This window comes from Paramormyrops kingsleyae, chromosome 10 (genome assembly GCF_048594095.1).
Source record: "Paramormyrops kingsleyae isolate MSU_618 chromosome 10, PKINGS_0.4, whole genome shotgun sequence".
In the NCBI taxonomy this organism is placed as follows: domain Eukaryota; kingdom Metazoa; phylum Chordata; class Actinopteri; order Osteoglossiformes; family Mormyridae; genus Paramormyrops; species Paramormyrops kingsleyae.
In genome coordinates, this window is record NC_132806.1 from 29,383,297 (window position 1) to 29,669,869 (window position 286,573).

At 44.6% G+C, this 286,573-nt stretch overlaps 14 protein-coding genes and 5 long non-coding RNA genes across 26 annotated transcripts; 8 read left to right on the forward strand and 11 right to left on the reverse strand.

Moving 5' to 3' along the window:
• The first annotated feature begins 1,083 nt into the window (after positions 1-1,083).
• Positions 1,084-9,808, forward strand: LOC111852981 (arylsulfatase I). Its single transcript, XM_023829375.2, has 2 exons — positions 1,084-1,696; positions 6,871-9,808. The coding sequence occupies exons 1-2, from the start codon at positions 1,374-1,376 to the stop codon at positions 8,261-8,263; spliced, it is 1,716 nt and encodes a 571-aa protein (XP_023685143.2). The 5' UTR covers positions 1,084-1,373; the 3' UTR covers positions 8,264-9,808.
• A 7,063-nt stretch (positions 9,809-16,871) lies between these two features.
• Positions 16,872-74,911, forward strand: LOC111853011 (calcium/calmodulin-dependent protein kinase type II subunit alpha-like). The gene is made up of 18 exons (XM_023829436.2): positions 16,872-17,073; positions 21,826-21,920; positions 39,161-39,220; positions 46,569-46,623; positions 51,398-51,463; positions 52,016-52,088; positions 55,287-55,389; positions 58,738-58,821; positions 63,584-63,678; positions 63,768-63,890; positions 64,984-65,067; positions 65,534-65,576; positions 67,889-67,929; positions 69,458-69,506; positions 71,407-71,482; positions 72,200-72,294; positions 73,621-73,862; positions 74,831-74,911. Exons 1-17 carry the CDS (start codon positions 17,012-17,014, stop codon positions 73,851-73,853), a joined length of 1,437 nt encoding a protein of 478 aa, XP_023685204.1. The 5' UTR covers positions 16,872-17,011; the 3' UTR covers positions 73,854-73,862; positions 74,831-74,911.
• A 7,350-nt stretch (positions 74,912-82,261) lies between these two features.
• LOC111853006 (heterogeneous nuclear ribonucleoprotein U-like protein 2) lies at positions 82,262-95,005 on the reverse strand. The gene is made up of 14 exons (XM_072717661.1): positions 93,905-95,005; positions 90,613-90,727; positions 90,013-90,083; positions 89,716-89,855; positions 88,669-88,768; positions 88,293-88,405; positions 87,749-88,012; positions 87,502-87,624; positions 87,237-87,347; positions 86,988-87,156; positions 86,636-86,848; positions 86,232-86,302; positions 85,492-85,599; positions 82,262-85,052 (listed from the first exon to the last, which is right to left on the reverse strand). The coding sequence occupies exons 1-14, from the start codon at positions 94,842-94,844 to the stop codon at positions 84,972-84,974; spliced, it is 2,619 nt and encodes an 872-aa protein (XP_072573762.1). The 5' UTR covers positions 94,845-95,005; the 3' UTR covers positions 82,262-84,971.
• Positions 95,006-95,313: 308 nt separating this feature from the next.
• On the reverse strand, positions 95,314-98,279 carry LOC111852994 (transmembrane protein 179). Its single transcript, XM_023829403.2, has 4 exons — positions 97,534-98,279; positions 97,324-97,461; positions 96,843-96,921; positions 95,314-96,139 (listed from the first exon to the last, which is right to left on the reverse strand). The coding sequence occupies exons 1-4, from the start codon at positions 97,854-97,856 to the stop codon at positions 95,945-95,947; spliced, it is 735 nt and encodes a 244-aa protein (XP_023685171.1). The 5' UTR covers positions 97,857-98,279; the 3' UTR covers positions 95,314-95,944.
• A 1,690-nt stretch (positions 98,280-99,969) lies between these two features.
• On the forward strand, positions 99,970-106,030 carry ttc9c (tetratricopeptide repeat domain 9C). 3 transcript variants are annotated; one of them, XM_023829447.2, is made up of 4 exons: positions 99,970-100,098; positions 104,455-104,816; positions 105,262-105,444; positions 105,524-106,030. In XM_023829447.2, exons 2-4 carry the CDS (start codon positions 104,498-104,500, stop codon positions 105,664-105,666), a joined length of 645 nt encoding a protein of 214 aa, XP_023685215.2. In that variant the 5' UTR covers positions 99,970-100,098; positions 104,455-104,497; the 3' UTR covers positions 105,667-106,030. The 3 variants fall into 3 exon arrangements, with proteins under 3 accessions (XP_023685215.2, XP_023685216.2, XP_023685217.1); XM_023829448.2 differs by lacking the exon at positions 99,970-100,098 and adding an exon at positions 100,455-100,532; XM_023829449.2 differs by lacking the exon at positions 99,970-100,098 and having other exon boundaries at positions 104,483-104,791.
• Positions 106,031-106,143: 113 nt separating this feature from the next.
• Positions 106,144-116,941, reverse strand: LOC111853016 (uncharacterized). The gene is made up of 4 exons (XM_023829446.2): positions 116,232-116,941; positions 109,728-109,890; positions 109,232-109,465; positions 106,144-109,042 (listed from the first exon to the last, which is right to left on the reverse strand). The coding sequence occupies exons 1-4, from the start codon at positions 116,472-116,474 to the stop codon at positions 106,719-106,721; spliced, it is 2,964 nt and encodes a 987-aa protein (XP_023685214.2). The 5' UTR covers positions 116,475-116,941; the 3' UTR covers positions 106,144-106,718.
• A 2,152-nt stretch (positions 116,942-119,093) lies between these two features.
• Positions 119,094-120,796, forward strand: map1lc3cl (microtubule-associated protein 1 light chain 3 gamma, like). Its single transcript, XM_023829445.2, has 4 exons — positions 119,094-119,211; positions 119,465-119,520; positions 119,731-119,837; positions 120,261-120,796. The coding sequence occupies exons 1-4, from the start codon at positions 119,154-119,156 to the stop codon at positions 120,445-120,447; spliced, it is 408 nt and encodes a 135-aa protein (XP_023685213.1). The 5' UTR covers positions 119,094-119,153; the 3' UTR covers positions 120,448-120,796.
• A 4,610-nt stretch (positions 120,797-125,406) lies between these two features.
• On the reverse strand, positions 125,407-144,376 carry ehd1a (EH-domain containing 1a). Its single transcript, XM_072717662.1, has 6 exons — positions 144,279-144,376; positions 142,735-143,152; positions 137,701-137,798; positions 128,413-128,825; positions 127,981-128,145; positions 125,407-127,604 (listed from the first exon to the last, which is right to left on the reverse strand). Exons 1-6 carry the CDS (start codon positions 144,337-144,339, stop codon positions 127,083-127,085), a joined length of 1,677 nt encoding a protein of 558 aa, XP_072573763.1. The 5' UTR covers positions 144,340-144,376; the 3' UTR covers positions 125,407-127,082.
• On the forward strand, positions 143,146-146,877 carry LOC111853004 (uncharacterized). Its single transcript, XR_002840359.2, has 3 exons — positions 143,146-143,599; positions 146,425-146,581; positions 146,674-146,877. It is a non-coding gene; the product is annotated as an uncharacterized lncRNA (long non-coding RNA).
• Positions 145,868-148,351, reverse strand: LOC140593335 (uncharacterized). The gene is made up of 3 exons (XR_011993641.1): positions 148,195-148,351; positions 146,785-146,839; positions 145,868-146,413 (listed from the first exon to the last, which is right to left on the reverse strand). It is a non-coding gene; the product is annotated as an uncharacterized lncRNA (long non-coding RNA).
• Positions 148,352-154,360: 6,009 nt separating this feature from the next.
• On the forward strand, positions 154,361-166,877 carry LOC111852980 (protein cornichon homolog 2). The gene is made up of 7 exons (XM_023829374.2): positions 154,361-155,648; positions 156,420-156,616; positions 159,445-159,513; positions 160,152-160,199; positions 161,633-161,745; positions 163,009-163,152; positions 163,869-166,877. The coding sequence occupies exons 2-7, from the start codon at positions 156,536-156,538 to the stop codon at positions 163,894-163,896; spliced, it is 483 nt and encodes a 160-aa protein (XP_023685142.1). The 5' UTR covers positions 154,361-155,648; positions 156,420-156,535; the 3' UTR covers positions 163,897-166,877.
• An 8,205-nt stretch (positions 166,878-175,082) lies between these two features.
• On the reverse strand, positions 175,083-177,326 carry LOC111853020 (uncharacterized). The gene is made up of 3 exons (XR_002840362.2): positions 177,252-177,326; positions 176,431-176,484; positions 175,083-176,050 (listed from the first exon to the last, which is right to left on the reverse strand). It is a non-coding gene; the product is annotated as an uncharacterized lncRNA (long non-coding RNA).
• Positions 177,327-178,472: 1,146 nt separating this feature from the next.
• Positions 178,473-182,964, reverse strand: ubxn1 (UBX domain protein 1). 5 transcript variants are annotated; one of them, XM_023829438.2, is made up of 10 exons: positions 182,886-182,964; positions 182,392-182,454; positions 182,242-182,295; positions 182,044-182,153; positions 181,319-181,403; positions 180,715-180,906; positions 180,286-180,337; positions 179,758-179,880; positions 179,487-179,664; positions 178,473-178,949 (listed from the first exon to the last, which is right to left on the reverse strand). In XM_023829438.2, the coding sequence occupies exons 1-10, from the start codon at positions 182,912-182,914 to the stop codon at positions 178,909-178,911; spliced, it is 927 nt and encodes a 308-aa protein (XP_023685206.1). In that variant the 5' UTR covers positions 182,915-182,964; the 3' UTR covers positions 178,473-178,908. The 5 variants fall into 5 exon arrangements, with proteins under 5 accessions (XP_023685206.1, XP_023685208.1, XP_023685207.1 ...); XM_023829440.2 differs by having other exon boundaries at positions 182,392-182,450; positions 182,754-182,938; XM_023829439.2 differs by having other exon boundaries at positions 182,754-182,937.
• Positions 182,965-185,018: 2,054 nt separating this feature from the next.
• LOC111853013 (uncharacterized) lies at positions 185,019-189,955 on the reverse strand. The gene is made up of 4 exons (XR_011993642.1): positions 189,624-189,955; positions 189,082-189,207; positions 188,800-188,851; positions 185,019-188,083 (listed from the first exon to the last, which is right to left on the reverse strand). It is a non-coding gene; the product is annotated as an uncharacterized lncRNA (long non-coding RNA).
• Positions 189,956-190,544: 589 nt separating this feature from the next.
• On the reverse strand, positions 190,545-201,784 carry LOC111852986 (pre-mRNA-processing factor 39). The gene is made up of 14 exons (XM_023829383.2): positions 201,677-201,784; positions 200,295-200,566; positions 199,479-199,604; positions 198,822-198,940; positions 198,171-198,338; positions 197,676-197,862; positions 197,488-197,592; positions 195,845-196,051; positions 194,941-195,067; positions 194,410-194,681; positions 193,581-193,765; positions 193,424-193,498; positions 192,449-192,611; positions 190,545-192,305 (listed from the first exon to the last, which is right to left on the reverse strand). The coding sequence occupies exons 1-14, from the start codon at positions 201,729-201,731 to the stop codon at positions 192,237-192,239; spliced, it is 2,130 nt and encodes a 709-aa protein (XP_023685151.1). The 5' UTR covers positions 201,732-201,784; the 3' UTR covers positions 190,545-192,236.
• Positions 201,785-202,330: 546 nt separating this feature from the next.
• ganabb (glucosidase II alpha subunit b) lies at positions 202,331-218,327 on the reverse strand. Its single transcript, XM_023829381.2, has 24 exons — positions 218,222-218,327; positions 216,786-216,887; positions 215,893-216,001; positions 215,539-215,666; positions 215,265-215,444; positions 211,533-211,602; positions 211,207-211,291; positions 210,331-210,427; positions 209,871-210,051; positions 209,184-209,337; positions 208,857-209,092; positions 208,631-208,757; positions 208,469-208,548; positions 208,135-208,278; positions 207,898-207,994; positions 207,387-207,488; positions 206,538-206,781; positions 206,395-206,459; positions 205,893-205,969; positions 205,667-205,741; positions 204,856-204,969; positions 204,367-204,476; positions 204,078-204,178; positions 202,331-203,938 (listed from the first exon to the last, which is right to left on the reverse strand). The coding sequence occupies exons 1-24, from the start codon at positions 218,239-218,241 to the stop codon at positions 203,829-203,831; spliced, it is 2,808 nt and encodes a 935-aa protein (XP_023685149.2). The 5' UTR covers positions 218,242-218,327; the 3' UTR covers positions 202,331-203,828.
• LOC140593336 (uncharacterized) lies at positions 212,958-214,998 on the forward strand. Its single transcript, XR_011993643.1, has 2 exons — positions 212,958-213,404; positions 214,739-214,998. It is a non-coding gene; the product is annotated as an uncharacterized lncRNA (long non-coding RNA).
• A 1,928-nt stretch (positions 218,328-220,255) lies between the features above and the next one.
• ints5 (integrator complex subunit 5) lies at positions 220,256-225,886 on the reverse strand. The gene is made up of 2 exons (XM_023829380.2): positions 224,023-225,886; positions 220,256-223,603 (listed from the first exon to the last, which is right to left on the reverse strand). Exons 1-2 carry the CDS (start codon positions 224,091-224,093, stop codon positions 220,612-220,614), a joined length of 3,063 nt encoding a protein of 1,020 aa, XP_023685148.2. The 5' UTR covers positions 224,094-225,886; the 3' UTR covers positions 220,256-220,611.
• Positions 225,887-227,161: 1,275 nt separating this feature from the next.
• Positions 227,162-240,190, forward strand: LOC111852983 (phospholipase A and acyltransferase 3-like). 2 transcript variants are annotated; one of them, XM_023829378.2, is made up of 5 exons: positions 227,162-227,284; positions 230,487-230,590; positions 237,829-237,937; positions 238,069-238,337; positions 239,518-240,190. In XM_023829378.2, exons 2-5 carry the CDS (start codon positions 230,576-230,578, stop codon positions 239,638-239,640), a joined length of 516 nt encoding a protein of 171 aa, XP_023685146.2. In that variant the 5' UTR covers positions 227,162-227,284; positions 230,487-230,575; the 3' UTR covers positions 239,641-240,190. The 2 variants fall into 2 exon arrangements, with proteins under 2 accessions (XP_023685146.2, XP_023685147.2); XM_023829379.2 differs by lacking the exon at positions 230,487-230,590 and having other exon boundaries at positions 227,180-227,284.
• The last annotated feature ends 46,383 nt before the right edge of the window (positions 240,191-286,573 follow it).

A 286,573-nucleotide genomic window follows, 5' to 3' on the forward strand; every position in this document is an offset into this window, starting at 1 on the left:
GTTTGTTCAGGTTTTTCAATAAAAACCACCAGCTGGATTCGAATAAAGTAGCCTACAAAAATTGTAAGTTTAGATGTTATTAGTACGAAAAATCTTTGGAAGCGAAAAAGACAAATATAAAACTCAAACAGTTTTGAAACCTAATATTAGTAAAGAGGGAAGTTTTTTGAAAAAAGCGGTTCTCGTTCCCATATCGCTCTCCAGTTAATGTCCCGGATTCCCATGCTGACTTCACCGTGCCTACCGCAACCCCCCTGGTGTCACAAACACAACTGCAAACTATATCAAATCATCATTTTCTAATTTTGTTGCATAAACATCCAAAACTATCCTGTGTTGTTTGCTTGATTCACTTTGCGGTTACTATTTTTTAATCTAATACTGCTAAATTTATGACAGGAAATATTTTGCCTTGCAAAATGCATTGTCCCCATCTATCGTTTAAATGATATTTGGCCATCAGTATATATAGGCCTATATACATTAATGATTACGGATGTATAGCACAAAATTATAATTTTTCTGTAATTTTTAAAGTTTACTGGAAGGTATAGGCCTAATCTATAATTATGTAGACCTATTAAGACAAAAATATTTACATTCAGCCACGAAAGAATACACAGTTTTAACTCTGAATATTAAATAAACAATACAAAATGTGCAAGTGTTACTTAGCAGGAAATCACTGCTGCGCATTAATGTTTTCGTAACATCTGCAAGATCTTTTTATCAGCTATTTAATACTGCCATTCAAGAATGTTTTGCGGTACACTCCGTCTTGTATACTTCAAAAGCGAGGGATAATATGATAAACGAAACCAAACGCCAAGGACATCACGCTACACTCGGCCGCGGGTGGACGGAGATCGCGTTGTGTAACGACTCGCATGTGTAACAGCTGCGGCGGGGCGAGACCCTGAGGTGCGCGGCTATCACATCATGACGGGGCGGGGGCGGGGCGATCCATAACGCTGCGTTCCTATTGGCTGACCCATATACCAGTGGGCGGAACTAAGACACCCAGTGGGTGGGGAAAAGTGGGGAAAAGTTTGAAGGGGATCTTCAAACGGGAGGGAAGCTGTGTTGGATATCTAATGAGACACGCGTTTTCCACTAGATCCATATAAGCGCCGTTATTCTTTGTCAGCATACTCTTATACTTTGTCACTCTTAGGAATGATTTTGATTAAAGACGAAACTTGCCGACAGCAACGGGTTTCTCGTTTGTTAAATAAAATAATAGAGAAAAGGCGATGTCTATTTCTGCCCAGTAATTAATTGAGAAAGGGACCTGTATTGCAGAGTTGCAACATTCTGCCTGAGTTTTCCATAGTTCATATTAGATACATCATATCTGAACTGAAACCAAACCCATGGCAGTTTATGCTCTCACTGGGTTTTCATTAGTTAGTTTACTAAGTTTTGGCTACTTCTCCTGGGACTGGATGAAGCCCAATCAGGTGGAGAATGAGCCTATTTCGGATTTCATTCACAAGGGCTCTACGTTCAAATCCAGACAGCCGCCCCACATAATCTTCATACTCACGGACGACCAGGGATTCCACGATATTGGCTACCACGACTCCGACATCCGAACGCCGACCCTGGATAAGCTGGCAGCGGAAGGAGTGAAGCTGGAGAATTACTACATCCAGCCGATATGCACGCCATCCCGCAGTCAGCTGATCACGGGAAGGTAAATCTGACGCCGTCTAAGCCCTGACCAGGTGCCCAAGTGGCTTCTGTGAAATCTGTCTAATTAAGATGAATGCTTTAGTAATTGTTTTCCTAATATGAAATGGTAAACTTTTATTATCTTTATTACAATAAGTATTTTTTGTAGCCAACTTGTATGCATGAGGCAAACTTTAACACAGTAAAATAATCTTCCCGGAGGAATTTAATAAAGCAAAATGAATGCATCCCAATGATATTCAAATAATATGCATAGGTTTTGCCTTGCGCAAGTGAAACCAATGATGTATTCTGTTAAGATATAGTGGAGGTGTTTGAACCTATTTTCTTTTTAATTTATCTAACAATATTTATTTATTTACATAATATCTTTTCCCTCTACAGTTTCTCGAAGGTTACACACTGACTGCATTTTTTTTGGTAGCAATACATAGGTGCCTGCGATAATTAACCTTATTTTAGATAGGCTTTTTCGGAATGTTGAAATTTTGACATTTAAATGAGAAATCCGTTCATCCATGCATCCATCGATCCAGGAGCTCAGGCATCTGTCATATAAGACTGTTTGTAACAGGTAATTTTCAATATATATATTTTATTATACTCGGGGATTAGTCCAAATTTCCAAACTGGCTTTTGCTTTGACTTAGAATTTCTGGGCAAACAGTAACAAAACCACCACTATGTTTATTCTTGCAATGTGTTGAATTTAAGTTGTGTGTGAAATTAAATAAAGATGTTCTTTGTATGTCTCCCATGAGCTAATGGGTTTGTACTTTAACTTCAGGACATATTTATTGCTATACATTAATCCACTATGGTATCCAACGAACATTTAAAGTTTGTAGTTTCTCTGGTAACACTCTACATGTCATCGTCACTCGTGTAATATTGTTGACCTGTGCAAATTTCTTCAACTCAACAGAACACTTTACCTTCTTAAAGTCTTCTTAAAATATCTTTTCATACTGTTCATGTAAAGCCTTCTCCTGAGTTAATTTATGAGCCGTTAGGTCAAGCAGTTCAAGACTTGTGGCAAGTGTCATGACCGACTTCTTAAATCTATCAGAATTCAGTAACTACTGTATGAATGGCAGAGAGACCGGACAAGTGGACCAACCCTAAAAAAAAATGGGTTTCATATGTTTAAAAAAAACATGCCCGTCACAACCATAGTGGCAATAATACAGATAATGAACACTTTTGGATTCTTTTTGATGACTTTACTCTAATGTCAAAGCACTGGGTTTGTGGATAGATATCTTTGGATAAACAGTTTTTGCAGTGTCAGTGCTGAACTCATAACTTCTTTCAAGAGGACAAGTAAACTATAACTTAAAAGTTAGTTTCTCACATGGTTTAGGTGCCATTCTAAATAAATCTTGAGTGCTACATTTGACAAAATGGAGCAAGAGGCTATTAGGGTCTGAATGAAGAGCCACTCTTCAGTTGTGGAGATTGAGCTTGTTTACACTCTAACCATTAACTATATTTATTTTGCAAAAAGTATTAATAAGTGGCTCACTTGCAATATTTATAACTCTGGGGTGCTGATACTGTGTTTCATGGTTATCGGAATAGCAGTTTGCGGCTATGATTTCACAAGCTCATTTAAAAAAAATTAAATTAAATTAAAATTTGTTTTCAAATATGCGTGCAGTAGAGGAACATTCTGAAACAGCTGGATGGTTTCATTCATTTTCCTTTGAAAGTGCAGTTACTGTATAGCCAAGCAACTACAAGAACTAATCTTGCTGTTGCATAATAGAACTTGGAATTCAGCCAAATTAAATATCACCTGTTAACAAAAAGTGTTGCATTGAAAGGTCTTGTTTTCAGTTTTGAAAGTGTTCAAATAGCATGTGTTTGCTGGGTTGACTGAAAGCCACCGGCCTGAACCTGCTGGTTCTCCTCAGCCGCTTGGCAGACGTCCCTGGGCTGTTTTGTCAGTAGCTGCTCCTCGCAGTCAGTGGAGCATGATGTCACCACATTACTGTAAAAGGCCATTCAGGATGACGAGCTAAGTATCATGGTGTAGCCTCTTCGGTGACTAAGAGCCAGAGCTTGTATTATGGGGTGGCGCGGTGAGTCACACCTCCACCCCATGTCCCCGCCGTGTGTGCATGTGGAGTTTACATGTCCCCCCCCCCCCATGTCCATGTCACATCCCACAGTAAGACAGACTGGATTCTGTAAATTGCCCACTGTGTGTGTGATTGCGTGCCCTGTGATGGACTGGCATGCATGGGGTGTGCCTCACGTAACCCTGTATTGAATAAGCGTTTAGGAGACGGATGACATGATGGAGGAATGTATAACGAAGCGACGGAATCCTCGGAGTGACTGACTAAAGATCATTTCCTGTTGGTGCTGTAACTTCCATAGAGAGTGAAAGATACATGTCATGGAAAATCTTATAACATTACATTTGTCGCCGAATGCTTGATGGTGGAATGAAAACTTGTTTACAATTAATAAGTTAGCATTGTTTCTTAGTTTTGGGGTTACTTGAGTAGTTTATTTACTATTTTAAATGGTTTAATGAATAGCAGGATTTATTACATCATGTGGGCATAGTAACTGCATCTGGAATTATTGTTATTGTCTTGTGTCATGTCTAATGCCCGCTGTCTGCACTTTAGATTGGTATAGTTATTGTGTGGTATAGTTATTGTGTATTGTTACTGTTATAGGAACGCTGTTTGTACTAGTACACAGTTGATGATGACAACAAAGTGAACCTTAAACCTAACCTGGGGTGGGATGGGGTAGATCCTCCTGAATGGGATGCCATTGAATCACCAGAAATTGCCTTTGAACTACAGGTCAACACAGGGGGAAAATGCAGACGGCACATATTCTGCCATGTATCCAAATTAAGCCCAGTAATCCGGCATATTGGAAGCAGTATGCCGTATAAGCCGTGCTCCGTGTCACTGCCACACTGTCATTCCTTCCTTGTTTCCCTGAGTGCCGAATATCTAGCTGAGGTAGGTCAGAAAGGGGACTTTTCAAAGCCAAAAAACTTACAAAAGTGTCTTTTTGTGTAATATGCCAGTAAGTAGCCTATCTTTCACTGGCACGCATAGAGCACACATTTATACAGTTTTCCATAAATGTGAAGCCCCCCCCTACTGTAAGTCAAGTAAAATTAGATGCACTCATTGGATACAATACCCTTCTTTTGACCAGAACAAGATTTTTTTTTCCCCCTCAGAATGTGAAATGGATACATTACATGGTACAAAATTTGAACCCTGGTTCACTGGATTTTGCTGCTGCCAGGTGAGTCCGCTGCTATGTCGGATGTTCAGGGTTTGTGCGCAGGTGTGTTACAGTGCAGTTAGCGCCTAGAGTAGCATTTGGGTGTGTTTGGCTAAGTTTGCGTGTTTGAGAAAGAGATAGAGGGCACTGCTAGTGAGATACAGGGCACTGCTAGTGAGATACAGGGCACTGCTAGTGAGATACAGGGTACTGCTTGTGAGATACAGGGCACTGCTTGTGAGATACAGGGCACTGCTTGTGAGATACAGGGCACTGCTTGTGAGATACAGGGCAGGTGTGGGCGTCCTTGGGGGTGGGGTGAGATTAGTGGGACGTGCCCCCTCGTCAGCTATAATTAGCTGGTAATTGTCTAAGTAAGTTCTATGTGAATTTATGATAGAGAGACTCTTCTTTTGCTCATTGTATGTTTCATTTAATGTTCCTTGTATCCTAAGGGGGATGATAAAATGTCTGTTTCCATTCTCCAGTTTCTGTGTCCCATGGATTTGTTAGCTACCCAGAAGATCTAGTTCACCACAGTCCCAGGGACAGCCTGTGTCTTTGCAGTGAAAAATGCCTTCATGGGACTTTAATCAGCTGTACCTATAGCTGGGGCAGGTCTTGTGGGATAACCTGACAGTTGGAGTTGAGTCTGACATCATAACCTCCTTGTGTCTGACATTATTATTCACTGGAAGGCTGTGTGTGTGGGACTGGCGTTTTTGTTACATCGAGTGAAGAGGCGGACTCCTCTGTTACGAATTGCCAAACAATTGAAAGGGAATTTCTGGACGACGGAGGACTGTGGGGACCCCGTTTGCGCCTCACATTCGTCTGTTTGAAGGCTCTAGATGAAACCATCCAGCTGAAAGTGAAATAGAGAGCCAGGAGTGAGTCACTGAAGAGGAACGCTTTAAAACAGGCTGAGTGCACAGAGACAAAGCTGTTCTGTACAAATTAATTTTGATACCAGCTGTTTCTGTCAGTGAATGAAGTAAATACTGTCTCGTTGAGAGAGAAATGTACATTTATTGGCTGGGAAGAAGTTTGGGATAATATACAGTGATGTCCTGATTTTAATCAGCATGACTTAGCATCTGTTGGGAGCTGAGGGTATGCACGGGTTTTTGGTTTAGCTCTGGTTTGCAGGTTTGGCTGTGGATTTGAGATGTGTGTCTTGTCAAACAAAACATTGAGCTGTGAGAGTCACAGCTGAAGAGAAACCAGCTGCAGGCTGTTCTGGGCAAAGGGCAATCGTTAGCAGCCTTAGTATAAAGTCATTCAAAGGAAGTTGATTTTGCACCACTGGAAATCTGAGATTCATCTCTGTTACTCTGGTAGGCTGTGAAAATCCTTTAAGCACTCTTGATATGGAGCGTATGTTTCTGGACCATTTCTGGACCGGTCTGGATTAAAAAAGATTGGGTTGTCCTGGATATACGTAGAGACATTCAAAGCATTTTTTTTTTGTGTAAGTTGCCTTTATTGATTATTGTAACTAATATCGTGTAATGTAAATATGGTTCAATGCAAGGTTCAGTTATGGTTGTTTCCGATCTACCAGTCAAAAGTTTGGACACGCCAAGCCACATACAAAGCAGAGCGATAGTGCCGCATCACATGACCTGGCCACCTAACCTAAACCCACTAGACATGGTTGGGAGGAGATTGACTAGAGAGTGGAGGAAAATCAGCCAATGAGTGCTTGGCATATATGTGGGACTTCCTTCAGGACAGCTGGAGACACATCCCTGGATGTCTCTACGATTATTCTAAAATGTAAAGAATAAACCTTCGTATGGGTCGGTGTGTCCAAACTTTTGACTGGCACTGTATTTCTGTGCTGATTGTGTGAAATTCATTTCATGGATGGATGGACTGTGGTACTGATGAGCGTGATATCTGGCCTAGGTACCAGATCCACACCGGCTTGCAGCACTCCATCATCCGCCCTCGCCAGCCCAACTGCTTGCCGCTGGACCAGGTGACCCTGCCCCAGAAGCTACAGGAGGCGGGCTATGCCACTCACATGGTGGGCAAGTGGCACCTGGGCTTCTACAAGAAGGAGTGCCTGCCGACGCGTCGAGGTTTCCACACCTACTTCGGCTCGCTGACGGGCAGCGTGGACTACTACTCGTACGAGTCCTGCGATGGGCCCGGCATGTGTGGCTTTGATTTGCATGATGGGGAGACCGTAGCCTGGGGCCAGGGGGGTAAGTACTCCACCCACCTCTACACTCAGAGGGTGCGCAAGATCCTGGCCAGCCATGACCCCCGGCAGCCCATCTTCATCTTCCTGTCCTTTCAGGCCGTGCACACACCCCTGCAGTCCCCCAAGGGATACATCTACCAGTATCGGGGAATGAGTAATGTAGCCCGCAGGAAATATGCAGCCATGGTATCTGTAGTAGATGAGGCCGTGCGAAATGTGACCTATGCCCTCCGCAAGTACGGCTACTACCAGAACAGCGTCCTCATCTTCTCCACAGACAACGGGGGACAGCCGTTCTTCGGGGGGAGTAATTGGCCGCTGCGTGGCCGCAAGGGCACCTACTGGGAGGGTGGCATTCGCGGGCTGGGGTTCGTCCACAGTCCGCTGCTGCGCCGCCGGCGTCGCGTGAGCAAGGCCTTGGTGCACATCACCGACTGGTATCCCACGTTAGTGGCTCTGGCAGGAGGCAACATCTCGGCGAGCGAGAGACTCGATGGCTACGATGTATGGCCGGCGATCAGCGAGGGGAAGCAGTCTCCTCGTCTTGAGATTCTGCATAACATCGATCCCCTCTACAATCACGCCAAGCATGGCTCTTGGCAGGAAGGGCACCGCATCTGGAACACGGCTGTGCAGGCCTCCATCCGTGTCGGGGATTGGAAGCTGCTGACCGGAGACCCTGGCTATGGCGACTGGATCCCACCACAGATGCTAGCCACCTTCCCGGGCAGCTGGTGGAACCTGGAGCGCCACACGGACATCCAGAAGTCGGTGTGGCTCTTCAACATCACCGGAGACCCTTACGAACGCTACGATCTCTCGAGTCGGCGGCCCGATGTGGTGAAGCAGCTGCTGCTTCGCCTGGCTTATTACAATCGCACCGCCATCCCGGTACGCTATCCGGCAGAGGACCCTAGGGCCAACCCCGAGCTCCACGGAGGAGCGTGGGTGCCGTGGGCGGGCGACGAGGAAGACGATATCTGGGATGAGATCTATCACAAGAGGATGAAAGCCAAGAAGTGTAAGATTTGCAAACTACGGTCATTTTTCAAGAAACTAAACACCAGGATCATATCCAACAGATTAGATTAGATGGACATTTTTGAACAAGATTCTCTCCCATTGAGTGTGTTTTAGTATCATGTCTTAGCTGCTTTAAACCAAGTTCATCCAAAGACTGATCCCGACAATTGGCATTTTCTGAGCCGGCTTTTTGATGTGTAGGACTTTGTAATAGTCTTATTTATACTAGTGTTTACACTGAAGTGATTGATTGTGTTTGTTTTCTCTATCTGTGTGCTCAATTTTAAAGTGCCATTTTGATTTATTAGATTCTGGAAAACATAGGAAATAGCATATATTTAAGTACAAAGGAAGTAGATTTAAGGGGTGCAAAAACTAAACCAAATAAAATCTGTCAGTCTAGTTGAGGTTGAAACAGCAGAAATCTTAGGGAATCTGGTCTTGGTGTCTCTGAGTTTTTACACAGATGCTCACGTTGGTTCTATGTCAGTCTCCCAGCATCACAGTCTACAGTTTGTTGGGGGCTAATCTTAATTGCCTGGAGCTGTTGAAGGATTCCAGTACTGCTGCAAATGGACTTAAATGTTAGCATAACATAATTTATCCGTTTTCGCAAAACATCCAGACGGAAGCTATCTCACAAAGCAAATCTGCAGGAAATGCAGTCATCCCAAAACGCAACAAATCAGCACAACGTCCATGATGAAATATTTTGTACGGCCAGTTGTTCAACTTGGTCTAATGCCTCATTTTGTCTTGTTTTAAAATTATCACCAATACGCTGGAGAATCATGCGATTATACGTCTTCTAAATGTAACATGAACTTGAACATATAGGTATTTCTCATATTTTAAAATATATCCTATATAAATCCTACTTATAATAAAACAGTAAAGTCAGGAAGTCGGCAAGCACAGACAAGATCAACGTAAAGCAATGATTTTCCACCAGCTAAGGGCCCCCCCCCCACACTGACTTTTCTTACCAGAACCATCTGAGTTTAGTCACTAGTTTTCTGTACAATGGATTTCAGAAAAATGACCTGAATGCGAGAACCTTCATTTTCCCAGTCCAGTCCACTCTGCATGAAGACCCCAGTTATGTGGGAGAACATCACTGGCTCTGTAGCGCACTGCATCGCTTGAAGGTTATGAAATCTGCTAGAGAGACACACTAAGCTCGTCTGATCCGCCTGCAGCTACTTTTCATATTAGAGACAAATGTGTTCAAACTGTTAATTTTTACTCAAGTACGCCATCAGAAATTCTTGCAGTTTTATATCGTAATACGAAGATGCAATAATTTACATTTTGTGAGCCTCTAAGTAAACCTTTGTTGGGCGATGCTCCCTGAGTCGTCATTTCCCATGCAAATGGTCTCATGGCGAAGGGCAATTCTCAGCGGTGGGTGTTCCGTTCGTTTCTTCCCGAAGATCAGTGAGGGGAAACGTTGTTCGTTTACTGAATTTTATCAAGCCCTGAAAGAGAAACACCTCGAGGCGGCGGCCGCTGTTGGAATGAGCTATGTTAATAATTTCGCCAGATTGCCTTAGGAACATACCCGAATTTTTTTAATATCGAAAGGAATGATGAGATATATATATATATATATATATATATATATATATATATATATGACAACGAATGGAAAGGAAAACTCATCACAGAGCCATAAATAGGGGGTGGGATGGGGGGGCGGTGAGCAGCTCCTGTAAAATCACCTGCTTTCCATCATCGAAAAAAAAAATCTGTCATCCTAAGCAAGACCGGCGTCCCGGTGCTGGACATATTAACCAAGCAGTGCTGAGGGAGGCAGTTTGCTGTGAATCCCCACAGAAATCACTGTGAGGTGGCACCAGAGGCTGGCACATTGCTGTGCAGACACCGGTACTGCAGCTGGCTTCGGTTAGGTAGCCTGCACTGCCAGTGGAAACCTGGCAGTGTGATTTTCCTAACACTTCCCTTATCCTGGGATCGAGTCACAGGCTCCAGTGAGGGAATCTCTCTCGACTCCTCCCTGGATCCTCAGTGCTTAGGTCTGTCAAGTCAAGTCTCTGAAAAGCACATGAGAATCTGCATTAAAGCATGAGCACCTCTTTGAGGGCATCTGGATGGGCTTCCTGAAAGTCTGGGAACATAGTAAGATGTTCTTTACAGACTATAGTATAGTATTGACTGCAAGTTCGGTGTTAATTGCAATCCATGCATTGAAACTCAGAGGCAAAGCACAGAACATGTTAGATCCATCCATCCATCCATCCATCCATCCACTAATCACTTTCCCAGAACCAGGGTGCAGGGCAAGGAGCACTTTGGATGAGAGGCCTGGATATCAACCAAATGATAATGAAAGAATTTATGCCATAAAGAAACCTCTAAAGGACATCAGCTTTGCATTTCTCTAGATAACTCCTTTGATGACATTTCTTATCATTCTAGAGAGGTCACAGTGATATACTTCCATGCACCGGGTGTCTGGCCATAACCTTGCAGTCCTTTTAAGACAATATGATTGTTTTCGTGACCACAAATGATCTGTGAGTGGTACAAACACATTTATCTCATCTCACACTGACTTGTCTGGTGGAATCACTAGTGTATATGCATGCTTATAATATGCTTATGGGTTTTTTGGAATAGAATACAAAAGTGTCACAGTAAACTCATGAAAAAATTAATATTTACTGACCTTTTACTAATTAAAACATACAATTTGAAAGTGATCTTTATGTAATTGGCGAAAGTATCATTTAGGGAAACCACCTCGTAAATAAAATCAGGTCGACACTTGCCAGACGAAACACGTTTATTCCATGACGTCTCTGTGAAGTCAGAATACCAATTAAGACGTATATTGCAAACAGTCATGAGTTTATGAAATATGGACTTCAGCCTTCCCTCCGTCAGATGGGCTGCGATGAACGGTTGGAGAGAACTTTGATTGGCTTTTAGAGATTTGGGAAGCTGGCCAGGCTCGTGGAGAGGTGATGAAGCTGTGCCAATACCACCATCCAAACCCTGACAACACGGCACGTTTGGGCCAAGAGAAACCTAACAGGGGTGAAAACTGGCAGAGCGGCTGGCACAGGGAGGGCAGAAATGTGCAGAGAGACAGGCGAAAATAAGCAAGCTGGAAGAAAGTAAGAAACCTTAAATATAATCGCAGCAAAGTGAATTAGGGCATCAAATCACGCTCATTGCTCCTTCCAAGCAAATTTCCATTTTCTCTCTAAGAAGATATGCTGCACCCAACACTGTAGGAACAGCGGCGGAACATTCCTGATAGCTTTAAGGTAACCCCATTCCCCCTGCATGATTCTAAATCACTTGGAGCCATAATTTCTCAGAGCACAACAACTGTGCCAAAAGTGAAAGGAAACAGATGACAAGTTGGGAAACACTTACAGTCGCTGTATCACGTGACCCATATCGAAGGCCAATTCGTTCTCTGCTCTGTTCACTATGATTTTCAGCATTTCGGATTTGATCATCATTGGGCATTTATTCCTCTTGGCCTCATTAAATTTCCATTTGTTTTTATGTATTTCAGATAAAGAAATGTTTGCTGTATTGTATTTTGAGCTTCCTGCTTTGCTTACAAGAGGAAAAAACCCTAAATTTCCTTGCCAACCTGCTCCCTCATTCATTGGTTGTTAGGCTATCAAATGGTCACCCCGCAGTACCGTGAGGCTCCTCTGGGGGACCGTAAGCAACAGGGCTGTCCATTGTTTTATGTTCTTTTTTTTTTCAAAAATTCTTTACGAGTTGGAAAGCTGGAGGTTCCCCAACACTTTCCCTTAAACCAATTCAAATGTATTTTTCATCAGTGTTGATCAATAAACTCGTGCAGATTTTGTGATTTGTAAAAATGTTATTTTAACCTAAAGCATTATAACGTGGATGTTTTATGTGAAAACGGGAAGGGGATGGTGTTTGGTTGTACACACTGAATTAGTTAGGTAGTGGAGTGTTTATTTAGGTAGTAAACTGTCACTGCTTACTTAGCTATAAAAAAAAAAAACATTTGTTTTCTTTACTTTTGGTTGAATTTGAGCTCAAATTCTGCTTACAGTATCATTTCAGTGACAACTTGGTGGATTGAAAATGCAGCTGGAGAGTATTGATCAGAGTCACAGCATTTTGTGTTTTGCAGGACATCCAAAACGATTGTGTTTTGTAAGTATTAACAGACAGATCCTTCTCCTGCAATAAAAAATCTGGAAAACCTGTGTTCCGTCTGGCTTCCCTCCTGCCCTTAAATAATGCAAGGACCACAAGCTCTCCTGCTGGCCAACACGACGGCTCTCAGACAATGGAGCTCAAAGCAAGAACTTGTGTTTACTGTGATTTGGTCAGAAATATGTTCCCTGCAGCATTTGGGCCAGAATGCAGAATGTGTTTGTTGCGAAGTACGTCTCTTTCCGGCTTAAGCGAAACACGGCTAATTTGATTCAGACCCCCCTCTCAGGTCTCTCGCCTGATTGCCTTACACGGAATTATTGGTTATGTAAGCAACAGAACTGGGGCGATTTATAAGAGCCCACTGAGGAAAAAGTAGATCTGAAAGCACATAATTTTTGCAGCAAAGACCCCATAGGGTCCAATAATGCGGATCTCCCGCCAGCCAGCTGACAGACCGTTTATTATGGCAAACTTGACCAAAGCACACATGCTCTTTGTTGACTTTTTCTTCCTCCAACTGGCAGCATGAAGAAAGCTCATACTCCCTGCCGATTGTGTGATTGTAACAGTGGGCGTTACGTGGGTGCTGGCCAAGAAGGGGCAGTGTCCTGATTCCATAAAGATAAGAACCTGAAACGGAAGTCATGTTTAGATCTGAGTGTCCCTGGAAAGATCTAAGCCGCTATGCTATCTTAATGTCCAGTAAAGGCGCTGACATGGCGACCATATTTAATATTCTTTCTAGATTTGCATCCTGCCATCTTGTTTTTCTTGTTGCTTTGAGTTTGGGTCGCAGTGTTTGGGCACCAGCAGTAGAAGTCCGCCATGTCTCTCCCCCCACCCCCGTCTATCCTGACAGCTTCTGTCGGGGACAAGCAAATGGCCGTCACTGCATCTCTGCAGCAGCCTCAGGAATCAGGCTTCAACGCCGGTGTTCATGATCAAAAGTTTATATTTGCTTGCTATTTGTTTTCTTTTAAAAACGAGCCTTGGGTATTGATGCATTTGGCCAGTGGGGTTCCTGGTAAGTGTCTTATCACTCTCCTGGTTTACATCAGGAGCTCAGTGCTGATGACATGGAGCACAGGATTGCTGGCTCTCTCTTCTGTAAACATTGGCAGGGGCAGCACCGTGTGTGTGGTGTGTGTGTGTGTGTGGGGGTGTGTGAGTGGGTATACCCATCCTTAAGGGGACACAATGTCCCCATACCGTGATAAATATCCATTTTTTTCCCTTATGGGGACCGGTTTCCTGGTCCCCATAATGATATGTTTACCCGACATACTGTATGTGCATGCGTGTGTGTGTGTGCGTGTGTGTGTGTGTGTGTGTGCGTGCTGCATTTGTTCTCGGGAACGACCAGCCTTCTAGAAACTCTAATCACTGTTGACACTGCAGTTCCAGTTCCCTGTTTGAGCTCAGGAATGGGAGAGGGAAGAGGCATTATGAGAAATAAACCAAACTAGGTTTTTTTTGTGTGTGACAATCAAACGGGGTGGAAATAGAGGGTAAACAACGATTTGCATGGAGCTCTGTAAAATCCTTTGGTATCCTATAGTGAAACTGATATTTCAGTTTTAAAATGCTTAATGTCTGATTGTCCTTATTCTTTGTCTTTACAGAAGCATTGCTGCAGAAATATATATATATAATATATATAGAGGGAGATTTTGATTAACACATTGAAATTCAGAATGAGTTTATCTCCCAGTTCACCATCTCTCTGGACCCAGGTCTAATCCACAGCTCTCACTTCTTCTCCCTCTTCTCCTCCGAGCAGTTTGTAGGGCTTGTTACAGCCTTTGCTTGATGGTTGGTCTTTCTGAACATTGCAAAGTCTTTATCTATAAAGGGAGCAGCATGATGTTTTTACAAACTTGCCCTTTCAGCCAAAAGGGTCCCACAGAGGCTGAGAGCACTTTGATGGGAAGCTTTGGGCGTTTAGCAAAAGCACCTTAGTTTTGCACATATGACTGTACAGCCGAGCAGCCCTGAATGTTCATGAATAAATCCTTTCATGTGAAGCAGAAATGGGCATGTGTGTAAGTCAACCAGTGTTCCATACTGCACACACACACAAAATACAAACACTCACCAATATGCTCTGTGCACTATGTGTGAGTCTACAAACTGTAATATATAAAACAAAGAAAATTTTAATCATACAAAAATTAAATTAGCATATGGGGAACTGAGACCCTCCTACACACCACCAAAGCATGAAAACATGGCTGTCCAACAATATATTTACAATTATTCCGATGACTTTTAAAGAAAGTTCCTAAATTTTGACAGGGATTTAACTTGGGAGTAGCTGAAAAATTGAATCGACAATGAGTCCTTGCTGAGCTGCAATTCCAACGCCTGACACCGGGCAGCAGTGATGAGCTTCCAGTTTCGTCTCCTCAAGTTCAAAATGATACATGTTCATCCATCAGTTTATATTTACTGGACAAATGCTTACTCTGCCATCTACCTCCACATGGAAGTCCTTTCGTCTTGGAGTTGCAAGCATGGCTTTGTGTGCCAATCTACCACATAGTTTGATTTGCCTCAAGAACATTTAGCTGGAGGTCATGCTGAAGTCCTAAAGAGTATCAGTTCACTGTGGTACACGGTGTATGTAGGAGAGAATGTGAAAGAGGTGGAACGTAGAGCAGGAAAATTAATGTATGCTGGTAGGTCTGTGTAATCCTGGTACCACTGATACTCTTTTAAGGCTCAGATCATTTTTCTCATGTTTCACGGAGCCTAAATGCCAGTTCAGAATGAAGCTGAACTGTTTGGAACCGTTCCTTGTAGGTTTTTGGGCCTGATCTCAGTGACATCAGCATGCAAGAATGAATCACAGCTACCTGAACGGCATGGACAGATTGAGGCGGGAAATTCAATTGAATTCCAGAGAGTATAAGTCCAGACCAAGATTCTGTTTCAACCAATCAGTTGAGTATAAAGAGTCACAGACTACTCAACCGGTTGGTTGAAACAAAATCCTGGTCTGGACCTTTACTCTCTGAACCTGAACTACCCACCTCTGGTCCCAGTTATTTAACTGTTATTTAAGCCCCCAAAACAGCTGTGGCCAAAGGGAGGGAAAACGTGTCTTTGTAACACGTGATTAGATTATCATACCAGGCGAAAAAAATAGCTGGAAAGTCAGACCTATGAAAGGGTGCAAACATAAGGGTCTGTGGATGGTTTAGCTTTCCGAAGATGCCGAGGGGGAAAGCAGCACAGCCATGTGCTCCGGGGCTCTGAATGGGGGGGCGGGGGGGGGGCCTTATGAAGTCTTAACAAGATTCCAGACTTGGCCAGTGTGTGCTACTTCCTGCGGCACTGAGCCTCGTCAGCCATCATTTGTCTGGTTGACTTTTCCCAGGTCTGATGAGAGCGCTTGGCTTATGTTCTGCTTCCCTGAGTCAGATCAGCTTACTGTGAGCGATTAGCACAAGCAAGGCGCTCGGGAGAGGATAAGGCCACGAAAATCAAGCAGTCACTGCTTAATCAGCTTCTCCGGTCAAACTGGACTCTCGTTCAGGGGTTAGAAATCAGAAGCTTCTGAATGATCACACATCCCCTCCCGGCTGGGTCATCCCTGCATAGAGGCCAACTGATTATTCGTATCTGTGATTGATTAAATCACTGCTTTTGGGGGGAGGGGGGGTGATTTATAAATATGAAATGTTAGACTGAAACCAAGACGATTAAATGCAGAAAATAGATACCTGACAGAATGATATCGAAATGGGTGAACAGGGGGGTGAGGGTACCTCAGTGGGTAGCTTTCCTGTCTTGGGATAGGAATTTGAATCCTCGGTACAGAGCTGGGTTCCCCAATTCCGGTCCTGGAAGGCGATTCCGCTCCACAGTTTGCAGATTTCCCTGCTCAGACACACCTTATTCAGCTCACCATCTGATTGCCAGGTTTAGCAGGTGTGTATTGCAGACTGACCTTCCAGGACCGGAATGAGGGAACCTTGGTGTAGAGACTGAATGTTCTCCTCATGTCATGTCTTTAAGCTGCCCAGAGTGTGTAAGTGTGTGTTCCCTCTAATGGACGGCATGTGCACCCCTGCCTTGTGCCATATGCTGCCTGGGATCAGCTCCAGGCCACCCCTGTGACCCTGTATTAGATAAGCAGTGGAAAGATGGATGGATGGATAATTGGTAATTACACCAGGGTACCTTCAATAAAAACTTAAATGTGGGCTTGTGCATAAGGGAGCAAAAAGAACAAATCAAAGAAATAATGATTACTTCAGACTGGCTGTGTGAGACTTTGTGTGTGTATATGTATGCTCCTATGTTCACTTATGGATGGGAATATGAGCCAGCGCGGCGTACTGTGTGGAACAAGTGTGTGACTGGGGATGCAGTTTCCATGACAACGGGCTGTGTATTCTGGAGAAAGGCAGCCGGGATTGGAGGACACACAGGCAGAGGGGCGGGCCCAACACCGAGCAGACTTGTCAATCACCCAGCATCCCCCCACCTCTATTTTCGCTCAGGAGATCGGAAAAGTGATTTAGAAGCTCTGCTCAGAGTGTTCTATCTGCTCAGACATATCTCCGTCTCTGGGAAAGCAGATCGAGAGCGAAAGCAAAGACCTGCAAAGCCTCTTCACCAAACCCCGGCATGGCCACCATTACCTGTACTCGCTTCACCGATGAATACCAGATGTTTGAAGAATTGGGAAAGTAAGTCTCTTTCATGCACTTGTATCGTTTTGTCATTGAATTTGAAGCAGAAGTGAGATGGTACCAGGAGTGGCGTGTCCAACCTGGATGCCACAGTGAATTGGTAGAGATGATCTCTTTATTGTCGGAGGCTGACTGACAAGCCTTGTCTAAGTGAAGTAGGAGAAGGAAGCAGGGTAGGTGAGGGTGAAGTTAGCACGGTTCTTTCTGGAAATGAAGATTCCACATTTCATGGCTAAACCCGGAATGATGCATTCATAAGGACAGGAGTTTTCGTAACTGAGAAGTTTGTGACGGAGATGATTGTAAACTGAGAGCAAGAATAGAATGAGAACAGAGACTGCTGACTGAAAACTGCCAGAAAAGACCGGCAAAATAAACAATTTTGAGACCCATTCTTATATTTGTAAGGGAGACAAGATGGGAATGTTTTAAATGCTCAGGATGTGCATCAATTAATTAAGTTATGATTTATGTAAATGAAACAGTTGTTAACTTTGCAGTCACAACATGCAAAGGAATCCTGATGATTGCCACAGTGTGATATCGGCTACGTCTGCGAGACCAGAGAGACTTTATTGGTTATTGTACGGATTGTTGCAATTCCTAATGCAGTTTGGACAAATTCCATGCCCTGTCATACAAATTGAAACTACAGAGTAAGAGCAGAGGATTTTGGATGTGATTAAGTGTGGTGTGTCTATGTGTGTATAACTGACCCCAAAGTGTGTTTGTTCTGGAGATTGTGAGAGGAGACGTGTTTGTGGGCATATAGTGTACATGTATTCTCCAGTTTGGTCAAGTAGTGTGTGCGTGTGTGTGTGTGTGTGTATGAGTGTGTGTATGACCAATTGTCCCCACAATATGATAAAGACCTGTTATTTTGACGTTGTGGGGACCATTTTTTCAGTCTCCACCAGGGGAAACTAGGTTTCATAAAAATCTGTGACTACAATCAAAAAATTTAAAATGCCAAAAGTCTCATATTTTGTTTGGCTACTTATGGCCAAGGTTATGGCTGGGTAGGGGTTAAGGTCGTCATGTTGTGATTAGGGTTTTCCCCAAAGGAATGAATGGAGAGTCCCCAAAAAGATATAATTACAAACCAGTGTGTGTGTGTGTGTCTGTCTGTCTCTGGCACGGCACACAGACTTCAGCCCTGTAATATGTGAGTAATAGGCAATAATTCCATCTAATTCCAGTCTGTTTGCCCCCCCTCCCGCTGGAATAGAGCAGAGCGCGGGGGGGACTTAAGCAGCATCAGGCCTTGGCTGGCTTCTTCTCCTCCATGCTACACCCACTCTCTCCCCTGTGGCCCACGCCAGGCACGGAAAAATGCTTATGTAATTTGATTTGGGGGTGGCAATCTAATACACTTAAACTGAAATATTTTATAACCAAACGTCCTCCAAGCTGTCACATGTCGATCTCATAGAAGCAATCGATGCCGCTGCATTCACTCCTTCTGTTCTGCTTCAGCATCCATAGTTTCTGTGAGCAGGAGTAAATGGGCACTTCTTCTCGTCATTTGGTTTTTCACAGTGCAGTGTGACATGTATTATTTGAGCGATGTGACATCTATCACTGAAAAGAATTATGCCGATGAAACTGATCTCTAAGAAAGACATCCTGTGGCCTGTGGGCCAGATCCTTGTCTTCTCTGCTTGACACTTTCGCTTTCTCATTCTATTGGTTCTTGTCCATCGTTCTATTGGTTCCTGTTCATAATTCCATTGGTTCTTGACCATCATTCTATCTTTCCTAACCATCATTCCACTGGTTCTTGTCAGTCATTCCATGGGTTTTTGTCTGTCATTCCATTGGTTCTTGTCCATAATTCTATTGGTTTCTGTTCATCATTTTATCAGTTCCTATACATCATTCAATTGTTTCTTGTCATTCCATTGGTTCTTGTCTGTGTTGAGTGACAAGGCAGCATTAGCCATAAAATCTCTTGTCCATTTGCAGATTCATTACAGTCTGTAATTTAACTGCCTACAACATTCCTTACATCAGTCAAACAGCTTTCCAGGAGAAAGGTTTACCAAGTTGATGCCCAAGCATTTATAACCAGTTTTGTTTCTTTGAATTGTGTTTTCTTTAATTAACTGGCAAGGTTATTTTCACATTGTCCAGTGAGCTTATTTAATTCTCTAAAGCCACGATTTGCTTTTGTTACTGCAGACTGAGGAAAATTCACAAAAACAGGCCAATTAGGAGGCTGAATCATTGCGATACAGACCAAGAGAGATAAGCTGGGAGACACGGCCTGCACCATCCAGGCATCATACTCTCCGGTGTGCTGAGAGACTCTAAAGGGCTTTAACGCTCAGAAGGTTACCTACCACGGTAAAAAAAAAATCCAGGAAGTATATCAGCCTTGTTTTGTATTAAGCCACTGAGGAGTGGGAGAGCGGTGTGGGCTCTCCATTTAACGTCGCTACACCCTCTGCATCGCCTGAGGCTGGGGGGGGGGGGGGGGGGGGGTTGGTTTAGGGGAATATTAAGCTAGTGCTGTCCATTCACATCAAGACCGTATCAGATCAAGTCACCCCGGGTCCCCAGTGGAAACATATGGTCAGCCGATTTCATTCTCATTAGCGAGTGGAGAGGCAAAGCCGGGGCGTATGGTGCTTACAGCCCATCCAGGTAGGTAGCAGGGCCTGCTGGAGACCTGCCAGAGGTACTGTACCCCATCAGCGGCCCCTCTGACCGCGCCCCCAGCAAATGAAATACTGTCGGCAAACTGCCTGAGTATGCCAGACGGTGAGAGTACCACGTCCTGGAACGAGGGCAGCAAATTATCTATGTTATCAGACCTTCATCCCGACATTCTGTAGATGCTCCACTGAAATTAAACTCCAGGTAACAGACTGCGATTAAATATGTAAATTAGTTTAATTTGGCAGCTGTTTTCCTCTTACTTAAAGCAAAGCTGCACTAATGATTCTGGGAATACCATGCGTCCGACAGAGAAAATAAACAAGGTCTTTTTCTTATTGTCTTACGCACTCTTGAGTTTGGCTTCCTCTCAGCTCACCTCTGATACGAAATCAGCCGTCCAGTCAGCCCTGTGGATGCATGTTCATGCACGTTCAACATACAGTGGAACACAAGGGTATAGGGGAGGGATTCTCCATTTGAGATGAAACCACCATCAAGAACCTCGGTGTGTCCAGAAACCTCAATGCTACTGTTCAAAAACACAGACATAAAAACAAAGGAATAGATCATTTCAAAGAGTTTGCCGATAATTTTAAACTCAGAATCTACAGTTGTGATATTAAACACCAACCAATGTCAGCAAGATTCAAGATACATACAAAAGATAAAAGAAGATTGCACTGATTACAGTATGTAAGGAGCATGCGCTGATTACGGTGCGTAAGGAGCATGCGCTGATTACGGTGCGTAAGGAGCAGGCGCTGATTACAGTATGTAAGGAGCATGCGCTGATTACGGTACGTAAGGAGCAGGCGCTGATTACGGTGCGTAAGGAGCAGGCGCTGATTACGGTGCGTAAGGAGCAGGCGCTGATTACGGTGCGTAAGGAGCACGCGCTGATTACGGTGCGTAAGGAGCACGCGCTGATTACGGTGCGTAAGGAGCAGGCGCTGATTACGGTGCGTAAGGAGCAGGCGCTGATTACTGTGCGTAAGGAGCACGCGCTGATTACAGTGCGTAAGGAGCATGCGCTGATTACACTCACACCCAGCCCATGACAAACCACCTCAGAGATGAGAACCTGAGGGCAGCCATGGGCCAGGTGATGCCTCAGCACCACACTATTCCAAACGAACCAGCGTGAGGTTTTTCCCGGTGGCTGGAGTGCCAATCCTGCCACCAACCCCCAAGTTAATCCCTGTGAGTCAGAGGACCTCCTTATAGGGCTGGATGTAGATCAACATCATACCCAAGATGAAGTGATTGCAGGTTAAGGGCCTCGCTCAAGGGCCCAACAGAGTAGAATCACTCTGGGCATTCATGGGATTTGAACCAGCAACCTTCCAGTTACTGGCACAGAGCCCTATCCTCAGAGCCACCACTTTATCTCATGGGAGTTGGTAGCCTGCATGTTAATTCCCTGTGATCTCTTTGTGTATAATGCATATAAATTTTATTATCCATCTTACCCAGGAACACTTTTACGTCAAAGTATCCAGTGTCACGTACTTTGTCAAAGCGGATAAAAGTATTGTCCCAGGGTCCTGAACTTGCATTTTCCTTAACAATTATCTCTCATGCAACCTCTAACAGACATGCCGTCTTGTCAAGCTTTCCTCAGACATAACTCTGCCTCACGTTCAAATTCCTCATGTCAGCAGAAACGTCGCTGTCCAAAAGGACAGAGTCAATTGTAGTGAGATCTGTTTTATAAAACTATGATTCAAGATCAAAGCAAGAGCCTCAGAAAAAAAATGATGGTTGAAAATCTCACAGAAGGGTCTACTGGACATCAAGAAGAAGTGCCTGCAGAATCTTGGAGAATCTCCCTGCTTCTTCTCTTGAACTCAAATGATCACCTGTCTTTCTCATTCTTTAAATACTCCTGAGAGTTACATCTAACTCTCAGGTATGGTGAAATGATGGTCAATATTGAAAGAAAAGCCTGATATCAACAGAGGCTCATTAGAAGTTACCCGAAGTCGTGGTATGGAGACAGCTTTGCAAAGCTCGCCTTCCTCTCTTTTCCTTTTACTGTCAGGTTCACATTCCCAATGTGCAACATGTTCCTTTGTTTTATCTTCACAGGGGAGCTTTCTCAGTCGTGCGAAGGTGTGTGAAAGTGATGTCAGGGCAGGAGTATGCGGCCAAGATCATCAACACCAAGAAGCTCTCCACCAGAGGTAAATGCTTCTTCTCAGTGAATAATCCTGCCTGGTGCAACACAGATGCTCTGTGTTCCTGATTGTCCATCATCGTTTTGCTGTGACTGAGCATTTGGGAAGCAGGCTGCAAATTAAAATCCAAAATGCCTGTTCAATCCTCAGTCATTATAATAATAACTGGATTTTATAAGTGTGGCGTCTTTGATAATAACCTGAAATAGACAAATGGGACGTTAGAAAACAAGAAAATAATCGTCTTGCCTTCACCGCCCTGCAATTGGCCATTTTGTAAATTGCATTTCTAATTACAAAGCCCCTGTCTTTGTGTATACTGCAGCCTCCCTCGGAGTCTTGTTTGCTCTCCGATTGCGATGAGCAGGAAAGCTTTCTCAGAGGTCTATCATCAAGAGCAGATGGAGGGTCTGTTCTTCTGCCCGTGCCGCCTGAGGGAATCTCCGTGGGGCAGCGGAGCAGGATGGCAAAGGACATGTCGGTGCAGATAATTACAGGGCATCCACGTGAAGCTCATTTGAGCAAGTCGCGTGTCTGGCTTGCAACGGAAAGATCTCATCTGCAGAGCAAACGGTCTGGCATGTCATGAAGATGTTTCCCCTTTGTCTCCAGACTCGGATTTCGATATGTGTAATGCGAGCTATTGGCCCTCTTTGCTGGACTCGTGCCGTCGTCCACCCAGCCACAACTCAGAGATGTGACTTGCTATGAAGTCATCACTTTAGGACAGGGGTGCCCAACTCCAGTCCTGGGGGGCCAGAGCCCTGCACATGTTTGGGTTTCCCCTCATTTATCACACCTGATTCAACTCCTTGTGCTAATTACCACACAGCTCTTGAGCTGAATCATTTTTGGTATAACAGGGAAAGAACTAACCTACACAGGGCTCCGGCCCCCCAGGACTGGAGTTGGGCACCCCTGCTTTAGAAGATAGTGGTCCTCAGGCTGAGGATGATAGGTATGTTCTCTGCGGGTAAAGTTGGTGAACAGCACTGTTAAAGCCCAAGCTCTCCTTGTATTGTCCTTGACTCTTAGTTATTTGTAACCTCTCTGTTTTCCACTCATTCTTTGTCTTAACCTGCACTGTACTGACATCAAGGCTTCAGCCAAATTCCTAACGGTTTTTGTTTGTAAACAGCCCTGAAGTCAAAACGAATATGCAGGATCAACAGCATCTCACGGTCATTTGGCTTTACAAAATTATGAAACTCTGACACTGGATACACTAACAAAATGAGCGTAATGATTTGTCAAACTGGTTAAAAGCGTAAATGCAGCTTCCGGGGGCTGACGGCTCCTCTGAATGTGTAAAAGACGCAGCCATCACACACACATCCACTCTACAGGGCTGGTTATTCCATCGCTTCTCTGGTCCGCTGAGTGCTTCTCGTGCTTGGATGGACTTTCTGACTAGTCTGTGTGCTTTCTCCAGGAAGCATTTTGAAGAAGCGACACTTGTGTTAAAGGAATAAAAGGAAGCGAAAACTTTTTACAGAATTAAGAAACACTAATAGAATTAAGATGTTTTAGCTGATTTGTAGTAAAATCCATTGGGGGGATCCTGCCACCACAAAGGACTTCAGTCTTATCAGCAGCACACGTTTGGTTGCTAGGTGCAAAGTCTGTGTAATTGTGTGTGTGTGTGTGTGTGTGTTTGTGTGTGTGTGTCTTTATAGAGAAGTATGTTTCCCAAGTGGTATTGATTTATTTGGGGAAAAGTCAGCCTGTTTCATTTATTTTCAACACAGTGCTGCACAGAGGCATCGAGAATAGACTTTTCACGCTGATTTCTTGCGCACCGAAAGTTACGACTTACAAGTAAATGTAAGAAAACAAAAAACAACTTTTATACTATATGTAATTTTTCATAGTCTTTTCTATTCCTTCCTGATATTGTTTTCATCTCTGGTTTCTTTCTTTCTTTCTTTCTTTCTTTCTTTTTTCTTTTTTTATTTCCCTTGAACACATTTCATTCCGGCACTTTCCTGGGCTCCGCGAGCTGTGAAGGATGGTGACTCACACTGGAGATAACAACCCTTATCTTGAGTGATGGGGGGACCCCTCGGGCAGGGGGGGGGGCATGCAGTCTCACAAGGGAAGGACAAAAAAAAAAGCTAAATCCTGGGGGGGGTAATGAACGTCTGGCTTACGCAGCCTTCAGATTACTGTAGGATGGACACTGGGGAGGTATGATGGGGGCCATGGAGCGGGGGGTTAATGACGGCCTGGTGTCGCTTTTGTGGTATATTATGTACTGCAGCATGGGGGGGGGGGACTGAGGGAGACCAGGAGGCACGGATGATTCAGAAATGCAAGCACAGGGACAGGAAAGAGAATGAAAAAAATGGCATTATATAATACGCAACTGCTGTTACATTTTTCAGCGAAAAGCCCAAACGGAGGCTGGCCAACTTTGGCCCAGTGGCTGGAGATAAATTGTGACCATCCAAAAAAAATAATACATTTGTTTGATGTTAGTGGAACTGATTGAGATAGAAAAATAGCCTTTGATGGAGAAATGTCAAGTCTAATTATGAGTTAGATACTCCGGGGGCAAGCCACACACAAGCAACGAGCATCTTTTGGGAAGTCTAGCGTGATACTGCGATCGCGAACGGGGCTCGGCGAGACCGCGGGACAGCTGGCGCCCTGCATCTTACGAAATCAAAGCACATCTGTAGTGCTTTATTTTAGAAGGTAAAATCTGTTTATGTTCCTTTTATAAATCTTCCAGATGATAAACACCAATGGCGTGAATGAGACGTAAGACGTCCGTTGAGTAACATCAATCTGCTTCACCCATGCGGCTGCGCCCAGGCGATTCCCGCTCTGCCGCCCCTGGGTACCTGAAGCTCATCAGCCTGGTTATCTGACAAGGATTAGAAGCAACTTGTTTTTCAATTAACTCCTTGTGAAGAATAGTGTCCTGCTGCACTGAGTGCTTGGTTCAGCGTCTGCTTTCTGTGCTGAACTTCTACTAGCTTTCTTGATTTTCTTGCTCTTTGTCTAGTGATTTGGAGTTGGTTGTTTACCCCGTACTTCCTGCATTGACTACTGGCTTTGTTTGGGCTACGGATTTGGATCTCGGTTTGGATCTTTTTGCCACTACCTGGCTATCTGACCCTTTGCCTGTTTGCTGACGATGAGTCGGGAATGGGATTTATATCTGTTGCTCCTGAACTTTGACCCCTCTGCCCATCCTGTCATTACATCGGGGACATTTGCCGTTTCGCACAGGCATCTGACACCGTGTGACGTCCCTCTGGTCGTCCACAGCCTACCTGCCTTTTTCGCCGCCCATTCCTCTTCCAAGAGATCATATCACAGAGGCCCATTAGCAGCGCAAGTGTTTTAAAAGAGACGTGATCTAATTAGCTACTATGTTGATGAATAAGCGGTGCTTATTTTGTGGCTGGAGATAAATTAATGACAATAGACGTTAACAATGGACTGCATCCCATTGAGGATATATTGCCTGTATCCTGCGCTGCCTGAGATAAACTCCAGCCCCCCTCCAAATCCAAATATAAGTGGTTGGATGAATTAGATGTTTGAAATGTTAACAGTTGTTTATAATATTCTACAGCACTTTTTTATGATTCTTAAAGTGTGTCAGCTTATCAATTTCAAAACAGGTCACCCAGTATTTGTAGTTAATAACCAATGTAACCATGTATTTGTTGAGCTTAACCCCTTAACATAACTTGCTTGGTTAATAAATATTAGCTGATTAAGTTAAATAAGTGAGCTGGTGGTAAAATTAAACAATTACAAAGAATAGCTGGGGTGCCCCAAAGGAGAGGTTTGGGAACCAAAGTTGTGTTCTAGGCAGTACTGTTTTGGAGAACCTTTGAAGATCCTTCTTACTGTTTTATTGTATTACAGTTTTTACTATATTCTAATATATTCAATAAATTGTGTTTTTTTTTGGAGCATATATACACTTAATTTCCGGATAAATAGCTTTAAAGTGGCCAGTGGCCAGCAGCGACGAATTTGCCAATGTTCTGCTCAGTCGAGTGACCTGTGGACTGAACCCTGTCTGAGAATACGTGGGAGGATGTGACCCCTCCCTTTTTGCAGTACTACATTTACATTTATTTACATTTATTTATTTAACAGATACTTTTGTCCAAAGTGACATGTAAGTGGGGCAGATAATACGTCACAAGCTGTCAAGGAGCCAACTAAGGTATAAGTGCTAAGCTGAGCTTCCAATGAGTGACTAGCAACAAGTGCTAGACAGCATGGGGACAGGAGCCATGCAAAAACATCATTACATCAGACCATCTGAAAATCAATTTGAATAAATAACACCAAGAGACTCTTGCTAATTCAAGCTAAATTTCACCATCGAGGAGCCACGCATGAAAGCAGATAGTCCTAGACTTGATTTCATGTGGTGGAGAAGCCAGCAGGTGACCACAGATGCTGAGATGGAATGTAGGTCCTGATATAATTAGGTGCTATTCCATCAAAAGCACTGAAAGTTAGCACCAAAGGCATTAACTTTGTGCGAGTAGCTAAAGGAAGCCAGAGATGGGAGACAAGAAGAGGTGCAACATTTCGGTGAATTGAATACCAGATGTGCTGCTGTATCTTGAATCATCTACAGTGGCTTCACAACTCATTCTGGCAGCTCTGTCATTACAGAGTGACATTAATTTAGTCATTAAATGACAAATGCCTAGATAAGGAATGAAACTGCTTATCCTGATAAGGAAAAGTTTATGTTATACAAAATAAATCTACAAGACTGGCAGATATATCACCATCCTTAGGTTCCCAGGAAACCTTGATGGTGGCAATGTTGGTCATCCAAGCAGGACAGTGATGTTGTATGGAAAGGTAGGGTTGGCAGAAACAAGACAAGAAGCTTAGTCCTTGAAAGATCCACTTGGAGGTGGTGATACATCATTCAAGCTGCAATTTCAGCGAAGCACTTGGAAATCTGAGCCAAGACTGTGGTGTCTTCTGGGGGGAAGGTCAGACAGAACTGGATGCGGAGTAGTAGCAAATAGGTTTACTTAGGATTGCTTAAATGTAGCGAGGAATTACCATTCTGGAGCAGTGTGTTGGTAGTGTAAATAAATACAGGGGTGAGTGTAGAAGAGGTTCAAGAAGATGAGAGGGGAGAGGATCCAAGAGAGAGGAGGCTTTGCTAGTGTGCCAGACCTTGGAGGCATCAGTGTCAGTGTGAGCATCAAATGAAGGAAGTATTGGGCCATGTTTGTGTGTGTGGGGGGGGGGGGGGTGTATGTACAGACAGAGAGGCAGGAAGGTATCAAGGATAGTGAGCTGAAATCCAGAGTAAAATTTAGAAACTTCAGATAGAAGGAAAAAGCAAGCTTTCCATGCTCTGGTGTGGGTCAGGAGTCTGGAAACTGGACTTCTGACAAGCATATGAGGAAGTCATTTTGCTCATTGATATTTCACATGTTCGAGTAAATGCAATCTTGAGAATATATATTGGCTCCTTACTAACCGAGCCATTAACCACAGAAAAAAATTACTTAGCAGATGCTTTTGTGCAAAGTAACGTACAAGCAAAGCAAGTAGCACATTGCAAACATTTATGTTGTCAAGGAGTCGACTGGGCTTAAGTGCAGCTAGGCATAAGTGCAGCTGGGCTGAGCTTCCAGTGAATGTCCGGGTAAAAGTTTAAGCAGTGCTGGAGCGAGAGCTCCACAAAAACTACACAGCAGCTACACAATAACTATTAACACTAAGACTATTCATGGACCAGACGTTCAGCATAAGAATGTTCAGGAAACGTAAAGAGGCATCAGGCTAGTAGAGGGATTTATGGAAACGACGGGTCTTGAGGTGTTTCTTGAAGGCGGAGAGGGAGTCTGATGACCCGACGTAGCTCTGGAGTTCATTGCACCCTCTTACTGTTGTCATTATCGTTATTTCTGCTGAATATCCGCCTAAATGAAGCTCTAGAGTATGAGAAGCAAGTCAGGGTACACAGGCACAGAGATACAGAGATAATGATCTGGGGAGGGGGGATTGATACGTTGTACCTCGCAGAGCACAGCACCTCCATCCCTGAACAGCGAGAAGGACCAAAGGACTGAAGCCGCAGAGTTGGCGAGGTCACCGACAAGGCACTGGAGATTTTATATCCACGCCGTTCACAGAGTATGTGTGGGCGCATGTGGCCAAAAAGCCTTCGCTCTGGGAGAGGAAGATGGAAATGACAGTGTGGTCTTTGTTAATGCTTACCTCTGGGGAGCCGGAGGTGCCGCTGTGATCCTAAAAGCCAGCGTGCTCTTTCATTTTTAACGGAATGGAGGAATTGGTCATTCTGTCATTTCTTTACTCATGATGCGTCAGGAAGATATTTGATTTTGGCACTGGTTTTTCAGTTATATCTGCCTTTTTACAATGAAGCTTGTTTTTTTTTTTTCAATTCCTGCTTGGGCAGATTGTGTCTTCCATAATACAGTGTTTCATACGACCTATAAATTAATTTCCACCGTGTGGAACAATATATGTAAAACTACATAATAGAAATGAGTATAAAGATATGCTTAATCGTCCATTTATTTCTTTTGAAAGAAATTTCAGGGAATTCAGGGAACCTGGAATTTGGTGTAAATGGGAATAAACGAAGGAAAGAACATTTGAAGTAGTGTGGAAAACAACGAGTGAGTGACAGCAAAGCAAATGGGTTTCATTTCACCAGGCACTGCATTCACTGCCTCTGAAGCATCTCCTCTGAAAACAGGATGAGGATAAAGAGATTAGAACCATTAACCAATCTGCTGATTGACTGCCCCATGCATCCTCAACTGTGCTGACCTTTCAGGAAATTTTGAGGATAATTGACAAAATGCAGACAGTAAGACTGAAGTAAATATTAAAAACCAAAGATTAATACTGTATCAGTGGAGTATAATTACTGCATAGTTCCACTTGGTAGAAAAAGACCCAGTGCAAAATTAATATTATATACTGGAACTGTCAAATTACTAACTTCTTAACTTTTAAGAGAACACTATTTACTAGTGCTGCTTCCATGAATATAAATTATAATGTTAATGATTATAATAAAAACAACTACCAAAAATACTTCAACACCTTGGTGTGAAGCTGTATCTGTATTTAATTTCAGAGTACCGGTACCGCTATACAATAAGGATCACTTTTTATAATTGCCTATTAATTTCAGTAGTGCTAGAACCTCATTAATAACCTGAAATGGTCCCAATTTTAGTAATTGCAGTTTTGAGATTAATTATGAATGGCAAGTAAATCAGTACAAAATTTCCATTAAAACCATCTAATTCCTGTAGGCATATGTGGTATCTACTATATACTGTTTTAAACACAAATTTAGGATTTTATTAAAAATTTTTAATTTTTCTTGTTTTCTTATTAGGGCTCAGGACACACACACGCACACACACACACACACACACACATTGCAACAGATTTGAAATACAGAAGTAGAAAATTCAAGTCCAGAAAGTACAAATACAGGCCAAGGTTTTGTTTCAGCCACCCAGTTGAGTATAAAGAGTCACAGTCAAGGAGTACTCAACTGCTTGGTTGGAACAAAACCTTGGTCTGGATTTGTATTTTCTGGACTTGAACTTTCTACCTCTGTCTGTAATGGATTACTTTTGCGTAACTTACCCCACACTGCATATGTATATTTTGGTTTTGGGTAACTCTAGCACCCTTGAGAATGTCACCTAGAACAGCATATGGGTACGGAGACGAGATTGAGGCCAGGGTGGCCGATATCTGGCTGACCGAGCCATTCTCTGGTGTTCAGCCATTGATAGCCAGTGTCTACCAGACCATGTTATACATCTATTCCATGTTATAGATGTATAACATGGAATAACGGAACGTTTGACCAGAGCAAACGTTTGACCAGGTGGGACCTGGAAGCAAACTGGCTGCATGCCATCTGCCCCAGGTCACTATCCACAGCCACCTGCCCCAGGTCACTATCCACAGCCTTCTGCCCCAGGTCACTATCCACAGCCATCTGCCCTAGGTCACTATCCACAGCCACCTGCCCCAGGTCACTATCCACAGCCACCTGCCCCAGGGCACTATCCACAGCCACCTGCCCCAGGTCACTATCCACAGCCACCTGCCCCAGGGCAATATCCACAGCCACCTGCCACAGGGTACTATCCACAGCCATCTGCCCCAGGTCACTATCCACAGCCACCTGCCCCAGGACACTATCCACAGCCACCTGCCCCAGGGCACTATCCACAGCCACCTGCCCCAGGGCACTATCCACAGCCACCTGCCCCAGGTCACTATCCACAGCCACCTGCCCCAGGTCACTATCCACAGCCACCTGCCCCAGGGCACTATCCACAGCCTTCTGCCCCAGGTCACTATCCACAGCCATCTGCCCCAGGTCACTATCCACAGCCACCTGCCCCAGGTCACTATCCACAGCCACTTGCCCCAGGGCACTATCCACAGCCACCTGCCCCAGGTCACTATCCACAGCCACCTGCCCCAGGGCACTATCCACAGCCACCTGCCCCAGGTCACTATCCACAGCCACCTGCCCCAGGGCAATATCCACAGCCACCTGCCACAGGGTACTATCCACAGCCATCTGCCCCAGGTCACTATCCACAGCCACCTGCCCCAGGTCACTATCCACAGCCATCTGCCCCAGGTCACTATTCACAGCCATCTGCCCCAGGTCACTATCCACAGCCACCTGCCCCAGGACACTATCCACAGCCACCTGCCCCAGGGCACTATCCACAGCCACCTGCCCCAGGGCACTATCCACAGCCACCTGCCCCAGGTCACTATCCACAGCCACTTGCCCCAGGGCACTATCCACAGCCACCTGCCCCAGGTCACTATCCACAGCCACCTGCCCCAGGGCACTATCCACAGCCACCTGCCCCAGGTCACTATCCACAGCCATTTGCCCCAAGGCACTATCCACAGCCATTTGCCCCAGGGCACTATCCACAGCCACCTGCCCCAGGGCACTATCCACAGCCATTTGCCCCAGGGCACTATCCACAGCCACCTGCCCCAGGGCACTATCCACAGCCATTTGCCCCAGGGCACTATCCACAGCCACCTGCCCCAGGGCACTATCCACAGCCACCTGCCCCAGGGCACTATCCACAGCCATTTGCCCCAGGGCACTATCCACAGCCATTTGCCCCAGGGCACTATCCACAACCATCTGCCCCAGGGCACTATCCACAGTCACCTGCCCCAGGGCACTATCCACAGCCAACAAGAGAAGAAGCAGCCTTTGTTTAATGTAGCATCTGACAGAATTTACCCTGAGACATATTAAAAAATAAACCCAGGAGAACATCCAGCATGTTTAATACTACTTTACATGTCAAAGGTTTATATGCATAACTTCTGCACCATTAATCAGGCCAATGATAAATAAATAATATTTTATAATAAAGCTCCTTCTATAAAACTAGTAAGACTAGTGACTAATGATATGAACACTTTTATTAGAAGAAAAAATATAGAGGAAATGTCTTCACATTTATTTATTTAACAGATACTTTGTCCAAAGCAAGGAAAAATTGAGCCGGAGAGAACATTACAAGCATATGGATGCCAAGGCATAAATGCAGCTAGGCTGAGCTGCTAGTGAACAGAGATAAGTAATAGCAGAGCAAGAACTAAACAATGCATTTCAAACATTGTAAGAACCTCACGGGACTATGAAGTGTGTTGAAAACAAAGTGCAGAACTAAGCGTGTTTAGGGAAGATAAGTGACCAGGAAAGGAACAGAGAGTGATGGAGTCTAGTACAGGGCTGCTGGGGCACAAGGGTCTTGAGATGCTTCATGAAAGTTGAGAAGGAATCTGGCAGCTCATTCCACTCTAGGGGAACCAGATGTGAGAAACATCTAGAGTGATGTAGGGATCACTGGGAGGTGTTGGTTTGCTGACTTGAAAAGGACAGGCTGAGCAATAGGGGGCTGAGTGGCTCAGCGGGTAAAGTCTCTGTGCCCATGATCAAAAGATCACTGGTTTGATAGTCACAGGATAGTCACATGTCTGTGGGCCCCTGAATGAGGCCCTTAACCCCCAGCTCTGGGGGGGCTGCATGTTATCTGACCCCGTGCTGTGACTCCCAAGCTATGGAGAGCAGGATGGGGTTGGCAACGAGAGACATTCCAATGTACTCGTGCAAATAGCAAATAAAGGATTTATCATTTATCCGGTCATGAGGAGCATCTTGATGGAAATGGATGTCCTTCCATTAACGGCTCTGAAAGGCAGCAATAAGCACATGAACTTGATGCAAGCACCTAGATCAGGGTTTCTCAACCCAGTCCTCGGGGACCACCAGACGGTCCACAATTGCCAGGGAATTGGGAGAGAACAAAAATGTGGACCGTCTGGTGGTCCCCAAGGACTGGGTTGAGAAACTCCCATCTAGAGGGTGCCAATGAAATGAGTCCTGGAGGAGTGTAACGTCGAGCAGTTAGGCTGACTGAATACCAGATGTGCTGCCGCATTTGGATTCACCTGCAGCAGTCTAGGGTGTACTCAAACTAGGTGATCTATACCATGCCGCAGCACTTTTGACCTCCAATGTCCAGTTCGTTTGACCAGTACGATCGGTGCCACAGGCCTGCTTGAAGAGGTGGGAATGTTCAGTTGGACTTCGGGCATGGGACGCATCTGCTGTGATCGCTAACTGAGCACAGAATTCAGGCATGACATCAGTGATGCGACTGCACACACATACACTATAAGGACCTGTAAGGGATGGATCGGGCCAGCCGTAGAGATCAGGTACCGACAAACACTTAACAAGCATGGCGGGCGAAGGGATCACTTTGGTCTACAGCAGAGGTGCAGTGTTTGCTGGTACCGATGAGAGTATTCAGCAACAACTGGATGTAACACACAAAAACTCTGAGATATCTGGTAAAATGCAGGACTTCTTAAAGCATATAGCATCAATAAATGGAAACTGCTGCTTTGCAGAGGAAATAAATCTATAAAAGGGCCATGTGTCATCGAGCCGAAAACAACTTCTTCGACACGAAAAGTCTGGTGGCCAGTATGGTGATGATGAAGCCGCGCTTGGGCCTGGAAAGTTAAGCACAATGTGAGCACAGACCAGCGGGGGAGTGGGGAGGAGGGACACTCGTGCTCGGACACGGAACAAGGCAACCGGGCCAAGTGTGAGTACAGGCCTTAGATGCTCCTGCCCAGGGACACTAAATAGTTTTAATCCAGCCTTTTGGTGGGAGACCAATGCTGTCAAAATGCTAATCTGTGCTCCTTCAGCGTGTGAGAGCTCCTTCATGGCTAATATTGCTTGTGTGCATTTTCTACTTAATAACTACTTAAAATTATATGTCATACGCCGCTTATCTTTTTGTCGGGTTTAGAGTACGACATACGATAACGAGACACAGATAGACACCATTTTTCCCCACGAGCCAAACTAGCGTGGCTCATCCTGAACGTGTGGCCACTCCGGAGAACGTCACGTGCAACTGCCTGACGACTTTCGCGTCTGTACCGCACCATCGCTTGTATAACCGTCTGAGCATTTGCTTTCTTTTGCCTTGTCAGATTTAACTGTGGAAAAACTTGAAATGAACAGTATAGGAATCCTTGGCTGTCCCCGCAGGCTATGGAGCGGCCTGTAGTGCAGCAGGGATGGAGATGGCTAGAACCTTCCACTATGCTTCCATTTAAAGCCGACATTGACAGCGTTTGTTTAGCTGCAGAGATTCTCATAAAGCCAGTGAGCTTCAGAAGCAGGTCAGAAGTACCTTTTTTTACTCACTTGTTTGTCTGTTGCTAAACCGGTAACCACTGGGCACTTGAGTGTTAGATCTGTTGTTTAGAGAATGAGGAAGGCTTGAACAATCCTTTGATTGTGACCACCTTCATGTTTTTTTGCTGGCGTTGGCTTGAAATAGTAAGCTATCTGACTTAGACATCCAACTTCATCTCACGTAGACCAACCAACAATTCACTGTTATAGGGTGAGTTTTCTCAAGGTGGGTTTGACTGCACCACTCTTCGGCAACGGGGAATCATAACTCATAACCGACAGTCTATTCCCTCAGAGTCTTCGGGGCTTTCGACTTTTTTGGATTTTCTGAAGAGTATATCTGAGTAAGGAGATGAGCACACAGATTACATTTAGCATAATAGTGAGTCAGAACAGGTGTGCAATGGTTTATACAGTATATCATGAAGTAAAAATAGGATGTAATGTGTTCTGATATTATATAATTCCCAATCCAGGCAGACTGATACATATTCTTTCCATGACTGCGATGTTCAAGGGACATATCTTAGTACATCAGTGTCAGAAAGGTGGGAGATAATGGCAAAGACGTGTCAGATGAAGTCCTAGGCATCCCTGTGAGTTGAACATGGTATCTTTATTGAGCTCCTGTAAAATATATACATAGATAAAATTCAATGAAACCTTTGTATAAGCAACAAAATCATATCATTGAGTCTGAGGGTCTGATGGAGGAAAAAATGTAGCTAAGACTCTCCAATACAGGTGGAGAACATCACCTGCTGTAGCCTTTTGGTAGGAAATGAATATGTTTGTTTGTGTTTGTGTGCGAATATGATTGGGGAGCCTGTGGGATTTAATAGACACGCAAATAGATCTCTCAGGATAAATAACAGCTTTGATGACTAGGGGAGGAAATCACAGTCTACCCCCATGCATAGTTCACCTGCTGTGCTGCAAGTCATGATGCAACCACCTAATGGTGAGAATAAGACCTCCACTGGTTTTGTACATCTTGCCAATTAAGATCATGGACAGAGGGCAAAAGAGAGATTTTATGGGGGAAAAAAAGTTGTTCCCTCCTGCTTTTACTAAGAAAAAGGGTGCATGTTCAGATGCCACTGCGGAGTAGAAGGGTCCCGCAACTATCCCCAGCCATTATTTTATACCTCGATGTTGTTTTTGATGAATATGTTAATTAGCAGAATCTATGGCTTCTTATTAGCATGATTATCTAACAGTGATGCGTGTCAAAATGTAGGCTGAAAAGAACACATCAGAATCCAAGACTGCCGACTTGCTTGTCACTTCAGAAGGCAAATGTAATTCGGAGACGTTGTCGTGTTTATGTAGCTTTTCAGAACAAGACGATCCAGCATCGCATTTTAAACAGAAATATAGTAGTAAAAATAACAACAAAACGCACCAACTGTCATTCCTTTTCTGTTCTTTGTCACATATTTTTTTTACATTTTAGACACTCAGAATTGCTTCATATTTCGCTTCCTCGTTATAAAGACGCAGCTCTAATGAGATGAAACATGAACAATGGACTGTATAGGGAGAAATGTTTAATATTCCATCCATCCATCTTCTGGGCCCACTTGTCCTATTGAGGGTCACAGGGGTCTGCACCCTATTCTGGAAGCTATGGGCGCAAGACGGGGAGTGACCCAGGACAGGGCGCATTCACACACCATTCGGGGGGGGGGGTTTAAAAAAAGTCTGCTAAATGGCTGTTTCCCATGACTTTTAAGGCCCACACCAAAACAACATGGTATGCATATCGCGACGGGGGAAAGCACTGGCTGGTCTTTATTCTTAGGGGGATTATTAACCCGCCACCCCCCCCCCCAATTGGAGCAGATTTTTTTGTAGTATAAGTACACCAAAATAATCATGAATGTAATTCAAGTAAAGGCCTTTTCTCAAACTACAAAATGCTTGACATTCTAACCACTGCGCCATCTACTGAAAGTTCCATGGTGTTTCGGCCATTCTTAGCCAATGCACTGAAAGCACTGATCACCAGGGCTTCTGGTACGGATCTGCAGGACCTTTTATATCAGAGGCTGTAATCCCGAGAGACTCGCTTTGGGGGAAAAACTCCATGAGAATCCATCCCTTCACTCCTGATGAATGTCAGAGCTCATACGGCCAGCCTCACTCTCCCTACTGCCTTGCTGAAGAAGAACGGAGTGTGAAATGTCTGTCTGGACTTCGCAGAGTGTAAGGAATAAGTGGGACCATTTTTCTTGCGAAACAAAACGAACGTGTTAAATGAGACGCATTGTCCTTGTTGTAATAACGTTAATAATCAGATGTAAATAAAAAAAAACTAATGGCAGCTGGCATGTAGAACATGAAGCATAAAAGTGAAGCATAAAACAGCCCCCCGCCCCCCCCCCCAGCTACTGCTCCGTGGAAGCATTTGGTTTCTTTCAGGGACAGAATTTTTGACCATATTGAACACAAACAAAATTCCAAACTGCAGCACTGAAACCAAACATCCTGTTGAAGGTCACATGACAGCTTGCTCAGTTCGAAGGTCAGGGATTTGTGAAGTAGCATAAAAGTACAAAAGTGCATTAATAATAGAGACCAGGGCTGTACTGGGCATTTGGCACATCATGGAATCTGCCAGTGGGTTTGTGGGCCGCAAAAATCCATCATGGGAACACCCTTTGATAGGTACATTTTGTGATAAGAATGCATGTGTGATGGAGCTGTATGGGCAAAAATCCTTACAGGACCCATTTTAATTTGAAGGGGATTTGAACCTACGAACATCCAGTCCCCAATGCTACCAATTTGTGCCTCTGTCTCCTAACATAACAAAAACCTGCACTTTGCCCAAACTGAGAAACACCCACCCAGTCTCCCACTTACTGCCTCACTCAGTTACTCATAAATGCTGCACTATGACAACACTGCTTGTGAACAATAGAGAAAGAGCGACAGAGAATTTCCAGACACCCCCCCCCCCCCCCCCAGGTGTTATTCCCTTCGCCAGCTCCTGTTTGCCCCTGAAAACTACATGTTGATGTTCCTTCGGCATTCCAGGTTCCACCTGACGTTCCTCTTCTTGGTTATTTTTCTGTATTTAAATGTGCCTCATAATTCCGATATATTGCTGGTGCATTCCACCGGGTTGCCTAGCAACGCCAGTCCAACACACAGCTTTGCTTACAGTATTATGTTACACTAACAATGCAGCAGTCAGAGTCCGAGAAAAGCCTGTTAAATATATATAATATTAATTATATGCATATCATACTTCATGTTCGCATTTGCTGTTTGCAGGCTAAATATTAGACACCTAAATTTACGAGAACGTAACTGCTGACTGCCAATCACAGTGCTGCGCTCCCACGTTACGAAGGCTTACATGTGCCCGCTCACTCCCTGCCAGTCCCCCAGGCACCTGCCTGTCTTGGCAACCTGCATGACGGAGTTAATCTGCCTCCACATGGAAACCGTAGTGAAGCAGCCTGGACCCAGCCAGCCGCCCAGAGCTGCTTGGGAAGTGGTGGAAGAGTGATGGATGTGGGCGCGGCGAGTGGGGAAACAAGAGCAGTGATGATGTCACTTCCAGAGACGGTCATATTTTGAGTAATCAGGATAACTGCGCAGAATTCTGCCAGATGTTTGGCTGCGCTAGCCTCTATCGCTAACGTACAGTTAGCCTGGGCTCGCTATCACTTTCACTTCGCTGCAGGCTCCCAAATGAAGGCAATACCTACAGAGCTGTGACCAGGCTGGGCCCATAAGTCTCTTCCTTATTACAGCATCACTTCCACCATCATTTGCCCCCCATTCTGTTGGTTTACTGATCCCCCAAGCTGCTACTAGCATTCAGTTTCACTCATCTTTCCATAATGCTACTGAAATTGTTTATTATTAGGTTTCCACGGGTCGTGTATAACGTGCAGTTTGATTTGGATTCTGATAACCTGCCTGGAGTTTGACACCAAACTAGTGACATAAAGTGAGTGAGTGTGCGCATTTGTGATTACGACTCTGACCTTCCAGTACAGGCAGTCCCTGGGTTAAGAATGTCCGAGAAACAACTCGTAATGGAGTGCCAGGTGTATATTAAAAATTCAGGTTAAATACAATGGTTTGTAATAACGAACGCACGCACCACTTTATGACGCTCATGAAAACGTTGTGCGGCTTTAGCATTTCGTCGGCTCGAGGTACAGTATGTAGCTACTCTTAGTATTGCTGTATAATTATTAGTATTATAATTTTTCTGACTTACCTACAAATTGAACTGAAAGACAGACTTAGGGAATGGATCTCATTTGTAACCCGTAGACTGCCTGTAATAAACAGTAGCTAAGAGAGAGGTATTCAGTCACATTGGTAACACAATCAGATAGACAATGCCGGAACGACAGAATGGGGAATACCTTCTATTGTAAGTTGTATTAAAATGTTGTGAACTACGTTCCCTGATTTTTAAATGTTGTTGGAAATGGCAAACATTCAGCTGCAGAATTTCCAGTCAATCAAAATGCTATTCAAGGCCTCGTGGAATGAAAAGTAATTCCCTCAGCTATGATCCCGTCAACAGGCCACAATCGATAAAAGAAACAGAGATAAACTGCAGCACATTCAAATACCATCAGAACCTTATTGTCACGTCTGTGCTTTCTTAACTCCGCCTGCCTCAGATGTTCGGTAATAGGCAGAAGGCCGTGAAGAGAAGAACATGGCTGAGAATGTGAAGCAGTTAGCAAGATGAAAATGGTGACACAGCAGCTGTGGAGCTTTATGACACTTTCCCCATTTTTCTTTTAACGAACAATTAAAACAACCATATGTCAACAACACAGAGTACCAGCGCAGAAAAGCTGTAGACCAATGTTTCCCAATCCGGGTCTTGTGGACCCACAGACAGTCCATGATGTGGAGTATCTGGGAGCAAAAACGTGGAGGGAGCAAAAACATGGAGGGAGCAAAAACGTGGAGGGAGCAAAAACATCTGTAGGTCCGCCAGAAGCGGGTTGAGAAACACTGCCATAAAATACCAAGCAGCTTCTCCAGTACGTGAGCTGCCTGCTAATGTTGACCAATGAAGGGGAAATAACTTTAATTTTTTTAGCGCTTTTCCTAAAGCAGAATGCATAAAGACAGAGTCAAACAACATTGGCACTAACTGAGATAGCACAGTTCAGGGTCACATGGGATGAGTGGAGCTGTTCTCTTACGTGAGAGAACGCAGTTTTCTGGGCCTCTGTATCACTGTAGCCTCACTCAGGCTGATTCTCCGCTGTCTCCATAATCAGGTAGTGAGGAGGCACTCATTAAAATGCTTTAAAAAAACCTGAAGCCTCTCAGCAAAGGAGTTTTCTGACTGGGCCTTGAACACAACGCTTGGTTAACTTTTAATTAGTTTGCGCCCTGAGATGAGATGTGTCGGAGTCGCTTCCTCTTGTATCCCAAAGGTCACACACCGATTTCTTTCTCTTTTCTTCAGATCACCAGAAATTGGAGAGAGAAGCTCGGATCTGCAGATTGCTAAAACACCACAATATTGGTGAGTCACCGACAGCCATCACAAGCTGATATGCATTCACACTGACAGAATAGCACTATTTCATCTGGAAGGTGAACAAAGATATTATTAATGCAAAGCATGCATATTTGTGTCATGTGGACCACATTAAGTTCAGCTGGCTTTCACTTTTCAGTGCCCCATCCTTCCTGCCTTGTTTAGTGGAGACATGGGCTGAAAACAGTCTCTGTTAGGTGGGGCTACAGGGGCCGCTTGGGGATGGAGCGCAGCATTTTGATTAAGAGGCCGTTAAAGGGCGTTTCATGGGATTTTCTGCGGTAAATCATTCAAGCTACTCTTATTCATCCACGGCCTGTTCTCATGTGGCATTGTAAGGAGATTCCCTAGTGGGCGATGGCGGTATCGCCAAGTGAGAAAGACGAGCTGAGGTGTCTTCCCTCATGGGTGGAGTTTCGGCGTGGGAGTCGACAGCTGACAGCGAGCGGGGCGCTCCGTCAGTAGTGTCACTGGGGGGTCTGTTACAGCTTTATGCTCCCCTTCGTCAGCTGAAAACAGATCTCTGTTAGAGGCCTGTAGTCTTGTATCCATCACGTATCTGCTTGTCTGTTCCTGTAGACTAGTTCCTGTAGATGAATTAGTCAGAGGATGTTGGAGACAATGAAGAGCGTCATGCAGGAATATCGGCCTGAAGTGATATTCTAGAGTTTTTATTGTTCTCACACTACGGAAGCTGTGGAATTTCTGTAGAATGCCACTTTAAGCTGTTCTAACAAATCGAAATTGCGGACATTATGAAACCTTTTTTAGTGCTTTGACACTACAGTCATTCAAGGATGCTGTTCCAATCGTAATGTGCCCCCCACACCATTTTATAGTGGGCAGCGAGGTGCAAAAATATTCAAACTTCAAAGATTATTCTATATACATTTTTGAAGCTGTACACTCCAAACATCAGTGGAAGCTCTTCTGATGTGACATTACACCGATTATGACACATCTAGGTTTTTAAAGCATCTGACTAATCTCAGCTTTTTAAACATCAGCTCCTATAGACATCGTTATGTGTGTCTTACACACAAAGTCTGATATTAGTGGTTTATGATTATCTGTGGAAGCATTGTAAGTTGTCTGGCTGGACATCCTGTTTCGTGACACTCCATCTCATAAACTTGGCTTGATGAAAAGTGCCCCCCTTCCCCTGTAATGACACACCAACCTGTGCATGCAGGTTTGCAGTACTCACACACACACACACACACAGTTTTGTAATTATATCTTTGTAGGGACTCTCCATTCATTTATATGGGGAAAACTCTAATCCCAACATGATGACCTTATAACCCCTACCCAGCCCTAACCTTAACCATAAGTAACCAAACAAAATACAAGATTTATGGCAATTTCTACGTTTTTGATTGCATTCACGGATCTTTGCGGGGACCTGAAATATGGTCCCCACAACGTTAAAAGACAGGTTTTTGTTACATTGTGGGGGACATTTGGTCCCCACAATGTAATATAAATCTAATACACACACACACACATATACAAACACTACAGCAGCAGCAGCCAGCTGAGATCCACGCTGCGCTGGAGCTGCAACAGGCAGCCGGAATGGGGACACACTTAGAGAGCAAGAATGGGGTCGGAACTGCAGCAGCGTAGGTGCGACTGAGGACATCAGCGGCACGGCGGGTCACGGGGAGCCAGCTATGGTTTCACATTAACATCTGACATCACGAATATGAAGATAATAACAGCCTAACAGGCAGTCTCTTCACTTGGGACATTCATCCTTAATTTCTTTCATATAATTACACAGTGCCTCTGTGGGAAAGACGGAGACCTTCGCATGAAACCGGAGTTTCATTTTGTATTTCCATTTTAGGTGTGAATTAGAGTAGGAAGGGAACAGGACAACAAAAGCCCTGAATAAACAGACATAAAAATGGGGAAACGCACTAAACTGTGTGCGCATGTACAGTAGCGTGCTACTCCGGTGTTTGGCAAACCAGGCAAAACACAACAATATGTAAAAGGCGATGGGAACGAGGATTTGGTACAATAAATTAATACTAATGACTGTGGTCTCTGCGTTGTAAAATGGCCACCTCCCCCACCCCACACCCCCCATTCCCGTCGGCTGTTTATGGAGAACGACTCTGTATCCGAACATTCCCAGAAGATTTCCTCTCCTGGATCTGGGAAGCATTCTGCTTATTGGATCCAGCTGAGACACTGCATAGTGAAAGCTGTGCTGGCTGTCAGCGCCACGCTGTGCTTCAGTGTTTCATGGTCTTAACTTTTCATTTTAATATGGGCCATGAGGTATGACACCGATTAGCAGCCGAAGACTGACCCACTGCCGCGATTGAAAACAGGACCCAATATTGCGCAAGCGCTTACAACTTTAACCAGACAACATACCTCTGTAACTGCTTTCTGTGCTTCATGTACCCAGGATAAACACCCAAATCAAAGGCACCAGTAAGGTAACACTTTACTTGACAGGGCACAAACACTTAGTAATAACTCAGTTTCTTCTGAATTACAAATCATGAACAAATCATGTACAAATATAGTAGGGATAAAAAACGCATCACGATTCATTAATGATGATAACTCTTTGCTTGAGTGGACATGAATAATGTAGCAGCACACGCTTACTTAATGCATTAATTAATCAGTAACTAGGTGTTTGTTATGTACTCATGATTGATGAATGATGAACAAGCATGGGATCAGTACATAACAAACACTTAGTTACTGGTTAATTAATGCATTAAGTAAGCGTGTGCTGCTACATTATTCGTGTCCCCTCAAGTAAAGCTTGACCATGATGAACAAACTTGAGATCAGTATTTCACTTGTGTTACACAGTGCTTGGTACTTCAGTAGTACAGAAAGGGTTACAAAATTGACAGATACAGTACCCAATATAGGAACTGTTTGAGAGAAAAGATGCATTACGATTCATTGATGAACGAACATCAGACAGGTATGTAACTAATACTTAGTTTGTGGTTAATTAATACAGTACATAAGTAAGAACCTAATATTACATTTTCCCTTTACAATCAGTGCCCCCTCAAATAAAGTGTTTCCCACAGCAATACGCAGCTTTGTTTTTATTTTGTAGAGATTACAGGCATGGATGCCAGAAGGGCACGAATTCCCCGGCACATTCAGGGGCCCCAGCACTTTACAGGGGCCCTTGAATATGAAAATTAGATGGGGTGGGCAACATAACATTTTGTTGGGGGGGCCTATAATTTCTAAATACGATGATATCGCAGGAAATCAAAGACTAATGTAGTGTGGTATACATCCATATTCCAGCTCTTCAGGAGTTAATATCATGATGTGATGTTGACCTCATGCATGCCTATTTTAGAATGCAAACAAAATCTTGTTTTTTTCTTATGGTATTATTTTTCTCAGCCTAATTGTCCGCCCAGTCGCCTCAGAGAAGTGGACTGAATGGAGCAGTCTGCGAAGGTCATCAGATCAGTGTGGCTTTGTGAAAACCAAGGGCGCTGAGATAATGAGCCTAAATGGAAGAAATATTAAATTTCGTTATGGTGTCTGGCGCTATACCGTTCATGGAGACACTGGAAAGGAAGGTGGCTATCCTCATGTCACATACAGTATTTTACCTGCGAGCCTGAAAATTTCATACCACTTACCTGGTGTGATTTAGCTGAGCCATTTAGAGACACATATATTCGCCGGCAGATTGTTAGCATTTAATGCATTGGGACAATTAATCAATTAAGCTATTAGTTACATGTGCCCTGTGGTGGTGGGGCATCCCCTTCAGGGAATTCCCCTGCTGTGCCAGCTGGAATAGCTTCCAGGCAATCTGCAAAACGATACTGGGTTAGTGGTTGGACGATGGATGGAAATGACTATGAAATGTGATCTATCTTCTTATCCCATACAGTGTGAAGGGGGAGCTGAGTCCTGGAGCCCATCCTAGTCTGCAGCGGACACAAGGCAGGGGTGCATCCTGGGATAGATGCTAGTCTGTCCTATGCCACACAAACCATATAGAGATAAAAATTCACAATAACACTGTACTTGAAGCTACCATCTATAATGCATTATAATGATCAGCAGTGCATCCTGGGATAGATGCTAGTCTGTCCTATGCCACACAAACCATATAGAGATAAAAATTCACAATAACACTGTACTTGAATCTACCATCTATAATGCATTATAATGATCAGCAGTGCATCCTGGGATAGATGCTAGTCTGTCCTATGCCACACAAACCATATAGAGATAAAAATTCACAGTAACACTGTACTTGAATCTACCATCTATAATGCATTATAATGATCAGTTGATTATAGTAGTATCAGTTGAGTATAGTAGTGTTGATTATAATATTTCATAAGTGCCAATGAAGCTCTCATTTATAATACACTATAGATACCTTAATAATGTATTATAATGGTCGGGGTATAAGAATTAAGGATGCTTTGTATTGCATTATGAAGGTATCTATATTGCATTATAGATGAGAGCTTCATAAACCATTCATAATGCATAATACACATAGCTATAATGTGATGCTTTTTCTTATAAATATTTATAGCCATGTCTATAATGCTTTATGAATGGAGTACAATGTGTTTTGAATGTGTTCATAGATTCTTACAGACAGGACATTCATACAAAGTGTTAGCAAATTCACCTGCATGTCGTTTGGCAGCAGGAAGCAACCTGTGCAACAGGCAAAATGTGCAAAACCCCCGGCTCTGATCTGGAAGGCGAATGCGCCGCCCACTGAGCCATCCTGCCACCCTAATTGCAGCCCTGATTCATTAAAATAATTATATGAAAAATCTTTGCTCTTAAAACGAGTGGCTCTATTTTTTTTTTTTAATATTGAGGAGCTTCATAAAGAAAAATTTGCTTGCATTTTAAATATTGCGCTCTCCTCCCATGCCTTCATCCGCCTCTTTCCGCATGGCTTATGCTGCTGGGGTGCCTTATTATAGATAAAACGCTCTGCATTTCTATGATAGTTGTCCAAACACACTTTGGTTGAGATTTCAAGAGATGCATGAGTGACAGTATGGCGTAACAGGATGTGTTTGATAGTAAGCCTGTCAGTATGACACAGTCTCCATGTCGAATGACATCAAATCATCGTTATTCATAGGAAGCAGATCCATTCACAACAAAATGTATTGCAGAAGCTCGTCTAATTGCCCTGACTCTGCATTTCATCCAGGTTGAGTTAAAGGAGTAGCAATTGTAATAACCTATATGTTTGGAAAATACTGGTGACTAGGAGTACGGTATGTTACAATAGTACTTGTGTTTCTAAGATGGTTTCACTGATGTTAGATGCACCATTGTTGAGTTTTTTGTTATATCGGCATATATTTTTGTTATATGCTACATGAATAAACAAAAAAAAATCTTCTGAAAGTCCACTAAATCTTAGACATATGTGCCGGAAGGGAGAGCCAGACATCACTGGGTGTCACTCTGATGTGACCCTGACTGGCCTGAGAGAACTTCCAGTTTGAGTGGTTGTTTTTTCAGTAGAGGACTTAAGGGAGCATTGGGAACCAGAACTGGCCTGAGGAATTTCTATACAAAGAAGCTTGCACACCTACATGCGGCATGCTCCACGGGGGGACCCATGCGGCATGCTCCACGGGGGGACCCATGCGGCATGCTCCACGGGGGGACCCATGCGCCATGCTCCACGGGGGGACCCATGCGCCATGCTCCACGGGGGAACCCATGCGGCCTGTTGGCTAGAGATACCTGATGATAAGCTGTGAAATCACTCTAATTGGCTTATTGGTGACTATGGCATGTTTAATTAAAATAAAGACACTTAAAAAGTGGGCATCACTGACAGGAAGGTCTGTGATGTCTCACTACCCTCAGTTCCCTGACTGGGGAGCTACAGCTGTCTGGGTCTGACAGGCAACACAAAGCACACAAACTTTTGAGTGACAATAAAAAATAATAGAGAGAAGTTAATAGGATGGGGGTGAAATCGGCACCCAGGTGTGACCTTTGTTTTGAGGTGACAGGCAACTCGAGCTGTAATAGGAGACATTGGATACAAATCAGGAAGTTCACAGAGGAAAGGCAATTCAGAGTCACCAAGTCAATGGAGCTATGTGACTTTGGATTGTGGGATAAATGCTGGGCTGGCGACATACTGTACCCACCAGGGCTGAGGGGTAGGGAGCGGGCCGGGCTGAGGGGGGGGGTGGGGCGCCGGGCTCTGGGGGGGGTGGGGCGCCGGGCTCCGGGGGGGGGGGGGGGCCGGGGGCGCTGGGCTAATGGGGAGCGGGCTGGGCTCGGGGGGGGGGGCGCCGGGCTCAGGGGGAGTGGGCCGGGCTCAAAAAACCAACTATAAAAACCAACCAGGGCATCACTAGAAATATTTGGGGCCTAAACCCTATAAGCCAACCCGTCGCTGCCCACGCTGAGGGGGCAGGTCTATCCCCAAACACCAAGGAAACTTCCTACCACTAAATCTGTGAATTGAGCATTTCTTCTTCTGTCAAACACCAAGTCATTGTTTATTCTGGTTCTAGACCTAATGCTATCTGTCAACCCAGGTTCCAGTTTCAGTTTTCTCTTCCGACCACCTCTACAACAATGATTATATGTGCGTTACATGTAATAGACTTGGATCATTTGGAATCCAACAAAAAGCTAACAAAACACAAAGCTGAAGGCTTCTTCCACAAGGCGGAGTGCAAGTTGACTGTAGAGGCAGCACAAGCAGCAGCAAAACAGCGATTTAATCTCTCGCTGTGGTTTCCAGTGAGAAAACTCCAGACGTACGTGATGCAGGCTCTGAGATGTAGTTTACGGCACAGTAAAAAAAATGGGTGGGATCCACATGGAGATGCGGCCATCTGCTCAGTGCAGGTAATAGGCGACACATAATGTGGATGCGATGCGACTGCAGTCATTCTGAGCAGATATTGGTGATGGAGCGAAGGAGGATGTCAGTCTCTCCTCGCCGATCACCCACACAAACACACCCATGCTTCCACTCTCCCACGCACTCCTTGAGTCTAATATTTCCCACTTGTGTGACTGCAGACGTATGTGTGTGCAAAAAGGGGTGGAGAAAGATTCTATTATGTATTCATTCCTGGATCTTTTTTCTAAACCAGAAATAAAATCAATCAAAAACACACCATAACATAAGAACCCTCAACATCCTTCAGTTTGACGTTTATTCTTCAAGGGTGAGAGGAAAGCCGTTTATCACGAAAAGACTTTCATAGAAGAATATCTGCCAGAGTGCCACGATATTGGTAAATTCATCGTCTTTCCCCTGCTTTTCACAATGTTGCCTCTCTTCCATTTGCAGTCCGTCTTCATGACAGCATCTCGGAGGAGGGACATCATTACCTCATCTTTGATCTGTGAGTATCTCCTCCTCCGCTTGCCGCGTTGCCTTGACCTCCATATCACTCACAGATTCCTTCACAGCACACGCCGCGGCGCTGCGAACGCACCTTCATCTCCGCGAGGAAGCGTGCGGCACCGTCGTCTGATGTCGCTTCAGTCTTTAGGCTCTTTGTTGGCCGGGCGGGAGCCTCTGGTGTTTCTCTCACACAAATATGCACTTTCAATTAGTTAATATAAACCAGGGATTGCTACATATATTTAGATGGTAATGACTAATGACTCGTGAATTATGAGAGTATAACAATGACATTGTTGTTTGACGTGATGGCAGCAGCAAATGTAAGTTAGCGTGACGGTATGACATTTTTGAAGAATAAAACAGTAAATAAATAATGTCACTCATTTTAACAATACAAAGTTTGAGCAAGGTTACACTGAGAGCCTTTTCTACGGGATTTGTGTTGTTTCAGTGAGCAAGTGGTATCTTAACTAGGCAACCGTGAATATGTTAACCTTTTAAATATGCCAGGTCTAACAGGATCATGTCCCATTCATGGGGGGAAATACGGGCTATTTTTCAGTCATTTATGCTGATTTATTTGCAGGTTCTCTGATCTCAAGGCGGCATCCCCAAAACACAGCGTTCATTAGCACCTGCGGTGAACCGCTCTGAGGCGTAACGCGGATTTCCCGTATCTTTCATATGTCACTTTGATACGGTTTGAAAGTCCATCACAGGCAAACGCTGATCCCTTCAGCAGAGCTGACGCAACGCAGTATCAACGCAATGTTACGACTTTTCGTTAATGCAATTAAATACAGAAAATGCGGAAACTGAACGAGGAAAATAGAGGCAGCTGGCCGCCGACTGGGTGTCGCATTAAAGCATCCGTGTCACTGGTGCCTGGCAGCTTCCCTGACTGCGATTCTGCCCCCCTTTGGACGCAGGTTACTCAAAACAAAAATGCGAAAGAACATCTTTGGCAACCAGTAGTTGGCTTGGTCTGCACATTAATGCTGTTCTGCTCTCTGGTTTATAGAATTAGCTTTGCCTTTATTTCAGGTATTATGCAGGCATTATGGTATATGGCTTAATAATGCATTGGTTTTTTTTAAGCCCACTGGGGAGACTGCAGAGCACGTTGCAGAAAGACGGCCACTAAACTTAGCAATCATTGACATGAAATGCATGAAATGCATGAAATGCAAAGCTGGGGCTAACGGCACTTAACACATCCGCGCTGGCTTCAGATGCGCTGAGAAGACAGCTCTGACTGCTTTGGTGCAGGAAACTTGAGGATGATTATGCAACAAGCCTGAGACATTCAGGGTTACCGTTTAGCCCAACATCGCTATATGGAGCCTATAAAAACTAGCCTGCATAGTGTCTTTGCTTATCATATTTTCTGAATATTATATTGCGCCTAAGGGTGGAAATGACCATGTATTTTACTGAGACATTCTACATACCAGGGATGGTGCAGTGGTTAGCGCTGCTGCCTCACAGCAAGCAGGTCCTGGGTTTGGTCCCGGTCATTTCTGTGTGGAGTTTGCATGCTCTCCCTGGGTTTGCGTGGGTTTTTGCTGGGGGCTCCAGTTTCCTCCCACGGTCCAAAAAGCATGCAGGATAGGTCGATTGGTGACTCTAAATGGGCCCTGTGAGTGTGTTGGCGACTGCCCAGGGTTGGTTCCCGCCTGCGGCCATTGTTCCCAGGTTAAGCTCCAGTCCCCCCTGACACCCAAGTTGGGATTCAGCAGTTTCAGAAAATGGATGGATTCTACATACCTAAGATTCCTTTTAAAATTGACTTTCGCTTGGAGGAAGAGAATACCCGCTGGATAAACGCAATCGAATGATGTTGCGATAGGTATGTTCTGATGAATCCCTTCTGCATCAGGACCCTGCTGACCCGTCAGCCACGCCAGTCATCTTTTGTTCTTGACTAATTAACCTTGATTGTCCTTTTGAATAAATAAATGACACTTACAGTTATTATAATTTATGATTTACATAATAATTGAATCCAGAGTCACGTTAGTCAGATAATAGCAATAATTATGAATGATATTAAGAAAGCAAAAAAAACTTAAAATATTTTTAAAATGTGCCTGCAGATTTAATTATTCAGATTTATCTTAGAAAATGTTACAGGTCTGTTTGTACTTTAAATGATATTCTAGCCAAAAAACAAATAAATACGAAATTAGCACTGAATGTAGGTTAAATTAATTACTGTAAGCCCTTACCTGATTGCTTTGAGGACTGAAAAATCAAGCATTCAAATACCTTTTGAGCTTAAGGTGATTTGAATTCCACTGTTTATTCAAATGCTCTAACAAAGGCTGATTCATTAAGAGCTCAACTGGAACACAACCAATATACACACTGCAGGAATAGGACCATAATTAAGAAAACCTGCTCTGTATGCTCCTGTTAGACAGAAAAGGCCTGTATTCAGAAAAGGCCCCTTAACAGTGAGCTTCACGTCAGCGATCAGCCATTACTGTTTTCATTTGCAACAAAGAGAACTCACTCTTGGTTCTTGTACAGCACTGAGTGCAGTTTTGAGAGCTGCATACATGCTGTGCAAACTCACCTTGCTACAGTGTATGGTACACATCAGCCGTGCGCGATTACGAATGCACAAGGGGGGAGAACGATCGCATTTGTGCTAACGACCTCCGATCTGATAAACATGACCTGACGGAGTTTTGAATGGCTAGTAAATTCATTTGGTTGATGTTGGCGACTTCATAATGAATAATGTCCACCTGTCTAACATTTCTCTAAAGCAGGAGTGGGCAGTCTTACCTGCAAAGGGCCGGTGTCTATGCAGGTTTCTGGGATAACCTTTAGGTCAGCTGTTCAAACCCAGGCGTGAGGACTCCTCAGCAAACCAGTCCTCTAATTAGTAATCTAATTAGGGAGTTGCAGCAAAAACCCGCATACACACCGGCCCATTTTTGCCTATCCCTGCTCTAAAGTATATAAGCAACAATATGATAGAAATGACGACTTTTTTAGCATTATGCATACCAAATATTTCTGACATCGAAATATATGCACTCTGGTCAAACACAGGCAGAATACACAGAATGCTCTTAGGCTAATTGATGTCTCCAAACTTCCCATAATGCATTTCTGTGTGCATTACTGGTTACAGCCCACATAGAGCCTTAGGTAAGCTACACCCCCAGCGCCCCCTCCATCTGAAGTGAATTGGCTGGCTAAGTGGGCCCCCCCTTAGAAGGCGGTGTCCTAGGCGGCCTCTTGTGTCACCTGTTGGGTTGTGTGTGTGTCCTTTGATGGACTGGCATCCAGTCCGAGGTGGTACCTGTGTCCACTAGACCAGGCCACAACTTCCCCGTGACCCTGACTGGGATACATGGTTAGAAGAATTACGCTCTGCTTGTTTGCTGTTTCGGTTTTGCCCCAGAAGAGCTGTTTTTGTGTGTGAGCACTGGGTGTCATCTTAGGACTTTCTCTCGATCGGGCAGCTGAAGAGAGCAGCCCATAGAGAAACACAAGCACATGTTCATGATGGAACCTGGGGATTTCCTGGGGTCATTCGGGAGAACCGAGAACACAACAACGCGAGGAGAGAAAGAGCATTCTGGGTGTACTGTGCTGAATTCTCGATAGTGGCTAGGGTCACGGGGAGACAATGGGGTTTACACCAGGACTACGTAACGCTTTACAAAGAACAAAAATATTGTTCTTTGAATGCATTGGGAATCAAAGTTACATGACACTCTTCAATATTCATCATCTTTGAAATAACATTGAGACAAAGCTTAACTTTTGCTATTGGACGCAACCCTGAGAGGATAATCTGAGAAGTGGCGCTTTGAAAATATAGGGTTACGGAGCCAGGAGAACTTGCATTGTGAAACAGTCTGAAAAGGCGGTCTGTTCGCTTTTCTGCGTGTTGTATGAATAATGAAATTCATTCCTAACCATAACAGACCATAAAAAAAATAAAAATCTACTCTTTCCTTAGGCAGAACCTAAAATAATTAAAACCTAACAAATATATGACTTTGTACAATAAAATCCACACATATTTTGGGAAACAACAGCGAGTAAATTGTGAGTAGAGAAAGATGTTTCTACAGCTTTGATGGGGGTGACTTGGTCATGGGGTCTTCGAATCCTCTGTTCCCTGTGATCCACACATGAACTGTTCGGATGTCAGACAGGGACAGTAAGGAGTTGCTGTGACAGAGGGTGACACCCCCACGCATCTGTCCAAGGAGACTGTCCACATGTGTCACGGGCCACGGACAATTAATTAAACTGTGCACGCGCATTTGTGCGTGGATATAAGGGACGAGTGAACAGGAAACGTGCGTCCATCTGCCATTTCATACCCTTGTGACCTCGTAAACTGATCAAGGCTGCTGGAAATGCCATTCCTCCTAATATCATGCTGTGTGTGGGGGTGGCGTGGGGGGGGGTTAAAAAGTTAACCTGTCCTCTCCCGTTGTCCATCAGATAGGCAGCTGTTGAATAGTGCCAGGCATGCTTTACAGAGCAAACCCAGACACAGCGCACTAGCAAACAGGACAGTAAAGTGACACGTAGGCACTTTCGCAGCCAGAGGTCATGAAACATTACTGACAAGTGTTTGTTCAGTTCTGTGTGCACTTCTTTGGAGTCCGACAAGATAATTAGCACTTGAAAGTAAACTTATTTTGAAAAGAACATTATTTACATATTGGCTCTCTTTTGTCTTTTCGCTGCCATTACAAAGTCATTTCCCCTTGTGTTTGTTCTGCTAAAACCAGGGTGACAGGAGGGGAACTCTTTGAAGATATCGTAGCCAGAGAGTATTACAGCGAAGCGGACGCCAGGTGATGGATTCACTCTGTGTTGGCTACTTTTCTTTGTGATTCCTTCTTGACCTTTTCGTTGAGTATTCTCAGTGCGTTTCAAACAAAAGCCCTCATCTCGGCTAAGAATTCCAGGGAACATTAACCTTGTCAGCCATGATGTTACACCACTAAGTATTTCAATAGAACCAAGAATTCAGCACATGTAAGTTTTATCTGTCAACGGCATCATTCACGATGTAGCTGAGACACTTAAAGACAAGCACACTCACCCTCTCTCTGAGGTATATACATTCCATCAGAAACTAGTAACGATTATCTGGATATTGATTACTTACTATCAATATGTAGCATGTGCAGAACAGTGTGAAAACCAATAATAAAAGAAGCTGAAGGGGAACAAACATCCCCACAGCTGACAGAATGACCTTCAGGCTTGTAATAAGACGGATGTTTCAAGTTACTTTCAATCTTTGAGGAATACAAATCTCTTACTAGCATGTCTGTCTTCCACTGATCAATTAGCGTTAGCTGTATACACCAATTGTATAAACATCTTTCCTTTTATTTTAGCCATTGTATTCAGCAGATCCTGGAAGCGGTGCTGCACTGTCATCAGATGGGGGTTGTTCATAGAGATCTCAAGGTAAGACTTCTGTTCGGCCTTTAAAGTCTACCACCTAGCCTTTCCTCATTAGCCTTTCCTAAAGGGAATCGCAATAAGACAATCCTAGTTCTATATAGGTTAATGCAGTCAGGGGAATTTGATAGGGAAAAGCCATCTATACATTATCAGCCTCGTCACAAGTACTCTGCATACATAAATGTCACAGACATAAATGCAAAACAGAAGAGAACATTTGTCACTGAATCTCACTTCCTAGACAGGTGTTTTCATGAGATGTCCCCTCTAAGTCTGCTTTGATATCCTTCAGTGTCACTATTGTGCGAATTGATTTCATTTATACTGTTATGTAGTATCTTTTTACTCTGTATATAGTATTTACTTGTGTCATATTATGAAATGCTTTTTAAATTTAGACCCACAATGTCGGAGAAGAAAGACAAGTTACAGTGAAAGTCAACAAAAATGAAGCAAAATAGATTGGACTGTGTTGTGTTAAGAGGAGGTACATTCAGCAAGTGTTTTGAGGAAAGTCTCTGAAAACTGGTTGAAACAATTTTTGTCCACTCATGCTCTCTTAAATGTGTGAATTGCTATGGTCCTGGATTTTTCAAGTCTTTCAAAAGATTCTTAGTAGGGTTTATGTTAGGATATTTCCTTACTCTTAAAGGGAGTTTCACAGAAAGCAGTTAGTTTTCTGTGCATTTCAGAGGGAGTCAATTCCTTGTATTTCATTTAGCAGAAAATAATTGGTTTCCTGTGTTTCATCCCAAAAGAAACCTTCTTGCATTTCATTTCATTGGGTGGCCATGAGTTTAATGTGTTTCATTTGACAGAAGGTCATCACTTTCCTGCATTTCATTTCACAGAATTGTATGTTAACTGTTTTTCATTTGACAGAATGTCATTGGTTACCTGCGTTTCATTTGACAGAATGTCATTCGTTTTCTGTTTCATTTGACAGGATGTCATTGGTTACCTGCGTTTCATTTTGGTAAATTGTCATTGGTTTCCTGTATACATTTTGGTAGAAGTTCATGAGTTTCCTGTGTTTCATTTCACAGAACGTCATTGGTTTCCTGTATTCATTTTGGTAAATTGTCATTGGTTTGCTGTGTTTCATTTCACCAAAAGGAATTCCTTTGCTATGTTTTTTATTTCACAAAAAAATCATTGATTTCCACAGGGAGCCATGGGTTATATACAGTTAATTTCAGATAAAATCATCGGTCGCCTTTGTTTCATCTGATAGAAAGTGGTACTGTAGGTTTCCTGTGTTTAATTTTTCCGAAAGCCATCAACTTCCTAAGTTTCATTTCACAGAAGCTCACTGGGCTCCTGTTTCATTTCACAAGAAGTCATCAGTTTCCTGTGTTTCCCATCTGCTTGCCTTCATTTCTGTTTGCAGTTCCCCTCCAGTTCCTTCCTTGCGTTTGTGGCCTCATGCCGTGGGTCATTTTCCTGCGTTTCACTTCAGCACATGGATGCAGGTTTTTCATCAGCATCTGTTTATACTTTCACTGTCCTTAATTCCTTTGTTAGAGGATCTTCCCAATAATTTCTTCCACATCCTATTAAAGCTCTGAGACAAATATTATACTGTCCCATTGCTTAAGTTCCGTTACCCCGTTTCCTTGTTTGCAGGCTTTTCCGTGTCGCCCCAAAGAGGCTGCCTGTACTGACTGTTTTCAGGATGAGGCACTTTTTGTTCTTTCATGCTTTCAGCAGATTCTGCTCCCAACAATATTCAAAGACTGATATTCCTGTGTCCCCCCCCGACCAAAAATTATGCTAATGCTAATCCCGACCACTTGCACCAGTGTTCACTGCCTTGACTAATTGTACTGCTCACTGGGCTAATTATAAGGACCATAATTACTTTAGGCCTGCAAAAGATAACATACTTCGTTTTTGCTTTTTCTTTTTGCTTTAAAGATCTATATTGCGTACATAAATGTTCTACTTGATGTGTATTGACCAGGTTGTAAAGCAACATGACATGAAATTGAACCTTAACCTCCTCTGAACCCTTCATAACTCTTCACATGAACAGTCATGTTCATCTTCTCGTCCTTTGGCCAGCACTGTACCAAACACGTTTGGTTTCCCTCTCTTTCTTTTTCCCTTTTTTTGTATTATTCTGTCTTAATGGTGTTGTAGTGTATCACAGCACTTCCTTGTAAAGCGACTTGGGGTGACTCTATTGTGAAAGGCGCTATATAAAAATAAATTGAACTGAATTGAATTGAATTATTACCTCCACTCAGAGGTACAAGTACAAAGTTGTCGAACTAGCTGGAACAGAGGAGGAAGGGAATTAGTGAGAATTGAAACAATTATTGGTTTTCTATCACTAGGTGTGAAGAGAACCATGAAGGTCACTATTGGACTATGTGGTCCGGGTGCTCGGTAATTGTGAAATTGATTAGCGAGGCAGTTTATAGGAAACTGGCACGTCATGATTTATGGGAAAGAAAACAGCTTGATTTTTGGGGAAACTAAACTGTTGAAAGTGAATTTTCACAGTAGGAAATTTGTCCCAGGAGGCAGATCAGCTAAGCAACTGAAAATCTGGGGAAAATAGTTTACAAGACAGAAGCAGACTGAGTAATTTACTGCCCAGATATCAAGTGTATACATTCTTTTATACATTTTTTTAGGTGGATGGAAATGGCACTTTGTCTTTTCTAATGTTTTTTGTTATTTCACATTCTTAGGGGCTTAGCAGATGCTAAGGTTAGATAGCTTGATTGAGGACATGATTATAGCGTTATTCCACTGTGCTAACAAGATGTTTGAAATTAGCGACACTTCGTTTTGTGTTGAGATGCCACCCAGGGTGCTCCAAAATGGCCACAGTCCCAGCTATATCCATTATGTCAGGCGCATTTTATTCCAACGACAGCTGAGTTCTCTGAGGCCCACACAGAACATCCCGGACAGCTGGATGAGGGTCGCTGATCACAGCTGTCACTTGCACTGCAATCCTGCTGTGGAGATTTTGCCATTTCTCAGAGCCCATTACTTCCCAGTATTTTATATCAAAACATGGATGATAAATTATGACAAGGATCAAGTTTTCAGTGGCTACAGGAGTACAGTTTAGAGCATCAAAATATTGCTTTGCCGTGGCTCAGAATTGATTTAATCAGCGTTCAGAAGGGAACTCTGGGATGCTCCTTCTGTGTCGTCTGACAGCCTTTCTGTTGCTGTGTGCAGCCTGAGAACCTTCTGCTGGCATCTAAGTCCAAGGGAGCAGCTGTGAAGCTGGCCGACTTCGGCTTGGCCATCGAGGTTGAAGGGGACCAGCAGGCATGGTTCGGTAAGAGGGAAGATGGCCGCACCCATCAACACGCCACAGTCCGAACACAGGATCTATGAATCGATATCGGATAGATGCAGACAAAATGCTGAAACTCAAAAGCACGAGGAGGCAGGGGGTCGGAAATACAGGGTACAGGGGGACATGTCCCCCTAATATCAGCACAACCCCACCTTCCCAAAACATAAGTAAATAAGAGCGCATTCCATATCTTTTATTATGAATCCACATGTTACTGAGGCCAAGACTGTAGTCCTGTAACAAACAAACATATACCTAACAAACACTGTAGTCCTGTATCAGACAAGCATATACCTAACAAAGACTGTAGTCCTGTATCAGACAAGCATATACCTAACAAAGACTGTAGTCCTGTATCAGACAAGCATATACCTAACAAAGACTGTAGTCCTGTATCAGACAAGCACATACCTAACAAAGACTGTAGTCCTGTATCAGACAAGCATATACCTAACAAAGACTGTAGTCCTGTATCAGACAAGCACATACCTAACAAAGACTGTAGTCCTGTATCAGACAAGCATATACCTAACAAAGACTGTAGTCCTGTATCAGACAAGCACATACCTAACAAAGACTGTAGTCCTGTATCAGACAAGCATATACCTAACAAAGACTGTAGTCCTGTATCAGACAAGCACATACCTAACAAAGACTGTAGTCCTGTATCAGACAAGCATATACCTAACAAAGACTGTAGTCCTGTATCAGACAAGCACATACCTAACAAAGACTGTAGTCCTGTATGAAATAAACATATACAGTGCTCTGTGCTCCAACAAGACTGTCATGGGTACATGGGATACCAGTTGGTGTGGGGGGTTGTTAAAAGCACCCTAGCATGCAGTCCAAACTCAAAGCACACCATGCAAACCAGGAGGGAAACGAAATAAACCAAAAACAAGACTGAGCACAGGGCTTTGAGAAGGGAACGGGATGCCTCGAGGTTAGGAGGCATCTTAAGAACATATGGATAGAAGAACACAGACAAAACGAAGCCACTGAAGTATAGCTGGAAGGGAGATGGTTGATGGTACCTGCATGTTTGATCCATGGATCAATGGTGCCTGCACATGAGTGTGTGGACCCAGCTTCATCAGGGCTCATTAGCGTAGCAGCAGGCCGCTCCTCAACAACTGCTGATCAGAGACACAGGTGTGCAGTAAGGGGCCCTGCGCCCAGTGAAGCATAATTCTCCTTCAATTATTTTTACACAGGAAGTGAGTGATTCCTGAACAGGGAATTGTTGTCATCTCCATTATCACCTAGTTATAATAGTTAGTCAAAAAACTTGTATCTTGACAAAATCACCTCATCTAGCTTGGTGCTCCCACCGGAAGTTTTGCAGGAGACTGCAGCAAAGTTAGAGTGACATGAGTCTGAAAGGATGAACAGGAAACACATAGCATGCATTTTCACACGATCTTGCATAACCGGCATGGACCATTAGCCTCTCCGCTCAGTGTTTTGCAAAAGGTTCCTATAAAAGGTTCCTGTGTTCCTATAAAAGGTTCCTCCTCTTGTTTAGTTCTGTTCTTGCAAAATACAGACGGTCCCTGGATTACGATGGTCCGTGTTACGATATTTTGACTTTACAGTGGGTAAATGTTTTTCACTTTCAGTACATTATTTAATAAATTACATGAGATATTCAACACTTTATTATCAAATAGGCTTAGTGTTAATGATTTTGCCCAATTGTAGGCTTCCTTTAAGTTAGAGCTGGATAAGATTTTAACAGCTAATGAGCCATTAGTTGAGTTCTCCCCAAACAAGCTTGATGGGCCGAATGACCTCCTCTTGTTTGTAGATTTCTTATGTTCTTAATGTTCTAAGAATGTTTAAGGTAGGCTAGGCTATGGTGTTTGTTAGGTTAGGTGTACTGTATTAAAATGCATTTTCGCATTACGATATTTTTCACCTTACAATAGGTTTATCAGAACGTAACCCCATCGTGACCTGGGGATGGCTGTATGTATGGATAGAATTAAATAAGTCCTCAGATGCTCATCGGTAATCCCAAAAAGATAGAGCAACACATTAAGTGTCCTTAAAGTAGCATTTCAACAGCTCCGCTAAAGAGATAATTGCTATGCTAATTATTCAAAAAATGCCAGCTCTCAGAGGAGAGCATCTGCATGTGGGAAATCCCATTTTGTAGTCACACCTAAAATTAAATGGCATTAAAAGGCAAGGTGGATGGAGATACCATTGTATCCGCATTAATTACATCTACCTCTCCTGAGATTATAGGTGATATTAACAATGATCTGCAAGACATGCTGTAGACCAAGACGGCACTCTAGAGATTGTGCTGTTGACTGATTTTATAACATTCTATTCTCGTATTCGATTCATTGAATTTTGAAGAGAACCAAATGCCTGTGATATTGCTGGTAGACCTTGAACATAATGCATGCATATATTTTAGATCTCAGATGAGATTAAGTATGTAATAATTAATTCCGGAGTTAATCTTGCAGTCACTAAAGGGGTGTGATGCTGTCAGTAAAAATCTTTTACCTATAAATTTGTTTTCGGTATTCGGTCAAAGTCACCTTATTCCAAAAATCACGCATGGAACACATTAACTATCTGATCTGCAGCGCACTCTGAGCATCACAAAAATCTGAGGGTAAAATTTGATCTAAATCACTTTCTACTAAGCCACAATGTAGCCTGCACTATTCACCCGTGGGAGATAAAAGGAGTTGAGAGAATACGATAGCAAGATGACAAAGGTTGATGATTTATAGATTCCATTGTCATCAGAAGATAATCTGAAATCCATTTAATTCATTCTAAATGTCAGAGTCCTGTTGATTCTGACTGTGGCCAAAGAAAGTACTCCTTCAGAAATAAGATAATAACAATTGTAGAGGGAGATGCATATTTCTGTGTGAAACAGTTATGGGGATTTTAAAAGGGATTTTAGAGGTAATAATGCTTCCTTGGAAACTGAACAAAGATAATGAAACAATCTTAAAGGGGCATTTCGCCTTTCAGGCATGCCGCTGTCTTTTGCATGAGGTTTCATTCGCTGCTTAATGTTATAAAAGACAGAATGAGATCATCCATCTTTTAATGTGTCGTCCTCTGAATTAAAAAGTCATACAGCAATCACATTTCTATTGTATATATGATACAATGTGTTATTTGTGTGTGTGTATGTGGGTTATGTATATATTACATTGTGGGGACCAAATTTCCGCACAATGTGATAAACCTGTTAAACATGTCCACTCTGATTGCTTCAGTGGGGATGCAGATGTTCCCACATCGTCCTCTTGACGTCCTGCTTGTCTCCCTGTCTCCATGCTGCCCCAGGCTTTGCCGGTACCCCTGGATACCTGTCACCCGAAGTCCTGCGGAAGGATCCATATGGGAAAGCGGTGGACCTGTGGGCATGTGGTGAGATGTGGGGGACGCAGCAGGGGACACGATATGGGACATGGCAGGGGACACGGTGGGGGACACAGTGGGGGACGCGGTGGGGGACGCGGTGGGGGACGCGGTGTGGGACACGGTGGGAGACGTGGCGTGGGACGTGGCAGGGGACGTGGCGTGGGACGCAGCAGGGGACACGATATGGGACATGGCAGGGGACACGGTGGGGGACACGGTATGGGACACGGTGTGGGACGTGGCGTGGGACGTGGCAGGGGACGTGGCGTGGGACGCAGCAGGGGACACGATATGGGACATGGCAGGGGACACGGTGGGGGACACGGTATGGGACACAGTGGGGGACGCAGTGGGGGACGCGGTGTGGGACACGGTGGGAGACGTGGCGTGGGACGTGGCAGGGGACACGATATGGGACATGGCAGGGGACGTGGCGTGGGACGCAGCAGGGGGCGCGGCAGGGGACACGGTATGGGACATGGCGGGGGACACGGTGTGGGACACAGTGGGGGACACGGTGTGGGACATGGTGGGGGACGTGGCGTGGGACGTGGCAGGGGACGTGGCGTGGGATGTGGCGTGGGACGCAGCAGGGGACGTGGCAGGGGACACGGTATGGGACATGGCGGGGGACACGGTGTGGGACACAGTGGGGGACGTGGTGGGGGACGTGGCGTGGGACGTGGTGGGGGATGTGGCGTGGGACGCAGCAGGGGACGCAGCGGGGGACACGGTATGGGACATGGCGGGGGACACGGTGTGGGACACAGTGGGGGACGTGGTGGGGGACGTGGCGTGGGACGTGGTGGGGGACGTGGCGTGGGATGTGGCGTGGGACGCAGCAGGGGACGCAGCGGGGGACACGGTATGGGACATGGCAGGGGACACGGTGTGGGACACAGTGGGGGACGTGGTGGGGGACGTGGCGTGGGACGTGGTGGGGGACGTGGCGTGGGATGTGGCGTGGGACGCAGCAGGGGACGCAGCGGGGGACACGGTATGGGACATGGCAGGGGACACGGTGTGGGACACCTGCTGTTCTTCTGTCTGTTAGCACCAGGAGCGACAGCTAATGAGCCTCGGGTCCTAAAGCCACCTACACAACCTGCAGTAATCATACATACAACAATGGCCATAGTCTTGCTCCATTTTGGCTTCCGTTGCAGCCCAGATTGTCTACCCAACTGGACTTACTGTGTGTAGGATTTTCCATCCTTCCATTGCTCTTTCACTCCTGGGAAACATGGACTTATTGTGAGATCCATCCAGCCGTTGCCCTTGACAGTGGCAGCAGTGTCCATCCCAGTGGTCTTCTGCAGTCTATCTGTCCCATTCAACACAATCCTTAAAAATGAATGTTTAGGAAATGGCTGCATTGTTTTATTTTGCTGTAGGCTAAACCTTTGAATGTTTTGTATAAAAACAAGCTTTTGTGTTTTGTTAAAATAAGCACTGCAATGCAGTCACTGGATACCAGTTGTTAGTTTGGAACTTCTAAGTTTGGCCCCTGGGTCCATGGTCTATGGTTGCCTCCGTAAATGCGGGGGGGGGTCACAGACAGTCTAGTTGGAGCCCCGCTTCACTGACACCCCCTCCATCCTCTCAATGGAATGAAACCCTCCACGCAGAACACCTACACTGTAATTTTCCTTATGCTGGACGACAGACTGAAGGTTTTTTCTTCATTCCGTTTGGCCCCTGTGCGTCAATGAAAAGGTCAGATTATACACAGATGGGACTAAAGATGATTAGCGTCCCCATTCCTGAGAAGTGAATTACTGATATGTCTTTAATTGCCCATTTGGTTATTAAATATCTGTGTGTTTACATTTTTTGATACATTTTATTTGTCTTATGTATAGCCCAGTGTAGCTAGATATTCTTGGCCCCCTGACAAAATGTCACCTTGGGCTCCCCATACGTTATATAATTTTATAGTTTTACATATTCAAGGGCCCCTGTAAAGGGTCGGGCCCCCTGAATCTGTCAGGGAATTCATGCCCCTACTGTGAGCCTTATTAAATTACATTATTACTGAGCTGACAGGCTACTGTTTACACCAGCTAGTGCCGTTCATTCACCCACTGCAAACACCTTGGCGACCTTCTACTGCATGTTGACCGCCCTCCCCGTGCTCTGCCCAGCGTTACCTGGTGGGATTGGAACTCCAGGAGCTTCTGAGATCAGAGATATAACCCTAAGTGTGGAAGCCAGGAGACGTCGTGTTAAGGCTTCACACTACATGACTCTTGTCGCAATTTATGTCACTCACCTGAAGTCATGCTAACTTGAGACACATGACCAAGCCTATTCAAATACCCGCATAACTGGAGAGTAATTTCTCACTCTCTCTACAACCACATTTCGGCCTGTAATTGCTCCTAACATGACACTGAACAGTATGCGACTTGAAAATAAACTAGATCAGTGATGCCCAAACACAAATGCATGTGATCCACTAACTGCAACTGAATTTATTTACTGCTCTGCAGTATTAATGTTTTGCTAGAACAATGCTCAACAGAAGCTACTTCAACGAGGACGCATCATTAAACCTCAGTCTTCTGTTCAGTTTGAATAGGCCTTCAGAGTTATTAAAACAAAACGAGTATATACACAAAGGGGATCAGTAACACTATTATAGCCGTTCTTATGGTGCACTTGATTGCATTAAATCATAAATCATTCATAGCCAATATACCAAAACACCCCATTTGTAGCAGTAGCTAGTGAAACTCTAAACTCTACAGACGAATTAATGCTGCAGGCATCAAAATCCACACTTTGAAATTGTATTTAAGAGGCTCTGTGCAAAAAACTGTTAAAAGCAACACTTTCACTCTTCTTGCATGTTTTATATACATATATATATAATGTATATAGATTTTCACAAAAATATCTTTATTCTTCAATAATCTAGAACATTTACTAATGTATGTACTTTGAAAGTGTACCATATTTTTGATTGACGCTTATAAAACTTAGAAGGCAATAAAGCTCAGAAACCATTTCCTGCCAGGAGAGGTAGAGAAGCTCGGGACCAAGCCACAGCCGCGTTTGCCTCATAGCAGCTCGTCAGCCGCACTTGTGATCCGCGCTTGATGAACGAGGACAAAGTTGGGTCTCTTGGAGCTTAACATAAATTCACACTTGATGTTGTTCATAAAACCAACAGGAAATTTTTAACAGTTCAGCGCTGAATCACGTATAATTTTAACAGTGAATTTGCTGTGGAGTAATCCAGTGCTTGGGGATTTTAAAAGCTGGCAGGACAATTTGTGATGCCTCTATGTTCTAAAGTGCTGGCACTTTCTTAGAGATAGTACTGGGCTCCTTTGGGATGTGTGTGTATGTTGGCTGTATGAGGACAGCATTCCACATGCCTCTCTGCTGACCAACGGAGTATTTTTAGCTTCCCCCAAATTCCAGTGACAGAAGGTCCAAAGCTATATATATGGGCCCTAAAAATGCAAAACAGAGTCCTTTGGAAAACAATAAGCAAGGACCTAATGTCGACTCACCCCTGGCAGAACACTGGCGGACAGCAAGAGAGCAGCCAATCACTCTGTGTTGCCCTGACTGAAGAGCACCTGTACAACTGTAGACAAACTCCCTCCCAAACCAGCATGACTTCCGTCAGTATGTATTCCTGTATCCTCACAGTCAAAGACTATAAATGAACATGGACTTCCTATATCATCACAGTCAAAGACTATAAATGAATATGGACTTCCTATATCATCACAGTCAAAGACTATAAATGAACATGGACTTCCTGTACCCTCACAGTCAAAGACTATAAATGAACATGGATTTCCTGTATCCTCACAGTCAAAGACTACAAATGAACATGGACTTCCTGTATCCTCACAGTCAAAGACTACAAATGAACATGGACTTCCTGTATCCTCACAGTCAAAGACTATAAATGAACATGGACTTCCTGTATCCTCACCGTCAAAGACTATAAATGAACACGGACTTCCTGTATCCTCACCATCAAAGATTACAAATGAACATCTACTGCCTGTATCCTGACAGTCAAAGACTACAAATGAACACAGACTTGCTGTATCCTCACTGTCAAAGATTACAAATGAACATGGACTTCCTGTATCCTCACCATCAAGGACTTCTTGTATCCTCACAGTCAAAGACCATGTTCCTTACCAGCTTGATGTACTGAATTCCTCCAAAAAAATGCTGAACAGACTTCATATTGGATTAAATTACCTGTTATATAAACTATTCAGCGGGATCTGAGGGGCATAGGTACCCTGCAGAGTCAGGCGGGGCCGGACTTTATAAGGGGGCCCTCAACACAAAATAATAACTGACGCTCAGGAAACATTATACCCCTGCTCTGTAAATTCTCACATGCATGGGGGGGATGGGGGGGTTGTAGGCCCCCCAATAAATCAAAACCAGCTAATACAACCCCCCCAATAATCATGTTTCCCCCGTAATGGGTGGAGACCTCAACCCCCCCAATGTTCCAGCCAAAGTTACGCCCTTGCTCTCATGGAAGATTTCTTCAAACTGAAAGTTGCAGGAGGCCCAAGATGATATTTAGGAGTTATAGCTAAACCCCCGATACTATTAGTATGGGATTTTGAAGACAGTTCCTTCTCAGATTTAGTACAGTATGAGTGGTCTAATTCTTTAATAAGCTAGATGCATTACATTATGTGAGGATCAATACAGCATCCTCACTTATCAATAAAGCATACGTGTTAAAATGACAAACTACCCCCATCTCCCCCACCAGGTGTAATATTATACATCCTGCTGGTGGGCTACCCCCCCTTCTGGGACGAGGACCAGCACAGGCTCTATCAGCAGATCAAGGCCGGAGCTTATGACGTGAGCAGTCGTGCTTCACTTTTCCGAAGGTGTGTATGAAGTGTTTCGCCCCCCCCCCCCGCCACTCACTCCTTCTCCTCCCGTTTCAGTTCCCCTCTCCTGAATGGGACACCGTCACCCCCGAAGCCAAGGACCTTATCAACAAGATGCTGACCATCAATCCGACAAAGCGAATCACTGCTTCTGAGGCCCTCAAGCACCCATGGATCTCAGTAAGGATCCCCCTCCAATGCCCCCCCACCTCCCAGCGTAAAGATCTCCCTCCCAGCAACCTACCAGGACCTGACCCTGCCCCCTTGTCTCTGACCACGCCCTCCTTGTCTCTGACTATGCCCTCCTTGTCTGTGACCACGCCCTCCTTGTATGTAACCATGCCCTCCTTGTCTGTGACCACACCCTCCTTGCATGTGACCGCGCCCTCCTTGTCTCTGACCACGCCCTCCTTGTCTCTGACCCTGCCCCTTGTCTCTGACCACGCCCTCCTTGTCTCTGACTATGCCCTCCTTGTCTGTGACCACGCCTTCTTGTTTGTGACCACGCCCTCCTTGTCTCTGACCACGCCCTCCTTGTATGTGACCCTGCCCCTTGTCTCTGACCACGCCCTCCTTGTCTGTGATCACGCCCTCCTTGTATGTGACCACGCCCTCCTTGTCTCTGACCCTGCCCCTTGTCTCTGACCACGCCCTCCTTGTCTCTGACCCTGCCCCTTGTCTCTGACCACGCCCTCCTTGTCTGTGACCACACCCTCCTTGCATGTGACCGCGCCCTCCTTGTCTCTGACCACGCCCTCCTTGTCTCTGACCCTGCCCCTTGTCTCTGACCACGCCCTCCTTGTCTCTGACTATGCCCTCCTTGTCTGTGACCACGCCTTCTTGTTTGTGACCACGCCCTCCTTGTCTCTGACCACGCCCTCCTTGTATGTGACCCTGCCCCTTGTCTCTGACTATGCCCTCCTTGTCTGTGACCACGCCCTCCTTGTTTGTGACCACGCCCTCCTTGTCTCTGACCACGCCTTCCTTGTATGTGACCCTGCCCCTTGTCTCTGACCACGCCCTCCTTGTCTGTGATCACGCCCTCCTTGTATGTGACCACGCCCTCCTTGTCTCTGACCACGCCCTCCTTGTCTCTGACCCTGCCCCTTGTCTCTGACCACGCCCCCCTTGTCTCTGACTATGCCCTCCTTGTCTGTGACCACACCCTCCTTGTCTCTGACCACACCCTCCTTGTCTCTGACCACGCCCTCCTTGTCTGTGACCACGCCCTCCTTGTCTCTGACCTCACCCCCTGCCTCTTCTTCCCCACCAGCACCGCTCCACAGTGGCCTCCTGCATGCACAGACAGGAGACGGTGGAATGCCTGAAGAAGTTCAATGCACGCAGGAAGCTGAAGGTACAGAGAAGCATATATTTTATGCCTTAAGGATGTTTCACAAAGATACAAGATACATATGTAACATTTAACCACTAAAGGTCAGAGACTTTATTTGCGTGTTTGGTCCTGTGTCCAGAAAGGACGACTGAGGTTGTTTGTATGAGTTTACCTATAAACCCATCACAAAGCATAAAAACACACATACAGACAAAGACACAACCCATAACATTTTTAGTCTAAATTAACATTAGATTCCAGGAACCATTTTGTTCATACGATTCTCCATCTTCAGTCTGTCATGGCACTTGTTACTTTGGAGGATAATTTAAAAAATTATTTCAAAGCAGAAGTATACAGGTCCACAGTTGTCACCGTCACAGAAAGTGCCGTCAGCTATGTCCTTGCTGTGGCAGCTTGTGATGTTCATTTGTGACAACAGCAGACTCTTCTCAATATGATTGACCCATTTTCTCTTGTCTTCCAGGGTGCTATTCTTACCACTATGTTGGCAACACGAAACTTTACAGGTAAATATTGAGGTGATACCTTCTCCAGGGCCGCACCGTTTGAACTTCAGCCCAGCTGTGAATCTAGAGCTGAATTGTTTCACATGTGGCTGACCTGCACAATCATGCACTATGTGCTCTGAGGCTCTGAAACGGGCCGGTGTGACAGCCAGCCTGGCTTAACTATGTGGCACGTTAACTTGCTGTGAGCCACTTATAACGAAACCTCTTAGCCTACCGCTTCTGAGGCAAGCGATACGGAAGTCGATTTATAAAAGGGACGGGGAAGATGAATGGTGAGTTTTTCACGTAACGGGGTAAGTGAACCATATCCTAACCGGAATGCGGGTTCGTGGAACGTAAAGGTGATACCGGGTTCCTATTTTTGTCATGTTTCTCGAGGCCAGTGGTGCTTCCGTTACGTATTTGGGCGCCTCGTCATTGCGGCCCCACTCTCCCACAAGAAGGGCCTTTAAACACAGAAATGAAGGACAACAGAAGCTGAGGCATTTCACTTTAAACTCGTACAGTACACCGAGTAAGTTTGCATAGTTTAGCCACCCTCCCATTCAGAGGCCCTGCAGATTACATTTGATGGATACAGCTGCATTGCACAGCAGAATGGGAATTCTGCAATATGAACAAACCAGCTTCAGGACGGATACCTGTTAAAAATGCAGATTTTTATGCATTGCACTCCTCTTGTTTCTATTCTGTGCATTTGATTTGTTGTTACCAAATTTCTTTGCTCATGGGAGTTTTAACATGTTAAAATGTTCTGCGAGCAGAAGGAAAAATTATTGATTCAGTGAGATAACCAATGAGATTGTAGAGGTGGGTCCAAGCAACTAGAGGAGGCTGGACCAACCAATCAGAGGTCTTGGTCCAACCTCCTCTACTTGCTTGGATGTTTCCTTCTGCCCTCAGAATATTTTTGTGTAAGTAAAACAAGCAAATTTCTTAGTACATGACAATCACCCACAGTCACTTGCAGACCACAACTTGCATATAATTTGCCTTTTATTCATCTGTTCAGTAGAATATTTACAGGAGCTGTTATGTTACTCAGGGATGTAACATTAGTCCTCATCCTCTGATCTGGACCTGTAACCTTGTGTCCAGTTTTGCTGGATAATGCTTTTGATTGTCTGTACAAATCTACAGCCCATGGCAGCTTTTTACTTTATAAATTGCCCTCATCCTGAAAACCAGGGCATGAAATGACTCATTATTCGTTAGCGGAAAGCATTGTGGCCTCACCCGGATGAAATGGGGATACCTAACTGCCCTGAAGCTCTAATGCTGGATTAGATGTGTCAGATGTTAACATAAGCTATGGCATGACAGAGCCGGCCAGGAATTTCCGACGATCAGGAATAGACTTCCGTCAATATGCCAGGGAATGTGAGCACAGTCTGCCAGTCGCTACCTCAGAGACTTCGTGGAGTGTGGAACCTTTCGATGCATGCAAACGCTAACAGCCATTTCATTTTCACGCCAAACAATCCATTGTTGCAACGTTGCTAGCAAAACATAAAGCCTGCTGTTTCTGTTTCTGGACAGGAAACGGACTGCTGATTGGCTGGGGCCACTTGCTTTGTTTGCCCCTCAGACTGACCAGACTGGCAGATGCCCCATTTGCTTCTGTCCCCTGATGTGGCATTTCACACAGGGACAGGAAGGGGCTGCAAAGCCAGCTTGGGGGATTGGGCATTGGACAACCCCCTCCCCAGCTGCTGTATGATGGGATATCCACATGACCCACCCAAGGTGGGGGCTATAATTAGACAAGTGTCAATTGAAATGACAGAGAAAACATCCAGGCTGGTCTCTTTGAGGGGGGATTTCAAATAAAGAGAGAAACGGGAGATGGAGGGAATGTGAGAGAAAGAAACACTAACACTTAACTACAATAGTTAAAAGGGGTCAATGCAGTTACTATCAGAAGCTACAGAATCATTTCACTAGAACCTGCTCAGGCCTGGATTCTGCAGAGTTCTGGTTGAACTCCTCAGGAACGACCCTCAAGGCTGCATCAGGCTTCCAACGTTTCTGAATTTTCAATAGACGTTCATTTTGTCTTGCAACCATTTGCGCTATCTGATGGAAGACGACCGTGCCTGTGTGCCGCTTTTATGGTTACAGGAGAACGTGGATCTGGTCGTGGCGTGTTCACGGGGGCTCTGCGCTGGGCGGAATCTCTTTCGGTCGATCGGTTTTTGGACGCCCCGCGGGTCTGGACTGCCATTCTGAAATGCCTTTGGCGCTATTGTTTTGGGCTTTCGTTCCTTTTCTGATCGCCACCTTTCTGTTGTTCTTTATTTTCTGCTCAGGAGCTAAGACCGTAGCCAATAAGAAGACTGATGGCGTGAAGGTAGGAGAGAGGAGAAGGTTACGTTTGTGACTGTGAGTCACTTACTGCGAAACAGCTCAGAACAGCGGCGTTTCAGAGAGAGTGACGATGTAGATGCCGCCCTGGCTTGCTGATAAAATTTATCTAGAGTGAACTTTTTTAGCACTAAAAGAATTTGCACTTAGTAACTTCGCTAAGTAGCACTTAGTAGCAAGTAGAACACAAAACTGCAAGTGTTTCCTTTTACCGTTCTGATTTTTAAAGGATTACACTTCAAGATGGTCTGATTCAGAGGCATCGTCTGTCTCTCTCTTAAGTGGTTGTTCTGTGGTCTCAGTTCACAGTGAGTGACCCATCGCAGTCTCTGTTTATGGTGAGTCTGTGTTGTATGAACACTTCCTGTGGTTCTGAAAGGTTCTGGGGAACAGCGTCCAGGGTGTTGATTTCACACAGACCCAAAGCAGAACATGGCAAGTTCCACTATTCTGCCCCTTTGAATGTTGAGGTGAACCTTGGGGAACCCCAGGAAAGCCATGTCTCCACTACCTTTGAGTTCTTAGTTCTCCGTTAATTTTGATGCACCGCTTAATTCGAAGAATCTTAATTCGAAATCGAACAAAAGAGGCTGAGAGGGCGTGTCCTCCTAAGACTGGCTGCGTCTGTCTTGTCCTCCTGAGACTGGCTACGTCTGAGTGATGTGCGGTGACTCGTCTATCAGTGTAAAATTCAGCACAGGACACCACCTTCCTGCATCGGAGGTATGATGCAGAGAGACGGCGCAACTGCTGACGCTCATGTATGCTGGTATATTCCTGTCTGTGTCAGCGGCCTGCTTATGACCATTACACACCCAACATATGAGTGGCTGGGGGCGAGAAGACACCTGGGGGGTGGGGGGGGGGGCTACACATGGGCCCGAGAGAGACATCAGCACCAGTCTTATGAAATTCATTCCTTTCTGTAGGGAGCTTGGATGACCCCATGAGGCAGCGGTGACGGGATCTCACGGGTGTGATATCACAGACACGCAGAGATACACGCACACTCACAGTGACCGAGCTCACTGGCAACCCAACCCACCCCCCCCACTGTGTCGTGTTCAGGTTTCCATCTCATCCATCTCCTCATTTCTCTTCCAGAACAGGAAGTCCAGTCCCAATGTGCAGCTGATGGTGAGTGTGCTATAGCTCCCCCTCTTGGCCAGGCCGTGGGAGGCTAAACAAGTGGGAGAATGACTGCTGGCACATGGGAACAAGCCTGAGCTTCAGAGCGGAGCTGGACTTTCTTTCTGCTGTCTTCTGTCATCGCTGTGGCTGCATTTCATTCTTGATGTTGTCAGAATTGTCTTTCCGGTAAACTCGAATGCCGTTGGCCGGCCAGGCACTCGCTCCAGAGACGGCCATTCTCATTCCCATATCCAATCCCTTACTCCAACCGAGGCTGTTTTTTCCCCCCAAGGTTCCAGCATGGAGGACAAAACGTCCTGCGACGCTCTGCGTGTATATATACTCCGAGCAGGCTCTCATTTCCTGTGTGTGTTCCTCTGCAGGAGTCTTCGGAAAGCAGCAACACGACCATCGAGGATGAAGACACCAGAGGTCAGGATGACACTCAGACGTCTGCTATTGTGACTGGAAAGGATGCTGGTTAAGAAACGGCAGAATTTGTGAAAATCTTTGCTTTGTGCGCGTGTCAGATTCAGGGATAGATATACCACACTGTAGAGAAAGCACCATGTGGGGGCAGTGCGTGGCCCAGTGGGGGCAGTGCGTGGTCCAGTGGGGGCAGTGCATCGTCCAGTGGGGGCAGTGCGTGGCCCAGTGGGGGCAGTGTGTGGTCCAGTGGGGGCAGTGCGTGGTCCAGTGGGTTACACCGGAAGGTTGCTGGTTTGAGTCCAGCTTTAACAGAATAGCTGTGTCTGTAGGTGCTTATGCCCCATGGGCTCCCCTGCAGGTTGCCGCCCTTCGCAGCCAAGCTTCCTCTCACCTACATGTGTGTCATGGAGAGCAAGATGCGGTCGGCGAAAAGTGAATTTCCTGACAGGGATCAATAAAGTGTTATTATTATTAGAAAAGAAGTGTAATATATAATGTAATAATGATAAGATAATCCTAACAGCAGCACCCTCGGGTATGAAATTCAGAGCATGCTGTTAAGGGTTTAACTTCCTTTATGTCCACATTTGAGGTTCATAAGAGGGATATAGTGAAGGAGCAGGAAGCCCAGACAGACTGTAATTCACAAGGCGGTAGGCGTGCAGGACCCCCTCCCCCTGGGTTAGTATAGGGGGCATACTGTTTGAGGCTGCCCCCCCCTCCCGCCACCAGGGATATCTTACACCTACATGCATTCAGTCACACGCGCAGGAGCGCACACAGACGCACACTGTGCACCAGCGAGGGCCTGAGTGCGAGTTTCCTGGCCCCTCGCGTTCCCCAGCCGATGACACCCACTCCTGCTGAGATTCAGATTAAAGGCAGGGCCTGCTGTATGAAGAAGACCTCTGGAGGAATGGAGAGCTGCTCACGGTCGCAGAACTCAATATTACCATTGCATTACCAAACACAGAGGTCACACACACCACGTATACACAGCGTAATGCCGGCGTAAAAGCTAACAGAGGCATTATTCAGACGGACACACATATACACACAAAGGTGCATGACTAAGCATGTACAGACACTCCTCAGCACAGTGAGAGGTGGCATAAAGTCCTTTATGTGTGACTGTTGTCATCATTTCAAGATTGTACAACATCACATTCCAAAAACATTTATTTGTCAAAACAATCCAAAAAACACCTACAAGTAAACACAGGAGGCAGACACAGCTACACCGAATCAATCACTATAACCTGTCAGCGTAAGAGTCCGTCTGATAAAGGGCTTTTCTGACCAATTCCTGCCTGTTTTTGGTGAACCTCACATAAAGAGTAATTAACAGCAGGCTAAACATAGACAATATGTGTGCAGATCAAGGCTTACGTTATAAGTAATCCTCTGGCTTAGCTAAGCTGTGGGATTTATTTAAGTCTCAATTCTCAAACAGCAAAGCTCGAAAAATAAAAACACTCAATTTCCTAGACTAACTCAAACTCGGATAAATAATTTCAGCCAGTTTCTGCCAAAAAAATCAAATATGGCATTAATTTATACACCTATGGTTCTGAAATCGTAGACAGAAACACCTCCATAAGCATTTTCATGTCACTGCATGGCATTTGCGTGTGGCATGTATATTTTACATATTGTATAAATATACACATGCTCAGGTACCAGCTCAGGTATATAGTCAGCGACGCCGCAGACTATCATGAAGCTTTTATGCGATTCCCGCAGTGCTTTTTATGAAACACTGTCGTTGCTATTGTGGTGCTTTTGACACAAACAAACGATTCACTGACTGTCGTTAAATTCTTTGTAGTATTTTCTGGAAAGTCACTGAAGAAGGTTTGGGGATTCTGCTGGGGTGTGTGTTTATGTTGTCTGTCTCGCGCAGTGAGGAAACAGGAGATCATTAAGGTGACGGAGCAGCTCATTGAAGCCATAAGCAATGGAGACTTCGAGAGTTACACGTAAGTTAGAACTTACGGGTCGCTTCTGTCAAGCAACTGTTTGCTAGAAGAGAAAAGGTCACTTTCTGTTAGCTCTCTATATACCCCCAACTTCATATTAAATTGTCTGACAAATCTCAGACTGTCGTTATTTTAATTATTGACTTGAAAACCTTGAGTACATTAATAAATCAGCACTTAAGTTAGGAGTCACTAAGAAGTTATTTGAATGGAATTTAAGTTAAGTTAAGGTTTTACTGGCATTTTGTACTCTCTGGTTGTGATGTAATTAGATCCTTAACATTCATTTTAACATTTTTTCTGTCTGCTTAATGAGAGATATTACTGTTAGATTTTTTTTTTTTACCCATATGTTGATTGAAAGACAAAATTATACAACAATATGGGGACAAGATGGGAAGCATTTTAAGGGCTTATCAAATGCTAAAGACACAAATAATCTGTAGGAGGATCTTCTGTGTTGTTAATCTTGTTTCTGCTCCAGTTCATGTTCCCGTGTCTTTAAATATTTGAGAAAATGGCTCCATGTGTTGGGGGAGGGGGGTGGGGTCACTACAAATTCTGGAGCTGCTAACATGTCACGGCTTCCACTGCCAAATTAGTGCTCAGACACAGGGTTCCTGAATCAGACACTTAGGGTTCCTGAATCAGACACTTAGGGTTCCTGAATCAGACACTTAGGGTTCCTGAATCGTTTTTATCCCTGGCTCCCCACAGGAAGATGTGTGACCCGAGTGTCACGGCTTTCGAACCCGAGGCCCTGGGAAACCTGGTGGAGGGCCTGGATTTTCACCGCTTCTACTTTGAGAATTGTAAGCCAGGGTGACAGCATTGGCTGTGTCTGAATCAACAGAGACGTACACAGGGGTGGAAAGTTCAGGTCCAGAAAGTACAAATCCAGACCAAAGTTTTGTTTCAACCAACTAGTTGAGTACTCTGTGACTGTGACCCTTAATACTCAACTTGTTGGTTGAAACAAAACATTGGTTCGCATTTGTGTTTTGTGGACCTGAAATTTCCACCTCTGGCTGTGGCTTTGTGCTTTGCTTTGTTCAAATGTGAGGTTTAAATGGAATTGACAGCAGCAATGTTAATGCAAACCTTTTACACTGATACCAAAGATTTCCAGTTATAGTCTCTCCCAACCCAGCCAATAAAATGAATAGTCCTGGCTATAGATTTTGTTGTGTAGACAGAGTAATTTTACACAGTAGTTGAAACAGTGGTTTCAAAGAGGATATAAAATTGGATATACACTTATCCTTTTCTTCCCAAAGGGTTCTCATCCCAAAGCAAATCAGAGTAGATAATTGACCACAACCTTTAAAGTTCACTGCAGAGCTCTGTACATTGCTGCACTGCTGGGCCTGAGCAGCATGCAGAATCTTTTCAGAGACAAATGCCTTGTGAAAATAAAATTGAATGAATTAAGTGGAAAAAAAAACATGTTAACACAAACCAGATTTTGGACAGCAGAAAGTATGGGAAAGACGGCCAGAAATGATAACGATCTCACTAAGACAAAAACTAGTGCAAAAACTGATACTGGTCCACGTTAGAAAATAGAAATTATTGGAAAAAAAAGAAACAGTATAATGAAAACAGTGCCTGATGTGATACCAAGGGGGACCCCCTAATCCGTATCAGGGGACACACTATGAGCTGCTTCAGGTTTTACAAACTGCTTTAAAACTGAAAGGCTCCCCTGCTTGGTTAAATACATCAATTCATCTTGTACTTTTACAGCTTTGTTTGCTGGCTTGAAAGACTCATCCAGCTGTTTCACATTAACATTAGTGACACAGGCATGATTATAGGAGACTGACCAACCAGCACACAGCAAGAACTAAAGTGAAATCCAGGTCCTTTTAATTGAAATGGTAGTTTACAAACCCTGTCCGAGCTCATAGTGTCCCCTCCTATTAGCCTCACCCTGTGGCAACAAAGTTGCAGTCTTCAAGTGAAAATCATTTTTCTTCTGAATAACCAGGTTCCAGTGTAACTTGTGTAACAGTGACAGAACAGGGCTTTAATGGATGCTACACCAGACACTGCAGTTAATATCGTCATGCATTGATTTAACCTTATATGCACGTGTAACGTTACTTGCATATCCTATGCGCTTTTGCTTTGGCCAGTGTGGTCAAAGAACAGCAAGCCGGTTCACACCACCATCCTGAACCCGCACATCCACCTGGTCGGCGACGAAGCCGCCTGTATCGCCTACGTCCGCATCACCCAGTACATCGACACCAACGGGATGCCTCGCACCGCCCAGTCCGAGGAGTCCCGCATCTGGCACCGGCGTGACGGCAAGTGGCAGATCGTCCACTTCCACCGCTCGGGGTCGCCCTCCGCTATCGCCAAATGAGGACGCGAGGTCAGTTCCCTGTCAGGCAGCCGTCTAGTGCCCTAACCACACATCATCACCCCCATGACTGTGACATGCTGGCTTCTCCAGAGACTGCCTTCATTCTGACTGATATTCTGTAATGTATCAGCCGTCTGTCAAACTGTTTGTCAGACAGAGTCAGAGCTGAAGAAACTGGGTGAAAGATATTGTCACTTGAGACTAAACACACAGCCATGTGTGTTCATACTTCTGTGGTATTTGTGGTAACACTTTACATACATCTGTAATGCACTATACATACCTTCATAATGCATTATAATGGTCATTATAAGAATTAATAAAGCATTACAGCATTTCCTATTGACAGTCATAAGGTATTAAAGTGTTGATTTTTAATACTTTATAAACTCCAATGAAGCTCTGATCTATAATGCACTATTGATATCTTTATAATGCATTATAATGGTCAGTATAAGCATTAAGGATGCTTTGTCCTGCATTATGAAATTATCTATAGTGCATTATAGATAAGAGCTTCATAAAGCATTCATAATGCATACTTAACGTGCCTATAATGTGTTTTGCTTTTTTAATGTTTATAGCCGTGTTTATAATGCTTTATGAATGCATTATAATGTGTTATAATGTGTTCATAGATTCTTATACACATGCCATTCATAGAAAGCGTTATTGTATTGGTATTTATTACACAACAGATTACTAAACATATTAAATAAAATGTATGCCAAATTATACAATTTTCAACACATAAATCAAGGCTTAAATGTCAATTGAATTTTCAGTGGATTTAAAGATAATTCCTCTGGAACTATATAAAGTTGGTCAAACATTATATTTAATCAGCGTAAAAGCCCACAGAGCCCTTGTCCAGCCCTGGCTGAGCTGAGCGCAAACGTTAAACATGCCGCTGTGTTTGCTGCCATCCTGTCTCCACTTCCGTTTGTGTGACTGTGTGCTCCGCTCTCGCATCGCAGGTTGAACTCCGGGGCACGAGCAGGAGATTGCTTGAAGGCAGCGATCAGCTGACTGGGTCGATGCTGGGATAAGGGGGGGGGGGGGTCGGGGGGGCAGGGGTATCCCATCGCCATGAATGGGCGTCATCTTCATCTCATTGTTCCGGTGAGGGCTGTTTGCACTGCCACCAAGTCAGCATGGCCGCCGCTGACTCTGCGTTCTCCCATTGTCACGCTCCTGAGTTCTTCATGCCGTCCGTTTCTTCAGAAGGGCAAACCAACTTCTACTACTTTTGATATATATTCTTTTTATCGCTTTGTTTTTGCTCGAGATAATATTACGAAGTCGAGACATCACGCATTAACTTTGAGTATGAATTGCTGTAATCAGCGCATGTCTTCGAAGTTACTGGCCCAAGTGGCACATGTGGAGGTCAGGTCTATATTTATTAATCCACATTTTTGAGCATTTCAGAAGACTAATTTTCTTTATTGCTCTTTGTAAAGCACAAAATTTTGTCACTCAGTGTCTGTTTAAAAACAAAATACAACCAGTCTCTTTGATACAATCTACATTTTGATGTTTTTGTACTACTTTTCCTGGAATGAGAATTGTTCTATCTGTGCTGATAAATCACATTTAATCACAGCTGCTCCGGTTTATAAGTGTGAGGATTATATATTTCGGTGGCGTAACTTCCATAAGAAAGAAATTGTAGGAACACGCTTTGGGTCTGGATCTAACATAATCCATTCCCACTGCCCGTGTGCCTCTTTCTTTGTGTGAGGAGGTTTTGTGATTCAGTCCGTGGATTTTCACAGCCGCAAATTAATCATCGGTAGAGGTTTAACCTCTGGGTGAGGAAATTATCCCGATGTTGTCGTTCTCATGTGGGAGTCCACAGAGCACTTTGTTTTCCGTTCTTCCAGTGAAGTACTGTATGTAATATATGAAGTAATATCCATTCCATTGATGCTATTATGATTCTGCTACTGCCTAATGATCAACCAAATGGCAAGGCATTGTGTGTGTGTGTGTGTTTGTGTGCGTGTGTGTGTGAGTGTGTGTGTGAGTGTGTGTGTGTGTGTTTGTGCAAGCGGGTTTACCTATCCTTATGGGGACACAATGTCCCCATAACGTGATAAATATCCGTTTTTTTTCCCTTATGGGGACCGGTTTCCGGTAAACTCTATTTTATAAAAATCGGTGACTGCTATGAAAAAACTAAAAATGCAAAAACTCTTGTATTTTGTTTGGTTACTTATGGTTATGGTTAGGGCAGGGTAGGGGTTAAGGTTGTCATAGTTAGCGTTAGCATTTTTCCCATTGAAATGAATGAGCGGCCCCCATAAGGATATGTTTACCCTACGTGTGTGTGTGTGTGTGTGTGTGTGTGTGGATTATGTTTACATTACATTGTGGGAACCAAATGTCCCCCACAATATGATAAAAACCTGTTATTTTGATGTTGTGGGGTCCATTTTTAGTTCCCTGCAAAGATCAGTGCATGCAATCAAAAAATAAAACTAATTTTGTTTGGTTACTTATGTTTAAGGTTAGGGTTAGGTAGGGGTTTTCCCCATAGAGGTGAATGGAGAGTCCCCACAAAGATATAATTACAAACCTGTGTGTGTGTGTGTGTGTGTGTGTAAACGTGGGGGAGGGGACACTGTACACCTTCTATTTTCGATTGTACGCAATGTTAAAAAAACAGCATGTGGGGAGAAAGAAATGAAACAAGCTGCAGTTTTGGGAAATGAGAGTGCAATAACCGTATTGATATCTCCTTTTTAACCTTGAGTTGGGATTGTTTTTAATGGATAAATTATTTTCTGGGTATAAAAATTGAATGACTACTGCTTATAGCCTGAGATTCACTGAACTCTGCCCAGTCACTATAGTATGGAGCATCAGATTATAACCCAGCTCCACATACATGCTGTTCAGCTCAATAAACACATATTACATAGAGTGAATTTTATATATATATACACACATACATTTTTACGTTTTCCTCCTTCTATGTATCATTTACTAGTACAATATAATTGCAAAAATGTAATATTTTGGTTTCCTTATTTTATTCCCTGTTAATGCAATTTATTTGAGTCGTAAGTAATGTACTTGTACTTGTTTAAACCAATCTGATCTTGATAGGTAAATACAATGTTTATCCCAAATCAAAGAGTTCAGTTTTGTGATCATTCATGAACTATTACATCATTATAATGATCGTGAAAGTGAGCATTTTGATTTGAGGAGGAAGGTCCATCATGACATTCATCCTCACGCCATATGGCCATTTCACTTTCATCGAATCATTTGAAGTGCAAGTCCTTGATTTGTGGGAGGAAAACAGGGTCCTGGACACATGCAGCTCCATACACAGTGCGACCTGTAATATGTATTCTCCAGTACCTCATATTTGGTGAAATGCTTATAATTTTGTTGCTTATGGAGTTATGTAATTGCTTCATATCTGTCTGCCATGGAGCACTCAGGTGTTCAGAAGGAGGGTGCTGAACGCCCCCTAGTGGTCTGGCTGTATGCTATTCCCTCCTATTAGCCTCAAATGTGTCTCTCACGCAACTCAAAAAAGATTTAGACACCTGTTAACTGTGGATGTGGAAGCACATTCATAAAATTCTAGAACATGCAGATGGTATTCAGTAAGGCTGTGCCTCTCAAATTCAGCAGGTCGACTTTGATTAGAGTTATTTTCTAGGAATTGGGATCACCAGCCTTTTGTTTGTACAAAAAAAAAAAACACGATTGGGCAACTTTCTGGCAAATTTTATTTTCTGTCAATAGTTTCACTTTCTCGAGCACAGCTCTGCAGAATGTGGACGACGTGCTGCAGAAGATGAGACCTTCGTATCGTAACCTCAAAACCGATCGGAAGCTGTAAATGTCCTATTCCTGTAAACAGGCCCCACCCAAGTGGACCTGCAGACAACTTGCATGTTTTTTCCCACCACAACCTGTTACTTTTAAAATTATTATTATTGTTGTTGTTGTTCTGATATAATTCAAAAGAAAGTGCTGAAGCAGGATGTGGCTTCGGGCTCGTTACCGTTTCCTTGTACTTATGCATTGTCTTCCCTTCACTATCTGACATGCTCTTCAGAACAGGAACTTTTTTTCCCCCACGTTTTCCTATTCAGTCACTGCAGCTTGTGTCAAAGTCTCTCAGAAGTTGTGTATAACGCTGTATATCAGATATTTATGAAATGTATTTATATAAAAGGGATGTTGTTTTGCATCAAATATATCAGTATTTCTGTGTGAATACAATGGCTGCCTTATGCATTTTTGAAGGTACAATAGTATTGTAATTTATTGCATCACTGCAGTAGGATAGTAGTTCTAAATTTAACCTGTTTCTTGTTGCTTTGATTTTGATTTCGATTATATTCATCTAAATATATCACTGCCATGGAGAAATATTTAATGGTGTTTGCAAATAAAAGAGTATTTGCCAATTACTTGCTTTCTTGTTTTCATTCAGTTGATGCAAATCATGGCTTAAACTTGATGTCTTCAACTATAAGTTGCACCATAACTCTCATGCCCCCTGATAGCATTCACGGTCTGATAAAACAGGAGACTTTCAGTCGTCTTTTTTTCTTTCACAAAGCATGAATCTTTTAACATTCATTACACAGTTACACTGAATGACATATGTAGTGTCACTGTGTGAAGCTGAAAGGCGATATATTCAATGCAAATTAGCAAACATATCGATTTGAGCTACCTGCATATCCAAGACTCCATACCAAACCACATTCTTCAGCATAATGTAAAAATAAACATTACATGTTCACATGTGTTAACTGGTATCAATCATTAAATATGATATTGCATTATTGGCATCTTAGAAATGGTGATGTGGTAATTAATGTCAACACATAATAATGGTTTGGGCTCATTCGCAGAATGGAAAAATAGTTACATGGTGGCGTTTTATTGACGCAAAGACTGGCTACTGGTCAGTCAGCGTCTGGAGAGACGGGTGCAGAGCGCTGTCATGGGTTGGCGCCCCATCTTGGGCTGTTCCCCTCCTTTCAGCCATAGCCTCCAGGATAGGCTCCAGCCCCCCCATGAGGCTGCATAGGATAAGTGGGTACAGAAAATGGATCGAAATGTAACATTCCCATTAATGTTTTGGAATCACACTTCCTGTTTGCACGGGGTCCATTCTTCTGTTCAGATGTTCAAATGCGCCCCAACCACGAGTGAGAGGCATGTGTCAGCGAGCAGGAAGGGCAGCGTGGGATCGGGGGGGAGGGTTAGGGGGAGACTCACAGAATATTACCATTGTAATATTTTTATTACGGTAGAACGAGGGTAAATCTGTGTTTTTGGGACCCGCATTCACATTACATTTAAAAACCAAGTAACTGAATAGAGATAAGAAGCTCCACCCAGTTTTAGAAAATGAATGGATGGATGGGAGACAAATTGTCTAAATGTGCATTGCATTTAGAACCCATTGGATGTAGGCATATTCTGAATTTTATGTTCTATGGTGCATCTCTTTCTCTCTCTGGAGACAGACACACGTGTCAGAGAGCAAAGCCATCACATTTAATAGGTACTTAGAGGTTCTGCAAATGGCGTGGGTGGTTTTTTAGGATGGATTTTGCCAGTGTACGCATTTGCATATCAGCAAAACTATGCATGTGTTGTTATGGAGACAGACAGGGACTGCGGCAGAGTTGTAAAAGACTATCACCTGGTTTGCCTGGTGAACTGTAAACACTACATTCTGTTACTTTTCTTGCACACGACCACAGATTTCCACCTCAGCAAGAGCAAACCGAACCAAACCTTTAAAAATTCAATGAATAAAGCTTTTGTGGCTTTTTGTTTTGGATGCACTGCACTGCTCTTGCATGGATTTCTGAAAAGCACTTGAAAGATGATGATTCACGCGGCGGGAATAGCAGCATTAACAACCCGAGTGCCATTCACCTCATGACAAAGGTCAGACATAAAGGAAAACATGTGAAGCACAAATCTGTTCAAATGAATCATGGGTATTTGGGGAGATTCATTTGTGGTGCTGATATTGATAATGGGCAAATCTGCACGCTGAATACATACCATCGTTACACGTCTTACATAGACAAATATAGCTTCATTTGCATAGTTTCATTTTGATAAGGAATTATGGTTGTCTTAATTTCACCAAATGTAAACATACCACACTCAGAATCTGCATCTAAGATGTAAATTAATGCAACTAAAATTAAGGGGTAGAACTGAGGTGAAGTTGAAAAGGTTTTTCCCCCCCCCCCCCCAGGTACTTATTTTCGTCATACAAGATGCGTACCTTTCAGTCACGGACAGCAGACAATTTCTCCGGTACCCGGAGATTGTATCCGACAGGAATTAGATCGCCATCTAGTGTTGGTACGTGGAAAAAAACATTAGTCGATTTACCATCTCACTACACGCATACTTTAATTAATTAAAGCAGATTTTTACATGCATTATCATGCTCTGTATCATTTCTGCTGGAAATTTAAAGCAGATTTAAAATAAATGTAGCAACCAAATTGCATTTCTCCGTGTCTACACATCAGCATGGACACCTGTTACAACAAAGACACACTGTCAAGAAGAGCAGGATGAAAACTCCCCCATTTGCATCTGTTTTAGCTAATAAAACACTGCGTAACCACAACTGGGGTTCTTCCTTGTTTTATTTTTTCCGGTGAATCAGTCTTGTATTTATTTGTATAATTTTTTGGTGATATCGGCAATTTGGTCAATTTACGAAACATTTCTGCGGAACCATTACGACTGTTCTGCAGAATACCACCATTCTCACGCGATTTGCTGAGAAGACCCAATTGAGTGGTCTCTTCTTTCAAAGCTCCTGAGACTCCGATTGCGGCCTTCAGTTCTACGTCTCACGGCTTGCTTTGTCATGAAAGAATAGAACGGTGGCACAGGGCTATCAGATCTTCAATGTTTCCTAATGAATGTCTGGGATAAGGGAAGCCCATGCGTGTGATTTCGGTTGTGAATAATGTAATGACACCTGCAGCCACAGTAACGGACGGGACTATCACTTCACACAATTCTCACATTATGTAACTTTCATTCTAACACATCAGAGTTATTTTTTCCCCTCCGTTTCTCGAATGGAAATCGAGATCCGTGCATAGCAGCAGCCTACCGCAGTCTGCACAGCTTCAGAAGTGAAAGTGAAAGGTCAGGAGCACTGGCACCTGCAAGAGGGCCCATGTCCCGTCACCACCTTCAAGAAACACCAAGACACATCTGCTGCACAAGTTCCTCTACTAGCTTGATGCCTCTGTAGGGGGGGGGGGGGGGGGAACAGGAAGTGAGGGATGTTTGCTAACAGAGCTAAATGCAGCGATTGTTTTACATAACTCCATTATGGTAAAGGGGGCGCCTGAGCCATGAAATGTTAACATTACGGTTGTCTTTGCTTTCACACACACTAGGGGGCGCTAAAGGTACACAGCTGAGACATAAAACCTTCATGAAACCCTCCTATGTTGCCCAATCCTTCCAGGCCTGTGCCACCGTTCTATTCTACACCGTTCTTCCCAACCTTGACATAGTAAGATAGGCAGTATCAATTAGTTTCAAAGTGAGGCACAGGTGTAACAAAACAGAATGTCCTTCAAAGTTTTACACAATACTCTCTCTAAATCAGGCCGTAATCAGACTCCTCCTGCTTGTCCTGAGAAATTGCTCATCTATGCTCACTGCCTCGACATTCGTTGATATGCGTGTGCCCTGCAAGTAAAGGAGAGACTGCATGCAATGCTGACCTACTGTACCTCCTCAGCCCAAGTAGAAAAAAACACTCTATATCAGAACCAAATCTCTGGCTGAAATTTCTACATCGCCTCTTTACATTCCCTGAAAGCTCGTGCCGCACTCCTGGCTATTGAATAATCTTATTAGGTTCCTGCTCTGTTAGAAGTTATGTGGCTCCACAACAAATCGGAGGTGGGTAGTTTAGGGTTCAGAGATTAAAAATCCAGACCAAGATTGTGTTTCAAACCACCCAGTTGAGTGTACAGAGTCACAATCACAGAGTACTCAACTGGTTGGTTGAAAGAAAGGTTTACACTTGTATCTGGGCATTCATCATTTGTAGTGTGCCATTTGCCCCACTTGTATATTGCTAATAAAATGACAAAGTACACAAACATTGTTCTGCTGGTTTACATCACTTGATGTTGGTTTTGACGTGAATCAAGACATAGTAAATAACTGTAAAATGAGTGACATCCTGTGCTTAGAGAAAAGCTCACTGGAAAGACGTGGGGACAGAGTGTAGTATCCCTGGGTAGACAGACCAGAGCATCACAGCAACATCAGGGTACAGAACAACATGAGATCAGGGAGGGAAAGAGCAGGAAGACGAGAAAAGGAACAAAACAAGGGAGCAAAAGCAAGGACAATTTTTAAAATCAGTAAATAATATTGTTTTATTGGCTTTTTAAAACAGCCTTCATGCTTTAGAAAAATCAGTCAACAGCATTGTTTCCAATTAACAATTATGTTCATGTTTCTCATCAAAATAAACAAGAAAAAAAAAACTAATTTAGGACTGAATATTAGTTTATAGGAGGCTGTGCAAAGGGCAGTTATAAGCTCAATCACTTTTTCAAACTCACATATATAAAAAAAAACCCTTCTTTAAAAAGGTTGAATGAACATTTGTAATTTACAGCAATATCAATATAGAATACAATTCATTCAAAAAGATTACAATCAAAATTTAAATAGTCATTTTTGAATAAGACACCAAATAGCATTTTTGCATGTCTACACAGCTGCAAATGTGAACCCAAAAATCCAGCATGCGGTGGGTGTGCTGGGTTGGTCAGTAGTATGCAAGTCATTTATTTTAAAAGTGAACCCCCCCCTCCCCCCCGGATACGTACAACATCTAATGTTAGGTATGGGATCACCAACAGTGGGAGATGTTTTTCAAGGTGGACAACCCTAAGGAGAAGCAAGCAACTCACAGGCGATTTTACCGGGGTACAGGGGTTCAATAAGATAAAAATGCTATTTGAACATGAACATATTAAGTTTAATTTTAACTCCAAAATTTATTGAAAACATGGTTTGTGCTAGTCACATCGATGTCTACAAAATAAGAGTAAATGCATATATATATTTTTTTATCAAATGAGTGGTTGGGCTCGCTGACCATGCAACCCCTGGTAGAAAAGCCGTGAGTCACCAATGATCTGACTGGGGGAGGGCAGGAGGAGAGCTGCAGGGCTCGGAGATCAACCATTTACTTTGTGCACGCCCCACTGGCAAAAAAAAAGCTCACAGAACATAAACACATAAGAGTGCAAATGAAACTGCTGCCCGAACATGAGAGCTAATACATTTACATTGGACGCAATGTCCTCTGCAATACTGATTACCCACAATTCTGTGCTCTCAGCCCTCTACTTAATATCCTTCAAGCCATATAAAGATTTTAGATTTGTAGCCAATCATCCAGGGCTTACTAACTCAACAGCATTAACTGCATAGGTTGGTTTGAGGCAACACTACTCCTGAATTTGCAAATTACATTATAACCCAATGTGCAGACCATGCCCATAATACTGGATTTACATAACTTTTCCAGAGGTGGGGAAAAAAACATCCATTGCCAATTCAAATCAATTAAAAAAAATACAATTTAAAAACTAAATAAGCAAGAGGAGGAAATACCAGCCAGACCGGATATATGAAACAGAGTAGCTTACATATTGCTTCTGATAATCAGTAGTAAGATAATGATGTATTTCTAGACAAAAGCCACACGATCCTACCAGTCAAGCAGAGCACGTAGGAGGAGGAAAACTGGTTATAAACTGCATATTTAAGAGGGATTAACTCACTGGATTAACGCACAGGATACTGTAGAGTCTTGGATACAGATGAACAAACCATCACAAAATGGTCTTCATCACACAGCAGACCTATACCAACTAGTCCCTCAATCCTTTACAAAAACCCGTTCAGCGGCACCTCCCCACTCTTCTACGGTGAAGTAGAAATGACAGTGCAGACAGTGAAGACTTAGGAGAGAGAGGGAAAGTTCAGCTGAAAGTGTCAACTGAGAAGGTCTGGAACCATCCATCGGCAGACAGACAGCCGGCAGGAGGCCAAAGTGCCACCTCACGCTGACGGGGGGGGGGGGGGGGGGGGTAAGCGATACGTGTCCCACGGCCATCTGCAGGCCTTCAGGTTTCCCAAAAAAGTGAAAGCACAACAGTACAGCAGGACGCTAGGGTGATTGGGGGGGGGGGGGGAGTGGCATATATGTACAGCCTGGCGCCGCAGAGCCCATCAGGAACGCATCACTGCACAGGAGCCGGCATTCCCCGGCATCAAATCACATGCTGGGTGCCGACGAGTTTCTATGGTTACAGTGATGCGTACCTCTCCAGTCGCTGAGTGTTACGCTCCACCACGGCCACCCTGTCCTCCTCCACGTGGTGGGAGCACTCCTTTGTGACAATGACGCTACCAATATACAGGGTCGGGGAGTGACCCTACAGAAGAACATAGAACCTAACCCCCCCCAGAAGCTCTGTACAAGCGAGAGAGGGGGGGTACACGTAATATGTACATTTTACCCTATATAAAAAGTCCAGGGATTCCTGGGGAAGGTTTTAGATTTACAAGTTAAGACAGCTCAGGCTTAAAATTAAAAATAAAAAAAGTATAAACTGACATTTCAAAATGGAGGGGAAAAAAAAATTACCAATTGTTGCTGGTTTGTCAAAAAGAGAAACACAAAAGGGAAACTATTTTAATTCCCACTCAAGCTCAAAAACATATACCATTCCTCATTTTAAAATGTTAGCATGGTGGGGCCACATTCTCTTCACAGGTTATATCATTTAAACCACTCTGAAATCTATAGTGAGGATTTTAAAGAAAAAAAAAAAAAAACATTTAAAAAAAGAAGAAAGAAAAATGTCTTTGGAATAAAAGCAGAAGAGAAATTGTTCACTAAAATCAACTACGTTCCCTTAAGGTTAAAACAGATTTACATACATTTTCAAACTGGTTATTTTAAAAAAAAAAAACAAAAAACAAACAAAAAAGGACAGAAGTTGTTTTAGCTGCCCTTAAGATACAACGTAATTTCGTTTACCAATGACCTCGACGGCCACCACCATAGCCATAGTTTCTGTTGCCATAGTAACCCTGGTCTTGGTAATATGAATTCCACTGAAAAGAGAAAGAACATTTTACATTAAACGTCACTGTCTTTCAAAGGGTGTCCAGACGATCATACACGAGTTACAGTGGTACCTCGGTTCTCTAACTCACTAGAACTCGAATTTCTTGAAAGTCGAACAAACCAGTTTGACCTAGAACTCGATCTGAATATCAGAAGTCGAACCGTGAACGATCTTTATCGTTTTGGAAGCCATTAAGAAAAAAACCTGTTCATTTTGTGTTTAAATGCTGCTTTAAAAAAAACAAACAAAAAAAAACCATTTAGGTGTAATTTTGGGGGCCGGGAACCAATTAATTGGTTTTCCATTATTTCTTATGGGAAAAACTCAATCAGAACTCGAACTTTTTAAGATTCGATCCGGAGTTCGGAACGGATTAAGTTCGAGAACCAAGGTACCACTGTACTCCCATTTGCGTGGCCACTCACCTCCCCAGAATACTGCCGGTAATAGTCCCGGTACCGCTGGGGGTTGTACTCACGGCCGTAGAAGCGGTCTACCTCCGTACGTTGCTGACCATAGAACGGCCGGAAGTCCTGACAAAGAGCAGCCATTAGCATCCACTCATGTCCCGAACTCATAGCCAGGCAGCGTATATGGGTATGCCTGTAGGAGGCTCGTACAACAGGCATCGATGCTAACTATGGACACTGTCTGTGGAACCAAGGACAAACTCACAAAATTCACAAAGAATTTAGGTCTGTCAGAGTGTCAAAGCACAGGCAAGATTCAAACACCCTAGTTTCTTCTGAATTAAATGGCTCACTGTAAAAGAAATCCAGAGGTGGAAAGTTCAGGTCCAGAAAGTAGAAATCCAGACCAAGATTTTGTTATAACCAACCAGCTGAGTCCTCTGCGACTGACTCTTTATACTCAACTGGTCAGTTGAAATAAAATCTTGGTCTGGATTCGTAATTTCTGAACCTTCTACCTCTGGAGAAACCTTAAAACAGGAGATCCCTATTCTGATGCAGTAATGATCTATACCAACCACCCTAACTAACTATCTAGAAGCTTCTGCATTAGTTTTAAGGATCAGACTCAATTTCCTGAGATGCAAAGCTCTGACTGCTTTCCTGAGACTTAAAGGTAAATGATCTAACAAAATTAATTTCCACTCCCCCAGTGTGTAACAGTCACCCACTGGCTAGTGGGGCCCCAATCTCACCTCTCGGCGCTGTTGGCCCCAGAACGGCTGTTGTCCATAGGGGCGAGGATTGTAGCTGCCTCTGTTCCAGCCTGCGCAGGACGGCACACAGACACGCCACGAGCGTGAAATGCATCACATCTACAATGGCTGCTGTTCATCTAAATATCAGTACTTGGCCTACAGCTACAGGGGATGCATTTTACTTCTTTATTCCACAGCAGCATGGCTTTTTCCATTCAAAACTTCACCTTAAGCCAAAGTTCTGGTTCAAACCAATGTTTTGCGAGGAAACGGAGAAGCTGCTTAATCCACAGATTAAAAGGAGCAGGCACACAGCTATTTCTGGAATCACTATGGTAACGGTTCCCTTGCTTCCCCTTGTTACTGTGTCCCACATGCATGGCAACCCCCCCTTCACTCACCATGGCCCCAGTCTCTATGGTTACGGCCCGGGGGTCCAGAGGGGAGGGGCTTGTTTCGCCAGGTGCGGGGCTTCTTGCGCTTGGGCGGGGTGGGGAGGAGGCGCCGCGCCTCCTCTTTATACCCGGCCAGCAGCTTCTCGGCCTCGCTGCGGGACAGCTCAGGGAATAGCACCTCCTCCAGATAGTCACCCTGCTCCGGCAGCGAGAAGCTCACTGGGAAACGAGAGACGGGCAGCAGTGAGAGTGAGGAGACAGCAGGTCAGACACACCTCGTTATCTCGCAAAGTCTGGCTCCGCCCCTTAAACCATGACCCCCACTCCTCCATCAAAGCCCCACTCAACTCAGCCTCACCCTTCACTTTCAGGAGGGACATTTCCGGCACCTCCTCTCCCTCCTGCTGCTGGTGCAGCTCCAGGCGCCTCCTCCACTCCTCATCCTTCGGACAAACCACCACCGCCCGCCGCTGGAAGCCACTGAACCGCTGCATCTTGCGCCGCTGCGCTGAGGAGTACACGTTGGCCTGGGGAGTGGGGGATGAATGAGCGGAAACGCAGCCACACTATGGCCGTCCCTGTACCCACACTTGCCATGTCGTCTCACCTGGTCCAGGATGTAGTTTCGGCGGCGCCGGGCCGCTATCCTGATGAGCTCACTCAGGCACTGTGTAGCCTGCTGCAGAATCTGGTCCTTCTGCGCAGGACTTGGGACACTCTGAGCAACAGAAGAAAGGCACGACATTGAGCCCGACCCACCCATCAGGCGGGAGGCGGGGACTGCAGAGAGGGGAGGCGGGGACTGCAGGCAGGGGAGGCGGGGACTGCAGGCAGGGGAGGCGGGGACTGCAGGCAGGGGAGGCGGGGCTTACCCGCATGTTTCCGAGGACAGTGCGTGTGCCCAGCAGGTTGTAACGCTTCTCTGGGTGCTGGGCCATGTGTGTTTGGGCCCAGTGGGTCTTTCCAGCACCAGGCATACCGACCATCATCAAAACCTGCCATAGAAGCCATAGTCTTAGGGGAAGGCAAGACCAGCATCACAGGCTCACACAGTCCACTTGGAGACAACAGGCGAATTCTGAGTAACTTGTAAACAGCACCCCCTAGAGGAGCCCTCACCTCACAGTCACGCTTTGAGACTGGGGGCAGCGGGGCCCGGACCCTGAGCTCGGGGGGCAGGGACGAGATGGGGGTGAAGCCTGCGGGGCTGGGGTACCACGGTGATCCACTCGAGTTTATTTCGAGCGCGACAGAACAATTCCGGCAGAGCACATGTGGGAAGAGGGCGCGGCCATCCAGGGTGGAACGGCACAAGCGGAAAGCCACGCCCAGGGGGTCGCCATTCTTGTGGAAAGAGAGTTCTACCTCACTGTCCAAAAATGCCTGGGGGGGGGATGAGAAGCACTCAGTGAGAGGACATAAAAAGATATACCCCATCAGTCATTAACACCCTTCCCCGCACAATGCAACATTTGAGACCACCCCCCCCCCCACAGACTTTTATGCATAGTGCCAGGGCAAAAATTGGGAGGGGTGGATAAGCAACAGGGATAAGAAAGTGGAAGGAGCAACGTACACCAGCAGAGAGGTGGTAAAGATACAAAGTGGGATGAGAGGAGAACAGAGGGGGAGGAGCCATAATGACCAGCAACTGCCAACTCACCGCGTAGCAGCCAATGACATCGCTTTCTGAGAAGGGCTCGCCAAACTCCTCCTCTTTACCCTCCGTCACCTTCCTACCCCGTGCATCGTAACAGTAGGAAAACTCCACCTGACCTGTGAAAATGAACATTACACACAGGGTCATAAAAGGGCAAAGGGTTTCTGGATCAGAGAGACCCTCTTCCATCATTTACCAGTTTTGTCTCTACATCTTCTTGTAGCATAATTACAGTATAGTTTCCCTCTGCTTTCAGTAATGTAGTAGTGCATTCTTTATAAAATAAACACAATGATCCAAAAAATGCCTGTACTTATTCCAGCCCAGACAGCATCACCTCCCCATATGCTCTCCCAGAATGCAGAGCAGAGCTGCTCACCCAGCTGGAAGCTGGAGTTGTCCACAGACCAGCCGACCCTCAGGACATAGGTGTCCGACTCCTCCAGGTTAAGGCCTGTGACGGGAAGCTTCTTCACATACTTTAAGAAAGCAAAAACCACAGCTGATCAAACAATAGAGGACAACAGGGAACAACGGCAGACAAACAAAGAATGTGCATTCCGTAAGCAGGATAACAGCATTCATGTTTATCCTGTCTAAGTACAAGATGCAGTGAGTTTACAGTTGTTCAGAAACATTCACTAAATGGAAAAAGTCAAGCAGATTTAAACAGCAAGGAAGAAAATGATTACGATTGTCTCAGAGAATGCATGAGGCGCTCATGCAGAAAGAGCGGAGGTAAACATTGAACTGATTTTTAAACTTATACTAGATAATCTCAAAAAGGAAAAAAAATTAAAACTGCAAAGCTTGATCATTTTTTTCCTATGACAGAGTAAAAATGTTTTAGCGAGACTTAAGTTCCCTGCACTATAATGTCCGTACACAACGGGAAAGGTAAGAAAGAGTCTGATCTTACTCTAGCTGACTGGCAGAGTAAGAATGGCACATGCACAACATGCAATGTTATTAATATCACACGTCGCCCAGCCCTATAATATACTGCAGCAAGTTCTCGAATTCAGTACAAAATCACAGCACTAGGCGGGGTATGTCATTCAGTGCCGGTACCGGTTTTTACGACAGTGGAAAACCAACACCTTGAAGTACCGTACTTTTGGTACCTACTTGAAGTAACAAAAGTAAGGTGTTTGGTGAGGTGGAAAAGTTCCTGTTAAAGAGAACGCAGAATTATGGGACGCTTGAGACTCTCTCGGGGGAAAAGTAGGAGCGCTTGTTCTGATCCAGGTGACGCAATACAATGCAGAAGAACCGTTGTAATTTAGAAATGAGATCGCAGAGGTGTGAACCGAGATCGCGGATTTTTTTTTTTTTTTACACAATTGTGCAGCCCTCTAGTGCACAGGTCCATTCAGCAGCAAACACTACATGAGCAGAAGCAGGTGCAACAGAGAAGGTTTCCCACCTTGGCCTCAAAGCCCACTTTCCCCTGGTCAACACCGTGGGTCAGGCGACAGCCCGACCACAACAGGGGGAACTTCTCAGAAAGCAGGGGCTGCCCAGCGCTGCCGTCCGGGCTCACGTCAAAATGCAGGTCGCAGTTGTCTGATCAAAACAAGGATGGGAGTTGGTGAAGCAATTAACCCAGTTCATTCACGTCAATTAATTATTGTTGAGCTGGGTGTGGGGGATTCCACTGAAGGCAGGTTTGAACTGTATGTTAGTGTGCAGCCACAAGATGGCAGCATGCAGAAAGGCTTACAGGTGTCCAGTCGCACTGCTCCTTCATCCACCTCCTCCTCCAGCTCAGGCTCAGGCTCCGGGGACTTGGCCCTGTGTGGGGGAAAAGGCGTGAGAGAGCACAAGCAGACCCCTCCCCCGGCCTGCTTCTACAGCACACCGCACCATCAGGGCCATCACAAGTCCGGCCACAGCGCCACCCACTGGACACCTGTGGGGAGGTTCTCGCAAAAGAGCGAAACATCACACTGCTGGCTCCAGGGAACTCGCACAATTAAAGTGATGTGACAGATTAAGAGAGATGAACAGCAGCCAACAGAATAAAGGGTCAAAGATGCTCGCGACAAAGAAAACAGGGCAGTGACCATGAAGGAAAAGAAGTGTAATCTATGGAGGCAAGAAGGGAGGGTTTGGAGAGAAAACCAACCAAGTCAAACTCAGCATCGCAATCTGCTTATACATTTATACTCCTTTGATGTGCTGTATTATTTTTGCTCATTTGCAATATTGCTCCTCATGGAAATATGGAATGGAAATTTTTACACATTTCAGCAAGGCATCCTTGTCTAAACACAGCTAACTACCAAAGTATAAGAGCTGGTATCCAGGTGAGCTCAGGTACCTGTTGTAGTTGATCTCTTCCTTGAACTCATAGTAGCCCCTCCCTCTCTCGCCATGAGGCCGCTTCTGCCCCCGAGGCTCCGTGCGGCTCCCTGCCGTCTCTGCCCCTCGGGAGTCTGTAAGGAGAGGGTTTAACTTAGTTCAAAGTTATGCTCGCTTGTCTACATACCACTATGGAATATCATTTAGCACTGCATAACAGAGAATGTAATCATTACGAAACTATTAAGATGATGTAATCAGAAGCTGATGTAAACCATGTAGAGCGCCCTTGTAACCTTTAGAGAATGCAGACTAATTACTGCTGCACAATGTAACCAAAAAAGTATGAATAAGTACCTTGTGTTCAGAAGTTACTGTATCTATTAGCTATCTCACGTTAGCCTCAGTCGCACAAATATGCACTTTCATTAGTTCGCAGCTTATAGGTATTTTGAAGGCCCAGAAAAGTGAGTTATGTGGCAAAGCATCACAGGACCAGTTGAAATTGCAAAGAGTTGTTACTTTTTAATCAATGAAACCTGGGAAGTTTGCTTTCTGACTGTTGTGACATGGTCCTGTGCTTCTGGCCATAATTATACAAAGAAACAATATTGTCTCAGTTATGTTTTCCAGAGGGTTCGACAATCAACAGAACTGACTGACAGCCTTTTCATACAGAGAGAAAGTAGTTGGACCCCAAAAACACACAAATAATGGTAAAGACAGCTAAGGGCAAGGACTCTGAGCTCCAGAAGGGGAGGCACAGAGAACACTGGGCTTGGGACACCCCCTGTGATGAATATCTTGACAAGAGCTATGAAAAAGTATATAAAAAAAATCAGCATGGGACACAATCCTGCAGTGTTCAGTACTGGATGTAACTACATGGATACAATAAAAAACTGACTGAAATTCTACACAAGCAGCTTCCGACTCCCGATTTGACTCAAAGGGATTAATTACGACACTACATTTGTCTGGGACTCAAGGCAAATACTGTGTACAGCAATGATTCCACCAGACCAGCAGAGGGCAGATCGATTGCAAGGAACACAAATACGAGCAGTGGAGTGAGAAGGGTAAAGCTTTTACACACCAATTAAAAATTATCACTAGGCTTGGGTGCGGTTGTGTTAAAACGGCACACTGCAGTATTTCAGCCAGCACCCCTCGGCTCAGCAAATTTAATTGCCAAGATTTCATGTCAGAATAGTGTCGCTTTGGAAAATGCAGTTAAAATTCCCTTTAGGTTTGTATAACGTGTGGATGGTACAGAAAAAAGAAAAAAAAGATTCCCAAGACTAGCTGTTAAACTACTGTGACAAAATGAATGAATAAATATTGTACACAAATGCGCACACACACTAAAGTGCATTGTAAATAAGCAATATATTTCTCTCTGCCTACAAAAATTCTCTTTGATTGTATGTATAATGCCAATTCAGTTTCATCCCTTCCAAAGAACATTTTATCTCCCAGTACACAAAGGCTATTGTTGAATTCAAAGGACAAACCTTAAATTAAGTGATAGCAAACCCTGGGTGCGGAGCCTGGAAACTTCCTCTTCCTGTTCATCCAAAAGGGTGCTATTCTCACCACACAAAAAAGTTACCAACTTACGAATTCAAGAGTGTGTCTGAAGGTACAGTATTATTTTGTAAGGGACCATCTTGGGAACAACACACTTTACATAATGGTGTGACATTTCTTATACACCCTCTGATGAGGACGTCTGACTTTCATGATCCCTCATGCACTTATAATAAAGACATTAAATGAGGATACAGGGAGATTCAAACGTGAAATATGCCAAAGCCTCACAGCCTCCATAACCAAGGGAATGGACCACAATGCGTGTATAAGAGGCAGTTCCCAGAAAGAGGAACACAGCAGGATTCCAGGCTATCAGTGGCTACAGAAAATCATAGAGTGCAGGATGTTAATCTATTACAGGATGGAACGCAGCACAAGAAAGGGACAGGGCATACAAGCGTGCATTTTTTGATCTCGCTATAACCGATTCATGGATTCAGTACAAGGAAGACAGCCAGCTATTATGAAGACCTGTGAAGCACAACCTTCAATGCCTGGATTTCAAACAGCTACTGGCAGAGAAAATGATTTCACAAGCACAAACAGATCTCAGGTACAGATGGGATGAGGACTGTTACTCCACTGAAAATGGGGCCACACCAGCCAATGCGAGCAGGTATGGTGCCACCCACCTGACTGAGATGATGGACGACAGGAATTCATGAAGGTGAAGAGCCGAATATAACTGCTTCACAAAATCTCATTCATGAATAGGGATGGCAAATTACCGTCAGGGTAATAAACACAACTCCTAGGTTATAACAGATGAAACACACTTGAATGACACCAAAACATCAAGAACCGAATGGCGGAATTCAACAATATGGCAACTCCTGCTTTATTGTGTCTTACTGTGCATTTCTTTGCTATATAAAGAACGTTAAAATTTTGACACGTTGCCTCAAACTAAAATTTGCCCGTTTCCTGTTCATTCCTTTCAAATGCTCTCCACAATAAACATTATATTATATATAGATATGAATTTTATTTAATTTTTTTTCTTCCAAAGGATGCAAATAAAAAACTAAATGTTAATTTACTGACTCAGAATGATATATAATAATGATGATAGATCTGGTTAACTGGGAAAATGATCCTGTCGACCTGATGCTAAAGGTGGCGCCGGGGGGCGCAGCCTTGCCTACGCTTAGGGACAGCTTGCTTTAAATTACTGGATCAAACGCGGGGGGGGGGTGGCGGACATAAGCCAGCGCGACACACAACGACAATAAAAATGCAGATGAGCTGCTCGCATAACAGCAGCTCAACAAACGTTCGCGTAAATTCAGTTTATCGGCAGTTCATGTCAGATGCAGGATTAAGGCAACTCGTACAGTGACATGCGCTTCACAGTCCTTCATTAAAGATTATCAATCGACCACATACAGTTATTGATCTTTGTATATAACTCCCATATTAAAAAGTTCAGTAAAGACCAACATCTCAAATATCTACAGACCTCCTCAAAAAGTCCATATTTACTCACAACAATTCAGCGGTCGAGGGATGAAGTGAACATAACTAGGTGTCAAAAAGAGATATTTGTAAAAATTAAAATTTAAAAAACGGTTTTAATCTGTAGCGTGTACACCTGTTGGCCCACACAGATTATGGGGATCTTGCTGTAAGAACAACTATTTTTTTAAAATAATAATGATGCTGTTAAGTGTAGCTGCGCACAATCTTGCCCGGGAAACTGAACAGCGAAGCGTGCTGACCTGCGCTCCGGTTCTGCTGCTCGCCTTTCTCGGGCTCCGAGCCGGTCTCTTCCTCGCTGCCCTTTTCGGCCTCCGCGTCTTCGCCCCTCCGCCCAGCGCCGCCGTTCAGTCCCTCTTCCTCCTCCACGCCACTCCGGGATTCGGCGCATTCAACGCCCGCAGGTTCATCGCCGTCTTGGACTTCGGGGCACGGGGGTTCACTACCGGGAGAAGCAGTCACGCCGGTACGCGGTCCGGCGGCCTGGTGGTAAGCTGCCGCTTGGAGCTCAGGCTGATCATTACTTCGCTGCTGTTCCCGCCGAATATCCTCCGGAGGAGAACTTTCCACTAAAGCGCCCTCAGATTCCGGCTCCTGCTCGGGCTTCTTCTCGTGATCTTTGGCTGGGACCGGGAACAAGTCCTGCTCTGGTGATGCTTTGAGCAGCGACTCCGATGCTACCCCAGTGTGATCCGGCTTGGAATGAAAGCTTTCGACTGATATCTGCTGGGAAACCTTCTCCTGTCCCAGCACAGAGCTTGCGGGAAAGTCGGCTTTTAAAATTGCAGCTCCGGGAGCTCCGGTAGAGGTCAACTCCTCGGAAATCCCGGATCCGGGCATGGCCAGTCCGCCTACTTGAGTGAATCCCTCATTTGCTTTCACTGTCGGACTAACTTCCGCTACTCCAGTCGGCAGTTGCCGACTCGCTTCTGCTTCACTTTCGACCGCCAACACGGGCAGATCCATTACAGGATCTCCCTGCGTTTCCATCTCTTCTTCTTCTCCGACAGGCCTCTTCTCATCCTCGGTCTCGCCTGTCGCGCTGCCCTGCGACTCGGCTTCAATCGCGGACATTAGGCGCTCTACAAGGTCGGCCTTGAGCCCTTTCGAATCCAGGCCTCGTTCCTGGAGTTTGGCCCGTAAATCGGCCACTTTCAACTTTTTAATTTCAGCTAAATTCATTTTCAGTAGCACTCGTCTGCCCTATTCCTATATTTCCAGTCTCCCAAGCAATTCAACTGTTAGCTACGGCTAAGAAATCGATTATAGTCCGTAAATAACACAGCGTCACACGACACTGTACAGTAGTTTTGAGTTTACGCAGGTGTTTCTTTTCTGCTTTACTATTGGTGCCGCTCTTTTTAACTCCTCCCAATTATTCAAATAACTAAACACTATTGGCCTTTAAATTAAGGTCCCGCCCACAACCACTTCCTTTGGCTGGGCGGAATGCTGTAATTTGAACTGAGGACTGCCAATATAACAAACTTGGCTCCAAACTATGTTTTCTTTAATGCACGTCTATAAGACTTCTGCATAAATTAAACACCAGCTAAAAAATAGCCTGCATGCATTAAAAGTAGAACATGCAGACAAGTGATACCATCACCCTACAGCACAACCAAATAATTCACAGATAAATAACTACAAGTTTATGCCTTGTGGGTCAAGTTTATTACAGAAAAATAGATCAAATGCTAATCAAATCTAACAATATCGATGTAATACTCTCTTTACCTCCAGCTTGCAGTTCAGATATCTGTGCATCACTGCAATTAGGATACAATTCTGCAGAGCCTCATCATTGGTTCATAATTGAAAGAAAATGAATGTTATCTGAGTAAACAACACAGAATATCCCTGTAGTTGTCTTTTCATTCTCTATTACATAATTTTTTCACCAGTATTTAAAGCACTGCTTCGAGAAAGCTGCTTAGTGACTTCTTCAATTGCATCAACACAGATAGCGTCATAAAACCTTCACAGGTGAGAGAGTGTATGGTTACCTTTGGAGCATGTCCTAGAAAAGTGTTAAAGCATAAGAAAACAACATTTATAATATTACACCTGTTTTTTTTCTCTGTGACTGGAAACGTGTCAACAATTCAGGCTATAGGTGTGTGATATTTTGCAAATGAATAAGAAATTTATAATAAACAGTAACAAACAAGACATATATAAGCTCAGTTCTTTGTCATTTCAATGCAGAACAACACACAAATGTCAACTAAACACACATAAAAGACCCACTAAAGAGCTCCTGTGCTTTTGCAAACTGCCCCCTAGATAAAAACTCCAGGTGTCCCCTGTGGGTCTGGGTGTGGGACGCTGCTCTCCACAGTCGCACCCCCCAGGAGCAACTCCTTTTCCCTGGACAGGCAAGGCCCCCTGATCTTCTGGCTATGGGAGTGATAGAGGCGCAGGAAGGACAGCACAGCGTGGCTCAGCCAGAGGGCCGTGACACACCACAGGGAAGCCTGAGGGCCAGGAGAGACATGGAACAAGTTAAATGCATGCAGACCACCTACCCAAACATCGCAGACCACTCTGCACTCTGTCTTTGTAATGCACTATGAGCCTGTTTCTGTGAATTTTATTTACCTCTTCACTGCAGGCAAAAGATTTTCCCTCTTGGAGGGAAAGTAAAGTATTTTAACTTAACATATTTGTTTAATATATTGTGTTTGATGTGTAGCTAACCCATGAATTGTGGAAAAAACACGACAGTTCTGACCACAGAGGAAAGCTTTTTGCCCATATATTCCTGTATAAAGAACCTATTTCAGTACAATGCGATTTCAAGTTTTCAGTTTTCTAATTAAAGTTTAAGTATGTTCTGCATTATTTCTTATAATCTCCAAGAATAAACCCATCCATCTTTCATAACCTCTAACCCAGAATAGGGTCGCAGCCCTTACAGCTGTGGCAGGACTGGAAATTAAGGTCGCCCACTTGCCTGAAACGAGTAATTTAGACAAAGGGCAAATACAAAAAAAAAAACGAACACTAGCTGGCTGATTGGTAAAAAAAAAAAATGCAGTTCCACCCCTGAGTTACAGCAATTTAGGCCTAGACATGGAGCCGCTGGTGATGGCGTTTATATGTGCGAATGTGTATTAAAAAGATTCAGCATCAGAGAGCAGAGATAAAAAGGGTTGCCGGTCTTAACGATGGACGTACCTGTGCAGTGGTGAGCTCGGTGTAGAAGGAGGACGTGTCGACATCCAGGTACATGGGAACGGACTGCGCTTCTGCACAGCTGGTGAGCAGCAAGGAAACACTAAGTTGGACGGATAATCTTTGTATATACGGTACTATAGCAATAAACCTGTAGGTTGTTTTATGCAAAAATTAACATTAACACTTTTTGAGGGATGCCAACTTTGGTCAGCTGGCTGGACTGAGATTTTCCATTAGAGGCTAATCTGCACACACATACACAGGCATTTACATGCATGTGACAGTTTTATAGCCATGTAAACAGTCTGTATTGTTTGCCAACTACATCAACGGTTTTCATGCAGCTGATTCAGGAAACATATAGATTTGAGGTAAGATATATAGTCCTAGTGTCACACCAGATAGCAACCCTGGTATAAATGATTTTTTTTATGCGGCGCTTTGGACAGATCAGTGTAAATCAGTATGGGGGCTGCGCTACCTGTAGGTGCGGGCGCCTCGGTCGGTCACGGTGTTACACCAAGAAAGCAGCCCCAGGGTGAAGGTGACGCTGGCTCCTCCGGACAGGAACAGTACGCACAGGCTCAGCAATACTGTGAGGAAAGCCGAGAACAGGGTGCTAGAGGGGAAAGAAAACAGCATTAACATCACCACTTTTGTCCTGTTGGTCAAATGCAATATTTATACTCACTCGTCGTGTCGGCGATGGAGGTAAAATATGCTCCGCCAGCCCTGCGCCGCGCCGTACAGCACCGTAAACACCCCGACAAACGTGGGGAACTGGCACGCAGCGGACGGACCCCACTCCTGCACGATCAACCGAGAGACCCACTCGGCCTTTTCTGCGCTCCCAGTTACATTCTCCGTCCTCCAGAACCCCTGACTGAATAGAACACAGCGTCCTTTAAAGTCAGATCCGTTCAGTGCCAGAGGGATGACCACCATCAAGCCGGCCAGTACGGAGAGGGTGTAGGCGGCGGAGTGAGCAAGCAGAAGTCGCCGATCGAGCTCCATGGCAGCTGGTCCTTCGGAAAGGAAAAACAAAAAATATCCAGAATCGAGCTTGCTTGGTTTAGTATGTTAACAAAACCGGGCGAATTAAAATCTTTATGTACAGTCGTTATTTTAAATGGATTGGGCTGTAATATTGCGCTATGCTCTAACTGTATAATGACTGACAGATTTAGCAGTGACGCACGAAGAGACGCAGCACGCAGACAGACCAGCCCTATACTGTAATCAGTAAGATATTATTCCCCCATTACTGTAATGCATTTCCAGCAAAACGTTTACTTAAATGCAAAATACATCCTTTTAAATCTGCTGTTTATTAAAAAAAAAAAAAACCCGGAGCGAACGACGAGGCGGTTCCGCAGACAGGGCGTGGCCCTGCAGCGGGAGGCAGATGCTGCACAATAGCCGATGGAGCCACCCGGATCCCCCCCGTGAATTTTCTCCCCCATCAAATACAGAGCAGGACTCATTTTTAGTTCCGAGGTAAAACCACGTCAAACCAAAACCAACAGATGCGTTTGTAAAATATAATGAAAATGTAATTAAAAGTATAATGGAAATACAATCGACAAAATATTATATTCAACACATTAATTACAAAATATGATCAAAAAGACTTTTAAAACTATATCAAATCAAATACTTTATCCTGATGCTCATATTGAGACCAAAACAGAAAGTAATTAAACTCACTATGGTACCAATATATCGCATTTTAATAGATGAAAAAGATTATTTGGCAACTCATTGTCATTATGTTGTGGATTTTCATTGAAATCAAATAAAACATTTTGCCTGGCCATATAGTAAAACACAGTTTACACGCTCAAATAAACCACCCTGAAATACACGCTCTTTGCAGGAGTTTGACATTGTCTGCGATTCTGTCTAATTTGCCCCTTCGGTTCTCTGATCAGTTTCACTTGCTGGTGTCAAACTTTCAAAACTCGCTTTGACAATACAGCTGTTTGCTAATATATTATTCCATTATTAGTCAAACAATCAACGCGGTCTCCCAGAGAACTCCGCTATATCACATGCATTGTTTTCTCTTTGACTCTCTCAGATCTCCCTTATGATAAGGGTAGCTCATATATCATTCTATTCGGCTGCCGTAGGTTACTTCCTGGGTTCTTCCATATTGTACCTGCTTATTCATACTCTTGTGTTCTCCCATCAGCTGGGCGCAGACCGGCAGTCTGCAAAAGAATGGACTCGTGTGTTTGGCATTATCAAGCGTGTTGACCAATCAGACCTGCAAACACTGCATCCCGATCACTCACCCCCAGTTGATGGTTTTCATGAAGAAATTATTTATATATTGTATATCGTTATTTCTAAACACTATCATGATTCGCAGTAACCGTGAGACACATGGATTTGAACCAGTTCACACAGTTCACATACGCCACACTCTGCGTTTCTCACGATGAGACGTACGTGTTAACGCCCACCAAGCTGTCCCGTTATATAGAATTAATGGACGATGCGCAGGCATACGGAGTGGAGTTTTCCGCCGAGTCCATAGCTGTCCCAAACGAGTTAGACTGCAAGCACGTTATTACATGAATGCGCACACAGATGGGGTGCAGACAAGGTGGAAATGGCCAAGCGAGATCCGATGAATGCGGTAGGCAGGGATTGACCGTGAGACACACGTTGCACTCCAAACTTTTGATGAAACTTCAGAGCCCTGACTATTTATCAATCCGGAGATACTACTTTTACATTCATTAAAAGGAATAGGGGAAAATTCAGTGCTCTCTGTACATTTTTTTTTCCATTTTTGGTCTCATTTAATGCCATACATTTTATATTAAAAATATACAGTAAAATTACTATGTCATTATTTTGTATATATCGTAAATACATTGCTTTAATGTGTTAGTAAAGTTGCACGTATGTATATCACAACTTTGTTCTTCAATATGTCAGTATAATTGGGCCTCTTTGTAAATTGTATGTATTTCATTTTATGCATCAAAAACCTTTCTAGACGGGATCCATAGGCTTCATCTTACTGCCTATAGGGTATATGGCGCAAAAAAGTTAAGATCCCCTCACCTAGAATTAGACATTTTATTGTATGCTCCAGTACAGTAGGTGGCAGCAAATTCTCTCTTTGTGGTTACAACTGCATTGAAACCAATCTCTCTGGAAGCATAGAGAAGACATTTTTATTCTTTTTCATGGTGAAAGCGGACGCATCTCCCCAAGTGAATAAACACAATATAGTCCTGATGTAAGTATACGCACGTGGCAAGCTTATCACGCGCCCGCCGTCCGTTTCCCTTAACAAAATACTCACGTTTTTCGTGGGCAGTTAATAAGCGCGGAAACTTTGCACACTATGATGCGCTATAGGGTTAATATTCACTCGAGCTTGCAAATTGCCTCTGAAGCGAAAGTCGATTGTGGATCGGCGACGTTTAACACACTAGGCAGCTCACGGGCGGAAAACGGGCGCAGATCCGTATCCCGGGGGGAGCCGGCGGGCTTTACGGCAAACGGCCCTCCGCGTCCTTAGCTAGCTGCTCCATTAACCGAAAAGTGACTTAAATGGTGAATGAGAATGTGTTAAATGAGCTTTCTCTCTGCTGTGTGTGATCATTTAATGGGTTGCACCTGCAGCAGGGTGTAAAGCTCTAGGCATCCAGCCGGTAACGTTAGGGTTAGGTACGTAAATACCCCGCCTGTATTTATAACGCGAAGTAAAATCTGCTTACATCTCTGCACTGACAAGTTAATTAAGACAAAGCAAACTTTTGTTTGTAAAATATGTTAGTTTCTTGTTGATTCGTTAGCTAAATCACAATTACTATGCGTTACAAGAGACAATAACTGGAGATTCTTCTAATTTTGTAATTAATTTCATACACATTTCTGTTAATCGTGAAACGATTGCTGTTCTACGACGGTATACTCTACACAGTGGCTGTCAAAAGTGGAGAACAGGAGACGTTTCTGTAATATACAAAGTAGCAGCTTATCCGAATTCAAAGTTATTCAAACCTGAATAGATGTATTTTAATCATATTTCATCAGTGACCACGTTACAAAATAAATTGAAGAAACAGGAAATTTGAAGAAGGCATGCGATCAAAATTAGGGAATGATTTGTTAAACTTAACAGTCTTTGGATCTAATCTGAAATATATTGAAATATCTGGCAACCACAGTCTAATTGCAATATTGGTAGAGTTCAGATGAAGGCTGATGAGTTGACCCTCTTATACATATGACATGGTATGGTATGATAGGGAGACTCGTGGGGATCGGATCAACAGCTAGAATTGCTCGCTGGATATGTTCTGGGCAGGGCAATAACTTATCTTGACAGGGTCTCGTCTGGGACACTATGAACTGAAAGCCCACTTTGCAGTGACCAAGGTACTTATCAGCAAGAAGAATGAAAAGGTCAGACTAGTCCTTTGCCGAGGAACACGTGTGGACAGAGGAGAACTGGTCAAAAGTTAATTTCAGAGAAAAGCAAGTTTAATTTAATAGGTTCAGATGGGAAACATTATTTGTGGTGTTGAATTGAGGAAAGACTCCACGAAAAGTGTTTGAAGAAGTCAGAGAAGTTGGGAGGGGTTAGTGTCATGGGTGGGGTATGTTCTCTGCAGCAGGAGTCAGGTCTCTCAAATTGCTACATGGTAAGATGAATGCTAACGAGTATCAGAACCTCCTTCAGCAACATGCGGATCCTTCACCACGAGCATTACCCGGTCATTTTTATCCAAGACGATGCCCCTTACCACGCTTCAAAACGGGTGAAGCAATTCCGCAAAGCTGAGAAGATCCAGGTGATGAAATGGCCCGGCCAGAACCCGGATCAGACAGAACCCTATCAAGAAGCTATGGAAGGTAATTGGTGACAAAATCATGGCAAAGAAACCCATTACAGTTACCAAAGTGTGGAAGAAACTGGAAGACAAGTGGAACCAGATCAAGTCAGAGCAGTGTGCGACATTGGTTATGCGCTGTGGACACTTATGTTCCAGTCACTGGAAGCTCTACGCTTCCCATTCATTCCTGAAAGTCATAACCATCAAAAAAAGTTGATAGAATTCATTTGTGTTGTTCTTCTACAAAAAACAAATTAACGGTTCTCTAATTTTGGTCGTATGCCTTCTTGATATTTCTTGTTTAAACCATTTATTTTGTCATGTGGCACAACTCACTGATGAAATATGATTGGAAATATGATTGAAATACATACTAATATATATATATATATATCTGTATCCATAATGACTATATTGTCACACCTGATGTCAGTATTTTGTGCATCCATCAAGATCATTTCTGTGCTGCTCCATCACGTTATAGGATGCTTTCCCATTTCCATCTGCTTTCTTTGGTGATTTTTGTGAAAACTTATAGTTTACAGTGTAAATATTGGACTGTTGATGGGTCTGGACATTTCAGTGGCAGGTCAGGTACGTTTAGTTTTACAGCTTGTTCACAGCCATCGTCATGCTGGATTGGGGCATCCTGATGTTGATGCTTCTAAGGGGTGCGACATGATTGGGTAAAATGTCTACAATGCATTCTGCCCAACAAAACGTCTAGTAACTACACTGATGCTGAAACAGAAAACCTGTGTTTTGCTTTGGTTTTAGTGAGGATTTTGTTATTGTAATTTTCAAACTTTGTGTTCTTCAGAAACGAACATAATTAAGCTAAGATATTTTGACATAAGATAAACAGCCTGGGAGACCCAATTTCAAGTCAAGTCAAGTCAAGTAGGCTTTATTGTCACTTCAACCATATACAGGTAGTACACAGTGAAACGAAACAACGTTCCTCCAGGACCAAGGTGCTACTGTACATGCAACATAGATTTACAACATAAATTAACAGAAAAACTAAAACTAGCTAACTAAGAGGCCTAGTTAGCTGGCTAGCAGAGACAAGACAGATATTTAATTTCATATATAACTCAGTTTTGATAAAATTTGCACTTACGGAGTTTTGCCTGTGTGGGGCGTATTATTCACTCAATTGCAGTGCAAATTTCCACAACTCAAAGGAAACCACTTCTGTATATTACTGTGGGTGGGCGGTATGGTGGTACAGTGGTTAGCATTGCTGCTTCACATGGGATAGATATATCTCATTAAATACCTCAGTGTTTCTGCACAAAGCATGTTTATTAAACTCTATTTAATCACTTAACACACTGGAACCCTGTGTAGCTTAGTTCTTTCCCTTTTCCACCACAAGTGATTCAGCTTAAGAGCTGTGTGGTAATTAGCACAAGGAGTTGAATCAGGTGTGTTAAATGAGGGGAAACCCAAACATGTGCAGGGCTCTGGCCCCCCACGACTGGAGTTTGAGACGCCTGACTTAACAGTAAGATGGAGTCCTGATTAAAACGTTGTGTTCTTGCTATTGAGATACACCCAAAGATCATATTCGTGGTCTTGGCTAGAGCGGTCTTGCTAACTTGCCTCCCAAGAACGAACTTGAGATGCAACGACTTTTGGGATTTTTCTCATTTGGCCAGGATGCAGCCGACGCGGGGGGGGGGCAAGAACCACATCCGGGGATTTTAACTCTCCTCTGTGCTTCTGTTCTTGACATTGGAACTGGTCTTCGGCAATAGATGATAACTTAAAATCGGTACGTGAGAACACAAGTATGGTCAAGTACACATATTGTCACCCATTGTCTGTCCATCTGAAGTGCTAAACCATTTCAGGGCAGTTATGATGAGCTGTCAAGGAGATGCTGGGCTCTCGTGGTGATTATTGCCTCTTATCTTGACACCACTTCTCCTAATGAGCTTGGCAGCATGCAGAACCAGTCAGACCAGAGCTCTTATTTGAAGACCACAGTCTCTGGCTTATTCTGATGGATCCCCATACATTTCAAACGCCAGCTGGGGATTATAATTATACCAGCTTGTCTGTCTGAGGGTTTCCACCTAGTCCACGTGCCCAGAGCAGCTTCCTTAGGAAGCCCCCCCGGTGGCTGCCCCCCCTCTGCCGACTCCCCCCACTTCAAAGGATGTGTCATCTGTCTGGAGGTCCCTCCTCACCACACCATGGCTAGTGAGCCTGGATGTCCTGTTTTGATGTGTGGCTGTTTTTTGATTTTTCTGACGTGTTAAGTGTCCTCACGCACTTCCTCTGGCACACTGGGGACTGGCCCATAATGTTTTTCGGAGAGCAGACCAGTGGGTTCTGGCTGAGCCCCGGCCTTTGCAGTGGTTGCAGTGGTAGATTCACTGGCAGTTGTTGATCTCATTCATATCCCACAGAAACGGTAAACAGTTTTCAAACCTGTTATATACAGAAAGATCTTCTAGCCCCTTATCCTAGTCAGGACCATGAGGGTCCAAGAGTCTATCTCAGGCAGCACAGGGTACAAGGCCAGGGTACGTCACTGGAAGCCAGTTTATTATTGTTATTAATGCAGTGTAACTGTTTCAGTGAAAACTTTTTTTATTTTATTTTACAGATGTTCTTCCTTTACGTGCAATATGACATGTATTACACTTAGCTACCTGAGTTGTTTCTGTTGCAGTGATTATTTTTTCCAGTTTTATACGTGACTAATGGGATTCACTGCAATATGTCCAATATGGCAGCCGGGTGGGAGAAGACGGCGGAGCCAACTGATCTGTATAAGCGATGGAGCCCACGGCGAGCTGCCCTCCCGAGGACTCAGAGGGGCTCGGAGCCGCCGGGGCCGCGGGCGGCACGGTGACGAAGGCGGACCAGCAGCTGCAGGAGGCCGTGCGACTGAAGTCTGAGGGGAACGCATGTTACCGGGAGAAACGCATCCGCGCCGCCATTGGCCGCTACCACCGCGCCCTGCTGGTGCTGCGAAGCCTGGACTCTGCCGTGACGGCCACGCTGAAGGGTTTCAGCCCGCAGACGCCAGCCCTAACCCCCCAGCAGGAGGCGCTGCTGAGAAGCACACAGGTGGATTGTTACAACAATCTAGCAGGTAGCTCGCAGGAGGTCAGGGGGTCACAGGCAGCCTATTACACTGAAACGCCCTTTACATTATACAGAGTTCATTCCTATATCCCCATTTGTACGAGTACAGGGACACTGGAATGCTTCTTTTCACATACACCAACATGCTCTCCTCTGTGACACACACACACATACAGTTTAGAGTGAAGCTTGGGGTCCGAGTGCAGGGTCAGCCATTTTTGGGGGCCCAGTGGAGATGTGGCTATTCTGCCGAGGATGGGATTCGAACCAGCAACCTTCCGATCACAGACATGGAGGCCTGAGCCACTTGGTCAATTTCATTTTTGGAAATCTACATATATTGTTGATTATAAAATGAACGGTAATCAAGACGGGACCTAGCAGGAGTAAAGAACTTGCAAAGTTAAGAGCATTAAATGTAATATTAACCCTCATCTCTTCTGATTACTCAGCCTGCCTGCTTCAGAGGGAGTGCGTCGATTACGCCCGGGTGCAAGAATATAGTCTGCGTGTACTGCAGTGGCGGCCGGGCGACGTCAAAGCATTGTACCGAGCGGGGATAGCCACTCTGGAGCTGGGTGATGCACACACTGCCCGGCAGTACCTCACAGAGGCCAGCAGAGGGCAGCCTAGCGGTGAGTCAGAGCCCCACGAGCGTGCCACTGCGCCTCTGCAGTGATGGCGTCATGCCACCGTTCTCTCTCCCGCTTCCAGATGCAAACGTGAAGCGGCACCTACAGCGAGCCGAAGAGAGGCTCAGCAGCGAGTATCAGCGGGAGAAAGCTCTGTACAAGGGCATGTTTGGCAAGCAGAAGGAGGACACTGGGGAGGGAGGGAGTGGTGTCACACTGAAGTAAGTATGATGTCATGACCCGAGGGGGGCGGGGCCTGTCCCAGAGCACATGCACTGAAAGTCACTGGCAGGTGGGGCTGAAATGCTGCCCAAAACAGGAACAGGATGTGAGGCGTTAGATTCTCCAGATATGTAAAAAAAATATATATACAGGAAGTGGACGGTACATTTAGGATGCACGAGCTGTCATGATGGACTGATACGTGGTAAAGCAAATCCTAAGTGTCTTATTTTGTTAAACATGATCTGTGGAAGATCCCCCATAACCACTGTCTGCGTATGCACCTAAGTGGTGTGTTTCCCGGACAAGCAGAATGTCTTTCAATTTGTTTCATATGCCTGAATAAATATTTTGGAGATACAAAGAACGCAGCAATTGGTTGGTTCCTGACACACTCACTCATAGATGCTTTCCAATTGAGTCCTTTTTCTGCTACTGTAACAGTAGAACAAGTAGAACAGTTGAACAAGAACAGCGAGATGTGTGACTGAGGCAAAAATTTAATCATCTTTTTCATATTACACTTAACAGAAAAAAGCCATAACTAAGCTACATCATAAATGGACTAAATGTTTACAGATACATTAATACAATGATCCGTAACACATTTGGCAATTAAAACATTTACTGAAATCGTAAATATGCTATAAGGTTCAGAATCACAGATAAAAAGTATTTCCAGGCTGTTTTAAAATAATTCTGAACAGGCAGTACATCTAACTTTCTTTAGTGGCAATAGCTTTTGTTTACTTCACCCCACAATAGATTTGTCACTGAATACAGGTATTGTATGTAAAGGGCAAAGTACATGGCTATAGAAAGGCAGAGACACACCCCACTGCAGAGAGCACGCATACACACACGCGCACACACCCATCTCCATGCAATAGTCCAGCCGAGAGACAATGGAAGGCGGCACGGTGCGGATGCTGAGCTGGCCGTGGTTTCCATCTCATCACAAGGCTGCAACCGAAGTCTGATACACCGGAATGATCCGGCCACTGGTGCGGGAATGCACTGCCCCGCACGTCATCCTGCTGTGATCGGAGCCTGCCTCACTTCCTCAGACTCTGAGTCTTAAAAGTGAACGGCTTCACCGAGCCAAACACCTTGCGGCCGAGGTCCCGGAAGGAGCGGGAACGTGTGAGCCGCGGGGGAGGTGGGGGCGGGGGCGACAGGGACGGGGAGGACAGGGGTGACAGCGACGGGCAGCTGCCCTCGGGACTCTGGGAGCGGGACAGGTGGAAGAGGCTGGCCGTGGAGGAGAGGCGCTCATCTTCACCGCCGCCGGCCACAGCCAGCGGCCTGCTCTGATCCAGGCTCAAGCCCACGGCACTGTGGCCCAGCCCGGCGCGGGCGATCTCCAGGGACGACACCCATTGCTGCCGGCGCTCCCTGGCATCACGCCGCTGAGGCCGCGCTTCCAGGAAGCCTTGGGAGCCGCAGCGGAAGAGGGGCCCGGCCAGCGGGAGGCCGGAGTCCGGCTGCCTCAGGGCCTCCCTCGCCTGCCCCACTTTCTTAGCGCTGGAGGGCTCCTCCATCTGCGCCTTCCGCCTCCCGCGATCCATCTCGCTGCACCTCCACCTCTCCTTCTCCTTTCCCCCGAATAGTCCTTCCAGCCTCTTCCGGAAGCTGGCGCCCCTTTTGGCAGCCGCATCCTCCCCCGCCTCGTCCCACCGTCCAAAGCCCTCCCTGCGCACGAAGCCGGTCACCGTCGACGCCCTCACCAGCTCTCGGGAAGCGTGCTTACCCCGGTAAAGCCGCTCGCCGTCGCCCCCCCTCCAAGCCCCACCCCCCGAGCACCAGCCAGCCTCCTGCCTCAGGGAGCCGCCCCGAGGACGCAGGTCTCCTTCAGGCGGGGGGCCAGCGGCACGCAGGCGGGGCAGCGACGACTGCGTCGGGGAGCTGCGCTGGAACACAGAGAGAGGGGGCGGGGCGAAGAGGGCACGTGGCTGCGGCGGGGGGCGCCGCTCGGGGGGCGGGGCCTCACAGGGAGAACTGCGAGGGGAGGGAGATCTCTGGGGAGCGAGGGCTGACGGGTGGCAATCGAAGTGAGACGGGGAGTGGGCTGCGGGGACCAGGCCGAGGGCTCTGACTTCCTGGGGGGGACGGCTTTCTGGGGGGCACGGTGGGGCCACCTGGGCAGCTGGCTGCATCTCTGGTACAGAGGCAGAGTGATACTGAAGCTGGGGGGCCCACCAAGCGCTGGGCTGCTCAGGCTGGGACTTTGGCGCATCCTGCGGCGGGCCAGGGTGCGAACAGGGCGCCGGGATTGAGACGGGGGAGCGGGAGGTAGCAGCGGGCGCAGGGCAGGGCTCGTCGCTCCTGAAGCAGTCGGCGTCCAGCTCCACCCCCTCCTCCAGGAGCCCGGCCACCACGGAGCGGGGAAGGCCCGACACACGGGCAATCTCGCAGACCCGCTCGGAGTCGGCGCAGATCTTGGGCGAGCTCTCGCAGATGCGGGCCTGACTCGCCGCCGCCTCCTCCTGAGAAATGCCGCTCCAGTCCAGTGAACGCGAGAAGCCCTGCGTGCCGAAGCCACGCCCCGCAATCTCCAGCGAGCCTCGATGGTTCACCGTCTGGGGACATGTCGAGATCCTTTTCCTGCCCCTCCAGGCGGATGCAGAGAACGAGGAAGATGGCGAGGGCGTCGGGGTGGGGGTGTCGTTGCCCAGATAGTCACACGAGCTGGTCGATCCCTTCCTGTCGTTGGAATCAATGTCGAGGGCGGTGTTCACGTTCAAATTGGGATTGAGGTTCAGATTGAGGTTGAGGTGGAGGTTCAGGTTCACTCCATCCCCGTTCAACGACGGCAGGTTGCCCAGATTGATGGAGTTCCGGCAGCTGCTTCCACCAGAGTTACCAAACAGGGATCGCCGCTGCGTGACGCCGGCGGCACTGTGGCTGTCAAAGGAGGCCAGCGATTGGCTGGAGCCGCGGCTGGGCCCCGTGTGCCACTTCCGAGAGCCCAGCCTGGAGACGGGCTCTACCGCGGACCTGGAGTGGTACCGGAGAACCAGCTTGGATATATACTGGTCGAGTCGGGCCATGTTGGGAGGCACTGGGTTTCGCAGTTGGACAGGAGCTTCAGGTTGGGGTTGATCGACAGAGGTCAAATCAGGGCAGGGGTCCGGGGTCGGTGCAGGCGCTGGGGGGTCCTGGCAGGAAGTGAAGAGGGGACTCTGGAGGGCCACGGCATGCAGGGGACTAGGGTAGGGGTATACCTCTTTGGTTTTCCTGGAAACCAAGTCGGAGCAGAATTTCGGGTCCAACTGGAGTCGAGAGAGTAAAGAAGCACCGGGGATGGACTGGGATGGGTCCTCTCCCAGAGCTGAACAGAAATCGGAGAGGAACAGGAGGCCGCTGATTTCCAAATCACCTGTGTCAGGGAGGAGAGAGGAGCAAAGAGCTAAGCTGTGGTATTATTTCACTGTCCAGCATAGGTCAGTATGAGTTAGGCTACTTTGGTCTACAGTTTTGTGTCAATTGCCTCAATCACTCCATTAAAATATTCTTAGAGAAAACTGTCAGCTAATTATCTGAACCGGAAAAAGAACAATGCTCTTGCCTGTAGAGAATGGCCTCCTTTCTCCCTTCTCCAACACTGCCTGTGTGCTCTGACCGGGGGGCTTTTTGGCATCCTGCCACTGGGAGGCACTGTGGTCTGCAGAATGAGGTCGACAGTCCCAGGGGCAGCAGCCCCCCCTACTGCCCACACATGTGCCGACTGCCCCCTGAGCACCGTCACTGCACACGGAGCAACAGGAGTCGGACAGGGAGCTCCCGCTGACTGAGTAGAAACCTACGGAGGGAGGGAGGGCAGGCAGGAATGGCATTGTAGCATCGGGGGCAGGGAGAGGGGCAGACAAAAGGTTAAGAACGCAAAGGGAGGAGAGAGAGAAAGAAGAGTTAGAACTTTTGTTGCACAGTGAGTCACCCATCAACTGGATAGGGTGTCTAAAGGCATGTTTTACTGCAACTTAGTTTCCCTATTTCCGACAGCACGCTACGGGCTCTCGGGCCAAACCGGGCACAGAACCCAGCCCCAACAGATTGCCTGCTACCTGAACTGGGCCTGGAGTCACAGTCCAGCGGGTTAGCACATGCGGAGTCGGGGGTTGGGGTGGAGAGTGTCTCAGATGGCAAGTCCCAGGACAAAGCTGACCAATCCGCACTGGTCCCGATGCCGTCGAGGTAGGGGAGTACTGGCTTCAAGGGGGAAGTGGCCTGGAGAACGACAAACGAAAAAACGCTTCAGCTGTTGCAGTCCAGAGTCGTCATAGCACCGATTTCTGCAGTTCTTAGTTGCCTTGGTATCCGTGATGTAACAGCCTCCAAAACGGGCAGGTGACTCATCGATATACGGGCGCATATGCAAAACCATATCATGAGTGTATGAGTAACATGAGTTTCCTCAGGAGCTAATTTAGCTGCGTGCTCCGACGTCCGTCTGCATCGTCACCTGGCATCAAAAGCTTCAATCAGCACAAATGCAGCCTCATTCTGTGCAGCCTGCATGCGTCCACAGTAATGAGGGCAAATGGCGTGGGGGACAACACAGGTGACTTGTGCCATTCCGGAAAAGGGGGGGGGGGGGGGTTAAGCAGACAGGACTGAAGGGGAAAAAATAAGTGGTGCAATTAAAGGGAAAGAAGGGCAGGAAGGGACTGGAGGAGAAGGGGGATTTTAACTATCTCCGCTCCACCTGTTAGAGCTTCACCCCCCCCCCTCCCCCTTTGATACCAGATGGAAGATGCAGGCACTGGGGGGTGGGGGTGGGAGAGAGTGCTGCTGGGGGAGGGGAGGCTCTGGCCGAAGTAACAGCAGGAAGAAAAGCAAGTCAAAGACCCCTGACTCCACCGTCTTCCTCCCCCACTGATCCGCAGTCACTCTCTTTCACTTGTCGCCCACACGCCAAAATTCTGTGCGGAGAGATGTACCAAAAGTACACTTTCACAGAGCGTGCGCTCTCCGGCGTGGACACACGAACACGCTGAGCAGTACACGCGCACACACACATCCGTCACCGCAGCCGCTCCACCCAGTTACGTAACGCAGGACGCATTCCTGCAATAAAATATTCATTACGCTTCATTTCATTATATTTAATGTGTTTCAACCGTGTACTTGTGTTTTACCGTCGAGGTCTGAGTGTCTCATGTTGATCTGAATTTGTTTCTGTGCTGATAACGACTATGACTAAATGTACCTTGCAGGCATTCCTCAGACAAACACAGTCATTTATATTTCAAAAAATAGATTTAGTAAGTATTAGAGAAGAAGCTTTCAGAAGAGACATGTTGATGGATGTGGTGTTAGACCCAACATGAACAAGCAGCAAGATGTTCTAAGTACCTTTTTCAAGCTGGGACCAGTCTCCGAAAGGGTGACTCTACGCCCAAAACGCTGAAACTGTAATGAACGATTATTGTGCCGTTTTTCCCTAAATCGGCTGCAGCTGTTCAATCTTTCTCCCACCCTGTGTACTCTGTGTACCATTAGTATGATGTCACGGAGGCCAACTCAACTCAAAAAGCACATCGATGAACAGTTGGATCATGAAATGTGCAATTGAGAGCCAATCGATCTCAGCTAAATAAGTAAAGTTTTAGACGAGAACAAACTGAATTCACCAACTGTCAGGAGCTGCTTCGTGACTTCCTGCTTGCAGGCAAAGGCAGGATTACTCATTTGGAGCAGCCGGTAAACACCAAATGTACTTCGGCTGACTGTTTCCGTGAGCTTTACACTTCACATTCAGCTCTGTTTGACTCACTACATTGCAGCTCCACATATTATGTTTGCATCCATTTCAAACGCTCATATGACCAGGGAAACCTGATTGGTCACGTTTTTAAATTGCAGGTGTCACACTGTGCAAATAAACAAGCTGTAAGTCATCGAAGAACCTGCATCTCATTTACATCACTGAATCTTTATTTTAAAGATATTCATTTATAATCAGAACTAGGCTATACAACTCAACAAAAAGCTTTCAGTACTTGAGGATGTCATCAAAAGTAAGGAGAAATTTCATGCATTACTCCAGATGTCTCTATGCAAACATGCAGATTATACATCTTTAGGAGTATTAAGGAGCTTAGATCTCCATCCAAACTTCTTTAAGCTAGAATGATATGGTATATATTGTCAAAAAAAAGTACAAATTTGTACCTTTGAGACTATTGCTTGTCACTGGGGTTGTATCCTCAAGGGTCTTGTACCCAGCTTTAGGTAAATGTACCTTTTAAGGTACAAAAATGGACTCGGCAACATTTTTGCCCATTAGAGGTACATTAATGTTGTTTGTACCTCGGGGTACAAATCTGTACTAGTGTTGTACCCTTTTTTATGATAATGCCGTTGTCCACAGCCACTCGCTTTTCTCAGTTTGTTTTCGGTTCCAGATATGCTTCAATTCTGCTTAAGTTAATAACAACAAAAAAGTTTAAAAAGAACAGCTCAGGGTTCATTAGCCTCTGCAGTTCCAACGTAGTAAACAGCTATGAGGAATAACTCGGGGAAAGAACGTTAAACAAAGGCATCAAACTCAAACACCCGGGCAGGTCCCACACAAAACCGGACTAATCAGCAAAAACTGCCGACAGATGCTTATTTGGTAGCTTCCCAGAGCAGTTACACCCCAATTAGAAACACATCACACTTACAGCCAGGGAGCCACCAGGTTCTAAATAATGCAATGACATCTCTCTGGGAACCATTTGGCAACGAAAGATTGTCCAAAATAGGCGACGACAGAAACTGATGCCGATGGGCAAAACATTTTCTCTCAGTCAAATGGTCTAGTCCCATGTTGCGTGGTAGATGTGTTTAGAACGTGTAACAAGGCCCTATCTGCGTGATTATCGTAGCATTTACACACGGGTCTCCCAGCTTAATGTTCTATTTGGTTCTTTGACCATTTTCATATAGTCCTTTTGAGATCACAGTTAAGTATGTAGCTAATGCCTTTGTTTGTGGAGCCTCTTATTCAGCAGGCATAAGCCTAAATACATACATGTGGTATTGACGTGCCACAGGGGTGTCAATGTGGATGCAGTGTAAACCGGAATCAGCCACTAATTATAATGCGCTTCCATCTGTCTGTTTTCCCGCAATGACAATATACAAACTCCACACACACGGAGCCATTGTGGAGAGTCAAACCCTGCTGTGAGGCAACAGTGCTAACCACTGGCCCACCCCCATTATAATATACTTAAATCTACTAATATACAACGCAAATGCTAAATGCGTGCCTTGCAGTATTGCACAATAGCATTAATCAGTCTGCTCGGTTCCGTGCAGCACAGGGAACACGTGGTATGTGGTGCTGCCCGGATTATTTATCACCTCACGGGCATATTGTAGAAACGTCAGGAAGTGCTCCAGAATTAAGCAGCTACTGCCAGGCATACCCTGGAAAAGGTATGTGTACAGGGATGTACCTGTTATCTCCAGTAAAAAAATATTGCAAATAGTGTCACTGCATGAATATGGATGGTTCACGATCTAAAGTTGTTTTGTAGACAAGTTTTAAAACACAGTTCAAAGCACCAGTGGACAAAAACATGTCTCAACCTGGGCTGCATTTCAGAAGAGAAAAACACTGTTTTGGTAAAGCAGTTTAATTATACACGGTGTTTAAGAACAGGGAGTGCAGAGTGTGATCACATGGAGGTGTGCAAGAAAGCAGAGTGACTGACTGAGTGTGTGTGTTAGTGAATGTGTGAGAGAGTGAATATGTGCGTGTGAATGTGTGAGAATGAGTGTGAGTGAATGAGTGTGTGTGAGAGAGAGTGTGAATGTGTATGTATGAGTGAGAGAGAGAGTGAATGAGTGTGTGTGTATGAGTGAGAGAGAGATGCCCCCTTTGTAGATGTAGCGATTTCTAAAATGCACCATTAGGTCAATATGTTTATTTTTTTAATGGATAACTGTCAGTGGTTGAGTTATTTTGGTTAATTTTTCATTTGTAACTTGCAACTTGTTTTGTTTGTGAATAAGACTAATGCCATGGACTTACATGTAACACCAAGGCGAGTTAAACCATTCCGAATCCTGACGGACATTAATAGCCTTTTTTTTATTACGGACATGGTATTTAAAAACGTAGCCTAGTTTTTTTTTCTCGATGAAAACATTTAGCCACAGACACGTCTGTCCACGTACGGACAGGTTCGCTATCCCTTTTTAACAATGAATAGTTTATTTAAATTACAATCGTCTTCATTAAAATCTGGTAATGCATGGATTTATGTATTTCATTATAGGCCTACATTTGTATCCTTTATGTATCTCATTTTACAAACTGCCATTGCCAACATTTATAAGGTTGTGGCCGTAATTATGCATTAGAATTCTTAATTTATGTGCAGGTATATCAATTCAGTTCAATAGGTAGATAATCTGCTGTTGGTTCGTCTTACCCCATTATTTTTATATGATGAGTTATTACCCGTGTAACCTCCCAACTCTTTGCGAGTTTGTGCTCAGTGATTCGTGGCGAAATGGCTGTTGAACGTCACCTTACTGTCACTCGTCATTCACACCCGCACACCGGGCTATCGGCCTGGAGGGTGAACCTGGGGACTCTCCACTCGCTAAGTGACGCTCTTCCCCGTTTCCTCCGGTTGTTGTGTAACGGGATCTCATGCAAAATCCGGATCGCGTTGGCGTGAAGTTGCCTGGTTTCGTTATATAACGGCGGCGAAGCGCCGAGACCAGAGGTACCCTGATAAAGGCGCTAAAAAAATCCATAAACATACAGAGACTTTTTTTTAGCTCCTGCTTTTTATACTGCCATCTTATGATACCTGCTCATTTTCTACCTGGCCTCCACCTTTAAAAAAGAATCAATAGCGACCCTTCTTACAGCTTTTCGAGGACAGTCAGCTTGGCGGTAGGATATTTCTGAAGCAATTCAGAGCACATGCGTATCACACAAATGAACCAAAATAATTAAAGCTGCGTTGGAGGTCTATGGATTAAGTGCATAGCACTTACTCTAGAATCAACATTTGGCTTCTTTTTTTTAGTTTTATGGCAATTCCGCACCGCCGTGGTCAGCGGGATACCAGTTCAGGACGGTGGCAGTTTGCAGCGCCACGTGGAACAAGTCAGCTCCTTCAACAGCAATGATGCTGAAGGGACAACAAAGGCTGCTGCAGTGATTTTACTAATGGGGAAGTGTGTCCTTACAACACTGCATGACTGATTTACGGTAGCACTATACATGCCACCCCCACTGAAAATATCCCATGACATAGGGCCCTATGCTATGCGCCATGGGATTTCGGAATCTGAGGTTGAATGCAAAGTTTTGACATTCCGCAACTGCTTTGAAAATTCTTACCGATGTACAGTTTTAACAAGAACGGCATGTTTACCCAGGGTGTCAGCCACGTCACGCAGTTCATGTGCCGTATTTCTGTAAGGCTACGGCATGGTACTTCTTATAGAACAGATTTGACTATCCCCATTAAAAGTTGAACGGTCAAATTCCACTGCACAGGCCTATAGGGTCAACATGGGACCAAGCCGCATTTTACAAAATGTGTGTTATATAACCTGGCATAAAACAGAACTAGTCTAAAGATCTTCGGGATTATGAAATTCCGTCTGCTCAAATGAACGGGATTCAAAATAATTCAAAACACAAAAGGCCTACATCGGCAATAAATCACTAAACACCAAGGTGTCCCGTAACTTCACTGTCATCAAAACAGTTCAAGAAGTGTCAGCTGGAGTCACACGTGTAAAAACACTGCAGCACTTCTGCTGGAAGCCTGAACAAACACCCCGATTCTTCAAAAGCCATATAAATTATAGCAAAGGAATGCAACTGATACATTTTACACAATACACTATATATCCATCATCATGATACACCAGACTCCCTTATTTTTCCGAAATTACATTACCCAACAATGTATGTTTTGTGTGCTATACATGTATAAAAAATACATTTTGAAATCACGCGGTTTGCAATAAAATAAAATTTAAAACAGCAGAATTCCGCGTGTGGATGTGCGCATCCCTGTAAAAGATGACGTACCGCAGCGCGTGCTACCCTGGGTGCCTCCGCTGGGTATGAAGCGCTGCTGTGCATCGGGGTTTTTTTCTGGCTCCCTTTTGACTTGTTTGATTGAATCAAGCGCCAGAATAATACAGACAACGGGTGTTCAGATACGACGAGCGATCTGTTCTGCTTCATGCATTGGAAAATACTTAACGGATCTTAACTAATCACCAAGGGGACTGTCGTTTACTAGTAGCAGGTATCACGCGGTTTGACAGTGTCAGTCGTATTACACTGGGTTTAGTTATGCCCATCGGGGTGAAGCCTACTTGGTATTCACGTTGTCATTGCAGTGCTGCATGGCTCTGCGTCTGTCTAATTCACATAAAATGCGTACAGTTGGCAGCCTTCAGTCATTATACCCAGTTACCGTTTACGGACCCTTCTGAGCACCCAGTTACCGTTTACGGACCCCTCTGAACACGTTCACATGTTCGATTAGCGGACACCGCACGCCATCATTTTCCAGATGCATCCTCCCACTGACCTGTTGCCTGCGGGAACTTGACACGCCATCGGCGGCGACAGCGTCGCCTGGTCCTCGCCGCCCGGAGCCGGACGCGTCGGCAGCCGCTCTCCGACCGAGCACCGCCTCCACCATCTCCCAGTGCCGGCACCGGAGGAGGTCCAACTCCACGATGCCGGCCAAGCTCGCCTTCAGTCGCTCTCCGATCCGGACCCGCTCGCTGCCGGACCACAGCGAGGTCACGCAGCCGCGGCGACCGGCCATTACGAACCAATGTCCGGGTTGAAGGTGCACCACTAAAGCCCGGTTTACGGGAACTCAAGTGCGATGGATTGGCTCCAGGAAAGCATCACCCCATGAAGCGTATCACACCTCTGTCACGGCGGCTACAGTCCGTACGTTTAGCCCAATTTGCCTGGTAGTAGCTAGACGCGCACACTAGCCCTGTATTAACACTCCATCGGAATAGCCTGCCGGCTAACTTTCTGTACACTGGAGCTCCAAAGCAAACCAGCAAATCAAATCACTTGTTTTTTTTTCCTGAAACAATGAAGAGTTATTAGTACGATCTTTATTCTGCTGATCTTGTCTCTTCAGTACCGGTCAGCATTCCCATTGATATACGGCCAGATTTCTTTTTTCCTCCTAAACGGCATGGTTAGCCTCCGCTTCCTGCAGTTCTCCGCTTCCACTGCAAGGATCCAGATAACAAAGCGAGTCGCGTCGTTACACATTTCGGGGGAAAGAAGCGTATAGGGGAGGGGCAGCAGCGCCGCTGGCCGGTGTGATTGGCTGTGAAAGGTTTCGAAAAAAAAGCATTTCCCACTTTTTATTTCACATAGGACAATTTTAGACTTATACCCATAATAAACGTAGAAAGAAATATAAAGTTTGCTTGCAACCCATAGGAGCATTAATTACCTTTATAGAATTTAAATATGTGGGGAATAGTGTTAGTGTTGCAGTTCAGTGACTGATCACTTTTGAGACTGTCGGCTATTCCTTCATCACGCAGGACACCTGTCCACCTCGTGTCATTTTACAGCTACCCCCCCTCCCCCCTAAACCCAATAAAACCTGGCTTTGATCACCAGGGAGCAGCGACGATAGCCAGTGCCTATCAGCATTACACACTCATTATCTGAGAACACACTCCCAACACACAAAGAAGCATTATTACAAGAAATGGGCAGCGGAGGGACACGCGAAACTACTAAATAGCTGCGGCTTCTCACTATCTCTGAGAATATTGCGTAATGCCATCAACGTAAAGCGATTAATCGTACTTATCTGCATTACTACCTGCAGATATTTGTGAAACGGCATTTTATTATCTTATTTTGTACTTTGTGGTTGGTTAAACGCTCATGCCAATTTTCTGATACAGATCAATGAAAAAATCATATCTTACAATACATTTTAAAAGACTAGGAGTTTTGAAGTAGGCCTAAAAGTTTAAATTTCTCGATAAAAATTGGGTTCCTGTAAGTTACTGAGTTACATGATTTTATATGATTGTGATTAAACTGTCACGTTACTATGAGAACCAAAATCACTGGAGGGTCCTTTCGGATACCTTTACATTTACGGAATTTAGCAGACAACCTTAGCCAGAGCTACTTACATAAGTGATACACCCCCACTCTCACACCGCATATCCTTGTCGGGTCACGGGGAGCCTGTATTTAAAATGATGTAGTATTTTAAATGTTGCATGAGCCGTTGTGACCCACCAGGGGGCGCTCCAGGAGAAAACTCCTAGATCGGCCGTTTTTACTCTGAGATGCTATGAAGAAGTAAATGTATTTTCTGCTGTTATTAAAGAAGTAGCCTATTATTGAAAACCCTCCATTCATTTTTTTCTTATCCGCTTCACAAACTTAAGCATACAATGTAAAGGGAGGATTGTTATCTTAACATATATTAAGTATTAGTAATGTGTAAAGCAAGGAGATTAGCTAGAAATTCTGGGCCCCCTGACAAAATGTCACCTCCTTCCCCACTTCAGAGTGGAATTTGGGCCCCCTGTAAAATGTTGGGCCCCGAATCTACCAGCATCCATGCCTCTCCAACACCCCTGGTGTAAAGTATATCGAGTCTTAATTAAGTGATGCTGTCTTCTGAAAGCAAAAACTTAAAGGTTAGAGAATATTGACATAGGCTGTTCTTATGTTTGTTCCTGTTGTTAATCATCAAAAGCAGGTCATATTTAATTTAAAATGATCATGTAAATACAGTCAGTTGCAGAACAATTAATATTAGAAAAGGAACTAATTACACCTTTTCAGAAATACACATTAACAGTCATTAACCAGAAGTCATTTGGTTTTATGAAATTAATTTCTGCGGTTGTCTTTCCTAATCAACAACACTACCACAGCGTAGGCCTACCGCAAAACACGTGAGAGACTGAATTTAAAGAAATGGAACCTGAAATATTGACTTTCATCCGGCATCATGTTTCATTAGACTTTTATAATGATTTAAAATGCATTACTTTGGCACAATCCTCAAAAAAATCATAATGATCCTTAAAGAGGTGATGTTCAATAACATGGTTGATGTGATAAGTTTTAAAGTCTCAATATTATTACCTGCGATCATTCTATCTTTAAGGTGACGGGCATTAATAACTCGTATTTCTGAAAATCACATAAAGTGATTAATTAGGAATTTATGTCTACTTATCTATTTTTCGCCTAGCAAGGGTCTTGATTTTACAGGGCTTTGATTTTACATGCATGCTGACTCGGGCCTCCTTATTTTCACACCCCCACCTCCCCAAAAAGGCTGGTCTATAAATGGGAGCCGTACAACTTCAGACTTCCACCCGAAGGAGCGCCCAGTCACCAACGGGGAAACACTTTGTCGCCCCCCCCCCCCTCCCCCTCCAAAGGCTAGTCATATCACTTCACTGATTTTGACACGTTACCACAAGTAAACATGCCTCCCTTCGAGAAGTCACAAGAACTGAAGCCCTTCAAACAGAGGAAATGCCTCGGTAAGTATCCACTTCATACTGTTTATTTGCCGAATGCAGACACTGCGCGCGTCCCCGACGACAGTCTGCGTTGTACGAAACTTACGTGACCTGCAGCTGATTCTGTGACAACGTGCTTAATGTAGCGCTTATCAGCGGCGTTGACGTGGTAACAGGCACAAATAACTGCCTTTATGAGAATAAGTTAATGGGCATTACATTAATTTAATTTAATTAACATTTCCTTTAATTAAGGTTTTGGTGTTTCTTCTAGCTACAAGAAAGGATGAGGTGTGCAGTATTCGCTCCAAATTCCCAAACAAATTACCCGTACGTTTATTTAATTCATATTCCTTCTTTCTGTCATTTATTGCCAATTTACAGCTTATTGTTTTATCTTGCTTATTTACTATACATTGGGTATAATCTTAAAACAGCAATATGAAAAATATGCATGCAACAAGTAAACGGAATTGTAATTGATTCCGTATTTATTTTGCAGTATGTAATTGTGCACTTTCATATTATTATTTCATCCAGGTTATTGTGGAGCGGTATGTTCGTGAGAAGCACCTTCCACTGCTGGATAAAACCAAATTTCTTGTTCCATTTGAACTCACTATGGGTCAGTTCCTCAGTCTGCTCAGGTACGGTAACTGCGCTCCTGTAACATGCATGTCAATGCACGTGTGTATGTTCTTTAACCAGCGATTTCCCTTAATATGAGTTTCGGGAGCACTATAGTGACACACCTCATCTTCCACTTTATCTATTTTAGCATTTTAATCCTCATCACTTGGTTGGCTAATCCCATCTGTTTGTTCCCTCTTTTGATTAACAATTTTATGTTCACATATTTGTCTCGTTTAGATTTATAAAAATGGTGCCTTGGAATTCTGAAATTTATTTTATGCATTTCATTGCAAACGAGTTGCTGCATTATGAACATGTTTTTTTCCAGTAAATAATGTTTTGTTTTGTTTTATCTGTGCTGGGTGGTGACTGTAGATCAGTAGTAATTAGCAGGCGTCACTGGGACTTGACCTTATTTTATTCTCCTTTTCCTACAGGAGTAAAATTGACCTAAGCCCCACACAGACTCTATACCTGATGCTGTCGGACCACAGCATGTCCTGCATGTCTGCCAGCATGGGGGAGATCTACACCCAGTACAGGGACCCCGACGGTTTCCTCTACATAACCTACACGTCCCAGGACATGTTCGGAGGAGGGGCAGCATTGGCCCCTCCCTGCTGACATTCATGAAATGATCCAGCCTCAAGCACAGGGAGTAAACATATGATGTGGCCCCGTCCCACTGCTCTTTGAGTCACCAGCAGGGCTGTGTTCCTAAATGTTGCTCAGATGAGGACAATGTGTGGACGGCTCGCGTGGTCTGCAGGACACTGTGCCTGAATCCCGTTAAACTGCATGCGGAAATCCATCTTCACTCTGTGTCTAGTTCACAGTCAGCCATTCCTCAGTAACTATAAAGGTCTTTTCTGCACATTATAAAGTTTTTGGACACCCATCGTATTGCTGTACAGCCAGGTGTCATATTTATAGGTATTTAAAAATCCAAATAAATGTTTCGACCTTTTAAGAACTTGTTTTTATTGTCCTTAATATCTTTCAAGGACCGTTTTCAAGAGAGTGTAACTATAGAATTCCACGCATCATCACACAGAAAAATAAGAAAAGTGACACTAGACTCTAGCCATTAAACTGCTCGTTATTAAATCAGCAGAGTCATCATAGTATGGCACCCTACTAATGAAAATCGGAATATATAATCAAGGTAGCCTGTACACCAGAGGTCACTGACCTGTTTGAAACTGAGAGCTACTTCATGGGTACTGAGCCATACGAAGGGCTGCCAGTTTGATACACTCTTCTTAAATCAGGTATAATAAACATGTTTTAAATGCTTTTTTTTTTTAGATATTGTCACTTTCAAATCTATATAAATCCAAAGAAGAATAGCAACAGGGTAAAATTAAATTTTAGATGCTGCCCACTGGTGAGTTGTGCTATTTTTAGAACAGGTCCACGGGCGACTCACGTGGCCCTTGGGGGCGACTCACGTGGTCCTTGGGGGCGACTCACGTGGCCCTTGGGGGCGACTCATGGTCCTTGGGGGCATCCTTTCATCCTTTTTGGGGGCGGAGTTGCCTCTTCCCCCCATGTCATGCAGGTTTGCTGCAGGTACTCTGGCTTTCAGTCCAAAGACATGTAGTTAGGCTAATTGGTGCATGTAAGTCGCCCGTAGTATATGAGCAGGTATAGGTGCCCTGTGATGGACTGACATCCAGAGCGTAGCCCAGCCAAATGCCCTGTGTTAACATAAGAACATAAGAAATTTACAAACGAGAGGAGGCCATTCGGCCCATCAAGCTCATTTAGGGAGAACTTAACTAATAGCTCAGAGTTGTTAAAATCTTATCTAGCTCTGATTTAAAGGAACCCAGGGTTTTAGCTTCCGCTACACTAGCAGGAAGACTATTCCATACTCTAACTACACGCTGCGTGAAGAAGTGTTTCCTCACTTGCTTTGGATAGGCTTCAAGAAGCAGGTCAGAAAATGGATGTATGGCTGGTATTCTGTGTACATGCCCCCTATATAAGCCTTATTTGGCTCCTACCTCCAGGGCTGTGGGTTTAAATCGCAGCCCTGCCCTCTGTATGGACTTTACATGCTCTCTCCTCATTGTGTGGGTTTCCCCAAGTGCGAAGTCCTGCAGATTTCCCAATAGCAAGAGCACAAAGGTCTTACTTGTGTTCCTGGCAAGAGCAGTCTTACGAACTCGGGAAGCAATGATTCATGGGATTGTTGTCGTAGGCGAGGATGTGACTGATGCTGTGCATTAACAACATCCAGGGATTTCTACCATCCTCTGTACTTCTCTTCTTTGTGTTGGAACTGGTCTTTAACAACGGTAGATGATGTAAAACGGGTATGTGAGAGCAGAAGTACGGTCAGGCACGCATATCGTTAAACATCCTTACAGTCCAACGATTTGGCCCCTCTAAATTGCCCACAGTATATGATTTTGACATACATTTAGGGTTGTCTTGTTGAAAACCAACCAACCTGCTTTAGGATAAAATTTCCTGTTACTTAGTGGAATTTATTGCACCATTTATTGCAATAGGAGCCCCTGGACTGCAGGCCAAAGCATCAATGATCTATAAACTGACTGCATATCCTATTAACAAAGAAACAGTAAGCATTCGCTGCATTTTATAGTCAGTACATGTATGGTTATGGATATTTGAGGAGTAATATGTACTATGAGAGACGCGTACATAAATTTCCAGGAATGTGTATATGTGCAGCAGCCTACATTTATATGGTCATTGACTGGATCATTTATCGCGCATGCAGGGCCTTTTCGTTACGTTTTATTGCCAGGATATATCGAGGTTTCCTCGGACCAGGATGTCACTGGAACATGGTTAAAAGTCTACAAATCACATGATAGAAGACATTCTGAAAAGCAAATGAAATGGCAGCTGCAAGAAGACATAGGGAAGATACATCAAAATGTGCAAATCAGCCAGCTCCTCAATCATACTCACCGGTCCGTAACTGATCGCGTTGCGAATGCCTGCGCACATATGAGAGGACGCCCCATCTCCTGTCCTAAACCTGATTTAATTAAATGCTCCTCATTCTAAATTGAGCAGATATGCTAGTGTGAAATAATGTGCTGGGTTAGCAATCTATAAGCCTCTAATACACACACACACACACACACAGTCGTGTAATCATACCCTTATGGGGACCGCTCATTCATTTCTATGAGAAAAATGCTAATGCTATCTATAACAACCGTAACCCCTACCCAGCCCTAACCATAACCATAAGTAACCAAGCAAAATACAAGAGTTTTTGCATTTTTATATACCTGGACCACACACACACACACACACACACACACACACACACACACACACACACACACACACACACACACACACACACACACACACACACACACACACACACACACAATGAGAGCCCCTGTCCTTTCGTGCACACTGGGTCTCACACCAACCTGTCACATATGGCGTGCCCGCCTGCCTTGCTGTGTCACATGACACCCCTACCCCACGGAACACCAGGTCAGTGTGTCAGGCAGGTGGGCAGGGCTGTGTGGCTGTGGGGCCTGAGTATAGCTCGGGGGATGGGGGGGGGGGGGGGGTTATAGATAGCACGGGACACGGACTCCCTCTCACTTCACACTCATCCGCCGATTCCAGCACCAAGACTCTGTATTCTTTAGCTTGACTGCAGCGTTTGATGGGGGTGAGCAAGGACTGGCTGAGACCGGCTTTACGACTCTGTAAGACCGCGGCGGAGAGGGGACTTACAGCACTGGGTATGGAATAAGCAGCACAGTCACCCGCAGCGACGAGCCGTTGTCAGGTGTGTGTGGCGGCACATTAAAAAAAAAAAAAATGTGGGACACAGTTATTTATATCTGAGGATGCGTTTGGCCACAGCGCAGCTGCCAATCAAATCCATTTAAATTAACATAAAAGTGAGAAGAAACTTGTGAGGTGACAGGGCACCTATTTAAACAGAGGTGTTCCTAACCACCCCAAGCAGACACCTGCCTCTGCAGTGGAGAACACGCTCAGTCATACGCTGACCATTCAGCCCACTGCTTATAATTCAGCACAAGCATATTTTAAACAAACAAACTGTGATGCACAGAAAGATTAAACGAAAACAGATTAATGGATCTCAGTAGTGATTCACTGCATATCCCGTTAACTGCTTTATGTACCCAACTCATAGAGTTAGCTGTTAATTTGATTGTGTTTAGTCTGACAATCATTACTAGGTATCTTAAGACATATATTGTAGCTCAACAAGTAGCACATTGTACTTCTAACACAAAGGCTGTGAGCCCAAAGCCCGGGGTGCACATATAAATTGTAACCTTTCCCTCTCTTGTAAGTTACTTTGGATAACAACATCAGAAATAAGTACACAATGCTTGTTACTTTATGAAGTGAATTATAATAATTATTATTACTCCTACAGATTTTATTGACCATGTTTATATATTTTATATATTTGGCCCAGATTAACTGGCTTTAACTATGATGTGATTTCATTTCAGGCTGCTCAGTTCTACTCAAAAGATCCATCAAGAAGAGACTAAACAAATATAATGACATTTACGTCAGCATTAAATGTTTCGGTACAGAGGTTTTATTTAAAACTCCCTGAGTAGAGTGCCAACAATGAGCTGTTTAAAACCAGAGGCCAAAACATTAGTTTAAGCAGTTTCATTTAGAGACACAATAATGTCTCTGATCTTAATTACATCATAAGAAAAGACACTCCTGCCCTGACACATAAAATACAAAAAAAAAGCCTGCAGATCCATCTTCAGACAAGAGGGGGCGCCCCAAACATTCTACGAAGTAAAACGCTAATAGCAGGAAGACCAGTGACAGCCACTGTCAGCATACCAGGGTGTGTCAGAGCAAATACAGGCAGTTGAAGGCCTACAGAGAGAGAGAAGACAATAAGTTATTGTCACATTTGCTTTGAGTGTGATTTTGTACGCCTGCTTAAAAATGATCAGCTGGTGGGTTCAGGTCAGAGAAGACGTTCATGAAACGAAAACAAAACCCACAAAATTCTGGGGAAATCCAGACAGCACACAAACAATAGATGTTGATATGCGATGAGGACAGAAGCTTGGCACTCTACCTGGGTCTGCACTCTGCAGGCCGCAACACGTTCCTCAAAATAAAAGGAATCAACACAGAGATAGAATCTCCTAGACACCCAACTGCAAGAGCCTAGAGTCATGTCGATGAAATGGAGAAAAAGTGCATAGAGAGTTCAGCTTTGAAAAGGTGCGATTCATTAGTGTCTCGCACGAAATCCCCAGCATTACGTTACTATGGTGAGTACGTAAACAGCGGTAAGGCAGGGATTGTTGCGGGTGTTTTATGGCTCCAAGACAGCTTGAACAACTCCATTTTGGTGCGATTTCTCACAAAATTTGACCAGGTACAGATCTTCACCCATACAATGTTTCTGCAAAGTAAGAAAGAGATCAAGGTCTGTGGTGACAGAAGACAGACAGAAGGTCCCTAAACTATTCGTATTACCCTTCTGAGGTAGACAAAGTTTCCATACATCCTCGAAAGAAAGAAAAAACAACCCACACAAAATGCTTCAAAACTGAGTAACGGATAAGTGAATTTTATTCAAAAATAATGACCAAAAACAATATACATTATACATCTGCACATCATTTAGAAGAGAAGCGTGATGCTATTGGCATTGAGGCACTTTTCATTCCTAATACGACATGGAGCATCCAGCATCAGTATTTGGGAGGGGAATTTGCAGGAACCGGGTCACATGACGGAATCCTCACTACCCGAGTCTATGAGGGGCTGAACCCCACAGATTCATGCCGCTTGTAGGTTTCACACCATGACTGCCAGTTGACCCGCTGGACTGGTGTAGAATACCATCTGATGGAGAACGGGCATGAGCTGTTGACATTAACGAAGGGCAAAAGAAACTAGGCTCGTTTGTCAGATGGCTGCGAGAACAGCAAGGTGTAGAGCAAATGGTACAGCCTTAGCACGCAATCAATAAAGCTGTGTAGGCCCATGCTGCACGGTAGGGATCTCGCATGATGAAGATAGAGGCCGCTTCAGTTAAACTGCAGTAGATTCCACAGTTGCTAAATTTGACTTGCCTACAAGTGCAAGGAAACTTTGATGCTTTCCTACATGTGTAAAGCAGAAAGATGTTCTGAAAACATTGGGAATCCTTAAAAATAAAAATACCACTCTCACACTCTTAACCTTTACTGCTGCGCAAACATTTCCTGTTTTCCCCCACGGCATCAAAAACACAATGGAAAATGAACATATTCACCAAAAACCTTCAGATGAACTTTTGTTACTTTGACATGAAAGTTGCACAGCGATTTCAGAGGGTAATGTGTGAGAATAAAACCCATCAAAAGGCAACATTTGTACCACAGTTTAAAATCTCCCCTCAGGTGGTGTAGAAAATATCTGTAGTACATTCAGTAAGGAAGGAAAAATAATGACGACTACGGACGCTGGTAAGCTTATGTCACAGATGCAGCAAAGCACAGGCAAACTTGTGCAAGAAGTTACAAAAACAAAACAAAACAAACAAAAAAATCTGATCTTCCCACACATATTCGTATTCGAATCACATTAGTACTGGTCAGGAAATTCTCACCTTACCTTAAAATTATAGTTTATAGGTTTCATAGGAAAATCTCTCTGGGTATAACCAACCCCACCCCATGAATAATAAACCTGTTCCCATTTGACAGCTACTCTTCAGCCACCCTGCTGAGTTTTAATCACAGTGATCATGTATTTCCACATTGCAAACATCGCTTCAGTGGGCACCTTTGGAACTGTAATTCTGCTTTGTCATTAGGACTGGATGCCACTATGTAGTTAGACTCCTCTGTATCCTACGGACAACAATTTCACCAAAAAGACAGACGGACTGGAATAAGATTGAACAGCAGTGTTCCAACACCTTTCACATTCAGCCCATTATTTGGTTTTTTGTTCAGAAGCAAAATTGATTCAATGAATAATATTCAGGTGCCATATCCCACGATTTAGGTTCGAGCTTAGGGGAAAATATCCACCTTAAAGAGATATTTTTATATAACAAAATTGTAAGCAAATGATCAAATTATGTAAATAGTTCTAGAGAAGAATAAGTTAGAATCATTTCTTGTTTTACCAAAATTTGGCTTTTATTTTCGTTTTCCATAACCATTGTTTAGCAAGTGAAGAGAGCAGCTAAGTGTCCAGTCGTGACCTACGCCCACGGTAAAAGCCTCCTCAGTCCTTCACATCTGGCCTCGCTTGCTGGGCGGTACCAGGTGAGTGGGCAGGTCCGCCGGCAGCTCGTGACCCTCCAGCTTCACCTTGATCAGGTGATTGGCCAGGGCGAATTCCTCGTCGTCAAGGAAGCCGTCCTTGTCCACGTCAGCCAGCTTCCAGATCTTCCCCAGCACTGTGTTGGGCAGCTTGGACTTCACCATCTCCTTCTTGGCCATTGCTCCCGATACCTTGCCGTCGATGGGCGAGAGGGTGTAGAAGATCTCGTCGTAGTTGGGCTTGTCGCGCGCCACCACCCACTCCAGCTCGTCGATGCCCTCACCGGCGCCCTCTCCGTACCCGTGACCGAAGGGCCCGTTGGTACCTTCGAAGGCTCCGCCCTTCACGATCTGGGGAGGCATGGCGGCCTCCTCCTGGCGCACCAGGGTCATGAGCCTGGCGATGTCGTTGGCCAGCATGCCCTCCACAGCCTCCAGAAGTTTGGGCTTCAGGGACTGGAACTTAGTGAAGTCTTGGCCTGCCAGCAGTTCCTGTGAGGGAAGGGAAGGCAAAGCAGGACAAGGCAAATCTTTAGGAAATATTTTTGTCTGTTTATTTACTGATTTTAAGGAAACAATATTAAGTAAGTTAGGTAAGTGTCTGTAAGACGTGAACCAGTACTCACTTCAACTAAACACTGTGCCACTATTTTAAGATCATCACAAATGTTTTCCATTCAGATTCAAGTTTAACAGGCTCTGGGTACAGGCTCTGGGTACAGGCTCTGGGTACAGGCTCTGGGTACAGGCTCTGGGTACAGGCTCTGGGTACAGGCTCTGGGTACAGGCTCTGGGTACAGGCTCTGGGCTTACCTGTGAGCCTCAGACACATGCAGACACCGTAGGAAATATTTTTTTGACCACTCACCTGCATCTTGCTCAGTTTTGGGAAGTCCCCGGGAGAGATTTGATGCTCCTTCTCAATTTTGACATAGATCTCTCCCAGATTACTGATCAGCTCCTTCTTTTTGTTGTCCTTTCCAAACACACTGGGCATCTCCTTCTTCAATGAGCAGATGATATAAGCATGAACCTGAAAAGAAAAAAAAAAATCAATGTGTCTGTTATGGTCTGTTCCACAAATGTGTTTAAACACACACAGAAAAAACTGGCATACATTTAAATATTCAAAATGGTTAGATAGATAATAACCTCCTTACTGACTAATTGCTGGTAGAACTATGCTCAGACAGGAAAGAGCAAGTCACATATGAGTACATAATTAGCAATATGTGTTTTGTTTGGGTCTAGGATACAGTGTCCTTGGGATGGATATTCAAAATGGTGACTGGAGCCGTACCTTGGCAAGACGTGCGCGCTTGATGAGGTCATTAAGCTTGCGCAGAGCAGCATTCCGTGGAAGGCTCTGGATGTCACGGAAGAGGTCCTGCTCCTCTGCTTCAAAGAGCTTGCGATTGTCTGGAACCAGCAGAGGCTGGGCCCAGAATGAGCCGATGTACACACGCACTACCTCCGGAGTGTTGATAATCTTCCCCAGAGACCACATGAGGGCGCCGTAAACCCTCATCAGCTGCTGGGTCCCGATCTGGTCCGCTTTGTTGAGCACCACGCGCATCTTGTCCTCGTGGTTCTTCAGGGCCCGGATCACCTCAGAGAACTCATCCGAGATGTCCAGCTTGTGTGCATCGAAGAGCAATATGATGCGGTCAACCCGCTCTGCAAACCACTCCAGAACCGCAGCAAAGTCATAGCCTGCCGGAAAAAGGAGGGCAAACAGCACAATGAGTTACAGTAAGAATGGGAATGGCAGAGACGTGTTACTGAAGCCTCCCCTGGATCATGCCTTCCCCAGGAAACTGTTTTATCTAGATAGAGAACAGAACCAAGGTCGTATCATGGACTGGTCACACATACTTGTTCAGACAGATCCAGGAAAGTGGGAAAAATGTTGCAATCACAGTATGTTTGGGATTAAGAATTAGGCACACATGGATAGAGCTGTTCCATGAGGTCTTCTTTTAAAAAGTCAGCTGAAAATTGTACCTCCCCCCCTTCCCCCACATATTTTAAGAAATTCAGCAGTTCCCTAAGCATAACAGGACCATGAAGTACATAAAGAAAAGGAGGTCATTACTGCAGACCTCCATAACACTGTAAGTCTCTGCTGTTCAGGTTACGCTAGAAACACTTGCATGTTTGACACATCAGCCTAATTAAAACCATGAGTTAACTCCTCATGCTAGTTAGGAAAGTTACAAAGAAGCAGATTAGATCCAAAGGTTTTCAAATGTTTGAACAAAGTTGTCCTAACATGCAATCAATTTCTCGATGGCTACGTCATCCTCGAGAAACTGCCGCCCTTTATGGAAAGAAAGGGAGAAACTGGTTTTTCCAGCTAAAGGAAACCAATGCTTGAAATGACATGCTTGTTAATGTTTAGCGAGACGGGAATTATGTGAATATTAAAATTAGAGGACCCACACACAGCTCAAACTGATGCTTAGAGAATGAAGGCCATCTGAACCAGATGTCAAAACACCACACCAAATTTCACACAGAAAGTTCAGTTCCCACATTTTCATTATTTATTCTTATAGCCATTAAGGTAAAAGATACATTCAGTTTATTATAATAAAGTCCCTCCAATAAGACCCACAATGGAAAATTACTATACTTGTTACATTTCTTGCAGCAAATTTCAAACGGAACAGAATCTTTCAGTACCCAACACTTCTACTAAAATCACACATCCACTACGTTTTATATAATTCTACAGAACTGGTGCCAGCAGCTTTCCTGAAGTCATGCAGGAAACTCAGCAAACTGGTTTGCCCAGAAATAACATGAGAACAGGTGCCTTTGCTACATAAGAACACATGAAAGTCATGACAGCTGCACAGAGGGGGGAAATAAATAAATAAATGAGGTAATTTAGGGAGTGGCAAAGCACTCAGGCACTGAACTGCTTTCCTGGTGCCAAGGGCTTCATCGTGCCACCTGATTCATAATGTGACAGGAGGAAGGACAGCCTTCACGGCAGCAGTCACACAAGGACACACAACCAGTGATGCACTGATAAGGAAATTTCTGGCAGATACCGAAAGCAGATTATTACAAAAAACTGACACCGATACTGACTAATTGGGAGGTTCTGCTTAAATAAGGGACACTCCACCCAAGAAAATTTATTTTACAATTAGTTTTTTATATTTTTGGAATAGAAAACACCAACTCTGGCATAAAACAGTCTCAGAGCACTATACTTTATAACTGTATAAATCTTGTAAATTTCTAACATTTATAAACAGAGAAGGGCTGATCATCAAGTGTGATAAACGGTATTCGGCAGTATTGCAGCTTTGTTTAACGCTACGGACCAGCGTTATTCAGTGCTCAGTGCTAAAGCCCTCTTTATCGGAATGGATTTGTTTTCTCAGAAACACTCTTCACTGTCTCGCCTTAAGGTGAACAAATTTGTTGTGTTGAAATGTTATAATGTTAGAAGATCCTCGTCGTGAAATTTTAGCAGAACGATGTTTGCAAAATGAATTTCTAATGTCTTAAAATAATTTCACAGAGCAGACATTCTTTGTTTAGTACGCAGGTGTGCAAAGCAATAAGGATCACTATTTTAAAAGGGAATTATTGGCAATAGATATCAGCTTATTGTTAACCATCGGTGCAACTCCACATACAACATAAAAATGGTTATTTAAGGTACTTAATGGAACCAACGAAACGGGAAAAAGCTGCAGCTGACCCATAGGAATCAGGAAAAAAGTGGAACAAAAATGAAGGTACTGCAAATGTATCGTACATTACAGAGAAAAGGGTCACTGGAAACACACAAAAGCCCACGAGGGCACTGGCCAGTTGGGGCACTGACCAACTTTTAACCAGTCAGGCCACCTAGTTTACATAAACAATACCGGATTTTCTTCATTCAGGTTAACAAATAATGCTAGAATTCCAGACGAGTCAGGAAGATATTTTCTACAGCTTAAACATTTCAACATCAAATTTTGCAATGAATGACAGAGGTATGAATAATGCAACAATAAGGTACTACGAGAAGGAAATAAACAGTTAATAAAAATAACAGGAAGCATAACTCAGCTTCCTCTCCTCTGTGCAGCCTCTTGATAACCCTGCATAGCTGACAGGCCTAAGTGCCAAGAACAACAATAAGCTGCCAAAGACATAAATCTGGCAATAGCTAACGAACAGGCCCAGCTCTCTAGTGCAACACACAGGACGTGTGACCCAGGGACCTCAGCACAAGCTGGTACAGCAGGGGCCACAGTGTGAACCAGTTCGGCACATCATCCCAGCATGGCCCAACCTCCATCCGTGGTAAGTCTGTTCGGCACATCATCCCAGCATGGCCCAACCTCCATCTGTGTTAAGTCTGCTCGGCACATCATCCCAGCATGGCCCAACCTCTATCCGTGTTAAGTCTGCTCGGCACATCATCCCAGCATTGCCCAACCTCCATCCGTGTTAAGTCTGCTCGGCACATCATCCCAGCATGGCCCAACCTCCATCCGTGTTAAGTCTGCTCGGCACATCATCCCAGCATGGCCCAACCTCTATCCGTGTTAAGTCTGTTCGGCACATCATCCCAGCATGACCCAACCGCTATCCGTGTTAAGTCTGCTCGGCACATCATCCCAGCATTGCCCAACCTCCATCCGTGTTAAGTCTGCTCGGCACATCATCCCAGCATGGCCCCACCTCCATCCGTGTTAAGTCTGCTCGGCACATCATCCCAGCATGGTCCAACCTCCATCCGTGTTAAGTCTGTTCGGCACATCATCCCAGCATGGCCCCACCTCCATCCGTGTTAAGTCTGCTCGGCACATCATCCCAGTATTGCCCAACGTCTATCCGTGTTAAGTCTGTTCAGCACATCACCCCACCAAGGCCAAATATCCATCTGCATTAACTGTGCTCAGTCCATCATCCCACCAGGGCCCAACCTCCATCTGCGTTAAGTCTTCACTAAAATTTGTTCACAGACCAGAAGCCCCAATTCTCACATTCCTACCACTAAACCACTACTCAAAAATGGAGATGACACACAGCCACTCTTACTGCAGGGGCCTGAGTGCTGTGTTACTGCTGCAGGGGACATTTAAGCAGAAATATTTCTAATCACTAAGTGGGTGTGTCTTTCATTACTGGAGGACACCATCATGAATAAGGAACTGAAAGCAACACCTGACCCGAAAGATGTTAGTCATATCATGACCCTGTTATGATAGGGGTCTGTCGCACAAGGAAGCTGCTGATCAGAGGCGAGGACTTCAGTTTGTGTCCTGTTTCCACAGAAGTAATAGTGTCCCAACAGATGGGGCTGGAAACACCAGAGAGTGTGAAGATCTAATCAGCCAAGTAGCTGATAGCTTTGATAGGTGGGGGGGCTGTGGGGGCTGATCCTCAGACTCATACTGTGAACGCAGCAGATAAATAAGAATGAACTTTGGCAATTGACCTGATCTTAAGCAGAGAGCAGCTTGCAGGCCAGGTCTGCCTCCGCACATTCTACGCCTTGGCTGTCTACATTGCTTACCCCCCCCCCCAGTTTAGCCAGGGCTTGACTTTTTTTGTTTTGAAGGAAGATTAGCATGGGGGGTAACATACTCAGGGCCAGGCTTAAAATACTCATGGTCGGACCTAACAGCGGGCGTGATAACCACCAAGAAACTGACCCGGATAAGCACCTGAAAGACAGATAGATTTCGCAATGATCATGCATCCCACCATAAAACGCCACCATTACCCTACAATTCAGACCCTTCCAATCAGCATAATTCCACAGCAAAAAAAAAACCTTAATAAAAATCTGTCTCATCAAGATCTTGCACAAGCACTTGTGCTGAGCAGAATCAGAGCCTGTATGGCAATGTGGCGGCTTTCATCACTTGGCAGACAATCAGGACATACTAAGGGCTCATTGTAGCTGCCTGCCTGTTGCACCGTAAATCTCGTAAACCACCACAGGTGGGAAACACTCGTCCTTCTTTAGACCGGCCGTCGCCTTCCTCCAAATGACATTTTTCTTTTTTCTTTTACACCATCAATCTGGTATTAAAAAGGCACTATGGGCCGGTTTCTGGTGAAAGCTTTTGTCTCAGAAATAGTCTACAAGGCAGCTGGTAAGCATTAAACATTTAGTGTAAAATAGAAACTGCTGACAGGCTTTCGAATGCCAATGCCCGTCTGCATAACGGCACTCAAAGTCATGATCTTTTACTTTTTTCCCCAACAGAAAGGGGTTTGCATAGCCTACATTATATATATATATATATATATATATATATATATTATCTATATATCTCACACGCTGCAATCTAGACATCGATGACAGACACAGTGGGAAAAATATCACACCGGGCACAAGGATCAATTTGAAGTCCCTTTGGTAAAAGCAGTATGCACTTCAGCAACCGCAAATTAGCTTGGAGAAGAAAGTTTTAAAAAGCATATTGTAATTAAGCAATGATTACAAATAATCAATTACAAAGTATATCCTGTGAAACCCGACCTATTCATTTATGTCCATTGTAGTGAACATTGTATTTTTGCATTTATTTTTTCACTGATGTTGGGAAACGTATTTATTCTTGTTGTGCACTAAAGAGGACAGGCTGTGAAATTAAAATAAGAATAAATTTGAAAAAATGTAAATTGGAGGAAATAAGACATCTTACAAAGACAAATAACCTACAATTGAAGGACACTTTTTTCCTTGGGTCTCAGGAGGATAATTCAACTACACACATGCCGACAACTTAACGGCAGCACAGTGCTGATACTCCATTACAGTTGTGCCTGTACGGATTACAGACGGTAGAATTACACGCATTCCCTCTCCACCAGCCACCCAGCATGCAATGGGACACCTGGCCACCATGTGAGAGAAATCTAGTCTGACAGCAGTTTGCCATATGATAAACAGTCAGCAAGAGACTGACTGTTAAGGCTGATTCACATTTCTACGTAGAATCTATGTCTAGATAGCTGCATAGTTGCAGACCCTACGCCACAATCTATGCTGTAGCTACATTTCTGGGAAGGTGCGCGTCAGGCTACAGCGAAAAGGTACGAGGTAACCTATAGTGTAGATTGTACATGGAAGTAGAAATCAGCCTTCAAGCCTCTCAGTCCCAACTCTGCGGTTCTCCAGAGTGTGTGCAGACAGTGCCTGAAAAAACTGCACTGGAATTACTGAGTGATCCCTGGCTTGCCGCATTAGACTCCTGGCTAAGGCTGAGTGGTAGATTGAATTAAAGATTTAATAGGGACCAATAGTATTCCTTCTTGATTGAAAACAGCAGAAGAGCTTCGGTCATGACATTGCAAGGAAGTCCCAAAATTCACAGCAGGTAGCGGCGACTCCCCGGGAAGCTGATGGAGGGTAAAGGTGAGGAATGACTGGTACTTGGATGACTGGTACTTGGATGACTGGTACTTGGATGACTGGTACTTGGATGACTGGTACTTGGATGACTGGTACTTGGATGACTGGTACTTGGATGACTGGTACTTGGATGACTGGTACTTGGATGACTGGTACTTGGATGACTGGTACTTGGATGACTGGTACTTGGTGTATTTCCTTTTAAAAGCACTGGCAAAAGGCTCCCAGGTTAAAAATATTATTTGAAATATTTGTTTTATGATATTGAAGTATAATACCTTAAAATGAGGATCTTTCCAATTAAGTGCAGTTTCAAACGTTGCCGGGCTTCTGTTTTCAGAGCCATTTGCCAAATAAGTTTTAGTTATTTTGTTCATAAACATTCACCTGTTTTGAAAACGGTGTCAAAAACACAGAAAGAAAAAACAGTCTGTTGGTAGACAGTGGAGTAAAGAGAAAAGAAAAGATGTCTACACTGAATAATTGTGAAGTTTTTACAAATAGGGAAGGAAACCCTGTATTTGCATTTCATTCTGACTATACTTTTATTAAAAGTGTCTGTGACATCTTACAAACTGAACAATTAGACTTCATAGAAAATACTGTTATATATATTGTGGATGGTGAGTCTGCTTAAAAATACCAAGATATTGTTTTTGATCCATGTCACCCAACACTACCAGTTTTTCCAGGCACTACCAGATTTCGCAGGTACAGCAGAATGACACGCTACTGTAAGTCAGGATTCAGAGAAGGACCCACGCAAGCTCCAATCAGGATTCAGAGAAGGACCCACGCAAGCTCCAATCAGGATTCAGAGAAGGACCCACGCAAGCTCCAATCAGGATTCAGAGAAGGACCCACGCAAGCTCCAATCAGGATTCAGAGAAGGACCCACGCAAGCTCCCATCAGGATTCAGAGGAGGACCCACGCAAGCTCCAATCAGGATTCAGAGAAGGACCCACGCAAGCTCCCATCAGGATTCAGAGAAGGACCCACGCAAGCTCCCATCAGGATTCAGAGAAGGACCCACGCAAGCTCCAATCAGGATTCAGAGAAGGACCCACGCAAGCTCCAATCAGGAGAGAGTTACACACTTTAAAAAGAGCAGTCTGAGGAGAACCCGCTACGACACACACACACACACACACAAACTGACAAGTTTAAACAGAAAAACTGTAGTTTCTACCAGCCACAGAGAACTTCTGCTTACTGTAAACGTGTGTTTGAGCACATGGTTGGCCTGTGGTTCCTTGTTGACTCCATTGAGACCTTTGACATGAGGACATGCCTGTATAAACTTATTTCTTATGGAGTGGCAAGAAGACTGTGGGGGGGGGGGGGGGGGTGTTGACTGAAAAAAACAGCTTAAGTGACTGAATACCAAAGACAAGGCAGAAGTCAACAAGAATATGTGGAAATGAAGAAAGCTTTAACATATGAATATGCAGTAAAATAAGGAATAGTAGGATTTAACTTATCAGAAGCTCAGAGCACAGGACAGACGCAAATGTACGGCGTAAAAGCATCGGCAAAACCAGGAAAAAAACTCAAGCTCACTTCGGTTAAACCTCACAGCGTGACTGAAAACAGTAGTGTAAAGGAACACTTCATGAAAGAGCCACAAAACTGAAATGAAACACAAGAAGTGTTGCAGACTGTATTATTTAAAGGTTAGGTACAGTTCCATCCAGCACATTTCATACGGGCTTAACATGGGATACGCTTGCTAGCTTGGATCAGGTTTCCCTGGAATTCCCCACGAGAGTCTGAGAAAAACAGGCCGTTCTGTGCTTCCTGTGCCAGTCTACTTACCCGTCACTCAGACACCCCGTCTTGCTTACGTCACTCTGACTACAAAAGCCCGCCTGCACACTACCTGTGCACCTCATCCATATCCATTCGCCACAGGCCACTCTGAAGCGCCGACTCTCCCCAGAACAGGAGTCACAGCCCAGGGAGAAGAGGCTCTCTGTTTTCACACTCTCTTTAAGAATGTAAACACTGCCCTGCTAAGGCCGTCCCAGCTGAAAGCAACCCGCTCTCACTATTCTGCTGCTTTGAATCGGATTCAGGCCCTGATAAGGCTCCCAGGGCTGCGCCCACCCACCCGCCCACCCACCCCCCCCCCACACCCCCAACCTGCGTACCCTCATCCTACACACAGCTCCTACTCCCCAGCTGTCAGACGTCTGGGCGGTGCTTTCCATTTTAAATCTGGCCCCGGACAGCTGACTCGGGCATGTGGCTACCGGCTGATGAGGGGTGAATGCACATATGCACTAGAGAAGTACCAGTTCTCACACACACACAAAAAAAAAAAAATCGTACGTGTTGGGTTGAATTTTGGTACAGGAAGGAAAAGTGAATTTGGTTTGAAATTATTAAAGAGTAAACACAAATATAATTAGGAACAGCTATAAAACAAAGGCAATATGTCTGCTGATATGCCTTATGAAAAAAAAAATGGGTACATTAAAAATGACTGAATAACAATTATAATTAACTAAATCTAACTACTGAGTACAGTGGCATATCTATAAGCAGCCCTATAGCCATGACTGTTCTTTTAGGCTGTTCTGAATTTCCTGACAAAAGCACCTTAAATGGCATTGAGGAGACTAACTTTCAGAGGTTGGTTCTGCCTTGCTCACCCCAGCCACCTAGACCACATGCACAACCTTCCATTATACAAAAGACAAAAATACAGATGGGGCCTTTAAAAATAAAGAGCAAGAAAAACCCCTCCAGCACACTAACAAATTGTAGTGATTGCATCTTTCCATCTTTCTAACTGGGTCTGTTCCTTTCCCTGGCTGGAGATCCAGCTCTATCCCGCAGATGAAGAGACGATCTGTTGATATTTCTGAGATGAGCTGACGTGGAACTCGGCACCTCTAAGCCGAAAACATAAAACAGAGCTGCCTGCTACAGAGTGACACGTCTTACTGCAGAGGCAGGAAAGCACATGGGCCCTGTGTGTCAGTTCAACTGCAAGCTTTTATTTTGGTTTGTTTTGTTTTTTTTGCAATTTAACAAAAGCGAAGCTCTTAAGGGAGCCCGCTCCTATCTCATGTGCCGTGCTGTGCTGACTATCTATTGTACTAGTTTAAATTAAATGGGAATTATATAGGAAGGAGACAGGAAACAAAAAATGAAGGGAGGGAGGACGGAAGGAGGGGCAGAGAGCTGTGGAGGCAGACCTCGGCTGATCCTCTGCTTTTCTCCAGACAGGATGCCTGGCGTGTCGATGATGCTGATGCTCTCCAGCACAGGGTTTGGCAGCTGAGCGCACATGAACCTGGAGAAGGAAGGAAGAGAGGCCTGGATTACAGCCTTATCACAGAAAGCACTTCAATTCATTTTTATTGTCCTCAATAGCTTCCTATTCAGAGGACACTTCCATGCAGAATAATTTATTTTACTTAGTTATACAGCTCACTTTACTGCAGCAATTCCTTGATGTGCATGGTGTGCATTTACATCTAAATGTAAAAAAAAATAATATAATTCCGCACCTTCCAACCTATTCTCCAGGAAATACTCCCATTCTTAGCAAATATTCTCAAGGGATGACCAAACCTTTCTCACCAAACGTAAATCCAGAAACTCACAAATGCATGCAAATGTTCGCACAAGTCTGGACTGCCCTCAGCATGGTAAAAGGAAGCAAGAAATTAAAAACCACCTATAAATGCACAAACAACAATTAAATGATCAGACAATGGACATTTGTATTAATGTAGTGTGCGGGTTGGGGGGGGGGGGGCAGGGAGTTCCCAGATGCACCCAACACTGATGCACATAACTGTCCAGTAACACCTGAACCTCAGGGCAGCTTCCGTAACAAATCCAGCTCTTCTTCACAAGGAGGTGGAAGAAAGAAAATGTACGAGGAAGAAAACAACCACGTTGCTTGGAGCCCGTCAATCCAACAGGGATATATTACATTTCCATTTTTTTGTTACTGAGAAACCACGAGAAAAAAGAACAACCTTTTCCTTTGCATCTTTTTGAAGTGAATAAAGTCAGTGTGATCACAATATTTGTCTATTTCTGTACCCATCAGTGCAACAAATCCACGTATTTCGTTTAATTCCTGCAGTGTACTTCTGCCGTCTATGCAGTAAACAAGCCCAGCATGACCAGATGCAATCATGATAAAACCAGCAGCAGATGATGTTGCATCGAAGAAAAAAAAAAACCTTGAGCAATGAAGATGATTATTTTTCCATACAAGGCATTTTGAATACCCATAATGAACAGCCCTCATCCGTCTGAATTGTAGGTCGTGTTGGTGGTCTAGCGGTTAGGACGCTTGCCTCTGGACCAAGGGATCGTGGGTTCAAGTCCACCAATGACTACCATCATTGGGTAGTGGGAGCAACTTGCTCCAGGGGGACTGTCCCTGAATTTAGAAAAATGTAAGTCGCTCTGGATAAGAGCATCTGCTAAATGCTGTAAATGTAAATGAATTGGTTTGTCCTTCTGAAATGAAATCCTTCTGCTGGCAGGTATTTTTGCTTTTCTTTCCTTAGTTATCTACAGGAACTCACATACACCGTGAGCTCCTCCAAATCCTCCTCTAGAATTTCACCCCTCCTTCTCTTTTACAAAAGCCATACGTTTGGTTTGTGTCACCATCAAATGGAAAAAGGCTGCCCCTCCCCTTTAGAATCCCCACATACTCCTCCCCCACATTCATTCCATTGCTCCACTTTCTTACTAGTTCTCCCCTCCCTTCCACAGGACACTAGGCCCCTGCCATTTTTTCATCTCCTTCCTCCAGGGGGAACTGAAAACAGCAGCAACTATCATGTGTGCAGGCATACAGCAAGGAGGCTCACTCCTCCTGGGGGAGGCCATGCAGTCCACAAGCATGCAGTGGAGAAGAGCGAACGAACTGCAGACCAGCACAAAGCAGGGTCCATCTGCCAGTGAAGCAATTTAATATGATCCGGCTAAACTGAAACTTGTGGGGGAAGTTTGGGTGTTGTGTAACGGCAATTCTGGTGTACAGCAGATTTCACTTTCTAGCATGATGCCTGATAACAAAGTTCAGATGTTCACACGCCTGCAGCAGCTTGAGAAAGTTAAGTGAGGAGAAAGAAAAAGCAAATATCTCACAAATGAGAGTGGGTCTGTATTTAAAGTAAAACCTGTTACTTTTACTAGTTGTGGGGACATATTACAAGTGCCTGTAATATAAACCTTGATTTTATAAAAAAAAAAAAAAATCTGTAAATACCCAAATAGCCAAAAGTCTTGCATTTTTCCTGGTTGCTTGTGGTAAAGTTTAGGGCTGCATGCGCACACACATCAGGATATCCATTTTATTTCCACCCTGAGTTTTACTGGTACTTCTGACCTGCTGACTCATTTCCCCAGTAATAACACTCAGCACAGTGCAATCTCACACACTTGACGATTCAGCCCTTTACAGTCTCGGTCAAAAGTTACATGACTCAGTCAAACTAGTTTTGACTAAGCCATGCCAACAAAGCCATGCTAATCAGGGTCTGTGAAAATCACCTTGATGAGATTGGGCACTAGTCTCTAATCTCCTGTCCCACTAGGGCAGGTCAGAGATGACCAATTGTGTATGATGTCTCAGCATCACACGAGTCCCCTAACAGTAACACCTTTCATCAAAAGGGCCACCACAAATATCGAACTGTAAAGACATCTAAACCCTCCTGTGGAAACTGAACAAAACATGACTTCAATATCCAGCAAAGAAACTATTTTTAAGTAATTTATCAAACAATGACTGAACAGGATTTCTAAAATCTAACACTACTATAAGTACCCTATAATGCAATATTAATTTTAATAGATTTTACAGCAAGTAGCACCAGTTGCTTGCTACAAAGAGGCTTTATATAGGCAGAAATCATTAACGTTCAAAATTACTTATTAAACTTTACAGTGTTTTAGAAGCAAAGATGAGTTTACATGTAAAGGTCTGCAACCTATTCTTACTTAGAGGTGTCACTCACCATTTTGTGATATTTCCATATCACCAAAATGGAAAGAATGACAACCAGAATCTCCTGACCAGGCAGAATACAAGGCTCAAGCACATAATGTCTGATAATATCACTAATATCATATATATGAAGTGCTCACACACAGGCACTATCACTCACAAGGCACTACGTGCAGGGCCATATGGCATGAAGGTTGTGTTTGATCCCACCATTCCATCATTAACTTCATAAGTCATTTACATACAGTAACGGGTAAGGAGCAGAAATTTACCAGCAAAGTAGACAGGGAATGTCACTGCGCAGCCAAACAATGAATTTGATGAATGAACTGAAGTTTGAAACACAATGGAAACCAGTCAGCAACGGATATGAATGGACAACCTAACACTAGTCTTTCTGTTTTGCTAGAGGTAGCGTTTGTTAAAACATATTCCTCATGACTTTGTTCTGCAACGGAGAGGACATCGCTTGTGACCTGCCCTGAAGATAAATGGCCTCTCAGCTTACTGTAAACAGCTCGTAAGCAGTCTCCTGTGGTTCCCCGCAGCACAGTCTCTGCAGGGTGCAGCGTCAACCAAAGACCTTCATTCATGTAACTTCAAGGCCACAAAGCCAGGATGTAGGAACAGAAAAAAAAACACACATTCTTCCTTTTAGGGTAACGAGGCCCCTTAAAGACGGCGGTAGTGGCACTCTGCTCAGAGCTGGCAGTCGTTTCTGAAAGGTAAGACATCTTAGTGGGCAGGACAGACAGACCGTCCTGTCATCGTCCAAGCAGTTTCACTGCTCTCTGCCTGCAGTGTTTTTTCAATGGCTCCCTTCGTTTCAAATACAATGCTCCCTCTATGCCAAATAAAAAAGCTTTTGGAGATATTCTGACAAAAAGAACTACAGTTTAACAATGAGTTTTACAGATAAAAACATACTGTTTGAAGCTGCTTGATTAGGGTATGTGGCATTTGTCAAAGATGGCACCCCCAAATAAATTAAAAATTAAATAAAACATACAGCAGTCACACTTGTAATGACTTGCAATTATGAAAAGACTAATTCATTATCATTAAAGTTACCATTGCTTTAAAAAAAAAAAAAAAAAAACACTTATACATGCTAATACATATTATGCTTTTCACCTAACATGTAATCTGTTGTGCTTAAGCAGTTTAGGATAATTTACGAGAAAGCAACATTTAACTGTATATATTTAAACTGAGCTCCTTAGGACAAACATCAATTAAACAAGAATAGAAATAAAAATGACACAGACCAGCACTCCTTCACTTAAAAATTACTGAATGCTATCTTGTTTTAAGGCGGCCTCCTGTAACATCGAGCTAAAACAGCTGACACCAGCATCAGCTGGACACACACCACTGCTCCATGAAACATCAGTCGCTGCCACACCTTCAGTAGAGAACCCAAAATCACCTTCACTACATCAGAAACTGAAACCACAAAGCATGTGAGGTGCAATCAGGTCCTCAGGTCCCACACAGAACAAACTGCAGCAGCAAACAACTACTACCAAACAAGGCTGCTGGATGACTTTCAGTTTCAAATCCCAAATAAGCTTTCAGAAACGATTTGCCTCACCTAAAAGAATAGCATGGACAAGGCAGATCTCATTCTGTGAGAGGTAATCCCTGAGAAATCAACACCATTTCGTTGGTCTAATAGGAAATTCTCTGAATAATGTGAATTCCTTTCTGGCCAGTCTTTACATTGAAATTCAGGACCTGTGAAGAAGGATCAAGAGCCTTAAACACTGCACCATTCTTTCAGACACACGTTTGACCCCCCCAAACACACACTTCCAAGAATACCAACCGCAGCATATTGACCTCAGGGACTTAAATGGTAACTATTAAGTAGGTAAATGGGGATGCAGAGTCATTCAATGCCCCACAGTACGTTAAAAGCTGAATCTGGATCAATAAACGGCGAAGACCTATACGTCTCCAGACATAAGCAAATTAAGGGTGTTGGCTTAAAGTAACACGTAATCAAGAACAGAGATACATGTCTGCATTATTACGGAGCAAAACACTAGACACAAAGACTATTATGGGATAGATGATCTGCTCCTTGCGGGTTAAGAAACCGATCCCAGTTTCTTTTTGAGAACATCTCATTTTATAATTAGGGATACGTATTTGGGGGGGGGGGGTTCCTGGCAGCCTTGATAAACAGATACTTTTAAAAGTCAACACACTGCCCAAGAAATGTTCAAAGCAGACTTTAGGTCACCTGTTAAGGAAGGCGTTGCCAAAAGCGTTGAGTTTGCGGAAGGGCTTCTTAGGGTCCACCACCAGCGCATTGCCGGGGATCACCCCGTCCTGGTCTCCGTGCATGACGGCTATGAAGGAGTCGGTGGTGGGCTCCGGGCCTATCCGCATGCCGGGGAAGTCTTGCTCCATAAGGTGGCGGATGAACGTGGTCTTCCCGGTGGAGTACTGGCCGACCAAGAGTACCATGGGCTTGTTGTCGAAGTCGGCGTCTTCCAGCGCCGGCGAGTGGAAATCATGGAAGCGATAGGTGTCTTCTAACGGGAACAATTTGGTCCGGTAAAGCCGCTTAAGCCCGTCCGACACAGTCTGGAAAAGCTCGGGGTCTTTCTTTTTCCCCTCATTTTTGGACCAGCTGAACATGGTGTCCGAACTTGAATCTGGAAATTATATATATTAAAAAAAGTAAACGGCTCAAACAAGCAGAAAGAGAATGGATGAAGTTTTCGAAGTAGCGAGCGCGTCCTCCCGCCAGCTAGTGGCTAACCGGCTTCGGTCCTGTCAGCGCCCGCTGGTCCGTTGCCGCTCCCTACGAGACCGAAGGATTCCGTCCTAACGTATCTCCTGGTTTAACGGCGGTTACGCTGCTCGGTGTCCGGCGCGTCTTCGCAGCTCTAAGTTTAAAATACGCCCACAGGGTCCGGCCACTTCCCGTACGCCGCCTGCGCAACTATGGAAAAGCAGAGCGCACCCTGCCCCGCGCGCTACGCAATCAGGGAAACCCCGCGCTACTTCAAAATAAAAGCCCCTCCCAAATGTCCGCGTTTAGAATTGACTTAAAACAGAATTCGGTTGCTTTCTTCTGAAAGAGAAGTCGAAAACAAACAGTAAGTTTGTCAGAAAATATTTGTCCATCCTTCATAGATTACAGGAAATCGTCTCGTGTTTTATGCTGATACTATTTCCTTTTTATTTTTATATAGTTGAATGTCTACTTGAAGCCCGAATCCTTAATGCGAATTATTTATAACTGAAACTAACCGCTAACCAGGGTGCCTGGAACCTCTCCCGGGCAGCATAGAACATAAGGCAGTTATGTAGGCTACGTTTATTTGCATGTGGACATGATTAGTCTTACCACACATGCCGTTTTTTTCCAGAATGTGATGAAATTTTTGTTTCTTTTGAAACTCATTCTTTAAATCCTAAAATTTCATAATCATACCTCCTCAGCATTTAAAGATGATCTTTTTCGAAATTTAAAAGTGTTAATGCTCTGAACTGATTTAGATATGATTACACTTAATTGCATAACACTTAGTTATTGTATACAATAATGGTTTATTCGAAAATGTTGGTGCGGAGTTTATCAGAGAAGAAAAGCTCTTGCATATCACTCCCAGCATGTACTTTCCCTAGAATCACTTGGAGCTTAGGCAAAAAACATTAAAATAATGAAAAATGCAGCATTTCTGCAGAATAATCTGCAAATTCTACTCATAAAGTTTACTTTATTATGACACATTATGGAGAAAACGAAGTTTCCTCTAAAGAGCGAATGCTTACCGGTGTCTTCATAAAAGCACGAAGGTGGCGGGGGCTCCTGCTCGTCACGAGCTGTAGACATCGTTGATGGTTTCTGTCTGCCTCTGTGTACCTCGCTTTAGTCCCGTATGACAGCCTGACACATCTCCTAAAGGGCAGACTACATACACCCAGAGTGGGAGGGGGAAAGGTCCAGGCCTGCTACTCTCATCACATTGTCAGGGGAGGGTGCAATTGTAGTATGCAAAGTATGTACTTTTTAAAATTTCCTCCACAAATTTGAAATGTATATAATTATATCCATCCATCCTCCATCATCTTACCCAATACAGGCTACCATGCCACACAAACACACACACACTCACACAGAGGTTTGTGATTATATCTTTGTGGGGACTCTCCATTCATTTCTATTGAGAAAACTCTAATCCCAACATGACGACCTTAACTCCGACCCGGTCCTAAGCTTAAGCATAAGCAACCAAACAAAATACAAGTCTTTTGGCATTTTTAGTTTTTGATTGCAGTCACAGAGTTTTATAAAATTTAATTTGCCCTTGTGGGGACCGAAAAAATGGTCCCCAGAGTGTGAAGATAATATTAGGTTTTTATCACATTTTGGGGACATTTGGTCCCTACAATGTAATGTATACCTGGACCACACACACACACACACACATTCATACAAGTATAGATTCCACGACAATGGGACATATTAGTCCTGATGACAGTGAACATTTAAATGATTAGATGTAGGCCTTACTTGTAAAGCACCTTTCTCAAAATGATCCCTGTCTTTATATTTTTATCCTGTTTTGTCTTTATATTTTTATTTTCAAGACATGTAGGTATGTAGGTTCAATTCCTTATTGTCATCGGTCAGGACAGCACAACGAGACGGGATTAGCGCTTTTCCGGGGTGCGCAACCAGAGCACAGGACAAGACACGTCACATTTAACAATATGTACAAAATACGGAATAGTCTGTATATATGCGCAAAACGATAAATATGCGCAAAGCACAATTGATCAGTAGTATAAGGTGGTGCGTTGTGTAGTATTTAATCTTTTATTGATTTTAATTCAGTTTTATTAATATTTATTTCCGTTTCTTCGGAATGGGCTGGGTGTTCTAATTGTGCTTCATCTGTACGTAATTTCATTTTTGAACGTAACATAACTTTTTATTGAGGCATTATGGACTCGCGGATAAGCATCGTTATGCAAGTTTGTACTAGAGGATCATTTTTGTACAAGATGATCTTCGATACTCAGAGACGTAATCTCCTTCATCGCTACGAGTCTGCACTGGAGAAGGGGCTGGAAGATGGGTGCATGTGATCTCCCGAGGACAGGAAACTGAAAGTGAAAAAACCTTAAAAGGGAATTAAGGGAAAATCCGCACCCCGACAACCTTCCCAAAAAGCCCGGTCATTTCTGGTTTGTGAAAGAGAAAGCGGGTTTTTCTTTGAAGGGGAGAAAAAAATCAATGCAACTATAAAGTTGTACTACTGAGCAAAAAACATTTGATAAGTGTCACCTTATGCAGAGCGTATGTAATGTAATTTATACAACTTGATTTTTTAATATTTAAAATGGACACATTGAGGTTAAATATGTAGCCAAATTTTATTAATAAATCTTATGGTGCACTTAATAGTTCCATAATAAATCGTAACAACTGGTGCTCTTCATCTTCCATTTACTACAAATATTCCTTGTTTGTTCCTTCTAATTCCATGCACAGGTAAGTGGAGTGAGCAGCTCATTGGCCTACAGAACTGACAGGCAGGTCAGTGCCAATCGCTGGCTGTCAATTCATAGGTCATTGATCTGTCCCCCTGGGTTTGTGTGGCTGGTTGTTCTCACTGACTACAGTATACATCTCTTAGGGTCTCGCCCACATCTTTCTAGCCAGTTCACAGTGTCCATCTGCAGATAACAGCACCTCCACGGGAATTCAGAGCACTTCCACATGGAGTTGCTGTTACAGGCAGCCAGCACTGGCATGCTGACACCACCTGAAGCACAGTGGCGATATCACAGCACCGGGGTTTTAATGACCATGCTGGTTTCCTCACATCTTCACCGAGGCCCTTATACATCGGGTTGTCTTTAAAAAGTGACATGCGGCAATCCCATGCTTCTCTGTTTCCCTGTGGATTAGAGGTCAGCCATCAACACGGCGCAAAACAATACATACGTTCATGCTGCAGAAATACATTCATTTGATGAATGGAATGGCGTGGAACTCTGCTTGCAGCTGAAGTCAGGAAGCATCAAAACATCCTCAGTATCAGCAATGCAAGCGGAAACCCCAGAAGGTTGAGCACTGGGGGGCATTTGTAACAATACACAAGCAGAGTAACGAGTGACTTTGACCCCCATTTGTCTTTTTTTTTTCTTTTGCCTATAGACACCCCCAGCCTGAAACTTCCCCCATGAAAGTGACTCAAGCCCTTCTGCTGAAAACGCAGGAGTTTATGGCTGCAGTGGAAGCCGCGCCCCCCCCCCCCCCCTTGCTTACACTCCCTGAGTGGATTTGTGCCCAAATACTTGGTGGACCTTACTCCCGTTCATATCTGCAGAAAAACAAAACAATAAAACAATTAAAAGGTGAGGGAATGGGTCCTTTGTCCCCTGTTATCGTCTCACATCATGTCATTCCTATTACTGCCTCATTTTTTTGTTAATGTCAGTATTGCTTTTTCAGGTCTAACAAGGTTTGATTGTCCTTCAGCTGTTTCAGTAATTTTTGTATCTTATTTTATAAACCATTAACATAGTAACACAGAAGAACACAAGGTTCTAAATACTGGAAAACTAATGAAATATGGTTACTGGAGGTCGGTTTCATGATGAGAAATAACTAGCCTTATATAGATTCTTATTCATTCTTGTGGGAAAAGCTGTTCGTCATTCTTCAGCCATCACTATTTTTAAGTTTCATGGAATTCTAGCTAAAGGATTGTGTGGACGTTTCGCTTTGTCTGCCACTAGGTGGCAGCACGCCCGGACTGACACGGGTAAATGTAAATTTCAGCAGCAAAGCCACTAAAATCTACTGGAACTTGAATTTTTGACATTCCCGTCACTTAATGGTCGGCAGCACATTTCTTTGGGCTTCGGGAGGATCTGCGAGTTCTCAGGGTGATGGGGGACGGCTGGCGAGAACAGAGCCACGGAACCGGCGGGAATAGACAGGAACTACATCTAAAAATGCTGCCTGAACACAGGTACAGCCAGTAAACAGAGCAGCAGTATGACTCCATTTTGCTGCTAACCTTTTATATAGTGTACCATTGCAGTCGGGCTCATTTTGTCTATAAAGCCCCAGTCACTAACTGAGGATTTAATTGGCTTAACGCTTCATTCAGAAACATGCGTGTGTCTGGGTGACTGGGTGTGTCTGTCTCTCTTCAGGCTTCAGTACACTTCCAGTCCACCTCCTTCTTGCTCTCGGACTCCCGCGGTACATGTCGCAGCACCCAACACTTTTCTTTATTAATAATAATAATTGATACTTATGTACACAGTAGCGGAGGGAAGAAATCTGCTATTAATTTGGCTGAAGGACATACAGCAATTAGCCATAACATTAAAGCTGCAAGTCTAATACTGTGTAGGTCCCAATGTGTCACCAAATCCCTGTGAGGAAATTGTCTTTACACCTCTCTCAACTTGCTCTTTGTAGAGTAAGCTGTCCGCAAAGGGCAGCCACCTGTTGGGGTGCCCAGGGAGCTGGGGGTTAAGGGTCTTGCTCAAGGACCTGCAGACGTGCTGAGGCTGGGTTTGAACTGGCGACTTTCTGATTACAGGCACACAGGCTTAGCCCACTGAGCCACACGCTGCCCCCACCACTTTCAATGAGCTAAACTGGAGCAGCGACACTCACAAGCACGCGGGCACACGTACGGACGCACGGGAGTATACTCACCCACAGGGGAACGACGCGGGGTCCACGCCGAGAGGATGCGAGCGAGGGAACGCAAACGGGAGGAAAAGGGGCAGATGGAGAGAGGCAAAAGAAAAGGAAGAAAGAGAAGGGTCACAGAGCAGCAGGGAAGGAAGACGGGTCCTGGGCAGGCCGTCGATGAGGGCCAGGCTGTGCTCTGCCTGAAAGTGGGTCCGGTTTAAAAGCAGCTGGGAGGGAAATGGGTTAATCATTTCCCTGCTGGTCAATATTTAACCGGCTTGGGGCCCCTCCCGTGGGCCAATGTCCAGTGCACACAGGCCCCCACCATCGCAGTAATGGCAGCACTCTGACAAAGCACTGAACACCTCCGCTTTAGCGCAGGGATTATTTCTTTAATCAAAGGAATCTTTGCTAACGCAGCTTTTTAACACACTCACACAGCCAGGAGGAGTGTTTACGTCGTGCACGGTTACAAAGTTTTGCTTTTGTAAAACTTTTTGAAAATCAATTTTTGTGCTGTTTCTGTACTGTTCTTATAATATTGGAATATTACCTTTTTTATTGTTCATTTCGTGCCTCAGGTGCCTGCAATGGTTAGATAACAAAAATAATATTCCAGCGAAGCGGGGGTAATCACTGGCTATAATTTTAAGATTTATAAAGGCTTGGTTGACATGCTGACGGTGATATAAAAAAGGTACTATGGAGAGGATTGTAAAACAGTCATCATTATTACTTTTTAATACTTTACTATGAAGTACTAGTCAATGAGAATAAGAGAAATAGCAGAGGTGGTATATACAGAGTAATGGGGGAAGACATCTGCTATTAATTTGGCTTGAGGACATACAGCAATCAGCCATAACATTAAAACTACCTGTGTAATACTGTGTAGGTCCCCCTCGTGTCACCAAAACAGCTCCGTCCCTCAAACCATTTCTGAGCAATTCTTTGCAGCATGACAGCGTGCATAGTCCTGCTGAAAGAGGCCACCGTCATCGGGGAATATTGCTGCCATGAAGGTGTGTGCTTGGTCTGCGATGTTTAGGTACGTGTCAAAGTAACGTCCACATGAAGGGCAGGACCCAAAGTTTCCCAACAGAACATTGCCCAGAGCATCACACTTCCTTCATCAGCCGTCCTCATCATGTAACAGAAAATGTGACTCATCTGACCAGGCCACCTTCTTCCATTGTTCCATGGTCCAGTTCTGATGCTCACGTACCCATTCAGCTTGTGTTACAGTAATGTTCGTGTGAGACTGGACCAGACAGGCTAACTTTTGCTCCCACATATGTCAATGAGCCTTGGGCACCTATGACCTCATTGCCAGTTCACCAGTTGGCCTTCCTTGGACCACTTTTGGTCGGTACTGACCACTGCATACCAGGAACACCCCACAAGACCTGCTGTTTTTGAGATGCTCTGACCCAGTCGTCCATCTATCACAATTTGGCCCTTGTCAAAGTTGCTCAGATCCTTATACTTGCCCGTTTTTCAGGCTTCCAACACGTCAGTATCAAGAACTAATTGTTCACTTGCATAATATATAGTGGCACCCTGACAGGTGCCTTTGTAACGCGATAACCTCTTAGTCAGTGGGTTTAATGTTATGGCTGATCAGTGTGTGTTAGAAGTATTCCAGTGTATGTTACAATTAGGCTGGTGTCTTGCTATGGAAGATGTGACCACTAGATGGCAGCATCAAAGACCACTATTAATCAGAGTCACAGAATCCCAAAGCTGACACATACCCCAACCAATGATGTGTGCTGCCAATTAGTTTTTATTAAGGTGTAGACTTTGGTCTTCTTATTGAGACAAGATTAGGACACTCTTATCAATGCAATCACAGTAAGAAAAGCTTTTGCACGCACATAAAAACTACAGTGTTGTATCGCTTTATTGCAAGACACAGCAAACTCATAGTTTCAGTGGGGTGGAAAGAAAGCACATAAAGCAAATAGGCACGGACTGGAAAAGGCTAAAGGACAAGTGCTGATATGAAAAACACCCCCCCCCCAGAATATATGGCATAAGTTATTTAATCCCATCCTATTATATTATGTGTAAAATGCAGAATAGTATAACATAATTGATTGACTGTTTGCATTCATAAAAGACAATGTATTTCCATAAGATGTCAGCAACTTACTCCTCCAGTTACAGTCAGTTAAATTCACAGACAGATTCTGCTAATTTTAAGTACAGTTTAAGTTCATCCATTTCTCAAAGCCATTAAGTGGTTGTTCAACTGGGATCACACATAGCGATTGTACCTTAACAGGTCACAAAAGTGAAAGTGAAAATGGTAGATTACCTAGATGCAAATAACATTATAAAGGATAGCCAACATGGATTTAGGAGAGGTAGATCCTGCTTAACGAATCTACTTGAGTTCTTTGAGGAAGCTACAAGTGAAATTGATCACAAAAAGGCCTATGATGTGATTTACTTAGATTTCCAGAAGGCCTTTGATGTTGTCCCCCACAAACGGCTCTTGCTAAAGCTTAAAGCTGCAGGGATTTTAGGAACTGTGGTAGCTTGGATCAAAAACTGGCTAACTGACAGGAAGCAGCGAGTAGTTATTAGAGGCACAATGTCACAGTGGGCCTCCGTTCATAGTGGGGTACCGCAGGGTTCAATTTTAGGACCACTATTGTTCCTAATTTACATTAATGATATTGACACAAATACATACAGTAAACTGGTTAAATTTGCAGACGACACCAAGGTGGGCGGTGTAGCAGATACTGATCTAGCAGCAGAGAGGCTTCAAAGGGATCTGGATTTAATTAGCGAATGGGCTGATACTTGGCAGATGAAATTTAACACAGATAAATGTAAGGTAATCCATGCAGGGAGCAGAAATATAAAGTACAGATATTTTATGGGTTCCACTGAAATAAAGGTAGCTGATTACGGGAAAGATCTAGGTATGTATGTTGATGCTTCCATGTCCCACTCTCGCCAGTGTGGGGAAGCAATAAAAAAGGCCAATAGAATGTCTCTAGGTGTGTGGAGTTTAAGTCAAGGGAGGTGATGTTACACTTATATAATTCCTTGGTAAGACCCCACCTAGAATACTGTGTGCAGGTTTGGTCACCATACCTCAAGAAGGACATTGCTGCCTTAGAAAAGGTGCAACGAAGAGCTACGAGAATGATTCCTGGTCTTAGAGGAATGTCTTATGAGGAGAGGTTAGCGGAACTGAATCTGTTTAGCCTTGAGCAAAGGAGACTAAGGGGGGATATGTTTCAGGTCTATAAGATTCTGACGGGTCTGGATGCTGTTCAGCCAAATGACTATTTCAATATTAGTCTAAATACTAGAACTCGTGGCCATAAGTGGAAATTAGCGGGAGAACATTTTAAAACAAATTTGAGGAAGCACTTCTTTACACAGCGTGTAGTTAGAGTATGGAATAGTCTTCCTGCTAGTGTAATGGAAGCTAAGACCATGGGTTCCTTTAAATCAGAGCTAGATAAGATTTTAACAACTCTGAGCTATTAGTTAAGTTCTCCCCAAATGAGCTTGATGGGCCGAATGGCCTCCTCTCGTTTGTAAATTTCTTATGTTCTTATGTTCTTAATAACTAAAAGATCTTCTACCACCATCTCCACCCACACACTCATCCTCACCCTCTGTATTTACCTTCACTCCATCTTTTTCTCTTTCAAACTACCTTTCCATGAATATTTACCCCATTTGACATGGTTGTCCGCTACTTTCTGTTTAATTTCTCTTTGTAAATAATTGTGAGGATTTGGATGGCTCTGTTTTAAAAGCTTGTTTGCCAGACCTGCTTATTTCAATTTCAGACTGACAAAACGGGGGCTAAAGGCAGACCTTTCCTAAGGACTCAGCATAAATTAATTTGTTCCAGCTCCAGCTAATTAACAGTATGCAAACTTCACTCGTTCTGAATGTTGGAAATTGCGGTTTATTGGCCTCCAATGAGATACAGGGCAGGAATCTCTGTTAGTAATTCCAAAGGTGCTTGTTCCTGTCTGAATTTCTCTTTTCTTGTAAGCTGCAGTAGTACTGACTCTTTTTAGAAGTGAAAAGTGGAACTAATTCTACCCCATGGCCCGAAACCGACCCCAATTCTTTGTGTCTTGTTTTTTCTTGTAGGGCCGCCTTCCGCATCCTGAAAGAATTCAGTATTTTTTTTTACCCTTTTTTGCAAAAGCTGTTTAATAATCTTCCTCTGTGACTGTCTAATCTTAGTGGGTGGGGAGGGTTGTTGGTGGGGGTGAGCAGAGTCCAGATTGTGGGCGGGGTTCGGCACGGCTGCCCCAAGGCCACCGATCCTGATGCTCCGTTCTGGAGATCCCAGCAGAGCGATGGTCTCATATCGGCAAAGAAACTGTGATGCTCTGTGGAATTCTCCGCAGCCCTCCTGTTCTCTTGTTCTGTTCCTGACCACTGAGTAGTTATTAAAAATGTGCACCATGGCAGAATAAAGACTTTGCGGCAGATTAATGCCGCGTTTCACAACAAACTGCCCTGTGACACTGTCTCGCAATGCTGAGGTGTGTGACAGACAATGACAGCCGGAAAGACAAAATCACACTTAGCAGCTGTCATCCTCAAAAAAAAAATACTTATTTTAATTCAAATGCTTGTTCTTCTATAAAACATTGTCAGACCTCATACAACGCTGTAAGTAAAGGCTTTCTTTTAATGCATGTTCTACTATGCTTTCATCTGAATATTGTCCATATAGAGGTGTAACCAATTTGAAATTTGTAATAGATAAATCAATAGGAGCTCATGATATACTAGAACAATTCAATCCAGAACAAATGCAACTCATTGTATATGTTTTATTAAAATGATATTCCATTATCAGTACTTGTTGACTTAGCCTTGTTGACTTAGCCTTGCTTACTGATGTCCGCAGTTATCTTGTTTTGACAGGGACCGCTTTCAGCCATTAGAGGTCACAGTGCAGTGACATCAGCAAGCAGTTCTAGTCCTACAAGATACCACAGAACTGTTCATGTTCTATTCTCCCCTGTCATCCGTCCAGAGTGAAAGTACTTTCTCTCTGCATTTTATTCTAGACTTAAAATCCTGGCCCGGTTTTTTAAGTCTAATGGGAAATCCACTCTCTCACTGCTATACCAGGAGCTCATGTGTCAAACATATGTGTTCACAAATATGCGTGCACACTCTGGTATTGAATCATAAATTTCCTAAATGCCGCTGCGAAGGCTGACGCCCACCAGGGGGCACTGTGCCGCTATGAATGATGATCAAACATGCAGCCACATACGTGTCCCTTATTGCTTTCTCAGGAAGAACAGCAATTACATGCGTTCTGGGTTTGCTGTGATGCCAGGTTTCACAAAACGGTCGTTTACTACCTTTCTCTTAATAACCTTCAGCTGTTCTCATGGGCACCATCAATGCAGTCCCTGTTGATGTGACGCTTTTAAAAATTGCATTCATTCCCCTTCAGAGGATCTTCATTTTAAAGGTCATTACAGTGGGCCTGACTGCCAGAAGGTGCATACTGACTTAATTAGGAAGTGAGTAACATTTGAAGTAAAGATGACCTGTGGTATCAATGAGGAGCTGTAACGTGCGGAGGGGTTTCGGGTGCTTGTGGGGGGTTCAGTGTGTGACGTTCAGGATGACTGTCATTTTCATCCTGCTGATTTAAATCCCGTTTGTTTGTGTGTGCATGCTTGCAATTGCTGTTATACTCAATGGTTAATGAAGGAAAAAAAACATCATTAGTGAATTAAACTAGAAAGGAGATTCTAAGTGAGTTTTAGAGTGCTCGTCATTGTGGTAATACCACAGTATTATGTAAGAAAATTAAATGTGACTTTCGTTGCTGTTTTCATTAGATTTAAAGTCGCCATTTCAGAGCAGCATCATTCCCTTGCTTCCCCATGATTGCTGGTTCAGGCTTGGTCTGTCTGGTCTGAGTTGGAGTCCCCCAAACATATTGGTTTCCTGATGCAGTTTGAATGAAACCTCAGATCTGAACCAGGTGTGTTCAGGTTCTCTGTGACACCTCAAATCCTGCACTTGTCCCATCACTCATTACTGATGAGTAGCCACAGAAAATAGATGGGCAGGTTTTCCTCTCTGAATTAATTGCACAATGATACGGGTGCAAGTGGCTGTATAAATGACACCCTGCGTGCAACAATGAATGTGAAACATCTGTGGTTCGTCTGGTAAACGGCTCCTGTGAGGAGCCAGGCATTTAGAGAAGAACAACGTGGATGAAGGCAAGGCTGTCAAGTCCTCAAAACAAGCATTTTCGTTCTGCGCTTCAACTTCTGACGTACCCTGTATTTACGCCTGGTTTCGGGCGAAAGTGTTGGAGCTTGTCAGAGGAAAGAAAGCGGCGATAAACAGAGAGGAAAATAGAGAATTAACGAAGAGGGGGCGGCCCGGACAGCGACTAAAGACAGAGGGAATCAGGGCAATGATGAGACAGCGAGGAAGTGAATTCTAGAGGGAAAAGGAGAAGAGTTATGACAAGACGAAGAGGACTGATTCAAAACAAAATGGTGAACAAAACACTCTAAAAGGAAAGAGGGGGTGCTGTGAGGGAAGCTGGGACACGGACACACACACACACACACACACGCACACGCGCATGCACCCACAACGAGCAGACTGGCACACCGATAGAGGGAGGGAGGGAGAGAGAGAGAGAGAGGGAGAGAGCAGTCATTCCAGTAGCCTTTCATCTGCCTTCAAAAGACGGTGGAATAGCAGCAGAGGGAGATGATATGAGTGACAACGTGATGAGAGGCAGTGGGGAGAGAGACTAGCGAGGAAGTCCAAGAAAAAAGCGAGAGGACCAGCCTTGGACATCCCAGGTCCCCCCACCCCTCATCGCCCCCCAACCTACTGCAAGGAACGCCCGAATACAACGAGCGGATAAAAGAAAGCAGGAGTGTGTCAGAAAGACAGAGACTGTTGAATGTGCGTGGATACTACACGGAGGACGAGAGGGACGTCTGAGTCCATAGCGAGAGACGGAGACGGAAAGAAACAGAGGGAGAGGAGGACATTTCTAGGTCTGTCTTATCAAACTGCAGTTTTCTGAGGAAGGAGAGACCACAGCATGAAAGTGAGAAGTTCAAAGTAGGATGAGAATCAGGAGGACTGAAGGGGAACTCCTTCAATGTGCTAATTTTCAGATGCCGTTTTTTAAAAAGAGAGACATAGGGCTCAATATATCTGTCAGGAAAACACAATCAGAACAAAAACAGGAATTCATTTTCCTCCAAAGCATATGGTCCCTCCCTCCCATCTTCATCCGTCGCTTACACCGTGTTTACAAAAGTGACAGATCAGGCAGTGGATGGAAGCGACTGCAGGAGAGAAAGTGAGAGGGGGAGAGAGAGAAAAAAAGAAGAGGAGAAATGTTCTGGATGGTGTTAAATGCTATTTGAAGAGAGTGTAAAACGGCTCACTGGCTTAGTCTGGCAAAAATACAGGTACATTTATATTAACATTAACTCTGTAATACAATAATCATATATTGTTAGCATCACCTCATGCAGAGCTGTGAAACAATGTAGGTATTAGCCAATAAGTCGCTTGACATTGTGGAGCATTAACATTATTATTATTATTATTATTGTTATTATTATTGTATCTGCAGCTATGTATAACATTAGTGAAAAATCTTTAAACTCCCAGAATAATGAAAAAGTGATTTCAAGCTAATGGCGTGTCTAAAGTAATTATGAATGAATATTACTCATGTGATTACTATTGATTTTCCTTATGGATCTGTGCTATAATAATGCAGCACCATTACAATGCAATCATTTTCCTGATTTTTTTTTAAATTTTACTTTTAATCATAATCTGTGTTCTGACAGGCGACTTTAACGGTGAAATTTTTCATTTAGTCAAACACAAAGTTTCTGCAATTTTTATTTAATATATTTGAACGCATAATTTTATGTCAAAAATTAGTTTTGCCTCTAACCCTTATTTAGCTGTTTATGAGAAAGAAACGCAACTTTACGAAATGATAAAGCGGGGGAAACGCTGGGCGTGACGAAGTAACTGTGATGCGTAGAGACGGAGAAAGTTAAGAGCGAAAAAGGGATAAAAGGCGATTAAGGACAAAAGCAAATAAAAAGAGCATCATATAAACACCCTGAAAGGCGACGAAGTGCGTGACACGGCGAGTGAAAGAGCCGCGAAAGGACGAGAACCCATCACTACTCCTTCGTTTCTCTCTGTCCTTCTGCAAGACGACGAGTGGTAAAGAGACAGAAACGCCAGGAAGAGCATAAAGCGAGCGGAGGGAGGAGGCGCGCCGGGGGGCCGAGAGCGACGCCGCCGCCCGGGGGAGCGGCAGCGCGTCGCCATGGCGTTCACCTTCGCCGCTTTCTGCTACATGCTCACGCTGGTGCTCTGCGCTGCTCTCATCTTCATCGTCATCTGGCACGTGAGTGCTGCTCTCGTTCGGCCCCCGACACGCATGCACGCGGGTGTGCTTACCTGCACGCGTACGGACACGTATGTACGCATAGGTACGTACACCCTTACACACCTCCCCGTTGTGGAAAGTTATAACCTCGGTTGGCAGGTGTTTAAAGTTATTATTTAAATGAGACTTTCATTTGATTGAGTGGAGAGGAAATAACACATTTCCAACTGGGCATTTTACTTAGATACTGACCAGGTGTCTAAAGATTCTTAAAAATCTGTATAAATGTATAAATACAGAAAAGGGCCTACAAATAATAAAGCTTGAAGCCATTACATGTTTTATCTATTGTATTACTATGAAAAGCACAAAAAAATCTTCATTTACATTTACATTTTGCACTTTTAAGCAGACACTTTTGTCCAAAGCAGCATACAAGTGAGGCATTTGCACACTACAGCAAGTGTGTACAGCACATTACAACATGCATGCTGTCAAAAAGTCGACTAGGATTTAGCACAGCCAGGCTGAGCTTCCAGTGAATGCCCAGGTACAAGTGAATGCCCAAGGTACAAGTGAATGCCCAAGGTACAAATACTGATTGCATGGGGAGAAAATGATGGCAGGTAAAAAGACCCCAAGGTCAACTGTGGAGGAGGATGTAATAGCGTCATGAACACAATGGGAAGCTTCTCCTGGCCACTTTCTATTCATTGGGCATCGGTCCAAATGCCGCGACGACAAACATGGTGAGACACTTAAAACCAGAAACTCAGGCATTTGAGAAGTATAATTTCTGTTCTGGTAATACTGTATTGATGGGTCACAAATACTTAGTAGTACCTCTGTTACTACTGAAGTGTAAATCATGAACAAATATAGTCGCAACTTGAGATAAAGATGTGTCACGATTCATTAATGATGAACAAACATGAGATCAGTATTTCACTTGTTATTCATGGATTTTTTTCTTCAGTAGTTCCTTCAGTGATTCACAAAGATTTACAGAAATAACAGATATAGTAACAAATGTAGTAACTGCTTGAGATACAACATGCATCATTATTCATTAATGATAAATTATCATAAGATCAGTATGTGACTAAGACTTAGTTTGTGGTTAATACATAAGTAATAGTATAACACTATATTATTTGTGCCCCAACTAAAGTGTTGTCTGTGTTCTTTAATAGCAAACTAAAATCACCTTGTAAAGCAAGAGAGCTCCCTCAGTGAAATGTAACAGGGTGCAAAGAAATTAATAACAAAATGAGTAATGGAATTTAATAAGCGCCATGGTGATGGACTGACGCAATGGTGTGTGTCAGTGAAGCATAAAGAGGTTTCAAGGCATTTTAAGACGGAGCCTTGGCAAAGTGAGGCGGACAGGCTGCAAATCTAAGTTCACATCATCAGCATATGAGCAATGATGAAGTGGGTGTTTTTGTCAATGTATGTTATCCAACGATAATGAAAATAAGACTTAGGACTTGTATGGGACTGTATGATTAGTACAATCAATTCATTGATTGATATTCAACACAAACATACGATGACTCCCTTGGCCAGCTGCAGATTCCTTATACTGGAATGGCTTTTAGACTAGAATCATGGCTTTTTATGGCTCAGTCTCCATTGACGCTGTAAGGTCTTAGGACATCAGACAATTTTTCAGTGTTTTTTTAAGCACAAATAGAATGCATGAAGCATGTTTCCTCTTAAAAAGACATATCTGCATGGAAATAGTCACAGTTTGCAAGCTAATAACTCACAAAATACTTTCTGCAAGCAGCTGCATAATGCAGGAATATCTGCACAGTCATTGTTAGGCACCATGAGTTTGTGTGAACATAACTCAGCCTAATCAAGAGATAAACATAATGGTTCCTCCACTGTGAAGCTCTTGTGCAATAGGACTGCGTGTTCGCTTCATAGTTACCATGGCACCTGCTTAAGTGCTCATCTGGTCACTATGGCAACCGCATCTGTTTACACCATGAGAGCGATGGAGAAAGAGAGCAGAAGTATACAGTAAAGTGATGCGAGTGAATGAGGAATATGTAAAAGAAATGGACAGATTTGTAATAATACGTAGCCCCGTGAAACAGAATTCCAGAAACCTGTGGGGAGATTCGCTGTTCATGGAATGAAAAAGTGGCGTATTGCCTGAAATCCATCCTATTCTTCTCTGCTTGGAATGGCCATGTTTCACCAATGTGCTGTCATTTAGAAGTTATTTATAGTTTTTTTTATTGGATTTCAATCATTATGGCACCCTGAAAACAGATAAACTTTTAATTATGGTGGTACTAAGTGAGATAAACAAATGTACACAAAAGTCAAGTGCGAATTCTGCGCCAGATTAGCTGCCAGGCCAAAGATGGTGGCAGCATTAGCATCTCTGTGACAGCCGGTCACGAGGAATGAGAGACCGTGGGGCGGTACTTCCTAATATTCCAGAGGGACGTTCTTTGGTGTCTCCATGCCAGTGGTGCCCTGGCGTGTGATGGCGGCAAAGAGCAGAACTGGCTGATCAAATCAGCACAAAACCGTTGTCGTCTTAAATCCGGGACAGGCAGCATCAGAACAATGCAGTGTTAGAACTGGAAAACATTAGTCATCCACAATTTTACCTAAGTGAGAAAAACAAAGGCTGCACACTGTCAGGAAGATATTAACCGTGATACGCCAACCCTTCTGCATTATCATTCTGGAAATATATGACTTTGTAGTAATGGAATTAGCTTAACCCTCTGGGGGTTGGCATGCCTGCTTCTCACAGGGCGAACCGTTTGATTAATTCCTTGTATCAGTGAACTGCTGGGCTGCTCTTTCTCTTTCTGTAGATTATTGCCTTTGACGATCTCCGGCAAGACTTCAAGAATCCCATCGACCAGAGCAACCCCACCAGAGCAGTAAGGCTATTGTCCTTTCTCCCTGGTCCTCATTAACACTGTTCTACATTGTCTGCTTGATGGGCACGCGCCAACCAAATCACTGTAAATCAGATTATCGGAACATAAATTACATTTCATTAGCACAGGTGTACCCATGGATCGTGAGTTTTGAAGCTATAAATAGATTTCACATCTAAATCAGTAGCATCTGTTATTATTTAGCCCGAGGCAAATGAATTCAAAGCTACATGGAGTGATATTAGTTATACACCGCAAACTACCAGAGTCAGAGCTGACATTTATTAGCATACAGGATTCAGAATTATCATTGAAACTCTGTTACAAAGATTATATGGTAATGCATTTTTACGTTACATTTTTTTTAATTTGTAGTATCTGATTAGTTACAATTTGCTTTTCAACCATAGTTGTTTTAGCTAACCACTCACTAATATGACTGAAAATACTCGTCCTTTAAAAATAGTGTTGTCTCATAGAGTTCATTTAACAGAATGCTTTTATAATAATTACCATAAAAAAGACAATTTTACATGGTAAATGACTGGATAACATGAACAATATCTACCGAAGAGAGTGATTATTAAGTACTATTTAGTTCTCAAAACTCTCAGCTTATCTTTTCCTTCTTTATTTAGAGGGAAAGGATAAAGAATGTTGAACGAATCTGTAACCTGCTACGAACCGTAAGTTATTTTCTTGTTTGTTTCGATTGCATTACTTACCTGGGGTTGGGGGTTGTGTAACAAGAAACCAATAGATTTCAGGTATAAGGAGCTCACCCAGCAACCTGCAGGAGCTGGGGGGGGGGTGCTTGGGGGAGGGGTAAAGGTCTGACTGGCCTTCTATCAGAATCTATTTTGAGAGCTGTGACAGATTGATTCACATTCCTTCTGCACCTGTGTTCGGCCTCCGCTGCTCTCCGCCGAAAGGAACCGGTTCTTCTCCAGCCCCCTAGTGTTTGGATCAGGCTGCGGGTTTTGCAGTGCAGTGAAAGCGTTACAATCCAACAATAATCGCAGTGAATGGCCCATCTGTAGCTTTTACTGTTGTATACACTGGGGCTGCTTTGGCAACAGACTGAGGCCACTTACAGCTAAGTGGCGGAGGGCGAGAGACAAAGTGGAAGAGAAATAACCAGACTATGGGGGGAAAAGGAAAAAGAAAGAGAAATATTACATCTGTGCCCAGTCAAAGGTCTGGTCTTTAAATGGGTTTTTTGCAATTTTACAAGTAAATTACCGTTTGGTGTTCTGTGTCTGAACATTCTTTAATGTGCCAAAAAGTCAGTGTGTCTGACAGTGGCTGTATGACATTAACCTGCATGTGTGGGACATACATGAATGTAATCAAGTGACCTTTGTATGTTTTATTGTATGTGTGGTGCTTTGTTGTGTAAGGTCAGTACTGTGCAAAAGTCTCGTGTAGTCAAAGGAAAGGGGGCTATTTATCTCAGTAGAAAGTGTATATTTGCTCAGAAAAAAAATAATTTAACATTAGAACATATGGAAATTAACAGTACCACAATAAAAAAATAAACAAAAATTTATTCTGTTCTCCAAAATGTTACTGATATCTTGCTGGATGGCTAGATGAACACCGCTTCAGTTCCCAAACCTCTCCTCAGGGACACCTTAGTCATTCCATGAATTCATTAAATTTCACCATCGGCTCAATTAATTAACTTAATTAGTTAAATAACTTGATGAGGTTTTGTTTAGCCAAACAAGGTGGGGTAGTGATCAAGTCAAAGAATAAATTGGTCTTTTTGGATGGTTTCTGCAAATACTGGGCTGACTGAAGGAGCAGTTTTGTTATGGCTGTTCAATTCATTTCAATTCAATTGTATTTGTATAGCATATTTTTACAGCATTACATTGTCTCAAAGCGCTTCACATTATCCCTGCCCAAAGCCCCCAGTGAGCAAGCCAGAGGCGACAGTGGCAAGGAAAAACTCCCTAGAAGGAAGCTGACATACCTTGACAGACATTATATCATTGATTTGCATCAACATGAAGATGATTTAAACATCATTTTCTTTGACTGCATAAGGCTTTTGCACAGTGCTGTATGTAGTCCTCACATTGCAGGTGGCGTAACAGTAACGTTTTGCCTGTAGCTGGTGGTCCCTGAGTACTGCATCCATGGGCTCTTCTGCCTGATGTTCATGTGTGCAGCAGAGTGGGTGACCCTGGGCCTCAACATCCCCCTGCTTTTCTACCACCTGTGGAGGTACTCTGTCCTGCAGAATACACACTGCACTCAGCACCACACGCCAGTACAACCAGCTGTGGAGGTACTCTGTCCTGCAGAATACACACTGCACTCAGCACCACACGCCAGTGCAACCAGCTGTGGAGGTACTCTGTCCTGCAGAATACACACTGCACTCAGCGCCACACGCCAGTGCAACCAGCTGTGGAGGTACTCTGTCCTGCAGAATACACACTGCACTCAGCACCACACGCCAGTACAACCAGCTGTGGAGGTACTCTGTCCTGCAGAATACACACTGCACTCAGCACCACACGCCAGTGCAACCAGCTGTGGAGGTACTCTGTCCTGCAGAATACACACTGCACTCAGCACCACACGCCAGTGCAACCAGCTGTGGAGGTACTCTGTCCTGCAGAATACACACTGCACTCAGCACCACACGCCAGTGCAACCAGCTGTGGAGGTACTCTGTTCTGCAGAATACACACTGCACTGAGCACCACACGCCAGTGCAACCAGCTGTGGAGGTACTCTGTCCTGCAGAATACACACTGCACTCAGCACCACACGCCAGTGCAACCAGCTGTGGAAGTACTCTGTCCTGCAGAATACACACTGCACTGAGCACCACACGCCAGTGCAACCAGCTGTGGAGGTACTCTGTCCTGCAGAATACACACTGCACTCAGCACCACACGCCAGTACAACCAGCTGTGGAGGTACTCTGTCCTGCAGAATACACACTGCACTCAGCACCACACGCCAGTGCAACCAGCTGTGGAGGTACTCTGTCCTGCAGAATACACACTGCACTCAGCACCACACGCCAGTACAACCAGCTGTGGAGGTACTCTGTCCTGCAGAATACACACTGCACTCAGCACCACACGCCAGTACAACCAGCTGTGGAGGTACTCTGTCCTGCAGAATACACACTGCACTCAGCACCACACGCCAGTACAACCAGCTGTGGAGGTACTCTGTCCTGCAGAATACACACTGCACTCAGCACCACACGCCAGTACAACCAGCTGTGGAGGTACTCTGTCCTGCAGAATACACACTGCACTGAGCACCACACGCCAGTGCAACCAGCTGTGGAGGTACTCTGTCCTGCAGAATACACACTGCACTCAGCACCACACGCCAGTGCAACCAGATGATGATGAATGATGATGCTGTTGATGATGATACTGTTGATGATGATGATGATGATGATGATGGCTGGTGCACCCATCTGAGGTGCATCATGCTGACCCTGTCCCTGCCCTGCCGTAGGTATTTCCACCGGCCAGCTGATGGCTCAGAGGTCATGTACGACCCAGTGAGCATCATGAATGCAGACATCCTGAACTACTGCCAGAAGGAGTCCTGGTGCAAGCTGGGATTCTACCTGCTCTCCTTCTTCTATTACCTGTACAGGTCAGTGGCAGCCTGTGGTATTATCAACACTATCAGCACTGTGCTTCACTCATTATTATGAAGTTACAATATATGTAAGAAAGGGGGAACCAGCTCCATATTGATGCCTGTGGGTTTAGAACGTGATGTCACTTCCTGTATGTGTAATTTTGCTGTAGTGTATTTGCTGATGTACTTATACATCGATGTGTATCCCATTCATCAGAAAATGCTGGACTTTAAAGCTCTAAATATGGGTTATAACATTTAATACAGAAGCATAATTGGAGCATTTTTTGGGGAAATATGGCATGGATCCGTCCTCAGTTCGGCAAAGATACCCTGGTACCGCTGTTAGATTAGCAAATAAAAATACACAAGTTAAATAAACAAGGTTCGCACAGCCAGTGCTGTCATATGTGTGTGGGAAATATGGGAAATCAGAAGTAAATGGAAGAAGTTCCTGCCAGAGTTATACTCCCAAAAGATGGTTATTTATTCTCAGAGAAAAATAATATTGAGCAGGATTATTACCGTGTGCACAATAACACAGATATAATATTGGTCTAGGAGACCAAGGCACAGGAAATATAACAAGAAAATATCATTTACGTAGTCCAGGTAAACATGCTACTGTTTGCAATGATAATATGGCGCACGTAGAACAAATACATAACTACTGTGCTAATTTTCTAATACGATTTCCTGCCTATGTGTGATTTTCTAAACTCTTTCAGCATGGTATACACCTTGGTGAGCTTCTAACCTGGGAAGACAAAGGCGGAGATCCAGAGAGCGTCTGACACATTGCTCTCCTTTCCACTACATCTCATCACTCCATCCCAGGACGCCACGTAGCTCACTCTCCTCCTCTCGGCAAAACAGCCGGGGGGGGGGGGAGGGGGCACATTTCTGAGGAGGACCGAACAAATGAATGCGGGCGGAACTTTTCCAAGCACAGAGACGTCGCCACTGTGAAAACGGACAGCAGAGAGGAGGCCACGGTGTGGAGAGCAGGGAGAGGAAGATCCCAGAGTTTGAGTCAGGATTGTGGAACGCGATCGAGGAAAGCGGGCAGCACAACATGAGGCCAGATAACAGGCCGACGGTGTAAAACGGTAGCGAGAAAAATCAAACCAAACAATAACTGGGAAAGCACATCCACGTTCCTCCGCACCGACGACAGATGGCGGCGGCAGCCGGGACTGGCGGCTCAGTCTGATGATGGTGGAAATTCGGCCTCTCAAATTCCCTGGACGCCAGAGAACACAAGGAAAAAGATTGGAGCGGCTTTGGGATGGATCCAGCGATACAGAATGATAAGATTCTAATTAATGCATTAATAGGCATCACTGCTTTGTTCAGCAGCCTCTTCTGTACACTAGAAATTGTTTTCTAATTCTCTAAATGCGCAGAGCCTTCGGTGGATGAAAATTACATTAGGAACCGTCCTGTTCCAGAAACCCTAACAGCTTTCACACACACTGCGTTTTCAACGGGCAAGACAAATCTAATAATCGTGCTGCGGATTGGCCCAGCGGCCCGTGTGGCCTCCCATGGAGTGAGGGGTGGTGAGTGGTGGGGTTTGGGGTGGGTTGGGCGTGGGGGCATAACCACTAGTCATTGTCCACTCAGGTCCTCATCACCACTTTGTACCAGTACTGACATTCTCCTCACTCCATCAAGTGCTTCTTGGAATGGGAGGTAATTCCCACCTATAGCCAGGACCTCTTCACTAACTGGTGTTACTGATACCTCTGACCGATGTTTACAGTGGGCAGCTCGGAATCCAGTGACTTACAGTACTCCTCACAGGATTGTGGGGTGGTGTGCAGCCGTGCGGACATTTAGAGGACGGGACGGTGCAGTACGCTTGTTCCGACTGCACTGTCGCCTCCTGCCGACTTGAATGTATAAGCCATGCGATGGGAATGGGCTATCAATTCTTTACTGTGGAAAATACCGGATTCTAAGGAAACCTATATTTGGGCCAAACTCTGAAACCAGAACCGGCCGAAATATCCGAGGCCCACACCAATGAACTTCGAACTAACCTATTTAAAAAGCCATGCTGACTGAATCTCTGAAACACGACCACAAAGCAAGACAATAACAGCCATCTGGAAGTGAGGCTTGGCGATCGTCTTTGCAGGTGCAGCTGTCACGGGCTAGCAGAGCCTTCCAGACTGGTTCATTTTGCACAGCGTGATATATACACTTGTAGCTCATTGGCTTTGTTTAGTTTTTCATGCCTTACTCAATAATTAGTCGACACAGTGAACATCTCGCACAACTACAATTTTTAGAGACCTGAACATGCACCATAGTGATACTTAATTCACAGCATAAAAGTACAGTTTTATGGCTTTCTACTTCAATTTTAGATTATGTACAGACACTGTTTTACTATTCTCAAGCAATTCAGATCACATGTTGTAAATAACAGTTACACAGTCGTTAACGTACTATCGAAAGCAGATGAGTAGACTGTGTGATTTTGTGAGAGTATCCATAAGTCTGTACACAGTGTTTGCCATGGTGGTGTGCGCCTTGGCCTTCCGTCCATAGTGAAGCAGAAGAAGCACTGCTTCTTCACGGGCAGCAGACGAAGCACTGCTTCTTCACGGGCAGCAGACGAAGCACTGCTTCTTCACGGGCAGCAGGCCAGGCTGTGACAGAATGGCAGGTCGTCTCTGTACGGGAGCTGGTCGTCCAGACAGCAGTTACGCCGTTAAGATGGTGGGCTGCATAGAAACAGCCTCTCCTGACCTTTCTCAGTCCCAGATGTCCGCTTTTAATGCTATTCCAATTTCATCTTTGACACTATTCCAAAGCTGGGAGGAAGAGCCCTCCTGCTAGGATGATGAAATGAAAATCGTTTGTTTGCCAGAAAACGATGACGGCCTTGGTACGCTTTGAAATCAGAAACGCGGCTGCTCTCTGTGTAGATATTTCAGATGAAGAGTTCAGAGTCCCGAGGCTTATTCCAATGGTGGCGCAGAAAATGTATTAACGGGATTAAGAGGCGTGTCATTTACATTTCAGGAGGCAAATTAAACAGTTCACGTGCGAAGAGGCTGCCTCTACAGTGAAGTTTAGTATCACTCAAGATACTATTCCGTTTCAATAACACTTACTGTGCTTATAGTTATAACTGATGACAGAACAGATGACATACGTGTAACAATAAAATATATTAGTGTAATGCAGCAGAATGTACGACTGAAAGTATGTTCAAGGTATTTTTCATTTTTTATTGAATAAAGCTTATCAAAGCATTCACTGCTTAATGCACAGGATGGGCAGAAGAGGTGATGTTCAGATTGTTAGTATAATGGTGCCGGTTTCTTTTTTTTTTTTCAATTAGCAGAAACCATGGTAACGTTTCTTGAATCTTTCTAGTGTTTTTGGCACTAACCAAATGTTTTCTATTAACATTGTGGGCCACTTGTGTATGACTGTACTTTGTTGTGCATTCCTGGACAACACACGTCAGTCAAGGACAATCAGAGAAGCACAAAAGGTGGGGGGGGGAGGGGGGGCAGGACCTCATGTCACTTTGCTAAAGTAGAAGACTCTTTGTAATGGTCTTTTCTATCAAATAATACAAGTCACTATATGCTACTGTTGTTGTTATCAGTTTGTATTTTGAACTGATAGGATATTGTAACGCAATAGGAACCACTGTAATGTATACAGAAGTCATTCATAAGCCTTGATATTATAATAAAATAGCAAATAGGCAACTCTGGGCTGCGGTGTCTCAATGTGTTGTGTGTGTACTTTAAAAATGACGATGATGATACGATGGTGTGATTAATAGCCCCCCCCCCCCCACACACACCGCACAAACAGGCCCTGTGTTTGTGTCTTAATGCTCAAGGACATGAACCCAGTTCAGAGGCCCCCACTCCATCAAGCATTTCATAAAGAAAACACACATCCCACCAAAACACTCTTTCTAGAGACTATAATGAAAACATACAAGGAGCCGCCGTGAATGTGAAAAAATAGACAAATCAAAAGCAGCTCTGGAACTTCAAAACAACGGCAACACAGTAATGACGTTAAAAATGTTCCACTTTGAGTCCAGACAAGCTGAGGTGAGGCCCAGCTGCATCAAGCTCGTTTGGGGAGAACTTAACTAATAGCTCAGAGCTGTTAAAATCTTATCTAGCTCTGATTTAAAGGAACCCAGGGTATTAGCTTCCGCTAAACTTGCACGCTGTGTAAAGAAGTGCTTTCTCAAATTAATTTTAAAATGTTCTCCCGCTAATTTCCACCTATGGCCACGAGTTCTGGTATTTAAACTAATATTGAAGTAGCCATTTGGCTGAACTGCACCCATACCTGTTAGAATCTTACATACCTGGATCATGTCCGCCCTTAGTCTCCTTTGCGCGAGGCTGAACAGATTCAGCTCAGCTAACCTCTCCTCATAAGACATTCCTCTAAGACCAGGAATCATTCTCATAGCCCTCCGTTGCACCTTTTCTAAGGCAGCAATGTCCTTTTTAAGGTATGGTGACCAAACCTGCACACAATATTCTAGGTTGGGTCTTACCAAGGAATTGTATAATCGTAGCATCACCTCCCTTGACTTAAACTCCACACACCTAGAGATATAACCCAACATTCTATTGGCCTTTTTTATTGCTTCCCCACACTGGTGAGAATGGAACATGGAACCATCAACATACACACCAAGGTCTTTCTCATAATCAGCTACCTTTATTTCAGTAGGTCCCATAAAATATCTGTACTTTATATTTCTGCTTCCTGCATGGAGTACTTTACATTTATCTGTGTTAAATTTCATCTGCCAGGTATCAGCCCAGTCGCTAATTAAATCAAGATCCCATTGTAGCCTCTGTGCTGCTAGTTCAGTATCTGCTACACCACCCACCTTGCTGTCGTCTGCAAATTTAACCAGTCTACTGCATGTATTGGTGTCAATATCATGAATGTAAATTAGGAACAATAGTGGTCCTAAAATTGAACCCTGCGGTACCCCACTATGAACGCAGGCCCTCTATGACATTGTGCCTCTATTAACTATCTGCTGCTTCCTGTCTGTAAACCAGTTTTCGATCCAAGCTGCTACAGTTCCTAAAATCCCTGCAGCTTTGAGTTTAAGCAAGAGCTGTTTGTGGGGGACAACATCAAAGGCCTTCTGGAAATCTAAGTAGATTACATCGTAGGCCTTTTTGTGATCAATTTCTCTTGTAGCTTCCTCAAAGAACTCAAGTACATTAGTTAACCAGGATCTACCTCTCCTAAATCCATGTTGGCTATCCCTCAGAATCTTACTTGAATCCAGATAATCTACCATTTTCACTTGGATTATAGCTTCCATCACTTTTCCAGTTATGCAAGTTAAACTGATTGCCCTATAGTTTGCTGGATTACTTCTATCCCCTTTTTTGAATATGGGCATTATATTAGCTAACTTTATGTACCTATGCAACTCACTAAACAGCTAACCTTTATTTTATTTTATTTTATTTTAATTTTGTTGTGTGTTAATGTGCCTTACCACTCCTTGCCACGTGTTCTGCTGATTCTGGATCTTGGTCCACCATCCTCCGCAGTCTGTATTTATGAATGTTCCTATGGGCGACCTCGATGAAGTTCTCACTGCTATGAAAAAAGAGAAGATAAAAACATTTCAAATGGCTAAATTCACTATCAAAAAAATTAATATCATATAAAATATAACATATATTTCCACAAAATGGTTTGCGTAGGTGCAATGAAACGAAGTAGATTAAGAGGCCTTTTTGACATATAGAGATATCTGGGCTTATTTACTCAACAAATGGGAGAGAAATTAAAGATGTCTTATGAAAGCTATATTGTGCATCTGAAAGCACAAAACCTATTTCATCTTAATATATAGTAGCTGCAGTGTAATATAGGTTAATTGGGCCAATTCACATACACATAATTTGGTCAGACGTACAATATGAAGAACAAATCATTGGTCAATGGTTAATTCCAAGTGCAAAACACTATTCAATAACTCATATAAGGTATCATTTGATGCCATGTGATTGAATGCAGAAAGAAAAATATTAGTCATTCCAAAATATGAGAAGAATATAATTAAAAAATGAATTTAAAACTGATTTTTTTTTTCTACAAATGTAATCAATGAAGTCAAGCAATGACCTTATATCAGATGAATTCTGCAGCTTTTTAAAATGATTGTAAAGGTTAATTTACAGGGACATTCAATATATAAACCATGAATATAAATGGCCTAAACCTGACCTGAATCTGAATGATCGAACATAACATATTAAATGAATATCCATCCATCCATCCATCCATCTAGAACAGCATTAATGTAAGCATGGGGGCACTGATACCCTGGACAGGATGCCCGACATATCAGATACCTACAGCATCAAAACTGACTGCCAAAGCTAACATACATGGGATTGATTTAATCAGCACAAAATAACACTCTATTTAGCAAAAATATCACATATCTAGAAGCTGAACTTGGGCACTAATATTTCTCAGTTTAAAGAGAGGTGACAGATTCCTCAGCAATTACAGACTAAGGTAAAAAAATGTTCCAAGATTCCTATAATGGTAAATTAATAAACCATTTTTACTTGTGCATCTCAGACTTAAGGCTCCGTGCACAGCAGACAAACGTGTCAATGAAGAGTAAAGGTCTGGGCTTTTTATTGTAAAGGATGCTTAAAAAGAGATTACCTACAAAAGAAGTGATTCCTGTAACCCAGGTAAGTCCAATGAATTGGAGTAGGAAATCCTTTTGAGGTTAGAAAGGACAATGCAGAGTGTGGTATAGTCGGGGTATGGTGTGTGCTCAGACCCAGGTCCTCAGTGAGGTCTGGCAGAGTGCTCGAATATTTGCCCGACAGGATTAATTCACCAGCACACTGAAAAGATAATCCATGCAATGACTGAATAAGTAGCGAAGATCAATTCTCATAAACGCCGGCGCAAACAAGACAGTAAATATTTCAACTACATGCTCACACAATTGGAACATTTAAGTGTTGACCTTGCACTTTTCAAATGTTGTTAGTTTTTTTCCCTCGTTCAAACAGCTTTGGGATGCTGCTTGCTCTCTGCGGCATTACTGAAACTATGGCAACGCCAGCGGAGAAATCTTTGAATTTTGATGGTAAAAGCAAAGGAGAGAAGGAGAAAGAGAGAGAAATTCTGTCATTCTTTGTGGTCACCATGGTAACCAGATCATGTTAGGCTCCTATTCATTGAACACTCTTTCAAATCCTAATATGAACCAAATATACTCAGTAGTATTTTTTCACTGTCATTTTTAAATATTTTGTCCACAGTAATTTTAAATACAAATTATATTGGATTTTTAAAATAACGATGAAAAACACAGTCAGGGCATAGAGGTTAGGGGATCATATATATTATATATAAATTATATGTATTATTTTGCCATTGAACAGCCCCACAGTCACTGAGCTCTATCAAGGCTACTGCGCTGTCCTCTCCTCTGTGCCCCCTTTACAAGTTCTCCCCCCACACTTTCCTTTTTTCTATTGCTCCCCTGCTTTTGAATCCCCTTTCTCTCACATACTCTTACTTCACAAAGAGTTGCCATGGAAACTGGTTAAAATGTATATTTTTTTGCTAAAAGCAAAAAAAAACAAAAACAAAAGTCAGTCAGTCACAAACCTAATTGTTTTTTAACAATCAAAATGTGCAACCTCTCTCCTGGGTTACATAGATGCCTAAATGATACATATTAACTGCACACTTCACCTTGCCTGTTCACACTAGTTGCCATGGGATACTGCCATTGTATCCTCCAGAACTGTAAGAGAATTTGGAAATGCTGCAATAACTTTTGGGACAATGAATTTAGCTGAAAATGTGTGTATTGTGCAATATGCTGTGGTTGAATCGTTTTATAGTACATCAGGGCCATCAGGGGAAAAAAATATCTGTGTAGTTGGATATTTTGGAGATAATTTGCCAGTGAAATTGTTAATTTCATATGAGTCATAAAAGCACACTAAGAGGTTAAGAGCGAGTTTATCTATGTCAGGCATGTGTGTGTGTGTGTGTGTGTGTGTGCGTGTGTGTTTTGAATTGTGGATGAGAGCTTTTGTACCAGCCGGGAAGACACATAGTCATAGATGCATACACGCATTACGCAGGCAGTCAGACCGCCGCAGACAGCACTGATGCATGCATGCACGCAGACGCACACACACTGACAGGCCAGCCTGTGAGACAGCAGGAATGGGGGTGTCAAGAGACCCAAAGTGAGATGTATCCATCCTGTGCTGTTAAGACACTGTCCATGTCAGATCCTCATGCCCATAGATGATAAGGGGAAAATAAGGTGAAGTGAGGAGGTTAGGGGTTCACATGGGGGGGGGGGGACACTACTCATATATTTGTTAGATGGGGTGGGGGGGGTGCATGTATGTGTTGTATGGATTTCTTCCCTGAGTCCCGAGACATACAATCAAGCTAATTGTTTTTTTTCCATATTGCCGCAAATATATGTGTGGTCCCTGTGAAGGACTGGCGTTCTTTCCAGGGTGTGAATGCTCTCCGCTTCCCAGGATCGGCTCCAGGCTCCCCAGCAACCCTGTCCGAGATCAGCTCCTGGATGCTCGATAGATGATGAACATCTAAATATTGCAAAACAACACAGACAGCACATCGTCATCTACGGACATCAAGAGGTTCTCATCCACAGATTTTCTGAATTACCTTTCATACGCAGCAGAAAGAACGTACAGGAAAATAAATCAGGCTTCAGGTTCTGGATCAGGAATCAGTGCCTGGATGTATTCAGACCAGAAAAAAATAGAAGCCAATTTAATATCACCTGCAATAAGGCACAAAGAAGAGTCCTCACATGACATTACCCACACCCTAGGACATCCACACGACATCACCCGCGCCCTAGGACATCCACATGACATCACCCACGTCCTGGGACATCCACACGACATCACCCGCACCCTAGGACATCCACATGACATCACCCGCGCCCTGGGACATCCACATGACATCACCCGTGCCCTAGGACATCCACATGACATCACCCACGCCCTGGGACATCCACATGACATCACCCGCGCCCTAGGACATCCACATGACATCACCCGCGCCCTAGGACATCCACATGACATCACCCGCGCCCTGGGACATCGACATGACATCACCCGCGCCCTAGGACATCCACATGACATCACCCGCGCCCTGGCACACCCACACACCTCTCATGCATTTTTATTTGTGCAGCGCAGGACATTCTCTTTTGTTTTCTGCACACAGAATTCATGTAGGTGTTGTCCTGTTGCTAACTGGCTAGAAGCTTAGTAGCTTCTGATTTTTAACCACAGCTTGGTCACTTTACATAGCAGATGCCGTTTTAAATATAGTTACTGTGTCTAAGATGCACATTATACAATAGGTACCTATACCCATCCTGCCAATACATTTGTATATGTTTATGGTGCTGTTTCATCCCCTGTGATGGACTGACATGCAGTTCAGGGTGACTCTCCGACTTGTGCCCCCTCCAGCATCCCCCCCCCCCAAACAAATAAACCCTATGCTGGATAAGTAGCTGGAACACAGATAAGGCTGGTTTCTAACAAACGCCACTATGCTGCCCCAGAGTTAAGCATTTTCATTTTCATCAAAGGTACAGCACCAATAAAAAGTGTAGGCACACATACTGAAAATCATTTGTTTTTCAACAATACAGGAACAACATAACATAAGCTGACCTTGAGGTTACGTAAAGACTGTATCACATAACAAGCAAAGCGATGGAGTGCTGTGACAGGTGACCTGGCCCCCACAATCCTCCCCCCCACCCCCGAACCTAAACCCTATAGAGCTGGTTTGCATGGGATGAGTTGGACTGAAGAGTAAGAGCAAGGTAGCCAACTTGTGCCCAGAACTTGTGGAACCATCTTCAGGACTGTTGGAGAAGCATTCCAGGTGGCTACATCTGGAACCTGGCTGAAAGTATGCCAAGATCCTGCAGTGCTGTCATTGAAGCAAACGGGACCTATTTTTAAGAGTCTAAAATTTGAGAAAAGTTGGAGATGTTGAACGCGTCTCTTGGTCGTTGCAATATTTGATATGTATAACTTCATCGTCTCCAGGCTTTTCACTATAAGGTGACTGACACAGCTAAAATAGAGAGTTAGAAGCAGATGTGTCCTGACTTTTGACTGTCCCTGTACTGACTGAAGGTGACACAAAACACACTCCTTGCTAAAGTGTCCCTGCTATTGCAATCAGCTCCTCTCTATCATCCCCTTCTTGCTTTGAGAACCATGAGGAAATACGGGCGAAGGCACCGTAATCGGCTCCGTAACTCATTTACACTAAACGGCTGCTAATATTCCCACTCCCCATCCCATGGGCTACATGCACAGGTTTTTACCCCAATAATTCCGATCCTACAATATTGACATGGCCTATGAGTAATGAAAGTCATTTTAGGAATTGATATTTGGGTTCTGTAATAAACTGGACGTTGCATTTCGCTCCACCCACCGATGGGAAACGCTACAGTGTCAGACAGGATTCCGAAACATTAACCTGGGACCTTGGACCTGCAAAACTAATTAAGCTCATATATTTTAAAAGCCCCCATTAAAGGCCTGTAGTTTCCTCTTTAATTTCCCTAAAGGTGGTTCCTTCCCTGCTTCTGGCCGGTGACGCCACCTTCGCATGACCTTTAGAAGACTGAGACACTCCCCATAGACCCTGCTGTCATTTTTGTCCTAAATCCCATTACAACTATCGCTGCCTACACCCTTCTAATACCCTTGCAGCCTGACCAGTGACATTATTATCATAAAAAGCTGGTGTGCTAAATTAAAGCCATTTACTGACTGGTTCATCAACTGATTACATGACTGAGATGGAGACTCGTGCTTCGGCGATGGTGTGAAAGTTTACCGAACAAACAAAAATTCTAAAATTGGAAAAGCACTGCCAAGAAGCAGGAATATGTAGAGAAACAGGAGCGAGGGAACCAGTAGAATCTGAATCATTCATGAGGACTTTTGAGAAGTATGATAAATTTACTGGGCGCTATGGACGCAATCACCAGAAGAGAGGTGGAGGAGAAACTGAGCAGGAGAAGGTAAGATGCAAAATACGGTGTGATGGGCAAGGAAACAATGCCGCCTCACTCACAGCCAAAGGCGATCTGCATATATGCCATATGCACACTTTCGGTTATTTTTCAGCTGTGTTCCGCATGGAGCGAAAACACAGAAATACACAGCAACACAGCACGCCCTCGAAAAGAGCAGATCACAGTCAACAGGCACAGAGACACTTTTCGGCGAGATGGGGGGGGGGGGGGGGGGGCTGTATGTACAGGAGAATCTTTCCAGACACGGGGCCACGAAAAAGACTGCAAGACACTGAGTAATCGCTTTGCAAATAATTTCTCAGAATGAGTCACTGCTTCATTATTTCGGTCTACCTATATACCGCTGCCATCAGTCTTACATTATTACATAACCTCTTACATGTTATCTTTAATCTATATGGAGTAGCTGTCATATTTTATCCATAAAAAGCTTTTGAAGTTTGCTTAGAAGTAACAGTACAAGTGCTGACAAAGGAAATTGAATTTAGACAGACTGGATGTATTTTTATTTTGGGGGAAATACCTGACAGAAAGCAATAGACAGGATCTGACTCATAAAGTCTTGTTAAGGTACATGAAATAGCCAAAAAATGTGAACCCTGGAGTGAGAGATGGGGGGTTAAGAGGCAGAGAGGAGATGTGAGAAAGTAAAAAAGTAAAGGAAGCACAGGGGCATGCAGGGGAACAACAGGTGGCAGTGAACAGGCGAAACAAACGGCTGCAAAAGACACATTTCCAATGAAAATGCATCAATATGCTCAGTTGTAGTTTTATTTCATGAAAATAATAATACAATGAAATACACTTAGGAATTACATCTCTTGCTGCTTGTGGCAGTTTGAGGTTCTGACGTGTTAGACAGCAAGAACAAAATGACCAATCTTGAGGCAATATTATCCTAACTGGTGTCTAAGCATTCCTCATATGTCAGCCACAGGGAATCAAAATATCAGCCAAAATCCCATTGCCAGCTCTTAATTCATGTGACCTGTGTGATCTGTCTCGAGCACAGAAAGCTATCAGACCGGTGGACCACACACAGTGCCCTTGTGTCGTCAAGGCAGACCTGGAAGCGATATTCCGCAAAACTAAAGGTAACACACATACAACAGAAACACAAACTGGATCACAGTCTTCTAAAACCACGGGCAAGCAATTCCCCCAGGCGTAACACTTGTGGGGTACACAAAAATCGTCCAATACCACCATACACATACACATACACTGCTGTACACTTGCTTTCACAATGCTTTCAGGAAAGAGTTGTCATGGCAACAGGCATAAGTGTTACCGTAGCAATCAGACAGCACAAGAGAGAGAGCGAAAAGGAGACAGGGAGAGATGTTGGTATGACTAACATTGTCCTATTGGCTATCTAGAAAAGAGAGAAAAATACACTCTATTAGCCTTGGGTCACAATATTAGCATTACCATCTAATATCTTGCATCTTTTCGGATAAGACGGGCTGCTTCAGACTTCCAGAAAGTGGGGTTTGAATCCCTGCCCTGTAGTTTGCATGTTCTCCCCTTGATGTGTTGCCATTTTCACAAAATACAAAGACATTGGCTTAGACACACTGATGTCTCTAAAATGCCCATAGTACATGATTGCAGGTATGTGTGTAACCGGATCCCATCCAGGGTACAGGGTACACCCCAGCCTTGTGCCCCAATACTGCCTCGCACAGCCTCCATGTGTGCGGAATGTACAAGTTCTCCCCATGCTGTCGTGTAATTTCCTCTGGGTTCCCCGATTTCCTCCTACAGTCCAAAAAAAAAAAAAAACAAGAAGTTCAGGTCAATTGGAGGTGCCACATTGTCCGTAGGTGTGAATGTGTGCGTGTGAATGGTGTGTGAGTGTGTCCTGCAATGGGTTGGCACACCATCCCGGGTTTTTCTCTGCCTTGCGGCCATAGCTTCTGGCATAGTCTCCGGACAGACCCCCACATCCCCGTAAAGGACACGCGATATACAAGATGAATGAATGAATTACATTACTATTAACATTGATATAGGACTCCTCTCAGGTGTTACACGAGTCGTGTATATTCTACGAATCTCTCACCTTCAAACAATATATCGAGGTTGCGGTTTAATAATTGCTGGTTAGACAGAAGACATGATGAATAGTTGATGCTCACCATGTTCCCATGGTAGCTGAATGTTGTCATTAAAATGCCATGGCAGGTGGACTGCTGAGAAAAGGTCAGTACATTAATTGGTGACAAGAATGTAAAGAGGAAAAGGTGTAAATGAAAATAATAACAATGTTACCAAAATATCGTCTGCAGTTATAGGTCATTTAGTCTAGAAAATGTACAAGTATCTGTAGAAGGAGGATCAGGGGAGATTAGAAACAATGGGGTTCAAGTTTTTCTAAAATGTCATGAAGGAGAAGACATAAAAACAAGCATAAGGCCGTGCAGAAACTGCAATTTACAACGTTAATAATACACTCATTCGCTCATGTTCCACGAGGAATCGTACAATCACACTGTTTTTCGATGCGCGCACAGTTATGAAATGCTAAATATTCTTGTTTGCAGCTTTGGATCAGTCGTATCTGGTGTTTCTGCAGATCTGGGAACCGATTCAGAGGGAAAAAACGGTTAAAAATACATCTAAGCATCGCTGCGAACACTGTGTCAGTGTTCCGTCTCTTTATCACCTTGACACTGACGAATGCATCTCCACCATCAGCACTTATCTACACTTAGTACACCCACTCGCTCTGAGTCACCCGCCAAGAGACAGAAACTGTCCCATTGACTCTCACCCTCTCTCACTCCCGCACAAACACACCAATTCACGGCGGCACATACACTGCGCCGAAAGGTTTCTCATGCAAAATGTAACAAGTGCACACCTAGCGTAAACACACACCAGGGCCAGCGTTCATGACTGACGCATTCATTTACATATACAATTACATACAGAGTAATATATTCTATTTAAAACTTACGCGTCCATGGCTTACGCAATGTCATTACGGGCTCCAGGTTTTGGGGAACTGCATGGGTGACACCTACTGGACACTTTCAGTTACTACCATTCCACCTGTTCTCGAGGTATTTAACGAAACAGGTGTATGAATATGCTAACAAAAATCAACACACGTATGACTAACGGGCAGTTTTTTTTTTCTGCACTAAAATAAACTGAAAACAACGTGGGCATTATGTGAGCCTGAAAACAAAAAACGAAAAGTGACGAGCATGTACTTCAGGCGAAAATAAAAATGCAAAAAAAAAAAAAAAAAGTTTCTTCTTTATTGTTCTGTGATGAGATTTAAAAAACAGCAATCGACAACACCGCGGCTGATCTGTGAGTTTTGTTTACAGGGCATGGGGAGGGCCGGTTCTGAACAGTGTTCCATTACAGAATTACAACCAGGGCCACACAATGCTTAACATCAAGAATAATCCTTCATTTAAGAACTTGTGAAGTATATTACATACAGACACAGTTTATATATTAAAATAATAAAAAAACAGATATAATATATTCTTTTTTTTTTCTTCATCCAGACTCTCTTCGATGTCCATATCACTAGCACCCTCCCGGATGAGTATATTACTGGCAAACCTCCAGTATAGAGTCAGACCCAAGCTGGCTTCTTTGTCTCAAACTGGTCAAATGCTGCACCCTTGAACAGGAACATCTCCACACTGGGAAACCAACACATATCAAGAGCAGAAAAATGTGGAGTCTCTCAGACACGCATGAGACTCTCCTTATGGACAATGCACACTCAGCCCAAATGAGTCACTGTCAATATGATTTTTTAATAACTTTTCTCATGTCTAGGACAACTGCATGTGAGATAAGAGAATAGTATTACTATGAGTCAGTGCAAAAAATTCAAATGCAATCCAGTCATCCATCAGTTATCAGACTCACAAAGTTATCAGACCAGGGGCGTCGTTAAGCCTATTTTAGGGGAGCTTCAGCCCCCCCCCCGAATAAATATATATTTATTCAGACAGTGAACTGGGCCAGGACAGTGGAGCTCACTGTAACGGACTTCTGTAAGAAATTCCATCGGATACTGGAAACTCCAGGAAGTGAACATCACCTGCTAATGTGGAACTTCTTCTTTCATTTCTGCAAACACCTACTGTTGTAAAGAAACACATGCTACCATACCTACATACATTATATAATGTATTCAGGCAAAACACAATTTAAAAAAGCAATTTATTAAGTCACAATAATTCTTAATATTTAGCAGAACATTAAAAAAAAAAAATGCGATCACCGCACCCTTTGATCATTACTCCTTATCATGTATGACAAGATATGAAAAGTACCAGAAGAGCTGTTTTAGACAATGCTGTGCTCAAAGTCATTTTGAGGAACAATGTGAATTTAAGGAGATGCTGATTACTTCACCTACACTAGTGTTTAACTCTAGCACAAGGAAATATCTAAATGAATATGAATATATAGGCCCTACATGAAACTACTGCTTGCTGCATGACTGATCTGTAAGGAAGAGAACCAGTGTATTAATAAGCGCCATTTATTGTTGTTCCACTCTCTGTTTTTAGTCATCCAAATTCCTTCAGTTCACTGGTTGGTGTTCTGGTGTTGTCGTCTCCCAGGGTTCCTCTTTAACCTCACTTTTTGGCAACAACTAGGACAGCAGACGGCACCAGACCTGGGGGAGAGACAAGACACCAGTGAGAAATGACATTTTATTAAGGCTTATTTTACCTAGACCTACTGACATCAGCTGAACAACTGAATGCAAGACGGTGGAAAAATAGCACTTAATTAAAATGATTTATTACACATCTGTGTCTATTTGATGTGTTTGCACTTGAAATTCCATTTCAAAAATATGTTTATGTTTTTAAAATAGCTGCTGTCCCAAGGCACTTCATATTGGATGCAGTACAGTTACTGAGACCCCAGGCTACGCCATCATTCCACGAGGCTCCATCCTCACACCCTGTCCCAAGCTCAACCCCAAAGCCCCCAAGCCCCACAGGCTCCGCCCCCGCAAGCCCCACAGGCTCCGCCTCCCAAGCTCCACCCCCAAGCCCCGCCTACCAAGCTTCACCCCCAAGCCCCACAGGCTCCGCCTCCCAAGCCCCACAGGCTCCGCCCTCAAGCCCCACAGGCCCCGCCCTCAAGCCCCACAGGCTCCGCCCTCAAGCCCCACAGGCTCCGCCCTCATGTCCCAGGTACTCACCAAGCTCCCGCAGGGGCTTCTCCATGTCCATGTCAGTGTAGACGCGCCGGGGGTAGGGGGACAGCAGGGTGAAGTCCTGGCCTTCCACCCCATTCATCTGCACATAGACTCTCACCGCAGCCAATGGCTCCTGTGCCTTGAAGACAGCAGTCAGGGTGGAGCCATCCAACAGACGCACCTGGGAGGGGGCAAGGGAACAGTGAAATAAGGAATCAGTGCCGTCACAATGCGCCCCCCCCCCACCTCACACACGCACACACACAACCCATACCTGTATCCGAGACTCGTCGTAGTCCTTCTTGGCTGGCGGAGGCCCTTGGCTACCCGAAGAAGCAGAGGGGGCGGCCTCAGAGGGGGGAGATGTAGGAGAGACCACTGAAGAGCCCCCCCCAAACTGGGAAGACGGACAGTGCATGTTGGAGTACGGCCAACTGAACAGTGACTGTGAGCCATATCTGCCTTTCATTCTGAATTAAACAGGACCAGCAGAAGTACCACGATCATACATCTAATCATTTTAAGTCATACACAGCAAAGTAGTGACGACCGATATTATTCAAAGGAAGGAATTTGTATTTACGTTGTCTGTCACCTAGGTGGGTGGTTCATAAAAAGATCTAATACACTTTATGACTATTAGATACAGAAAGTTCTATCACACAGTTCTGTTACATTAATGAAGGCAACAGAGATGTTCCAGTCTAGTCAGTATCTCCAGCCTGCAGTCATTCTCTCCTAACAGGCATAACAGACTCTAAGAATCTCAAACAGCAAGACAGAAGGCTGATGGATTCTGTACCTTCTGCGCTCTCTCTTCCCTGTCCCGGGCAATCTTCTCCCGAACTCGCTGCCTGGACCACAGAATAAGAAAGAAATAAACAAGGTCAGTGTGAAGAGGTTACAGTACTAAGGCTGTGAAGGCCAGATGACTGGCAGGCTACTAGACCTGTGTCCCGACAATGACTTAAAACAACCCACATGGGATTCTCAATGGTGAAATGGCAACGTATTGTAACATAAAAGACAGAACTAATGTCCATACGGTGATGACAGTGTATTTGCTGACATCATCGCCACCATTGCGTGTTTGTTTGTCAATGAGATGTTACTACAATCTGTAGTACGATGATGACGTTCCTTGCTTGTTGAACTGCTGTTGTCTCCATCCATCCAAGAACAGAAGACCTGCACTTAACGTCAGCACATTCGGAAGTCAACCCAGACGCACTTGGCCATCCTGTCCTCCATCTTCTCCCTCCGCCGCTGCTCGGTCAGCTTCTTCATCTCCTCCTCCTGGAGCTTCTGCTTGACCTGCAGCAGCTCCTGGCCCTGCTTCCGTCTCTGCTTCTCCCTCTCCACCTCCTCCCGTCTCTCCCGCTCTCTCCGCTCCTCCTGCTTCACTTTCATCAGCTCCTCCAACCTGGGAGTAATACTCGCATAAGTATCGTTTACCTTTTGTTTGGCGTAATGAGTGTACACAAATAATTAGTTATGTCTGCTACATTACATAGCAGCAGTTAAATGACATACAGCAGTTAACTGGTAATAAGATATACTACCATTTCAGTTATATATTTTACATTACAATTAAGTAACAAAAGCAATTGGCAGATACTGGGTGCAAAGCAATGAAAGTCTTTGAATGCTCATTTGTATGTTCTATGGAACTCCTACAGAAACACAACCTTTATAGTTACAACTTTAAGAAAAAAAAGAACATTTAAAATACCATTTAAAAATGAACAATCCCTCTTTCCCAAACTGCGACCTGCCAGTATTAAATTCACCCATCCTCACACTTACTGTTCTCATGCGCTCTCACACACACCAACCGTTTGATTTGCTCCCGTTTCTCCTCTTCTGTCATTGGTTTCTTAAGTCCTTCCTCTTCTGACAACTCTGCCCCCTCCTCTGCTGCTACAGTGTGCATACAAGAACAGCTGGTTGGATGTCAGGACGGCAGCGTGCACGAGCGCAGCGGCCCGGAGCTCTCCGCGTAGAAGTCGATCTTTCGTAAATTTCCTTACACACCCAGAATACGCACTTTAAATGTTCGGACTCCTAGCCATCATAGAATCACCCATGTTGACTATACAACAATGCTGCTGTCACATTCATCTGAGCACCACAATTGCCCTCTATGTAATTCATTATATCGTACAATACTGTTGATCATGATCATTACCCTGCAGTAATGCTAAAACCCACAACCGCTGCCTTTCTCAAGTGCAATAATATTTCATGCAGCAATATTTCTCTTATACTTTTATACTGTGTATTTTTCTTTACACTGCTATATACTGTCTATTTTTTTCCTTACATTTTCCTTTGAGCTTGTATAGTTTTTTATTGAGGCCCTGTACAGGATGATCCAAACATCATCTCATTGTAGAGTAACAATAAAGATATCTTGGGTCTTGTATAAGATTAAAACAGTACAAACTGTTTTATGAAACAAAGACAGGCCCATAGTCCAATGGTTTCCTGGGATTCTGACACGTCAGAATCAGACAGTAAGCAGCTACAGGGCTGTGTGGATGACCATCCTGTGCATTACCTGGTGTAGGCTCTGTTGGTGTCTCTTGGCTGTCACTAGACTCCAGGACATTCCCTGCCGGCGGGACATAAGGCTCATCGATGTCTGGGTCATTCTCATGTTCCATCAACCTGTTGAATGATTTTTATAGAGACAAATTTATAAACAGGGCATCATGAATCCCTGCATTACTGGTACTTCCTGGCTTGGCAAACTCACCAGTCCATAGCTCTCTCTATGCCCTGATTGCCAGTATGTGCAACAGCCTTCTCCCTGAGAACACAACAGCCATCAGGACAGTAACCAACACATAAAAAGCTAATTAACATAAAGCAGATGCACAGAGTACAAAAAAAAACTATGACTTACGCTCTGTTCCTGTCAAAGCCCATTTCCAACAGGCTGTCTAACGTCGTGCATTCCGCCATCTTACTAAAAGGAAAACGGGATTACTTAAATAAATAGTACAAAAGGATGTTCTTCTTACACGAATGTATAACGTTAAATTTGGAGTATCGATGGTATCTTTATAAATGCATGCAGCCAAATGAGTTGCTGGGTAATATTGTTACCTAAGGTAAAGTAACTTGAAAAGACAGTATTTGGGCATGCGGTGGTTAAAAACTAGGATGATGTAGTCTATATGTAGCTAACGTGCTGTCTGTTTCTATCCTAGCATAGGTAACTGCAATGGTAGTATGTTATCTGGGTTCGTAAAGACGTTTCAATACCTGTTGTGGTTTTATTGTGGTTATGCTACGGCTCACCTAACAAAACTTTATTATACATTAACACTCCGCTGTATTCTATTTTGCGATCAGCAATATTGTCTTCTGCTAGCAAAATACCATCTGCTTACTCACAACCACACTCGCGAGCTTCCAGTCCGCATGTATCTCTACGGATGCCCGAGGAGAACAAAACGGACGACTACCCGGAACGCGTTACACTCCAACCGGGAAGCATTTGCGAACCTTGGGCACGTATACATTATTTATACTTAACTACGGTTTAATTTTTATTTTTCATTAGCGAAGGAGTGCGCTTGGATCACAGCGCGAACGGGCAAAGGGATTCTATGCCATAATCAGTTTTCGATATTTATTTAAGTTTTGGGTATTTATTTATTATTCATAATATTTTTGCGCAACTCAATGACTATTCTCACATTCCCGCAATGCTTACTTCTACATCGTGTGGGTTTATTTATTTATTTGCAATTGTCTTGTCTATCTGTTGACTTTACGCATATATGTGGCACCGCATCGCGGGGAATATTTTTCAATGACCCCATATCCATGAATATGCTGAGATGGGTTGGTGCCCCATTCTGGGTAGTTCCCTGCCCGTAGCCTCCGGAATACGCTCCGGACCCCCCATGACTATGAATAGGACAAGCGGTTCCAGAAAATGGATGGATGAATATGCATGAATATGGTTAGTGTGCCAATGAAACCCTACTTCTAACTTAAATCTAGGCACATAAAGTTCTGTATGAACTTCTGTATTTATAGTGAGTGAATTTATGGTCCTGGTCTGTATTATATGAAATTATATGCTGAATATGGCTGACTTGGCTGTCACTCCATTAGGTACATCTATCCATCCATTTTCTGTAACTGCATATCCTATTCGGGGGGGTACAGACCCTACTCTGGAGGCTGCAGGTGAATGGCAGGGAACAGCCCAGGATGTAGCACCAACCCATGACAGTGCACACTCACAGGCCATTTGGTAACTCCAATTAATGTTAGCGTGTTTTCAGACAGGGCAGCACAGTGATTAGTGCTGCTGCCTCCCAACCAGAAAGTCCTGGGTTTGATCCTAGGGCCGGGCGTAGGGCGTAGGTCCTTTCTGTGTGGAGTTCACATGCTCTCTCTGTGGTCAGGTGGGTTTTTGCCAGGGGCTCCAGTTTCCTTCCATGGACTGGTTGATTGGTGAGTGTTAAATTAGCCCTGTGTTGTGTTGGTTCCTGCCTGTGCCCCTTGTTCCTGAGATAGGCTCTGGTCCCCACCATGAACCCAGTTGTGATTAAACAGTTACAGGGATGGATGGATATTTTCAGACTGTAGGGGGGAAACTCAACAAAACAACAAGCAAATTTATTTTTGTATAGCGCATTATCACAACATTACATCGTCTCAAAGCGCTTTATAGCATCCCCACCCAAAGCCCCCAGTGAGTAAGCCATAGGCGACAGTGGCAAGGAAAAACTCCCTAGAAGGAAGAAACCTTGGGAGGGACCAGACTCAAAGGGGGAGGGACCAGACTCACCAATCAACCAGTCCTGCAACTCCACAATGACATGGGTAGAACATACAAACTTCACACATATGAAGCCATGACAGAGACTCAAACCCAGGTCCCAGAGGTGTGAAGAAACAGTGCACCCTCCCCCAGTTACAACATTATATTTAGTACCAAGTAGGACCTGTTTTTTGGCCTCCAGAGCTGCTTAAGGGGAGACAAGCTGTTTCTCCAGAGAGGCTTTTCTACACACCACTGCTGTACTGAGCTGTTATTTCGGCACTCATGGCCTTCCTGTTACCTTCAAGTTTAGCCATTCAGCTTTGACCTTCCTTATAATTAACAAACTATTTTTGACTACAGAAATGCTGTTTGTTCATCTCATCATTCTCTGTAATCATTAGACTCTGCAGTGTGAAAGATCACAGGAAGCTGAATGTTTTTAAGATTCCGGAACCACAGTGCATGACACCTACAATCACACCACATTCAGACTCAATTAGGACACACATCTTAGCTCGTCTAATGTTTAGGTGAACAATAAATGCTCGTTTTTCTCTGTGTTGTATGTGTTCAGTTTCAGCTACTGTTTGGAGGAGTTTCATGCATTAGTAGGTGTGCCTAACAGGTATTTCCTGTGTATAGTACTACAAAGTGATCTCTAGCAAATCTCTAGCATGAATTATATACATGTGTAACAAATGCTAATTTTTTAAAAAAAGTTATGAATACAAAATCCACTAATAAAAAAAAAAAAGACAAAATTTACTAATGCTGATGTCCAGCTTTTAATGGGATACAGGAACACTATCTTTATTGATAACATTCAATACAAATGAGCTCTTATCAGAGTAGGTAATTTACTTAGGAGGAAATGTCATGGTGATCTTTCCAGCAAGGTTCTGAGAAAGCTACGGCATGGTCATGAGCCTAAAGGCCAAAGTTTGATGCAGAAAGGCTGAAAGCACACAGGGTGAGGACCAGGACCTTAAGGTGAATTTGGGCTGTGATGAGGTACCTGCAGAAGGTATAGAGAGGACTGATGCGTGTGGACCAAAGGACCCCAAGGCCGCCAGCAGTGTGGCGTTTGGGCTGGAGCAGGGAACACTACACACTAGGGCTGGGTCATAGCTAAAAGAATGTCATATTTTAACATTAAAATATGCACGAAAAACACAGATAATCTACCAAATAGCTGGTGTTAAAACTTGCCAGCCGAGGGGGGCTGGGGGGGAATTGCTGATCATCGTTTTTTTTAGTCTCTTTGGAAAATAGACAATCAGCAGGCTGGATTTAATTATGATTTAAAAACATGTCATGGACTATCTAAAGAAGGTGGTTCACAAACCTCTGTTAAGCCATAGCTAGAAACCACCATTATAATCAGCGTTTATAGTACATACACTGTTACCATAATAATATCAATGTATGCTTTTGTTTGTTTCTTTTTTTTTAAGTGTCGGAAATGTTGGCCAAATGACTGAACTAAAAGCGAATTCATAAATCTTTCTCTTGCTTTTTGTGTAGCCTACTCTCCCGACATCAACAACAATCAGTGGTTAATCACTGTCAGATTGCGACACTGGGTTACTTATGACATCACCTTGTCGCCCAGCACTACTGCGCCACCTGACATTCAAACTCAGGCAGAGAAGAAACAAGTTCATACTTTTGCTTACAATTTTGATACAATATATACAATCCAATAAGTAAAAAGACTTTTCTAAAACTACTCAACAGATTTTTAGATACATGTTCCACCACCATTTAGATTATGTACTCCTGCTGTGTAAACGCAAACAGCAGCAAACAAAGCGAAACACTCTAGCTCACCGTTTGCTTAAACTGCCTATTCAGTCGTACAAAGAGAACATCTTCGAGGGCATCATTACTCATGCTAGGTCTGAGAGACAGGATATATCTGAGGCCTGAGACTGTACGCTGCACACTAACTTGTGTGACCGGTAGAGGAATTACATTAATGGCCAGTCTATACAAGTCAGGGTTGATCATAGAGGTATTCAACCAATATCTGAAGATATTTTCCTCCCTCTTCAGCCTTTCTTGACTTGCATATGCATCGAGAGATGACATCACTGACGTTTTACACTTCATACCCTCGCTGCCAGTCTCGCGCTCCCTTGCCACAAGCATCTGCTCAATTTCATCATCTGCATCACTAGTGCCAGGTTTCTTCAGTAAATGCGTGGGAGGTGCCAGCTGTGTGTTTGGTGTGAGAGTCTGGATCATCCCCCAGGCTTGGCACAGGTGCCTTTTGGCCTGTTCAACCTGAGCTTCAGTCAGAAGAACTTTATACCTGGGATCCAGGAACACGGCAGCCAGAAATGCTTCATTTTCAAACAGCATGTGCTGGCATCGGTTTAAACACTCTACTAGCAGGGCTGAGAAAGGGCCACCTATCTTGTCAGTTTCTATTTTACATTTGAGCCAAGCACCAAAGAAGTCACCGGCAGTCATCTGATCCAACAAGAGAAGTTTTGTTGTCATTTTTGCAGGCTGCAGAGTCCAAACCAGCTGATTAATCTCATCCCATTCGGATTCGTTTAAGTACAGCTCTGGAATAGTGGGAGCCATGTCTTCACAGAAGGTTTTCAAGAGGCAAAGTCGCTCAAGCATGTCAAAAGTCGAAAGCCATCGGTTAGGATGGTCGACCACCGCCTGTGTGTGACCCAGTCTCCTCAGAAACCCCGACACATTTGCGGTGCATAATTTCTCGCAAACGTGTCTTGCCTTGGCAATTAAGTTAGATGTGTTTCTGTCTTTTAAAGCATCCTCAACAGCCAACTGGAAGGTATGAGCAGAACATCTGCGGCCTTTCAGAACTGGACCCCCATTCCCAACACTGTGGAGTTCTCCATTCACGTTCCCTGACGTCTCATAGATGTCCAAAGTGAGGAAATCATTGCTCTTTTCTGAAGCCTGTCCACCACTTCCATCTATGACAGTCTCACCTGCATGTTTTTGTTCATCTCTATCAACTCCATCAAGCTCTGCCTCTTTATCACTATCTTCTGACACCAGGCACTCTACATCTAGCAATGTTCCACCATCATCAATAGTGATGGAATAAACCTGTTTTAAATCAATAGCATATATCTTCAGGACTTCGCGCACAACTGCAGATAGATAACGGTCAGTGTGTGTTTCATGGAGTTCCCTAACAGCCAGTGTTAGGAGCACAATATGCTCACCTTCAGTGTACTGGACATTAATACCAAGGACTGATCGGTTTTTGTACGTGGCAATGTCCACCTTTAGCATTAAAAGTTTGTCCTTGAGCCCATTTCGTAGCTTTTCACGGTCCCTTTCGGCCACTTCTGATACCATAGTACGAACGGTTTCACTATTTATTATGACAGTCTTGTCTATAGCCTCAAGCAATGGATCTATTATCCTTCTAAATCCTGAATCATCCATCAAAGAGAAGGGTCGGCCATTGACAGTAATGAGCTCAACACAAGCTTCTCTGAGGGAGTCTGGTGTGATATAGACAGCTTCACACCGTGGTTGTTTTGCAACAAGACAGTCCATTGTCCCCTGATTCTCCATGTTGGAAACTGGCCTCTTGTAGGCTGAAGCTGATGCCGTGGAAGGGTCTTCAACTCGTGTGGATGTATGGAGTGTGGCAAAAACAGAAGGGTGCATCCTCTGGACGTGCCGCTGCAAATTGCCACCATGGTTACCCGCAATCTCAGCTAAGCATCCTTCAATCTGGCAGCGGGACTTGTTGGAAATGGGATCATATGAAAAGTAGAGTCGCACGGGATTCTCCTGATGCCGACCCATGCTACAGCTGAAAGAAAACAGCAAAGTAGAGTTCTTTGCATTACAATGCAAATATAAAAAAGTTAACAGCCAATACTTATTCTAGATACTGGTATTATACCCCACTACATCCATTCATCAATGCAGCTCAGCAGGTTAGGACACTATGTCTGTCATCAGAAGGTCACTAGTACAAATCCTGTGGTTGGCAGAGTGTGGTCACCGTTGGGCCCTTAAGAGACTGACTGACCCTGCATTCTCAACTGAATGTTGCTATGGATTAAAGCAGGGCTGCACAATTATGGTAAAAATCATAATTACGATTAGCACCCTAATAGACGGCAAGGTGCCGCTTTTATGATAAACATATTTTAGCGTTATATTAGCCGATCACCTAGTTACGTATGGATTAAGTCACTTATTACGCTTCGAAGCAGTACACATGGCCAGCTACAAAAAACATTACGGTATTTTATTGATTGAGCAGTAATGTATTTGAGAAACGTCTCAGATTTAGCTCGTTTATTTTTGTTTCCATTCTTAATACATTTTACGTTTTTTTTCGTTTGTTTCTGTTCTTTTAACCATTTGTGCCCCGCAAATAATAGTTTGTAACTAGAGCTAGAGCATTAGACGCCTGCAAAAAATAATCTAAAAATATAGAGATAAAAAGAAATGTATACCAACGGGGAATTTATCATTTCTTGCTTATTTGATATCTCTGTTGCTTAACTTTTCACTCACCTGTGAACGTTCGGCAGTTACAGCGTGTGCACAACACAAAGTGGGAACGCGCCTATTGGCCAGTAGGAAGCAGGAAGTGGAATGGAAACACAATTCACCACACGTCAAATGTGTCTGTTTAGCAGTTTTTTTAAATCAAATTATACAGAGGGTTATATAAAGTTGACAATGTTGGCATTTACATATTTAACATTACCTAACAAAGCGGTTTGCATATAGTATTATTTTCAATATGTGGATTTATTTGTATATGAACAATAAAGTTTGTTCAATTTCACTGACGTAATACGCATCCGCAGACGCCGCTGTCAGGTCCCTCCAGGTCTACGCATGCGCAGAACAATTCGCCACTCTCGGGTCTCGACATTGAGTTGCGTTGAGTCTGAAGCCGTATGTAACTGCATGACACTGGAAGCGTGAAAAAAATATCCTGTGTATGTAAATGCAATCATATCTACACTTTGCTTTAAAGAGCATAACACTAATCCATTACATTTCTAGAGTTACTGATATGTACGATAAATGCTAATGTGTGTTTGTCTATATAGACATGCCCATAAATAGAGAAATGAATTAAACTGAAAATTTCACTGTAGTCTCATTTTTTTCCCCAGAACTGTGTAAGTCCTCCAACGTACTAGAATATTTGAGGGTTGGTGGCTGGAAATGGAAAAAACACACTGGTCCATTCGGGCTAGTGTGGTGCAGTGGTATCACCCATTGCATAGCTGCATTCATGTTCTCATCCCTGAGGTGGTTCGCAGTGTTTTAGGTGTTTGCACTGTAATCAACATGCACCCCTTTACCTACACCCTGGCTCTTACCTGGTTCTCATTGATGAAGGGCTTCTTTTTACTTTATGGGTCTTCAGTCCTATATCTAGGTGCCGTTTAACTGTCCTAGCAGTGCACTTCACATGGCACTTAATGCTTTCCATTCTTTTTGAAGGTCACTTGAGGTCATCCTCCAATTTACAAGGCACTATCAGTTAAGTTGATGGTCATCTGTGGCATTAGAAAGTCGCGTCTGCCCTCTACCTGGCTGGTTTTTGGTCATTCCCAGTGTCTCCTGCTTCACCTTGTTCTTGTGTATTGCTGTCTTAGAAACTTTGAGCCTGGACACACAATGACCATCAGAGTGATCTCTTTTTCCAGAGCTGTGTGTGTGTGTGTGAGAGAGAGAGATACAGAAATCATAGAACACATTTGTAAATTCTGGGATGATTTAAGCCAGGGGTGGGAAACCTGATCCATGGAGGGCCGGTGTGGGTTTTTGGGATGGCCTCTCAATCAGCCAGTAATAAAGCAGTGGTTCTCAACTCCAGTCCTGGGGACCTTCTGTTATTGGTTGATTGAGAGGTCATCCCAAAAACCTGCACCAGCCCTCCATGGATCAGGTTCCCCACCCCTGATTTAAGCAATTAGGTATCCAATATAAATGTACCACTGTACACTTTGTACTACAGCTCTTGAAGCACTTTATTTTTAACTTGATGGGCAAATTACAAGTTCAGAAATATACTCAATCCTGCCCAGGTCTTTTTCATATGAATTTCAGTATTTTGATCTACAGCATTGGCTGCATACTACTGAACATTAATTTTTTTCCCCAAGATGAACTGTCAGCCAAATTTCGCTGCATAGTTTGTCATATGTCAAGAAGTCTTTTCCCAGAATTCTAATAAATTCACTGAGTCAGGAAAAGTGGTATTAGAATCAGAAATCAGAATCAGCTTTATTCGAGAATATGGAATATGAGAATATGGCTGTGAATTTACTGCCTTTAAGAGCTGCTGCAATGGTGTCATGCTGGGCTTATCATTGATAAACCACAATAACGTATTATTCTCACATATTAACTTTCAGTTATCCACAACAATTCAGGATTAAAAAGCACCTACATATTTAGCCAAAACAAGACCGGCATATGTAAAATGCTTCCTCGATCAGCCAACATTCTCATCACTATTGATATAAAACCATCACTATTTCCCACCCTCCTAAAATAATTTGTGAATTGTGAAATTCAACTTTTATAAAGAAGTAAATGTTACATAACTACTTCACAATGACATCTTTGTGATTTATGTACACATTCATATTCTGTTGTAGTCTAAAATAACCAAAACAACTTTTTTTTTTAATTCTGGTGTAGTACCTTTTATTTTATACAAAAATATGCAAGCAACCTTGAAAGTGTTAACTAAACACGCAAAAAACAATTGTAATGTGTGCACCTATTCTGCAATTTCCAGAACATTTTAATCCACCACACTGTATACTTTGTGAAAACTTTCAAAATAAATGGAATGGCATTGTTTCAGACATAGAGAACTGCAATGGACTTAACGGGTGGCAACCTTTTCTGCAATCTCTGATACAGAATGAAATCTCTACCAGAAGCCACACTCCGGTGGGGGGGGGGGAGGGGGGGGGTGCTGTTACATTTCTCATCCGGATCTCCTAAGACTGACATGTATAAATCCATTTTTGTTCAGTTACATCAACTTCACAGCTACAAAACAATATTATTTCCAATCATACCAACATTAAAAATGTCTATGTCAAAATACAAAATATTTTACTATCATTATATATTCAGGTACAAGGTGACAGTTAATGTCACTATCATGGATACACTGTTTCTTCAAAGCTTAAAATGCATTTATATATACACACACACTTAAAAAATCCTAGTCTACTTCTGGAATGATGCTTAACATACTATGACGGGAAGATTTTGTTTGTTGTACAAAACACTTATACTTCCTAAGGAAGAATCAATTCAGTTTGAAGGTCTGCATGATATACAATAACACAAAAAGGAGAAGATACAGAAGGCAAGTCAACTATAGAGAACAGTTTAGCAAGACACACTGAGGGATAACTTTCATTGATGGGTGTCTGGCCCTGCAATTCTTAAGGACCCCCACATGCATGGACAACCAACGGCAGATTGACGCACGTAATACCTCAATCACTTAAATTTTCAATTTACATGAGGTCAATTTAATTAAATTGAGATTTTTAAAACTATGTAATGCTATCAACATGCTATCAGGAATTCTGGGAAATAAATTGTGAAAGACATGTTAGAATTTGGACAAGACTTCAGCCAAACGGAATCCCAGTAATTTGTAAACAAAGCAGCATTCTGCCTGCACAACCAACTAACAATTAGGTGAAATCCCAATCAGATATTTGTTTTTTCTAAAATCAGTCTGACTTCATAAACACAGAATAAATTTACCAACATTTAACATATATGCACATTTTACACATTAAAAAGCCTACTGTTCAAACTGTTAGGTATATAAAAGTATTTACTTGAGGGTTGTCATTGTACTGGAGCATAAAACAGTTTTGTGTGCCAACAATTTTACTACCATCCAAGGTTCTTCTGAAGTCTGTCTGGTCTTCCACATTCTGTGCTGTTTTTTAGCTGGGAGGATAGTACTGATTGTAGTTCCAAGGATTCTGGTAGCCATAGGCGCCATATTGCTGATGCTAAAAGGGGACAGGGAACAGGGGTAAGTGTGCGAGAGAAAGAGAGGACAAGCACTGAAAAGGCCATTCAACCAAAAATGATGTTTCGCTTTAAAAAAAAAAAAAGCACCAAAACACTGAGAAAAGCTGTCTAGCTTCAGTACCTGATACCAGCCTCCGTATCCGTAGTGAGAGCCGCTCATATCACCACCCATCATTGGTGGAGGCGGTGTTGCCATGGCAACGGGAGGCATTGGAGGTGTGGCCATGGAAGGTGCTGGCACGCTCTCTTCTAGTTTGCTCATCTTCTCAGGGTCATCGTTGTCCCTAGAAGGGGTCACACAAATTGTAATTCAATGTTAAAAAAAATAATAATTAATGGTCGGTCCATCCATGTTCTGTAATTAGCATTAGCATGGTTTTTTGGACTGCGAGGGGAGACCAGAGTACCTGGAGGAAACCCCATAACCAACCGACAGGGGCAAAATCAGAATCTGAGAGGAGGAAGGGCACTGTCAGGTACGGAGTGGGGTGGGGGGGGTGGCTTAACAATGCAGCATGTTCATTTGTCATTATGCTGTTTGATCACTTTAAAGCATTACAAAAACTAAAGAACTGTGGTTAACAAATTATTTGTATTTAATAGTGTTTCACGATTTAATGTTGAAGGAGGCGGAGCTGCGCTCCAGCAAGGTGCGATTCGGACATGAGGAGGCGGAGCTGCGCTCCAGCAAGGTGCGATTCGGACATGAGGAGGCGGAGCTGCGCTCCAGCAAGGTGCGATTCGGACATGAGGAGGCGGAGCTGCGCTCCAGCAAGGTGCGATTCGGACATGAGGAGGCGGAGCTGCGCTCCAGCAAGGTGCGATTCGGACATGAGGAGGCGGAGCTGCGCTCCAGCAAGGTGCGATTCGGACATGAGGAGGCGGAGCTGCGCTCCAGCAAGGTGCGATTCGGACATGAGGAGGCGGAGCTGCGCTCCAGCAAGGTGCGATTCGGACATGAGGAGGCGGAGCTGCGCTCCAGCAAGGTGCGATTCGGACATGAGGAGGCGGAGCTGCGCTCCAGCAAGGTGCGATTGGGACATGAGGAGGCGGAGCTGTGCACCGCCATGTTTAAAGCCTGCTAGCCCATGCTTACCCATTCTCAGCACCTCGCTTTTTGCTGCCAAGTTCTTTCAGCAGCTTCTGATGCTCGTCGTACACAGTCAGGACGCTGGTAGAGAGGAGAGACACAGTCACCTTCGAGGTACAGTAAGACAAACCCGAGCGCCCTGCAAGGCCCAGCGCCCGCTGACCTCTGCACCGTGGCCCCGAAGTCTTCAGCGAATTGCAGGCCACGCTGGGAGAAGAGCAGCTTGGTGTGAGGAGACAGAGGGGCCGCCAAGGCTCGGCTGACACACTGCTGCACCCCGATCCCGTTCCCTCGGGGGTCTCCCGCCACCTCCAGCTCTAGGAGATTCAGGTGCAGCTTGCTGTTGTCCTGGGGGGGGGGGGGGGGGGGGATGGGGGGGGGCAGAAAAAAATTAGGGGAGCAGTGAAAGAGGAACAACTAGCACAATTAAAGGAATGAAGCAGGGATGCAGAAAGAAAAACCTTCGTCGGAAAACTAAAATGTACAGATGATCCTCAACTTACGATGGGGATACATTCCAATGAACCCATCATGAAGTGAGAAATATGCAGGTAAAATGTGAATATATGATGTGTCACACTTGGGTGTTTAGTAGACACAACGGTCTTGGGGAAAAAGTAGTTAAACACAGAAGTTACACTGTTAAACACGGTGTGATGTTTACGTTTGTGAGTCTGCAGAGACTGGAGGCGTGTCTGGGTGGATGTTACCATCGGCTGCCAATAGTAGAATTTATCATACAGCACATCGTTGGCTGCGGAACAAATCAAAATTCAAAGTTTGTTAACGTGCAAATGCTCGAATGTGCATCGCTATCGCGCCACCATGATGTCAAAATATCATGAAGTCGAACCATTGTGAAGGTGTTTTAATGTAAAGGGACTTTGTGCACAGAGCGGATATTTACTGATGGAGCTCGGGCCCCCCCCCCCCCGTGGTGCCGTATCTCCATCTGGTTAGCGCACCCCGCCCCGTCCCCAGCCGCCGCTCACCGGGCAGAGCTCGATGGCCTCCAGCAGCACGCTCCTGGCCTTGGCCGAGTTCTTGGACAGCTTCAGCAGCAGCCTGGCCAGCTTGATGGAGTAGAAGGCGTGCAGCGTGGGCGTTTCCGTGCTCTGGAGCACCGCCTCCCGCAGCAGCTCCTCCGCCTGGTCCAGCCGGCCCGTGCGGCGCTCCAAGCCGGCCCGTCGCAGCCGCACCATTGCCAGGCCCGGCATGGCCTCCTCCAGGCTCTTCAGCACCCTCCGGGCCTCGGTGATGTTTCCTGGGAGTGGCCACAGGAGGAGTCATTGCTGGGGGGAAACCATTTCCCAGCATTTACACCCTAAGTCAGTGTTTCCCAACCGGGTCCTCAGGGACCCACAGCCGGTCCATGTTTTTGCTCCCTCTCAGCTCCCAGGAGCAAAAATGTGGACTGTTTGCAGATCCCAGAGGACTGGACTGGGAAACACAGTTTTAGTGTAACTAGGGAGCTGGGCCACTGCATTCGCACAGATCGTGGCGCAGAAAGCCGGGCACCTCACCATGCCTCTCCTCGAAGGTGGCCCACTGCAGGTGCATGCTGGGTTTGTGCGACAGGTGGACCTCGCAGGCCCGGCGGTACACGGCCTGCGCCTCCTCCACGCTGTGCTGCTCCAGGAACCTAACATACTGCCAAACGCACACACGTCACGGTAAGGTAGGGCAACAGTACGATACCGCGACGACACACAGACGACGGGTGGGGCAGCAATAAGCAGAGTTAAATAATGCGCTAAGAATATCCAATAACCTCTTTGGAAACAAAGCCTTTCTGCAGTTTAAAGGGGTCTGAAGCATTACTTTATGTGAGGAAAAGCTGGATAAAGCTGGTCTTCCCAGATGCGAATATACATCTGCACACACCTCGGCGACACCAACGCATCACACGCGCACCGCGTTTTCATTTTAGAACTGCCAGCCAAAAATACTGCCCTGTCAGGTTCTGTTCAGTCACGTTCACTAAGCCCCACACTAATTAATGCTTTTGTACTTTGTGGCCCCCATGCTGGGGGCGGGGGGACAAAAATGCTCAGAGGATAATTAGATCGAGCTTTTAATAATTACAGCAACAGGAATCTTGGGTCTTATGGGACCAGTGATTGGGTGTTAGGTGTTTCTCGATACCAAGAACTTGGCAATAAATGGTCTTGCTAACTTGCTTCCCAAGAATGAATTTGGGCCACAATGAATCATCTCGTTTGGCGAGGATTCGACCGATGTGTCCTTGATATTTGGAGGCGGGGCAAGGACGATATCCAGGGATTCTTACTGTCCTCCGTACTTATGTTCTTGAGAATTGGAACTGGTCTTCAGCAATGGAAGACTATGTAAAATGGGTACGGGAGAACACGACTGGGGTCAAGTGCGCGAATTGAGAAACACCCCTTGTGTTCCTCAGAGCCCCACCTTGGTCCATAACTCCTCGTACAGTGCGCAGGCGATGAGGCAGCGCTCGAACAGGACCAGTACGCGTTTGCGTCCCGCCCGGCTGCCATCGTCCTCCGCCTCGGCGACCCTCTGCTCCGCCTCGCTCATCTCCCAGTCCAGGTAGGCATGCCAGGCCTTCAGCTGGGCTCGGTCCAAAGGCTTGACGTGGAAGTATGGCCTCTTTATCTGGAGAGAACAAATGAAGGAACAGAGCAAATTAATATACCAGTCACTTAGCGAGAGTCAGTATTGATCAGTCAGTCTTTTGTTCCCACTTGACTGAACACAAATGGGACACTGATACCAAATTCAGTTAATTATCCTAAATAATTGAGAAATCTCCAAGGAATTAATTAGAAATAAATCTACATAAATGATGTGTTTTTGCACCAACACGCCTAGGGATATGGCAATAACAAATTTTGAAAAATCAGCATATTTATTGATAATCATCAACACCATCGTCATCATCATCACTTAAATTACACATCCATGATTTTATTTAACATGTCTAGATCTCATTTACCAGACAAATATCTTTCTAGATAGCAGCAGACAGCTTGAGGCTAATTAATTATTGTATTGTATTGTATTGTATTAATTTAACAAATGACTGTCTCAACTATATCAAAAGGCAAGTCATTCACCACGACAATCCTGTTTCTCCCCAAAATGAGCATTTGCCGCTCTGTCAGTGACACTGAGGGCTCTGCTTTGCTTGTAAGGATGGAATAATAATTAAAATCATCCTTTAACTTTACATTTCCCGAAAAGGAAAAACGCTTCTGATGCTGCCTGCAAGCAGCTTTTATTTGGTTCCCAAACTTATAAAAAAAAATAGTGCCACAGCCAGTATATGTTTATATGGCCAAGCTGACAATTCAGACGTCTCTCCAAAGCTGAATCAGGACTGGAGTTTAGGAAACCGGGTTACTGCACAGACCACTTATGGCTGCCGCTTACTGAAAACGCTTAATATCAATAAATCAGTAAGTGGTCCCAGGGCCTAAACATGATGTGTTCGGATCACATCCCTCTGGTGAACCCAAACTATCACTAGTGGCTAAAGGCCATGAATTTCAGGAGTACTGCAGACAGACACCTTCTCGCTCTCTTCCTGCAATTACCAGCTATGTCCCCACCTTGTACCGGGTGGAGAAGGAACTAAATGAAAATTTTATGTCACGATTATAATGACCAAAATTATCACAGTTATTATTACTGCGATATTTTTAAAACGTGCTGAAATTTTTCAGAAAGTACTGATATACTAACTAAACGGTTTCACCAAGTTTTATATTGAAAACCATAAATAAAACTAGCAGCACATAAATAAAATAAACACATGCAAAATAAAAACATGCCTTAAGTAAACAAACGAAACCCATATCAAAATACGCATTTTCATGAAAAATCTCCAGATCGCTGTCACTGCCTTCCGCTATGTTTCCACTGACACACAACAAACCCATGTTGCATTGCTGCGTGACTGATGCTGGACAGGACTTAAGGCGAGTTCTTCAAAGCGTGGCAATCAGCCAATTAAAATGGTAATGCTAATTGTGGTTTACCGTGAAACCGGTAATCGGTTCATCTCTACGTAGAGCCAGAAAGTCACTCACCGCCTCCTCAAAGGCCCACCGCTTGCCCACCTCCAGCTCCGTCTGCTGATACAGCTTCTGCCTGTCTGCTAGCAGGAGCTCCTGCATCTTCTGTACGTCCTCCTCCTGGATGAGAGGCCGCGTTACTCAGTGGCTGAGGCAGGCCGGCAACCTCACGTTGCCCCCCCCCAAAAGCCTCGTCTCCTCACCGTGTCCTGATCCTTCGTGTTGCTCTCCTCTGGGGTCTCCTCCCCGGGGGGCTTCTCCTCGGACTCCTCCCCCTCCACAGGGGCAGTCTCGACCTGCTGGCTCTGCTGAAACTCTGCACGGAGGCGCTTGAATTCCTCCGGGGGAAGGAGGTCTTTGGGGGGGTGTGCGAAGAGGTGAGCTCGAACCCTAAAAAGGCAGCGGATTCTGAGCAATCCTATAAACAGCGGCTGCCCTCTTCTCACATGCTGTTTGCCGGAATGTTCTATTCAGCTGACATATCCTCATTACTGAAGGCTATCTTGCTCACCATGGGCCAGTACAATTAACGTAGTGAGCTGTGCAGGTCTGCTGGGATGATCAGGATCATACTCGCCCACAGCGCTTAGGGCAGGGGTGTCAAACTGCAGTTCTGGGGGTGCCTTACGAAGCAGCTCATGAAATGCTGGGAGAGACCAGGTCCTCCTGCTGGCATGTGACGGGGCCAAATGGGATACCTCTCGAAGTGACCCCTGTAGAGCTGCGTGGGGATCCTCATCACTCTGCCGTAAATGGCCGTCACCGCCCGCAGGTCGCCCTGCTCCCGCTCCCAGTCCGCATACATCTCCCAGAGGCGATCGGAGTGGAATTCGAGCCCCGCAGCAGCCACCGCGGCCTCGAAGGCACTGGAAACGCAACGTCCCCCAGTGTCAAAAGACTCCCCAGTTATGATGACATTTAATGTCACAGCCTATATTCACCAAGGATGATAAGGATTATTAAAATTATTAAAATACATTAAACAACCCAAAAAGTAAAACTTCAAAAATAACTATATAATATTACAAGCAGTTAAAACATTCTAAATAAGAGCTTAAAATTATTATGATAAAGCCACTGGTTTGACTTCACTAAAAATCTCTTTTACTGAACATGATAAAGGCTACAGCAAAACACAAAGTGGACAATCCTGGTACAAGAGGAGCTTGGTCTGACAGCAGCGGCCGGTTTGCCCTAAGAACAGAGGGTACACTGCACCCTGCGGTCCAGTGATCGACAGTGCGCATCAGTTCACCAGCAACGAATCCCACTGAACCGCCAGGAGACTGAAGAGCAGTGAGGAAAGCTGCTGTCAGAAAGCATGGCGGTCAGGCAGGCTGGGGGCCGACCTGCGGATGTGCTGCGTGGACTCTGGCAGGTTCATGTTAAGGGTGTCCTGCAGCAGGGTGATGTAGTGGATCCACAGGTCCAGGCTTAAAGGGATGGCCTTCAGTCCGCGCACACACACCTGCAAGGAGACGTCCGTCATACATCGGCACTGCCAGTCAGGTGGCCTTGGAGAAAATGCAAAGCATTTTCATTTTTTTTTTTTCTATTTTAGCAGACGCTTTTGTCCAAAGCGACATACAGGTGAGGCGAATAGCACATTACAGCATGTGTGCAGTCAAGGAGACATCTAAGCATGAGAGCGACTAGGCTGAGCTTCCGATGAATGTCCGGGCAGAAGTGTCAGCAGAAGCTCCACAGACGCCTCCAAACAAAGCAAGAACTTAATAGCTACAAACTATTCAATGAGCAGAAAGTGCAACATTAAGAGCATTCAGGGCTATTCCTGGAATAGAGGGATCTTGTGGGACAGAAAAAATGAACCAAGGACTGAGACAAACGTTTTCTATGGGTCTATTGCTATTTCTATGTCTATTGCTTCAAAGAAGCAGACATGCGACTCTGCAGAGCAGAAGAGTCTCCTACAAGGCTGACAGCCGCGCAGGACTGAAGGAGGAACCAGGAACACCTTCTCATTTCTGCACATCACTGCCACCTACCTCCTGAGCCCTGATCGAGTTCCCCGCGCGCCTCTCCAAGTCTGCAAACTTCTTCCAGTAGCCGTAACAGAGGGGGTACCTGACCAGGAAAGCCCCCAGCGCCCGGCGAGAGGCTGTCGTGTGACTCTGTAATCAGAGTGCAGGTAGGACCTGTTATTCCTTACAGTATGACTTCGGTAAATACTGCCGTCTTATTGGTCCAGAGATGTCACCTGGGTGTCCGTACAGGTAGTTCCGGCCACTCAATAATAGTTATATATTTCATTAAACATGTTAATATAAAAACCTGTGTGACTCTTTGCTAATAAATAAGCAGTCATTCTTACAGCATAATTTTCCATAGTTTTTTAAATGCGAGCACATGTCTGTTGATGGTTTCTATGGTAACCTAATGAACTTGCTGCTTCCAGGGAGCAGCCTGACCAGACATTCTATCCTTATAGGCACTATATTTTTAAGAACATGCTGGAACATTAATAATTGCTAACTGAACTCATGTTCTTCTGAAAAAATTAACTATGAATAGGTTATTCTATTATTTTCTGTTCGTTAGCTGTGGTGTAAGTAGGATAAAGCACTTCAAGGAGTGCTGTTATACGAAAATAATCAACAATAATAATGATAATAATCATTACTACCAAGATGTTCTTGATTATTTTCATACAGCCACACACCTCGCCGTGGTTTATCCCTTACATAGCTGGCTGCTGTCTCATCAATGCCTGTAGTTCTCCCCTAAGTCATATAAAACTAACTGGAACAGTGACACAAAACACTGCTCCTTTTCATTACAAACTACGCCTAGTCTCCACTCACCTCTTGTTCACAGTACTGCAGGAGGTCCGTCCAGCTGGAAAACTCCTGTGGGTTATCATGGGCCACCCGCCACAGTCTGTCGAAATCGACGGGAAGCTCGCCCTCCTCGTCATCGCCTTCCTCCAGGGCTGTCGGATATGGTGCGGCTCCGCTGGTGTCCTGCGTCTCCGCCGTGTGCTCCGCCGTCTCCTCGGGCTGGGAGCTTTCCGGCTGTGGGGGTTGTGGGAGTTCCGGCTGGTCGGCAGGCATGACCTCGGGTGGGACGGGGGTTTCTGAACCGGACAGCAGAATGCTGAGGTCAGCGTTTGGGTTGCAATGGTGCTCTTCTTGTAGTGACTTGTTCAATTAAACATCATTGTTAATGTAGGTTAGCCTATCACTAACACAGACAGACAAACACATTTATCTCCAGCTTTAAAATCAATAACAAATTCCATGCTTAATTATTCCAGATCAGCATAAGAAGTGGATAGGACACATGTAAAATGAGAACTCTCTTCCTTCCTTCCATTACGGGGCAAACAAAAGCCTCGTGAAGTTTTACCAACAATTATTTCAGCCGTAGTTCAATCATAACAAAACGCCAACACTTTCTGATCGTTAACTATTCTATCAGGTCCAAGTTAACACGTTTCTTCCCCAGTGTTTGTGAAGAATAATTTAAAAAGGAGACCAAAGTCCATCCATTGGCCAAGAAACGGACAACTTAAAAGCACACTCATGATAAACTTCGAATTTCGTCCAAATCTTGTATCATACTGACAGTTACCGTAGTTATAATTTTTATAATTAGTTGTAATTTGTGTATTTGTTATACTTCCTGGAATACAAAAGTGTAGTTTCGTGAAACAATACATTACACCTGTAGATCACACTAATCTACTCATACAGTATTACACAGGTGAAAGAACACTCAGTCAAGAAAGTAGGGTGACTGAAGGACAGATAACGGTCATGGAGAAATGTTTATGTCTTTTGATCGTTTATACGCAACACTGCACGAATCCGCTGGCAAAAAACAGTGAAATACTTCCATGATACATTTTGAATGAGTTTGGGGGAAAATACATTACACACAATGCTGATAAAATTATGAACGCCGCAAATGACAAGAAATTACTAGGAAAATCACCATTATTTCAGGCCGTTTAACCCAAATGAGTGTACCCTATAAAAAATAATTATATTCCAAGCGGAACGTTGTTTGCAAAGCCAAACGCTACGCGGTTCCTCAGTTAGCTGCCAGCTAACGCAGTAACCTGAGCTGCAGCTTTTCTGTGTGAATTAAGGCTGGCTCACCGCTCTCTTCAGTCTAGCAATTTCGCGCCAGAATCGCATCAGTTTTTCGGTAACATCAAATTAATATGCATTTAATAACAGACCTAGCTCGGAGCTCACATCCCCGTTGCTACTCATATCCAGTCCTTCCGCCGCCATGATTGAAGATACAACTGTACCGCGGCGTGTGACGTCATCAACGTAGGACAAAAGCTATGGCAACTCCGGCGGCTGTTGATCACCTGTTGGCGGTGTCATATAATAATATATATTTCTATGCACGGCCCTGATGCATACAATGGTAATGAATTAATCTATGTTGTTTCATGGATTATCATGGTACACTATAATGAAGCGTACCTGTAAGACGCCACTTAATGGCGACGGCTGATGCTGGATCTGATGCTGGACTGAGGAACTAGTGCCTGCAGAGGTTTCATTCGTATTCGAGATATATATATATATATATATATTTTTTTTTTTTTGAACTATAAGGTTAATTTTTAGTGACCGAATATCACTTAAATTGGGTCATTTTAAGTTATTAAAGGTAATTACCTAAAGAAGTGTGCGCGACGAAACGTCTTCCAATCATGTTTATAGAAATAAAAGCTTGTTTTTCCTGTTTAATGACCTTGTGAAATATGTAGTCATCTTAACACTATAGAAATGGCAGCATATTGGCTGCCCAGCCCCAGCTGTAATTACCATCATTTTAGGTACATACAGGTAGGACACAGTAAAAACTGAAATCAAACTTTGGGAATGTACGGTTACTTTTTATTTCCACACCCCCCCTCCATTTTAGGCAAATCTGTGTCAGCACCCCATTTAGACATTTTGGTCAAAGAAAAAGTTTTATTCACATCAATTCTCCAAGAAGCATTACACTAAAACAGACAAACAGTGATGCTGAGGACACTAAAATTTTAGTTCTGGCAATATCTCCGTCCTGACCAGCCATTTACTTGATCATTAAAACCAATGACATCATGCCATTCATTTGCCTCAGTGTAGTGAAATACTGACTTCAAAAAGGACAACGTTGCAGATTAAACACACAGAATTTGACAGGGAATCATGCTGTACTTCACAGCGCCGCAGCCAGGTGCTGGCTTGGTTGTCACCCTGCTCTCAGAGCAGATGCCTTTTAATACCTAGCTGGAGGTACAAAACATCTTTGTCCTTAATAAAGTCAGTTTCGACAGCAGAAGACAGTATGTTTCAAGAAACACTTTGGACCAGTGTCACACCCGAATCCCTTACCTCACATATTTGGGCTAAATTTTAAATTGGGACAGACCTTTGAAAAACAAACACAGAACACTGGGAGGCTCAAATCAAGTGCATTTCAAAAAAAATCAAGTACAAGAAACAAAAATGGTACACAGAACAAGGAAAAGAAACATTGCCAAAGCAGTTTCACAAGTGAATTGGCCCCTTAGGTTTCTCCTCCCTTTCGGCTTCACCGTGTCTAAGCCAAACCCACCTCCCCGTTTCAGCTTTGACCACCAAACCCCTTCACTGAAATAGCTCACAGGTCAGATTCAAATTTGTGTAAAGTCACATTGAAATGAAGAATCAAACCCAAATTTTACTTATTTTAAATGAAGAACCAAACTGGGATAACATTCAAATTGGCGGATGCTTACTTTTAGGTGATAACCGTAAATCAAGATCCATAGTATTCAATATTGGAATAACCAAGTGTATAACTGCTTTTTCCGAAAAGCAAAAGGTGTTTGTAGCAAGAAAAAGACCTTGGAATTACTATGGTTGGTGGGTAGAAAGTTAATATGGCCACTTAAGGTCTGTTTGGTTTAAACAAACTTTATATCCCCAAATAACTTTCAGGCTCATGCTTCAACAAACGGGGGGTGGGGACAAAGAGTGACATCTGAAGGGTTAAATCAGGAAGTGCCTTTGTAAACATTCTAGACAATATTTAGAACATAAGTGCCATTACTGCCAAATCATTTAGATTTTCAGACCAAAATTAAAAACTAATATCTAAGAACGAACCGCTCACAGTGGCAGCGGTGACCATCGAAGAATTCTGGGAAAAAGAGGTGAAATGTTACTTTAAATTTCTTTCAGACTCTTGCTTACACGTTGTTCCCATTCTTACAATTCTGACCCTGAATGGTGTGTGTGTGTGTGTGTGTGTGTGTGTGTGTGTTAGAGAGATCAGTGCAGTCCTGTTCCCATGAATTAGTGTCAGCTTGCCGGTGCGTGATCTCGCTGATGCGTGTCGCACTAATGCAGCACCATCATCCAGTCGGCTCCAGCGTTGACGCCTGGTTTGCGGATGGTTAACACTGATGAGGTGGCATCAAACTCAAATTCCAGGGGAGATTCTGCACCATCTGAGGAAGAAGGTTAGCATCGTTTAGCACAAGAAAAACCAACAACTGCAGAACGACCCTATTAATAAATCACGGTAATACTGAATTAAATATATAATTTAAAGTATCACGTAGGCATGTGACAGACGTGATCACTGACCAGCAGTCCTCAGTGTGACTTTACTGGGCTTGTGAGCCCCTATAATCAGCACTCTCTCAATCCAGGATGCGGTGGAAAAACTGGAATCTGGGACCAGATTGCTGAGAAAAAAAAAAATAGGAGAGAGCACATCTCAGCATGCACGTGTACAGAACAGAAGCACAGCTGTGGAAATACAGACGCATTTAACCATCATTGGCATCAAGTCCAACTCTCCATTATCCAGTTTTCAAGTGCGCGTCACACACAAGGAGAAGAAAGAAGAAAAGAAAAAATTAAATCAACAAACCGGGAGATGAGGGTATTGTTGGCGAAGGTCAGCTGCCTGTGAATGAACTTGTTCTCCTTGTAGGCAAAGGTGTGGCCATCATCTATGTACAGCTCTCCCACAGCAGTCCTCTGTCATGACGGCAATAAGATTAAATCGAGCTCCTGCTCGTCACACATTCATAACTCAGAACCTCCATGTTCATTATATCACACAATATATCATTTGTGGCATTCCAGCGAGAACTTCATAGTAACATTAGTTTAACTATTCATTGCACAGAATGTAAACAAGGGGTGGGGGGAGGACTTTTTACCAACCTACACACACACCCCCCCCCCCCCCCCCCAAAAAAAAAAAAATAAATAAAAAATAAAAATAAAAAATAATAATCACATGGCTATGGAGATACAGGGACAGAGCAGTTCTCTTGGAGACCGAAGTCGTGGACTCGGGCCAGCAGAGTACCACCCATCACTGACTAAAGGAGCAGCGTTCGGCATCACACACCTGGGGGCTGAGAGCCACAAAGAGGGTGTAGGGGTCGTTCTCCATGCAGGAGGTGGAGCGCCGAATGCGCAGCTTCCGAGGGATTATGGATCCTCCTCGCTGGAAGACTGGGATCTGAGGACACAGGAAATCCATTCTCATTTAAAATTACAGTACCTATAGAAAAGTTTATTCGTACCATATTCCACATTTTTGTATAATTATAAAGCCATCAAAACTATAACATCTCATGTATGGAATTATACACTGACCAAAAAAGTATTAAAAATATTTGTTGGGGGGCAGCTCTGTGGGTTGGGACTCAGAAGGTTACCAGTTCAAATCCCAGGGTTGGCAGAGTGATCCCACCATTGGGCCCTTGAGCAAGGCCCTTAACCCCAATTCCTCCCGGGACTGACTGACCCTACAGTCTCCTCTATGTCAGCATCATGAGGTGGCCTCCTGGGATGCTTCTCCAGCTGTCCTGAAGTCCCACATATATGCTGAGAACTGGCCGCTTCTCCTTCACTCTCTGGTCAAACTCCTCCAAACTCATCTCTACTGTGTTCAGGTCAGGTGGCCAGGTCATGTGATACAGCTATCACCCTCCTTTGTAGGCAGCTTGGTGTGTCCAAACTTTTGACTGGTAATGTAACTATGACTTGATTAACACAAAGAAAAGCTGTCTGAACAGGCTGTATTAATGACGACAACTGGATGCATAGCTCACTTAGGTCTATAACTGAGCCCTGAGTTTTATTCAGCTAGGTGTTGGCTCCTGTGCTTAAAGCACGTATTAAATGCACATCCAAAGCATAAAAATACATCTTACAGAGCTAATGGTGACAGGAATGTAGAGGTTCTGGGCCCCGTTGTGCTTCTGGAATGTGTGGATGTCGTACCAGACCTGGGATTGGCAGGAGAGAAGGACATGAGGCGTTAAGCTCATGACATAAGAGTTAACAAGCAGTGAGCGAATCATAACAGTGAAAGTAAGAGGCGGCGGATGGAGCAGACAGGAAGGAGCATAGAGGAGGAGACCGCTATGGTCTACTCACCTCGCCGCGGCCAGGCAGGTAGGCAGTGACCCCCCGTGCCCCCTCCTCGGTCACAGGGTGAACCAGCAGGTCTCTCCCTGACACAGAAAGCCAGGTCAGCAGAGCTGACTACAGTAAATCTACAATCTACTCAAGACTGAGGAACATAGCAAACAGGTGAACTAAGGGTCAATTTAGACAGACTGTTCACTGACTGCGCCAATATCCAGATAAGTCAATAGTGAAGAACAAAAAAAACCTCAGTCCACACTGATAGTTAAAATTTGCTATAACACAGGTGCATTTAAACTTATTTGCAAGATGTAAAACAACCAATATACGTGAATATTTGAAACACTCGAGTTGTGTCTTAAAGGTGCAAGACTGCATACTTCAAATGCTGGTCATGTAAGAGATTTTGACGTCTGTTTACGATCTTCTATCGCTTGATGAGAGACTGTCTACTGCAAGTCAGCTGTGGCCAAGTCTTCGCTCTAATTAGCAGACCTTCTGAAATACCAACCCAGCAGGAACTGGTCATCCATGGTAAAGGTGGCCGCGTCTTCAGGATACTCCACCCACAGGGGTCTGCGGCAAGGAGAGGGGGTTAATGAGGGAGGGGCTAAGGCGAGGGCCGGTGCCACAGTGCCCGCGCTGTCGGCTCACCTCATGATGGGCTGGCCAGTGCGGTGGGCATGGTAGAACAGCTGGTACCAGTAAGGCAGCAGGCCGTAGCGCTGGCGGATTGCCTCGCGGATCACGGCCGTGTTCTCCGGCCCGAACAGCCAGGGCTCGCGGCGGGGGGTGTCCACGTGGGCGTGAGCACGGAAGAAAGGCTGGTACGCCCCCGTCTGGTACCAGCGGACTAGCAGCTCTGTGCTGGGGGCTTTAAAGAAGCCGCCCACATCAGCTGGGGGGGGGGGGGGGGCGACACACACAAGGATTTATTTGAGCACAAGAGACAGGGAAGTCAGCACAGAAACTTACTGTTCTGCCGAAGTGGAAAGTTCAGGTCCAGGAAGTAAAAATCCAGAAGTTTTTTTTTGTTTTGTTTTATACTCAACGGGGAGTCAACAGAGGACTCAGCTGGTTGGTTGAAACAAAATCTTGGTCTGGATTTTTACTTCCTGGACCTGAACTTTTTATGTGCGGGACAGATTCCCCAGGAAAATGGGTCACTCTCAGATCAACTCTCAAAATATAAAAAGATTTTGAAATTCAATCGCAGACGAAAGAACAAAAATGCCAGGGAATTTGCTTAAACAAAATGAAAAAATAAAATCCATGGATACCTGACTATTATAAAAATATATATATTTCAGATACATATAGCACCACTGACAGGGCGCAGATACGATGTCCCACAATGTCCACGCTAAGCTCCATGCCACCGGAATCCCGCTCCAGGTGTCAGACGAAGTTCTAATAACTACAGCCTGGAAATCTCACTAAACATAGAGGCGGTACTTTCTTCACATCGCTACTCAGTTACTGACAATAACACCCCCTCCTCACCCCCACAGAAGGAGATCCCCACAAGGCCCAGGCTCAAACACATGGGGATGGAGATCTTCAGGTGGCCCCATTCCGCAGCATTGTCCCCCGTCCACACCGCACCTGCGGAGAGCAGAATTCTCATATACAGAGAGAAAATGGAGACTTGGATCTACAAGCCTTGTGATCTACTCTCAGCTACAGAAAAAGGTTCAGAGTTTTTGCCATCAAGTGCACAAACTGTGGAATCACTGATTTGAAAGATTTAACCCAATGAATCACACGAGAATTTTACACACTCAAAAATGTTGAGGGCAGGATGAAAAAATGATTTGTTTTCCTCTCAGAGCTAATTAGATTGTAAGGAGCTGGGACCAACCAATCAAATGGCTTGGTCCCACCTCCTCTAGTTGCTTGGACCCACCCCAGAACCAATCCCATTGCAATCATTTTTTCGTTTTGCTCTCAAAACATTTTTGAGTAAGTAAAACTCCCATGAGCCAACGAGACACGAAAAGGAGAGACTGCTTACCTAGGCGCTGAGATCCGGCAAAGAAGGCTCTGGTCAAGACGAAGGGTCTCTCCACGCCTCCTGAGCGCTGGATCAAGCCCTCTGCAGTGGCCATTTGCTGGCACAACAGAATGGCTACAATATTACTGTCAAAGCATTCAACAGCAATACCCTCCACGGCTGTGCAGAAGCACACAGCCTCCCAAGCACATCACACCCCAACCCCCCCATCCGCCCCCAGGCTGCCCCCTCCCTCACCACGTAGAAGCCGTACAAGTTGTGCACGTCCCTGTGCTCCCACGCCCCCTGGTGGATGGCGTCCTTGTGCATGGTGACCTCAGGCCCATTGAACACGGAGGGCTCATTCATGTCATTCCAGGTGTACAGGTTCTCCATAGAGCCCTGAGAAAGGTGGGAACGGCCGGGAGGGCAACGCATGGAGGAGAAAACGGTAAGAGCAGGATTCACAAGCAGGCAGGTGGGTACAGCACAGAAGCTAAGGCTACTCTTCATAAATGCAACCAAAACACCAAAGTGAAGCGAATCGGATACCAAACACAGAGATTACAAGGAGGGAAAGGCAGTTTCACACCTCATACTGATCGTAAGCAAACATGCTGGCCCACCAAGCTCTCATATCAGGCCTGGTGAAGTCAGGGTAGCCGGCGCTGCCTGAAATGGTAAGACAAGGAGGAAGATGGTAAGACACAGCCCTGGGACCACAGGCTCCACAGAGAGAGACGCATCTCTTTACCTGGCCAGCACCAGCCCTCATAGTCAGCGCCATCTTTGTTTTTAATGTAGAAGTCCTTGGCACGAATCTCATTGTGAATTTTATACCCACTGTCCACCTTGATGTGGGGGTCCACTATCGCCACCATCTGGACAGCACAGGAGGAGAAGCAGTGAGAACCAGAGGACGAGGAATGAGGGAATGAGGGCGATCGCTACCCGCACCGGTCACGCAAATTCACACCCACCTTGCGCTTCTTGTCCATGAGGCCTTGCAGCATTTCACGGGGCTGGGAGAACTTGCTGGAGTCCCAGGTGAAGTAGCGCTTGCCGTCCGTGTGCTCGATGTCCAGCCAGATGAAGTCGTAGGGGATGTCGTGCTCGTCGAGGCCGGCGTCCACCGCCCGCACGTCCTCCTGGTCGTTGTAGTTCCAGCGGCACTGGTGATAGCCCAAGGCGGAGAGCGGGGGGAAGGACTGCGTGCCTGGACACAGGACGGCACCCCGAGTCACGTCAGCTTGGGTGTCCCGACAGAGGCGGGACAGCGGAGCGCTAGGACAAGATGGGACAGTCACCTGTGAGGGAGGCGTACTGGCTAAAGACGTCCGCAGGCTTGGGTCCAAGCATGATGAAGACGTCGATGATGCCGCTCTCGGACATCCAGCGGACGTCCGTCTGGGGAGTCTCGCTGGCACCCTGCACATAGTCCAGCATCTTTCCAAACACCGTCTGGTGGGAAAAAGGCAGAAACAGCGATAAAAGTGACGTCAACAAGAGCAAGACTCACATGAAACAAAAGAATCAAGCAGAGAGTGTCACAAGCCATCACGGTTACTTGACTGTGGCAAAAATCGTAATCGTAATTATTCTGGTCAAAACTGAGATCACGAGTGTTTAACAAGATTACTCATTGACTTTGGAAATATCAAGCATTTATTTACATTTAAAAAAAAAAAAAAATGTAACAGTATTTCTTTGAAGTCTAAATATATAGTAAACAAGAAGCAAAAAGGAGCAGGAGATGGGGGTCTGGATTTATAAGACAAAATGGGAGCATCACTGCAAAACGAAAGGCAGTTTAATAATCATTTTATCTCGATTATTTTCTTTTGATATGATTTAGACTTCCAGAGGTTAACTGAAATTAAAATTCGATGAATTGCCCAGCCCTACCAGCCATTCATGAAAATTTAAACCTCCAAGTTTAATATAGCATGAGATCAGTTTTCATAGCTTGAAATGCTCGTACTCCAGACGCCTACCTTCCCGGCAGTGTTGGAGCTGATGTCCACCCAGGTCTCTGCGGCATTGAGCCAGAAGATGCCCATAGTCCTCTGGGGACTGTGGGAGAGGAGCACGGGCACGGCCCCGTACAGCGCCATGGGGTTGTACAGCTCGTACTGAAACACGTCCAGGTTGTACAGCCTGTAGGGGTCTCCTCCACTGTCAGAAACAAGGGGGCCTCAGTGCCTCATATACAAACAAGTGTTTGTTTGTTTGTTTGTTTTATATATAAACAAAACAATCATGCTGAACCTTAAAATCCTGTAGGTTTAAAAATTCTTAAAGAAACCCACATCTGCTTTAAGTTACCCCCACTTAGCACATTACCCAGAAAGCATGGACCAGCCAAGCAACCCTCCACGTGCTAAACCCGAGCAGCCGATCAGCCAAGTCCGCTCGCCCGGGACACTCTGGCCACGTGCCTCGGGAGGGACTTACTCTGTGGTTTTGAGCTTGAGGTCGTCGGCGTGCTCAGGAATGCCGTACACGTGCTCCACTCCAGGCAGGGAGAAATCTAGGCCGATGGACGAAGGACCTGCCCCGCACACCAGAGTCACAGGGCAGCAGTAAGTTCACTCAGTAGCAGCAGAGACACAAACCTCAGTTATACGATCCATTGCTGTCTGTCCATCCATCGCCTGTAACTCCTCATCCTATTCAGGGTTGCAAGGGTCCAGAGTCTATCCTGGATGCTATGGGCACAAGGCAGGGAACAACCCAGGATGGTGCGCCAACCCATCGCAGGGCACAAGGCAGGGAACAACCCAGGATGGGGCGCCAACCCATCGCAGGGCACACTCACACACCATTCACTCTCACATGCACACCTATGGGCAATTTGGACTGTGGGGGAAACTCGAAGCACCCAGAGGAAACCCCATGACGACACAGGGAGGACATGCTAACTGCACACACATGGAGCCATGGTGGAGACTCAAAACCCGGTCCCCGAGCTGCAAGGCAACAGTGCGAACCACTGCACCACTGCAATGCCCTCCATTACTCTCCATCACTGTCACTATCCGAGAAGTGCTCAGTGTTACAAAGGTGGGTTATACAAGTCGTGTAAAAGCCAAAAACCATGAGGTCAGAATAGAGGTTCCTAAACAGGAATGTATCAGAATTCTGATTCATTCTGGAACATCACCGATGAGGAGACTCAAGAGACACAGCCTTTCATTCAAAAGCACAAAGCTGTAGTTAAGCAGCACTAATGGGTTTTGAAAACTCAGGCGACTGTACCCAGCGAATGGCGGATACAGTGAGCCCCCCCCCACCCCCCCCGAGAGGCCTGGGGGACTGAGCAGGACGCACCGTTGGGTTTGCTGTCCGTGTGCGACTTGAACGTCTCGTCCCACATCCCAGACTCGTCTTCCTTTGCGTTCTCCTCGTCGGGTGCCTGAAAGAAAAGGAACGTGAATGACGGGTAACGCCACCTAAGGAACCGAGAGGACAGAGAACAGCAACAAAGCACTTCGCCGCAAAGCAGCGGGCTGCTGGTGTCGACCCCATTCAACAAGCTCAGGTCAGCAGCCAATTCTTTCCCAAGATTTTACCCCTTGAAAATTACATTACCATTCCCATATAACACCACCACCACCAGTCAGACTTTCAGGGGCGGGGTCAGTGAAGCGGCCCACCTTCTCAGTAGGAGGCTGGTCCGCGTTGGCAGGATCCTCTACTCGCTCAGATCCCTCTGGGTCGGATTGACTTGGGGGGTAAAACACAGCAACAAGGGAAGGAATTGGGAGGAAGAAGGGAGAAAGGTAAGCGGGGGGGGGGGGGGGGGGGAGCTAATTACTATCAAAGCCAGGCACGCAGAGAAGAAAGGAATACAAGTTAATTCTGCACTTCAAAGAATTTATATGAACGGCCGCATCCCTCATCCAAAACTAATTCAATCAGCGGAGGCTGCTCATTAGGCCTCGTGTGGGAATTAGATTTAATTAGTCACAGGAAAGCCAGTCAGGAGAACGAAGGAAGGAAAAATTTTATGGGCACAAAGTACAATCTGCAAAATGGCAACTTCAAAAAGAAAAACAAGGACCTGCGGGCAATTAATAGATATACTATTTAAAAATAGATCGGATTACTGCCATGGGAGAAATCCCAGCCTGCAGTTCAGCGAGTCCAACCACACATCCTGTCTGTAACAGCATCATGTTGGTTCAGCTTCCAGGAAACAAGACCACTGCACCTCCTCTCACCAAGTCACAGGCACAAGGCCAGGCAGGATCACTTTATTTCCTGCTTTCACAATAGCACTGGGGCCTATTTGTTAAAGACACTGTTTGCCTATTACAGGCCTTCCATACAGCTGCCATATATGCTTATCCAGTCCCAAGTTGAGGTGTGAAGCTCCAATGACGTCCACAGAAGCAGGGATGGAACGTCTCCGATTTACCGACATGCCAGCCGGAGATTTAACAGCGATTCTATATATCCACCTAAAAGCACAGGCTGTGATGTGAGAATGAGGTCATCGTCAATAACAAGAAACGGGAAATCAGCATAATTTCCCAAACAAAGCCGACAACCGGCGACGATTAAGTCTACAGGCTACAGCAAAGTCAAAACAGGTTGAGGTTTTCTTTGTGCTTAACTGGTATGTTGGAGTGACAAAGCTCAACAGCAGTAAGTCACCACTCACTTTCAGCTGGAATGGAAATACTAACTGACAAAAACTTTAGGACCAAAAGCTAAACGAGTTTTATGCGTGGACATTGTTTGGATCTTACAAGTGAACCATTTGCTCATTAGAGGGTTTATATTATTTTAAGGTTATTAGGTGGATTATTTCTGCCGTTTCAGGCGACAATACAATCAGGAAAGCATGATTTAACACTACTGGTGTCCGTTTAATTTAAATTAGTATCAGCTAATATCTCATCAGAATTTTAATACCAGTAACTGTGACAATATTTGCCTTCTGTCACAGATGGGACCCACAACTGGTCCCTTACAGCAGAGAGGCTCTGTGGTTTAATTACACACTTTAGACTAACGCCCACTCGCAGCGTCACATGACTGTTCGGTGAGCACCCCGCGCTTCCCGACGACATCTTTGCAGTCCAAATGTCGGAGCCCAGATGGTCGTTTCTCACGAGCGAGCAGCTGCCTTCAGCTACTATCTGGAGGTCTATGGACCAGCTGAACACAGACACGGTACCAACATGTCAGAACGTTATTCAGGAGCACAGAAAGGGGGCCCCGGAGTTACAGCACATCTGAAGACGAGATTCATTCCGGCCAGACGCATCAGAGCCTCTTCAGCAAAGACACAGAGTTGTGCGGCAAAGCAGCGTCTCCACTTCCTGTGGAGGCTCAGCGACCACAAGGCCTCCTCCCCCCCCGCCAGAACGGGCATAACAGCATCCCTGCAAAGCCTTAAGGCGATGATACACATGGCAACTTTGAGCAACGTAGCTGAGACAAAGGACAGCTCATTTGGATCTGGATGATCACAAAAAGCTGCCCCATGCATCATCACCCTTAGACTGCAAGTCCCTGCAGTAAGTAGCTGGGATGCACCGGTTCGATTTTCCAGTTCCGATACCGGTACCGATACCTGGGTTTTGGGTATTGGTCGATCCCAAGTATCGATCTGATGCCAGCATTTAATTAATAAGCTGTATGTCTCACTGTGTAGAGGAGAGATGATTATTCTGTTATGTTTACAGAAACATCAGGCTTAAATACTAGACTTAAATACCATTTCCCTAACTTTGTAAGACAATGTAACAAACACACACACAAATGTATACTCTGAACTTAATATCAACAGCCAGCCATCTAATGGTTACTTTTCATTGTTAATCCATATTTGTATAAACGCTGTCTGTGGGTTCCAGGCCACTAGTAAACATAACATTCCTGGGGCAACGACAGAAACTACGAGCTCGACAGCAGCAAACTCCGCATTTCTCTGTATGCATGTGATGAACTTCCGCTTGATGTTTAGTTAGATTTTTTTTTTTTTCTCCATGGCGGAAATACAAGCAGACTTGAGCATTGTCAGCAGACTCTAGTGAAATATAATTATACTTTTGAGTGTCACTAAAAGCAGAGTCTCCGTGTGCGCACTTCATGTTGCTGTGCGTGAGGGAGCAGGAGATCGAGTGCGCTGCCCCCCCCCCCCCAGCCCAACACACAGCGAGAGCTCACTCTCTTCGGGATTAAGAATAGCGAAAATGCAATCAGACATGTACACGTCCCCTGTATATCAAAAGCTGCAGAAAGCAGGCAAAACAGCCCAAGCTAGCGGCTCCAAATTCGTTCATTAGCTTTTTTCATATTCGAATTGTGTGTAATTGCAAGTGCTTTGTGTATTGGGGTATCCCATTAAACACTACGTCCACCCCTCAAAACTTTGTTTTTACAAAAATTGCAGATAACTGTCGTACTAGTTCTTAAAAGCGTAAAATACTTCCAGATCATCACCCTCTTACCTGATGTTCTTATGCTCCTCCTACTACGAAGTGTATGCACATGATGTCACAACAGGCGGAAGTCACCGCGTTCAAACACACCAAGTGACAAATAGATTTGAGTGGCAGCATTAGCGTTCAGCCTGAATGCCACAAAAATGTATCTAAAATGGGAAAGAGCCGCCGTGAGACTGATTTGTACAAATCAATTTAACAAGAAGTAGGAGCCCATCTTTTTACAGACTCCCAAAAACTAAAATATCAGACATGGATCAGACACATACGGCTGATACCCAATCCGTCTAATAGGTATGGATTGGTGCCAATACCGACCTGAATATCGGGCTGGTGCAGCCCTAGCAGGAAGTGCATAGCAGATGAGAAAAAAGGGAAAAATACTAATTGAGCTATTTCTGCAGCTGCGAAGCCTCCAGCTTTGAGAAGGAACCATCTGAGCCCATGGACTCATGGAATCCCCGTCTGACAGAAGCTACAGGATCATCTGAGCCACATCTGCCAGGTTATTATTATTAATTATGTATGAGTGTCCATGAGTTCAGCCCCTCGTCTTGCATTTTGCACTTTGTATAGTGAATCCCTCCCTTTGTCACTTGCTGTTTGCATGTTGCACCACAATCCAGGGGGAATATTATCTGGTGACACTGTGCCTTCATACGGATGGTATGGGGAAAAAAGCTAAATCAGGTCACTGCGTGATTTCAACAATGTTGTCACTGCACAAGCAACCCCGAGATTGCAGAAACTCAGTGGGCTGACTGAGTCCATCCAAACCATGCAACACTTTACCAAAGATCAACAAACAAAGTAAAGTAGGTGTGTGTCACAAAAACACCACACCGGCGTCTTCATTCTGCTCCATTTTACAGAGTATAGCGTGTAACCTTTGAGTGCGAGCACGCAGAGTGATCGAGACACTCTACTCACGTGTCCTTCCGAGGCCGCAGGTGCTCAAACATCAGCAGGCCACGGGAGTTGAGCGACAGCAGAACCTGAGGTCCCTCCATGATGTCCAGACGGAAGGGCTGGGCACTGACGATGAGGCGGCAAGCCTCTGCCCCCAGCGACAGAACCACGCCGTTCTCATCCCGGGAGACCACCGAAAGACTGCAGGCAAAGGGGCGAGAGCCGGGTCAGAGATCAGCAGCCGAGTTCGATCAGTACAGATCAAGCTGCTTCCAGTCCCCCTGGGTATACTCACGGCTCGGTAGGTGGGTCCGTGACTAAGATGTCCGGCACCTCGTATCGAGGCTTCAGGGGCTTCAACTCATTGATCTTCACCCGGGTCATGTTGCCCTGGAGACGGTAAAGCTCGAGCAGCAACCGCACCTGGATTCAGTCGGGGGGGGGGGGGGGGGGGGGGGGGGGAGTCGGTATCATGAAAGAGATATGAGGAGAGGCCACCGATCACCACGTAGAGAATTCAACATTTCCTCGACAAACCCCCACAGCTGGGGAAAGGAATGACTGGTTGAATGTTCAGATGAACTTCATTGATTCTAAAGGGGAATTTTCAGTCAGTGCACAGTCACCGGGGAATGACGAGCGGACAGACCTTGTTGTTGTCATTGATAAGCTGGAGAGTGAGGCGCGAGTCACTGAGCTCCAGTGTGTCCAGGAGGGCACGGAACGGGGACTGGCCTGGGGTCATGGCCCTCTGCCGCCTGCAGACAAGGACGCCGTGAGCAGCTGGTCACACACACACTCACACACCCACGATCATAATAAACACAACAAGTTGGAATAAATCTCTCCCTAGATGATTTAAAAACTACTAATATCTCACCTGCATTAACCAACTGCACACAAAATACTGGTTTTGCGATCTGCAAATTAAGTGTGTACTTCTGAGAGGTAATTCCAGTTCTCTCTACATTTTATCATAAATTATCAATCATTTCAGCAGTTTACTCTGTAATTCCACACCGGCCAATAGGACAGGAATTCTCTTCTTCTGGTCAACCATTTCCAATATGCTTTTATCCCAACCTTCGTAACCATTAGCAAAGTTCTCATGACGATCACATCTGAGGTTGACCCAGGAAAAAAATAGGTGGCTTGTTTTGTACAGTGGTCCTGTTCCAGGACAATTCAATTACAATCCTTCAGACAAGCACAAAGACATTTTTGTTCCAGCCAGACATTAAGCCACCTGAATTATCAAACGGCAAATGCATTTAAGATTCTTTCTGGGCTTTTAATAGCATAACGGCAGCTAGAAGGACCTTCTAGACTTGGTTCTCCAAGACAAACACTTAAAAGCTTGGCTCTAGTTTATTCAGTAACTTTGTTAAAGAAGAGGCTGTGTTACACATTAGCTAATGTAATGGCAGGGATGCAGACAGCCGGCATTAACCGCCATTTTGCTTTCGCGGAGCATCAGCAGCACGCAGAACGACCCTAAGATGAAAGGTGGAAGAAGGGCAGGTTCCCATGGGAGAGACTTACTTGCAAAATGCACTCTGGTCACAGGTTTTGAAGTTGCCGCGATCCACGGCCACAGTAACGGTGAGGCAGGAGGAGAGCCAAGCTGCCCAGAACATCCACATTCTGAAGAGGAAAGACAGGAGAGGGAAGCAGAGATACGAGCCATGGGGGAGAGGTGTGGAGGGCAGACAGAAGACATGGTGTTTAGGATGAAACTAAACAAAGAGTCTGGGCAGAAAAAATAAATGCATAATTTTGGATTTCCTTCACATTCAATATTTCATATTCAACACAAGTACTATAGCCACTAATTTATATGTGGGGACTTAATGGTACACTAAAATCAGGTTTAATTCCATAACATAAATTTACAAGAGCAATAAGCTGACTCTTGTGAAAAGCATTACATTTATATCCACCTTCAGATCGCTAACTATGGTGAGGGTGTGAATTCATATTGCCGTTTCCCAAAAAAGTCGTGCAGATGTTTTAATATTTATCAACTAACACGGCGGGGATTAATACTTCAAAAAAAAAAAACTTACTAAAAGTTAAACTAAGGGACAAAATCGTAATGAAGAATGAGGACTAAAATTTCGCGTCTCCTTTACCGTTCAGTTCAGCCTAATGACTTCCAAGGAAGGCTTTTACCTTCGTTAGTGGGGTATCGTCATACGTAATGTTATAACAGTGCAAATGCCCATGGGAAGCAAATATGTGATGCAAGTGTGATGTAACCCCAACTTGAGTAACTACCCATATAAACATCCCATGAAGATAATGAAGCTAATACTATTTTCAACTTAATCTGAGAAGGATCATTTAAAGCCACGAGAAATCGAACAAGTTTTAATCGTGCATGCTTATCCAGATCAACAGACGATGACAGCAGTGTCATTCATTCAATCGCATTCAGACAAGCTTTTCAACAGTCAACTTAAATTAAATTACAGGCATATACTACGGTCTTAATAAAGGCGACACATAACAGCGTATAGTCTCATCTTAATTCCAAACACTATGTAACAAGTCGCTTCGCTAAGCGTTTAGCTGGCTAGCTAGCTTCATCAGTGCCGTTCTTTGCTTTAGGCAAGTAATCCACACAACTGTGATCGGGTACCGGTATCTAACGTTGGACACTAACTCTTTCCTACATCATTGTACTACGCTCTTTTGTGAAACCTGATGTGCAAAAGTTATCACATGTTTAGCAAACAGCAATTGCGACTAATAGTGAAGTTAAGAGGACGCCAGTAATTATGATTCTGATACATGCAAAGGTGGCCATGCAGTTTGCCACATAATTCCAAATCGTATGTCCGCCAAAGTGAGCAAATGGCACAACTCTGTATCTGTAGAATAGATTAACCTTTGCAATTACAGTAATTACACTGTGTCGAGCATACGGACAAAGCCTAAGACATATTTTCGTTTCATTATAACGGTAATCTTCTTACCTCCCCGCGAAAGCAGCCATCTTGGTTAAGCTCTGCTTTCTTCGGTCAGCCCCCTACTTCCTTTCTGTCCGCTCGGACACGTCAGCCACTCCTGATTGGCTAATTGGACGGAAGGCGTTACTCGCCGAGCTTTCTCTGGGCTTTTATTGGTCAGAGGTGCAGAGTAGTAGGTCAGCGGCATGATACATTTTCCCGGCTATCAGGCCCGGCGCGCTGCGGAAGTTTCTCAGTTAAAGAAACCGGAGAGTTTTGAGTTGTACACTTAAACAATGCTGTGTGATTGTGTTCGTAATAATGATGTTAACCATTTGGAGTCAAAATTTAATGTTATTATTGAAATAAATTATAAGTACCGAACCGACAATGATTTGGAAGTGAAATATGACCATCCCACGACTGGCAGTCGTAAACACTTTTTTTTTCACTAGGTAACAGTTCTATGACGAGTACGATTGTAACACGTATACCTGAAAATAATGATAATGACAAGCTTGGACACCCAGGCTTTTCAGTGCTTTTGCTGCGGGAGACTTCCTTCGTCCGTTTGTCTTTCACATGCATTTACGGTGGTGGGGTCAATAAGTCCAAAATCCTGATTCATCAAATGCTGTACAAACTGTCAATTTTCGCAAACGAATTTGTACAACAAATATTGCCTTTATATATAAATCCGAGTAGGAATTGTTTTAGTGAATTCCGTATAAGCCAGCAGTGTCTGCAGGCCACAGAATGTGTGGTTTTTCAGTTAACCAGAGACAGAACATAATCCAATGGAGGTTTCTCAATCAGAAGAGTCTGGCAGTGCTTTAGATGGCTGGAAAATGGGCTCAACAAACAGCCCAACAATTTCTGCCAAAGCTAAATAATACAGTGTTTTACATGGTGACTTTTGCACCTCATTTCTGAGGTAATGCTGTCCACATGCTGGGGGGGGGGGCTGTACTGCACTGTTAGCAATTTTGTTCAAGTTTCGGCACTGGGTGACCTGAATAGTCCTAGCTGTGGCGGCCCAACTGCAGCAGTCTCACAGCAACCAGGCCTCAATAGCAGCCAGGTCACCAGCATCCATTATGGGGGCAGAGCGTGGCTCAGAGGGCTAAGTCACGTCTGTGAGCCCCTATGAAAGTGCCCTAACCCCAGCTCCACGGGTGCCTTAGGTGGCCGACCTTCTGCTGTGATCCCCAAGCTTGCGCTTGTCAATCACAGGGAGAGCAGGATGTGTAGGCAAAGAGGGATTTCCTCACAGGGATAAAGAAAGTATCAATATGCATAATGATGCTTCAAATCAGGTCTGTGCCAATATACACCTTATTCACAAGCCCAGTGGCCTGTACTACGAAGCAGAGTTACTGGCGTATTGGGGAAACTTGTCAGATTTGAGGTAGTCTGGGCAAAATGTAAGTGAACGAATATGAAGTTCATTTAAACTGTGGTACCTTGAATCCGACAAAGTTTCCCCGATAAGCCAGTAACCCCGCTTCGTACTACAGGCACTGATTTTCCATAAGTCTGGTAACATCATGTAATAATCCATCCATCATCCAGCACAGGGCCACAAAAGGCAGCATAGAGCATTAGAAAAATGTGCATAACTTTGACTGGGGGCAGAGCATTTGGCACTGAGTATTACAAGGTCAGGGATGGGCCATCTTACCCACAAAGGGCCAGTGTGTATGCAGGTTTTTTGGGAAACCCAGATGTGAGCACAGTCCTCTAATTAGTAATTAATAAGGGCGATGCAATGAAAACCCACAAACCCAACGGCACTTTCTGGATACAACTGCCCACCTCTGTATAATATGGTCATTTTAAAGGGGAATCACCCCACGCATATATTCTCTCTCTTATTGGAGGTCCCGGAACCCCCCAGGTCCCCCTCAAATTTACATTCTGAAGTCTATTTTTAAATTATTTTCTACACTTCTTTGAATTTTGGCCCCTTTTATTCTTTCCCTTTTTCTGCTTGAATTTTTACAGAACGCAGCTGAGATCATCTGAACCATCTTTTGTTAAACAACCACTCAAACCACCATATGCAACACACCAGCAAAAATCTTAGAAATTTTTACTTTCTCTCAGTGTAATAGAAAAAGATGGTTTACAAGAAATACCAGAAATGAATGAAAGCCTACACAAACTGTAGCACTGTACTTAAATCATAGCATAATATGCAATAAGTGTCCGGTTGTGTAGAAATGTTACATTCTGGCAAAAATGCATCTGAAGCAAGGTTCAATATCTGCTTGAACAGGCTGTATTGTGTAAATTTGCAGTGGTGTAACTAAATTCTACTCTATCTTACAAAGAAAGAAAATCCACAATATAACCCCCTTCCATCTCCCAGTTCCCGTCTGCCATTAGCTCTGACAGTGTCACTGTCCTTCCCTCTTCTATGAGAGCTGGAACCGCCAGCACAAGTGACCCAACTGGTCGATGTTCTTGTGTAGGACGCTGTAAAGTGGAGCAAGGTAGCGAGAAAGATCTCCATCCCTGGAAAAGTCTCTGTAGAACAGACCTTTGTCGGCACTGAATGAGAACTTCTGCGGCATGGGGCTGTTCCCCCGCATGTACTCCCACACGGCCAGTAGCAGAAGGCGGACCTCAAAGGGCGTGAGGTGGGGGATGATCTCATGCATGTTGCTCAGCACAGGAGGCAGAAGCTGGCCCTCTCCCATGCAGGACACCAGGAGACAGGAGGCTTGGAGGTGCCAGGGGGAGTCTAGGGTCATAGGCTCTCTGGACGACTCCCAGTGGGCCAGAAGCGTGGCCAGCAGCCCCCGTAGAACCACTGAGCAATAGCACAGAGCAGGCCGGCCGGCAGCAACCACACGCAAGAGGTGAAAGAGGACGGGGTTCTGTTCGAAGCAGCGGCGGATGTGGATATCTCTCTCTACGGTGGTCCTGGCGTGCTCCTCCGGAGGCCAGACGAGCTCTCCATTCGCCACGTCAGGACACACGTTCTCGACCAGAGCCATCGCAATCACCTTGGCCGCTTCAGCACTAATGGGCGCCGGTTCTTCAGGAAACTGGTACCGGGTTCCCCCAGTGCCCGCACCATTGCCAGTGCCGCCGCCGCTGGAGCCGCAGCAATGAACGGCCACCGCTAGCAGGATCTGCACGTTCTGAGTGATCTGATCCGGGTCACACTGTGGAAGGGAGTGGGGGGTTTTCAGCCCCCTCCCTATAACCCCAGCATGAAAAACAGACCACACGCTGCCAGAGAAGTTGACGGTGGTCCCAAACTTGCAGTTGATATCAAGCAGAGAAGCTCCTAAGTCTGGTGTTAGGGATTGAGAAAATAAGTCTCCATCAGGATTTTCTCTTTGTTCGCCAAACAAGTCGGCGTTCCCCCTGTGCAGAGCACCTTCCACCAGCTGCTGGAGCACTGCCTTCTGGGTAAGTGGGGAGAAGGCAGCCAGGCGGGACAGCAAGCGGATGGAATAGCTCACCTCTTCTCCCCCCGCGTCTTTTCCCGCACTGACTTCGGACCTTCGCCGCAGGGCCAGGAAGAAGTGCGCCACCGCCGCTCGAGAGATGACAAGCAGCTGGGCGGGAGAGGCGGCGCGGGACAGCTGGCTGCAGGACAGGAGCCGTGCAGCAGCTTGGGACACGGCCGGGTTTCCGTTAAGGAGCAGCGGGCAGAAATCGTGCAGGTGGGACGAGATGGCGGCGCCAACCTGGGCCGCCATGGAGGACTGTGCCGCCGCGCCGCCGGCTCCCTTGGCCTCGTCTTCGCTGCCGTGTATGACAGACGCGAGGTTGTTGAGCAGCTGCCCGAGGTCCTTGCTGCCCAGGCTCTGGGTGTGGATCTGAGCCACGCAGCGCACGACGACAGCCGGAAGGAGCCCAGGCAGACAGGTAGATAGAGGGGCATGGAGCTGGGATGCTAGGGCCAACTCCTCCGGGCTGCGAGCCAGAGTCAGGAGTCGGCACAAGGCTTCGGTGGCCACGCTAGGGCCCCCGTACACGGAGAGCAGGCAGAGCAGCTGGTGCAGCCAGAGGTGCCGCTTGCGTTCCAACCGAAGGGTCTCGGCACAAAGCTCCCCCACATGCCCCCGCAGCTCCTCCAGGAAAGGGATGATGCGCGGCGGCGACGAGAAGGAAGAGGAAGACGAGACGGGATAGACATCTTCACCGTCGGGCCGGTTATAGACCAGTTTGTGGAGGTGCAACAGGAGCAGCTGCAGCAGCCGGTCGCAGGCTTCTCTCACGCCCTCCTGCGGAGCTGCCACCGGTCCTGACATTATGACTGAGGCTGGAGTGGCGGAGTCCACCAAGAAGCGCAGAACACGTGGCCCGCCGGCGGGGCTGTGGCTGATCAAGTGCACGGTGAGGCCCACCATGTTGTCCAGCTCCTCGCGCTGGAGAGCCTGGAACTGATCCTGAAGCTGCAGCAGCACCGGGGGGCGCAGAAACTCCACCAGCTCAGCAGAGACGGCACCAAGCAGGGTGGGCGAGAGCGCCGCTAGCTGCAGGAGAAAGGGCACCGTGGCGCGGCGCAGCTGGGGGGAATTGTCACGCACCACGGCACCGGCAGAGGGCTGGGCAGGAGAGAGGCTCTCCTGAAACATCCGCAGCAGCTCCTTCTTGATGCTGTCAGAGTGACGCGACGCCAGATGCCCCAAGATCCCCACCACGGAGCCAATTTTGGGAATGCGGCAAGTCTTCTCCATCGAGGTCAGGGCCAAAGAGCCCTGCTGACTCGGGATTTCAAGGGAGGCGGCAGAACCCTGGTAGCCGTGGGCGCAGAAGTCTTTGAGTCCACAGGCCAGTACACGACTGATGATGGTGCCCGGGAAGGAGGAGCCGATGTGGGCGACCACCCAGTCAAAATGCGGAGAGTGCTGCACGGATGTGTCCAGCAGGGCATCCACGCAGGCGTCCGGGCACCAAGCCAACATGGCCGCCAAGCACTGCGAGTAGCTCTCCATCAGAGACCGTGTGGCTGAGCAAGACATCCACAGCTGCAGCAGCTCGTTCAGACTGGAGGAGTGTGGAGCTCCACGCCGACCCGCATGCTTGCTACTGAGCTGACCTAGGAGCTCCACCGCCCAGGTAGACACCAGCGGGGCCCAAGCTTTGGGGTTCAGCCGGATGAACTCGGAGAGGACACCGTGGATCTCCTGGATCACGTCCTCCAGGCCCAGGGTCCCACCACTGCCGATGCCACCATTGCTCTCCCCCTCCAGGTCTTGCAGGAAGGTCAACACATACTCATCATACACCCCCCTCAAGTGCTCAAGGGCCGCGCCCCGGCAGGCTGGTACGGTCCGCAGCAGACGGACGGCACAGCGAGCATGGTCCCGCATGCTCAGCTTTCGGCCTTGAGCCTGATCGACCCCACTGATGAAGGCCTTTATCTCTAGGGCCAGCTCCTGAGGGCTAAGATTCAAAACAACAACAATGGAAGATGGGGTGAATGGATATGAAAAGCAAAATAAGAAAAGGGAAAAAAAAAAATGAAAGCAGGACACAACGTAGAATTATTTAGCATGGTTAAGTAACACAAAATGCAGAAAAATTTATGTGCAGTAATTTAAGGTTGCACACTGCATATGAAACATATGACCATCATTAAAAACCATTAAGCAGCAGACATAAAAACATAATTTGTAACATGTAAAGCTGAAAAAACAACAAAAGAAAACCCATCCAAATAATTTATTTTGCAGTCACTAGTCTAACTAAAAATAACCCCTTAGCAGAGGGAAAGTGTGACATAAATCAATTATAAAAATGTTATAATGTGGCCTTCAACACAAATAAACCATACTGTTATACAGAAAAGGGAAGTACTTTACCTGATACTAGTCTGTAGTGGCTGCGAGGACTGCATTGCTGTAAGTGGCGCTCCGTCAAATAAGGCAGACATCGTTCAATTTTTCCCAAGTGTAAAACATTCAAACTAATTTCCAAAAAAATCCTGTAACTATAACACCGTATATAGTCTATAGTGCGCGGACGTGAAATAGCAAACCCAGACGAGTTTGTTTCCTTTGAAATGTAGCCGCGGAGAAGACTGTCTACACTGCTGTCACATTTTAAAGATTCCCACTAGGAAACAATGAATGTGCACATCAGGTTCCGAATGCTTTTTAGACCGGTTTACTAATTTCTATTCAGGTTAATTTAAAAAGACACTGAATACCGTATTAAATGCATCATACACTAGAAAAGGGGAAGCGTTCGAATAACTTCAACTGGATGTAGATGACAGTTACTTATTAATCGCATATGCAAATCTTGTTAGGTTTTAGTTTCTCAATTTTCATGATTAAGCCGGCAAATGCAACACACTGTTCGTTCCTTGGAGTATTTTGTGATTAGGAAAAAATTACATTAGGCCTAAAGGTATCCACTGCTTGTCGAACGTTCACTTTACGAAACTTTGCTTTTACGAAAGACCTGCATTAGCACCTGATTTAACTAAGCGAAAGAAATCCGAGATTTTTCGCTTTTACGAAAAAAGGAGTAAAGTAAAAAGTGTTTAGCATTTGTTTATCAGCGAGTCAACTATTGACGCGCTGAATAATGACGTTTCCGTTAACGACGGTACAAATATGTTTATGTCACATTATAAGCAGAGCTGCAAAAGTCTTGTCGCTTAGAGACATCTGTCATAGCGCAAGGCGTTTGTTGTGATGCTGATATAAACCAACTGCCCTGCCAGTCGCATAAAATATAGTAGGCCTACATACAGTTATGAACAGTATATAATTATTGACAACGATAACTATAAATTGAACCACTATATTACTGGTTTATCTATTTACTATACTGTACATTATATTATTTTAGAATATACTCTTTCTGCTTATAAAAAAAGTTTACTGTAGCCTGTGTGTGTAGCAGGTTATACCATCTAGGTTTGTGTAAGACGACTATGATGTTCTTACAATAGCCAAATTGCATAGTGTCACATTTCTCAGAATGTATCCCTGTTGTTAAGCAACACGTGACTATATTTATTCTTGTAGATGAAGATACACTGTACATACATTATTTCTACTTTATATGGGTTGTGTATTTATCATTCTTGCTTTTACTAAATGTTAGTGTTATTTTCGCTTTTATTTATTATTTGAATTGATTCCTTATGTTAGTTTTTTGGTCTGGGAATGCTCAAAACTTTTTCCCATATAAACTAATGGTTTAATGCATTGCTTTAAACATAATCCTTCAAGGTGTGACCAGCATTAGCAGTGTTTACTGTCTGGTACTTTATACCTGTAAATCTGGAACGCAAGCTGAACCTCAAAACAAAAAGTCTGTGATGAGTAAAGTATAAGGCTGTGTAGTCATTTATAAGATGAATGATTTGCCAAGTATACAGTATATTCAGTATTAGGGTAGGGCATGGTGTAGGCGGGAAGAGGGGACAATCCATGGAGGCTCCAAGACAAAAATGATTTTATCAAGGCCGTAATTATAATATATTTGGGGGGGGGGGGGGGCGACAATATTCAGATGTGCTCACAATATCCCCCCCAACATGTATTATGGTTGCGTCCTTGGTCCCCCTAGTGTTGGGTCCATAGCTATGGCCTTGGGATTTATTAATAATCAGAAGAATCAGGGCCAGTTTCACAAAGCAGGATTTGTTGCTTAGCTGGATAACTTTTTTTATTTAAGGTAGTCTGAGCTAGATGCACTTTATCTTTGTACACTTACATTTAGCCCTCGACTACCTTAAATCCAACAAGTTATCCGACTAAGCAAGAAACCATGCTTTGTGAAACAGGTCCCAGAAGTAGAAAATCATACCAAACACTAAAGAAAAATGAAAACAATATAAATTAACCAAAAAGGTGAGACTGGCCTCTGACTAAACTCAAAATCATGACCGGAAGGATGATAGCTTCAGAGCCACTCACTCAACCCATCAAGCTATATGTAGTGACCTGAGGAGCAGGGAAACACGCAAAGGAGTAGCGTTAAAGAGAGAGGGGGAAGCAGGGTGACCAGTGACCAGGGGCGGATTAACGCACAGGCTAGATATGGCTTAAGCCTAGGGGCCCCACGTGTGCCAGCCTGCAAGGGGGCCCCCATTGGTGCGGGGCGGGGTTGGGGGGCCCACAGACTACTGTAGCCTAGGGGCCTCTGTACACCTTAATCTGCCCCTGCCAGTGACGCATGCGAAATATACGAATATAAACGAAAGTGAATGGGCAAAGACCTCTAAATAAATAAAATGTCGTGTTGTGCTGTTGGTTGCCAAAGTAGAAATTCAAAAAACAACGAGCTTCATTTGTATAGGATACCGTCGTCAAAGACAATATTTGAAGCGAAACAGGTCTAGATAATATTCATCTAAAAATTACATAGGCCTACAGCAGTAACCGTGGTAGTAGTTGTAGTGATGAATAGAAAAAAATCTATATGTAAATGTATACTCACCCAGCCATGCAAATGCAGTTTGCCGTCAGTATATAATTGATATGTAATTGTTAAAATTGTTAATGATTTTGTATAGTTGGGTTTTATGTCCTTGCCGCTGGCTATGTAGTACGTCGGTCTGTGGTACACAAAAGTCATCAGACAAATCTCTGTATTCAAGGTCCTGTACATGACCACAAAGCAAGAAATTGTACGCCTCGAGGCATTTATATGCCTTAAGTTTTTCTTTTGTGTATGCGCTTGGACTTTCGACCGGATAGACGAAAATGTCCGGCCACTGTAACTCGGACAATTTACTTGGGTGCTTAACACACTGATCCGACAGCAAGTATACGGATCCGAAAACCTAACCCAATTGCTAAACGTTAATTTATTAATGTATGATAATTTATATTTTTTTCTGGCAAAGCATCAAAATAACCGAAGAAGTCGTGCGGATTATTCGTAGATGATTTTGGCACTCACACCTAAATACCGCTACTTACAGTATGATCAGTCTCTTTTTGCCACCACTTAGGCTCCGCCCACAACATACGTCATGGTCTGAAAGCAGCTGATCGGTCCTGGTAGTTCGCGTTGCCGCTCGCGCTGCCTTGCTGCTCTTTGGGGAGGGAGACGGTCGCGGTCACGCTGGGATACCATCTCATCTCCGATCACCTCTATCCGGTTAAGTATCATTTCGGCTTCCAGTTTCCCCTAAAAACTAAAGCCTGCGATCCTAAATTAACAATCAAGAGAGAAAAAGATTTAGAAGCCCAAATGAGAAGATCGAGCGACGTAAAAGGTTAAAATATGTTGACGAGCTAGTTCACAAGTAGTCGGGAAGGTTCTTGTCGTTAGCTAGCTAGTTTAAGCTGCAGAATAAATAATAAGCTATATTTAGCAACCCTTTGTCAGTTATCTAAGGTGGCAAATGGCTAGCTGCACATTTAGCAAAACATGTTTTTCTTCTTTTCCTTGGAATTGTCATCAGATTGAGATTTAAGAGTTGGTTAACCGGGTAGCTACAATATTCTAGTGGGTTGATAATATTCACTTTACTTAGTTTAGAAATGTTGGAATAACATCACCGGTAGGGTTAAAATTATAATTATCGGCCTCTCTGTGTGTTTCTTTGTTATATTGTTTAATTTGAACCAAGTTCACGATACACGGGACTGATTCAGCAATTACATTGATATGAATGTCAGAAGTCGAGTCAAAAATATAAATCTGCGCGGAAGAATGGAAGTGCCAGTAGCTCCCTTTATTATACATTTAGAGGTACAGTTGTGCGAATACAAAAGTGAAAACTCTATGAGGCAAACTGATTTAAATCGAACGAATTTCAGTTCGCTTTTCCCCAACTTTTCTCATTTGCTTGAAGTTGCACGCTGTATTTGTGATTATTACACATTAGTGTTTATCGTAGATATCTATTCCTTATTTATGCTGGCGGGACGGTTGTCAAACGACGTTTTGCTGCTCTGTGCAGTGACCGTAAAGATTCTTATTCATCATATTTTTTCAGTGTTTGATGATTCAAACGAGCGGTATTTATTCCTCTGTAAAGCAAGTTGTAATTGTATTAAAATCAGACCAAACTATGAGATCTTCATTTTAGCTATATTTGGAATAATATAATTGTTTTAAATATATATTTTTAAAGCTCTTAACTGTAACACAGTACTTGACAGTGGTCAAGGTAATAAGTTAAGTTTACTTGGTAATAAATTACTACTGAAGTACAAATCTTGAATAAATACAGTCGCTACTTGAGATAAGATGCGTCACAATTCATTAATGAACAAACATAAGTATTTCACTTGTGTTATTCATTACTTGTTCCTTCAGTAGTTCATGAAGGTTTACAGAATTGACAGATATAGTGACAAATTTAGTAACTGTTTGGGATAAAACATATGTCACGATTCATTAATGATGAAGTAACATGAGATCAGTATGTATAACTAAGACGAAGTTTGACGTTAATTAATACATAATAGTATAATACTATATTATTCGTGCCCTGTCGAATAAAGTGTTACCCTTTTAACCTACTACAACCACTGACTTGGATAAAGTGATTGAGGACAGAAAAATTGGAATTGGTGCATCCCTGAAAGATGCAAAGAAGATACTAAATAGGCTTTAGGGTAATAGTGGTTTCATAATAAGTAATGTGACAATAATGACAACTTGGTAATGTATTTACCTTATTTGAAACCTCAGTTTTCAACTCGATCATGATTCTCAATTCTCAGCTTGAAAGGTGTTTACAGAGGAACAGAACCTTTACTGTATACGCTGATTTACATTTCTACGTCATAACTTGACGCGCACATCCCCTGAAAAGTAACCGCAAGAACTGCACGCTTGGTATTGTTTGTATTTTAATAGGAGCGAAGAAAGTGCACACCCCGGGGTGGCGATTGGACCTGAGGCGTTAGTTGTGTATAACATTAATTAATGTATTTAGTTATTTAGATATAACGTACGCTTCGGTTTCACTTTCTCTCGCTTCTCCATAATTTGCGCTAAAGATTGTTGTTGAGGTCCAGATCTCTGCTAGCATTAGCAAACTCCGAGTAGCCTGCACTGTGATGCGTCTTCTAATGTTTGATCAAATTTCTCGTGTTAAATGACGTGCTGTCCCTGCCTCCTCTTGAAACTCTAGCTTACAGCGTGGTAAAGTTGGTTTTATATTCGATATTCGTTTGATATTCGGATTTGCCTCCCCTATATCTGTGAAACGACACCACCAAAAATCACAAAAGTCACACTCTGTTTGAGGAGAAAATGCAGATTGTACTACAACACTGTATAGTGAGTTATATGTTCATTAATTATTGCAGTGACGAGGCATTTTCTGCGAAACTAATAAGCCAGCGTTGGAAGCGCAGCTTTTTGCTAGGGACCGTCTACAAAGTGCAAAGTGCATTCTGGAGAAACAAGCATTGCTACTGGAGCTTTTCTGCTGAGATTTTTTAATACAAACATCTGTGAAATTGCAATAATTTCACATTCATAGTAAACCAATTTCTCCCACTTCGGAGGTTGTAGTAGTTGCCAGAGGTGCTCCCTGACTTACTACAGGTGGAATTTTACAGAAATATCCAACCATGAGTTTATAGTAATTCAATATGTTTTTTGGAAAATTACTGTAAACCACACGAATGGATTTCTCCCATTTCAAAGGTTGTAGTGGTTGCCAGAGGTGCTCCCTGACTTACTACAAGTGAAATTTTATAGCTTTGAAATGGGAGAAATCCATTCGTGTGGTTTACAGTAATTTTCCAAAAAACATATTGAATTACTATAAACTCATGGTTGGATATTTCTGTAAAATTTCACTTGTAGTAAGTGCATTTTCTCCTGAAACAGAGAGTGTGACTTTTGTGATTGTTGGTGGTGTCGTTTCACAGATATAGGAGAGGCAAATCTGAATATCAAACGAATATCGAATATAAAACCAACTTTACCACGCTAGATCTTACAGTCTGCTTTACTTCTGTCGTCGCCCCTTATCTTAAAATACGGCCAAATTGCTGACACCTTCCGCTCATTCTCCGTATTCTCTGCATTTATCCTTCCCAAATGTTTCCGGTTGACAAATGTCTCTCTAGATGCCAAAATCTGATTGGGCATCAAAAATAAAACAAAAAACAAAAACGCGGCTTTGAGTTTTAATGTAATGCTCCAAATTGAGTGCTATCAGGCAATTTTTACGAATTTTGGCCCGATGCCTAATGTCGGGTATCGGTGCATCCCTAACATCTTTTCGCAGTTTTTTCACTTAATCATTTCATATCATATAGTTATGCATTTTCTGATTCCCATATTCTTATGAACAGTTCGATGACCCACTAATTTTCGTATTAATTTATAGGTAAAAATTGTGGGGGAGACGGCTTTCAAAGAGAAAAATACCTTTTATTGAAGACAAAAGACGGTATCAACAGGAAACCGCTGTTAGTTATGGCCCCGACCTTGGTAAGTTGTGTGTTGCTTTTACTTACACCAAATATTAATAGGAAATTCAGTTGCTTGGCACAATAATTTGTATAATTAGTCATTCACCCATTTACTAGAAGGCTTTCAATGTTAAGTGGCAAAACCTAAAATAATTATAGTTCACAATTTTTATTATTCAAATGAAACCATTTTAAGGCCAATTACTTCACTTTTCCGCATGTGCTTACAGCCTGCGCACTGACTGATTGATATAAATTTCATTTTACAAAAGGGGATGCATTAGACAGTGTGTGTGTAGCCCCCATGTATGTGATTTCCACCCTTGTTCCAGGAAAACCACCCCACCATTATGCACACCCCTTGTTGTGATCCATTCGATCTTTCCAATCCAGTTCCAGTAAACCAACCAATTGGCCAGAAAAAGACTTGAGAGTGAAAACTGATCAAGTGATCATGAACTGTCCCATTCTATCTTAATGTATAGCTTAGCTACACTAATAGTTTTATTCATTTGACTTCACTGACTTCAGAACGCTAAGAAATACTTTCAATTTTGAATCTGAAACGAAAACTACAGCCTAACAAAGGCATTTTGCCAATCAAAATTAAAATGAAACTAAAAGTGCAAGTGAGGCATGAAAACAAAACTGAAATTAAAACAACAAACTCCAACACTAACTGAAATAAAATGTGTAGAAACAAAAATCTGTGGTTTCTATTTTAAACTTTATTTTTGAATTTAAAAGCTTGCTTGTAGGCTAACAGCTACCAGATGTCCCTCCTCTAAATAATCGATAGTAGCCTATTATAAGCATCTCAAATAGATAAAATTAGGCTTCCATATGTCTTTGCAAGATTAAACCATGTTTCAGATGAAGAGCTTAGATTAGAAATGGGTGATACCACTGAAAATGACAAAAACATAGAGATGTGTAATACGTCCGTTAACATATCTGTCATGATACGGGCGGCTCGGGTGCAAGAACGTGGCATCGGGCACAAAAAGGGTGGACGACCCACTGGCGGATCCAAGACAGATGGGGTTTATTTAAACAAAACAGAAAACACTACAAACACAAAACCAAAAGGACCACGAGGGGTCAAAAACTAAAAGGGGATTAACAAACACTAAATAACAAAACCTAAATACACATCTAATACTGGGAATCTCTGACATAACAACCATCAAATGCAATCAATACAAACCAACAACAACAATGAACCACTGGGGAACTAAACAGAAGCAGGAACTAAAATACTAAGGGGTAACGAGACGAACACTGGACAGGTGAGACTAATTAACAAAGACCAGGGAAACGGGGCATAGGTGAAACTAATAAACTCAGAGGAACTAAAAACAGGGAAACTAAGAACTAACCAAGGACACAGGGAAACAGAAACCAACACTAGGGAATTAAACAGGTAAAGACAGAAGCAGGGGCACAAGGAACAAAACCAAAACCAACTACAAAATCAGACACAAGAACTAAAGAAACTCAAATGAAACACTAGGGAACAAAATACAAAAACAGAGGAGGCAGGATTCGAACACAGGACAGAAGGGTACACAGACACCCACCTGCTCAACACATTGAGCCACATGACCAGACAGGTAACAGGGGAGAACAAAGACTAACATAAAGAATGGGATGACCAGCAATGCCTGCTGGCCAAACGGGGAAGGGACACGGTAGGACCACAGCAGGGGCTGACCCTGACAATATCAGTATCAGCAGCCGCAAGATTTAATATACACCTATCTGTAAAGGGCAAACTACAAAATATGTGTCTGTAGATGGACATTGCGACAACACGATTGAGGAAAGTGTTAGAAATATATAGCCTTTTTTTAAGGTTATGCTCTAGGGCAGGGGTTCCCAAACAGTCGATCGCGAAGTGCGTCGCAAGCTCCCATGCACTTGGGCGCGTGCGCCCATTTTTCAGCGTGCAACTAATCGTGTACTGTAAACATTTAGCACGCAAACATGTTAGAAGCCAAAAGATCAAAAACGTATCATTTTCATTCAGAGTGGGAAGAGAATTATTTTTTTGTTTACTCAAATCCAAAGTCCATATGTCTTGTATGCAATGCGAGCGTGGCTTTACCGAAGAAGGGCGATTTGGAGCGGCATTTCAAAACGATGCACAAAAGCTACGAGACCGAGTTACCTGCTAAAACAGCCATACGCAGCCGAAAAGTGCGAGAACAGAAAAGTCAGTTAGCAGCACAGCAGTCAATTTCTACCTAGCTGCATCTTCCCAGTGCCAGCGGTCCCACTAAGGTAGAAAAAACATTTATTTACACTTATTCAATTTGGAGAATTACCTGGATTTGTCTGGATTTGCTGTGTGCATGTTAACTATGTATCGAAAGGCAATAGCCAGAGTAATAATAGAGTAACAGAGTAATAGCTATGGCTCCCTACTTGAACTGGTAGATCTCGGCACACTGGCCACTTGAGTCAAAGTCAGGTCAAAGTAAACTTTATTGTCATTCGTACCACACAGTTTGAGAGTGCATGGTAGAACGAAATTGCGTTTCTCCTGGCTCCATGTGCAAAACAAACAGAAATACTACAGTATAATATAATAATACAGTATAATACAATATAATACAGTACAGTATAATAATACAGGCTACACAAAATACACACAACACAGAACTACACAGAGAACAGAACTACACGGAGAGCTACTATTCAGCACAGAGGTAAATCTCGTGCAGAGTAATAGTGCTCAAAGTTAAAATTTGCAAGTCAAATTATTGCACAGTCAAATATTGCACACTGTCTCACAGTTGCCGTATTATAGCAGAGAGTGTAAGTGCAGATTACTAATAGGTAGTAGTAGCAGAGTATAGTAAATATGGAAACATGTTTTAGTGTGTGTTATGGGAATGTTTCATTATATGAGTATGTAGTGCGTTGTTCACAATAGAATATTTAGTGCATTTATTAAAGTGAGTTTAGAAGTCTAATGGCCTGTGGGAAGTAGCTCTTGCTCAGCCGTGCAGTCTTACATCCAGAGTGCGAATTACCCCTCCATAATTGGGGGGTACTGCCTTCATAACACTTCTATGACCATTATGGTCCGCTACCGCGTCAATATGAATAGCCGCCACCAGGATCAATGTTAAGAGTGCAAGATGCGCTAGGGGTGTTTACTAACATGTATGCAACACACGGTCATGGTCTGGACATGCGACAAAATGAGAATTAACACAGAAGATATCATTATCCTTATCCCTATCGAAAAGATTTTGGTTTTGATAACTCCCAGGAATTATCCTAGATGAAGTATATTAGTAAAAGTAATAAGCCTATACATTTACAAACAGCCTGGTCTGGTCCAGCAGCAGGGGCGGACTGGCAATCTGTGCGTTCTGGAAAAGTCCAGAACCGGCCGTCTGATCCACGCCTTTTCTCTTAAATGGGAAATCAGCTAACAGCAGATGGCGCTAATACGATCATTTGTCCGGTGAAATCCATCAGTAAAAGCCAACAAAAAAGAGCAAATCATAAGTTGCAGCTGCGGGAATAATGGCAAGCCGAAAACGTAAGGAGAAAGGAGGATGGGAAAAGTTAAAAGAAAAGAAAGCCAAGTCTCTCGAAAATGATGCGTCAAAATGTAAAAAGCTCACGGAGCTTTTTGGCTGCAGTTCAACTGCCAGCAGCAGCAGTAATGTAGATCAAAACGCTAAATCACCCAGCAAGAGTGTTGAAGACCAGGTGAAAGTTGAACCTGTTGAGCATCCAGAGACTGGTCACGAGGGACAGACAGCAGAGGAAATTTCATGGGAGGAAGAGGTACTGGTAAGTGGCCTCAACATAAAACAACAGGCCTATTCTACATTTATTCTTATAGTCATCCAGTCAGCATCTATTAACTGGACTTGCATGATGATGATGAAAAATATATTTTATATAAAAAATAGACGCTCTAAAAATTAATTGCGAGATGGCTGTGCTTTTATCTTGTCAGTAGTAAGGTCATCTCTGCAGCTAGACAGAAGACCATGGTATTGAAAGAAACTGGAAAACAAACCATCCACTCCTAACACTCGTGACATGCTAGCAAGTGGGAAAGAGGGCTAAATAAAGCTCTATGTTAAACCAAAAATTTGGGGAGGGAAAATCTCATTGTTTTCCATTTAAGTGCAATTTGTTTCTGTCTTTCTGTGGTGGGCTATTGTGGAACTGACACTTAACATACAAATCTGGGGTTTGTCTAAATCTTGATTAGTATTATAGTAATTTATCTAGTAATTAGTAATGAATTTGTTAGTAGGTTTATTTGTCTGGCTTAATATAAAACCAAAGTGTAAAATGACTATATAAAATGAGTTAAGCCAGGCTAATTCTTTTACACAAAGTGACACAGAAATTCTGAAGAAATCTTGGAGATACAATCAATAATACCCTATAACTTATCTTTTCAATCATTTATTTATTCAGGTTGAAGATAGTTGCAGCTCAAAAGATGACAGGGAGAGTGCAGGAAAGTGCCAGGATGAGGGATCAATGTCACAATATTTTAAACGCCCCAAGTCAGATAGTCACAGCCTGGAAATATTTTTTAGTTGGCACCCTCAGCAGAAGCCCAAAAACCTGTCTCTACAAAGAGTGTTCAATTGTAAAGATGGAACCAACCGCAAATGGCTCACATACTGTGAGGAGAATCTCACACTCTATTGTACAGTTTGTACAGATACTCTTGCAAATAGCCTAGTGTTTCATGATCTTTTTGTGTCATTTCAGGTTTCTGTAGTCTTGATTATGTTTTAGATGTCATTAGGTTGGTATATTGCTGTTCTTTGTACGTATTTGTATTTGAAGACTTAGGTTACTTTAATAAATACAGCCCCAATCATCACCACTGGTTGACATGTTACTTGGCGTGAATATTTTATGTAGTATATTATTATGAGAACCCTGCTAGTGGCTGTTTGTACATGTCCAGCTGGTGGGCCTATTTGGGAGAAAGTCCAGGGCTGTTTCTTAGTCCCAGTCCGCCCCTGTCCAGCAGTCTGGTGTTATTCCTGCCCTCTCAGCCCCCCCAGCTCCAGCAGCCTTCGGAAATAAATATTTGCCTATTAGGCTAATATCTGTCTTGATGATACAGTAGATCTTAAAGTACAGCCTAATTTCTAACTCACCCCTTGGTCCTGCACACTGTCCTCATCCTGTCATCTCCCTGCTCCTGTGCCTCTCCTGCCTTCTGCTGACCACCACTTTCCTTCATACACATTAAGTTTGCAAAACTGCACCTATACTTTTGGTGTAATGTTCTGTAGCTCTTAACACTAACATTTCCTACTTACTCTTCTTTTACCACCAAGTGTCTGATGTCTCCATCTTTCATTTTCATCATAATGTGTCTGTGAATAAAATCTAATCTATGTTTAACAAACCAGTATCTGGGTTACCAGATGAAGCTTTTAAAAATGTCCATAAATATGAAATTGTGGAATGCAGAATCAATGCCACTAAAATTCAAATAATAGGGCTTATTTGCTAGCTAGTTTTTTTGCGTTGCCCCTATAGGTTTCACTTACAGTAATGTTTCTTCAGAGCATAACGTTAGACCTTCTTGTGCATTAACATTGGCCTAATAACAAACTACACAGGCTAAATGGCGAATTAATTTCAGAATAGCACAATTTATTCATGATAAAATGAGAATGGAAACATAGGGAGTTCATCTCCTTGGAAAATGACCATGATCGATTTTACCTCACCAAATAAGCCTGGTTTAAATAGAGAACTTAGCTTATCTTACTAGTTAACGTAACTAACATTGACTGAGCAGGCCTCAGAAGGACAATGGTAAGTAATTCAACTTATAAAGACGTTAGCTTGCATTAGTAGATGAAACACTTAAACGAATAAATAAAGGTTGTAAAATGACACATTTTCAACAGGCTAGATTTCTGCTGGCTACTTACATTTACCAATGCACGACAAACAGTACCATGACAGATGAACACAATGAACAGGTCACTCTGTGAATGACGCAACCGACTAGCTAAGCTGCTTCTAGCGCCGAGGTGGTTAAAATGGTACGGTCCACATTAGGGGTGTCTGAAATCGTTTTACATGAAATTTTCCCACAAGGTGAGGTTATCTTTTTTTTGCAACAAAAGAAAAATGTCAAGCGGAAGTCATTAAGAGTTAATGATGAAGCTGATGATTTTTTTGGCAGTGGTTTGATGGTTGTTGTCTTGAAGCATTGAGGTACGATGGCTTGTTTTAGGGAGATGTTGTATATATCTGCTAGGACGTGCATCAGTTGGTCAGCACATTCTCTAAGTACATATCCTGGGATGTTGTCAGGACCTGTAGCTTTCTATGTGTTAACCCTACGTAAAGATTTACAGACATCTGTTGAATCCAAACATAGGGCTTCATCTTCCATGCTGAGGGGGGTTTTTGTTGCTGTCTGATCTGAAAAGCAGATCTTGAGTTAAAATAGGTCGGGCTCCCCTGCTCTAGGACAATGGGTATTCATTTAGCATCTGGGCTCTGCGATTGATTGCCAAACGCTGCCTCCTATACACACATGGTAGGCAAAACCTACCGAGGGCTTCTAAAACTAAACTATGAAGCTCTGAAACTGAAATTAAAATGGCGGAAAAACTGCTAAAACTGAAGCGAAACAAAATTGGGAAAAAAGTATTAAAATTACAACTAAAAAATGGAACTAAAAATACTTTTGACCAATCAGATACAGCCCTGGATACATGGGCCATGCTTCCACACCATTTGGCCAATCAGATGAAGTCCCAATCAGCCATCAGCAATCATGCTAGCTATTCTTGCTGAGGAAGGAGAGTTGAGTGAGGAAAATTTGGTTTACGAAGAGCTATTGTTATTACCCACCATTGACAGCGAGGGAAACCCTTTGGCTTGGTGGAATCACCTACAGGTCATTTATCCAACACTGAGCAAACTAGCTTGGGATTATTTTAGTATATCTGCCACTAGCTCACCCTCAGAGATGCTCTTCGGCACATCAGGGAATGTGACATGTCAATGTACATGTTTGAAACCTAGTAAAATTAACAGGCTGTTTGTGTGTGCGTGTGTATATCTCCAGCAGTGGGCTAGTACCCCTTCCAGGTTGATCGGCTGTCTTGTAATCTGTGCTGCCTGGGATAGAATGCAGACCCCACTGTGTCCCTGACTGGGATAGATGGATGGATGGATGGATGCATGATTACTCTGTGTGTTTGTTTGAGTGACTTGTCTTTTTTTCAGTATGATGAGAAGCCGAAACCTGGTGACCTAATTGAGATTTTTCGTGGGACGTACAGCCATTGGGCCATGTATGTTGGAGATGATTACGTCGTCCACCTCGCCCCCCCAAGTGAGAACATGGGCCTGTGAAAGCTGCTGTTACATACTTCTGTTTACTCATTCTTCATTGTAGATGTCGTTATCCATTTTTTTATTTGTTTTCGTGGCTTTTCGTCATTCTTCTCACTCACTCTCTCCCAGGTGAGGAAGCTTGTGGTGGTGCCTACAGCATGATGTCTGTTTTGTATGACAAGGCCATTGTGAAGATGGACAATCTGTGGCATGTGGTGGGGACCAGTAAGTTCAGCATCAAAAACCTTCTGGATGATAAATATGAGCCCAGGAGTGTCGGCGAAATACTGAAGGATGCTCGGAGTCGGGTGGGTCAGGAGCTGCCATACTGTGTCTTCCGAGGCAACTGTGAGCATTTTGTGACAGAGCTGAGGTACGGCAAGCCGGAGTCCCGACAGGTGGGTGTCTTATTCAGTGCTTTCTGAGACAATAACACTACTCTTTGTGTGTGTGTGTGTGTGTTTTTTTTTTTTTTTTTTTTTTTAAAGTCACTTTTTGTTCATTGATTTATTTTCACCAGGAAAATGCTGAGTGATTCTTAAGGCTTGGATTGCCTGGGAGTCATTCTGGGAACAGTGAATTTAGTTCACTGGATATTGTTCTATATTTTGAGTTACCTGTTCAGTCACCTAATTTGAGTATATACACAAGAATCTGTTGGATTAAATGGAACCAGCTATTCAGAGGAGAGATGCAGGTGGCAAACTTTTGAGACCCAGTAAAAATGGCATGTTTTGGTGAATTTTTTTTGTTCCTCTGGCAAATTCATGCTATTCAGGGAACAAAAGAAGATGAACTCACTGTTCGGCTGGGTGTGGTACAGATTTTGCATTCAAAATAATCAAACTTCTGGCAAACTTCATGAAAATCCTTTCTGTAAACTAGTCCAAGTCCAGGCTTATTGCAGAGGATGTGGTTGGTTTGTCTTTGTTCTTGTCAGGTTGAGTTTGATTCTGCTATTTTAGGAAAGCATATGGTGACTTATAGAATAGGAAATGTAATGATTGCACTAACTAACAGCCTCTGCTGCCCACAGGTAATCAGAACACCCACCTTTTAAATGCTTATTCTGGTCAGGGATGCATTGTAGTGGGAAGATTCGTAATTCAGATTTCTGTTATTTGCTGTTAAGTGCTGAGAACAAATTTCCCGTAGATGTAGGGCTGATGTGCAGGAGCTTTAGAAGCTAATGAAGCCACCCCCAGCATAAGCTTCAGACAGGAAGCAGTGCTGGGACTGTGCAAGCAGGAGCCTCTCATCTATAATGTGAATGTAGTTTAGGAACTTGCAGTTCAAAACACACCTTAAGTTTGAGTGACATGTCCATCAACTGAATGCTAAACATTTTTCTGCGCCTTTCAGTTTGATGAACTGTATCGTTCCCAACAGATCTGTATTCGATTTAGAGTTGCATCAGAAGTTATTAAATAAATATTGTTTGTTTGTTTATACTACATACAACATATTGGAAGTTTAGAATGCTAAATGCAATTAACTGTATCTATGCTGTAAAGAAATGTTTGTGACCAAGACTAGAAGCCGACTCAGCTCTCTGTGCATGTCTGTGTGACTCTGCAGGTGCGTGATGCCGTGCAGACGGCTGTGGGAGTGGGAGCTGCTGCGATCGGTGTGGGTCTGCTGGCTGCAGCTGCTGTCGCTATATTTGGTAGCGGGAGGAAAGAGCGGAGGAACAGCCAGTGAGATGAAGCCCGACAGTGAAGGTGGAGGGTCAGCTTAAGCACAGACCTGCACAAACAAAGTGTGCCCCCACCCAGCCTGAATGACATCCTGCTTCCTTACTGCTAACTGCTGAAATATTTACTGGGAAATCTGTAAATGTGGGTCACTCTCAAAACCTTCTCAACTTAAATTGATTTTAATGCACAATGGTAAACTGATAACTGCCAGCAAATGGATGCTGATGTTTTGCCAAGCAGATAAGCTGACATGAGACTAGTGGACTGAGCTTTATTTGATACCATGCAGCACTTGAATAATTTGTACATTTACATTCTAATCATTAGCTTTGTGCCAAAGATTTTTAAAAGTTATACTCTGCAATAAAGGGCAATTTACATGATGTGATACTTTTTTAAAAAACTGAATATTTATTATTAAGTGATTTTTGGAACTAATCTGTTAATTTCTTATGGAGAAATTGAAACTTTGATCATTCACTTTATATGACCTGAATGTTTTCTCTTGGTGTTCTATTATTTTCAATAAAAAATAAAGTAACTGCAATAACTGATTCAATTCAATCTTTCAATTCAGTCCTATCTGTATCATGCATTTTCATAATGCTATATTGTCTCTTATTAACACTTTATTGTCAATTTCTTTGAAATTCCCCTCATCTAATCCCCCCCCCAACCTCTGCAATCTCTATAACCCCCTACACACTCTCCCTACCTTTCCAAAAATATACTGTAATAGGTCAGCTTTGTGTGATTTTCTCGCTGTAATCCAATTCACCAGGTGCACATCTGTGGCCGTCGTTTCATGTGACACTGGAGTTGGTTCGTTAGTGAAACTCTAACCTTGATATTGATCCCAGCAGTACCTCTGTATAAATACTAAATCGATACTCAAACATTCCCATCGAAGAATTATATTGCTTTGATAACACCAGAATTGAAGCAGCGCCACATAGTGATGGCAAAGGGAAGGCCGGCTCAGAGGCTTGGTCTTGTCAGCTTGATAACTCAAAAATTAGGCCTGTTTTCCAGACTTTTTTGGCACATTGAATGGGTGAAGATCTGGACCTGATTAAATTTTGAGACCAATCGCACCAAAATGGAAGCAAGACTTGGCACCAGCAATATGAAGGATGAGTTGATTAGAGTCTTGTCCATATGAACTGGATGACTGTATTATTACTGCATTTACCCTATTTTTGATGGATCTTAATACTAGGGGTGTATCGATTTGTATCGATATATCGATTCAACGGCAAACGATCCAATGCATCGATGTGACAGCATAAATATCGATACATGCATTTTTATTTTCTGGCCTGTTCTAGTATTGTTTTCATGATCCACTCCGATGTATACATGGTCTATACCAGGGGTGCCCAATACGTCGATCGCGATCTACTGGTCGATCGCAAAGGTAGTGTGGGTAGATCGTATGGCATAAAAAATATGACGCGTTCAACCGCACCAGCTGCTGCAAGCTACCGAGTCGCCTAGTTAGCCTCCAGTTTATTTCTACTAAACTTAAGAAAGGGTATAAAAGTGAATGGGGGAGCTGGACCAATTAAGAAGCCTCTAGCACACGAGAGGGTCATATGAGCAGGTCATGACAGCTATGGACATACTTTTTGTTACACTTTTGTATTTGTCTGGAGAAGACTTGATTCAAAATAAAAATTATTCACCATGTTAATCTACATCCATCCAAAGTTTTTATTTTTACCTTATTGCACTTTATTTTGCTTGATTTATGGGACATACTTTTACCCCGCTTCGTAGTACAGGCCCCAGGGTATTCTGATCGGGGTCATTTGGGTATTTTCTGTTGTCATTATGATTTAAAGAGTAAACACAGTTGTTTAACAATAAATGGCTTCAGCCAACCACTAACCATGAGTATTAACCATTATTCTCTGAAAAATGGTTAAGAAATCATAAACTCTGCCAGGGTATGTAAACTTATGAGCACAACAACCGCCTAAGGTCACACTTGCGCTGAGGAACAGGGAACACATTTATAGCCATTGATAATTAACCAAACACTAGGAATTCAAACACTAACAGACAAAACTGATTCAATAGCCTTCTTTGTGTATTTCCACAATTCATTCAGTTGATCAGGACATGTTATATAGATATGCAATCTGCAACTTTCCCATATTAATAATAATTGACACTTTTATTAATCCCCTCTTTTCGCCTCCCTCAACTTACTCTTTGTAGAGCAAGCTGTCCGCGAAGGGCAGCCACCTGTAGCGGCGCCCAGGGAGCTGGGGACTGAGGGTCTTGCTGAAGGACCCGCAGACGTGCTTGAAGAGTGATTACAGGCGCACGGCTTAGCCCACTGAGCCACACGCTGCCCCGTATATTCTTGTGCACAATCCAATTACCAGTCTTCCTACATAGCAAACCACCAATTACCAAAGGTAACTTTTTTGGTAGCGGATTAGCTGACCTCTAAATACAGTATATTTGTCTGGAAAAATATTTGTCACTTTGCAAATTGGCCAGTTTTTAATATTTAATTTAAACAGGCTAGGGACTCTTTTGTATATTTTACATAATACCGAATGTACAACAACAAACAACAAACTTATTTTTGTATAGCGCATTATCACAACATTACATTGTCTCAAAGCGCTTTACAGCATCCCCACCCAAAGCCCCCAGTGAGTAAGCCAGGGGCGACAGTGGAAAGGAAAAACTCCCTAGAAGGAAGAAACCCTGGGAGGAACCAGACTCAAATGGGAAGCCCATCCTCTAGGGGCCGGCATGGGAAGTGAAATCTGAGAGATGGCTAAGTGCAAAGTCATGCTACCGTACTGACTAACAGAAAGTTACAGTTCCGACGTTATATTAATCCACGCACTAATTCTGCTGCACAAGCCCATCCACGCACCGACCAGGTAGGAAAATTAATAAATAAATTCGATATCAACCAAATATTTAAATAGTTAGGTACTGTAAGGGGCTGGTTGTATAAAATATCTTAGGTTTTCCCCTTAAGTATGACATGAAAGGTTTAATTTTACCTTAGCTAAGAGATTTATATTTAAGGATGCTGCACAGAATCCCTTAAAAGGTTTCATTAGTTAAAGAAAAAAACCTCGAAGGATGTTGTATATTGACTGCTTAAATTTGTCTCTTATAAGATGCTATACCTCACCCCTTTTGTTGGTTGCGCGCGTTTTGCTAATATGCGCTGGTTCAGGCGTTCCTACATTTAATTCATTAAAGAGAAGCAACGATCCCCCATGTCACTCCGTGTCTTCAGTCCTGTTCTTTACTAATTGTAACCCCAGTGTGATAAACTGAGCGTATACAACAAAGGATTTATTGAATTAAAAGACATTTTACGCGAGTAGTATTGTACGGTTTCCAAAGAAACCGACCCAGATAGCAAAATCTTTCTGGCCCGGATGTGGCCCACATCACGCACTTTCATCTGGCCCACATACCGCATGGAATGACGGCGATTGAGCGGACCGCTCTCGGTTGCCGCATCAGGTTAACATCTGGGCCAGAGCTGGGCCTTATGTTAGCCACAAGTAGCCAGGCTCTGTCTGAGATCTGTCCCACATACTGCATGGAATGACGGCGATTGAGTGGACTGCTCTCGGTTGCCGCATCAGGTTAACATCTGGGCCAGAGCTGGGCCTTATGTTAGCCACAAGTGGCCAGGCTCTGTCTGAGATCTGGCCCTATTGTGGCCCACTACTGGTTTATGAACCTCACAGATGTTAACCTCATAAGGGCTACTTTTCAACAGGAACTGCATACAGTCCCTGATCAGGCTTCAAATGCGTTTAAAAATAACAAAAGTCCAATGTCTTCAAGGATTTTTATTTTAAACAATTGCATTAACAAATATTAGCATTGAGATACAACACATTGAATTTCCATTGTTGAACTGGCAATTCAAACTCAAAAAAACAAAAATGTCAGGCAACTCAATATAAATTCAAGCCTTGAACACTATATTCAAGCTTTGTTCACTACAAAGCTTTTAAGAATTATTGACAGTTGTATCTTTCCAGTCTCCGTTTTCTCCCTCCTTCCCTGTCCATCGCCAAGTGAAGTCATCTCTTAATGCAGGCCTCACTTTCCTGGTCAGTTGCATTAGCAGTCAACCTATTGCGTCGGACAGCACCTAAAATGAAACCAAATTGTAATATTAGGCCATTATCTTTCAGATACGCCAGTGTTTAATTAACAATTAAACGGCCGTCTTAAGTCGGACAAAAATAATATAACCTTGATGCATTACTTTAAGCCAGCGCTGTAAACGGCTGTATGAAGTCGAACGCACTCATTAATTCATGAAATGCAGAAACGAAGTGCGCAGCAGATCATGAATTAATTTAATCGGTCACTGCGGGTCTTCAAGGTTAGTAGATGGGACTAACGCCGATCTGCTCAAGGTGTTTGGCTGTGTCTGATCCCGGATAAATGCTCGATACAGGGCCCGCCAACATACTGAAGAAATTCCGCCACTTATTCAGCGGCAGCAGAACCTGCTTAAATATATTTTCCTAATCTTGCAATATCAAGTCCGCTGCAATACCCATCCATAAATGACAGCGCCATGGTGGAAAGGACACAAATTCATACTATCGACTTACTCAGATATAATTCTAAATATTCTGTTTAGTGTTAACAGCTCTCGGAGACTTATGAGTCAGCTGGGATAGTCGTCTCCTTCACAATCGATACATCTAATTTATTACCCACTAATGTTTGAAGTGCGTATAGGATTTGAAAGTCAAATGATTGTTGAATATTATACACTGACTTTACCTCGGTATGTCCATGTGGGCAACTTGGGAACATTAGACTTGCAATAATAGTCATCAACGGGAAAAAAATAATTCCAAAACTACGTACACCTACCTAAATTGACAGGCTAAATGGCTAGCAAATAAGCGGGACAACATTTTGTAGGGACAAGCCTGGTCGAATTAGAGACGGGGGAAAAACCTATTCATACTGGCGCGGATTTTAAACTCGTTTTTTTACATCTCCTAAAATCTTTGTTCACGTATGTACATTTTAAAAACACTAAACTTAAGCGAAACACAAGTTTCTGTGTTAAAATGAATAAATATAATTATGATGAACAATACTTACCGCATTCAATAAACCGTTTCAGAAATGTTTTCTCCACAAAAAATACTTGCCCGCGGTTTCTATTTTCCCCGCCCACCTCCAACTGTAACTTTCAGCGACCAATCAGTAACGAGCAGCGCGCTTGCAACTGACACCTACCACTGGGAAAGTATTTTGCTGGAAGTAGTCCCATTCCCAGTTGCATAAAAAGGAAATACTTTACCAGAGGTATTGAGATGCTTCAAAAATCATTGTACAGTTCATTTGTTGACAGGCCAATTTAATTAAAACAACCAACCACCCTTCCTTATAGATTCCATTATAATAATTTTATTGGTCCTATTACAATTTATTTGATGCAGTGAGCAACTATGGAAAAACAATGTTAAGTGCCTGTTGGCCCTAAAATAATGCAGCTAGTACAATGAAACATATTAGTTCATTATAATGTTGCATAACTGTTTAAATGATGTAATGTGCTCTGTCTCTGTCCAAATAGCACTTAATACATCTAGAAAACATTTCTTTTTCCATAAGCACAAGGGCACATTTGCCATACATTTGCCAGAAGTGGGCCATACCCAAGCCATACCCAGATAGCATGCGGATGCTGGCAAATGTGTGGCACTGCTGGCCCAGTTCTGGCACCGGCAAACAGATGTATGCCAAAAGTGGCCCACTTGTGGTTAGACAAATGTGGCCCAAATGTCACAAAACAGATATGGGCCACATGTTAAATACTTTATTAAAAAACAGTTATATGGCTTGCGGTTCTGGCCCACTTCTAGCAAAGGTATGGCAAATGTACCCTTGTGCTTATGGAAAAAGAAATGTTTTCTAGATGTATTAAGTGTGCTATTTGGACAGAGACAGAGCACATTACATCATTTAAATGCATTATTAAACACGTATGCAACATTATAATGAACTAATATGTTTCATTGTGCACAGTAAACCCCAACAGTTCTACGAATTCATAAAGATTATGGGTATAGCAATCAAAACCTGTCTATTAGTTAATCCAACAATAAACTTTTGCGTGTTTATAGTGAGTCATACTGTATTAATTTTACCTGACTATATGTTTTTGAGTTAACATTGTTCACTACTATTTTTTAATAAAGTATTTAACATGTGGCTCATATCTGTTTTGTGACATTTGGGCCACATTTGTCTAACCACAAGTGGGCCACTTTTGGCATACATCCGTTCGCCGATGCCGGAACTGGGCCAGCAGTGCCACACATTTGCCAGAAGTGGCCCACATCCGCATGCTATCTGGGTTTGTTGTTTTGTTTACCGGTGTATAACTAAGATATTTTATGACGTAAATGACAGCGTGGGTGAATCAGCCCTTGAACATTTGTCTACTTGTTGTTAAATCTCAATGCATCTCGTTTAATACCATATATTTTTTATGCTGAACACTTTCTGATCGGTTAGGGGATCTTTTGGTTTTACTTTATTTTTTGAGTCTGTGAAGTTTACGTGGAAAGTTTAACTGCTAACTTCGTTAACACGGCTCATTCTCGCCGTTATCCTCATTTTGCTTGTTTGTGCCGTGATTGAACTTTTGGAAAGTTTTTTGAACTATGTCAAAAGATAAAAAACGCAAATCTAAATCGATGGATTCATCTTTAAGTCTCGGTGCCTGTGTTACGGTAGACTTTGAATCTGACTCTGGTGATCTTGTTTCACTACCTGAAACTCCGTTGAAGGAACCAAAGCACAAAAAGGGCAGACATGATGATGACTGTGAAGAAGATCTGCAGTCTCCGTTAGCCACGGTAATTATAGCGTCTCTCAAGTCCGTTATTAATGAAAGAGCTGACAATCCTTGATAAAGGCATCGAGGAAGTGAAAATGTCAGTTGAATTTTTGACAGAAGAAATAAAGGATGCGAAGGGGAAAATGGAGCGAGTTGATAAACGGGTGACAACTGCGGAGAAAAGAATCTGGAATACAAAGTACAGGATCTTTCCAGATATCAGAGGAGGTGGAATTTGCGGCTTTACGGTTTGCCCGAACAACCAGGAGAAAACGTCATCACAGAAAATTCTGGATCTTTGTGAAGCTGTCATTCCAAGCTTTGCTGGCAAATCTCATGAGTTCATCGATGTGGTGCACCGTTTGGGAAAGGTGAGAAGCGAAAATGCTCTATCCTCCGGTCAAAACCCCCGAGGCATTATTCTACAGTTCACGATGCGTCACTTTCGCGACGCGCTCTGAAAAGCTGCAAAGAACTCCCCTTATCTGGCAAAACACCACTTAAGGTTCGCAGAGGATCTGTCCCCAGAGGATCGAGAGCGGCGCAATAAACTTTGGCCACTTGTTGAGAAAGCTCGGCAGCAAAGCCGCCGCGCTTACTTCGTTGGTCCGAAGGCGTATATTGATGGCAAAGAACTTGTTTTACGGGACATGGAGGTCGCCGAGTGAACTGATCTGAGTTAGTTTGCTGTTTTGCCTAAATTTGTGACTGAGTATGTGTTTTACTTTTAAAATGCAAACTTAATTGTCGAACTTTAGGAAACAAGGTACTTTTGAGGTATAATTCCTTTTTTTTTTTTTTTTCCTTATCCTATTTACAAGGATTTTCTTATTTATAGGATTTCATGGGCTGACTCACCTGTTGTTTTAGTTCTGGTGTCACATTGTTCAATGTTTCCAAATTTTTCTATTTGCTTAGTTAATGCAAGAGGGTTGCGTAATGATGTTAAGCGTAAAGCTATCTTTTTATATGCTAAATCGCTTAATACTGATTTTTGTTTTATACAAGAATCGCATGCAAAGTCTAGTGATTTTAAGTTTTGGAAATCACAATGGGGTGATGAGTTATTCTCTTCATATGGTTCTAATTTTTCAGCAGGTGTTTTAACTTTGAAGCACAAATTTAGGAGTAAAATAGTAGAGACTATTTCTGATCCTGAAGGCCATTTTCTTTTTTTATTGGTTACCTTAAACGATCTTTTTTTTTGTCCTGGGTAACATTTATGGATTTAATGCTGCAAAAAATAACCTCAAGTTATTTAATTCTATAGAAGTTCATTTAGAATATTTTAAATCTAAATATCCATCCATCCATCCATCCATCATCTTCCGCTTGTCCGGGGTTCGGGTCGCAGGGGTAGCAGCTTCAGTAGAGGCACCCAGGCCTCCCTCTCCCCAGCTAACCCCACCAGCTCCTCGGGGGGGACACCGAGGCGTTCCCAGGCCAGCCGAGAGATATAATCCCTCCAGCGCGTCCTGGGCCTGCCTCGGGGCCTCCTCCCTGTAGGACAGGCATGGAAAACCTCCCTGGGTACCCGCCCAGGAGGCATCCGCACCAGATGTCCAAACCACCTCAACTGGCTCCTTTCGACGTGAAGAAGCAGCGGTTCTACTCCGAGGCCCTCCCGGATATCCGAACTTCTCACCCTATCCCTAAGGGAGAGCCCAGACACCCTGCGGAGAAACCTCATTTCGGCCGCTTGTATTCGCGATCTCGTTCCTTCGGTCATTACCCATAGCTCATGACCATAGGTGAGGGTAGGGACAAAGATGGACCAATAGATCGAGAGTTTGGCTTTTTGGCTCAGTTCTTTCTTAGCCACGACGGACCGGTTAAGCGCCTGCAGAACTGCAGACGCCGCTCCGATCCGTCTATCCAACTCCCGATCCCGCCTACCCTCACTCGTGAACAAGACCCCGAGATACTTAAACTCCTCCACTTGAGGCAGTACGTCTTCCCCAACCCGAAGAGGGCAAACCACCCGTTTCCGGCTGAGAACCATGGTCTCGGACTTGGAGGTGCTAATCCTCATCCCTGCCGCTTCGCACTCGGCTGCGAACCGCCCCAGTGCCTGCTGGAGATCCCCAGCAGATGAAGCCAACAGGACGACATCGTCTGCAAAAAGCAGCGAGGCAATCCTGAGGTCACCAAACTGGACACCCTCAACGCCTTGGCTGCGCCTAGAAATCCTGTCCATAAATATGATAAACAGGACCGATGACAAAGGGCAGCCCTGGCGGAGCCCAACACGCACCTGGAACACGTCCGACTTATTGCCGGCAATGCGGACCAAGCTTCTGCTCCGTTCGTACAGGGACCGGATCGCCCACAACAGTGGACCCCGGACCCCATACTCTCGAAGCACCCCCCACAGAGCACCTCGGGGAACCCGGTCGTAAGCCTTTTCCAAATCTACAAAGCACCTGTAGACTGGATAGGCAAACTCCCAGGCCCCCTCCAGTACCCCTGCAAGGGTATAAAGCTGGTCCAGTGTTCCACGACCAGGACGAAAACCGCATTGTTCCTCCTGAATCCGAGATTCGACTATCGATCTCACCCTCCTCTCCAGTACCCTGGAATAGACCTTCCCAGGGAGGCTGAGAAGTGTGATCCCCCTGTAGTTGGAACACACCCTCCGGTCCCCTTTCTTAAATAAGGGGACCACCACCCCAGTCTGCCAATACAGCGGCACTGTTCCTGACCTCCACGCACTGTTGAGAAGGCGTGTCAGCCACGACAGCCCCACAACATCTAGAGCCTTCAGGTACTCCGGGCGGATCTCGTCCACCCCCGGGGCCCGGCCACCACGGAGTTGTTTAACCGCCGCGGCCACCTCAGCCTCAGTGATGGGCAAGCCCCCCCCAGCACCCTCGGGCTCTGCGCCCTCAGATGTCTCAAAGGCAGTATGCGTAGATGTATCGGAGGCAGGATTGAGGAGGTCCTCAAAGTATTCCTTCCACCTCCGGATGATGTCCCCAGGTGAGGTCAACAGCCCCCCCCCCCCCCACTATAAATAGTAGGAACCAGGAGCTGCTTCCCCCTCCTGATACTCCGTATGGTTTGCCAGAACCTTTTTGAGGCCGACCGAAAGTCACTTTCCATGGCCTCACCGAACTCCTCCCACGCCCGGGTTTTTGCTTCTGCGACCGCCCGAGCCGCGTTCCGCCTGGCCCGCCGGTACCCGTCAGCTGCGTCCGGAGACCCCCGGGCTAATAATTCCCGGTAAGCCTCCTTCTTCAGCTTCACGGCCCCCCTCACCTCTGGTGTCCACCATCGGGTACGGGGGTTACCGCCACGACAGGCACCGACCACCCTGCAGCCACAGCTCCGTACGGCCGCTTCCACAATGGAGGTCTGGAACAGTGTCCATTCGGACTCAATGTCCCCTACCTCCCCCGGCATGCAGTCGGAATTCTGCCGGAGGCACGAGTTAAAGCTCCAGCGAACAGGAGCCTCTGCCAGACGTTCCCAGCAGACCCTCACTATACGCTTGGGCCTACCAGGTCTGACCGGCTTCCTCCCCCGCCACCTGAGCCAACTCATCACCAGGTGGTGATCAGTTGACAGCTCTGCCCCTCTCTTTACCCGAGTGTCCAAGACAGAGGGCCGCAGATCAGTTGATACGATTATAAAATCGATCATCGACCTGTAGCCCCGGGCATGTTCGTACCATGTCCACTTATGGACACCCTTATGCTCGAACATGGTGTTCGTTATGGACAAACCATGCATTGCACAGAAGTCCAATAACTGAACACCACTCGGATTCAGATCAGGGAGGCCGTTCCTCCCAATCACCCCCTTCCAGGTCACACTGTCATTGCCCACGTGAGCGTTGAAGTCCCCCAGCAAAACGATGGGATCCCCCCGCGGCACACCAAATAGCATACCGCTAAGGGAATCCAAGAAGGCCGGGTACTCCGAACTGACATTCGGCGCATAAGCGCAGATGACAGTCAGAGACCTATCCCCGACCCGAAGGCGCAGGGAAACAGCCCTCTCGTTCACCGGGGTAAACTCCGATGTTAATGCACCGAGCTGTGGGGCCACCAATAGCCCTACCCCAGCCCGGCGTCGCTCACCCGCCGCAACTCCAGAGTAAAAGAGCGTCCAGCCCCTCTCCAGGAGATTGGTTCCAGAACCCAAGCTATGTGTTGAGGTGAGCCCGACTATATCTAGTCGATACCTCTCAACCTCACGCACAAGCTCAGGCTCCTTCCCCACCAGAGAGGTGACATTCCATGTCCCGAAAGCCAGTTTTGTCAGCCGGGGATCGGACCGCCAGGGCCTCCCTTGGCCGCCACCCGATCCACAATGCACCGAACCCCTGACATTCCCCTTGCGGGTGGTGGGCCCACCTGGGGACAGTCCCGCGTGCCTCTTTCGGGCTGTGCCCGGCCGGGCCCCACGGGCCAAGGCCCGGCCACCAGGCGCTCGCCAACGGGCCCCTCCCCCAGGCCTGGCTCCAGGGTGGGGCCCCGGTGACCCTAGTCCGGGCGAGGGAAACGGGACTTTGATTGGTAACTTTTTCACAGGGTTCTTTTGGATTGCTCTTTGTCTGGCCCCTCCCCTGGGACCTTTTTGCCTTGGGAGACCCTACCAGGGGCTATTGCCCCCGACAACCTAGCCCCCAGGTTCACGGAGGCACACAAACCCCTCCACCACGATAAGGTGGCAATCCAAGGAGGAGCCTATAGAATTAAATAACTTGAGGATCTAAATATCCTAACTTGTTTATTCTTTTGGGTGGAGACTTTAATCAAACTATAAATAATAATTTGGACAGATCATCAGACTTTCTGATAGTTCATCAGGCCTTTATGGTTTGATCTCCCGATTTGGCCTTATTGACATTTGGCGAGAAAAACATCCTCTTGCTTTACAGTTTACTTGGTCTAACAGTTCTGGTGCACTTAGGTCTAGAATTGACTTTTGGTTAATATCAGACTCTTTATCCAGTCATGTTACTAAGACTGAAATCTTGCCTTCTCCATTGTCTGATCATAAATCTATCATTTTATCTTTTGATACCCCATCTGCTCATTCAAGAATATGCAATTCATACTGGAAACTTAATTCTGTTTTATTAGAGGATGCAGAAATTTGTCGATCTGTGATATCTAGGATTAAATTTTTTCTTAACAAAGCCCAAGCAGAGGATAATTTTAGTTCTAACTGGGAGCTGTTAAAATATACTGTTAGATTAATCTTAGTTAAAGCTGGATCTCAAAAAGCTAAACAATATAAAGCAAAGGAACTTGATGTTATCAAAAAACTTGTCTGCCTCTCCAGCACTCCGTTTGAGAATTTATCTGTTAAGGCAGAAATCAGATTTGGTTGAACTTCAGAATTCGTTAGATAACTTGTACATACAAAAAGCAAAGGGTGCTTTTGTTCGTTCAAGACGAAGGTGGTTGGAGGAGGGAGAACATAACTCCAGCTATTTCTTTAGATTAGAAAAACAACAAAATCATCTTAACTCTATAAGTAGCCTTAAGGTAAATGGAGTGGTCGTTAAAAATGATAAAGAAATCTCTAATTATTGTGAAGAATTTTATAAAGACCTGTATCGTTCCAGATACTCTCAACAAAAATTGGACTTGTTCTTTAACTCCCTTGATATGGGCCTTATTTCTAAAATCAGTGATAATGGCAGGAATATATGTGAAGTTCCTATTCAAATGAAAGATATTTCTGAGGCTATTGATAAATAACTAAATAAGTCACCTGGAAATGATGGTTTGACCTCAGTATTTTCGAATTATCTTTCACCATTTCTCTTCAATGTTTATTTAGAAAGTCTTAAAAAGGGTATTCTCCCACCCTCTATGACTCAGGGTGTTATAAATTTGATCCCTAAACCTCAAAAAGACCTCTCTCAGTTGGAAAACTGGTGACCTATAAGTCTTTTAAATAATGACTACAAAATACTAGCTATGATTTTTGCTAAGAAAATTAAAATGTGTTTTAGATGATATAATAGATGAATGTCAGTCAGGCTTTATGACAAACAGATTTATTTCAAACAATATTAGACTTGTTCTCCATATCTTAGATAACTCCGATCTGGCAGTTTTCTGCTTTTTCTTGACTTTTATAAAGCTTTTGATTCAATTGAATTTCCTTTTATTCTTAAGTCCTTGAGTATTTTTGGTTTTGGCCCTAATTTTATTAATGCAATTCAAACTTTATATAGTAACGCCAATGCTTCAATTAAGTTACAACATGGTACCACTCATAGGTTTAACATAGATAGAGGCATCCGTCAAGGTTGCCCTATCTCACCTTATCTTTTTTTGCTTCCTATGCAACTTTTAGCCATCTATATTCAAAATAGTCATTTGAAAGGTATCTCTGTGGCAAATCAATCAGTATTAATAAGCCAGCTGGCTGATGACACAACTCTTTTTCTAAAAAATAAAGACCAAATTCCTTTAGCTTTAGATAAGATTAAGTTTTTTTCCTCTGCTTCTGGTTTATGTCTTAATATTCATAAATGTGAACTTTTATCTGTAAAAGGTGCTACTTGTCACGTTCGGCGGGTGACGTGCAGGCAAGCGAGCGGGTAAGGAGGAGCAGAAAGTCGGAATGACGGGAAAACGGGGTTTAATGGTAGGGAAGGTAGACATCTACAAACACGTTGACAATACAATGCTTGATCTGGGGAACAAGGGGAGACGTGGACTAATATACGGAGGACAAGCAGAGTTCAACGAGCAACAGGTGGAAACAATCAGGTAAAAACATGAGGTAACGAGGTGGGCGTGGTACACAGAAGGATCGGACGGAGCGGGGCGTGACAGAACCCCCCCCCCCAAAGGCGCGCACACCGGGCACGCCCGAGGGGAGGCGACGGACGAGACGAGGGCAGGAAACAGGACCTGAAAGACAAAAGCAAAACCCATTAACCAAAGACAGGGAACAGGACAGAGACACAGAACAGGCCAAGAGACAGGAAGACAGACAAGACACGACACAGGACAGGAAAAGCGGACAGGCAGACAGAAACGGGAGACACCGGGGAAACAGAGAACGGAGGAACAACAGGGCGAGGAGTGAACGGAGTAGACGTAGAGGGATGAGGCGACAAGACAGGAGGGACAAAAGGACCAGAAGAGAACAGAGGCGGGACAAAGGGACGAGAAGACGGAACAAAGGGAGGAGGACAAAGAGGAGCCCGAAGGAACCCAGACGGGCAGCGGCCGGAGGGGCCACAGGCGAGAGGGAGGAGGGAGCAGGAGGGGACCACCCAGGGGCCAAGGGAACGGGACGAGGGAGTGACGGAGGGGACATGGAGGGAGCAGGAGGGAACACCGGTGCAGGCAGGCAGGAGGGGGAAGCCGCGGCAGGCGGAGGCGCAGCCAGAGCCGGTGAAGGCGCCGTCCGACGCTCAGCCGGAGCAGGGGGGCCCGGAGGCGGCCGACACGGAGCCGGAGGCGGGACCGAGGACTGGCACCGAGGATCCAGGGGGGGACCCGGCAGAGACCGCCGACCCCGAGGCGCAGGACCCGCAGGCAGCCACCGAGCCACAACCAGGGGCCGAACGGGCGAGCCAGGGGGCAGGGCGGGCGGGACCCGGGCCCGACGCTTGTGTCCCCGTCCTTTACGGGACACTGACAGGCGGGGTCCTGGGGGGCGTTGGCCTTGGCGGGAGGCGTTGGCCCCGGGCGAGGGAGTCAGGGCCTCTAATGAGGCAACAGGCGTGATCGCAGGCAGGGCAGCCAGAGCCTCGGGTGTGGCCGCAGGCGGGGCAGCCAGAGCCGCGGGTGCGGCCGCAGGCGGGGCAGCCAGAGCCGCGGGTGCGGCCGCAGGCGGGGCAGCCAGAGCCGCGGGTGTGACGGGAGGGGCGGCCTCAGGCAGGGCCGCGGGCTGGACGAGAGAGTCGGGCTGGCCTGGAGAGCCGGGCTGGACTGGAGAGCCAGGCTGGACGGGAGCGACGGCCTCAGACAGGGCCGCGGGCAGGACGGGAGAGACGGGCTGTTCAGGTGCCGGCAGGACAGGCGAGACAGGCAGTTCAGGTGCCGGCAGGACAGGCGAGACAGGCAGTTCAGGTGGGAGCGCCTCGGCGGGTGGCTCTGGCGTGCGGCCAGCAGGGGGCGCTTTGAGCGTGCAGGGGGCGCCTCGGCAGGTACCTCGGGCGTGCGACCAGCAGGGGGCGCCTCGGCGTGCACCTCCGTCGTGCGGCCAGCAGGGGGCGCCACAGGCAGAGCGGCTCCCTCCGCTGCAGGTGGAGGCGAAGCCAAGCCCTCGGGCAGAGCTGCAGCAGGCACCACCAATTCCTGACCAGCAGGGGGCGCCGTGGCGGGCGGCGCCATCACGCGGCCAGCAGAGGGCGCCGCAGCGGGCGCCGCCATCACGCGGCCAGCAAGGGGCGCCGCGGATGTGGCGGCTTCCTCCAGCGTGCAGTCCGCAGGGGGCGCCACGGGTGTGGTGGCGTCCGCAGGCGTGCGGCCCGAAGGGAGCGCTGCAGCATGCACAGCAGCAGCATGCACAGCAGCAGCCGCAGGGGGCGCCGCAGGCAGAGCAGCTTCCTCAGGCGTGGCGGCGACCTCAGGCGTGCGGCCCGCAGGGGGCGCTGCAGCAGGCAGAGTCGCAGCGGCAGCAGCAGGGGGCGCCGCAGGCAGAGCACGCACCTCAGGGGTCATGTGAGAGGCCTCAGGCGAAGCTGCAGGTAGAGCAGTGAAGGCAGCGGCAGGTATCGCGGCTTCTGGTGTGCGGCCAGCAGGAGGCGTCTCGGCGGGTGCCACCGACTCGGGACCAGCAGGGGGCGTCTCTGTGAGCGCCACCGACACGTGGCCAGCAGGAGGTGCCGCGGGCAGTGCAGTGGAGGCAGCAGCAGGTGGTGCTGGAGCAGGCGCTGCCCAGTCACAGCCAACAGGGGCCGCCACCAGGTCCGGCTCCAGTAGGGTAAGCACAGGCGGGTTAGGTACAGGCAGTTCAGGCAAAGGTAGGTTAGACGTTGCCCCTTTAAGGGTTTTAGAAACCCGGGGAACAGCGTCTCTTACCGGGCTGATCCATTTGCCAGCGATGTGCTCTGGCCTGTAGTGGTAAGCCTCCAATGGGGGCGGCATCTCACCGGAGTAACTGGGCAGGTGCGTAGAGGCGGTGATTCCCCAGGTAATCGGGGAGCTTCCCTGTTCACTGGCTGACTCCCAGGCCGGGACCAGCGAGCAGACGCCCAGGAAGAGGGATGGAGTCTCCTCTAGCCGCTTCCGGGTTTTCCTCCGCTTCTTCTGGCCACTCTCTGCAGGAAGCGGAGCCGCCTTGGACCCGTCATCCAGTCCCCTAGCGACGCGCTCCGCCCGTCCTTCCGTGAGCCGGAGTAGCAAGCGGCGGAGGCATTTACGCGCCTTCTGGAGCGGATATTGTTGTCCGGGTGGGCGATCATCTGTTAGGAGGTCCGCGCCCTGGTGAGCCAGCTCCAGGGCTGTAGGGTCCTCCAGGACCTCGGGCTGGGTTCGCCAATACACAAAATCCTGCAGCAGACCGAGCCGAACGTGCTCGGTCTGCTGCTTTGTGCTTTCACGGAGATCGAGCATTCTGTCACGTTCGGCAGGTGACGTGCAGGCAAGCGAGCGGGTAAGGAGGAGCAGAAAGTCGGAATGACGGGGCAACGGGGTTTAATGGTAGGGAAGGTAGACATCTACAAACACGTTGACAATACAATGCTCGGTCTGGGGAACAAGGGGAGACGTGGACTAATATACAGAGGACAAGCAGAGTTCAACGAGCAACAGGTGGAAACAATCAGGTAAAAACATGAGGTAACGAGGTGGGCGTGGTACACAGAAGGATCGGACGGAGCGGGGCGTGACACTACTGATGTTGACATTTGTGACATTCCAGTCAAATCTGAAGTTAAATATCTAGGTATAATTATATGTAAAGATCAGAAAAGGAGATCTAGGCTTAATTTTGAACCTCATATTTTCTGTCCGACGTAAATTAAACTCATGGTTACAGCGTGATCTCTCAATAACGGGTAGAGTATTGCTTTCTAAAGCAGATGGATTATCTCGGGTTATCTACCCTGCAATGGCAATGGATGTTTCTGTGGAGATTTGTAGAACTCTAGACAAAATTATAGTTGATTTTGTTTGGAATTCTAAAACTCATCTAATTAAAAAAAGTGTTATGCTAGCTTATGGGGGGCTTTGAGTTAGTGGATTTAGTGGAAGTTAAGTGGATAAAGACATTTCTAAACAACCCCACATCCTGTTGGAATTTTATTCCAAATTATATATTTCATTCAGTTGGAGGTTTACATTTTTTGTTGCGCTGTAACTTTGACATCTCTAAAATTCCTTTAACTTTATCTTGTTTTCATAAACAAGCTTTTATAAGTTGGTCGCTTATATATAATTATAACTTCTCTCCACATAGTTATTTTATTTGGAACAATAAAAATATTAGATATAAAAATAAATCTTTTTTTTCACAATTGGTTTAATAGAGATATACTTTTAGTTAGTCAGCTTTTAGACAGTCATGGTGTCCTTTTTTCTTATGAACGATTTATGAAAGAATTTTCTTTTCCTGTCCCCCCAAGAGAAGATGCCATTGTTTTTGGTGCAATTCCTGATTGTATTATACCTTTAGTCAATTATGGCCCTAAAGGTTGTTTAGTCTCTCCAATTTTTGACAACACTAACTTATTCGTTAAACATAAGAAAGTTTTACGTTATTTATATTGTTTTATTTATATTCTATTTTATGTTCAATTGAGAAGTCAAATAGGAGAGAAGCCTGACATTTGAGCTTGTGGTGAAATATTTTATGGTGCTATAGATATTTGTTATGTTCTTTACTGCATATGATGATGGTGATTATTTAACACATTTCACCATACATCTGCATTACTTAGCATTTTTTGTCTTTCAAAATAATCAAATAAAAGGCTGCTTTCCAGTAATATATTTCCTGTTTGAAGTTTTCCTTAAAATATTGTTAAAATATCGTCTCGTCTAGTATATCCTTACACCCCTACTAATAACCCTATACATCAGGGTATTTTCAGGGTACTTTATTTTTAAGCAACCTATCGGCAACAACGGACAGGTTTGGAAATGGCATTCCACACAAAAATAGGCTTAAAAATAAAGGAATCAGTGGGTTTAATAGCCTAAAGAATATACAGACACGTTTTAAATTCCTCAATTTTTTTCTGTTGATGCAGCACGTGCGTCTCTAAAATAAAATTTTACGTTACGTGAAATTAAAAAAAATCTTATTAGACCTACTTTGAATGACAAAACGAATTTATTTGATTACCAATATTTACTTTATAGGCTTTTATACTTTAATTTACTTTATAGACTTGATATGCTACAACCATATAAAACTTGCACGCGTTTTGCTCTGGCTTCCGCTTGTTCGCGTAGCACACTCAAGTTTCTGAGAAAAGTGATTCCAAAGTGAATCTTTACTCACTGAAACAGTTTCACCACATTGTTGTTCTTGCTGTACATTCTTGTCATCTAAACGTTTGATAAGAATAGTACACTTGTATGATTTATCAGTTTTCTTTGTGAAATACTTTGCGAATTCCATCTCGGCCAATTTGTGTAACAGTCTTTATAATTGTACAGATGAAGTCTGGGTAGATTTGGGCACGCCTCAGAATTGTAGTGTGAGCCGTATCGGAGCGAAATTGGAGCGAGACAAAGCGACCGCTCCAGCCTTAATTAGAAAACCCGCTCCGCGCTCTGACCAAATTCCGCCCGCTCCGCTCCTCGCTCACGCTCCGCTCCTCTCCGCTCACATGCTCTGGTTCAAACAATCTCACGGGCCAGATGTTTTTGCTTGCGGGCCACATGTGGCCCGGGGGCCGCTAATTGCCGACCTGTGCCCTAGATGATAAGTTGGTCAATCGTCTCTTATTGTTTGGTTCCTCGCCTGAACATAATTGTGGCATGACCATTTCTATTTGTTTTTTTTTTAAATACCCAGCCGTGAACTTTTGGTGAACTCAGGCGAATCCCTTCCTTCAGGGGTTTAGCAAAAGGGCAGGCAAACAAACAAGCAGTGACAATACAATGACTGGACTGGGGAAACAAACTGAAACGCGGACTAAATACAGAGGACTAATGACAACAACCAGAAACAGCTGATCACACGGGGATCACACACGAGGTTAACAAGGGGGGCGTGCCACACGGAAGGAGCGGATGATCGGGGCAGGACAGGACTCCCCCCCCAAAGGCGCACACTCTGGGTGCGCCTAAGGGGAGCGAAGTGACGGGGACCGGGGACACAACAGCACCTGGGGAGACAAAAGCAACATCAACGCGGCACAGGGAACAGCATGGACACACAGAACTGGCACAAGGAGGACAAATCAAACAATAAGCTACAAACCACGGGGAACGCGGACAAAGACACCAAAGATGGAAACACAGGACTGGGGAACACTAAAGGGGACAACGGAGGGACCACACCAGGGGGGACAGCCACAGGGACCAGCAGGGAACGAAGACACAGAGGGACAGGAAGGAAACACAGGGGGCCAAAAGAACCAAAAGGGAACAATGGTGGAGCAGGATGGGCTGTGGACACAGGGAACAAGGGAGCCAAGGGCAAGGGGCGACGGGGAGGGCGTAAGGCGGGGGCCGCTGGAGTAGCAGACAACCGCGAGGCTGGAACAGGGGCTGAAGGGGACGAGGAAGGCAAGGATGAACCGAAGCCACGGCAGATGGAGGCGTTGCCACAACCGGCTCAGGCACAGGCGACCTGCAAGTCAGATGGGGGACCAGCAGGCGATCGACGAGGTGCAGTCGGTGAGGAGGGAGGTGAAGGGGACACCGTGGCAGTGGCAGGTGAAGGCACAGTCATCGCCTGCCCAGGTGCAGGTGCCTGATGACACGCAGGCAGGGGATCCACAGGTGTATGGAGCCGGAACCAAGGGGAGCAACGGTAGGCCAGGGAATCAACCCCAACCCTGGTGTCTCCTCCCTCTCCGGGAGACTGAGAGACGGGAACCCGGCCAGGATCTGCTGTGATGAGGGGGCTGTGGCAGAGGTGACCCACTAGAGGGGTCCACTGGGGTAGTCAGAGTTATCCCCGAGGGGTCCCACTCGAGCTCCTCATCCAGCTCCACTAAGAAGGGAGGAGTGGGGGTTAAGCTATCAGGGATCTCCTCGGGGACAGGAACTGGGGCCGTGATAGCCAGGGACACAGGGGCAAGGTCAGGTACAAGGGAGATGGGAACCGGAAGGTCGAGAATTTGGGGGGCTAGAACCGGAGAGACTGAAACAGGGGGGTCCGGAGCCAAGGTGGTTGTGGCAGGGGAGTCAGAGGGGCCTGGACCTCAGGTGCTGACAGCGCTGCAGGAACCTCGGGTGGTGGCGGCGCAGGAACCTCCGGGGGCGCAGCCAAAGCCACTGAGTCTGGAGCCATGGGGGACAGAGCAGGACCTGGAGCCACTAGGTAGGAACCACAGGAAGCTGAGCAGAAACCTCGGGGAACACTGCAGGCGCCGCCGGCACAGGAACTACAGGGAGCGCTGTAGGAACTACTGGCACAGGAACCACAGGGGGCGCTGCAGGACTCACCGGCACAGGAACCACGGGGACACAGCAGGAGGTTGCGTCTCGGGGGCGGACACAGTGTCCCCTGTTGGGGAAGCCTGCTCCGTCCTCACGCAGAGCAGCTTCCTCAAGGTCTTCTCTGCCTTTTCTAGCTGCTGAGGTGGGGACGCTGGGGTGACTGCAGCGAACTCCTCCTGCAGCTGTTGCAGGAGCATGGCCACCCCTGGGGAGTCTCGCACCGCTGGCTCCCCCATGACCCGCCAGTATAGACCCTGGAGGGCAAAAAACCGTCTGGCCAGGGTTTCAGGCATAGGCGACGGCGAAGCTGCAGACGGGCGGGTCTCAGGAGCAAGCGAGGTCGCAAGCAGGCGAGCCTCGGGTGCAGGCACGTGGGTTTCGGGGGTTGGAGCTGGCGCCCCCTTCATGGGAAACTTGGGGATCTGGGGAATCCCGTCCTCGCCAGCCCTGGCACCTTTACGGGCCAGGCATGTGTTCACAAAGGCGCGGGCTGTGGGGACTGGGGCAAGGGATAGTGAACCCGTCGGTAGGTTTGCCTCTTGGACAGGTGTGAGGAGAAGGGGCATTTCCGGAACCGGCGCAGCAGGATCAGGTCCTGCGGGAGCCAGCTTGCTGAAACTGGAGGCTGGCGACCTGGGCATGACGAACACCACAGGGTTGATCACAGTGGCGTAAGGGCCACGGGGAAAGGGAGCAGGACCTGCAGGAAGAAACAAAGCTGCAGGCAGACAGACGTTGTGTGCAGGCGAAGGGGCAGGCAGACGGGCATCATGCGCAGATGAACGAGCAGGCAGACGGGCGTCGTGCGCAAGGAGGGAGGCGTCTTCAGAGACGTCGGGTGTCCACGGCGAAGCAGGAGATCCCAGAAGGGCTTGGGACACGCCCCCCCGTTTGCAACCCTTCCACTTCTTTCATGAAGCGGACGCAGCGGGGGCGACGGGGAGTTCGGGTTGCCTGAACGGCGGGGGAAGAGACAGTCCACTGTCCAGATGTACCTGCCTTATTATAGCGTCTGCCACACCGCCACATGGGGATCCCACACGAGGTTAATGAGCGGGGCGTGGCACATGGAAGGAACGGACGATTGGGGCAGGACACAAACCCTGGCAGCTTCTGCTTGTTGCATATTGTCTGGCTAGAAGGTTAATAATATATTTGTCCTTCAACATAGTGATAAGCTGCAGCACTAATAAAGTACGTATTCATACATCAAAGGCTAACAAAATAGCTAACAGATACAAAAACTTCTAAGCTAACACAAGGTGCTCATTCATACTTGTTTTTTGTCACATTGTGCACTGCAGTAGTTGGTCTGCATTCTCTAAAGGTTACAAAGTCACTCTCTACACAGTTTACATCAACTTCTTAATAGAGCCCTAATGATTACATTCTCTATATGTTATGAAGTGCTAAATAATATTCCATAAGACCAAACTGAGATGTTTAGTTTAGCTATGTTTGGAATCAATTTAATATAATTATATAACATATTGGTTTTTGTCATTTTTAAAGCTTTTAACCTACTTTATGGAATCGCTATTAACCTAAAACCTACAGTTTGATGACCCACTAATTTCTGTATTATTTTATAGGCAAAAATTGTGGAGGAAATCAGCTTTCAAAGAGAAAAATACCTTTCATACAAGACAGAAGACAGTCTCAACAGGCAACCACTGTTAGTTATCATGGCCCAAAGGATGGTAAGTTTATGATGTTAATGATATTTAAGCAAGATTAGATCACATATTTAAATAGAGGTATGTACTCAGGAATCTCGTCCAATCACTTGAAGTGGTCCTATCGGGCCTTTTTGATTCTGATTCTGATTCTAAATGGATAAGGTTCATTTCTGTTATGAGGTTGTTATTATGAATGTGTTATATGAATGTGTCCTGTTGTAAGATTACTACGAATGTGTTATATAAAGGGTGGAAAGTAACCCGTCAGAGTAAGAGGGGAGGTAAGGGGGGTCCTTAATTGAGGCCTCTACAGTTAGACACTGAGCGCTCAGTAGGGTAGCAGGGGCTGGGGCTTCATTAATAGAGGGGAGTCAGGTTTTTGGTGAAATTCAGTACGGTAATTGCAGTCCCCTTTTGTATGTGAGTTTTGGTTCTTTCAATTTAATAACTTGATAACTATCACACAGTGAATAAACTGCCTGTGTGTTCAGTTTACCTTATCCTCATATATGGTGTTTATCCAGCTTTATTAGTTGGGCTCCCTCTGGAGTAGGGGGGTCTCACCTGCTACTGCTGAGTACCTCGGTGGGAGGGGGGTACGAGGTGGGTATTTAAACATCACTCCACCTCCAACTGTACCACACTCCAGGTCTACACTGTGATGTGTATAGGGAAATCCTGGAGCTTTAACCGATCTACTCACGTGGTGCATGTAGCAGACTAGGGGGCGGTCTGCAAGAGTACAGGGACCCAGATCCTGCTGTACCCTCTCCATCCGGAGGGCTGGACAGCCTAAACCCCTACTATGCAGGCTGTGGCCCAGCCTGCTACATTACAATACTTACAATATTATCAAAAATACAGGAATCAAAGTGAGAGACTTTACTTTTGGTTTTCCTGTGGTCTTCAGGTGACTGAAGTTCCAGCTGAATATGCCACTTGTGGAATGTGCCAAATTTTTTGGGATGGAAATGTATTTGGGTAAAGTGACAAAACTATGTATTTTAACTAAAATATTGATTTACTATAAAGAAAATGTATGTAAAACATAAATGGAAAATACTATCACACAACAATATAAAAAAAGATTTTTGAAGGTTTTTAATCATTATATTTTATGGTGAGGTGTAGTATTAGTGAGCAGGGACTAGTGACAAACTATTTTTTCAGTGTTATAGGTCGTTATTTTTGTTATTTTTATGTTTTACATTTTTACGTGTATTTTTAATTTGCAATGAGGACATTATGGAGGACACTTTGATTGATAACATCTAATTTAAAGCCTCTTTTGATGCATATTTGTCTGTAAAATGTACTGGGTACAGAAATGTGGCACCAATTCAGCAGAATATTAAATACCTGGGGCCTCATGTATAAACGGTGCGTACGCACAAAAATGTTGCGTACGGCCGTTTCCATGCTCATGTCGAGATGTATAAAAACGAAACTTGGCGTACCGCTACGCACATTCTCATGGCAGCTCCAGACATGGCGTACGCAAATTTCTGCTCGGTTTTGTAAAAGTGCGGCACCCAGTGGCAAGTCATTGCTACTGTGGTTTCCCTTTTTAAACTCACAATCACGACGATGACTTTATCAAATACACCGACATTAATTGTATGTTGTTTACAAATGTATGGCACCTGATTTTTAATCAATTTGTAACAATAAAACGGTGCAGAAAATGACCGAACTATTACAACTACCAGCTCTTGCGTTATTGGAAGACAAGAATTAGAAGAGAGCGCGTATTCAGGGATCATATACTGATTTTCTGGCCCATGATGATGACTGGCTTCTAAGTCGATTAAGATTTCCAAGAGCAATCCTTTTGGAGCTGTGTGCTAAACTGGAGCCAGCATTACAAAAGCAGACGATGAGGAATTGCGCTATAGGCTACCTGTTCCTTTACAAGTTCTGTCCACTCGCGGGTTCTTAGCCACAGGTGCTTTTCAGCAAGAACTTGCGGACCAATTGGGTATTTCTCAGTGAACACTGAGTTGCGCCATGCCGGCTGTATGGGACAGCATAATTCTCTTGTCACCCAGATATATAAACTTTCCTTACACTGTGATTGCCACCTTATCGTGGTGGAGGGGTTTGCGTGCCTCAGTGACCCTGGGGGCTATGTTGTCGGGGGCAATTGCCCCAGGTAGGGTCTCCCAAGGCAAAAATGTCCCAGGGGAGGGGTCAGACAAAGAGCAATCCAAAAAGGCATTCCAACAAAGTCCCGTTTCCCTCGCCAGGACTAGGGTCACCGGGGCCACACCCTGGAGCCAGGCCTGGGGGAGGGGCCCCTTGGCGAGCGCCTGGTGGCCGGGCCTTGGCCCGTGGGGCGCGGCTGAGCATAGCCCGAAAGAGGCACGCGGGACTGTCCCCAGGTGGGCCCACCACCCGCAAGGGGAATGTCAGGGGTTCGGTGCATTGTGGATCGGGTGGCGGCCAAGGGAGGCCCTGACGGTCCGATCCCCGGCTGACAAAACTGGCTCTCGGGACATGGAATGTCACCTCTCTGGTGGGGAAGGAGCCTGAGCTTGTGCGTGAAGTTGAGAAATATCGACTAGATATAGTCGGGCTCACCTCAACGCATAGCGTGGGTTCTGGAACCAATCTCCTGGAGAGGGGCTGGACGTTCATTTCCTCTGGAGTTGCGGCGGGTGAGTGACGCCAGGCTGGGGTGGGGCTACTGGTGGCCCCACAGCTCGGTGCTTTAACAACGAAGTTTACCCCAGTGAACGAGAGGGCTGTTTCCCTGCGCCTTGGGGTCGGGGATAGGTCTCTGACTGTCATCTGCGTCTGGCAGAGGCTCCTGTTCGCCGGAGCTTTAACTCGCACCTCCGGAAGAATTCCAACTGCATACCGGGGGAGGTCGGGGACATTGAGTCTGAATGGACACTATTCCGGACCTCCATTGTGGAAGCGGCCGTACGGAGTTGTGGCTGCAGGGTGGTTGGTGCCAGTCATGGCAGTAACCCCCGTACCCGATGGTGGACACCAGAGGTGAGGGGGGCTGTCAAGCTGAAGAAGGAGGCTTACCGGGAATTATTAGTCCAGGGGTCTCCGGAGGCAGCAGACTGGTACCGGCAGGCCAGGCGGAACGCGGCTCGGGCGGTCGCAGAAGTAAAAACCCGGGCGTGGGAGGAGTTTTGTGAGGCCATGGAAAGTGACTTTCGGTCGGCCTCAAAAAGGTTCTGGCAAACCATCCGGAATATCAGGAGGGGGAAGCAGCTCCTGGTTCCTACTATTTATAGTGGAGAGGGGGTGCTGTTGACCTCACCTGGGGACATCACCCGGAGGTGGAAGGAATACTTTGAGGACCTCCTCAACCCTGCCTCAGATACATCTACACACACTGCCTTTGAGACATCTGAGAGCACAGAGCCCGAGGGTGCTGGGGGGGTCTTGCCCATCACTGGGGCTGAGGTGGCTAGGGTGGTTAAAGAGCTATGTGGTGGCCGGGCCCCGGGGGTGGACAAGATCCGCCCGGAGTACCTGAGGGCTCTGGATGTTGTGGGGCTGTCATGGCTGACACGCCTTCTCAACAGTGCGTGGAGGTCAGGGACAGTGCCGCTGGATTGGCAGACCGGGGTGGTGGTCCCCTTATTTAAGAAGGGGGACCGGAGGGTGTGTTCCAACTACAGGGGGATCACACTTCTCAGCCTTCTTGGGAAAGTCTATTCCAGGGTACTGGAGAGGAGGGTGAGATCGATAGTCAAATCTCGGATTCAGGAGGAACAATGCGGTTTTCGTCCGGGCCGTGGAAGACTGGACCAGCTTTTTACCCTTGCAAGGGTACTGGAGGGGGCCTGGGAGTTTGCCTATCCAGTCTGCATGTGTTTTGTGGATTTGGAAAAGGCTTACGACCGGGTACCCCGAGGTGCTCTGTGGGGGGTGCTTCGGGAGTATGGGGTCCGGGGTCCACTGTTGTGGGCGATTCGGTCCCTGTATGAACGGGGCAGAAGCTTGGTCCTCATTGCCGGTTATAAGTTGGAAATGTTCCCAGTGCGGGTTGGGCTCCGCCAGGGCTGCCCTTTGTCATCGATCCTGTTTATAATATTTATGGACAGGATTTCTAGGCGCAGTCAGGATGTTGAGGGTGTCCAGTTCGGTGGCCTCAGGATTGCCTCGCTGCTTTTTGCAGACGATGTCGTCCTGTTGGCATCATCTGCTGGGGACCTCCAGCGCACTCTGGGGCGGTTCGCAGCCGAGTGCGAAGCGGCAGGGATGAAGATTAGCACCTCCAATTCCGAGACCATGGATTGGTGGATTGCCCTCTTCAGGTCAGGGAAGACGTACTGCCTCAAGTGGAGGAGTTTAAGTATCTCGGGGTCTTGTTCACGAGTGAAGGTAGGCGAGATCGGGAGCTTGATAGACGAATCGGAGCAGCGTCTACAGTTTTGCAGCCGCTTAACCAGTTTGTCGTGTCCAAGAAAGAACTGAGCCAAAAAGCAAAGCTCTCGATCTATTGGTCCATCTTCGTTCCTACCCTCACCTATGGTCATGAGCTATGGGTAATGACCGAAAGAATGAGATTGGCAGCCGAAATGAGGTTTCTCCGCAGGGTGTCTGGGCTCTCCCTTAGGGATAGGGTGACAAGTTCGGATATCCGGGAGGGCCTCATAGTAGAACCGCTGCTTCTCCACGTCGAAAGGAGCCAGTTGAGGTGGTTTGGACACCTGGTGCGGATGCCTCCTGGCCGGCTACCCGGAGAGGTTTTCTGTGCATGTCCTAAAGGGAGGAGGCCCCAGGGCAGACCCAGGACTCGCTGGAGGGATTATATCTCTCGGCTGGCCTGGGAATGCCTTGGCGTCCTCCCCGAGGAGCTGGTAGAGGTAGCTGGGGAGAGGGAGGTCTGGGTATCTCTCCTGAAGCTGCTACCCCAGCGACCCGAACCCCGGACAAGCGGTAGATGATGGATGGATGAATGGATGGATGGATGTGGTTGAACAGGCAAATATTAAAGCGCAATTTGCAGCGATGTCTGGTTTTCCCAATGTAGGCGAAGCTATCGACTGCGCGCACATTGCTATAAAGTCACCTTCAGAGAACGAATTTGCTTATGCTTATGTAAATAGAAAGCACTTTCACTCTATTAATGTACTCTATTAATGCATTGGGGGCACCTCTTGTACTGTTGTCTGTAAGAATAAACAAACAGAATAAATGAAAGTAACACCGCATCTGCACCCTACGTATTATTCATAAACATTCAAGTAATTCAAACAAGTATGGTACGAGAAAAATTCACCCGCGATGACATCGGCATCCCCCTCACCCGATAAAAGTGTGTCCCCAATCATCGCAGCAACTAGTTGCTCAAAGGGTGTGAGACCGGGAATTCCGCTACCTCCGCCTGTGCTGTTAAGACTTACAGTGAGCGGCCACTTGCTTTTTCACATCGATTTTAATGTTCTTTTTAATTTCAGCCACCGTGCGAATTTCGGAACCAACACTTTAAACTGACTCCGCCACGCTGTGCCACTCCGTCAACTTTCGTTTATTGCTGATGCCACTTATACCACCAAATAATATCACTTTTCTTGATTTCTGTTAACATGACCTCCACTTTGCACTCGCTGAAATACTTCTTTTTCCCTCGTGGTTTATCCATTGTTGTTTAAGAACAACATAGAACAAAGCGGGCATTTATACAGATTTACATATGCAAATATACATAATTATGGGAGGGTCGGGGGGGTGGCTGTGGGCTCGTTCATGTACGTAAAATTTCACGCTCATTCGGATTTATAAAGGGAATGTACGTAGATCTGTGCTTACGCAGTTTTATGCATCTGGATTTTTTCTTGCTTACACACATTCCTAGTTTTGTCCGTACGCCATGTTTTAGTGTGAATTCTACACACGTCGTTATACATGAGGCCCCTGGTATCAATGTTCCTGTTAACGACAGTCTGTGCTTTTCTCACATGGATGCTGGGGAGGAGCCAAAATAGAACTAGTTGAAGTTTGATCATCAAATGTCATATAACGAAGGGCTTTGGGAAACTCTGGCAAATCTCATTTGTTCTTTACCGATGTCATTTGCTATCTTGTTTGTGATTCATTGACATTGTTCGTCATCAGGAAACACGCCCATAAGCGATTAATCAAATCGAATCCTGGTAGAAATGAAAGACTTCTCATGCATTGCATTGTCCCCTAAATAATCATAATTGAACTGAATTGCCTTGGAGCCAACAATTCACACCCCTAGTGCTTACTGTGCTTGTTTGCATGAGTAACTCATCCCTTTCGCAGGTTGTTGTTCAGCCAAAACCTGGTGACCTAATTGAGATTCCTCGTGGGTCATTCTATCACTGGGCCATATATGTTGGAGATGGTTACGTCATCCACCTCACCACACCAGGTGAGAGCACAGACCATGTTCCTGAGAAAACTACTGTTACTTAGTTTACCTTCCATATAATTTTCATGCTACACTCATTTTTCTTCCTCTCACCTGTTTAATTGATTTAACGACTGTATCCCTTTTTCTCACTTAGGCAGGGCAGGTTTCAGCAGCATGATGTCTGTCTCGATTAACAGGAGCATTGTAAAGAAGGAAAGGCTGTTGGATGTGGTGGGTGGCAGTACATACTACATCAACAACCTTCTGGATTATGAGTATAAGCCCAGGAGTGTCTGGATCATACTGAGTGATGCTCAGAGTCTGGTGGGTCAGAAGCTGCAGTACGATGTCGCCCGATACAACTCTGCGCATTTTGTCATAGACCTGAGGTACGGCAAGCCAGAGTTCCGACAGGTGGGTGTCTTATTCAGTGCTTTCTGAGACAATAACACTGCTGTGTGTATGTGTTTGTGTGTATATTTCTGCTCTGAATGGCTTTTTTTATAAGGTCAGTGTATAAGCTCAGTGATAATACAGTGAGCCATAGTTTTGCATCTAATATGATCAAACTTCTGGCAATTTAATGAAACAATTCTTTGTGAGGCTGAATGCCTATTTTAAACAAGTCAAATTCAGGGCTGGCTACAGATGGTATGTTTATAGACCTCTTTCTGATTCTGCTATTTTAGGGATGTAAACTGTAGTTTATTAAATAGAAAATGTAACTACCCTAGACTGAAGTCATACTTTAACTAGAAAATGCTGTCAGAACAACAACAATGCATTCCTCAGGTTTATTTGACACATAAATACGTAGTGTGGGGGGCTAACTTAACATGGAGACCAGGTGTCGGAGACGGAGGTAGGCTGGGTTTGCGTAATCGCGCACTCGTAGGATGTTTAACGCTTCGTGCTTGAAGATTTGATACTGAATAAAGGATTAAACCGAAAGAACAGCCCTTGGATTATTGTCAGCTAGCACGTTGGGCAGGTTAACTTTCCCCTGATCAGCCACCTGGCGACTTGAAAGGTTTTAAAACAGTCGCCTATACAAGGTTCAGGGCAGCAGGAACACTAACTACAAAGGCAGACAGACCTACAGCACCAACACTGAACTCCAAAGTGTCTGACATCTCCATCAAAAGCTACAATGATCAAACTGGGGAAGGTGGCATAAGCAGGCAAATATTTACACAGATAACAAGGAGTCAAGAAGAAGCAGGTGTAAGTGGTTGACACATTAGGGCTGCAAACAATGAAGCATATTGGAGTGATATGGGTTGGCCAGCGACATCTGCTGGCCAAACAGGAACATGACGGGGCTGACTGGGACAGATCCTGACAAATGTCCATATCTTGAAATTAAGGACGCACAATCCCACTTTTTCTGTCCTGTTACTAATACCGATGCCGGGGCTTTGGGCATTGGCCAATACTGAGTATCGATCCGATACCAGTATTTAAGCTGTAAACTTCACTGTGTGGAAGAGACTGTGTTCATTCTTTTATGCGTGTATGAAGAGATTCTGCATTCTTTATGTCTAAGGCAATATCAGACTTCACTTAAACAAAGCTTTCCTAACTTGATTAAACAAAATGTAACACATGCATATGAGGTATGTATAATAAAAATCAACTCAGTAAATGTATGTATGTATGTATGTATGTATTTACTGTCACGACTTGGGTTCAGGGAAGGAACGGGACCTGGATTGCAGGAGACCAAGAGGTTTATTCAGTAATACCAAACAACCAAATCAAGACAGCAGGCAGAAAGAATAGTCAGGGTTGGAAGTTCTAAGGGTCCGAAAGCCAGATAGGTCAGTTCTACATGGAGAGATGAGACGGGGAGACAGGAACACCGGGAGGGACGGGCAGGCAGGACGGGCAGGGAACAAGACGTAAGAGACGAGAGACATGAGACTTCAGAGGGCTGAGTACAGCGCATTGAACAGGCTACAATACTTGGTGAGGATTGTGGAGGCTGGCTGGTTTAAATAGAGCCCAAGAAGGAGCGGATTCCGCTTAGCTGGTATGTCCCACCCTGCTGGGCCTGACATTTACCTTACTTACAACCTGAGTTCTTTTGAGAAGGATCGCCGCAAAATTTAAGTGATGCTGCTTAGTGGCTGAGTAGTGCTGAGTAGTAGCAAAAGAAGGAAACAGCAACTGTAGAAGACATTTGGTCTTGTGAACACAGTAACTCTAAAAGCCTTTAAAAGATTTGTTTCAAACTTTGCGGGGCCATTGGAGGGGTGGAAAACTGGAAGTTGTCAAATTTTGAGACAAATCACATCAAAACTGAAGCAGCAATCTAGAATTATTGCAAAGAAATGGCCAGTTCAGACTCTTCATCTTGTCAGCATGATAATTATTTGCCTGATCTTTCTCAAACTTTGCAAACACATTGGGAAAGAGCAGACAGGGCTGGGACAAATTCTGACATGCAGTGCTGACAAGCTGATGGGTTCAAATCCCAGGAAATGTGCATGATAGCCTGTCCCTCTACTGTAAATCTCTTTGAATAAAAGCATCAATTAAATGTAAATGAGTTTTTTGCACATCATACTCACAAACAAGCCCCCCCCAGGGTTCCATATGTACCATCAGTGTATCTATTGCAGTTCTTACTGTTACTTCACGGGAAATTCTGGTCATATTGCAAAAGCAAAATAAATAGAATCTAAATATCTAAGCATATAAAAAATTTAAACAATATAAATACAATTTTCAGACATGGACATTTCAACATACACAAAGGGACACACCTGGGAGATACCTGATTGGTGGGGAAAGATTCTGCAGTTGTCATAAAAGTGGAATGTGCAGTAAATTAAAAAGTGTAGTTTCAGACCCACATGTCAGCAGAACTCAAAGCATTCAAGTAAAAACATTTTCACATTTCCATCTGTCCAGTGCTAGTAGAAATGATACAGGTTGGTGAGTGTGAAATGAATGCGGATTACATGGGCAGAGTGATGAATACAAATTGCAATTAAACTGTATTTATGCTGTAAATAAATGTTAGTCACCAAAGACTATGACTGTGTGACTCTGCAGGTGCGTGATGCCGTGCAGACGGCTGTAGGAGTGGGAGCTGATGCGATCGGTGTGGGTCTGCTGGCTGCAGCTGCTGTCTCTATATTTGGTAGCAGGAAGAAAAAGCAGAGGAACAACCAGTGAGATGAAGCCCGATAGTGAAGGTGGAAGGTCAGCTCAAGCACAGACCTGCACAAACAAAGTGTGCCCCCACCCAGCCTGAATGACATCATGCTTCCTTACTGCTAACTACTTTAGTATTTAGTATTTACTGGTGTTACATCCTGGTCTAGGGACAGGGCGTAAGCAGCGATAAGGATCGGGAACAGAGAGTAGGGAGGTAGAGGATAAGGAGGTCAGAAAATAATTAACACCCAGACCCTGGTCTAGGGTCGGGACGTAAGCAGCGTTGATTGAGAACACGGGGGAGAGGGAGAAGGGAGGATAAGGGTGTGGAGGATAAAGAAAATGAATGACACCACAGGCTATAGTTAAGGTGGGATGTATTATGAAAATATGGGGGTTGGGGACGTGAACTTCGGGAGTGACATAGGCCAAAACATTAAACAAAACCCAGTGAACTACCTACACACATATCGATGAACACTTCCCTAACCCGGAAAAAAACAATAAAACAAAAGACAATTATTATAACCTAACCCTTTCTAACCAAAACAGGGACAAAACTTCGTACACGCAGAAAACAAACGGCAGTCACTCCCTACAACCCTCTCACACACACACACTCACATATATACAGTATTTACACAGGGCAACCAAATCCAATCCTTAATCCTAAGAATAGTCGACAACCAGACAGCAGTCAAAACACGGGAAACAAACACAAAAGCCGGATAACCAAATCCGAATCGAAATCCAAAAGCGCGAGAGTCGAGAGCCAAAAACAGGTCGTAACAATAAAAGCCAAGACAGAGCACAAGCAAAAAGCTAACAGATGGGGTGGTAAGGTGTCTTTTATAATCCATGACCGGAGAGGCGGGAAACGGGAACAAGGCGACCACAACCAGTTCATCCAGTTTTGGCACGGCTTTCATGGTGAGAAGTGGAAAACGTGGAACCGGATCAGATTAAAACTTTGCACAATCAGAGACCAACGTAACAAGCACTGATTTGTAGAGGACATTCGATTCAAAAACACAAGTGTGTTATGATCGGTATAAACGGTAATCGGGACACTACTTCCACTGAGATATACTTCAAAATGTTGGAGTGCCAATAAATGAGCAAGAGCTTCTTTCTCAACAGTACTATAATTTAGCTGGTGTTTTACAAATTTCTTTGAAAAGTAACTGAGTGTTTGATCCAACCCCATTTTGTCTTCTTGTAGAAGCACAGCACCAGCACCAGTACCGCTGGCATCCACCTCTAGTTTAAACAATTTATTAAAGCCAGGGGTCAATGGTACCGGAGTACTACACAACAACAGCTTAACGGTGCCAAAAGCCTGTTGATACTTTGGGGACCATGCAAAAACTGTGCCTTGTTGTAAGAGGGGAGTAAGAAGTAAAACCACATCCGAGAAATTTTTACAAAAACACTGATAGTAACCGGCCATTACCTACATTTGTGCTCATAAGTTTACATACCCTGGCAGAATTAATGATTTCTTTTTTCCATTTTTCAGAGAATATGAATGATAACACAAAAACATTTCTGTCACTCATGGTTAGTGGTTGGCTGAAGCCATTTATTGTCAAACAACTGTGTTTACTCTTCAGGGGGGTATTCCATGAAAGCAGTTAAAGGCAGACCTTCCCGAAAAAGTCAGACTCAACCTAGCTCCATCTCTAAACTTAGCCTCATGTCGTTCCACGAACGCAGTTCAGTTTTAACCAATCAAGGCTCATTCAAGACAGACTTGCATAGTCTCATTTAGTGCGCACACCCGAGATATTTAAGAAGCCCAAATGAATGTATGAACCATAGGTCGACCAAATGAGTCGGAAAGCCTGTAAAACGAGAGCGGTGTTTCTTTCCGCTGCAGAACAAACGCTGCTGATGGAGCTGTATGAAAAATACAAAGATGTAATCGTTAAAAAAAGGCAATACTGTGGCCATAAACACAACCAGGGAGTTGGCTTGCCAATGAATTGCAGACAGACTAATTGCATAAGTTACGTTAATGTTACAAATGCTTAGTACAATGGCACGGTGGTACAGTGGTTTATGCTGTCGCCTTATAATGCGAAAGTTGCTGGTTCCATCCCCTTGGCCAACAGAGAACCTTCTGGGTTGAGTTCACCTGTAATGCAGTTACAGGTTGGTGGTTTACCTGCAGAGCATTGCTGCTTGTCGCACCTCCACCAGTGCCTTTTCATATGTCCTCCTCTATCCACCTCTCTGGGCATAGACGGGTCATCAGCTGGGGACCACCAATCATTGATGTTTCGCTCCTTTAACCCCAGTACATCTCATGGTGGCAGAGCGATATACTGGGATTTCCCCAGCCACCCCCTGCTGATGCCCTAGGTATTATTTGACCCCCAATCCCTATCCTTTCTCCTCAACCACAGCCAAAAACTGCCCTTCTCTGCTTCTTCTGCAACTCTTTGATGGCTCTCCGACACCCCACTCCTGTGCATCCCATGTCTCTGAGGAGGCGCATTGTTGAGGATCCAACGAAGCCCCTACATCCCACTTCGACAGGGCACAAGATAGCTTTCCAGCCAGCCTCCTTACAACTCTCCACCAGGTCCATGTACTTGGAATGCTTCCGTTCATTAGCAGCCTCCATACCCTCCTCCCATGGGACTGTAAGCTCCACTAAAAGAATGGTCTTACGTGGTTCTGACCACATGACTAGGTCTGGCCGGAGCGACGTCTCTACGATCTCCCTGAGGAATTGAAGCTGCCTCCCTAGGTCTACCCTCATGGTCCACTCACTGCTAGGAGAGAGAATACTTGATGTTACTTTCTGGCGAGGGGGGATGATCGCTTCTCCAGCCCTTCTGAACAGAATCTTATCTCTCTGAAGAGCAGGAAGTCTGATGTTGGCCTCCTGTCTGCATGATTCTGCCACCTCTGCCAGCTTCCTCAGCACCAGGTCATGCCGCCACCTGTAGCGGCCTTGGGACAAAGCCACTTTACAGCCCGTTGGAGGCTCACATTGCTGGCACTGCAAAGTGGGCAGATCTCCTCAGCACCAAACCACTGGTGCAGGTTTCTGGGACAAGGTAGGGTGTCATAGGTGGCTCTGACCAAGAAGCTCAGTCTAGCTTGGGGGATCTTCCACAGATCAGACCATGACAAGGATCTGTCCGTGACGCCCTCCCATCTTGTTCAGCCTCCATGCCGTATCTGAGACAACGCTTTAATTTTAACATGCTCCAGGATGGAGAGTGGTTGTGATGTCATCCATATAGCCTCTCACTGGTGGTAGCCTCTGGCCTGAGGGCAGCTTCACTCCTCCAACCACCTTCCTTGCCCCAATCAGGATAACCTTGAAGGCTGCAACAAACAAGATGGGAGAGATCGAGCATCCCATCGCAATACCCACCTCCAGCTGTTGCCAGTCTGTAAAGAAGTCCTGCTGGGAACAACACATCTTAAAGTCTTGAAAATACTTCGATACCAGCATTTTGGTATGCTCTGGAATGTGGAAGACATCCAACGCGTACTTGATAAGCTGGTGGGGGACAGAACCATATGCGTTAGCAAGGTTTAACCACACAACATGCAGGTCGCCTTTCTCCCGTTTTGCTCTTTGGATCTGCTCCCAAATAACTGCAGAGTGTTCCACACAGCCTGGAAAGCCAGGCACTCCTGCTTTCTGGCAGCTGGTATCGATATATCCATTGCTAATGAGGTAGCTGGTCAACCTCTTGGCCAGAATGGAGAAAAAAATCTTGCCTTCCACATTCAGTAGTGCAATACTTCTGAACTGGTTAATGTTGGCCGCATTTGCCTCCTTTGGGATAAAGACTGTTACTGCTCTTTGCCATTCTAATGGAATAACTTGGTTCTTCCAAGCTACTCTCAATAGGTTCCAAAGATATCTCTGAACCCCTGGGCAGTGCTTGTAGAGCTTGTATGGTATCCCATTTGGGCCTGGGGCAGAGGCTGCTCTTGCTTTCCGTACGACTTCCGCTACCTCACTGAGCTTAGGCAGAGCCTCGTTGAACGGGAAGGATGGAAGGGCTGGACGGGAAACATACCCTGGTGACCCCAGTGGGATTAACCTCTCTGGGTCACTGTACTGCTCCCTGATGTAACTCTCAAGCTCCGGTTTTGTGATCTCCAGCTTCCTACTTCTCTTGTCTTCCAGGAGTTGTCTCGCATGCTTGAAGGGATTTTTGAAGAAGTTATTCCTCTCCTTCTCTTTCCGCCTTCTGCATTTGCGGGTGCACTCTGCCCTCCGGAGGCTGGCAAGATTCCTCTTCACCTCCTCCCACAGTGGTTTCAGGCCCTCTTTCTCTTCTCCACCCGCCTTCCTCCACTGCTTTCTCAGTTGTCGCCGTCTCCTCACCAAAAGCTCGATCTCTCTCTCCTTCCCTTCTGCCTTAGCCCCACCTTCTGCTTTCCTTCCATTACTCCAAACCTGCCCCTGCACTCCTCGTACAGAATGTCTCCAATCCGATTCAGCTTGGTCTCAACACAGCCACGTAGTGAATGATGTAGAATGCAGCTGAGATCCTTTTCTAGCTGTAGCCATACTACTGCCTCATTCGCTTTTGGCCACTTGATCAGTTGCCTCCGTCCAGACTTTCTCTCCTTTCTTTGAACTGACTCCTGGTTGTTGGGGCTTGCCATTCTGGAGATGGTGGATATCCTGTGGTTATCTCTACCTATACCACACTCAGAGGGACCAATCTCCTCCAGGGAACCTCCTGTATCCTCCATTTGCCTTTCTTCAGCAACATGGGAACTCTCAGCACTGTGGTTAGCACCCTGGCTTTGGGCTCCCCTTGTCTGATCTGCCTTTGCAGTGCAACGTTGCTGCCAGTCACTCCTTTCACACCTCTTTTTTCCCTGGTGAATCCTTAAGCCTCTGAAAGTGGTCACCTTCTGCCATCCACACCTGCATCTTCTCATACTCTTGGAATCATTACCTGTGTCCGTTCCAATCGTTACCATAAAATCCGTCCAATTTGGCCCTTCTTCCACCCCGCCTCTCGGAGGGCCATCGGGTTATTTTCCTTCATGTGTCTCTGTAGTTTCTTAGGGTGTCCACAAGGACCGGTGGTAAGGTAACTAGCCTGCCACCCCCAGTGCAGTCTTTCCTACTGTCAACCAGTTACAGGTTGGTGGTTTACCTGCAGAGCATTGCTGCTTGCCGCACCTCCACCAGTGCCTTTTCATATGTCCTCCTCTATCCATCTCTCTGGGCATAGACGGGTCATAAGCTGGGGACCACCAATGTCATAATTATCGTGTAATATTATTTGATCTCCGTAAAATACTTTAAATCACATCCGTGTGAAATGTTCTGCACATCTTTGCTATTTTAGTAATAAACTTTCAAAGTAGACAGTCACTAAACAAAACAGCGCCACTTGATGATAGCCAAAATAAGCACTTGATCCCATTAAGACAATAACAAAACATTTTTAACAGATCTACTTCAAACTTGCAGGCACATTGTATAAAAGAACAATGGGAACTGATCACGTTTTGAAACAAAAAGCCCCAGTAGTTGAAGTATGTCATAGATGTTACTACTACATCACAAAAATTATTTGGTTTAAGATCTACACCTGATTTCATTTTAAGACAAATTGTCCCAAAAATAAAGTAGCAGCACTTGTGACAGCAAAGGAGGGAAATGGAGGCTGAAGAAGCCACTTGTCTTGTGAGCAGAGAACTTAACTCAAAGTATTTCACATATTTTATTCAAACTGTAGACGCATTGTATCTGTGAAGATCTGGAATAATTCAAATGTTGAGACAATCACACCAAAACTGCAGCAATACCACTTAGCGGCAGGAAAGGGAACTGCAGCTACTGCAGAAAACGCTTTACCTTATGAACAGGATAAGTCTGTTTGAATCTGAATTCAGTGAGTACTGTTGACACACCACAGCACACAACAATGAAACAGGTCCTCCGCATTTAACTCACATGTGGCATCGTGACATAGCAGGGGGCAGCTAATTCAGCGCCCGGGGAGCAGTGCTTGGGGACGGTACCTTGCTCAGGGTACTTCAGTGGTGCCTTGCTGGTTGGGGATTCTTTCAATTACAAGTGTGCTTCCCTAACCATTAGGCCACCAATCTGTCCCATACTTAAGTCTAGTTGATCTTATTATTCTTAATTTGAGAAATGTTTCTTCTTTTTCCTATTTCTGCTCACCATTGTTCTTTTTTGCAAGGAAGCCACATCATGTTTTGAATCCAGTTATATATTTTCAAAATATGTTCATCAAATGTGAGATTTGCTGAGGGTCAAAACAAAGGGAGATAGTGTAGAGAGAAATGATGGAACAGAGCTCATCTGAACACGGGGTGAGGTGGGCAACCAGGAACAAAGAAACACTAATGGAGAACCCAAGTACATCGAGGTTGAAACCATGGACGGGTGCAAACCATGAGTATGAGTCCATTACCACACTAGGACAGGGAATTAAGAAAATGGGACGACCAGTGACATCTGCTGGCCAAATGAGAACCTGCTGGATCCTGACAGTAACAAAGGGCTTGCTTTGGGAAACACTGGCATATCTCACTTGTTCCTACTTCATTTGTTAACTTGTTCGTTATCAGGAAAGGCACCCACGATCGATTAATCAAACTGAATCCTGGTAGAAGTTACAAATTTCCCATGCATCGAATCGGTCCGTAAATAATAGTAATTGAATTGAATCGTCTTGTAGCCAATGACTTATAAACCTAGTGATTACTGTGTTTGTTTGCTTGAGCAACTTGTCCCTTTTGCAGATTGGCTTGACGCTGAAAGCTGGTGACCTAATTGAGATTTGTCGTGGAGCATACGACCACTGGGCCATATATGTTGGAAATGATTACGTCATCCACATCACCTCACCAAGTGAGAACATGGGCCGTGGAAAGCTACTGTTAAATACTCCAGTTTACTTTTATGCCTCACTCATTCTACAATGTAGATGTCATGTCTTCTGTTTAATTTAGTTTTCATGACTCGCGCTCTCTCTCTCTCTCTCTCTCTCCCCCCCCCCCAGGTGATGCAGCTGTTAAATCTGCCAACAGCATGTCATCTGGCTTGTTTGGCAAGGCCATTGTGAAACTGGAAAAACTCTTGGATGTGGTGGGGAACGATAAGTTCCGTGTCTGCAACCGTCTCGATATGAAGTATAAACCCAGGAGTGTCAGCGACATACTGAGTGATGCTCTGAGTCTGGTGGGTCAGACGCTGCCGTACAGTGTCATTCTACGCAACTGTGAGCATTTTGTGACATTCCTGAGGTACCGCAAGCCAGAGTCCATGCAGGTGGGTGTCTTATTCAGTGCTTTCTGAGACAGTAACACTGCTGAGTGTTTGTGCTCCAAATTGCTTTTTTTAAAAAAAAATAATATCAGTGTATAAGCTCAGTAAATTTAGTGAAAATCCTTTTTTGGCTGAATGGCTATTTTATAGCTACAAGACGATTCAATTCAATTACTATTATTTATAAACTTCTTTCTTCTTGTCAAGTAGAGTTTGATTCTGCTATTTTAGGAAAGGAAACTGTGGCTTATATGATAGGAAATGTAACCACCCGAGACTGAAGTCATCCTTTAACTAGAAAAGACGGTGTCAGAATGACAGTAATGTATTCCCAGGACAGCCCCGTCATCGCCTCCTCCTGTCTAATCCCTAACCCGTCCACACCCCCCAACCTCTACAGTCTCTAGACTTTTTGGATGGATCAACTGTAGATGTGAAACCCAACAAATGTGTTTTTACCTGAATGTTCTGAGTCTTAGCCGTGACACATAACTCTGAAACTACACCTATTCATTTACTGCACATTCCACTTACATACCAATTTGCACAATCTTTCTCCACCAGTTACATGGTTACCTGCATGTCTTTGTTTATGTCTTAACATGTAATTTATATTATAAATTTTTTTATGTCTATTTATATTTTATTTGTTTCTCATAACTAGCATTTTCTGTGACATAACATTACGAACTGTAACAGACACACCAATGGCATAACTAACTGCCATGTATTGTCTTACAGATCAAACTCACACTAGCCCCAGTCACATTGTTTCATGCCCAAACATGATCGCCCCCCCTCCCCACTCTCTTGCTGGTCTGCGCTCACATTGTGCTTAAAGTTTCAGGCCTTCATGCATGTTTATCATCACCGTACAGCTTTTTGTGTTGAACAAAACAGGAAGAAATGCGCATATCACACAGAACAATGTACTTCATGATTAATATCCTTATTTTGTGGCTTATTTTGGATGCAATGACACACGGCCCTCTCATTGGTTTATTTAGTATGTAAGTCAGCGGTTTTTTAAATCGTGCTGCATGCATAAGATAATTCCGTATTTTACCAAACATCACAGCTGTTTTGTGTGCTGTATTCAGTTGTTCCTAGATACTCTACTCTCATCAGCCCAAATTTCCAGCAAACACTGTACCTCTGCCCTGAAAAGTGACCCCTTTGACACCATGCTTAATTTTTTATTTTTTTATCAGAGCTTTAGATATAAAAACTTTTCAGACACCACCTTTTCAGCCCTATACGGCTAATATATTATTGAGAGGTGTATTGTGATACCAAAAAGTTAGTAAACTGTATAAATTGAGCATAACCTTTTGTTTATTAAATTTGTTTGGCGAAGCATGCCACATGCTACTGTTTTGGTAAATCATGGACGCGATAAGCACTGAAGTGGCGGTGAAGAAAGGGACAGATCAGCAGTCACAACATCTTATTAAAGATATTATAAATAAATAAGGCAAAAAGACATCAGTGGTGTTGTGGTATTTCTGGCAGTTTGACGTCCAAAACATTTTTTAAACATAAGGAAAAGCTAGCATCCAGGCAGATTCTTACCCCCGTTATCTAAAGCCCTGTAAATGTTTGTTGCTGCCTGATCTGTACAGCCTACCAGATCTGTACAGCCTACCAGATCTGTACAGCCTACCTGATCTGTGTACAGCCTACCCCATCTATTTCTTCCAGGTCTGGTTCGTGCAAAGTTTACATATGTGCATGCGTGTGCCAGTCACATCATTGATGTCATGTCCGTGCTTTGTGCCTGTAAATGGTTAGTGATCACACTAGATGCATATTGTGCGCGGGCCCCCCTCTTCAAGCGGGCCTGGGCACGGTACGGACCATCTAGTGTGAAAATGCCCCCAGACACATACAGTTACTGTTACCTAGATTGTTTTTGACTATACACATCCAAGCTCCAGTCAACTGGCAAAAAAAACTGTTCGCAAAAACAAACAAAAAGTTGTTATATTAGCATTTTAACTTTGGAAATAAACACATTGTAGCATGTGGGTTATGTTTAAGAAGTAGGCAAAATACCACTTTAGAAATGGAAGTTCCTCCTGTGGTCAGTTTCTCCTGAATTTGCCTTCATTACAAACCGACCACAGGCAGTGTGAGAAGTAGGGCCTATAATAATGCTTCGGGTGGCATAGTGGCGCCATGGTTAGCACAGCTGCCTCACACCTTGGGGACCAGGGTTCGAGACTCTGCCATGACTGTGTTATGAGTTTGCATGTTCTTGCTGTGTTGTTATGGGGATTCTTCTGGGTACTCAGGTTTCTGCCCGTAGTCTGAAAGCAGGCTGAGGTTGATTTGCATTGCTAAATTTTCTCTGTGAGTGTGTCCTGTGACGGGTTGGTACCCCATCCTGGGTTGTTCCCTACCTTGTGCCCATAGGTTCCAGACCCTCTGTGACCCTGAATAGGATAAGTGGTTGCAGAAAAAGGATGCTTCCTTTAGGTATTTTCATTCAGTAAAAATTATTGTAGGAGAACCCCCCCCCCCAGCTCAGCTGAATTCATAATGGGGGAATTTAATCGTATCAGATAGCTGTGGTCCAGGTCAGTCAGTGAGTGGTAGCAGATGAAAGATCAGCCACAGATCTGGCTGACAAGATTACATTAAGGCAAGTCAAAGTTAACACAAAGTGCTCCAGTGTCACTGGGTAAATGGCTTTACCGTACAATCAGACCTGAAGCTTGGCTCTCAACTGTGTGTATATATGTGCATGTGTGTGTGTGTGTGTGTGTGTGTGTGTGTGTATGTTTGAGTAGGTCTGTCTATGTCTAAAAAGGAGAAGTATTAACCAGATTTACCATCATTGAGAAAGTGAGTTCACCCATCAGACAACATACAGTCACTTATTTGACAAGAACTGGCATACTCACCAGAACTGGCATAGTCCAAGTGTGAGACTCAAGAGTTAAAAATACTATGATTTATAAATACTGTTCTTGTTCATTGTAGCTAATCTCTTTTATACACTGTGAAGAACATTCATTTTTATTTTATTATGCTTCCTTTTTATGCCAAAGGAATGTCACTGCAATTGTGCTACTAAGAGGAATTAAACTGTATCTATGCTGTAAAGAAATGTTTGTGACCAAAGACTATAGAAGCCGACTCTGTCTAAGCTCTCTGTGCATGTCTGTGTGACTCTGCAGGCGAACTTCCTACTTGCCATGATACTTTTTGGTCCGCTTGCTATACCTGCTTTCCTTAAATTTCGAATGATGCGGAACAGGATGCGAGATGAAGCCCTACAGTGAAGGTGGAGGGTCAGCTTAAGCACAGACCTGCACAAACAAAGTGTGCCCCCACCCAGCCTGAATGACATCATGCTTCCTTACTGCTAACTGCTGAAGTATTTACTGGGAAATCTGTAAATGTGGGTCACTCTCACAACCTTCTCAACTTAAATTGATTTTAATGCACAATGGTAAACTGATAACTGCCAGCAAAAGGATGCTGATGTTTTGCCAAGCAGATAAGCTGACATGAGACTAGTGAACTGAGCTTTATTTGATACCATGCAGTGAGCACTTGAATAATTTGTACATTTACATTCTAATCATTAGCTTTGTGCCAAGGATTTTTAAAAGTTATATTCTGCAACAAAGGGTAATTTACATGATGTACTACTTTTTAAAAAACTGAATACTTATTAAAGTGATTTTTGGAACTAATCTGTTAATTTCTTATGGAGAAATTGCAACTTTGATCATTCACTTTATATGACCTGAGTGTTTTGCTTTCTCTTGGTGGTTTATTGTCTTCAATAAAAAATAAAGTAACTGCAATAACTGATTTGGCTGGTTCAATTCAATTTTTCAATTCAGTTCTATCTGTATAGTGCATTTTCATAACGTTACATTGTCTCTTATTAACACTTATTATCTGTGCCCAATGTGTATCTGATTCACCAGATGCACATCTGTGGCTGTCATTTCATGTGACACTGGAGTTGGTTCGTTAGTGAAACTCTAACCTTGATATTGATACCAGCAGTACCTCTGCATAAATACTAAATCGATACTCTACAACAGGTCTGCCCAATCCTGCTCCAGGAGACCTACCACTGTTTAAATGGACTTCATCAATTAGGCTGATCTTTTCCAGCCTCTGTTGGCACATTGAATGGGTGAAGATCTAGACCTGATTAAATTTTGAGACCAATCGCACCAAAATGGAAGCAAGACTTGGCAAAAAGCAAAAAGAAGGATGAGTTGATTAGAGTCTTGTCCATATGAACTGTTTGACAATTATTATTACTGCATTTACTCTATTTTTGATGGATCTTAATACCACTTTGCAAAAACATTATATGGATTAATATCTACACCTCATTTCATATTGAGACAAATCACTCCGAATTTGAAGCAGCAGCACTGGCTGGCAGGATTGCATTTCAGAAAAGTGATTTCCTTGTTTCAGCTTCTTCATAGTATGATTCGTCCTATAGTTGGTTCCCTTTCCTGGGTTGCACTTCCAGGACAAACTCTGGACCCCTGTGTTCCTGCATCGGACAAGTGAGCGTCGTGGTTAATCCTTTTATGCCAAATCAGGAGTCAGGAGCCGCTTGTGTAGATCTTCAGATTCAGTCTTTATTGCAACATCAAAGTTACAACCAAGGCTGGACACCCTGCAGGAGTCTGTCCCATGGTGACTTAAACTGATTTTTATTCAGTTTTCATATCAAGATTCATCACAGGGAACATCCCAAGCTTCATCTTTCTAGACCAGTTGCTGTCCTTGTGTCTCCCCCTCCAGAAGCTCAGAGTCCTCCCCCCTAGGTGTCTTTACCATTATCTCCTGTCTTTTTATGGCCCAGTTACTTCCCCACCTCCATAAATTCTGGGCTGCCAATCATTTCTTTGGTCAAACCTTCTGGAAAACGCAAAATGGCCTCCACAGTGTTTTGTATACTCATGGCAGAGAGCCCAAAATCTGCCAAGGACATTATGATGGAGACCCAAGTGTTTCTGTGGTTGAGTAGCAACAGTCTATAATGTCTTAGCTGGCTACATATTAAAGCCAATTATATTATTTGGCGTTCAACATAACGATAAGCAAAAGAGCCGAATAAGGCAAATATTCATACATCCAGGGCTAAAATAAGACACATTTACAGAGACTCTGAGGCTAGATCAGGCAGCAATAATCAGACTATATTCTCTAAAGGTTACGTGGTTATATAGTATTTTGCAGGTTACATCTTTATAGTATTGGCCGAAGGATTATTGTCTGAAGTCTTACATAATGCTAAATAATATTCCATAGCGAGTATACAAGTTGGACTGATAGATGGATGGATGGATGTAATTGTCCTGCCCCGATCGTCCGCTCCTTCCATGTGCCACACCCCCTCGTTAACCCCGTGGGGAATCCCTGTGTGATCAGCTGTTTCTGGTTGTTGTCATTAGTCCTCTGTATTTCGTCTGCGTTTCCGTTTGTTTCCCCAGTCCAGTCATTGTATAGTCAGTCTGCGTTTGCATGCCATTCTGTTTCATTAAACCCTGTATTTTCCCGATCATCCGTCTCCCTGCTCTTGCTTCCCCAGTGCAGCACGACAGTAATGATGAAATTATCCTATAAAACCATAGTGATCTCTCCCCTTTCTCCACCATATCTACCTTTAAGCTCTGCCTTGCACATGAAAAGCCACACAGCATAAAGGAACACACCATTTCTCATACTGCCAATGAAAGGTCTTGACAATTTCAAGTTTCAGTTTTATTGTTACATATGTTCCAAAGTAGGGATCCCCTGATTGTATTTATCTTAGCTGATCCTGATTGCTGATTTATTTTAAGCCTGACCGGCCGATACCAATGTTGGCTGATGCCAATTTGTCATAGCAGGATACTTTTGGTTATAATTACAATCCACGATACATATCAGTCTTTTTTGGAATGTATGCAGTAATGTTAAGTAATCATTTTAAAAGACTGGATGTGTTGCCATCTATTGTTTGAATGATGCATTTACAAAGTTTGTGAAATGCAATAGTTTGGTCTGCGTGGCATTTCACAATTACAAAGTAGAACCTTTTGTGGAACTAATTCCTTCTCCAGTTTCCCCCCCACAGTCCAAAAACATGCCAAGGTTAATTGGAGTTACCAAATTGCCCATAGGTGTGCATGTATATGTGAATGGTGCGTGATTGTGCCCTGCGATGGGTTGGTGCCCCATCCTGGGTTGTTCCCTGCCCTTGTACCCAGAGGCTCCAGACCAACTGTGACCCTGAATAGGACAAGTGGTTACAGGAAACTGATGGATATTCCACGGTCAGCTGTAAATATCACTATTATTGCAAAGTGGAAGAATTTAGGAACAGAATCTCAGCCACGAAGTGATAGACCTTGTAGAGTAACAGACTGGGGTTGCCAAGTGCTGAGGGACATACAGCATAAAAGTCGCCAAATCTGTGGTGAATGAATAACTGCAGGGTTCCAAACTTCCTCTTACATTAACACCAGCAAAACAGCTTTGTGGTGGGAGCGTCATGGAATGGGCTTCCATGGCCGAGCAGCTGCATGCAAGCCTCACATCACCAAGCACAATGGCAAGCGGCGGATGCAGTGGTGTAAAGTACACCAGCACTGGAGCAGTGGTAATGTGTTCTGTGGGTTTGGGTTTAGCAGATACCAGGAGACCTTTACCTGCAAGTACAACTGGTGCTGGGAATGATAGGGAATGCAACGTTCCACACTATAGTTTCATATTTGTATACAACTGAGCAATACGAAAGCACTGGGGCACTGTAATATGTAAACAGGGGGCAGTGTGTGGCTCAGTGGGCTAGGCCTGTCTGCCTGTAATCAGAAGGTCACTGGTTCAAACCCAGCCTCAACACATCTTGAGCAAAACCCTTAACCCCCAGCTCCCTGGGCACCCCAACAGGTGGCTGCCCTTCGCGGACAGCTTATACAGCAAGTTGAGGGAGGCATAAAAACAATTTCCCCACGGGGATAAATAAAGTATCAATTATAATTATAAAGTACTGGGCGGGGGGCAAACTTAACTTGGAGACAAGGTTCAGGGCAGCAGGAACACTAACTATAAAGTCAGACAGACCTACAGCACCAACACTGAACTCCAAAGTGTCTGACATCTCCATCAAAAGCTACAATGATCAAACTGGGGAAGGTGGCATAAGCAGGCACCTATATACACAGATAACAAGGAGTCAAGAAGAAGCAGGTGTGAGTGATTGACACATTACATATAAACAATGAAGCATATTGGAGTGATATGGGTAAACAGGAACATGACGGGGCTGACCGGGACACATCCTGACAAATATCTCGAAATTAAAGATGCACAATCCCACTTTTTATGTCCTGTTACTAATACTGACGTCGGGGCTTTGGGTATTGGCCAGTACTGAGTATCGATCCGATACCAGTATTTAAGCTGTAGGCTTTGTCTCACTGCGTGGAAGAGACTGATCATTCTTTTATGTGTAAGGCAACATCAGCCTTAATTTAAACAAAGCTTTCCTAACTTTGTAAAACAAAATGTAACACATGCTTGCAAATTCAGTAATACCAAATAACCAAATCAAGACAGCAGGCAGAAAGAATAGTCGGGGTTGGAAGTTCTAAGGGTTCGGTAGCCAGATAGGTCAGTTCTACGTGGAGAGACGAGACGGGGAGACAGGAACACCGGGAGGGACGGGCAGGCAGGACGGGCAGGGAACAAGACGTAAGAGACGAGAGACAAGGGACTTCAGAGGGCTCAGTACAGAGCATTGAACAGGCTACAATACTTGGTGAGAATCACGAAGGCTGGCTGGTTTAAATAGAGCCCAAGAAGGCGCGGATTCCACTTAGCTGGTACGTCCCACCCTGCCGGGCTAGACATTTACCTTACTTACAACCTGAGTTCTTTCAAGAAGGATCGTCGCAAAATTGAAGTGATGCTGCTTAGTGGCAGTAAAGGGAAGGATGAAAGCAGGTTACCTTTTGATGTCAAAAAGTATTTGATGGATCTTATTACTGCTTCACAAAAA

What these genes read in the sequence shown, in the direction of transcription:
- LOC111852981 (XM_023829375.2), top strand. Translation starts at nt 1,374, where the DNA reads ATGGCAGTTTATGCTCTCACTGGGTTTTCATTAGTTAGTTTACTAAGT. An exon ending in AGTCAGCTGATCACGGGAAG is followed by an intron (nt 1,697 to 6,870) that starts GTAAATCTGACG and finishes TATCTGGCCTAG; the next exon opens with GTACCAGATCCACACCGGCT.
- LOC111852986 (XM_023829383.2), bottom strand. Translation starts at nt 201,731, where the DNA reads ATGGCGGCGGAAGGACTGGATATGAGTAGCAACGGGGATGTGAGCTCC. An exon ending in TACAGGGGTCACTTCGAGAG is followed by an intron (nt 197,863 to 198,170) that starts GTATCCCATTTG and finishes CTGCCTTTTTAG; the next exon opens with GGTTCGAGCTCACCTCTTCG. An exon ending in CACCTTCGAGGAGAGGCATG is followed by an intron (nt 194,682 to 194,940) that starts GTGAGGTGCCCG and finishes GGCCACTCCCAG; the next exon opens with GAAACATCACCGAGGCCCGG.
- LOC111852983 (XM_023829378.2), top strand. An exon ending in CGTCCACCTCGCCCCCCCAA is followed by an intron (nt 237,938 to 238,068) that starts GTGAGAACATGG and finishes ACTCTCTCCCAG; the next exon opens with GTGAGGAAGCTTGTGGTGGT. An exon ending in GCAAGCCGGAGTCCCGACAG is followed by an intron (nt 238,338 to 239,517) that starts GTGGGTGTCTTA and finishes GTGACTCTGCAG; the next exon opens with GTGCGTGATGCCGTGCAGAC.
- ganabb (XM_023829381.2), bottom strand. Translation starts at nt 218,241, where the DNA reads ATGGCTGCTTTCGCGGGGAG. An exon ending in CACGGACAGCAAACCCAACG is followed by an intron (nt 210,428 to 211,206) that starts GTGCGTCCTGCT and finishes TGTGCGGGGCAG; the next exon opens with GTCCTTCGTCCATCGGCCTA. An exon ending in TTCCTGTCACCATTAGCTCT is followed by an intron (nt 204,970 to 205,666) that starts GTAAGATGTATT and finishes CTGTGTCCTCAG; the next exon opens with ATCCCAGTCTTCCAGCGAGG.
- ubxn1 (XM_023829438.2), bottom strand. Translation starts at nt 182,914, where the DNA reads ATGCGGACTGGAAGCTCGCGAGTGTGGTT. An exon ending in GGGAAGAGAGAGCGCAGAAG is followed by an intron (nt 179,881 to 180,285) that starts GTACAGAATCCA and finishes CCGTCTTCCCAG; the next exon opens with TTTGGGGGGGGCTCTTCAGT. An exon ending in GAAGCCCCTGCGGGAGCTTG is followed by an intron (nt 178,950 to 179,486) that starts GTGAGTACCTGG and finishes TCTCTCCCCCAG; the next exon opens with GTCTGGTGCCGTCTGCTGTC.
- ints5 (XM_023829380.2), bottom strand. Translation starts at nt 224,093, where the DNA reads ATGTCTGCCTTATTTGACGGAGCGCCACTTACAGCAATGCAGTCCTCG. An exon ending in CCACTACAGACTAGTATCAG is followed by an intron (nt 223,604 to 224,022) that starts GTAAAGTACTTC and finishes TTTGAATCTTAG; the next exon opens with CCCTCAGGAGCTGGCCCTAG.
- LOC111853006 (XM_072717661.1), bottom strand. Translation starts at nt 94,844, where the DNA reads ATGAATTTAGCTGAAATTAAAAAGTTGAAAGTGGCCGATTTACGGGCC. An exon ending in AGCAGTGCGACTGGACACCT is followed by an intron (nt 89,856 to 90,012) that starts GTAAGCCTTTCT and finishes TGTTTTGATCAG; the next exon opens with ACAACTGCGACCTGCATTTT. An exon ending in GTCCCTCCTGAAAGTGAAGG is followed by an intron (nt 86,849 to 86,987) that starts GTGAGGCTGAGT and finishes CTCGTTTCCCAG; the next exon opens with TGAGCTTCTCGCTGCCGGAG.
- ehd1a (XM_072717662.1), bottom strand. Translation starts at nt 144,339, where the DNA reads ATGTCTACAGCTCGTGACGAGCAGGAGCCCCCGCCACCTTCGTGCTTT. An exon ending in GGCAACGCCTTCCTTAACAG is followed by an intron (nt 137,799 to 142,734) that starts GTGACCTAAAGT and finishes TTCCTTCTCCAG; the next exon opens with GTTCATGTGCGCTCAGCTGC. An exon ending in CAAAACTGAGCAAGATGCAG is followed by an intron (nt 127,605 to 127,980) that starts GTGAGTGGTCAA and finishes CTTCCCTCACAG; the next exon opens with GAACTGCTGGCAGGCCAAGA.
- LOC111852980 (XM_023829374.2), top strand. Translation starts at nt 156,536, where the DNA reads ATGGCGTTCACCTTCGCCGCTTTCTGCTACATGCTCACGCTGGTGCTC. An exon ending in AGAGCAACCCCACCAGAGCA is followed by an intron (nt 159,514 to 160,151) that starts GTAAGGCTATTG and finishes TTCTTTATTTAG; the next exon opens with AGGGAAAGGATAAAGAATGT. An exon ending in TCTGTAACCTGCTACGAACC is followed by an intron (nt 160,200 to 161,632) that starts GTAAGTTATTTT and finishes TTTTGCCTGTAG; the next exon opens with CTGGTGGTCCCTGAGTACTG.
- LOC111853011 (XM_023829436.2), top strand. Translation starts at nt 17,012, where the DNA reads ATGGCCACCATTACCTGTACTCGCTTCACCGATGAATACCAGATGTTT. An exon ending in GGACCAGCAGGCATGGTTCG is followed by an intron (nt 55,390 to 58,737) that starts GTAAGAGGGAAG and finishes ATGCTGCCCCAG; the next exon opens with GCTTTGCCGGTACCCCTGGA. An exon ending in AGAAGACTGATGGCGTGAAG is followed by an intron (nt 67,930 to 69,457) that starts GTAGGAGAGAGG and finishes GTTCCTCTGCAG; the next exon opens with GAGTCTTCGGAAAGCAGCAA.
- LOC111852994 (XM_023829403.2), bottom strand. Translation starts at nt 97,856, where the DNA reads ATGGAGCTCGATCGGCGACTTCTGCTTGCTCACTCCGCCGCCTACACC. An exon ending in CGAGGCGCCCGCACCTACAG is followed by an intron (nt 96,922 to 97,323) that starts GTAGCGCAGCCC and finishes GCTGCTCACCAG; the next exon opens with CTGTGCAGAAGCGCAGTCCG. An exon ending in CCGAGCTCACCACTGCACAG is followed by an intron (nt 96,140 to 96,842) that starts GTACGTCCATCG and finishes CCTGGCCCTCAG; the next exon opens with GCTTCCCTGTGGTGTGTCAC.
- LOC111853016 (XM_023829446.2), bottom strand. Translation starts at nt 116,474, where the DNA reads ATGGCCGGTCGCCGCGGCTGCGTGACCTCGCTGTGGTCCGGCAGCGAG. An exon ending in TGACTCCAGGCCCAGTTCAG is followed by an intron (nt 109,466 to 109,727) that starts GTAGCAGGCAAT and finishes CTCCCTCCGTAG; the next exon opens with GTTTCTACTCAGTCAGCGGG. An exon ending in AAGGAGGCCATTCTCTACAG is followed by an intron (nt 109,043 to 109,231) that starts GCAAGAGCATTG and finishes TCCCTGACACAG; the next exon opens with GTGATTTGGAAATCAGCGGC.
- ttc9c (XM_023829447.2), top strand. Translation starts at nt 104,498, where the DNA reads ATGGAGCCCACGGCGAGCTGCCCTCCCGAGGACTCAGAGGGGCTCGGA. An exon ending in TTGTTACAACAATCTAGCAG is followed by an intron (nt 104,817 to 105,261) that starts GTAGCTCGCAGG and finishes CTGATTACTCAG; the next exon opens with CCTGCCTGCTTCAGAGGGAG. An exon ending in CAGCAGAGGGCAGCCTAGCG is followed by an intron (nt 105,445 to 105,523) that starts GTGAGTCAGAGC and finishes TCCCGCTTCCAG; the next exon opens with ATGCAAACGTGAAGCGGCAC.
- map1lc3cl (XM_023829445.2), top strand. Translation starts at nt 119,154, where the DNA reads ATGCCTCCCTTCGAGAAGTCACAAGAACTGAAGCCCTTCAAACAGAGG. An exon ending in CAAACAGAGGAAATGCCTCG is followed by an intron (nt 119,212 to 119,464) that starts GTAAGTATCCAC and finishes TGTTTCTTCTAG; the next exon opens with CTACAAGAAAGGATGAGGTG. An exon ending in AATTCCCAAACAAATTACCC is followed by an intron (nt 119,521 to 119,730) that starts GTACGTTTATTT and finishes TATTTCATCCAG; the next exon opens with GTTATTGTGGAGCGGTATGT.